The sequence below is a fragment of the Urocitellus parryii genome, chromosome 8 (assembly GCF_045843805.1).
Source record: "Urocitellus parryii isolate mUroPar1 chromosome 8, mUroPar1.hap1, whole genome shotgun sequence".
In the NCBI taxonomy this organism is placed as follows: Eukaryota; Metazoa; Chordata; class Mammalia; order Rodentia; family Sciuridae; genus Urocitellus; species Urocitellus parryii.
The window spans coordinates 21804028-22092385 of record NC_135538.1 but is presented as its reverse complement, the minus strand read 5'-3'; the positions used below and the strand labels follow the sequence as shown (position 1 = coordinate 22092385).

General features: G+C 39.5%; 1 protein-coding gene across 4 annotated transcripts; it reads left to right on the top strand.

The window, feature by feature from the left end:
- The first annotated feature begins 143986 nt into the window (after positions 1-143986).
- Positions 143987-280157, top strand: Phactr2 (phosphatase and actin regulator 2). 4 transcript variants are annotated; one of them, XM_026397601.2, is made up of 13 exons: positions 143987-144205; positions 166704-166778; positions 181717-181884; positions 212820-212900; positions 217869-218027; positions 227710-228244; positions 234504-234706; positions 235976-236132; positions 241254-241309; positions 246427-246488; positions 249148-249285; positions 260711-260787; positions 272808-280157. In XM_026397601.2, the coding sequence occupies exons 1-13, from the start codon at positions 144160-144162 to the stop codon at positions 272821-272823; spliced, it is 1773 nt and encodes a 590-aa protein (XP_026253386.2). In that variant the 5' UTR covers positions 143987-144159; the 3' UTR covers positions 272824-280157. The 4 variants fall into 4 exon arrangements, with proteins under 4 accessions (XP_026253386.2, XP_026253384.2, XP_026253385.2 ...); XM_026397599.2 differs by lacking the exon at positions 272808-280157 and adding an exon at positions 223311-223550 and having other exon boundaries at positions 260711-260791; XM_026397600.2 differs by lacking the exons at positions 166704-166778; positions 272808-280157 and adding an exon at positions 223311-223550 and having other exon boundaries at positions 260711-260791.
- The last annotated feature ends 8201 nt before the right edge of the window (positions 280158-288358 follow it).

Sequence of the window (288358 nt, the reverse complement as noted above, 5' to 3'; positions counted from 1 at the left end):
TTCGGAAGAAAGCTACCTGTAGCAGGTCAAAGTTTCATCTACCTTTCAAGGTGCTACCTCTACCATTCTACAGGTGGGATTAGAGCTACATACAGGATGGCAGATTCAAGAGCCCAGGCAGTACAGTTTTACTTATGCAATTCCAGAAATCGCAAACTGATCTAAAAAAAAAAAAAAAAAAAAAAAAAGCAGATCAGTAGTTGCCTGGGGCTATGAGGCAAAGGCAAAGGGTTGAAAGGACATAGGCAGAGTTTTTTTTTTTTGGGGGGGGGGGTATAAATTGCAAATTGTCAGTGTCTTGATGGTGGCGGTTTCACTGATGAGTCCATCTGCTCAAATGCATCAAATTGTGGGTTGAAATAGATAAAATGTATGGCATTTAAATTAAACTCAGTGGAGTTGATTTTTTAAAATGGGAGGAGTCAGATCCAAAGGAAAATCAAGGGACTGGTAATAAATATATATATATATATATATATATAATAATAAAAAAACAAAAAAAAAGAAAAATTGCTCACCACAGAGAGAAAAGAGTTGAAGATTTTTTCTTGCCTCACTTATACTAATGCTAGTGGGTTTTATGCATGAAGTCAAACATTTTTCTTTTAGTCTTATTACTATCTTTAATAGACAAAAACATCCTTTAAAATTAATTACCTTAGAATATAAAGTTTCTAAGATAGCTATTAATATCAATATAAAATCAAAAGCCAACTTCATACTTAATTGTCACCCACATCCCTGTGGGTGACAGAGTCAGGGTCACTCCATGTGAATTGGGCTGGCAACTAAAAGACCACACAAACACAGAAATACCTTTTTGGGGGGTTCAGGGATGGTTCTCAGCTCCCACACAGGAGGGCAGGGGAGCAAGGGAGGCAAGAGGCAAGAGAGAGAGAGCATACCCCAAACCCCTCTATTTATTTAAGGGAAAGACATTTGATAGAAAGTTCCACCCAAATAAGGCAAGGGATTGGGTTTCGAAGAGTGGAGTCTTGCTTGGTGATGTCCTGCAGATTGACATCTTGGAAAGCCACACCCATCTCAGGTGCTGTGTGGGATCACAGGCAGAGCGAAAGGAAAGGCACACATATGTTGCACAGCCCCATCAGGCAGCAATGTTGGGCCAGTCCCCTCATATGCTCAAATGCACATAGCTCACACACAAAGTCCACGGATGGCTCCCAACACTTAATAGTGAAATTCCAGAGACATTCCTATTCAAATGGGATGGGGGCGGGGGGGGGGGCTATGATATTTATTATTATCAATTTTCTGGAAATTCTGGCTAAAAAAACCCATCAAATCTAAATAAGGGTTTTATTATTAGGAAGAGGTTTTTATAGATGATATTATCATAAACCCAAGAAAGAATCAACCAAAAACTTTTAGAGTTAAAAGAGTTCAATAAGGTACTAAGTAACAAAGATATAAAAAATAATAGCTTCCCTATATACAAAACTGGCTTGAATAACAGTAACAATGGAAATCATTCCATTAGCAATAGCAACAAAAAATATAGAAACTAAAAGGCAAACAACATTAGGCAAACTCATATTCTGCAAATGTGAAAAAATTATACTCATCTTGATCTATAAAGTGCTCATACAAATCAATAAGGCTAAGATCCGTACAGGCAAATAGAGAAAGAGCAGGAACAATCATTTTGCAAACAGGAAATTCAGATAGTCAGTGGAGACATCAAACAAATGTTCAAAGTCACCAGACATTTTAAATTGCCGATTATAACAACAGAAGCTTACTATTTTCTTTCTTGTCAATTTGGAAAAAACAATTTTTAGAAAGAATTTTATGGCCAGTGTTGGCAAAGTATGATGGATACTCTTAGATACTTTAGTGTGGTAAGAAATTGACATAATCTTGTGAGCCATAATGTAGACTTTATACAATCTTTCTGGAAAGCAATTGTATTTCTGGATTGTTTTACTTTATAGTCTTAAATTTTTATGAAGTCAAACCTATTGATTTTTTTCTTCGTGTGATTTCTTACATTACTTTCATTTCTAGAAAGTGTTTTTCATCCCATATTTACTTGTAACTATTTTTGTGATTTGTGTTTTCTTTGCATATAACTCTTAAATCTATATTTAGCATGTCTTTACCATTGAATGTGCTAAAAATAATTTTCAAAGACTTTGGAAATAATGCAGCCATTATTGATTAATTTTCATTGATTTGTAGTGATATGTTTATGATAGACTAAGATTTATATATATCTGGGATTTTTGAGGACTCCATATCTTGATCTAAGGGCCTAGCAGTCTGATCTGTAGCCGCTGATGAGAAACTACTGGATGGGGTGTATGATTCCTGGCACTGGAACCAGACTACCTTGGGCACCTGCTCCTGAGCTTTGTGCATGGACATCCTACTAACCCTTTCTGTAGCTTTGCTCTTCATCCGTAAACTAGTGCTACTGGTTATCTGTAGTGTGCAACTTTTTAAGGATTAAATGAGTTATGTGTATAAAACAGAGTAAGGCCTGGTCCATTGTACAAGTTAAATAAGTGGTAGCCAATAGCACATTTCTTCAATGATTACAGCTCTGTCTTTTTTTTTTTTTTTTTTAGTTGTTGATGGACCTTTATTTTATTTTTATTTATTCATTTACATGTGATGCTGAGAATCAAATTCAGCTCCTCACACATGCTAGGTAAGCACTCTACCACTGAGCCACAACCCCAGCCTCTGTCTTGTTTTTAAAATATTGAATAAATCTTCTTAATTTTTATTTCTTTAAAAAATAGGCTGATTTCTTCTCAACCCCAACATCTTGAAGCTGTACCTCATTCATTGTTTCCCCTTATTCCCTGCCTCCTGTCTATCAGTACTTACATTTTTTAAAAATCCAGAGCAATATTTATTTATTTATTTAGGTACTGGGGATTGAACCCAGGGGCACTTTACCACTGAGATACATCTTTAGTCTTATTTATTTATTTTATATTTTTGGTTGTAGATGGACACAATACCTTTATTTTATTTATTTATATGTGATGCTACGAATCGAACCCAGTGCCTCACACGAGCTAGGCAAGCACTCTACCACTGAGCTACAACCCCAGGCCCCCCTTTTATTTTTTTCTCTCACATAGGATCAAGCTAGGTTTCTGGGGCCAGCATTGAACTTGTGATCCTCCTGCCTCAGCCTCCCAAGTTGCTAGGATTACAGGCATGTACCTCTATGCCCAGCTAAAAATCCAGAGTGATTATTTCAAATGCGATTCTGACGATGCTCTTTCTGTTGTCAATGTCTTCCTCTTAGACTAGTGGGGGATGTGGGCCCAGTTGACCTGTCACCTAGACCCATCCTCTTACTCATTGTACCCCTGCCTCCCTTCTGTGGCAGTTTTTGCATCTGCTGGCCCCTCAGCCTGTTCTTGGTATGAGTGATGCCTCATGTTCTAAGTCTTTTCAAAGTTCCCATCTTCAGAAAGATAACTCTAGCTAAAGTATCCCCTCTTCCAGGTATTTTCTACCACACCACACTATTTTCTTCCTTCAATGTAGTTACACCTCTGAGAAGTAGTCATACCTTGTTTGTCTGTTGCTGTGGTTTGGATATAGGTAGACTGTGACCTCCAAGGTCTCATCTGTTGAAATTTGATCCCCGATGTGAGGTATTGAGAGGGTGGAAACTCAACCTGACTATGGTATAGAGATGGGGCCATTGGGAGGTGATTAGAATTAGGTAAAGTTATTAGGGTGAAGGCCTATCATTGAACTTTCATGGCTTTATAGAAGAGGATGAGAGACCAGAAAATTTGCATATACACAGGCAGACTCTCTGACTCCTGTCGAGGATGTCCTGCCTAACCTCAGGATGCAGTCAGCCAAAGGCCATTACCAGATGTGGCCCCTCCACTTTACACCTCCAGAACCCAGAACCCAAATAAACCTCTTTTTGTGAAATCTTATTCAGTCTGTGGCACTGTGTTATTAGTAAAGCAACAACAACAATAAAAACCAGACTCATGCTTCAGTCTTCCTTTCCTGTGCTTGGGTTTCATTGGGAGTTCCCTTTAGGGCCTCTTGCTTCCTCACGGCCAGGAAACAGGTCAACCTGGACTAGAAATCCTAAACTGGGATGTTAGGCTAAGATACAGTGTAGCAGAAAATTTACCAAAAGTTTACTTTCTTATTTCTTTGCAGGTTCAGTCTCCCTGAGGAATGAAAGTTAATTTTTATCTGACCTTCCCTCTTTGGGGAGTTCAAACCTAAAAACAAATTGGAAATTGCCAAGACCCATAGTAACCCTTAACTAACCTGTTCTTTTAATTTTTTAAAATCTTTCTTTGCCTCCATTTCTTTTTTCCTTCCTTTCTTTCATCTCTCTCTCCCTCCCTTCCTCCCCTCCTTTTTCTTCTTCTTCCCCTATTTTTTCTCCTCCCACTCTTCGTCCTCTTCCTTATTTTCTCTGTGTATGTGGTATTTCCCGTGCAGCTGGAGAGGCATCAAGAAAGGTACAAGATAGTCTTTTCTCTCTTCTAGAAGGGAAGCCAGACATTTGCTTCCTGGAAGCAATAAAAGAGTAAAAACAAAAGCAAAAAAAAAAATGTTTTTTCAATGTTTTTCTATCTCAGCTCAATGTTCTCAAGTCAGAGAAGTTTCAAAGCACAGAACAAGCTCTAACTGGCTCACTGTTTGCCCAGTCTTTTTCATTCAAGAGAATTAGGTTGGATTGTCTCCAAAGGGAAAGTAAGAAGGTAATCTGATGGGATTTGTTGTTGTTGGTATAATTCACACACAGTAAATTTCTTCTTTGCATTTAATTCTATGCTTCTTAACAAATAGAGTTGTATAAATATCACCACAACCAAAATTTAGAACAGCTCCAGTATCCTCAATGGTCATCCTCTTCCCTACTCCCAACAACTGATTAATTACTGATCTCTCTTTCTGTCCCTACATCCTTGCCTTTCCTAGAATATCTTTTAAATGGGACAATATGGTATGGCCTGGATTCTCTGACTTGGTATAATGCATATGAGCATCTTCCATTTGGGTGTATTGGTCGTTCTTATCATGCCAAGCTGTATTACATTGTATGCATGTACTGATTTGGGGTTTCTGTTTTGGAGATTATGAAAAATGCTTCTATAAACACTTGCTTTCAAAGTTTTGCATGAATGTCAAGCTTTCATTTCCTCTGGGTAAGTTGCTATGAATGGGGTTATTGGGTCATATAGTAAATAGATATATGTTCCACTTTCTAAGAAACATTAGTTTCTAAAGTATCAGTGCCATTTTGTGTTCCTACTAGCGATTGATTTTAGTGTTTTGAGGATTAAACTGAGGAGGCCAGGTCCCCAGATGTTTTGGACACCTCCAACCCCCATCAGAGAATGGGGGACCTTTAGCATCTGAGTGATGGACATCTTAGCTTTCCCTCCAACAGCAGTCTAAGTAATCAGAACATGAGAGGGGTGGCTTCCTGGTTTCCTGGGTGTCCTGAATACGACATGTGGAGCCTTGGAAGTCTAATCAAAGAACCACACTGAGCTTGGCATGAATGGAAGGTGCCAGTAGAGACCCCCTGCCTTCAATGGGAGAACCAAAGAGCAGAAGAGGTGTGGACCACCAAAGCAGTCCCAACCTGTCTTCCCAGACTCATATGCTCCAAAGTTTTTGTTTGGACCAAGGAGAAGGAGGGAATCCTGGAAAATGTCTGTTTGAGTCAGCTTTTTCACAGCTATGACAAAAACCCTGACCAGAACAATTGTAGTGGAGGAAAAGTTTATTTGAGGGCTTACAGTTTCAGAGGTCTCAGTCCATATACAGCTGGCTCCATTCCTCAGGGCTCGAGGTGAGGGAGAAAAACATGGCAGAGAGTGTGGCTGAGGAAAGCAGCTCACTTAGTGATCAGCAAGCAGAGCGAGAGACTCCACTTGCCAGATACAAATATATATCCCAACCCATGCCTTCCAATGCCCCACCTTCTCCAGCCACACCCCACCTGCCTTCAGTTACCATGCAATTAATCCCATCAGGTGATTGGGTTAAGGTGATTCACTGATTGGGTTAAGACTCTCACAACCCAATCATTTTTCCTCTGAACCCTCTTGCATTGTCTCACACATGAACTTTTGGGGACACCTCACATCTAGATCATAACAATGTCTTTTGGGTAACCTTTGTAGAGGAGCTGTGCTTAGTGTGACTTATAGAAATAAATTAATAAAATGTGTGTCCCAAATTTCTTCGATCATTATATTGAGCTGCCATTATATGTGAATCTTCAACTTGACATCTTCCATATATTTTTTCAATCTTAAAACAACCCAACAAATTAAATATATGCATCATTTCAGTATTAAAATTGAAGAAAAAGATAGTGATTCTGATCATGTTATAATTCTGCTAAATCCTTCCACAGCCCCCCACCCCAATTCATATTCCACGTCTCCCCACTCTCCTCCAAGGCTCCAGGTGCATTTACCTCCCACGTCCTCTCCTCTGCTTCCTACCTTGGGCCCTTGTACAGAGTATTTCCCCTGCTTAGCATGACCGCCCCCGCCCTTTTATCCTTCTTAGTTTTCTGACTGATTTCTTGTATCCTTTCTGTTGCAGCTTTCCCCAATCTACCCCCAAAGGGGCAATTTTCTCTTTCCATTGAAATTTGAATAACCCTGTCTCCTAGGTTGTTAGCACAAGATAGATTCCTGTTCACCTCCATGTACCTGGAAAATAGCCTGGAAATAGTAGGAGGTATTATCTTGGTTTTATGCATTTATTTATTCTTAAGTTTTACTTTGTCATTAACAAATAGTAATATATATTTATGGGGTAAAATGTGATGTTTCCATACATACACATTTCTGTAGACTGTGGGAGGATCCAATCAGGCAAATTAGTATGCCATCACCCCAAAGATTTATCATTTCTTTGGGGTAAGAACATTGAAAATAATCTTGGTTATTTGGAAATGTAAAATGCAGTGTTATTAACTACAGTTTCCATGCTGTGTAACACAACACCAACTTATCCCTGCTTTCTAACTGAAACTGTGCTGGTTGACCATGTCTCTCATCTTCACAGCCCCTCCCCAGCCTCCTCTACTCTACTTCTGGAGTTCATTTTTATAAATGAGAAGAGGAAAGGAAGGGGAGGGGAGAGGAAGGTCAAAGTGAAGCTGTTGACTTTTGCAGACTGGTATCATAGAAGGAAATGGTAGGGTGGGCTCAAAGCTATGAACCAGCTCTGGCCTCTCACAAATAATTTCATCTTCAATTTTAAAATAAATACAAACAAAAGTTTTCATCAAAATCCCAGACCAGAAGAGGCCTTAGAAGTTATCAAATTTCTTGTTTTTCTTTTCTTTCTAACAATGTAACTTTAAATTCAGGCCTTTTTTTTAACTGTATGGTGGTGTTTTATCTCTGCTTTGTTACCAAGTTCTGCTTGTTACCTGAGTTCCTTGCCTTTCTGCTATCTAATTTTGGCTGCATATCATCAGTTCTGATCTCTGCCACTCTTTTCAGATATTATTTCGATCTCCTTTCCTCTACCCACAGTGATTTTTATCTACCTATATTAAGGAAATGCTACTGTCAATGAAAGATGCTGATATACAGTGCCACATATTTTGGAACAGTACTTTATAATAAAATAAATTGTCTTTTGTATGCATGTTTTACACATAAAGGATGATAAAGTAGCTGGGCACAGTGGCACACAACTATAATCCCAGCGGCTTGTGAGGCTGAGGTAGTAGACTGGAGATTCCAAACACAATATCAGCAAAAGCAAGGCACTAAGCAACTCAGTGAGATCCTGTCTCTACATAAAATACAAAATAGGGCTAGGGATGTGGCTCAGTGGTTGAGAGCCCCTGAGTTCAATCTTCGGTACCCCTCCCCTCAAAAAGGATGATAAATTGGGTGATATATAAACATATGGTGGTGCAGAAGATAGCAATGGAAACTTACAAATATAAAAATATATAAACTTACAAATATAAAAATATATCTCTGCCACTCTGAGATCAGAACTGATGATATGCAACCAAAATTAAATAACAGAAAGGCAAGGAACTCAGGTAACAAGCAGAACTTGGTACTCAGGTAACAAGCAGAACTTCCAATCCAAGTTGGAAGGGGATTGATATTGCTAACAATTAGAACTTCGGGAGTTTGATTTTAACCTGAGAGCTCAATTGCTGGCATTACCATGAAAAATCCATGTTTACATATATAAAAATTACCATAGAGTACTATGAAATACCAATACATAAAGTTACAAAATATCTTTTAGCTCCCTAGCTTGTCTAATTCAAGAATTAGTGGTACCCTTTCTTGCACATCCAAGTCTGAATAAAAATTTCTTCTTCCACCAATGAAACTGTAATCTATATAAGGCCTTCAACTTAGACCACTGAGGTTTTTGTTTGTTCTATTTTAAGAGACCTCATCTTCCTGGCTTGGGACTCCTGGCCTCAAGTGATCTTCCTGTGTTTTCTGAGTAGCTGGGACAACAGGTGCATGCCACCATGCTCCATGGCCACAGATTAGACATCTTCCAGACCACATCCACTCCCCTGTAGAAGGCACTAATGCATGGAATGGACTAATTGATAAAATTTCCTTTGTCCTTTATGATATTACATGGGTTATAATTTTAAAGAACATGATAAAACAATGAGGTTAATCTCTTTTTTTTGGTTTTACAATTGAGGCATGATACTTATACATTTTGTGGAATATGCTACAGTGATTTGATACATATATACAATATGAGGTGATCAAATTGGGATTGGAAACACTTCCATCTTTTCACACAAGAATCTTTTGGGGGGGTATTGGGGATTGAACTCAGGGGCACTCGACTGCTGAGCCACATCCCCAGTCCTATTTTGTATTTTATGTAGAGAAAGGGTCTTACTGAGTTGCTTAGTGCCTTGCTTTTGCTGAGGCTGGCTTTGAATTCTCTATCCTCCTGTTTCAGCCTCCCGAGCCGCTGGGATTACAGGCGTGTTCCACTGCACCCAGCAACAATCATTTTTATATGTTGGAAATTTCATACACTTCTAGCCTTTTGAAATATATCGTAGATTGTTTGAGTCCACATTTACCCTACTCTGCTGTAGAGGAATCATAAGTAATTCCTCTATTGTGTTTGGAAGCCTCTTTTTGAACTTCCTTCTGTCCACCCGATGCCCTCCCCAGTCTCTAGTGACCACTCTTCCACTCTATTCTTCTACAAAACTGACTTATTTTTTTCCACAAATGAATGACAATGTGTCCTATTTGTCTTTCTGTGAACATTTTAATTATGTGATTAAAAGCAATTATCTTTATCTTCATTTTTTATTCCTAATCTTTTGTGATATTTAATGAAAAGAGCTAAATTTAACAAAAACCACATTTAGAAATATTTTACTTTGAAAAAACTGAACTCTAACACTCTCTCTCTCTCTCTCTCTCTCTCTCTCTCTCTCTATATATATATATATATATATATATATATATATATATATATATATCAGTTTGTCCAATGGCTATATTTACTAGGTGCTAGGCAAAATATTGTGTTTGGTGTTGAGGGAAATTTCTAAGGAAATAGAAATCTTACAGGAGTCAGGATGCACAAAATTGAGAATAAAAAAGCCCTCGCTTAAATAGAAATTTCATTATTTTACCATTGTGTAAACATATGGTATTTGAAAAGTGAATCTTAATTAAGCTCCCTTTGGGCTGGGATTGTGGCTCAGCAGTAGAATGCTCACCTAGCACTGGCGGGACCAGGTTCGATTCTCACCACCACATAAAAATAAAGGCATTGTGTTGTGTCCATCTACAAAAAAAAAAAAAAGAAAAGAAAAAAAGATTTTCTCTCTCTCTCTCTCTCTCTCTCTCTCTCTCTCTCTCTCTCTCAAAAAGAAAGCTTCCTGATCTTTAGTCCCACATGACCATGTCCTGAAAAGCCCCAGCCAAGTCTCTATCATTGCATATCCCTACCTCATCTTGGGGTACCTTTGCATCTCAGATGCCACTTCCTCTGGGAAGCCCTCCCTGGTTCTCTGCTCCAGGCAGGTTAGGTGTCTGCTCCTTCAGGTTTCCAGAGCACCTTTCATCTACATCTCAGTTTTACCCATTGCCATAAATTTCCAGGTGATCATTTGTTAACGTCTGTCTCCCCAAACAGATTTCACTCATTCATTCATCCACTCAATATACAGTGGTGCTGGGGGACAAAGTCAGGTATTGGTACTTCCTGCCTTAAAGTAGTTCACAGGGAGTAGGGGAGACAAACCTGCATGAAAGGTAATATAAGAGACCTACATGGGCCTAATGGCACAGTTCAGCAGGGGCACTTAGCCTGGTGTGGCAGCTGGGGGGAGTAAGAAAAGCTTCATGTATGGGGAGACACTTGAACTAAGGGTGGAATGATAAGTGATGGTCATTTAGGCAAAGTTAGGGAAGACACGGAGTGATGCTGCAGACAGAGAAAACAGGTTCACGGAGGTACCATGAGAAGAGGAGCTGGCTGCATTCCAGAAACTACAAGTGATCTGCTTGGCTAGAGAGCAGAGCAGTGGTGCCAAAGGGAACAGCAGTGAGGGAAGAGCCTGGGCAGGATACAGAAGCCCTGATACACATGCTGAGTATGCATATCTATGTGTCATGGGCTGGGGATGTGGCTCAGTGGTAGAGTGCTTACCTAGCATGTGCAAGGCCCTAGATCAATCCTTAGTAACACACACACACACACACACACACACACACACACACGCACACACACATAAAAAGAAGGAGGAGGAGGAGGAAAAATCATCTATTTGACTGCACACTGTGTTAAAATAATTTATTCATTTATTTAGATAGGTGCTAGGGATTGAGCCTTGTGCATGCTAAGCACGAGCTCTACCACTAAGCTACCTTCCCAGCCTTCTGAAAAGAATTTAAATGGAGGGGCAGCAAAGTCTTGAGAATGTTTTAGAAAGATAATACTAAGAATGAGATGGGGGCAGAGTGGGAGAAAGTGACTATAGAGGCAGAGAGTCCTTTTAAAAGAAAACAGAAGATGAAGGTTTTAACAATACAGGTGACTGTGAATTGCAAGAAGAAACTGATTCTGAAGACACTTATTGAGAATAGGCAGAGCAGACTTGCAGAGAAGGAATTCAACGTTGGGAACCTTGACTACCCACCCAGTCAGTGTCAAGGAAATTTCAAGAAGGGAAACCCAGTAGGCAGCTGGACATTGGGATCTGGAGCTCAGGGCAAAAGTCCGGGATGGAGACTTGGTAGTCATCTGTGCATAGCTCAAAACCCCAGGCGAGATGTTCCAGGCAAAATTTGTTAATTGCAAAGAGAAAAAGGTTGATGCTGGGACTCTGCGCAACACTATCCAAGGGAAGGTGGCAAAAAGAGACCCAGAGAAGAGGGTAAGAAGGAATCAAAAGGCTGGAGGAACATCTAGAGAGATGAGTGCCCTAGAAACCAGGATGGTAGAGTCTAGAAGAGGAGCAAATTATTGAACATGTTAAAGGCTGCAGAACAAGTCCAACTAAGCGAGAACTGGGAGGTTCCCAGTATACCAGCATCTAGGTGCTTCAAAGTGACAGCTTCCAAAGCAGCATCATGCAGTACTGGAGGCAGAAGTCACACTGCAGACAGCAGAGGAGTGAGTGGAAAGGGAAAATAACAGAAGCACAGGAATTGCAAGTGTAAACTAATCTCTCTCTCTGGAAGCTTGGCTGCAAAGGGAAAATGAGGGGAGGAACACAGGGCATGGAATGTCTAGCACAGTGCTTGGCCCACAAAAGGCACTCAAGTACATATTTCTTGAATAAAGGTCAAAATAATGGATTATTGGAATACCTGAATAATGAGTCAGAGAAGACTTCTTGTGTTTTAAAGTATTTAATTACTCATTTCTCTTCACAAGAGATGATATGGAAGATACCAGAGACAGGAGAAGCAAGCAGCCTGGAAGACTGTGAGCACTCATATCACATCGTAGGCAACGGAGACAGCAGATGTGGGGAGACCCACGTGGAGCCTCTGGGATGTACACCCTGGGGAGGAGGGGGATTGCACATGGCTGAGCTAGCTGTTGAGGAAGTGGACATAAGGGGAATAGACAGCATTGTCACCACCCATCCAGTAATACAGTATACTAGATTGCCAAGAGCAGTGAGAATTACCATTGTAATCTAGCATTTATTATTCAAGGTTATAATCTCATGTTGTAATCTAATTATAACTCAATGTAACCTAATGTTAACTATTTGGGGGTAAGTATAAAACCCATCTAAGTGCCCTTTTACTTTTATCATTGAAGTGACACATAGCCCATCATTTTAGTATCATAAACTATACACTTTATCCAGAAAGTAAAGTGACATTTGAGGTAGTATAAATTTAAAGGGTTCATTAGTAGGAAATATTTAGAGCAAGACCAGGCAACCTTGGCTGGCTTTGTGGAAAGGGACCTGTATTTGGACAGTTTTCACAGTAAAGCTGGAACACTTATAATCTTCCCACAGAGTTGCTGTGAGAATTATGGGGAACAACCTTTTCAATTATCAAGGGCAAACTATTATGATGATGATGACTTAGTTGCTTTGTGGGTTTCCAGGGGCTTCTCCAGTTTGCACTCCTGGTTTTTGTTTTTCTCTTACATTCACTGTTTGGGTTTGTTCTCTTATTAAATAATATATTATCTGCAAAGTGCCTGATGTAGCGCCTGGAATATGGCTGTGAATATGTGTGGTAAGTGGCAATTGCTAACTCTGTCCTTCTCCTCCATAGTCTCCTCCTCTTCCTGCCCACCCTCTGTGATCTGCAGGTGAGCCCAGAGATATTCCTTCTCTCCCTGTAACTTCCAGAAGTGGTGACTCCTGAGCTTAATTTATAGCCTTTCCATTCTGGACAAGCCACAACTGAGGGACCTATCTGTAAAACCGATTAAGCTCAGGTCCTGAAATCACTGAAGGAATTAGGAAAAATCTCCATTGGGCATTTTGCAACACCCTACAAGATGCGGTGTCAACCAAGATACTTCCCATCAACTCAGTTTCATCCCTGTGAGAAAGGGTTGACTCAGACATCCAATCTATGATGTTTGTTCAGTTCTCAGAAGACTGGCTTTTAAAACATGACCTTTGAATTTGACCCAGCAGACAGAAACCCAGGAATGTGGACAACGGTGAGAATCGAGATGGGCTTTGAGGGCAGGGTGCTTTAGTGGTGGGAAAGGTCATCAGGCTTGACTTCGCAAACAACTCCAGATTTGCCACTAACCCACCGCGATCCCAAGGCCCCTGGGCGCCAGTTTCGTACCTGTAAACTGGGTATGATGGTTGCTGTCCTATTACAAGACGGTTAAGTGCGTGCACAAGTCGTCCCCCGCGGCGCCCCCCGCCTCCGTGTAGAAAAGGTACCGTTAGCCCTGACTTTGCATCCCAGCTCCCCAAGCCCAGACTCCACTTTTCTGCGGCCAGCCAACTGGGTGAACCGCGCCCCACCAGGGGGGACCCTCCGCTGCGGTCCTGCAAAGGGGCAGTGCCTGGCGCCTGGGGGAGGAGCAGCCGGGCAGGTTCACCGGCACCGAGGGCCGCCCAGCTTCAACCCTGCGGCTTTCGCCCGCGGGAGCGAGAGTCGACTGTAGGCGGCTCCTTCCTGTGCAAACTTTTCTGTCCTCTTCCTCCTCCCGCCCTCTCCACCCGCTTCTCGCACCGGGCGTCCAGCCTCGCCGGCCTCGCTGCCTCGGGGTCGCGACGCGCGGGGCAGCACCCGGTAGCGCAGTCCTCCGCGCCGGCGCGCGGGCCCGGCTCCCGGAACCGATGGCCGAGGCGGGGAGGAGTCCCGCGGGGCTCCCGGGCGAGCCGGCCGAGCAGGCGGCGGCTGCTCCAGCCTCTGAGTCCGAGGCTCCCGCTCCGCCGCCCGCGTCTGCCCTGCGCTGGCTGCCCGGAGACCTGAGTCCCCGCGGCCGCTCCCAGAGCGACCTCTCATCGTCCTCCAGCAGGGGCCGCCCGCTCCGGGTCCACATCTCCGGCTCAGGTAAGGGTGGCTTGGGACGCGGGCCGGTGGAGGGCCAGCGGCGGGCAGGTGGCGGAGAGACGATGCAGCCAGCCCGGGGCGCTAGCGGGCACCAGCCGGGCAGGCTGGTGGAGACGGGGGTGGAGGTGATCTCCCCCGATTGCCGCTTCCTGCGCGGCTGCGGAGGCTCGGTGACCCTCGGTGGAAGATGCTAAATGCAGACAATGAGTAGGTGCGCCCGGTGGGTGCGCGTTCCGCCAGGGCGAGTGCAGTGTGCGGTCTCTGCTGGTTTACCAAGCGCTCCCTCTAGGCTGTGTGGCGCCAGGCAGCGCCCGCGACAGCTTGGGTTCTTTAGGTTTGTCCATCAGGAAGAGGAACCTTCTCTGTCTTCAGTGAGACTTCAGTCCCTCGGAAGGGTGCGGTCCCCGGACTTGAGGGGCTGGGACTAGTGCGGTTATAAGGAGCCCTCGCAGCTGCTCAGGTTTCTGAAATTAAGGGTTCTTTGAATGTTTGCTGGTAACAGGACCTGGGATATGAGTTTTCCTTCCTGTAAAAACCGGTACAAGTGGTGGTGAGAGTTTGTCTAGGCTGTTTGGGTATTTCATCCTTCACTGTTATTTGGAAAAGACTGGAGCCAGCATCGCTGCTGTAGCACTGGCCCTTTACACTGTGTCCTCAGAGATTGCCTGGTGCACCTGGATGGCAGAACCAGGAACTCGGCTGAGGCCCCATGCTGTCAGGCTGTGCTGTAGAATGTTGGACAAATCACTTGATCTTGTCTCTCATATATCTGTATTTAACGTGGGAATGATATTATGGAACTATCACATGGGGGAGGTTACATGAATTAAATAACTAATCATTCAAAGTGTTTTTGAACAAAGTATTTTCCTAAAAATTTTAGATGATGATGATTGTATTTATTTCCAGTGTTGGGGATCGAACGCAGAACCTCATGCATGCTAGGCAAGCCGTCTATCACTGAGCTACATCCCCAGCCTGTAGAACTAGTTTTTTCTTTTCTTTTTTAAGTCCACAAGTTTTCACTGACTGTTTAATAATTTGCAATCTATGGAGATGCAAGGGAGCTGGGAAACTCGAAATGAAACTGACATTGCAACCACCACCAACAACAAAGGCCCTTGCTCTGGTGTGCCTGTATGCACTACCTGGGTCACTACCTCTTTCTGGCTGGGTGTTCTGGGGTCAGGCCTTCTGTGATCTCTAACTCAACCTCACTGCTACATGAGGCCATGTTCCTGCTTCACAAAGAGCACATTTCTATGCCTCTGTCTCCACTTCAGCTGGCTAGCTGTTTTCCACAAAAGCCTACTATTGTCTTATTCTTTTAAAACAGTTTTGCCACCCAGTGTGTGTACTTAAAAAGCATCAAAGCCATTACTGACCTGATTTTGTAGATCACCATGGACAAAGCCAATCAGAATTATTAAATACAAGTAGTGGGATGTTAATCATGGAATTTGTGTAAAGAGTCTTCCTCTGAATTTATTTTACGAAAACACAGAATAAAAATGAATTTTACCTCCAGCTTTGGGTGTCTAGAACTAACTGAACTCAAGCCGTGAGTAATCTTGATTGATTTTTTTTTAACAAATATTAACTATTAGATGGTCCTAAGGAGACAACTGAATATTAGTCCTGTTAATACTATAAGTTAAGCATAGATAATATCTCCAATTTGTGTATTTACAGATAGAAATTAAGTCCTATACTCAGAAAAAAGACAGTAAAAGTCTTTCAAATGTGATTGTGCAAAACGTACATCATGTGAACCATGTTTATTAAGTTAGTTTTACTTCCAAGGATTCTTGTCTTTTCTATGCCTTCTTATAGGATGTTAAGAAATGACAGCTTTCAGCTCAGTATTGCTCTGCCCCATAGCTAGGAGAGTGAGTGTCTTCCATGTGACTGGATTCCATTATCAGATCAGAGCCTTCTTAGAATCTTAGAGAAAAAGAATGAGCCAGTCCCTCACTGACAGAGTATTTTCCAAGAATGCCTCAGCCTTTGATGGATCAGAGAACCAGCAAAATGACACCTGAATTTTCTTAGATGCACATTAAGGAGTTGACACACTTTGTGAAAACATTCCTGGAATAGCCCAATTTCCGGGCCACCCCCAGCAACTCTGGGTACACTTGGAGGCAATATTGAGAGCTAGCTCCTATGTGACTTTGCCAGAACCCAACCCTGGGCCAGCAGCACCAGCCTCATCTCAGAATCTCAGCCCCACCCCAGACCTACTTAATCCAAATCTGCATGTTGATAAGATCCCCAGGCTGTTCTTGGGTAGCTTAAAGTTTGGAAAGCCTTTCTTTTGAACACTGGATACACATAGGAATCTCTTGGGGAATTGAAAAAAAAAAACCCAACAACAACAATTAAACAATTTGTGACTGGTCCCACCCCCAGGATTCTGATTTAATCAATATCAGGTGCAGTCCAGCATTAGGTGAATCCCTGAGGCCAAGCTTGAGAACCATTGTCCTATGGCCATGTATTATTATGATACTGTGACTAAGGTTGGCCTAGGCAAGTGTGAGCTTGAAGCACTGAAGTACCTTCCCCGTCTTCATTAGTCCTCTACGAAACTACGAAACCTCCCAAGTAGCCTTTCTCATTCTCATTCTTGATTCCGCTGGTTGTCAAATCATTCTTCCTATGGGATCATTTCTAAGATCTCCCGGGTAGGAGTCCCTGGGAGAGGTTGAGGGGAAAAGGAAATTGCCTTTTGCAGTGCTGTGTTTCCTGCAGGGTGAAGGAAGGGGAAGGAAGGGTTTTCCCCATCAGTTGTCAGAGAACAGCTTCACTCCAAGACAACTGACCACTGCCTGCTTGCCACAGCCATCACCCCACCTCCCACCACCAATTCCCCTCCATTCTTTCTTCCATGAAAGAATATTAAAAAGCTAACATTTTACCAGGTACTGCAATTACAGTCTAATACCAAACATATTTTTTAAAGACCTGCTTAGTGCTGGCTCTGTATTTCTGCTGTGGAGATCTCCCTAGAAAATCCCCATTCCCTGAGAGGTCTCTATTATTACTAGGCTTTTGTCAAGTGTCAAGAAGCCATTTCAGACAGGGCATGTGGTGTACTCCTGTAGTCCCAGGAGGCTGAAAAGGAGGAGGGCGAGTTCAAAGCCAGCCTCAGGAAAAGCGAGGTAGAAGCTACTCGGTGAGATCCTGTCTCTAAATAAAATATAAAATAGGACTGGGGATGTGACTCAGTGGTTGAGTACTCCTGAGTTTAATCCTGGGTTACCCGCCCCGCAAAAAAGTCATTTCAGACTTCAGGGGCTTTTATTTGATTCTTGGTTTGAGGAGTTCATTTTTCACATAATAAAAATGCATGTGCTTTATCAGCAAAATAAATATAAAAGTTTTATATTTTAAAATTCATACAAAAATGTTAAGAAACCCAAGTGTTTTCAAATACAGAATTAAAAAGAGAAAATTGAAATGACAATAGAACTGATGAATAAGCCTTTTTATTGACCTTATTAAAAAGTGGAATTGCTTTGGCATTATAAAAGCTCCAACTGATTTTTGTCTTATGGTTTTTGAACTCACAGTTCTTAAGTGCAACAAAAGGTCTGGATTTTTTTTAAATCTAGTATTTCTTTGTAAATAAAGCAAGGTTTTAATTAAGTTTTAAAAGTAAAATCTTGAAACAAGGTTTACATAGCTACATAGTTCTTTTAATTTGTAGATTGGTCTTGTTCCAAGTTTGAAGCTTCCGTATGATTAGCTGTTTCTTTTTCAAATTTTTTTAGTTGTAGATGGACAAAATACCTTTATTTTATTTATTTTTATGTGGTGCTAATCACCGAACCTAGTGCCTCACATGTGCTAGTCAACTGCTCTGCCACTGAGTTACAGTCCCAGTCCTAAATTAGCTGCTTCTTATAGACTCTTATGATAAGCCCAGTGTTTAGGAAGCAGAGAGCCTTTGGATATCACCTAGAATTCCTTTTGTAAGTGTCCAGAAATTGATGGCTGTAACCCCACTGTATGTTAAACACTGTTCTGTGCCTATGAGGGCTAGCGGTCTCTTCAAGTGATGCACACTGGGCTCATGGAACAGAAAACCATTTCAGCCACCTCCAAAAGGTGCTGCATAAGCAGATGGTCATCTTAGTGAACAAAAACAGTCTCAGCTCTTTTTTTTTTTTTTTTTTTTTTTTTTGTACTGGGGATTGACCCCAGGGGCACTTTACCACTTTACCAGCCTCCCTTTAAAAAAAAAATATTATATTTAAATGTTAAGACAGAGTCTCACTAAGTTGCTGAGGTTGGCTTTGAATGTGTGGTCCTCCTGCCTCAGCTTCCTGAGTCACTGGGACTACAGGCGTGCACCACCACGCCCAGCCAGTCTCAGCTCTTTTATTATTATTACTCTAATCACCCCTGCCTCCGCCAGCATCCCATGTGTTGGTATATCTAGGTATGTAGGGAAAGCAAATTCATCTTTTTCTTGATCAGTACTGAGTGAAATGAGGAATCTAGCAACCTGGATGTCCTGTCTGTCCATACCCTCTGCTTCCTGGTCATTGTCACGAGGTGCTGTCCTGTCCCAGGGCAGTTCTGCAGTTGATGATCACCTACTCCCTTGGAGGAGGCCTTGCTTGTGCATACCTTGGGGGTGCTCCCAGGGTGCCTGTCAGAGACCTCTAAGGTTGTAACTCTTTAAGTTGATGCTTTGCTCACCAAAGCATAGTACTGTGCCAGGGTGACTGGGTCCCAAGGGGTTTCTGGGTCCCAGCGACAAGCTAGACTGGAGGTGCCCTAAACCAGGGACAACAGACACCTGCTCACTTTAAGTTTGTGTGTTTCAAGAGTGATTTTTTTGCCAAACAAAGACCATCTGTGTCTAAGTTTACTTTCGGTCTCTGCTTGGTGAGAGAACAGCAAGGCGACCCTGCCGGGAAAGGCAGACTGTGCAGAAGAATGCCGGGTGGAGCCGGTGCTGGAGGGCTCAAATCCAGCCGGTGTTCTGCCTTGGCCAAGCTGTGCACCTGGCATGGACATGTGTGCCCCACCCCCCAAGGAGGGAAACAAGGGGAACTTTCTCTTTGCACAAAGGTCAATGGCTTCTTACCCAGCTGGGAGGGGCACCTTTGATCTAATTGCCACTAGGTCACCATGTGAGTGCATGGTGCTCCTGTACCTGAAGCTAGCACATTTTAAAAATCAGCCTCTCCTGAAAGTAAGGATGCCCCCTCTAAAGTCAGTTTGCACCTGACTGAGAGTTGAAATGAGAAAATTATCAGGAACTGAGGCAACTGGTTCCTCTTTCTTTAGCACTTGAGGTTGGCATGGGCTCAGCTGACATGCCAACTTCTGTTGGCCTCCCTGCTGACCAGTTTTCTTACTCTCCTGTCTGAGCAAAGCTCTCTTGCTCATAGGTTCATGGATCCTACTGCCACCGCAACAATCTGACCTTGGTTTCTTTTAGCCATTGACCCTGTACTTGCCTTGGAATTTTTCTTGATCTTTCTTAGTTCAAGTTCTCTAGAAAGGATCTACTGTGTGAAGCCAACTTTTACAGCAGATGATGGATCATAGATCACAGAGAATCCTGCAGATTGGTTTCCATTAGTTAGATACCCACCCCAGCCAAGCTCGTTTTACAGGGTCAGGTGCCACAGTGACAGTGTGGACACTTGGAAAGGACTGTGCCTAGGCAATTTTCACTCACTCATTCATTCAACTAGTATTAAGTGAAAGTCATTGTGTGCCAGATATTGTTTTAGGCACTGGACATATGGAGGTGGGCAGATATGATTCTGTGATTTGAGGTGGGGGTTAGACTGAGAGCAGAGAGACCACTCTGGAAGTGTGTAGCAGGTCAGATACAAGCATCTCTAGTGAAATAAGACATCTGCCATGCATGAGGGGCAATAGACGACATGGTGGTGATGTTACTGCTGTCCTTGTTTTCAGAGATGGCATGAACTTAAACTGGGTAAGCTCTAGTTTGCACTCCTGCTCCAGTAGTGGCTCTGAGGCTGCTGGAAAGCTGTGGATTTCTTGTGGGCCTCGGCTACTTCAGAGGGCGCTCCAGGCAAGGAAGTCGTATCTAGATGTTCATTTATTCACTCAGTCAACAAACAGCCAATGGGCTAAACACAGGTCGCGAAGACATCCCTAAGGAACTCACAGTCTAGTGGGGAAAGACAGGCCAAGAACCGCAGAGTCGTCAAGGATGAGCTGTGATTCGTGCTCTGGCCTGGCAGGGGGAGGCCCAGGGCACTAGCTATAGGAAATGGCTTGGGGAGGGTAGTGCAGAAGGGCCTCCTGGAGAGGGTGAAACCTGTGCTCTCCCCGTGCATGAGGAGGAACAGGAAGATGGAGTTGGGTGGGCGGGGGAAGAGTGTTTGGGGAGAGGAAGCAGTACCCACAAAAGCATCAAGGCCTGAAACAACCAGGCACAATCAGAGTCTGCTGGCTCTGAGCTGGGTTCCTGGGGGAGAGAGAGAGCCAAGAGGGGAGGCCAAGGTCAGAGCACATGAGGTGGCCGTGCCTGTTTCCTGGGAGACACAACTCAGGTGACATTTGTATGGCATTTGCAAGTTTGATAAGATATATTCTGAATGTGTTTTCACATGGACGCTGAGAGGCAGAGACAACAGAGACTGAGACAGAATCGTGGTTATCATCTGTGTGATTTGGTCAAGTTACTTTGCCTCCCCGAGCTTGGCTTCCTTGTATCTGACCTGGAAATGATTAGTAACAGTGACATCTGGCTCATCTGATGATTATGAAGCTGAAATGTGGGAAAAGTGCTTTGAACTTTGAAGTGCTCTGCAAATAGTGTTTGCTTTTGCATACTTCCAACTATGATACAGTCAAATTAGGATGGTTTTTGTCTCCTTCCCCAAGCTGGGAAATCATTGAAGACAGAAAACAAGTTTATTTTTTGCATTCTAATGCCTACATAGGACGCTCTCATTGGACATTTACGGAATCAAGGGACAAATTACTTAAAAGTCGGCTCTTTGGACATCAAGTGTCTATAATTAGAAAATTGGTCTGGGTATATGAGTGAGTAAAGACATAATTTCAAAATATTGTAAAATTTTAAAATTACTAAGCAGAGTTTTTTGGTTTTGCTTCTTAAAGAGCCAGCATGAGTTCATTCAAGTTTGCATAGTAGGTATCGCACAAGCCTCCTTTGGTGACACCTTTAGGAGGAAGCTTGTGGAAGGGAAGTCATCCTCACTCTGATTTTCATCCGGCCTGAGGCTAGGGGTGATGGCATCCCAGTCACAGGAATTCTTCTGTCTTCTGAGACACTGTACTGGGTACCAGACGCAAGAGTATGGGAAGGAGGGTCAGAAGGCGGTGAACTCTTACTGATCTGGTCCTGCATTGTTTACACACACTGTCAGACTTCATCTTCATAGCAGCACTGTGACAAGGTGATGGAGCAGCTTCACTTAAGAGATAAGGAGTCTGGTTTCAGAAAGGCGGAGTAACCCACCAAGCACCACAGGAGGCAGGCAAGTACAGAGCCAACATTCAAGTCTTGATGACCTCAAAGCTCACACACACCCTTTTTCTCCAAGTTACCGTAGTACATCCCATCACCCCTATAGGAGCCACACAGTCATTTTCTCAAGTAGGACAAAACTGATCATGTTTTTAAAACTCTGCGGATACCCTTGTATGAGAGAGCATGAGAGTAAACATTTCTTTCTACCAAAAAGTCTTTTAAGGCCTTAGCCAATTGTCTGTCCACTTGAAGGTATGTGTAGTACCTCACATTTCTACTGTAGACAGCAAATTCGACTTCCTTGTGATGAGGTTCTGCTAATATTTTCAGGCTAGCCCACTACAAGGATCATGCCTAGGTGCACTCTTTAAATTGAAAACTACTCAGTGTTGGAATGGTGTATAATTCACGCACAAGAACCATATCTCAAAGTACAAGTGTAGTTTCAGTTACAGTGAAGCTCAGGAAAAGAAAAAAACATCGAAGCAGCTTTAGTGTTTTTAAAATACCAGGCTGGATGACTCATTATCTTTGATCACACTAGCTGAAATTTGCACTAAGAAGTCGGTTGCACTGGCTTGTCTTGGGATGGTTTCTGAGATCTAACTCACTTTGTGATCAATTGGCTAAAACTTGACATTTATATACCTTACTTTGCAGTTTCTTGATGCCTCTGTGAAGTCTTAAAAAAAAAAAAAGTGGCTACTGCTTATCCCTCATAACAGGAAGAAACTTATGACTTAAAAAAAAAAAAAAGAGTACATTATATCTATCCAGAGCTCTGGACTGTGGTTGAGGGCAAGAGTTTCAGAGGTCCAATACTTTGACTTTGGATCAATGGCTAACATAACTGGGCGTGATATATTATGACAGTGAATCAAATTATTGAAGTTGGTCTGTAATCTTCTTTTGTGTTCATATATCTTTTGACCTACCTGAATATTTGACTCTTCTTTAGAAGTACAATTTCTATTGAGTAATCATTTTAAGGAACCTAAACACCAAAAACAAATTTAGATTAAACCCTACTTCTCCAATATACTGGGCATCATAAGTCTTTGATTTCTACTCCAGAGGCCTGAATAACAGTGACAGAAAGAGGTGATGATGATAAAGAATGTGGATTAAATTTAATAAATGTAATAGAACTTATGTCTACAAATTATTATTTTTTAAGAGTTTGTCCTTTAGGAAGAGAATGTGTTTATTATAATTATGAGCTTAATGGGTGTTTGATATCAAGTACTGTAGAGCACCCTGTTTTGACCAATAATATTTGTAACTAAAATGTGTGACTATTCTTTCTATCTACCTACCCCCGACTAAAAGACTTTCACTCTTTTGAAAATCATGTCTACCTGTGGGAGTGACGGATTCACTATTACAGAGGAAAAGTTGAACAGGCATTTCAGAAATGGCAGGGACAGTGGCCACATGTGGAAATACAATTACTGTGTCATAACATGATTATTTTGTGGTAGTAACAATCATTTGGATGGCTAAACCATTCATATTACTTTCTAATAGTGCCACCTATCCCCCAAATATGAAACCATACAAGATAGCACATGCTAACCAAGCAGGTTGGTTTGGACTGTTAACACACAGATGGTGAGATCAAGAGAATAAAGAAGTTTTGAAGTTGCCACTGTGACATTTGTGGGGGGGACTCAATAAGCTATGACTGAAGATTGCTAAGTATTAGTGAAGTTTGATCAAAACGAACACATTCCCCAGCCAATCATAGAGACACCCTTGTTTGAGTGAAAGATAAGAGCTGATTTATTTTTTATTTTTTCCCTTTTTATGAAGATACTAGATCAGCCCCAAACCAGGCAGGAGAGTTGAGCATCCTGACAGCTTAGAACCAGGAACTGGACTCTCCCTCACTTTTTTTTTTTTTTTTTTAACCTGGGGATCTAGCTAACTATCTAACTATCTTAGTCCATTTAGAAGCTATAACAAAATATTATTGACTGAGTGACTTTTAAAAATTTATTTCCTACAGTTGTAGGAAGTCCAAGATCAAGGTACCTGGTGAGGACTGGGCTCCTGGTTGATAGACAGTCATCTTCTCACTGTGTCCTCACAGAGAAGAGGAGGCAAGTTCTCTTATATGAACACAATCTCATTCACAAGGGCTCTACTCTCATGACCTCATATCGTCCCAATTACCTCCCCAATACCCCACTTCCAAATGCCTTTACATTAGTGGTGGACTTTTAACATTTGCATTATAAAGGGACACAGACATGTATTCCATTACATGTCTGTGCCATCTGTCTTTCATTCTACCCATCCATCCCAGGTTTCTCTGTTGCTATGAGCACAGGCTCCCCTCAAAGTTCCCAGATTGACCTATCGTCAATTTATACCAGCAGAGACACTCACTGACCTTGGATCCCAGTTCTAAACACAGCCTGAACCATGTAGCCAGCCATCCTGTAGCCAGTTGCATCGATGACATGGGTCACGTGAAGTTCTGAGTTGCTCTTGTAGGCAAGAGGGTGGTTCTTAGACAAGAGGTAGAGGGACTGAAAATACCCCCAAAGTATCTGTTACCTCACTGTATTAGGGGATCTGGGGTAAGGAGTTTCTGAGTTTTGGGGAAGCATAAGTGTCACTGAGAAAAGTCGGTTTTTCAAGTAAGAAAGAAGGAAAAGGGTGAGACAAGAAAGCTATATAGAAAAGAAAAGTTTGTTTACAACCAAGTGGGTGTCTCACAGTGCGTGGGCCGTGTGGGAGTGATAAGGAAGAAAGCAAGAAAGGGGGTTTCCCGGGGAACACCAGGGCAAGGATGGCAAGGGGGTTGGAAGTCGGGGTGGCTGGGGTGCAGGCTGAAGGCCCCCATTAGAGGCAAGTCACAAGAGATAGATCTTGTGGCTGGAGAAGCATCAAGAATCCAGGGGGAAGGTTTGGCATGAAGACAGGCATTCTTCACTCTCCTTGATTGACAGAATGCCAGCCCCCCCCCTCCGCCCTCCACAATGACCACCACCCAAGTCTGCATTGCCACAGTGCCTTCTGGGCCCTATTGCCATCAGGATGCTCTCAATGGCCATTTTACCAGATCTCCCCTTCCCTCAGGAATGTCGATGGTGGTGGTGGGCCTCACACAGCAGAGCAAGCCTGTGCTGCTTTCCAAATGGAACCACAGGACAATGGGGCTGATTCAGACCCTGGCTCTCTGGGGATCATGTATTTCCACGTGGTGACCCTGGCTGAAGGGCCTGTTCTGGCTATGAGATGGCATTCCTGTGGCCCCATTTGATCAGACATTTAACAAGGGTTTAGAGCTGGCATGAGGTCACGTGTGATCACCCCGATCAAGAGCTGTGGGTTTTCACTGGGATGACTACCTGCGAGGCAGCTGACAAATTCCCAGAGGGCTGGGGTCTGAAAGTCATTTAGTAGCCTCGGGCAAAGGCAACAAGGCACAGTTTGCCAGAAGCCCAGGTTTGTCATGAAGTTGTTCCAGCTGCAGAAGGAAAACAGTATGTTTTGAACTTTCCGTTTTTGAACAGCCTGCCTCATACATCAGAATCTGCATGCACACATTCCTGTCCTACCTCCCCTTCTGGGCTGCCTGGCCACTACACCTCCTTCCCCTTCTATACTCACCCACATTAACAGTTGCTCTTTGAGTTTTCGTCCTCACTGGCCTCCCTCGAAGTTCACCTTTGCAGGCCCTCACCTGTGTTAAAGCCTTGCCGAGAAGCAGGGGGCTGTCTTGGTATGATTCAGCAGGTCCCTGTGTCTCACCAAGGGTGCTCTTCATCCCAGGCTGGTTCCCAGCCATCAGCACTTGGCTCTGTTAATAGGCAGTAGCAACCAAGGTACAGCACAAAGCATGGGTGAGTCCTAGTGAGCCACAACAGAAAGGGCCAACTCTACCATCCTCTGCTAAATGGGCCGAGGGGCGATGTTTCTGTGTGACAATGAATGATTCAAATCAACTGCAATGGCCTGTTGATCGAAGTGCTTACCTGAGTTCCTGCATGCTTTAGTGACAGAGTCATATTATCTAATGTAGCATTTCTCAAATGATATCGTGCTTAGAAGTCACCTGGGGGATGTTGTTGGAATGCTCTAGGTTTGGGGCAAAGTTTGAGTTTTTGCTGTTATCACTCCCAGACTAGGCCTGTGGCCAAAGAAATGGGAAGGAAGGGAGACCTTGGAATCATTGTCTCCTCAGGAGACGGAAGATGCTAAGATACACTTTAGTATAAGAATTTGGGTTATCAGGATGTTGGAAAATATGTGGTTTGAACCTGAAATTAGAAGATTCTGAAATAGAATTTTGTTAGTTTGGCTCACTGTGGTTCATACTCATGGGAAATATTGTACAGAATTAAGAAATGTAACAATGGGAAGGTTCCAGTTGTAACTGGAGAACATTAACTTATTGGTTGTATCAATAGCATGACAGTTACTTATTGCCTTGGACATTGTCAGAGTTTGAAACATTGCATAGTTTGAAATTCTCTTAAATAGCTACTTCATTTAATGAGCAATTTTTAAATTATATATGACAGCAGAATGCAGTACAACTCTTAATACACATATAGAGCACAATGTTTGATATCTCTGGTTGTATATAAGGTATGTTCACAACAGGCACTATGCCATCACCTTTAACTTTTTGTATGAGCATAGACTGTCTCCTCTCTCTTTCAATGCATCCTTTGAACTAGAGCTTTGTGATCTCCATGGTGCCTCACCCTTAGCAGTTCCAGCTAAAGCATTTGTTACTTAATTTGTTACAAGTCACTGATAATACTTGGCTAATTGTAGTCAGCTAAAAATGATGAGGAGCCATGGCTGGAAAGAAAAAAAAAGAGAAGATTAAGGGAGAAAGAACATGGCAAGGGAGGTTAGCAGCACCCATATCACCTAAAAGAGCCTCAAGAACAAGTACTGAAAAGACATCTTTGGAATGCATCTGAAGGAAGTCACTGGAATTCACAGCCACAGCCCCTTTAATTGAATCCAGGGCCTTGCACATGCTACACATGTGCTCTCCCACTGAGTGACACCCACCCCCTCAAAGCACTCTGGATTTCCAGAGAGAGTCTGGGGGAGTCGAGGGTTCGGAAGTAATAATAAGAAGAGCCATGTGGAGTTGATGCTTTTCATGGGGTACCTTTCAATCGTCTTTTAGTTACATGGTATTCTTTGCTGGGTTGCATATGTTTATGGATGGCATTAAGCATGTAGTAGATGGTGCCCTGTCAGGATTTAAAACAAATTAAATGTAAGGTAGGAAAACTGCCATGATCTGTGATAGTTGGCCACCTGGTACCACTAAGCCACATCCCCAGCTCTTTTTGTATTTTATTTAGAGACAGGGTCTTGCTGAGTTGCTTAGGGCCTCACTAAATTGCTGAGATTGGTTTTGAACTCATAATCCTCCTGCCTCAGCCTCCTGAGTTGCTGGAAATACAGGTATTCACTACCACACCCAGCTGGCCAGGTGTTTAAAGTCTGAAATGAGCAAAAAAAAAGTTTTTCATACAAAAACTTTAAGGTGCTTATCCCAACCTAGAAGTGTAGCTGGGGAAGTTAAGACCCACGTGCCACTTTTGGTCCATTCGCCATGTTCAGCAAGTATTTACTGAGTCTCTGTGATGTGCCAGTGAGAACACAAAAATGCCACCCTTGGAGCTGTATGTGGAGGGATAGCAAAGGTTCACAAAGCTAGACTCTAAAGTATTAAGGACAGGTTTTGGTCATCGATATGCTGTCATGAAGTATGCAGGGCTGTGGTGTCTGCCTCTTCCCCACTTCCTGCCAATTAGTTAGCCAATTAGTGGATACTCAGGTTGATGTTATGTGAAAGTAGCCAAACTAATTGAAGTCATTCTGAAATATCTTTATCTAAACTCCGATTCATCTTTGTCATTGAAGAATACGTAAAACAGCAAACTTGGTTTATATTTGCTCTATCATTACATTCTTATAGTAAAAAGTCGACCCAGGACAGACAAGTATGAAATAGGAAGCGCAACTCCTCTCATGTGCCCTAGCCTCCTTCCTTCTGAATGACCCCACTCGGGATCAGCTTGAACTTTCTGACTACTTCGGTGGGAACACAATAGGAATAACTTTATCCTCCAAAGATTTGGGACTAGGCTGTGCATATTCCTTGCCAACTCCATTTCGTGCTCAAACATGTCTTGAACATTCCTTTATGTCAATATACATGATTCTGCTTCATTCATTGCAGAGAATTTTATGATCAAGACATACATTTTATATAAGCACTTCTCTGTTAATAGCATTCAATTTTTCTGAGTTGTTGATATTACATTTTCCGTAAATCTTGGACATCTGTGTCTCTTTGCGTATATGGGCATAATTCCATGAGAAGACTCCGACCTTGCCAGGCTGGTTTTACTGACATTTTATAGTCTCATTTAAAGAAACTTTGTTCCATGAAGTACATGAGGCAGATTTTATTCAGATACACCACAGTGGGATTTTGTAGTGGAGAAGGGCGACTGGGCTCAACTTTGAATACAAGGAAAAGTGGGAATTTGCAGCCAAGAGCAGGGTGGGAGTCAGTGGATGAAAAATTACTAGGAGGAAACATCAGGGTCAGGGGAGATTCTGGCCAAACTAACCTAGCAGTGGAGTTGTTGAAGACAGGCCAGGGTGCTCAGACGTCACCTGGGACAATGTGGGATGTTCTTGCCAAAACTGACTTATCAGGGATGTTTGCCAAAACTCTATTCAATCTACATGTGCAATAGTTTGAAATTCCAAAGAAAATCATTATGAAATGCAATTTTTAGAGAGCATTTCAACCTGGAGTTGGAAGGCCGTGAGGGAACCAGGATCCACACACTTGTCGGGCTGCTGCCTGAGAAGGTGAACCCTTGAACTAGGCCTGAGAAAATGACAACAGAATGCTAATTTTTGAATAGGGCCAACTTGTGCAAAGCCGTTAGCATCTTTTTTGGGGGGCAGGGAGGGACCAGCGATTGAACCCAGGAGTGCTTAACCGGTGAGTCACATCATCAGTTCTTTTTTTTTTTTTTTTGTATTTTATTTAGACACAGGGTCTCACTAAATTTTTACAGCCTTGATAAGTTGCTGAGGCTGAATTTGAACTTGCCTCAGGCTCCCAAGCTGCTGGGATTATGGGCATGTGCCACTGTGCCTGGCACCATTAGCATCTTTTATTGGCAGTTGCAGCTAATCAACTGTCCCTGATGACTAGCAAACTTTACACCTACAGATAGCTCTGGCAGTCAGTTGTGGGTAGCCCTGGCACGCATAGCTTGGTGCCAGGACAGCTTCTCTGTACCAGACACTTTTCACAGAAGATGTGGAATCTCTCTGTCCTCAGCTGCTTCTTTCCTGTTAAAGTCACGTACAATCTGCGAATCTATGGAGTACTCATTCCAAACTTTCTGCATCTATCTATCCTGAATTGCAGTTCTCAAGCTCCAAATAAAATACCTTTGCTTCTGTAGTTTCTGAGTTTGAATTGATTGACAACAGATGGATCAAAGTAGGCTCAAGAGACTGACTCAAGTTTGACTAAGCAAAGAATCTTTGTCACTGGGCGTCTAAGAGGTCAGAGTATATTTCCAGTTTTGCATTTCCCTGATCACTATTGAACTTGGGAAGTATTTGATACTATTAAACAGTTTTATTTTCTTTCTCTGGGTCTTTTTTTTTTTAAGAAAGAGTGAGAGAGGAGAGAGAGAGAGAGAGAGAGAGAGAGAGAGAGAGAGAGAGAGAGAGAATTTTTAATATTTATGTCAACTCGTTTGCCTATTTTTCTGTGGCAGTTTTCTTAGCTCTTGGTCCCTTGAGGGTAACAAATAACCCTGTGTCTGTGTCTTCATGGGAAGTATTTTCTATTTCACTTGCTTTCACTTTGTTTTCAGTACCTTTTGTTGCTCAGGAACGAATCCAGTTTTGATGTGTGAAGGCTCATGTTTATGTACACACACAAAAGATTTACAAACATGCCGTAGATGTCTATATTTTCTTTGAAATATCCATCAATAGAAAGAACATTCTAGCATTTGCAATTCTTATCTTCCCTTTCTGGTGTGGGAAGCTTCCTGCTTTGCCTTGTCTGCACAATTTACTTTGAACCTGCAGAGCTTAATTTTAACCCAGAGAAAAACGCAGAAGAGATTGCAGTCAGGTCATATTACTGTGAACACCTGTGAAATTGAGGATATTTTCTTGGGGGTGAGTTGAAATGTAGGACATCACCCGGCCTGAAGCAAATTTCTATCACCAGGAGTCCTTGTTATTGTGCAAATTTGGAGGTGTCACTGGAAGCCAAAAACCTTATCACTTCCACACCAGCTGCTTTGAAGTTTCATTGCCTCCAATCCTCAGTCCTTTGTACTAGTCCAAAAACAATTAACAGAGCCATTTGTTGAAAACCTATGGGGACAAAGTGTCTTTCTGCTCTGTTTTAGATTCTTCCATGATGATCATCAACAGAGAGATTTTAAATTTTATATGTCATTGTATGTTTATGCTTTTTCCTCTTGTACCAGTTTGTATTCTTAAATTTCTAGCCATAGAGAGGGAAATAAAATGTCCACCCACCTTATATCGTGGAAGCGTCAAACCATACTTGATCAAACAATGGCCCCAACCAACCGTGTAAAATATTTTTTTTTCCTACCTGATCATGTGCATTGTCTTGTTGTTTTGGTGAAATGTTGACACCACCACCTACTCCTATCCTCCACCTCCATGTGCAGATAAAATCTAATTATCGCCTCAGAATGGTTTCGTGACATATAATCTAATCACACACAAAAGAATTTAGGACACTTTGACATTTAGCTTTTTTTTTTTCATTGAAATGACTGTTGTTTTTTAAACTGTTGTTTTCTAAGTTGCTGTTTCACAATTAATTAAAAACGAAAAGAAAGAACAAAAAGAAAAAAGAAACCAAACCCTTTAGTAATTAATCTACTTGTAGTATTACATTGAAGGTAGCAGGGGTAGTGTAGAAGGGATGGTGGGATTCATGATGTTTATGGAATGAATAAGTGAAGGAGTGACTTTTAGGATGTCAGGCAGGTTTCTGTTCTCTATAGATAAGACACCAAATTCCCTTTGATTAGAATTTTGTGATACCAATTACAGATATAATCTAACCCCAGCTTATTCTGTTGTTTTTTTTTTTTCTCTCCCCTCTTCAAATTCATTCATTTCCCTCTTCAAATTCATTCAGGACTTTAAGGTATGTACTTTGGGCATAGGCATCTCCAAAGCTCCTGGATAACAGGCCCGAGAAATCAGCTGCAACAGTGGAAATCACAGGCCATTATAGCACATAGTACGTTTTAGTAAATGGAGAAAAGATTGAAGGCAACCATCTCGATAGAATAACCAGAAATAACAATTGAGGAATAAACCCCAACTAGAATACACATTTACAATTCTGTATGTCAGATTGGAAAGGGGAAAAATGAAAATGAGAAAAATATTTTGAGATAAAATTCACTAGCCCACTTGTAGGGACAGCATCCAGAAAATCAATATAAATAAACCTCTAGAGCACCAGCTGGGTTTCCCATCTTGGAGTCCTCTAGGTAGGAAGCTGAGAACTTTCTAGCTGCTGTCAAATGGAAGCCTCTCAGCTCTTCAGGTCAATTAGAATGGAAGGCAAGGTGTGGGTCACTAGAGTAGCAAGGCAATAGGCCATCGTAAAACTTTCAGGCTGGGCTCACTGGCCACACCTTGGAGTCCAACTTGACATGATCTAGTCAAGTGAGTTCTGATGTGTGTCATTTAAGAATCAATAAATATTTTGCTTAAAAAAAAAAAGAAGTGGGCCAGGAAGTAATCAAAACAATGCTCAAATGTTGCCAGTGCTTGCCTCACTTTCTCCTTCCAAGAGTCTGTATTTCTGTTTGAAATAAAAAGGAGGTCAGATGGAAGGACCTGCCTAGCCCTAGCCTCAGTTTCAGAGGAACTGGCCAAGGACTTGTCTTAAAAATATTTTCTCCATGTAGTTCACCAATAGGAGATTCATTTACTTGGACCTGCTTTTCCTTTGAAAGACTAAACAATGTCAAAAGGGTAAAGGCCATTTTAGTGACCATTCACATTTGTGTGTGTGTGTGTGTGTGTGTGTGTGTAAAAGTCACTCTAATCCTCCACCTCGTGATCAGTATTGAAAAGAAATTGAAGAAGCTCCTCTCTCTCCACCATGTTTCATTCTGTTGACCTGTGGGTCTGGTAGGACTAACATTTCATTGCACAGACGAGGAAGGTGAGGGGTGGGTAACCAGTGCACCATCAGTAAGCTTGGAGTCCTGATCCAAACCAGGTCCTCTGAGTCCAAGACCTGGGGCGTGGCCACCTGTCCAGATCATCAGACAGATGACATTCCCACACCTGTGGGAGCAGGAGCTTTGTGTGAGCTGGGAAGAGGATGGGGAAGCGGGGAAGTGCAGGAGAGGGCAGGTAAGGTAGGCCTGAGGGTGAGAGGACAGGGTCATCACATGGCCCCCATCCATGGAGTCAGTGCCTCACTTCAGGCTTGGTCCAGCTCTTCCAGACTATGATCATTTCCCTGGGCTGAACTCCTCCTAGAGTCTCGTCACAGTCCCTGGAGGCACCAATCCTCTGCATGTCTCATCCCACCTGGTTAGCATTTTGTCACCTTTGAGACAGAGGCATCCAGTTTCTTTTACCTGGAAAGAAAATGTAAAAGGTTCCTCTGGGAAGTGAAAAGAGAAATCTACTCCTGCCCTTGATCAGGTAATGCTTAGGCCTATTATTCATGGAATACACTGGAACCATCTTCCATACATGAAAACCACTTTTTTCCCTTCTTCCCTTTGTCCCTCATTCTTGCACCAGTAACACCTTTGGAGGATGGGTGGGCATCTCAGGTCCAGGCCCAGCCTCGTCTGCCACAGGAGACCCAGCCTGAGCGCTGGGTCATCGTGCCTCAGAGCTGGTTCTTTGTTACCTAACAGTCCTCGTGTCTATATATTTGCTCCCAATCAGGAACCTATAGATTGAAAGAGAACTAAAAGAAAGTCTACCATTTAAGTGTATGAGTTTTTGGATTCTTACTCAAACTGTAAAATAAGTTATACTATATATTTGATGATGTTAAGGAATCAGTGGTTCTTGCTTTTAAGTATGAAATGATATTGTGGTCATTTTTGTAAAAAAAAAATTCATGTCCCTCTATTTCCACATAAAATATAATATGAGAAAAACATTTTCACCTTTTTTCTCTGAAAGATTTAAATCTTTTACTTCCCTCCCTCCCTTTATTCTATAAATATGTTTTATCTGCAATTAGAAATACTGCATTTCTAAATTAATGTGTAGTAAAAGTCATGAGTATAAAATCTACTCTAAGAACCGAATTCAGTGTTTCAATCTAATTAAATGTCCATTTTCACGTTTTAGGTTATGTGACAGAGACCAGGATGCTCACCGTCTTATTTATCCATATCATCTTTGTCATTTTTCTTGCTAATATTCTGGGAGAGGATGAGGAAGTGAATTTAGTAATGGCAACATAGACTCATTCTGGTTTTTAAAGAATGAATCTGTCTTGCCACTGCTCTTGCAAATTTGAGTTTCTGCTCTTTGCTTCCCCACTGGCCTTTGAGCACAGGTACTTTTGAAATTTTAGGCATTTGAAGAGAATTGCAACAACTTGCAGCAAACTGGTGATCAGGTAGCTTGCAGGTACATAAACACCTCCTGGAAGATTAAGCAGCTGGAATGCATGGGGTATGGCTTAGGTCTCCCCACCCCAGTCCTTGGAAGGAGGGAGATCCATTAGAGTCTAATGAAAGAGTTTCCGGACTAGTTGGCAGTCATGAGCAGATATAGAAGCTTGCAGCTCCCTTCCCCAGGTGCATCACAGCACCCCTCCACCATGGAGGTCAGGGAGGGGTGCTGTGCCAGATAAGGAATGGCCTAATCTTTCATGGTCTGAAAGATGTCCTGGAATGGGATTGAGTCCCCAATTATAATATATATAAGACTGTGCAATGGAGTCTGTTACCTTTATATGCCACCTTTTGGGCTGGAACATTCTCATTGTCAGCATCTGCTTTACTTTGCATCTGATTGAATAGGTCGGCTCCAGTTGCATCTCCCTGGCTACCAAGAATTCAGAGTCACGATCTCCTAGACTTAATGTGAATTGGCCTGTTTCAAAATTGTCACAGATCATCCAAAGAAAATATCTGGAGAAAGGAAGGAGAGCAAGTCATAGACGGTTTATGAGTTATTTATGAGTTTGTGATGCTCTGGATGTCAGTGGTAACTCTATCCTAGTCCCCCCACTTCTAACTCTTGCTGGGTCTGCAGTAGTAGGACAATGGAGAAGGGAACTGAATATAATTCATTCATGAACATGTCAGATAACTCCTTCTCCTCTTTCCTCTCTTAGTTTTGCCATATGGCAAATATTATTAAAAGTATCAATTATTTTCTAATATAAAAAATTTGCAAGCATGGACTGTCAGGATTGCTATGAGAACATTACCAAGATGTGGATTTCTTGTACATATAAGGATTGCTTTATATTGGTATTTTTTGGTATTTTTTGGAATTTTTGGTAATAATTACATAGTATTTTATTAAAATAAAATTCATTAGGTTTTAAAAATGATGTCAACTAACTCAATACTGGGTTGAAATTGTGGCTTAGTGGAAGAGAGCTTGCCCAGCACACGTGAGGCACTGTGTTCAATCCTCAACACCACATAAAAATCAATAAATAAAATAAAGATATCTACACATAAAAATATTTTTAAAAAATAACTCAAAATAACTCAATATTCATGGAGAGAGACTTTGGGAAAAGTGTGTTACAGGATTTCCATTCTTACAAAAAAAGTCCTGCAGTTCCAATGGACTTCTCTAATCAGTTGTTTAATTGATTTAAAACTGAAGCAAGTATTCAATTCTGTTTCTTTCAATTCAACTCATTGACCCATAAGCCATGTGACTGTGAGCTAATTAAAAACGATAGTAAGTCAAACCCTGTTTGTGGCAACTGTCTTGAGCCCTCTTTCTCACAGTCTACCATTTACCCATTAGTTCATGTAATCAACTCTGAATAAGACCACTGTCTGGAAGGTGCCAGGGGCACAAAAGGAAAGAGATGTCATTAGTCCCTGTATCTAGGAGTTTATTTCTGTGGCCTAAACAGACCTGCAACTGGTCCCCTTCAATTACATTTCAACATAATGTAATATGGAGGAGGGAGACCTGACCTAGACCTGGATGGCCATGAGGGGTCGCCAGAGGTGATGGATACCTGAGCTGAGTCATGAAGTAGGTGATGGCCAGGGGAGGAAGAAGAGCTTGCTTCCTGCAAGGAGCAGTGGGTACACAGAGGAGAGGGTGAATTGGGATTCTGGGGAATGGTTAAAAAAAAAAAAAGCCCGGATGATTATAATATAAAATGCAAGGGGTGTATGTGTGTGTGTGTGTGTGTGTGTGTGTGTGTGTGTGTGTGTGACACGCACACAATATTAGGTATAAGGCACGGGCAGGGAATAATGTCAAGAACTGAAGGAGTTCCAGCTCAGAACCTCAGTGTATGTTATCAGGCATGAGGCATGGACAGGAAATGATGTCAAATGTTGAAGGAGTTCCAACTCAGAACCTCAGTTTGGGCTCAAGTTAGGCTTAGCTAGCAGCCAGCCTGGGGCAGGCCCAGTGCATCTCAAACACAGGCAAGAACCAGGGGAGAAGACTGAACAGGCACTGGCTGTCCTCTGACCTTGGCCTGATGCCAGTGTGTGTGTGAAGTGTGTGTGCAGGCTGGTGAGCCGTTCTGTCTCCTAGAAGGTTCTAGCCATGCTGAGCACAGTTTCTCTGTCCACCCTGTGACAGCAGCCTTAGCCTTCAAGATGCCATGTCCTGAATGGGGGGCCTAGTCCATCTGACACATTCAACCAGGGCTTCTTGCTTACTGACTCTCTGAGCTTGATGGTTCGAAGACCCTCAGATCATCAAAGACCAACATAGGTGTCTTAGATATGACAAAGGTGTAATCCCTACTTCTTGAAGCTTACTCCTCCAAAATTGGACTTTATTCAAAAAGATAGGATGACCTCACCCCTGTCAGAGGCCAAATAGGAGGTAGCCTTAAGGAAAATGACCAATCAAAAGGTCTTTTCTTCTATGATTTCTTTGTCAATGCCTTTATTATGTATGGAGAAAAAAATGAAAGTGAAAAAAATGTATGACTTAATTTGAACATGGAATATTATTAGTATATAGCATGTCTCTTTTTTATTTATTTTATTTTATTTTGAGGGGTAGCAGGGATTGAACTCAGGGGCACTCGACTACTGAGCCACATCCCCAGCCCTATTTTATATTTTATTTAGAGATAGGGCCTCACTGAGTTGCTTAGTGCCTCGCTTTTTGCTGAGGCTGGTTTTGAACTCTGTCCTGCTGTCTCAGCCTCCTGAGCTACTGGGATTATAGGTGTGCACAAAAGAAGTTTTGTAATTCTATTCTGAGATTAATTTTGTAATTCTGAGAAAGATATATTCATAGGCTATTATTGTTAACTTGCTTTCAAGTTGTGAAGGTTCTGGTCAGAAGACAACATTATTCACAGGGAAGTAGGTGATGTCTTATGATTTGGGCACAATCATAAGTGCTTTTGCGGGAAGGCCTGGCTGTACCTCCACCAGCACCTGAGGTCATGTACCTCTACCCTCCCTGGCTGGCTGTTTAACACAATCCCGCAGTCATTCTCCTCCATGCTAATGTATTCTACCTTATTAAAGATATCAGTTGTTAAAATTGCCTTTCTGTACAGAATTTTATACCTGCTCATAATTTGTATTCCCCTCTGTATATACACACATGCTAAAAAAATAAGCTTTGTGAGATCAGGGACTTCTCTCTTTGACTTTGTCTCCAAGACTTAACACATTAGGTCGTTGCTCAATAAATAACTGAATGTAGGAGGTTGTTGGAGAAGAACTTTCAGAAAGAGGTTTTATGGTGGGAACCAACAGGCCCCCTGGTGTAGGTCTCAGCTCTCTGCAGAAAGGATTTACAGGTTTACCTGGACTGGATTTCCGGGGCTGCTGTGGCTCTGAGCACAGGTGACATGACAGGGTCCCTCCTCTGCTTAGAGCTCCCTGTGGCTCTGCACAGTAAAGTCTCTGGGGACTGTAGCACCTGTGGGCTTCCAGAAGGCTCTGCACTCCCACAACAGTAAAGTGAGACATGCCATCAAGAGACCTTGAAGGCACAAACCTCTGGGGGGAAGGAAGGACAGGGAGGAAGACTCCTGGATTCATGGGAATAACCTTGTGGGGCACCAGGAGGCCTGGGCAGAAAGCCCAGGAGAGTTGCACTCTTACCACTGTGTGATCTCACCCCTAACCACTGGCTCAGAAAGACAGATTGGTTTTGATGTTAACCTCCATGAACTATATATAATTGATTGACGTTCGGGAGCATTTTCTCTTCCTTTGATTTATCCATGGCATAGCTCCTGGCCTCTCAGTTATTCCCTGTTCTCCAATGTGCCCTCTGTTTTGCCCCACGTTTCAAAGGGTGTCACTCCTGGTGATTGGAAGCCGTCCAGCTCTTCTTTTTCTGACATGGAAATTCCACTCATCTTTCAAAACCCTGGCCAGTCAATACTGCTTCACTTGAAATTCTTATAGCCCCTCCAGACAGATAACTGGGGGCTCATAGCCCATCACAGTGCTTCTCCCTTGCGCTTTGGAGAGGCACAATGGATCCTGTTTTGAAATTTGCATAACTGTAGCTCAAGTCACAGAATCTTATGAAGGGGGAAAAAAAATAAAGACCGTATCTAAGGCATTGGAACTAGAACATCTACAATTGTTTCTGAAAGGCAGTGAGTAGCCGGAAAAGCTAAACATGCTTTTTACAGTAAACCGCAATACACAGCAACATCATTAGGCCAGCCAAAGGAAGAACATTCTGGTACATGCTGCAACATGGATGGGCCTTGAAAACATTCTGCTACAGGAAAAAAGCCAGACACCATGTGACTCCATGTACAGGAGGTACCTAGAGTTGGCAAACCCAGAGACAGAAAACAGAATCTGGGGATGGGGGAGGAGGAGAGGGAAGGAATCACTATTTAACAAGTCTGGAGTTTTTGTTTAGAAGAATGAAATGTTTTGGAAATGGTGATGAGTGTACTTCATCCCCTGAATGGAAAAACAGTTCAAATGTGTTATGTGTCTTTTACTCTAGACTTTAAAATAGCAATGCATGGAAAATAAAGACATTTTTAAAAATCAGCAATAAAACAATCTAACGACCCAATTGCTGAGAGTATTTTGAAAGTATGCATGCCAATTAAAGGTAACTCACTACAGACTCCTTATCAAGAGAAAAAAAAAAAAAAGACCTGCATTTTTTTCTTGACATTTTTTAGGGAATCAGTAAGATCTCATCAAAATCAGCATTCTGTGATCTTATTTTTCTGCAAAACTATCATCAGCAAATATTTTTTTTCCTCAATGTTAAATTGAGAAAAATTTTAATGTTAACCTCCATGAACTATATATAATTGATTGACGTTCAGGAGCATTTTTCTCTTCCTTTGATTTATCCATGGCATAGCTCCTGGCCTATAAAATTCTATCTCAAATAAGCTGAGAGAACTCAAATTTGAGTTATTGAAATTCCTTAGAAATGAAATAAATTGGTTACTTTTGGTTTTTAATCTGTCTTAACTATGTGTATCTATACACTCACACAAATAATGTTCCAAGAGTTAAATAAGCAGTTATAGCATGATTTATGATATATTTTTATTTTTCTAGTTTAGATCCTTCTGTTATCTCATAAAAAACTTTTGCTTGGATTTTGTATTTTCGGCACTTATGCCCATTTATGGGTACTCCCTAGAGGGGGAAGTCCGGATTTTAAAATTTTCCCACATGAAACAGTTAAAGAGCAGGAGATAGATTGTGTGGGACACAGAGCAGCACAGGGAGGTCCCAAGGGGCCTGGGGCTGTATTCTGGATAATTTCAGGGCTCAAGCCCCAGAGAAGGTGTCTAGAGATTGCCTCTGACTGATCAGAGGGCAGTTCTCGGAAGGGCTTCTGATCAGAAGCAGAGGCTTCGGCAGAATCCAAATGGCAAAGTCACAAACAGTAACAGGCCCTAAAAATAACAACTGCAACCCCAGCAAAATGAAAGCCCTTCTGTGTGGGAAGTATAATGGGAAATGTATTGATTGGTATTTTTATCTAGATACATGAAGAGTGATCACAAGTAGAGATCCCCTTTTTCTACAGAGTTTGGTGGTGTAAAATATTGATCACTGTCAGCACAGTCTTGGAGCAGAAATGGCAGCTCAAGTCAATGATGCGGGTGAGGAATTTTCTGGTTTCAAGTGTCTGGGATGGATCAAAAGTCAGCTTTTAGGTAGCCATTCTCTTATGTTCTCATGCTTAATGAGCACCTACTATTGGCCAGGCATTGTTCTAAGTTCTTGGAACCAAACCAAGTTCTCTGTCCTTGTGAAGCTCATGGTCTACTGAGAAGAGTTAGCAAATAAGGAATAAACATTGCATATAAGTAAATGATATAATCTGTTAGCAAGTAGTGTTACAGAAAGAAGGAAAAAAAACAGAGCAGCAGAAAAAAGTTCAAGAGTTCCAGAGAAAGGTGAGCATGGGCAAGGGGCAGTAGGTGGGTCTGTGGTAGGTTGACCAGGGTCACTGCCATGAAACAGTAATAATGGGACAAATGTTTGGAGCAGGGAACAAGTAGATACTGGGAAATGCATGTTCCAGGACAAAAATGGGGGAAGGACCCAGAAGGGGTCCTGGTCCCCCCAGCCAGTGTGGCTGCTGCAGGCCAGGTGGGGAGGGTGCCGAAGAGAAGGGCCTCATGGTTTATCAATTCAGTGGAAGAGAGCACATGCCAGTTCTGAGCAGAGGAGTAAGCTGACCCGGCTTGGATGGTCAAAGGGTTCTGTGGGTTGCTGAGTTGGAAATTGATGGCTGGGGGCAGGGCTGGAAGGAAGGGGGCTTTGAGGTTATTCCTACACTCCCATCAAGACATGGTGGGTGGAGCAACAGAACATGTGGTGGTCTTGAGTGTGCCAAGAAAGGGTGCAGGACTGGCAGGACTTTTGAAAATGGAACCTACACTGGTGCAAGAGTTGGCATTGAGGAGCCACCGCCAGCTCAGAAGTGTTAGCTCTGAGCCACAGAAGCATGGAGCACCATCAGTGGCCATCGATCGGAATGGAAGGCCATGGGGGTAGCAGGTTCCATGTGAAGATCTGCAGTTCATTTTGGACACATGGAGTTTGAGGTGTCTTTGAGACACCTAGAGGGCAGAGGTTGGATAGGTGAGTGGTGTATCTGCTCCTATAGCTGCTGTGACACCTTCCACACATTTGGTGGTACAGTATCTCAGTCGTATTGTCTTCCAGTTTTTTAGGTCAGAAGTTCTAAAATAAAGATGTTGGCAGGGCGGGGAGCCTTTTCCCCAGAAAAGGGGAATCCCTTTCCTTGCCTTTTGCAGCTTCTCCAGGCTCTGGCATTCCTTGGCTCCTGGTCCTTTCCTCTGTCTTCAGAGGTACCCCAGCCTCCCTGCATCCTCCTGCTCCTGCCGAGGCTCACCTCTCTTCCTCTTCATGTAGATGAGGACATTGGGCTCTCCCAAACCACCCAGGATGCCCTTTGTGTCTCAAGATCATTCAAGTCATTCAGTTTTGGAGTAGACAGCTGTCATTTAAAGTGCTTAAGAGGGAACTTGAGGCTGGCCTAACATAGCACAGGGTAGAACTGGATACTCTTCCCAGTCTCCTCCTGCACCCACCTCCATCCTCAGTGTCCTGGCTCCCCAAGTCCTGGATGGATTCACTGCCTCCTATGCAGGATCATCAAATATGGTTGCCAGCAACTCCACGCTTCAACTGACCTCACGGAAGACCCCAGAGAAAAAAGAGAAAACTGCTCTCCTCTGGGGTCCACACCCAAAAATTCCATAGAAGGGTTCTGATGGAGACTGAGTCACAGAGCAAGTTGGATGGGACCCTGATATTACCCTAGTGGATGTGATTGTTGGTCCCAAAAGAATCAAATGGAGTGGGAGGAGGGGCAGTTCCCAGAATAAAGGGGAAGCAGACTATTTCTAGAAGAAGGGATGCTGGTGTAGCAAAAACTAGAGTCATACCCCAAATGTTTCTAACTTTCATTTTTCAGCTTGTTCTTTAGCATTGACAGGATAGTCTAAGGCACCTCAGGTGCCCGTTCCCTGCAGTTACTAACTCAAACCTCTTTCTTCCATGTGCCCATCTGCTCTCCCTCCCCACCTCAGAATATTTAAAACTAGATTCCAGACATTGTATCTGTTTTCCTGTAAATATTTTGGTACATGGTGCTAAAGAATAAGGACTCTTTAAAAAAACAAAGCCACAATACCATTATGGTAATTTAAAAATGTAATATTAATACCATTATCTATTCAGCCAGTGTTCAGATTTCCCCTCATTGTCTCACAAATGGGATTATTTGAATCAGAATCCAAATAAAATTGATCTATTTCATCTGGTTCAGAATTTCCTATTGAAATGCAGCCGCCAGTTGTTTGTTTAAGGCTATTAGCAGCAAACACTGGATTCTGTGTTCCTGATGGTATCCACGTCCTTGTCATTATAGGGTCTTTTTCCAGGGCAGTGGCCTTTCTCTTGTCACACTAACACTTTTGCTTTTTTTTAAAAAAAATAATTATTCAAATGATCAATTTATTATAACTATAACTGATGTGGTAAAAAAGCATAGCATATTATAAAAACATGTACTTGGGAGGATTAATGATCAAACCATCTTAGGTATTTTTACAATAAACAAAAGCTAGAGCTATTCCCATTTTGGAAAAAGCATATTAGTAGAACATGAATTTATTTGTGTAAAAAAATGAGTGATGGACCTGATTTATATTAAAAAATAAATAATGGTTATAAGCTATTTCACAAGTTTTGGGGACAGTATATTCATTTATTTTCCCCCCATTTTCTTTTTATGTTTTTCAAAATGTTGATATACATGACAGTAGACACTTTCACTTCTTGAACTCACTGCCTCTAAGCACTGGGGTGGCTTTAATACCCCAAGTCTCCTGGAGTCATTTTGAAAGTGGCAGATGTGGTTTAGATGTGTTTGGCCTTTGAAAACCCCGGAAGCTCTAGATATGCAGCTATCTGCAGGTTTCCAAGAGGAAAACAGAGCCATTCTTCCTCATGATTCTCTCCACCTGGGCTTCTGTCTTAGATTTAGAAATGCCAGTTTGCTCCAGGTAGAACCTTCTCTAAGGAGGTTCCCTCTGGATCTTGCCACAGGGGACTGATTGCCGAGTTGAGGCATGGCCTGACTTTGCTCTTCATGGTTTGCCATTGTAGACGTTTGACCTGTCAATGTATTGCTCAGATGTGTGAGAGCTTAAGTTATGCTCTGCAGGAGGGATGGAGAGAAGGAAGGGATCTTGAAAATATAGACGAAGGAGACTCCGAGGATCAACCCCACCTTCAGAAAGGTCCCAGCAATCCCCAGATCTCTGGATCCCATGGAGGGGATTTGGGGTATGCTCACTGTATGTCCTTTGCATGGAATGGCAGTCATATGCATGATGTTACTACTTTTTCATGATACTATACACAGTTCTTTTATGTTGTCACAGAGTTCCCTTGACCTTGATTTTTAATAGATCCAGGGTATCCAGGAACTTCTTTCCTGGTAGAAAATGAGTCTCCTTGCATTCTGAGATGAACACTCGGAATCAGGAGAAATCTTGCGCCTGCCTGTCCCACAGATAAGAGGTATGACCAAAGCCATCCATATTGCAGGATTATGTCTGAGGTGAAATGAATTAATAAGGTTGTAGGGCCCTTGTTGGCTCTAAATTAATATTTGGAAATAATTTGTTAGTGTCTATGTTTAGAGGCAGTGAACGAGGTGGTAAGAACTACATAGTTCATTTTTCTGGTTGGTCAAAGGAACCCAAACCCTGCAGCTGGAGCCTGACAGCAGAAGAGGGACCCTGGGGTTTCGCCAGTGCTACAGATGACAGCTCCAAGGAGGAGCTGGGTGTGCGGCTGTGGGGCTGCACCTGAGGAAGAGGCCCTCTCTCCTCATCCTCCCTCTCCTGTGGATGAGCAGGGGGAATTGCTCCAGCATGGGTTAAATGTTAAATCCAGAAGGTGATACAGTGGCAGACTTGTAATTGATGGTTTGTAAATGCAGCCTCGAATCTCAGATGCTGCTAATATTTTCATGAAGGTTGGTTCTGCTTTCCCAATCTTCACGTGTCCTTGTATTTTCATTGCTCACAACGGAAGTACTTCAAGCTTTGTGCGCTCCTTGCACATTGTAGGAGTCCAATAGATATGTGTTGCCCTAAATTAAAGCTAGATGCAGAAGAGAATTATGCATGCAGTTATGGCAATTATTTGTTCTCTTATCATTGGACAAGTGACTACAGCATCTTGGCAGTGTAATAGATCAAGTGCACATTTTGGATCTTTGACTCAGAGTTGCAAAGTGGGTCTCTTGTCCAGGATTCAGCTATGTTCCCTTAGCTCTTCTCTCTATTTCTGTTCCCAGACCATTTCTCCTCTGGTCTCCTCTCTTAATCTTCCCAATTCATATTTGGTGGAGGCATAGTTAGGGCTCACTCAGATCCATGAATAAGGATTGCACTTTCCTGCCTCCCTTATAGCTGGGCAGGGTGCATGATTCATTCTGGTTGGTGACTTGGGAGGGAATACTGTGTGTCCCTTATGGTTTGAACCAGTGAGAAGGTTTAGCCTAATTATCTTGACTTTCTTTCCTCAACTCTTAAACAGAGGAGACCAGAAGTTCAGGATATTGTGGCTACATGCCAGTAGAGCTTCTATCAGCCTCAACTGTGAGGCATATCACATGAAGACATTTCCTTGGAGAGTTACCTGGCACTTGATGTAATGTTGGCTTTGTCAAGCCAATGAGGTCTGGGGATGATTTGTTAATGTAGCACGATATAGTCTGTTCTGACTACTACACATTCCATCTCTAACATTGCCTCAGTCTGCCTAGTCCTTGATTTTCTTATCCTACCTGTATGTGGACAGTAAATCTTGAAAATGTTGCTGTATTTGCATTTTTTATATTATATAGGAGTGTTTTCTAAACTGGATATGCATACCATTAATTGTATATGAAACAATTTTATGTGGATTATAATCTTGTTTGTATTTTAGATATTTATTTACACTTAAAATTTGCTTCTGCTTAAGGCAAATGATGCTTCCTTTCCATCCTTAGTGCTTGCATAAATTCCTCTTTTAAAATGACTTTGGAGAACATGAAGTAACTGAAAGAGAAATATGCAGTAGATAAAGTATAATTGGTATGCAGCTATGGCAAAAATCTGAGAGGCGGTATTCAAATGACTGAAGGTATGGGGAACAGTGTGTATGGTTAATTATTTGGTGGAATGTCTACTTAAGAAGATCTCCATGATATAGGGAGTTTTCATTTTTGATACTTAGAGCTTAGCATTGGGGTCAGTGGCTTTCATTTCTTTCTTTCTTTCTTTCTTTCTTTGGTAGTTGTAGATGGACAGAGTGCTTTTGTTTTATTTTTTATTTTTATGTAGTTCTAAGGATTGAACCCAGTGCCTCACATGTGCTGGGCAAGTGCTCTGCCACTGAGCTACAGCCCCAACCCCAGCCCCAGTAGATGTTATCAAGTGGATAGTATTACACATTTTTTTTTTCTTTTTAAATCCAGGATCTTAAATAGTCACGGTCCCAGGTCAGCCCTTTAAAGTCAGTTTTGTTGTTTTCTCTTTCTTCTCTGCCCTAAGAAGTTCTGTTTTCAGTACATGTTTGGGCTCAAATCAGATTTAACATCCAAACCAGGATCACACAGCCAATCTGCATGCCCTGACCATGGGCTCTGCAGGCCTCATTCTGCTGCTGCCTCGACTACCTTGATGCACAATAGAAAGGTCCCTGTCCCTGCAGAGCAGATCTGCCAGGGGCTGTATTGGCTACATCAACCTGGAACACAGCAGCTTATGAAGCCGTCTCACCTTTACCTTGGATGGCTATTCCTTTTTTTTTTTTTTTTTTTTTTTTGTATGTAGTATGGGTTTTTCTGGTTTTATCTTTTAAAATCCAAGTGCCGGGTTTTATTGCGTTTTTATTGTTTTCTGTCTTCTTCCTCCCCTCCCCCAGTCCCTTCACACTGTCCCCAGTTCTGTCCTCTCTATTCTTGCTCAGGGATTATTTCTTATTTTCTATTTAGGCTAATCAATATCCAAAGAATCTAATTGTATTGATTTTTAGAACTTTTAGGATCATAAGCATTGTGTTCATATAAAGGCATGAACTATTTATATAATTGTACAGAAAATAACCTTTTGGAGGTTCAAAGTGTGAAGAATTTTTCCTGGTCAGATAACGGTTGCTTTCCATGCAATAGCAGATTTTTTTTTTTTTTTTGTCTAAGAGTATCAGATTTAACCAAAGATTCGCCTTAATGGCATCATGACCTTTAAGAATGTAAAGCTGTGTGTGATGATTTGGTGTTCTTTCATTCAACCTGTTCTTTCATTCATGTTGCTGTGGGTCTGATTGAAGTCACAGGGGCAGGTCCATGGGTGCCTTCGTTCAGCCAACCCTGGCCCTAATCACAAATGTCTTCGTATTCATAGTCATTCGGTGCAGTTTTGTACTCTGACTTTCCTCACCATGCTGAATATTAAAGTGTGTGACAAGCAACCTACAGGTCAGAGACATGGATGACAAACTTTGTTCTTGTGTGATAACACTGTATATTGCATTTCAAATGCAGCCAAGAATGTGTTGTATCAATAGCTTTGTAATGATGGGTTTTAGGCAAATGCTCTACCAAGAAAGTTACATTCCCAGCCCTTTTGATGTATTTATTTTGAGAGAGTCTTGCTAAATTGCTGAGGTTGACCTTGAACTTGGATCCTCCTGCCTCAGCCTCCCCAGTCCCTGGGATTACAGTGTGCACCACGGTGCCTGGCTTTGTTGGGTCCTTTAATACTTTTCCAATACAGTCACCAGAGCTGTTCCTGAGGAGGTGACCAGCACCTCACACTAGGTATGTCAGCCCCTCCTCACTCTGCTGTGGGTCTTCCCTCTCCGCTTGCCCTTCTTTCCTTATCCTCACACATTTTTGTGGAAATTAATTATTTTAGTAGCAGTTTTATAAATTTTCCCAGGGGAAAAGGATCCACAAAATGGTGGCCCTGGGTGAGGTGCCTGGGCAAATGGAGAAGGAGCATATCCTCCCTCGTGCTCCGTAGGAGCCTCTACCTGATCCAGTGTGGATCTCTTAGATACTTTTATCAGCTGTGTCTCTTCTTGACTGCCAAAGCCCTTCTCTGTATCATCCCTTCCTCCAAAATTCAGGTGGAGGACATTGCCTAAATTTCCTAACCAAAGTCATGGCTCTGAAATTGGTGCTTGATGGTTCACGCGACGACCCTGCAACCTGAAGATTAGGTTCATATTTTTCAAGACATTTTTAAAAACTTAACTCTTGGGAAACTAGCAAGTTGAGTTCTCATATCCTCTTCACTGGCTCTCCCCCATACAGCATCTTATAGAACCAGAGCACAATTATTGAAACCAGGAAATGAACCTTGATAAAGTACTCGCCAATCAGAACACCTAATGCAAATGTAGTCGGACACCCCACTGATGACTTCCAGGGATTCTTTTCTTACCTGCCACAGTTGTTAACTGTGGTGTTTGCCAAATGGTGACTTCCTGTGTCCACCATTTCTTCCACATTTATTAATTGAAATTCTTCTGTCAGGAAGAGCTACCTCTTCTGAGCTATTTATTTATTCATCCACCAGGCCCAGAGCTGTCTGAATCTCAATAACTGTGGAGTTGTGAGTTTTATGTATCAGATGACCCATGTTCATTTTCCATTACTATAGCAGCTAACACAAGCCAGCTGGGTCCTCTGCTCAGGGTCTTCCCAGGTTGCAGGCCAGGGTGTCAGGGGCTGTGTTCTCTTCTGGAGGCTCCACTGGGAAAGAGCTGCTTCTCAGCTCATTTGGCTGGTGGGCAGAGGCTGGTGGTGCAGGGCCCTAGTGTTGCTAGCCGTCAAGTAAAAGCTGCTAGAGGCTCTGGTGGGTGCCCTCTGTTGGCTGCTCACATCCGTTGCCACTGGGCTGGTTCTGACCAGGCATGGTGTGCCAGTCACCAGAACAGTGAGTTTTGCCAAAGTTTATTCAAGAGGCAGCCAAGAGTATGGAGATGGATGGAGTTTAGGGATATTTGTGGGATAAAGAAACAGGATCATTTAAGGCATGGGTAGGGTGTTTGGAGGTGAAATAATCAGTGATCCATCCATGTACAATTAATCTTCATTGATCTAAATAGGACCCATGTTTAGAAAATGGCAGCATTGACATGACCTGAGAGTGGAGTTTTCAGCCCTCTGACGTCCAAAAGAGCAGCCCCAAGTCCCTGAAAAGCAACCCAGGCAACCCAGGCAACCCAGGCAACCTAGGCAAGATGACCTCTCTGACCCACAAGTCAGTCTTATCAAGAGACTAAAGATACATGGCTTAGCTGTGTGATTTCACTAAAAATTAGTGATTTTTAAAGTCACTGAAAGCAAGTAACTAAAAGCTGTGAAGTTAGAGAATTTTTTTCCAGATTTTTCTTCTGTTTCACTTCCTCAAGCCATAAAGGAGAATCTCTCACTCTGGTCTGCTAAGACGGAATCTCATAGAGGGTGCCACACTCAGAGTGGCAGCCCATTCCCATTGCCACGTTCTCTTGGCTAAAGATAAGCCACAGGTCCGGTGGATATTCAAGGAGCCAGGATCGTGCAACTGTATGGGCTTCGCAAGTGACAAATCACATTGGGGTCTGCCCTCCACGTTATCCTTACTTGATGTGTAAAGTATCTTCTTTTAGCTCCATGAGTGAGTTTTATGTCATTCAATGTGCTAACTAACATTCAGAGAGTTCAATTAGAATTTTAAAATTCTATTTTTTTTTCTCCTCAGGAAAGGTCTTGAGTTTCAACTTGAAATTTCTTTTTGTGACCACCTGCATTTTCTTTAGGCTGAATCATTTTATAATAAGATATTCATAAAATCAGTCTCTGTGACATGTTTAAATTTTCAAAACCTTTTTATGGTGATGGGAAAAAAGCACTAACTCTGAGTTGGTTGCATTGGAATCTGATGTGGACATATCCAAAAAATGCAAGACCCCAATAGCGGTACTGGAGAGAAGCCCAAAGGACTGTGCCCTGTCACATACAGATGTTTCCTTTCTGTTAAATCTAACAGCTGCCCTCTGTCATTTGTTTGTTTTTCTAATACCATACAGAAGAAAAAATCAAATTTCTCATGGAGTCCTGTGAAATTTGGATAGATTTTTATCTACGCAGAATGGCTCCATGTGACGGTCAGATTAGATTTCTCAGGGATTTCTTGCCTAGTTATTATAACAAAGTATCTGTACAAAGTATTATTGTATTATAACAAAGTATCTGTAAAAGCAATATTAATGAACAACTCTGAAAACATTTCTAGCCAATAAATTATTTCTTCGTGTATGTTTTCATATTTTTATGGGTTTAGCTTTATATCTGCTAATCATCTTCCCCATTTTGTTTGTATAAATAATAGTCTATGAATGCCTTGATTCCTAAAAATGACTCATGCTTCAATAAGCTATCTTATGTTTTTCTTTTACAAAAGATCTTTAAAAAATAACTTGGTTACCTTATTCCTATCTTTACCCGTGTTTTAATATATTTTTTTTTTTTAGTATGTGTGACTGTTTAGGTAAAAGATCCTAATTTTCTAGTGCCTTTGGAAATGTTACATGGTGTTGAACAGCTTAGACACAAATGATCTATCCTTTATATTCTTGGTGATAAACTGTTCAAAAACTAGTTTACAAAATACCATTTAGAAAGATGAACCTGGAGGGGAAAAAAAAACTCTTTAACTGCCATTTGAAATTTGGACACTAGATGGCACAGTGGTCACACTGATAAAATAAGTCATTTGGATTTGGAACTAGATGTTTGGGCTGAATAGCTTCTATCGAAAAGATAGATGTACTCTACCTATAAATATATTGTTTAAATATTTTTCTCTTGTAAAGTACTGTAGTCCTTGAGAAGCACTATTAAGTTATTGCTCTTTGTTTTTAACAACTTAATGTTTATTTATCTTCCAATCTATTAAAATCATTATTGAATTGTTTTGTTAAATAAAAATTTAAAATGTCCAGCTCTTCCTGAGGTAAACTGTTTTCAGGATACAATTGATTCTTAAGTACATTAAATCTTTCTAAGTGGACATTTGTTTTCAATTTAGGGGGAAAAAAACCTGTGTTCTAGTCTGTGAACAAATGTTTAAAAAGTTTTTAGAAACGTTAAAAAAGTTGCTGTTTTCAGCCAACTGAGTGTAATCACATTTCTGGAATGAGATATGTCAGAGAAAGCCAATGTCCTTGGATGAATTGAAACTCATCTAAATTGATGTCCAGCAGGATTAACATCGATGTATACATCCAAAGACTGTTTCTTTATTTTGGCTGGAAATTCGGAGCATCTGCAAACTTGACGTCTTCACCTTGGATTACTCTTTGTGGGATGGAATTTGCAATCCAAGCCCGAATCTCTTAATTACCTCTGAGTTATATAACGCCCAGGGGACAATCAGTTAGAGATGCTGCTGTAGAACACTCAGCTCTCATGACAGTTTTTGGAAGGTCTTTCTTCTCACGCATTTTCTAGATTACGTATTTCACAAATCACAAGATTTTTTTTTGTTCCTGAAAAAGCAAGTTTGCTAAATTATATTCATTCAGCAAAGAACCTGGGCTTTAAAATATAAGAAACCAGAAAGTTTAACAGGTTTTACATTTATTAACTTTTATCATTGTGTTTATTACCACTAACTGGCTTAGAATGCAAGACTTTTAGCATTTAGCTTTTTAGTCCTAAAGCACAAGTTGAAAAAGGCAACATTTTCTTTCTCAGGCTAACCTGAAAATTCTTTGCAAAAGACCAAACTTTTTATGACACAGATGTGGCACAGACATACTGTACTAAAACTCTATGCCCCACACCTAAAAAAGCAAAATACTTCTATATCAGATTGTATGTTTATGCCCTTTAATTTTTATAAGACAGGATTTATGATTCAGAATTTTTGATTTGCTTTTGTGAAATGTATGAAACTCGTCTTCGAGAAGTTGAATGAAATGTTTAAATATCAGATTTGCTTTTAAAATTCGTATTTCCAGGACACCAAGAAATTTGTTATGGTGACTCTCCTGATAAAGGGAAGTTTCAATCAATCGCTTTTTGTTTGAGATGTTCTGTGTGTATAACCCTGTGCCGGGAAACATGGAAAACACAAAAAAGGAGACAGCTTGGTCCCTGACCCTGAGAATTCACAGTCCAGGGCAGCAGCATTTTAAAATGAAAATACTACCTCACACAGGGAAATGAAGGTGTGATCTTAAACAATAAGACAAGAGAAGGACTCCAGGGGTTAAAGGAGCCAGGAGAGGCTTTGGGAGAAAGAAAAAAAAAATACAAAGGGATTAAAGACTGGCTCCAATTTAGATTTAGCAACAACAACAAAATGTGGAACAAAACCCAGTCAGAGAAGTGGGGTGAACAGGGTGTTGAGATGAGAAAGACCCAGGTAAGTTCTCAGTGTGGCTGCAATCACAGGGGAGGGGAATGGAAGATAAAGCCAAGTGGACATGTTGGGCCCCTGTTTTGCAAGGCCTTAAGCCCCAGGCAAAGGATTTGAACAGCCACCAGTTGATGGGGAGTCCGAAATGTTTGTGCACCAGAGTGACATCCTGAAAACTAGGTTTAGAAGAGATAAATCTGATAACCACATACTTAGTGAGAGAAAGAAAAAGAGAGAAGGCTAGAGAGCCATGAAGCGCCTATTTAAATATGATACCATCGGAGCCTCTGCAAAGTTCCAGCCCTTCAGAAACAAAGGGTACATGTGAGGCATGGTGAGGGAAGTGTGGACATAGAGACTGTGGCCCAACATAAGGTACTGAGCACACCAGGGCTCCTTAATGATTTTCCTAAATTAATCTAGGTCTGATCACAGACCATAACCAAGCACTGGCTCCACGATGGCTAGAGATGGACCCCTAGACCAGCCATCCTCCTGGTCAGGCTAGGGAAGGCATACCAGGTTTATCAGTTCCCCCTTATCAATGCAAAGCCTCATCCTACATCTCTCCTTTTCATGGAAGATCCAGTTTGAGTCAATTCTTTTTAGTTTTTACCTTTCCTTAAGGAGGAAACTTAAGGAGGGAACTTGAACTCAAGAGTGCAAATATCTGGCACTAGGCTTTCTTTGTGGAAAGGGTTGACGAGGGTGGGAATGGAAGGACGTGTAGGTTGTTCACTGAATAAGAGCATTGGCTGTGAGGGAGAGTGAGGCCGGAAAGCCGATGTGTACCCTGCTTGCCAAGCTGGGCACAGGACCATTTCTGCAAGAGGAAAAGGCACCTTCTTAAAAAAAAAATTGCATAAAGAAGCCTTATGGGATAAATGAGGTCCTGGTTAAAGGAAGGAAAATATTTTCACTTGGAGGAGGAGGTGATTCTTTAGTAGAAAACAAGATAATAATGAAAAAATAAAACCTAAACCTGGTTTAAAAAAAAAAAACAACTTTAGCAAATCACCCTTTTACGTGTATAGTTTTAAATTAGATTTTCACACTTAAATCTGTATGTTTTCAAAAGACAACACTGTAAGGCTGACCACCAAAGAAATCTCATCAGACTGAGTCTTAGAAATGTTCATGTCCATTCATGGTACATTCCTTCACCACATAGTTATCAAGAGCCTCCCTTGTGCGAAGGCTGATGGTGGGAACGGAGAATAGACAACGAAGACTGCTTGTGAGGTTCTTGTCCTCGCTTAGCTGATACTCTTGGGAGAGAGACAAAGGGAGAAGCAACACTTCAGAGTGATGAGGCGTCCATGAAGGGTAAGATCCCAGAGAAGCTTGTCTGGGGGGCACAGGAAGTCCTGGGAAGAAGGGATGGCAGGAGACCTCTTCCCCCAATGGCTGACTGGTGGAGCGCTCCTTCTCCATTGCCACGAGGGCAGCAGCAGGAAGGATGAGTGGGCGTTTGTACTAATTACCTGTTGCTGCGTGACAAATGACCCCAAAATGCAGCTGCTTAAAAAAATCCACTTATTTATTTCTGTGGGTCAAGAATCCAGGAGCATCCTAACTGGGTCCTCTGGCTCAGAATTGCTCCCAGATTGCAATCAAGGTCTCTGCCAAGACTGCAGTCATCGCCTGGCTCAACCTAGGGAGGATCTGCTTCCAAGCTCACTTGCCTGATTATTGGCAGGATTCTGTTTTCTGTGAGCTGTGGGACCGAGGACCTCAGTTCCTCCACAGGCAGATGTCCGGTAGACCACCCTGTGTCTTGCCATGGGAAGACCTTTCCATAGCTTACAACATGGCAAGTCAGACAGGAAAGCAAAAGGGGGAAGGCAAGACAGAAGTCATACTCTTTTTTGCAACCTAATCTCAGTTACTTGGCCCAGTCCCTTCTTAAAGCAAGGTGATCATTTAGATACAGGATGGGGAATATTAGGGATTTTTTTTAAAAGAGGCTGCCTACATAGTGTGGTTGGGTTGAAATTTGGTAACAGGAAAACCTAAGGAAGAGAGCTGGCACCTCTTCTGGGAGATAAGAGGACTGTTGTATTGTGAAGCTTGTAGCCAGAGTCACAGGTTCGCTGGAAGCAATGATTGTTCTGTATTGGGGAAGAGAGAATTAACTATGGAGACTTAAAAGTAGTGTAGGGCCACCAGCTACAGAACTTGAATTCAAGAGGCACAGTCTCCATGGGTGTGTGGACTTCCCCAGCAGCCTAAGCAAAGGAGTGGAAAGAGCAGGCTGTTGGAATCACAGCGTTTCGAACTTTTGCTCAGGTGGGGGCAACTGAAGGGCACCTGAACAAGACAGTGAAGTCTGAGAGTGAGGGCTGGATCCCGAGATGGAAACTTGATAGGCAGGAAGGGAAGACAGGAGGCACTGACGTACGGAATGAAGGAATCATGGGTCCAGAAATGTCAGAGCTAATCAAATAAGGGAAGTGGAGATATAACAGGTTGTGGTACAAGAGTGACATGATAGAATTTCAAGTAATTGAAGGTGCTACCCTTGATGTAGTGGAAAACGTTCGCAGTGTCGTAGCTGAGGGAACATGAACACAGAGGTCACTAAAGATGAGCATTACAAATAACTGAGAGGCTAGAATATTGGATGAGTCACCCACGTCAATGTTGAAGTGACTCAGAACGAAGAGGGACCTGGAGCAGAGGTAAGCTGTGGGCTGGATGCTGAAACTTCAGGGGAGTGAGAGAAAGTGACAAGAGGTCTAGTGATTAAAAAAGGCACCACTCCTGGCACTCCAGTGGATGAGATATCCTGGAAAAGTCTTCCATTTCAGGAGCCCTACAAATCAGAGGATCAAAAATAGATAAATCCCTTTGCAGGTTTGAGGCTGGAATTTATCCTTCCTGTTCAGGTCTGTAAATGCCAAACCAAACTAATAACTTAAAGTAGCTCTAGATTGGAGCTTCATGGGATACCTAGCACAACCCAGGGCAAATCCCTCCTGGAAATGGAATCTCAGCTGAAGTTTTACGCCAGTCCCATACATGAAGGATTCAGTTGAGACTGAACAGGAGCTCACAAATCAAAATTACAAAATAGGCTAGGAAACAAATCACAGGGAGAGGGAATCAGAAGGGAAAAAATCAGAAATTTAAATTCCAAACTGTCAGGTACAGATAATAGATACCAGGAGAGGAAGCAGGTAATTCGATTCAATGACACATACCTGGAAGATATATTTGGCTGTTTTAAGTAAAAAAAAAAAAAAAAAAAAATCTTAAAAACTTTCATTCCTTTTTGTTTAGTCCCTTTATTCCTGCAACTTGTTCTGAAAAAAAAAAAAAGATCAGATATGGAAATATAGGGATATTCATCATATTGTTATTTATAATAGTTAAAAATAAACCCTTGGAAATAACCTGGATATCTAAGAAGAGGTAATAAACAAGCAAATGATTAAAAATTGTAGGGTATTATTCATACTTAAGAACAGTTTTACTGCTATGAGAATGTGCTTATAATACAATATTAAAGGGCAGAAGATAAGAAACTGTTAAATGTGGCAGTGTTCAACTCTCCAGATTATTTAGATAAACAGAGATATTTTATTCTTCTAGAATTCTGTTTAAGTAGGTATTTGATCTATTCTACAGAAAGAGAACAGGAAAACTGATGGCCTTGCTAATATTTTGTTGAAGGATTTAGGTGTATTAAAAGAGAAAAGGCTACAGATAATTTGTGTGTAAGGACATATAAATAATAGTGTCTGCAAATAGAATTTAATTTCAAGCTCTGGTGTGCTTTAAACTGGCAGACAACATTCACATACTTTAATTAGCAACACTGTCCTGAGTCTTTCTATTTTGGATATAAAGACTTCTCAGAGAATTTAGAAGTGAGTTAAGTTTCTGTTCCTGTCTTTGAATGTAATTATGTGGCAACTATTCTTCCATAATAGCCAGGATACAGGCCACTTAGGTACCGACGATGTCACCATGGGGACACACAGCAGCAGTAAAGAGCGTTCCTCCGTACTCCTTCCATCTCTGTGAATTGAGAAGATTGAATTCTTTTTTACTACACAGTGATTTCGTTAATGAAAGCACTTGTCATACCACACGGGGATGGATTCCAGAAATGCCTGCTAGCAGCAATTCTCAGATTGTCGTCTGCACAGAAACATCCACAGAAAAAAACACAATCCCTTTCTCGCTTTTGTGCTTGGTGGAAAATTGCTTTATGCTCTCCAGGTTTATCCCACAGTTGCCGAGTGACACAATAACATGTTTGTACTTTGCTTAATCACAAAAACAGGGACTCTGGCAAGAGTTTATGGAAAGAAATCTATAGAGTACAAATACACAAAACTGCAGCCAGAGCTGTATGTAAGCCACCTCTCTCTTGATTGCAAGAGGGCTAAAGTGGGTCTTGTACACATTACCTCCCTAATGCTATGATTTTCCCAGCTGTTTTGCCAGTCCTCCACCCAAAGACTTTGGACATTGGTCTAAAAGTATATTTGCTTAATACGTGTTAAATGCAAACTGTCATTTATTGATTGCTGCACTATTTAAAAAATACCCGGACAGAAAGTGATAGGCATCATACTGAGGAGAGACCTAGAATAAGGAACTAGGGTTTATGCAAAGGAGTTATTTCCAAGATTCTGAGGGTCTATAGAGCAGGGACTGTGTCTTATTGATCTCCTTTACTGTTCTGCCTGCCATTATGCCTGGTATCCCCAGGATATTCTTAGTAAAAATTTGATAAAGGAATGGGTTTGCAAATGGTGGCTCAGGTTCTGTTAACAACTGACCGAATATCCTACTGAAAGTGCCTCCCTCCTGGTCTGCCTTTTAGCTCCGATGAATCCCTTCCATACCAGGCTTTCCCACTGCCGTGCTCTGCCAAGCAGCTCTGACTCATCACCATTTCCATGAGAAATGTTCTTCTTACCTTGCTTCCTGCTGTAGATGTCAACTGTTAATCACTCCTTGGGGTCACGGTCATATTTTTGGAGCCCCACATGGACTGGGACAGGAAAATTGAAGAACCAGTATGAACAGAGCTCAAAAAGTGATTTCATGTGGCATCTCATGATGTTCGATAAAGCATCCTAAATCCCTGAACTGTCCAGGAAGGATTGGTCTAGCTATACAGAGGAGGAAGTTTCCAGGGAAGGTCAGGTAGTCTCAGCTCTGGAGGCAGAAAGGGCAGAGTCGATCAAACAGTGTCAGATTCAAGTAAGGCATCACTCAGCAAGAGGTGGCCTTGACTTGATGGTGTCCCCTGGACAACCTAAAGCAGAGTGTCATCATCCCAGAAGACTTTAAGAGATCTAAATGATATGTAGAATTTGAAAGAATCATTCAGCAATTGTTGGTCAGTTTTTACCACATGTAGGAAAGGAGTGAGCACACGTGTCTGTCCATCAGTACTGAGCTCTTCACTTACAATCGTTGGCCTGAGACTGTGAGATGGGAGTGGGAGTTCATCTTAGCCACCGCTCTCATGGAAGGGATGGGTGTAGGGTCAGAAGAAGTGGCTGAGTTGGGGACAGAAGATCCTTCCTTGGGACCCTGCAGCTCAGGGATCATACAGGCATCTGATGGTGTCCTCTTGGGAATATTGTGTTCTAACAAAGACTAACCAGGAGCCTCAAGCCAGGTCCATGAAGACAGGCATTTTCTCTAGTGACCCTCAGGCATGGCGCCTAATAGGTGCTCAAAAAACATTTGGGAATGAATGAACTCCTTGAATCTCACCCCCAAACCCTTCTAGTGGACATGGAAGGATGAGACTTCTTAGGTAATCTCTGTTTCAGATTAGATTTGGCCAAGAAGTTAATGCAGCCCTGGATGTTGAAATGCAAAGCAGAGAAGCCCTGCCGCAGGGGAGTGTAAGCTCGGCCCACTAGCCCTTCATGGCAAGGATACATTTTGTTTCTTCTTTAAAACAAAACATAAACCTTGGAAACACATTATCATGTGTTTGGATGAGACCCTGGCCTTCTGCATCATATTAAATGGAAGAGAAGTTTTTATCTCAGCAGTTGATATTTTTGTTATTGTTGAGTCATTTTTTTTCCTGATGGTAATTAGCTAACAAGTCCAGCTAATTACTGCTCCTGGTTCACATCATCTGTGTGAAGACAGACAATCATCTACTTGCCACGGTGGAAAGACATGATAATTATTCCAAAGTTTAATTCACATTACTTGGCTGCAAGTGTGAGAGAGAAAACGCGGTAACAAGACTCAGTGCTGTTCTATAACATTTGAATTTCCATTTTATTTTTCTAAGAAACCATCATACTTTAATTTTTGGCGATGAGATAGGATATCGACATTCTAAAAGCATTTATAGACTGTGTCAAAACATATTCATAAGCCCATAAATTATTTTGGTCAATGGAATCAAATGCTGATATTAGATGATTAATGTTGCTCAAAGTTTCATATTAACAAGTGCAGTCTGATGTTAACTTTAACTCATCTCTCACAACATGGAAGGATTTACTGCAGGGATCTATAATGCAATAATTATACCTACAGCTTGTCAGCTCCTCATATAAGATTAAACTAAAAGATTAAATCTGCTGTTAGTTGAGAACAAGAACAAAAATCTCTGAATACGTTTTTTTTTTTTTTCCCCCATGGGCATGTTCAAGAAACTAATGAGAAATGGGAAATGAAGAGTTTTATTTGTTTTTGTGGTGCTGAGGATAAAACCTAGGGCTTCATATGCTGGGGAAGTGCTCTGCCACTGAGCCACAGCCCCAACCTGTGTATATTTCCAAATTGCAAAACACTGTTCTTTCATTCATCCCATAATAACTCTACCCAAAGGGTTATTAAGATTAAAAAAATTAGTCCACTACTCAGCACAAATTCTAAATGTTGCTGGCAATGAAAGATCTAAAGCTTTTTTGTCCTTAAGATAATTGATCTTATATAAGTGGATAGAATTACAGGATCCCAATTTAGAAGGATTCCTGGCATTGATGAATGTAGAAAGATTTCCCCCAGCTATAAATTGGTATTTAGTAATGTTGTCAATAGAAATATATGTATCTAAGAGTACTAAACGTTATGATATGGGGGAAATAGACCTCAGTGTCCCAGGGGCTCATTGGTCTTCAAAACATTTTTAAATATTTTCTTTTTAGAAAGTGGAACCTTTTTTTTTTTTCCGCCAAATTTTATGGGAGTCTTATAGGTGAAACTGATCAAAGGAGAACTGCTGTGATGGTGACATTTGAGCTTTCTCAAGGTGCAAGTGACCCTCCACAGCAACCACCAAAGAGAATGCTAGGGTGTTGCGCAACTAAGCTACCCTGCATGGCCCGCCTGTCAGTCACCCTGGAGTGGTCAGAGAGAGAGGAGGAAAGAAAAAAAGATAAGTGCAGGAATTTGTGAAATCACAAATATATGAGGATCCACAGAGCCAAAAGCTGGTTTTGTGAAAAGACAAAAAAAAAAAAAAAAAAAAAAAAACACACCTGGAGATAACCTGGAAGGGAGTGTGGAACAGCACAAATAAGCCACATTAGGATGAAAAGGGAACACACCTAGAGAGCCTGCAGAGATTAAAAGATGGCCAGAGGATCTCATAAACAAGACGACAGCTACAGACTCCAAACCAGAAGATGTGCAGGTTTCTAAAAAAACCTAACTTACAAAAACGGTTTCAAGAAGAAAGAAAAACTTGACAGGTTCTGTGTCAGCTAATTTGAATCAAGGATCAAAATGTCCCACCAGATTCAAAAAATTTTATTAGTGAGTCTCACTGTGTTGGTTGGCTGAGGCAGCCATCAGAAACTGTTGTGTAGCTTAAACAACAGTCCCTCGTGTACTCAGTGTTCTGGAGGTTAGAAGCTCAAGGTCAACATGATTTCTTCTGAGGTCTCTCTCTTGGGCTGTGGATGGCCACTTTCTTGCTGTACCCCATCTGGTCTTTCCTCAGTGTTCATCTCTGCTGTCTGTTTTGGGGTCCAAGTGTTCTCTTCTTACAAAGACACCAGACCAAACTGGGGCCCACCCTAACAGCCTCATCTTGAATCAGGCATCTTTTAAGGTTCCTATTTTCAAAAACAGACATATTCCAAGGCACTGGGGTTAGGGTTTCGACATAGGAGTAATTCAGCCCATAATGCTAATCTTCACAAACTATTTCATATTGCATAAAATGATAGATTACATTCCATCTCTTTCTGAAGCTAGGCAAGGATAGTATGACAGTGGAATATGGCAAACCAATCTTTACCATAGATTTAGATGGAAAGCCAGGTGCAGTGGTATGCACCTGTAATCCCTGCAGTTTAGGAGGCTGAAGTAGGGGGAATCACAAGTTCAAAGCCAGCCTCAGCAACTTAGCAAGTCCCTAAGCAACTCAGTGAGACCCTGTCTCTAAATAAAATGCTTTTTAAAAAGGGCTGGGAATGCAGCTCAGTGGTTAAGTACCTCAGGTTCAATCCCCAGGACCAAAAAAGGAAGGAAGGAAGGAAGGAAGGAAGGAAGGAAGGAAGGAAGGAAGGAAGGAAGGAAGGAGACGGAAAATTTATAAACAAAATCTAACCTGAACCAACAAAGTATTTAACAATCTAATAATTATATTGTATTCGTATAGAAATACATAACAACAAATCCCGTCAGTATATACAACCATAATGCACCAATGAAGAAAATCTAATAATCGCGCCTAAGTTTAGTTTATTACAGAATCTCATAGTCATTAAAACCTTAGGCTTGGCAATTAAAATTCATGGTAGCAGAGTCTAAAATCAGTTTACCAGTAATTAGTGATTGAAGAAAATGGACTTATTTGAAAACAAATTTGATTGACTTGAATTGAAAGTTTGAGTGGTCTTACATTCATTAAAACCTACGAATCTTTTTATAAGACCGAGTCTTACTTCAGTATTGTCCCTGTTTTGGGTCTTAAACTCATTAAAACTCTTCAAGTGCTTTTGAGGCCTTTTAGGAACTCAACGGCCGTGAAGCTGAAGGGTCCACGTTCATGAAAACATCCCGGAGTTTCACGCAAGTCCTAATGAGCGTCTGGCTGAATTGAGCGGAGGAGAACGCCTGTCTGTGGCTTTAAATGTGCTTTGGGAGCAAATGTCTGTCAGCCCGCTGCTGCTTAAGCCTGTTATTTTCAGACACTAATCAAGAGGAACGCAGAATTTCACCTCCCCCATGTTATTTACATGCCTCGATATAAAAATCAGTGTTAGAAACTCATCAGAGCATCCTGGATGGTGCAGGGGCATTTGCGATCACAAGTGGGTGCTATTGAAAAAGAGAACAGAAGAAGACAGGCCCAGGCCACACCGTTCAGTGAGCTTCTTGGGCTTAAACTTCACCCCAGGAGTTCAGTAACCATCTAACATCGGTCTGTCTGTCTGTCTGTCTGTCTGCCTATATCTCATCTCTTGGAATAAGCTGCTATATATATATATATATATATATATATATATATATATATATATATATGAACATCTAAAGAAAAAGCCTTCTGCCTTATTAGCTACGATGACTGTGGTCAGAAACAGGGTGTCTTAGAATGTCTTTCTGTGGATGAAGCAGTTTCACTCTGTCCTTTGGCCTCAGTCTGTCCTCCAACCTGCCTTGGTCACCTTGCCAGTGCTGGCTGCTTGCCCCTAGACCAGAGCCGTTAGCAGGGCTGGCTGGCTCTGAGGGTGTTCTGACAGCAAGTACCTTATGGACACGAGAGGTGCATGCAGCCTCTCACAGGGCAGGACAGACATGGAGGTGGGCAGAGAGGAGGTGGGCCTCCAGCTAGGTGGGCCTTTCTGTGCCACCATGTTCTAGGCCATCACAGAGGTGTACTTGTTAAAGTTGGAGGGAGGAACCTGCTGTAATTAGCAGTTTGTGAGCTTGATTTTTAACTTTCAGATATGTGAACAGAGCATGTGGACTTTCTTCCTATGTTCCCCTGCCCCAAACCCTATAACACCGGTGTTAAGAGCAGGCTTGAATAATACCATGGTAAGACAATGTAGGTGGGGATGTGGGGAGAAAGATACACTCATACACTGCTGGTGGGATGCAAATTGACACAACTTCTGTGGAAAGCAGTATGGAGATTCCTCAGAAAACTTGGAATGGAACCCCATTTGACCCAGCTAGTTCACTCTTTAGAAGATACCCAAAGGACTTAAAATCAGCATAATACAGTGACACAGTCACATCAATGTTTATAGCAGCTCAATTCACAATAGCTAAGCTATGGAACCAACCTAGGCCCCCTTCAACAGATGAATGGATAGAGAAAATGTGTTATACATACACAATGGAATACTACTCAGTCATAAAGAAGAATGGAATTATGGCATTTGCCAGTAAATGGATGGAACTGGAGAATATCATACTAAGTGAAATAAGCCAATCCCATGAAAACCAAAGGCTGAACGTTTTCTCTGATATGAAGACGCTAACTCACAATTAGAGGGGTGGGGAGAATAGAAGGACTTTGGATTAGACAAAGGGGAATGAAGGGAAGCGAGGGGGAATGGGAATAGGAAAGACAGTAGAATGAATTGGACATGAGTATCCTATGTGCATATATGATTACATGACCAATGTGATTCTACATCATGTACAAGAATGAGAATGAGAAGTTATACTCCATATATCTATAATATGTCAAAATACATTTTACTATCATGTATAACTAATAAGCACAAAGAAAGAGCGAATTGAAGATTAGATCATGCAAATGTACTTGTCAGAGGGTGGTAAATCCATCATTAATAGGGATCCACTAGGTATTGAAGCCAGGTTACATTCCCGAGAAAGAGAATTCTACTCAGAGGAATCTTTATTCAAGAAGGGGGGAAATCTACCCCAAACAGAAGAGGAGACATTGAGAATCATATTATTCCCCGGCAAAGAGTATAAATTGAATTTGGACTTAGGGAAACCACTGGGATAAAATTAGTTCTTCCCCCTCTCTGTCCCACCACCTCTGACTTCTTCTCCCTTTATCCATCAATGTAGATAATAAGCAGTCAATAAAATGTAAAGCAAGTAAACTAACAATTAATGAGCATTTTAAAAAAAGATAAATGACCTCTTCCTTCAGGCCCCCCACACATTTCTTATTACTTAGCAACGTTTCTAAGCTTCACCTGACTCTAGAGAAAGAGAAACACAAGTAATGGTAGGAACCCCAAATTAACAGATTTTTCCATCCGGAGGCTTGAAACATATAAAACATATCTTATATACAGAGATAGGATAAATTGTGGTATAAAGGTGTATTAAGAATTGTAATGAAAAAAATAATAAGAAGAAAGCTTGTGTAAAATAAATAAATAAATAGCAATTTAAGTTAAAAAAAAAAAAAAAAAAAAAACGTAACTCTACCATTCACACCGGACCCGTGCTCCAAAGGGCACAGATGATGTGGGCTGATCCTTTGTAGGGTGATCCCTTGTCTCAGCCACTGGTCCTCTTTCTGATTGTTGGCCTATGCTGTTTCCTTTAGCCTTAGTCTCTAAAGCTTCCCTGCCATTTAGAACTTCTCCATCCTTCCAAATTTATTGCTTATGTAAGTTAGCTGTTAAGAATCCCCAGCTTGTGAGATTGTTGCCTATTTGATAGAAGAGATTATATCTCATATATGTATATATATATATATAATAGATGATATATTACATATATTTGTATACTCATTGAACAGGTATTTACTGGACACCTGCTAAGTATTAGGTGTGTTTTAGATGCTGGGAGTTCAAAACCAATTATGGCCCGTCCTCACAGGAAATATGATGTTCCATAGACATGTTTATGGTGATGGAAGAACAGGCCCTCAAGGAGGACACAGTAAATGTCTAACTGTCCTTGGTAGGCCAAGGAAGGTGTTCTAGAAAAACTGGCATCTCTAGTTGAATCTCGAAGGAGAAGTTGTGTGATTGAGAAACGGTATCTAAATTTCTTGGAGATTATTGGCATGTCTTCTTTTCTGTTTCAAATAATTACAGGAGGGACTTTTGGCTCAAATTAACAGCACATCATGTCTATTTTCAGATCCAATGTATCCATTCTTTTCCTACCTTCAATAGGTATCTGGAGGAACAAAACCAGTAGAAACTGTGGCGAAGCAATTTAAGGGAGACTTACTTAGTTTTACCTACAGTCCCGGAGAAATTCCTCATGACCTTGTTTATGTTTAAAGTGGGGAGCACTTAATGCTTGAAAAGTGATTCCTACATCATTGGATTAAGTTTTAGCTAAAACATCAATTCGTTCAAATATCGAATACTAGTGAAGACATGATAAATGTGGTAGGTCCTGGGCTGGACACTCTCCCTACATTAGCTCACTGCAAAAGGTGGTGGCAGAGCACTTGCTTAGAATGTGTGAGGCCCTGGGTTCCATCCCCAGCACCACAAAAAGCAAATGGAAAAAGACCATAGTGACATGCAAGTTCTGTTTCAACAGCATTCATTTCTCCAAGCTCTTAGAGTCAACAGGATCTCTACAGCAGGCTTTTCCTCTGTTCTCCCCGCTGTTATCAGAGGTACTGAAGCAGTCCTAACTTTGTCAAAAGACACTGCACTTGTCTGTTCTGCTCATGTTACTACCTATCAAAGTCGCTGCCCCTCCGTCCCACTGTGACTTCTCAGAGCCACATTTGGCTCACCACTGAGTGCCCATCTCCTTGCTCAATGCTTGGCCTCCTTCTGTGCTCAGTAAGTGTTGACAGAACAAATTTGTAGAACAACCTTGTGTTTTTGACAGCTGTCCACCTGAAACTCCATTACACGACTTGTGTTTAGAACCCGCGAATGCATTCTGGTGAAAATGGCTCAATGCACAGGGGGTTGGCATGGGGTGAACACCACTCATTCTCTTCTAAATGAAACTGGTAGGATGGCGCCCCCCCCCCCCCCCGGGAGGTCAAGTGGGAAAAGCCCAGCCCAAGGAGCAAGCCCCAGCTTTCGCAAAAGGCGCCTTCATGTACACTGTGCCGACCAGTATATGGCGTCCCCTTGAGCTTACCATTGTTGGTCTGGAGCCAGTAGCCTGAATGAGGGCGCATGTGCACAGAGCTGGGCTGGAGCCGCTACAGAGCACTTGGCCCCATTTTCCTCTCATTAACCAGGTCAGAATTGCTGGCTGCTGTTGGTGGTCAGGTGGGGCGAATTGGGTCTGTGGGGACGATTGACATCATAGGGCCCCTCTTATTCTAATCAGCCTGTTTTAGCAGAGCTTCTTTGTATAAACACATCAGCAGAGGGAAGAAGTTCTGAAGTTGAAGACCGTTACATAATCACTTTATGAATAACATACAGCTTCCTATAAAGTCAGTCTTTTTTCTGTTACATTTTCAAATCAGGTTTTAGAAGCAAGACAATTTTAGATTCTTATAGTAAGAACAGATTTAGAAACCTTCCTAAGGTGTGACGCATTTGATGCAAAATATAGATGGACGAGGAACAATGTTTCTTATTAAAAAGTCCAATTAGAGGATGGTCACTAAAATATATATGAAGGAAGGTAAGTATGTCAGATGTCGCACTGAAGGCTAACTGGGTAGAGTAAGCAGGGTATGTGATAGGCTTCCCATAGTCTACTTTTAAAAACTAAGGTAACTCTATATATTTCGGGCAAAAAAAAAAAACCTAAAGTGCAAGGCTTTGGGCCACATTTCCTTGGCTCTGGGGGAGTTTTTCAACTCTTGAAGCTGAGCAGACAAGCCTGTGACATCTCCAGGGTCATGAGCTTTCCTCTGGTGCTGCCTGTGTTTGCAACTTAATTATTTAAATGTTTCCAGACTCAAATGACCCATGAGCTAACATATTTTTAATTCAGACTTTCAGAGCACAAGCTATACCATGTGCCCTGAAAAACTTGATGTTTACTTAAAGTTCCACACCATGTCTTTTATTTCAGTGCCCACGTTTCACGTTACAAATGTAAACTTATCCAAATTTCAAGGGAATGGGGTCCCACATTAGTCCTAGTCCTCCGTGAAAGCTTTCAGGAAGAGGGCTAGAGGTGGTCTGTTGTTGATTTCAAAGAGAAAAGGAATGCCGTTAGAATAAAGAAAAAGAATGTTACCAGAATGTTCGTTCTACTTAATTTAGCCCTCCAGAGATAAACACGATGGTGAATCATTACATGCGGATGGTACTATTTTAACATTGATTCCTTAACCTTTTCCTACTGCCTTCCGGTCGACTGAGTGGGTGGGTTATAGGTAGGTTTACTTCGGGAAGAGTTTGTTCCTGTCAGCCTCCTTCTTAGTTTTCCTATGGTTCAAACTATTTCTGACATAAGCACTATTTGCTGGGGGGCTCTTAAAAATAGGACTTGAAAGGATAAGAGAATATTTGAGAATTATTCAGTTTGTAGAGATGCTGTAAAGTTGGACAATGTACAAATTATTAATCCTATTAAATAATTTAACTCTCCCAAATGAATTACAGAAACCTTAGAGCACTGGACATATGGCCATTGAATCTTGATCCGTAACAAAATTGACCATGGAAAACCTTGACCCCAGCAAGTGAGAGCTGAGAGTCCCTCTATTCTTTTCTCCTCTCAGTTCCCATACGGTATCTTTTTATCTCATGGTCCATTTCCTGAGCTGGGGTGGCTAGGGGCAGGGATCAGCCTGTCTTAGGTTTGTTTCTTGGTGATTATATATTGTGTTGCTGAGATTCTCATTTGCCTGAATTTTACTAGGAAAGAGACTCTTTCCTTTGTTGGTATCCCCAGATTATAAACACTGCATCCATGATAAATGTTTAATAAGCAATGTTGTTTTGGGGCGCATAATATAGATTTTCAGGAGGAGAATGTTTTGGGAAATAGCGAAACCCTCTATCAAAATCACCACATCCAATCGTGAGGCTGTTGCTGGGCCTCCGCAGTTCTTGATGTGAATCCTGTGACCTGGCTGGGCTGGCCCCGGATCACCTGCCTTCTGGCCTGTGGCTTGTGTCCAATAGCTCCGTTGCTGTCCACAGCCGCCTCTCTCCCAGCTTGCCTTGTTGCTCCCAGGAGCCACATCAAGCCCACGTCATTCTTCTCTATGCTCTGGATCTTTCTTTCTTTCCTTCACATGTATTTTCCTCTCTGTGTTCTCCCTCTGCACGCCACGGAAGAGCACATTGATTGCCCCCCACCCCACCCCAGTCTTAGGGGAGGAATACAAATGACCTCCAGGAAGATAGTTGCTTAGAAATGCCACTTCGGAGCTCCCTGCTGTCCCTTCCTTTAGAATTGCTTTGCTTTTTCACGCTGGGCAGTTGTCCTGAAACATGATTCTGGCTTCCAGGTGAGGGGTGAAGGCCTCGTGCATTTCTATGAAGTGTCCAGGTAGGAGTTCTTTCATTCCAGATGAACATCATTCTCTACCTACACACTGTTCTGAAAATCAGGTGAAATCCCTCCTCTCTACAATCCACATGCCAAATGTGGGTATGCAAGCTTGGAATCATATGTGATGCATCTGTGGTCTTTTGCAGAGTTCAGTTTTAACTTTTCCTGGACTCCTGAATCTCTCTCCTGCTCTGTTTTCCATGATGGGGATTCAGTGATAAAGGCAATAGAGGAATTTGATTCCCCCATTCTACCCTCACTTAACACATGCCATTTGGGGTTAGAATCTTGGAAATTCTCTATGTCCATCATATTGATATTCTTCATTGTTTTTTAATTCTTCTACTCTTTTCTCCTGTTAAATATTCTTTCAGTACCTGTTCAAATCCCACTACCATCACCCCTCTTGACAACTCCTCAACTATAGATTTCCGTGCACCCTGGGGACTTTGGCTGCCTTGAGCTTTTTCTAGGGAGAGGAAATTTTATTTTAAGATGACTTGATGACATGTAGTTTGTTAAAACAATGAGGATATGGTTGGTTGAATAATAGCACCACAAAGAAGCCTACATCCGACTTTCTAACTCTGTGAATACGCTACTTTATATACCAAAGGGACTTTGCATATGTAATTAAAGATATTGAATTGGGGAAACTATCCTGGATTTTTCAGTTGGGTTCAATGTAATCACAAGGATTCTTATAAGAGGGAGATAAGAAGGTCAAAAGAAGAGAAGGTAATGGTTTGAAAGGGCAAATTTTGAAGAGGCTACAAGCTGAAGAATTCAACATAACCTGTAGGGCTAGAAGAGACCAAGCTGGAGCCTCCAGAAGGAATACAACCCTGTCAACACCTTGATTTTAGCCATGTAAATCTCATTTTAGATTCTGACCCAGAACTGCAAGAATGAATTTGAGTTGATTTAAGCCTCTAAATGTATGGTAATTTGTTACAGCAGCAACGGGAAACTAATACTGATAAAAAAAAAAAAGACAGTGGAAGAAAGAAACAGAAAAAAACTGAACTAGGTAGAAAAAGCAGGCTGAGGATGGCTCAGAACTTCTCAAAGAACAATTGCCCAAGCCCCTGACCCCCTCACTCACCTTCCTTGCTCCTACACTAGAACCTTGTTAAACCTTGATTATCATCCCAGTGCCTCTCATGGTCTTGCCTCTCTATCAGCTTCTAATGTTCATCTCCTTTTCTACCATGGCTCCCAAGAACTTTTCTATAACCATCTTGCAGGCATTATTACTAGACCTCAGATTCCTCAAAGGAAGTAGCTAGATGTGTGTTGTGCGGTCAACAATTCTTCCTAGAACTACTTAGATGAATGGCACTGATGTTCATTGTTTCCTATGCCAGGTGTAGTGGTGAGCCACTAGGAAATCCTATCGTGACTGAACTTAGACAGGATCTCACCCTGACCCTAGAATAGTGGTGGCAGTGAGAGAAGTCCAAGAACTTAGTCCCAGTTAAGTCAGCCAAGCATTTATTGATGGCCCATTGTGTACTCAGCACTTTGCTCTAGATGCCCTGGGCTGATGGGAAAGATTTGGGTTGCCTCCGCTTTTTTATTTTTTTCTCCATTGACACCTGGGCAAGGAGATATGAAATATCAATGTGAAAAAGAATCATTCTCCCAATTTACCTGAATGCTAAATATTAATATTGACCCTGCCCCCAGTTTTTGAACTAATACATGGTAAGTGTACGTTAGGAAGACCTCCTCAACCTAACAATGGACGAGAGTAAAAAAACAAAGAAGTGACAACAGGCATTTGGGGATTTATTTATCTATTTATCTATCTATTTATTTAGCAGTACTGGGGATTGACCCTAGGGACTCTCTTCCACTGAGCTGTATCTTTACCCTTTTTATTCTGCCTCTTGAGGCAAGGTCTTACTAAGTTACCCAGGCTGGCCTTGAACTTGCCATCCTCCCGCCTCTGCCTCTGGAGTAGATGGGATTCCAGGTGTGCACACAACTCTGGGCCACTTTTAGAATTTTCTTGTTGATGAAATGGGAAAAAGCCAAGAGTAAGGATGGAGCCTGCTTGGACCACAGTGTTGTTGATTTATCTATCTATCACTTATCTGGTTGGGAATTCATTCTAAAAACAATTGTTTGGCACTCTGGTAATGTTGTAGGAGCTATGAATTCTAACAGGATTCCTACTTCCCTTGACTATATAGTAGTGGAGGCCAGCAGTCCATGTTTGATAAGAAATCACCCTAGCTAACAAACATCTTATTACTAAAGAATGTTTATAAATTTAAATTTAATTCACTTACGGCTTATAGTACCTTCTTTGCTGAATCCCAGAGGGGTAGCTCATATTAGGAACTTTTTTGGGTTGCACAACTGCATTTCTGAAAGAGTGGTTCATTAAGAGCTAGTGTATGTCTTTCTATCTTTTCATGTTATATAGATAATTAAGGTATACCACTCTTTGTTTAGAGAATCATGAATCCAGAAAAGATGTAAGATATCATCAGTTCATTCTGCTAACTTGAGCACAAACACTTTTCTGCAGCTAGGCAGGGCACATAGATATTCGCAGCTCAAGTAAGACTATACGGAGTGGTGGGGACCTTGGCAAACTCAGAACATCTGCCTTATCTAAAGCTTTCTGGCCTGGTTAAATGAATGTGTCAGTGGGCTAGATTTGACACTAGACTGCCAGTAGGCAACCCTTGATTGCTCATCTGAGAAAACAATGGTCTGACCTCTAACCATCACAATTTTTTGGAGATAGGGTCTTACTATCTCTTGAACTTCTCTTGAGCTCCTGTATCCAAGTGATCCTCCCACATCAGCCTCCCAAGTAGATGATGCTATAGGAGTACCCCACTACACCCAGCTCTTGACCTTCTCTTATACCCTACTAGAGAGAATTGTCTTATGAGTATGGGTGGCAGGCTGCCCCTGAGCTACCAACTATCTGTCATTTGAAGGGAACATCTCTCTGGTTGGGGTGGGTAATCATTACACTTTAAACTACATGGTAGCCTAAGGAGAGAACTAGTTTAGGCTGTATATTTCTGGAGCAGAGTCTCAGAGTATTTTTTCCCCTTTGTTTACTGGTTTTATAACAATAGACTCATCCAAAAGCAGATGTGAGTGCCCCGTAGGCCACAGGCCACCCTTTGGTTAATCGATAGGGCGAGCTCTTTTTGGCCAATTACTCAGCACTGAATCAGACAGATGCTTTCCTCTACATTCTGGTGACCTGGTTGTATTGCTGCCAACTCAATCATTATTTGAGCATTCGCCATAATAAAGTTTATGCAAAAGTTCCTGAAAACTATATTAAAAACTCCTCAAAGTGATAAATAAATTGATCTGAATAATGGTGAGCATATATCATTCTGCCTTGATTTATAGATTTATAATTTGGTCTTCCTTCAGAAATAATTTTTAAATGTAGCTGTCTTCTGGACTTTAGAAGGAAGCTTGTATCTTAACACAATGAGGCAGAAATTCTACCATGTTTATATTCATACCAAGATCACTGAGTGCTGTTGAAAACCAAGATCTTCCTTTTTTTTTGACAAGGCACAAAAATATTAGCTTTAAATATTTTATTTGTTCAATTGAGACAAACCCCTTCAGCTTTAAAATAAATTATTCTTTCACATTAAAATCAGGAGTTCAACAAGATCAGATTTTATAAAAAGGTGTTGGACCTATACGTTGAGCCTTGCCATTCCTGATCAATGTAGACATTGAAAAGGAAGATGCTCCAAGAAGAAAGATCTGAGACCAGGTAAGTGTACCACCTGTAATCTCAGTGGTGTGGGAGTCTAAGGCAGGAGGATCGCAAGTTCAAAGCCAGCCTCAGCAAAAGTGTGTTGCTAAGCAATTCGGTGAGACCCTGTCTCTAAATAAAATGCAGAATAGAGCTGAGGATGTGGCTCAGTGGTAGGGTGGCCCCGAGTTCAATCCCTGGTACCACCTCAACCCTGAAAGAAAAAAGAAAGATCTGAGTTTGAATTCAGGTTTACCGTTTGTGCATCCTGAAGCACATTTCATAACTTCTCCAAACCTTAGTTTATTCATCTAGAAAATGGAAATAAAAATCGTACTAGACTAAATCTTCTTGTTAGATTTAAATGAGAGCAAGTCTAAGAAAAAAAAAATTCAGCTGCACCTGGTAAAAAGTCAATGCTCAAAAAGCATACGCAGCGCTGCCATTACTGTTCCTGGACTGAGAATCAAAGGCAGGTGTCAACTCTGGGTTACAGGTCTGCAAGCAAGAAAGAAAACCTGTGAATGGTTTCCTGAGAAAGAATCATCTAGAAAAAGGCCTTTTGGGGATTGTGGATCAGGATAGATTACTGGTCTGATAAACTGACAATATCTTCACTACCAGAGCTTTTACTGTCTTAGTGACCAGGTCAACATGAAACTTCCTTCTCTGAGGGCAACTTTCAGTTTCTGTAGGAGCAAATTCTGAGGCTCAGACACTCTAGACAGACACATAGGAAATCTAATTTGCATGTCAGAATTTGCTTCTTAGGGTACACCCACGTGTATTGACCTTATTTACAAAGCTAAAATACTTTTCATATTGAAAACCCACTGCTGTATGACTTCTTTCACTGAGGTGGGCTGCTGGGGTTTTGTTTTGTTTCATTTTTGGTTTTGTTTTAAATTCTATAGCCAACTGTACATTCACTTTGAGGTTCACTGTTAGCAAGTGTGTATTCTTGCGTCTCAGATGGTCCTTCATTCTCTCTCACTTTTTTTTTTTTTTTTGCATTAGCAGTGAAACAGAAACACATTCCTGGGCTTTCTTTTTGTGACTACAGAGGGATTGCTCTACTTAGGACCCTTTCCCTAGGCACACACTGGGAAACCTGTCTCCTTCATGCTATGGTAGCCATCTAAGCAACAGACATAAGCACCCAAAATGTTCAAGACCAAAAAGTTGTGCTAAATGCTCATGTTTAAAGTTAACTTGTCCAGGCTGGGGAAGTGGTAGAGTGCTTGCCTGTCATGCAAGAGGCCCTGGGTTTGATCATCCGTCTGCAAACAAAAACAAACAAACCCTGAACTTTCCCTTCAATTCCCACATGAACATTCGTTCTTTGGGAATTGTAAGAGTTATGCCAAAAAGGGTGGAAGACAGGGAAGGTTAGCTGAGATGAGCGTGAGAAACCCTTGGTAGATCACAATTAGAGAAAGAGGCATTCACACCTAAGATCTCCCCCTGCCTCCGCCCCCTCCCTGTTTTATTTTATTATTTGAGTACTGGGGATTGAATCCAGAGGCACTGTAACACTGAGCCATGTCCCTATCCCTTTTTAAAAATTATTTTGAAAAAGGATCTCATGAAGTCACTGAGACTGGCCTCAAGTTTGCGATCTTCCTGCCTCAGCATCCAGAGTCGGTGGGATTGCAAGCATGTGCAGTGACACCTCACCTATGATCTCTTTTCTGAGAAGCAGGATGTGGGATCTACAGGAGTTAAGGGGAGCGTGTAGAAGAAAAATGGTGGACAGATGGCATGGGGGCCTAGCTCAGAGGTAGAGCCCTAGCCTATGGTGTGCAAGGCCCTGGATTCAATCCCCAGCACTGAAAAAAGGGTGGTAGTGGGAGGTGGAGGTGACTCAGTGAGTCAAGTGTTTTGACAGCTTCCCAGAGACTGGTTATCCCAAATGAATCGTGGTACCAGTTGTCCTTTGGCATCACAGACTTGCACAAGGATTCCAGCTTATAAATGAAATGAGGGACTCTAACCCAGATCATCTGACACCTTTTTCCCTGGTTCTAGATTAATAAGGAGACTGCAGTCCATTTGCTGCATAGAAAAAAATACAAAGAACTTATTCACATTGAATTTTTTAGAACACATTAAATAAAGTGTCAGTATGAACAAACCAAGCAGTGATTATGGTCTGTGTGGTGGTGAGTAAAAGTAAAGTAATGGAAGTTTCCTGTGTGTCCTGTTCATTAGGACATAAGGTTCCATAGAGAAGGTGAGAATGATGTAATTTCTTGAATGAAGGAAGGAAAGTGATCCAAAGATTGAGTAGGAAGAAATGTGTTTGAGAGTTCAGTGACCAGCAGACAGGACATATAGACCTCATTGGTGGTAACAGCAGTGGACCCCACCTTTATATAAAAAAAGTAATGCAGAATAGAGTCAAGAAAATGAACAGAACTTTGATGGAAGGAGTGTGTGTTGCAGATGGCTGGCAAGCAAGGCACTGTGGTAATTTGTCGCATGTTCTCTCAATATATGCATATATTTTAAATTAAAAGTTTTATATTTGGACTGCTGTGTATCATGCATATTATGGGGCATAAAAGTAAAACATCTTAAAGGCCAAGATCAAGGTGAAACAATGTTTCAAAAACAGCAAAAGTTTATTGCACTAATAAGACATATTCCTATGGACAAAAAAAAATGTTTTTTTTTTAATGAGGGCGATGACTAAGTACATATCATAATTTCTAAAAATTTAATCTGACAATTAATGGAATAGCAAGTTCACGACTTGATTCTCAACAAGTTTATTTTGATACTGGTTTTAATGACAATCAAAGTTGAAAGAGATAGCTCAGTGAAGAAGTGTATCATTGGCTGAGTTTGCCAATCATCATCTAACCCCCTCGACCTTTTGTGCATGAGGCACTACTGAAGCTCAGCTAGTGCAGGGCTCTCCTCTGTTGCCCTCGGTTATTCTTGAGAGCTAATTGGTATGTGTTCCCTCTTTGTATTTTAGCAAATGAGTTGAAAAATACACTGGAATTCTTCATTTCAAAACTTTTACAATCAGATTAAGAATTCAGCTTCAACATTTGTGTCAACTCCATTCTATGGGACTCCTTTCAAATCTGACACATGGAAAAAGTAAAAGTGCCCAAGGAAATGCATATATTAAATACTATAATAGCTTAGTGGTTTCATCTTTTTATTTATTTATTGGCAGTATTGGGGATCCAACCTGGGACTCATGCCTGCTCTATCACTGAACAACACCCCCAGTCTGTTTTCTTATCTTTTATATAAAAGAAATGTTAATAGAAGTTCTAATGTTCTTTTCCCTCACAGCACTGAATCACTTCTCACCTTCCTTTGGTGCATATTTAATCTATGATAGAGACATTTGGTTTAAGGAACCAAGTTATTCCCGTTCTTCAAGCAGTTGCTCCTAATTTTCGAAACAATACATAACTTTACATGTTTCTACTAACTTAAAATTTAAAACCATTCATCATGTCTGAGCCTAAATTTAAAACAATCCAATATTTCTATTCTCCTTTGACACTTTGAACCCCATACTCACATTTCATGATATTCAGCCAGTTTTATGCCTTTTTGTAAACATTTTTTGTTATTTATGAAAGCATTGTTTCATAATCCAATTATTTCCATATACTGATATATCATAGCAACTTACTCACTGTGCTTTTTGATCTTGTACCAAAGTCCCACACATCCTTTAATGATTTTAACCTCTGAATCTATAGGGCTTAAAGGGCAGAGTTCTGCTGATGAATGGTAGCATAAAATGTGAGGGTGACAGTCATTTTCTTCCAGCGTCGTGCCTTCTGGCATCAGTAACTGCTCATAAGAAGCCTGCGTCAGTCTAAATGTCATGACTTTTATTTCCAAGATTTCCTGCGGGTTATTTTCGGTATCCGTCTGTTTTTTTTTTTTTTTCTCACCTATCAACCTGTTTTTCTTTCATATTTGCCTTTTTGTTTTGGTAGATGTCAGGCCTTTACTTATCTCTTGGATAAACTTACGTATTTTAAAAAATCTGTATTAGGCTCTTCCACAACATGGACATGATTCTGATCCATGCAATCATGTTATTTGGTTATTTTATTGTCCTGCTTTGGTTAGTAGTAGCAGTCTTAAGACAGGCATGCACTGTGTAATGGTGTCTCAGTCGATGGCAGCCTGCATGGGTGACATTCGTTCCATAAGACTAATGGAGCTGAAGAATTGCCATCGCCTGGGGACCCTGGAGCTGTTGTGATGTCCTAGCCCAATATATTTCCTGTTTATGGTGATGCTGGTGGGAACAAAACTGTGGCACTGCCAGTTGCATTGAAGTCTAACTCCTACAACTGTGTACAGTGCACGATACTTGATAATACATGACTATGCTGTTGGTTTCTGTATTTACTATACTAAACTTTTTATTGTTATTTAAGAGTGTACTCCTATTTACTTAAGAAAAAAATTTTTTCCATAAATTGCCCTCCACGTCACTCCATCAGCAGCCTCATCTGTTCCGTTCACGGCGTCTCGTAGTTGTACCAGGAGACCAGTGATTGCCCTCTGCCATCTAGGAATGTGTACTTAACGATACGATTTTGCACAGGGACAAGACTGCCCAGTGATATGTCTCAGGCTGTGTCCCACCATTGAGTAACGTGTGACTGTACTTTGGAATTCAGCGGGTGTATTTATTTTGTTTGCTTGTTTTTGCTTCTTTGGGTTTGGCTTTGATCCCTCTCTCTTGCCCTCTTCAATAATGTTACGGTTCCAAAGTCACCTCCACCTTGTCCCTGTGACGCTGCTGTCTAGTCAAGTTTTCTCATGACAGCTTGCAGCTCCTCCCCTATTTGGAGGGGATGTTGTAGATCCAGCATTTAGGGAGTCAGAATGAAGCGAATTTAATTCTTCATGATGAGGATGTATCCTCCCATCTCAGCTTTATAGAGCCAAGACTCCTGAAACTAGGACAGTAGCCATTTTTTTTTACAACCTCATTTCTGGAGTCATTCACACAGCCTCTTTTGAACAGAATCTAGCCCTGTCCATTCTTTCTCACCTGGTGCATTTAAACCCTTACCACCCAGGAGCTGAGCAATGGGCCTCTACTTTTGTGTCTTGCACATAGCAAATCTCTGCAGGCCTCTCACTCACTGCTTTGGGCAGTGAGTTGTGGCAAGATTTGTCTACCTCTGTGAGCCCAAGCTGTGACTTCCCATGTGATATTTTAACATCTTTGCTATGTGCCTGGAGCAGTGGGCGAGGTCCCACCGCCTTCACCACATCACCTTGACCAAACATCCAGACTTATCAGGGGGCCATCAGTGTGCTGAGAAATTTCCTGGCCTCCAGATAAAGATGCTTAGGATATTAAGTGTAGCTGGAAGGTACAGACCAAGGACCACAAATAAGGAAAGAGAAGCAAATGTTAACAAGTGATTCAGGAGACCCCCTCCCCATACTCTTTGACACAGGAGAAATCTCAAAAGGAGAAAGGTTAGGAAGAATTGAAAATGTAGTCATGTCAAGTAAGTATTTTCTTAAAATCCCCATAATAGAACATTAGATAAATGTTTCATATTTCTTTGCCCAGAACTTCCTGGAAAGACTATCTGTAGCAAAACTTTCTCCAATGTACTTTTTTTTTTTTTTTGGTGTGTGTTTGTGTGTTGTTAATAGTTCAGGGATTTGGAGAGTTATAAATCCAAGCACTCTGCCCATCGAAACTATCTGTATCCGATAGCTGTTTTTGTAAAAGCAGTGGCCGAAATGCTTTCCAAACAGATTTCCAGTAGAATTGTTCCAAAAGGAACTGGGAGCAAGCTTTCTCTTGGGCAGTTAATATTTTGGCACTTTTTTATGCCGTTGGATGAGTCAGAAGGTGAAAAGGTCAAAAAGGCCACATAGAGTGAACTGCACTGCAGATATGCTGGGCTGAGCAATAGTGTTACGTGGGCAATTCATTCTCTTAGTTTTCCCATGGAGAAGAGCAGAGTCTGCCCTTGCAGAGAAGGATTGGTCTTCTGAAAGCCAAACCATGGTGTTTCTAGCCTGAGACTCTGCAGTTGCTCTGCTCCTTGAGAAGGTGTTTCCGGCTCTTGTTCACAACATCCACTTGAACTGCCCTTAGTGCCCCTGGGCTTGGAAGTCAGTCAGAAAAAGGCAGGTTGTTACTATCATCAGCTTTTCCTGTGCTCCCAAACTGTGAAGAAGTAGTGCAAAGGTCTGGGGTGTTGATCGGTGGTAGAGCATTGGCCTAGCATGCACGAGGCCATGGGTTCAATGCCAGCACTGCAGAAAGCCATGTGAAACCCACACAACTATCACAGGAAACTAAGACACCCTTCTCTTGGAAATTAGGAGAGACAGTTGCTAATAGGGTTCTTTGAAGAAAGATGTGGTTTGAAGTGATATATTGGAAAGTACTGGATATCACTGGCCTTTGATGATGTTACCTCAGCTGGACAAGTCTTGAGTTACCAACATCTTTTTTTTTTGTAATAAACAAAAAATAAAATTGAATTAAATTTAAAAATTTGATTGACACATAATAATTGTAGATATGTACGGGGTACAAGGTACTATTTGGATGCATGTATACATCTTATAAATGAGTCAGAAAGTGTGATTAGCATATCCATCACTTCAGACATTTATTATTTTGTGTGTGTGTGTGGTGAGACATTCAAATCCCCTTGTGCTAATTTTTGAAATATACATGTTGTTGACTGTAGTCACCTTACTATGTACACACAAGAAATGATCCTTCCTGGCTAACTTTGTACCTATTCACTAATCTCTCTCCTTTTCCCTACTCACCTTCCTGGTCTCTGGTAATCATTGTTCCATTCTCTATTTCTATGAAGACTTCCCCGCCCCCAGTTCCAAGGATTGAACCCAAGGACACTTAACCACTGAGTTACATCCCCAGCCCTTTTTATCATTTTGTGATAGGTTCTTGCTAAGTTACTTAGGGCCTTGCTAAGTTACTGAGGCTGGCTTTGAACTTGTGATCTTGAGAATACTGTTTTAGATTCACAAATGAGTGAGCTCACACAGCATCTGTCTCTTGGTGTCTGGCTTATTTCACTTAACAGGCGTCTTCTGGATCCATCCATGTTGTTGCAAATGATAGAAGTTCATCCTTTTTATGACTGCATAATATTCCCTTGTTTATTGATGGATGCCTAGATTGACTCTACAACTTGGCGTAGGAAATCATGCATTGGTGAACATAGGAGTGCAGATGCCTCTTCAACACACTAATTTTATTTTCTCTGTATCTGCACCCAGTAGAAGGATTGCTAGATCATATGTTAGTTCTAGTTTTAGTTTTTTGAAAAATCTCCTGTTTTCCATCATAGTTGTGTTGATTTACATTACCAGCAAAAGTTTATAAGGGTTTCTTTTTCTTCATATCCTTGCCAACACTCATCTTCTGTCTTTTTGGTAGTAGCCACTCTCACTGGAGTTAGGTGATATTGCACTATGGTTTTGACTTGCATTTCTCTGATGATTAGTGGTGTTGAACATTTTCCCCCATATATCTGATTGGCCATTCAAATTTCTTCTTTGGAGAAATGTCAATTGAGGTCTTTTGCCCATTTTTAAATCACATTATTTACTCTTTTGCTATTAAGTTTTTGAGTTCCTTATATATTCTGGATATTAATCCCTGGCCAGGATTATAGTTTGTACATATTTTCTTCTATTCTGTAGTTGTCCCACATCCTTGTGCAAACAATTTCTTTTAAAAACCATAGGGTGGTGGTGGTGGGGGGTTCTTTTTGAAGGTGGGACACACTGAGGCTCCTTTGGGTGTGGGTGTTCCAAATTACCTCTGGTCTCCAACAAGTTAGTCTAATTCTAAGCAAGCTGAGAAGTATACATATGGGAAGGTGAATAAAAACAGGAACTCAACTCATATTTAGAAACGTAATATAGAACTCTGAGGTATATTAGCACTGCTTCTATGCCACACAGCATCTCTGGGACATTTATAAAGGGCCCAGGAAAACATTTTAGATTCAAGTATTCCCCAACTAGAGCATATTAATTGTGGCTCTGAATTAAGTCAGGGGGATGAGGATGGGGGGTGGATTCTCCTGGGGTTTGAGGAAAATGGTCCATTTATTGTGCTTTTTCTTGCTCTGTGGCTTTCTGATACTGGGGAGGGGCAGATGGTGGTGCCAGTGACCAGGATAGGAAAAATAATGCTGCCATTTAGGCAGCATTATTTTTTTTAATTGGTTCTTTTTAGTTATGCATGATATTTAGGCAGCTTTTAAAGACAGCCTGATTCATAGTAGACACCAACACCAGTTGCGACCTCTCTGGAATCTTCCTGTATGGCCCTTCCTTTGTCACCTCTTGCATCATCAGTGGGGAAATTTGGATGTTGATGGGTGAGGGCAGAAGAAAGTGAGTTCCTAAATACGTGGAGGGGACCCTGTGGCAAGCCAGGGTCAGTGACTGTTTTCTACCATTCAATGTTATTTTAATTTTAAGACTTTTTTATTATTGTAAACTGTCAAATTTTTGACTGTATATATTCATGGAGTACGGCATGAGGTTGTGAGATACACACACACACACACACACACACACACACACACAAAATATGAGATGATTAAATCAAGCAAACTAACCTATCCATCAGCACAAATACTTGTTACCTACCATTTTAAATTGCAAATATGTACATATTTTTTCACTCTGAATGGAATAAGAAAAGATTTCAACAGGATTCAAGTCAGGTTGGGACATCAAATCAAATGTATTTTGGAGCCAAATTAAAAAAAAAAAAAGAAGATTAAACCCCCAATACAAGGAAGGAGAAAAAGAGAGGGAGAGGGAGGGAGGGAGGGAGGGAGGTGGAGAGAGAAAGAGAGAAAGAGAGAGAGAGAGAGAGAGAGAGAGAGAGAGAGAGAGAGAGAGAAAGGAGAAATTTTTGAAAAAACTTAAGATTCTCAGAACTTTCTGGATTTTAGAATTATCTTAGGGGCTGTGGACCTTAGACAAATCACATCAAAAAACATTTATTGAACCATCCTCAGAACCTGTCAGTATTTAAGAGAAAAATATGTTTCAAATGCTCAACAAAATAAACTTTTGGAACAGAATCTATTTGTCATTTGGGGACTACTGTGTTAATAAAAAATAACTGACACATTTCAAACTACAGACCAAGCTAATACAAACATATTCGTATGAGGCAATCTGAACTCTCAGTAGATGAGAGTTCTTAGCTGTTCCTTACCAGAACCTCAGACTTGGTGATAAATTGTCTCTCTAGCTTTCCTATTTTCCTGTTACTTCCCCCCCCACCTTTTTTTTTTTTTCTCAAAAATAGTTAGTTTGCCCTAGATTCTGTGCTGATAACACTCACTCTGGGTAGCTGGCAGGTCTTAATCAGGGCAAGCTACAGAGGTGTGGAAGCCACAGTGATTTAAATCTTATGGGATCCAAGCAGGTTTTTTTTTTTTTAACTATGAAGAATATTTTTGATAAAATATTCAGTTTTTAAAATTCATTCATCCTTAAAATCATTTGACAAAATTAAAATAACAGGCATAAAAATCTCAGGGCAGAATCATTGAGAAATTTGAATTAATACTGATATCATAAATGAAGTATTTTTGCTTAAACTCTAAAAGAAACTTAATTCTATAGTCAAACCTGAAGTTCATGAAAAAAATATTTAAGCTCAGAAGCTGTTGTAATAGAAGATTAGGTTGTGAGTTATTGGTGTGTGGTTTGTCACTAGGAATTCTAATGGCATCCAGATATGCTTAATAAACAAAATACTTTTTGAATTCACCAATTGTGGGGCTATGATAGTATTATGAACTTAAAAAAAAACCTGTCAAAATAAAACACCTGTAGAAACTTGTTGTACTGTTGGTTCATTGTATGGTAGGTTACAAGAGGTCATTGTAAATCTTTTCTCTTTATCTGAGAAAATGCAGAAGACAGAGTTATGCTGTGCCCAAAATCTAGCGTCCTAATAGCCACAAGGCCTGACACATGATTTCTTCAGCTCCTTGCTCAGCCCTGTTCCCCAATTTTGGAAGCGGTTTTTGGTGTCTTTGGCGGGGGTGGGAGGGTCACATTCACTTGATTAAATTAAAGAAGTGAACTGTCTTTTCCTGGGTTAGTTGATGGCTTTTTCTTGATCCTCAGATTTCCATTTCTTAACCCTGACCTCTTTTGATAATTATTTCTTGTATGATTGATGAAATTCCTTTGAATTTTGCTGTTCGGATAGGTGGATAGAAATTTTGACCAGAAATAGGAAAACTAATGACAATAAAAACATGGCCAAGATGGAACAGAATTCTCAGCCTTAGCCTTTAGATAGAGCAGAGCTATTCCAGATAGTCTTTATTTTTAAATGCTTTGTGTTTACTCCCTGCTCCCTCCCCCAACAACAACCAAAACACTTTAAGATTTTAAATTGAAAAGTTGCCCAGTCATTCAGTGATGTCAGTGATAAAGTCTGAAGCCTATTCGGACTAACCCCAAAGAAAGAATAATTTATTGTAGTATTTTTAGAGATTCCTTTTTACCTTTTAATTACGTGTGCTTCTTCCTGCTCCCGTTTGCTCTGATATCTTTTGGAAAGCATGGTGTTTTGCAAAGCATGTGCACTTTTTTTTTTCCCCCCTAAAATGTGCAGCACATTCAACATTGCAGGGATTTTCTTTTTTTTTTTTTCCTTTCTTTTTTTTTTTTTTTTCCTTCTTTGCTTAGAACAGAGGTGGAAACCCCAGGGGATTCAAGTACCCACTTGATAGGCTCAGTCTCTCTTAATCAGCCTGTAATGGAGCTAATGGCTGTTTGTCATCCTTGGAGATATAAATTTCCTGGCGGTGTCTCCTGCAGACAGTGCATGAAGGATGCTCTGTGTGCCAGCAAGGGCTGATAATCAGCAGAAGGGCAGGGTGCTTCGTTAGCCAGAAGAGCCAGGGCTTCCCGCTGCCAGCCGCAGAACTCGCCTCGCCACTCCTGAGACATGGACAACGCCGGTAGGTAAAACAAGCCTGAATTCTTCATAGCTGCTGGCTTCCTTTGCAGTCTGCATCCCCTGCTGCAGAGGTTTGCCTATTTGTTGCTCTCAGCCTGCACTTCAGTGCTCAAGACTGGGAGGCATGTCATATGTTAACCCCGATGCATCGTTCACGAGGCAATTAGCGTTCGCTTTGAAGTTGAAGAATTGGGAATGCAGATGATCATGCCACTTTCACCTTTGTCAAGGCTGCACTGCTATTTTATTTAGGCTGCAGGAAGTGTGTGGTGTTTGATCCTTTTGTGCTCAGCACAGGGGGGTTGAAAATGCATAGTTAACAACAGAAAAGGAACTATTGCTAAGGGATGGCAAAAGGTAGAGTTAATGAGCTCAACAAAATAAATTTAATAATATTACAACGTGTACCGTGCAGTACATAAGGATTCTTTTGGTCTGATGCTTTCGTATTCATCTTGGGGTGCATTGTTGAAAATGTTCCAATTTCAGAGAATGGACTTCAGTGATCAATGGTGTACCTTCCGAAAATGTATTTGTTTTTAATACCTTTACTCGACAGAGAGACAAACATGACTGGAGAAGTAGTTTAGTTAACTAATTCTTAATTAATTAAATCATTAGCCTAGAATTACTTCTCAGGTGGCCCTTTTTTTTTTTCTTTTTTCTTTGCTGCATTGAACTTTTAGAGGCTATCCACTGTAGAATTGCTCCCCATTCTGGTGCTTTTCAGCCCTAAATGCAGACTTCATTTTCCCAGCTGTGTTCTGGATTCTGTGTCTCCTGAAAACTCATTAGTTCAGTTACTCAGGTGGTGTCAGCTGTGCAGCGATGCCTCTAGTACCTGGATAAACGACCAGCTCTTCTTCCTGGAGGGTGCATCATTTAACACAAATTCTATAGCCCACAACCCTACACTGTTGGTGAAACATATCCATTATGGAATTTTGCTATTTCAGTCCTGGGGGTAGGTAGCATAGGCGGGGAGAGATTTTGAAGGCAGTGTGTTTTTGCATTATTTATTCAAATAGCTTACCAGGAATGAAACTCTGTGACTACAATCATTTTATCCTTGCTACAGAAGACATTGAAATAAATAAGAACAGTGTGATATCAGGGATGAAAACTCTAGGGTAACAGATGAAACAAAACGTGTGAGGGGAGTGCATGTGCACGTGTGTAGGGTAGTAGGAAGACTGGGTCTGTGCGTATGTATCACACCCCCATTTCCATCATGAAACCATGCTCGAGGGCTTGTCCCGAAAGCATGTAGGTATGACATTCTATGACAAGGCACAATTTCAAGATCCACTGAAAGCTTCTCTAATTACATCAGTAGAGTAAGTGAAAAATAAATAAATAAACCAGAATCCCTAATTTAGCCTCATTTAAAACTTCTGCCTCCCACAATTAATTATACTGACATCCTGGCAGAATTATCAGTTTAATTCAAGCAAATGCCTTTCTTAACTGACTCATATATTTATTTAAAGGCCATTTAAGAAAGGGCAAGTGACTACTGTTAGCAGCCTTTTTGTAGGCTTCGAAAATGCAAAGGGTTATTATTTCTTTTTTGGCTGACTATAGCTGCAAGGGATAAGTGTTTGCATAATTTGTGGCTATATTTGTTTATGCTACTAAATGCCATTAATAAAAAAAAAAAAACCTCTGCTCCTGACAAGTGTTCAGAATACTGATACACTAGGTCGAGTGACTATTGAAAGAGCAGTTTCCATACCATTTTCAACTTTAGGTTTAATCACCAATATAAGCATGTATCCCTTTGAATGGAATAATAGGTTTTTAAATTTTATTATTCAAACAGTTCAGAAATAGCACCTTTCTTATAATAGTTTATAACTGACTGTTAATGATCAACTTTCCATGGTCATTGTTTGATGAGGTAAGCATCTCTCTCTTCCAGGAGGGAAATGTATACCTCCATGACACACTTTCCCATTAATTATACTGAGTGCGATGGGGGCATGTACCCTAATATCTCAAAACCTGAGACATCTTTGACATTATACCAGGGGTCGGATTAACTTGGAACACTGCATTTTCTCCAATTTAAATAAGATAATGAGGTTGCATATTTGCCTAAATTTTTTCTAATCAGAAATGGCTTTAGGCAGTGGATATCTGAGCCTGGCAGTTCAAAGCTGAGCACCAACCTTAACAATCGGACCATCAGGTTTGTTTGCTTTTGTGTTTGTTTGTTTTGCAGTACTGGGGATCCAACAGGGGCCTTGCACGTCCTAGTGGACCATCAGTTTTAAGGATCCAGGTCTCCCTCCAGCAAGGCTTTCTGTGTAGGTGTTAGGTAATTGTTAGGCAGAAACACGAAGGGTCTGTACATGTCTAATGCTTCTAATTTATTAAAATCACTCAGAACATGGATTCAGAGAGATGCATATGTGGTTTCTGTTGTTAAATAAGGAAAGAGGAGCAGCTGGGGACTCCGGCCTTTTTGATGGGACGTGTACTCTTCAGCCTTTGTGAACCTGCCCAATCTCCCCTTAGCAACAGAGAGCTGACATTCCCACTGCCTTGGAGAAGGAGACATCCCTTTCCCTTAATTGCTGGCTTAGTTATTCCTTTAAAAGCTTTTCCTGGAATAACAATCAAATATTTATCAAACTGTGTGTGTGTGTGGAATATATCAGGGCAATTTCTGCTATACCTAACCTTGTCTTTCTCGTCTTATGGTTATTTCTTCTTAGAAGTTATATAACAACCCAGATAGATGTTCCTTTGTGATGACAGACCTATGGCTATGGCTGCAGTCCATGTTGTTCTGCCAGTGCATTTGTGTCCCTCTGCCACCTCTCACCTAACTTCAGAAGTGATGCTCCTGAGTGAGCTGTGGAAAGAGGTGCTGAGGAACGTTGATTAGGAGGGCATGGTGCTCACCTGCGATGCAGTGAAATGTAGTTCCACCTTCTACAAGGCAGAGTATTGTAAAAAGTTCTGCAGCATTTACTGGACTCATTTTTTCTCGCTTTGATATCAGGACCTTTTAGGGACCGTGTGTGAGGCCTGAGAGGGATCCTCATTTGTAGAGGAGGTGGCAGCTACCGAGGACCCCCGCACCTCCAACTTACCTTCCATCCAAGGGTCCAAAGGTTTTTTGGCCCTTGATGTACAATCTCTGAATCTGAGAAGCTCACAGTCTTGTAGCTGCCTGTACAAAGAGACTGGAAGTTTATTTGGGAGAAGATTTAGGAAAGGTTCACAGTGGCCGTCAAGAGTGTCCAACTGCCTTAGTAAATGCTGGCTCTACCACTTGCCATGTCAATGACTGTGGACACGTGACAGAAACTCCATGTGCATTGATTCCTCATTTGTAAGTGGTGACCATAATTATACCCTCAGAAAAAAAAAAGAAGATAATACATAGGAAGTTTTTGCAACCATGGTCGGCATATTATAATACTCAACGCATGTTGGCTGTTTAGAGAACCATCCAAACAGTGAAGCAGGTTACTTTATGACAAATGTCTGCTCTAGCAGGATGGCTGGGAAAGCAGTGCCGATGAAAATGAGGAAAGGTGAGCAGTCATAAGCAAAGAGAGCGTCAGGTGGCTGTCCCAGGAGTGTACTTGGAAATTGATGTGGGTGTGCAGTGGCAGTAGGATTGAGGGTGATTGCATTGGGTATGTATCAGTGGAGTATGGAGGGTGGATATGGAGGCAGGAGAACTAGACCAGGGAGACCTTTGAGGTTTTTATTTGGAAAATCTAAGACACTAGTCCTTCACTGTGGAACACAAAGTGGGTTTTAATGGAAAGACATGAGTTGCGTTTTAGAACTGTTGTGTTGAATTATTTCTATGATACCTACTTGTCAGGAGCTGTTCACTGATGATTTTGATCCATTGAAGGGTATACACACACAAACATACATACACACACACACACACACACACACACTCACACAGAGACACAACACGAAATTCCTTACTGACTGTTGATTTGAGATAAGCAGGATGTTTGGTTTATTTGGATTTTTACCCCCAGTTTAAACCCTTTATGTTTTATATGTGTTTTGTTTACTTCAGTTTAGTAAACCCAATGACAGCTAACCTTTCCCCTCAGCCTGGAGGAGATCTCGTGGGATTGTGTAGAGAAAAGAGACTTTCTAATGCTTCATCTTTTCAACACAGATGGAGAGAAGATAAGGCCCAGAGAAAATGCCCCTCAGCACTGAAATAATTAGGCAAAGGCCAAGTTGTTCCATAAGAAAATGTTAGTGCAAAGATATATTTCAAGCTGGTTTGAAACTTTAGTGGGGGACCTAGTAGTTCAGGCTGTCAGGTCAAAATCTCTGAACAATCAAAGATGGTGGTTCAGAAGAAGGGATACCGAACAGAATTGACTTCTTATGGAGATTAATGCATTTTGAAAGAAGATACTTCCAAAAACAATTAACTTTGCAAACTATATTTTCTGCAGTTTCAACCTTTTCCCTCTAATTCCCTACTTTGATGGTATCTTGGTTTTATCTATAATTCTGTTAACCGTATCTTTTACAGATATAACAGAAAACATACACACACATACATGCATATGCAAGTAACATGTACCCAGGTGTTTGCATGTGTATACTTCCCATTTGTACCTGTGTGGATTCTATTAGCTCTCTTCAGCTCTGATCTATGGGAATGTACTTTCTAACACATTTATTAAAAAGTTAGAATATTTTCTTTTTAATTAAAAAATCTAATTTGTTCTTATTCTCTGAAACACCCCTTATACTTTTATTGAACATTTTATTAACTATGAAACAAACAGTGACTGTATATATATTTTAAAAGCCCATTGTGGTATTTTAGCATTTTATGACTCATTAAGTACGTATTTAAGAGTAATTTAATAAGTATTAAATAAGCATCTAATTATGAGCACCTGGGATTTATGTAAAACTATTTTTTCTAAGCAAAAGATTAGTATTTGATAAGTTTGGTTTTTGAAACATCCATTTTCAAAATGCCGGTATTATTATAGAAATCACTGTCCTTTAAAACAAAAACGCCAAAAGGAAAAATAGGTTTATGTTGAAACTTGGCTCAAGAGTGAGTCAGAACAGGGAAATGTCTTTGTCTCAAAGACAAAGTTGTTTTCATTTCGGTTTTCAGAATGTTTGAATCTGTTCTGAGCAGTGTTTCTTTTATAACCACTCATTTCCAGTGGCAAAATAAATTCTGATTTTTCTGTATCCATAAGATAAAATTAAAAAGTTTGTCAAATGGCTTCAATTAAGAACTATGGAAAAGGATGTGGAAAACCAACTAGAATGCAATGGATCCGGCATTTTCTAAATTACATGCCATTGTATATCAATTCCATGGATATTAATGAATCCCCTCCCCCCCATACACACAGAGTGTAGCGTTGGGGAGCTCGAGAGCCTGAGCATGGGGCTCTTAGTGCGTTACTAGGCACATGCTCACATGCTCACAGGATGAGCACGAAATTCCTTATCTGTGATATTTGTCCGATTTGTTGTGAATTCCTAAAATGGCATATTAAACGCAGCAGCATCTCCCAGTCGCATTCTCCCAGGTTCTTGCGGGGACACCTGGTTACCAGGGGAGGGAATCTGTTGGAACCTTCCCCCTCTCATTGTTGCTTTCTGTCTTCATCTAATGTTTCCTCTCCTGAATTCTTTTCAGTTCCCTGTGTCCTAATATAGGAAGCCATCTGTGGTAACTAGCAAGCTAATCACTTCCTTAAACGTCATAGCTTGGCTATTTAGAGATAAACCTCTAGGTCATCCATGTCCAGGATTTCTCTTCTTCCTTGTTGCTGGGCTGTGGGGCATATCATTGCTCATTAGCATCACCATCTGATGGAGGAGAGAAGGGAAAGGAGCCAGGACTTCAACCTGGTTTGGATGGGAGTGGAATTCAATTACAGCCATGAAATTGGGGATAATGCACATATTTTATTTATCTGAACGTTTCAAATAGATTATTAAAAATTGATGATATAGGCTGGGTGTGGTGGCGCACATGTGTAATCCCAGAGGCTTGGGAGGCTGAGGCAAGAAGATCTCGAGTTCAAAGCCAACCTCAGTCAAAACGAGGTGGAAGCTACTCAGTGAGCTCCTGTCTCTAAATAAAATACAAAATAGGGCTGGTTCAGTGGATTTCAGTGTGGTTCAGTGGTCGAGTGCCCCTTAGTTCAATTCCTGGTACCCACCTCTGCAAAAAAAAAAAAAAAATTGATACTATAAAGATTTTATGTGTAAAAACACAAAAAGCGGTTTCAAAGTTCTATTTTTGCAAATCAGGCATCAAAGACATCGCAAATCCTATTTAAATGTTAAATGTGTTAAAAGGAAGGAAGCTTATTTTATGAATGCCTGTTTTGCCCTAGGCACAAGTTAAGTATTTTACACATGTTGCAAAATTAATATCTGCAATCGCTCTGAAAGTAAATATCATTTCCTCCAAGATATATATGAGGAAACTAAGGCTAAGTAAGACTTCACCCAATAAATAAGTGGGTGATTTGTAAACAAATCCAACAATAACAAAATTTAATCCATCATTTTCCATGTCATCATATTTGCCTTGAGCATGGGAATTCTATCTTTGTATCCTCCACATTATTGAGTGCCTAGACTCTAATACAGCATATAATAAATGTATTTTTTAAGCAAGTTGAGTTGGACATGGTGGTGCATGCCTGTAATCCCAGCAGCTTGGGAGACTGAGACAGGAGGATTGTGAGTTTAAAACCAGCCTCAGCAATTTAGTGAGGCCTTAAGAGACTCATTGAGTTGCTTGAAATAAAAAATATAAAAGGGCTGACTCAATGAACAGGAGTCAATATATGGTTAAGAAGAACATGTAGTTGTGAAATACTTCCTTTGTAAACTTTGTACATTTTTGACAATTTTAAAATAGTATGCTTTTTGGTAGAGTCCACATGTGATATCTGGCACCACTGTAAAAAAAAAAAAAATCATTCAACATTTTCACTGAAGGATGCCATAATATTAGGGTCATTAACAGAAATTATTTTAAAATGCCCTCCAAAATTTTCAACAATGTTTAAATCAAATTCAGACACATCTTTCTGGCATATAAAAGAATTTCAACCCCTTTTCTTCTCCCTGAGAGATCAGGGTGGGAGAGAAGATCACAGAGGAGCAGGGTCTGTTGACTTCTCCACACCTGTTCACGGCTTGTTCTTTCTCTTTCACCAGCTGTGCTGACATGTTCATCTAGATAACTCTTTCCAACTCTGTTATTCTGTGAATAACTACAAGATTTGAAAATCACCCTGTGAAACAGTCGTCTTGCTTGCGTGTTGATGTATATGTCAAGAGGAGCCATGTTCTCAAAGATGGGCTGGCAGATTCCCCGACGGTTTGCTATGCAGTCAGCAGAACTGTTTGGATAGATAGCTCTTTGGTCATCTTTAAAAAGAATTCCTCAATATTGAGCTATCTGTCACCTAAAAAAATCACATTGGGAATTTCTTCACATAAACTAATTTTTCCAAGTATTTACTCTAGTTGTGTTTAAGATTCAAATGATGCCTCGTGAGTGTAGGGTCATGATTTCCAATCTTACACCTGAGTTGTTCAGTCCCAGCATGGTTTTCACACCTCAGCAGGTGCAGAGTTCGAATCTGGCCATTCACTGGGGCTAGTGACGGGCCATACTTGACGGCTTGCCCTTATGTCCTGTTGTCTCTCCTGTGTCCTCTACTTCACCAATCTCACCTGTGCTCTTCTGCACACACAAAAATGGGTGCATGTTCCTCACCTTCCTTCTCGCTGCGCCTCCCATGTAGCATGCCTGCTCCTCCTGCCTGCGGGTGTTCCTCCTTCCACACTTCCAGGAGAAGTTTCCTGGTCACCCACCCGAGCCAGAGCCAGGCCATGTGCTCATCAGCGTGGAAACAAGAGTGAGACAGAGCTTCTGTCTTCACAGATCTTCCAGCAGAGATGCAGAAGTTAAGGATGAATAGAGAGAATACTTGAACTGTGGTCAGTGTTAGGGAGTAAAATGAACTGATAAAGGGTGAATTCCCCTTATCTGAAATGCCTGGAGCCAGAATATTTCCAATTTTGTATTTTTTAAAAAATTCTGAAATATTGACATATACATGATGAAGTGTCGTCATCGGGAGGAATCCCAGGTCTGAACATGGAATTCACTTATGTTTCATACACACCTTAGGCACTGGTGTAATTTGAATCTTAAATTTTTTTCCAAAGGCCCATGATATGGAGGCCTGATCCCCAGGGAGGCACTATTGGTAGGTGGTAGAAATTTTAGGAGGTGGAATCTAGTGGGAGGCTTTTAGGTCACGGGACATGCCCTTGAAGGGGAATGTGGGGTCTCAGTCCTTTTCTCTTTCTTTCTTTGGCTGCTGGGCCATGAGGTAGCAGTTTTGCTCTACTGTGATTAGCCACCGCAGGCCAAAAGCAAAGGGCCAACTGATTATGGACTGAAATCTTTAAAACTGTGAAACAAAATAAACCTTTTATCTTTATAAGTTGCTTATCTCAGGCATTTGTTATAGTGTCAGAAAGCTGACTAACATGCATCTTGCTTGGACATAATTTTACATAATATTTTTAGTGCAGCTGTGTTTTGACTGTAATTCATCACATGAGGTCAGGTGTGGGGATTTTTCCAGTCACATCATTTGGTACCCAAAGAATTTCGAATTTTAAGGCATCTCAAATTTCAGACATTCTTTTATTTTTGTTACCAAAGATTGTACCCAGGGGCGCTCAACAACCTAGCAACATCCCCAGCCCTTTTTATTTTTTTATTTTTAGACAGGGTCTCACTAAGTTGCTTAGGGCCTTGCTAAGTTGCTAACATTGGCTTTGAACTTGTGATCCTCCTGCCTCAGCTTCCTGGACCACTGGGATTATAGGTATGTACCATGGTGATTGGCTCCAATTTTGGATTTTCTGATTAAGGAGGCTGAACCTGTGTTTGGACAGGGAATGAGGAAGGGTTGGAGGGCTCCTCTGGATGGGGCCATCAGGGAAAGCTTTTGAGAAGTCAGCATGCAAGCTGACACTTGAGAGAACATAAAGAAATCAGAGATGTGAGAGCCAAGGAAAAAAGGATCTCAGGCTGAGAAGCTAACAAATCCATAGTTCCCAGTAAGGAAACTGATTGGGATGTTTGGTCAACAAAAAGCCAGGCTAGATGTTTCTGGGGACTGGTGAGGGTCATGAGAAAGGGCACCAGATGAGGGCGAGGGGCCTCAGGCCAACCATAAAGAGCCTTGGTGTCTGCCTTTGTCCTTCAGTTCAGGAGCCTGTGAACACGACATGATCCTGGCTGATGATGTCAAGGCTTGACAAGACTGGGCCCAGTGGACTGCAGAAAGGCGAGGATGGAGGGTTCTGGATAAAGTCCCTGACGGTCCGTGATGGAGACAGCAGCAGTCGGGGCGGGAGAAGGCACTTCTGGAAATCTCAGCCACACACCCCTTCTGAGGACATCTCCCCAGCTGGTCAGCCGGCCCTGGCTTTCTCAGGGCCTTGATGGAACTCATCACCCTGTTTTGAGTGCGAACACCTTCCTTTTGAGTCTTGAAACACCTTGTGGGCAGATGCCACATCATGAACATCATTCATACCTTCCAAAGAGTTGGAATGGTTGTTCTAACTCCAGCCACCTATTAGAATCATCTATTAGTCTTTTTAAATATCCCGGGCTCTTGGTCCCACTTGGACAAATACAGAGTCTCTGGAGGGGGAGTCAGAATTGTGTTTTGTTTAAAAGCTCACCATGATATCATAGTGGGGTGACCAGTGGGAGACGCGCCATCGCAGCCCTGTCTGCCTCTGTCCACCCGCTTCCTCCCTCCAGCCCTCCACAATGGGCAAGTGGTCTAGCTGAGAATTTGCATTGGGGAATGATCCACTTCCAGGTGGAAGGCGAGGCAGTGAGCCTGAACTAGATCTCCGAGAAACTGGCTGAAACGAAAGAGCAGAGGTGGAAGAATTGCTTCTGGGTGACATAGCAGGATAGGAAAAATGGTAGCAGAACCCAGATGTTCTGTAATCTGTCCTTTAGGAACCCATCGATCTGACAGAGACCTGGTCACTTGCTTCCCATTCAGGAGGTGGCTTTCTCCTCCTGCATCTTCCAAGCACATTAAACGATAAGAGTGAAGATTCCCCACAGCAGCCATAGTTGTCTCTGGTGAGACTTGACATGTGAATTTTTTTAAAAAAAATTTTGAAATACATGATAGCAGAATGTATTACAATTCTTATTACACATATAGAGCACAATTTTTCATATCTGTATAAAATATTTTTTGCATTACAATTCTTTTTTTTAAAGAGAGGGAGAATTTTTTAATATTTATTTTTCAGTTTTTGGTGGACCCAATATCTTTATTTTATTTTTATGTGGTGCTGAGGATTGAACGCAGTGCCCCGCGCATGCCAGACATGCACATTACTGCTTGAGCCACATCCCCAGCCCAACATTACAATTCTTATTACACATATATACCACGATTTTTCATAAGAAAAACTAAATTTTCCTTGTCAAGTTTTATATTGTAAAAAGACACATTAGTAGACTCCAAAAAGCACTGCTATGATTCAATCATCAACAACTCTGTGTCTGTACTGAGCCACTACTGGACTCTGATGGCACATTTCTTGCATCCGTGTAACTTACTACTGACACACTGTTTTAGTGAGAGAGAGGTGGGTCCTGTTCCCTGTTATACACACACATGCACACACACACACACACACACACACACACACACACACCACCAAAATGAATTCAGATCATTTTCATTTTGAACTGACAAGTGATCTTAAACATTAAAGCGCAGGTAAGGTTTTCTGAAATGTTGGCGAATGAATTTTAAAATCGTGAAGACCATCTTCTGATAATATCTGACTTAACGATCTCACATGATCACCGGGGTTACATGAGGAAGTGTCAGTGCAAGGGTTTTTAACTCTTAATATTCGTACAAATGAAGCATCTAGTATTGGGAGAACCCCTTCCCCCATGGTGGACAGAAGAGCCTGCAGGGTCCCATTCCTGCTTCTGCTGACAGCGTCACTGCCACACGGATGCCCCTCTCATGCCAACCAGCTGCCCCTCCAGCTCCCACCATGCCTCCCCTGGCCCTCCCTCACCTCCCTCCATGGTTGCCCAGCAAAGCATCACGTCCCATCCAACTCAAGGGTGCTCTTCTCCTTTGCAGTGTCTGCAGCACCTCTGGACAGAATTAGTGTTCTCCCCCCTCCTCCCAGCCCCAGGGGAACTTGTGTCAGGGGTACGTTTGTCCCCTTTTATGGTTCTGGCCACATGCTTCTCAAGGACAGGGCAGGGCCACTCTTATTCCTGTGTGCCATGCCTAATGCAATACCCAGACGAGGAGGAAAATGAGTAAGAAGGCAAATGAAGATCCGATCGGAAATAAGGTCTGAGGCTTGCCTTACTCTGAAGAGAAACTATGAAGTTACTTTTATTGGCAATTGAAGATGTGGCTGTGCGGTCCTTAACACAAACATCGGTTTCTAAACTGGAGACTCCATCAGAATTACTCATAGAACTAAAATATGTATATCTGCTTATCTGTCTGTCTACCCGCCTATTGTCTATCTGCCCATCCATCCATTGAGAGACCTCACAGCCTCACAGCAGATCCACTAATTCAAAATCTCTCATGGGAGGAAAGAAGTCGCTTACTTTTAAAGAAGCGTTTCATGGATGATTCCAGTAATTGTCCCTGGTGAGACCCGTTGTCAGTCTAAGGGACATGTAATGAAGCCACTCAGACAGAGTGGGTTGCTTCTGCTTTATGCGGTATTAAGACATATAAATGTTGCCAATGTGAGCACCTTATTATTAGAATAATAAAGGTCTTGGGCCTTGTGCAAAATGCTCTGCTATATACTATTAGAGGCCTGGCTTGGCCTGAGGATGAAGAAGCACCTCTCGCTGAGACTGAAATGGGAGCAGAACAAGAATTCATTCAGCATAGAAATTCTGTAATCTAATGCTCTGCTCACTCGCCGGGGGAAAAACGCTCACTAGGTTCTGTATCATTATGGAGGCTTATGTAAAAAACGTTGTCTATCCAGCTTGCCTTTAATTTATCACCTGCTGCAGGGCTGTTTGTATTTTATATATTTGAGTCTTATTTTCTTAGTAATGGGAATTTGGCAACCATCCATTTTTAAAAGCAGCTTAATATAGGGCATTTTTAATAAGGGCATAAAATGAAAGATTGCCAATCCAGACCTTGGAGAACAGTTAATGTAGTAGAGAGTGTGAAAATATCTTTGGTTTCCTGTAGGGACTTCACTCTTCACAGCACCCATCCTGTTTTCCTGTGGGACCAACAGAACAGATGTCAAGAGGAGGAGGAACCGATTTGTTTCCTCAAACAATAAGCATTTTACAACACTCATTAACCTAAGGGTCACTTTTTTAAATTAAGGAAGTTCAAAGACATTTGTTTAAATAACTGTGTGACTCTGATGATGGTTGAAAAAAGCCAGAGAGTTGAAAATTAAAGCCAACCTCATCTGTAAAATTCAGCCTTTGTGGAAAACCAGGAGCCCTGTAGCATACATTTAGGATGAAGTACCACTTCTAATTTCTAAATTTCCTGGCTTATGTCAGTTTTTTGTCATAGCCTCAAAGCTTAATAAACAAAGGTATCCCTCATACTAACAGATGTGGGGCTTTACCCTTCAGTCTCAGGTAAGGTTTACTTGAAACATCAGAACGTTAAAAAAACAAAAAACCTCCTAACGTGCTTTTGGTTGCCTGGGTTATTTTAAAACAAAATCAAGCTTCACGAAATTATGTTTAAATGCAGAACTGCAAATAAGTGGAATTTTTGAATGTTGTACATACTTCAACAATATCCCTTTCATCTTCAAAAATGCTTACAAATATAGCTCATTTCTCAAATTCTACAGTGAATTGTATAAACACTTCAAATCATCGGTTCTGCTGTTTCAGATATGAAACTAAGGCAGAGAAGTTTATTTATGTTTTATTCAGAGAGTGGCCTCACGCACAGCTTAACTGCACATGGAAAATGTTGCATTGACATATAAAATGTACGTCCGGTTGAGTATAGGCTTGGCCATTTGCCAGCCCACGAGGCATGGTCATGCCAAATCAGATTCCCATTGACTTTTATGCAGAAGGAAAGCCAAACACAATTTACCCTTTGGGTTTGCAGGCAATATTATTTTTCAGGGAAATGTATTTATATTTGTCCTGGTGACAAAGGCTGTCTCTGAGGAGGACAGCCACAGGGCTTTGGTCATCATGTCCACGAAACACAACTGTCTCCATCTGCTATCTTGAAGTTGTCTATACTAGGACAGGCAACCTGGTGATCAGGGACTGAAAATCATGTGCAGATTCCAGTGATTCCAATGGGGGCTCATTAATTTGGAGACCATCCATATGGAGGGCATGTATTGATACAGCAGGTGTCAGCAAGTGGGCAGAGCACAGACCTCCAAGGAAGGGACAGGAGTAGGAGCACGGGGGAAGCCCTAGCACTTTCACACACAGATTAAGCAAGGAGATCAAGCTCCAGAGTAGAAACCAAAATACTGGACAGGGACATGGGCCCATTATAGCCAGAGGGCAAAGCAAATGCCTAGCTCATGAAAAGGTAGAAGAAGACCTCAGGAGAACCCCACAGGTTTTATCCTGGCTAATTCAGTTTAGGGTGATCTGGCAACAAGGAAATCTCAGGAGAGCAAAGCCAAGTTCCCATGCCCTGATCCCCTCAGCAGCTCCTTCCTATACCACCACCTCCTCCCCCTCCCTCCTCTGGAGCAGCACAGGACTTGGGAAGCCAGCCACTACTGAAAGGAAAGTGAGAAGGCGAGAGACAGGCAGTGAGAAAAGGAAGTGAGAAAAGAAGGATGGAGAGCAGGCAGAGATCCACACAAAGGATTACTTGTTAGAGCTGACAGTGAAAGGCCATCCCTCTATAGAGTGGACAGAGGCCCTGAGATGCTGGGTGTTGAGTGTTTGTGGGGTAGGGGTTTGGAGTTGTAACTGTGGCGCTATGGGATGGGCTCAGGATGCTTGCTTCAGAGCTAGGCGGATGTGGAATAGCATGGGATTGGCTTAGGTCAGTGGCACCATGGGGCTTTCCAGAGTCAAAGGGTCATGTCCTTCTGGGATTGGCTTAGTGTTATGGTACCGTGGGGTAGGTCACTAATGGGGGTGGGGGGAGTTCGGGTAGGAGGAAGTACAGAAAAGCGAAACTTATAAGATGGCAGTTAACATTTAAGATGGCTGTTCAGATGTTAAATCAAGACCCTATATTCTTCCCTTTTATATTTTTTATTGGGTGCCCTTAAGGGACAGGGGAGTAGATCAATCCTTGAAGTTTCTTCCTGCTGGGAAGGGACAGTGTCTGGACCTTTGTTATGGGTGTGGGATGTCATTGAGGTAATGGTGACAGTCAGGAGGAGTTGGCCATGTTGACTCCTGAAGGCCCAATTTTGGTGAGGGGTTGGTGGTCTTGTAACAGAAGCTGGTTCGCAGTTTGGGTAGAGATTTTTTTTTTTTTTTAATCTGGTCTTGAATAAAATCTAATGACACAGGGGGCAAGCATTAGCAGAAGGCCTATGAAAAGGAGAGAGGTCAGGAAAGGAAGTGCCCACTGAAGAAGGGGGTTACTTAGCTGCCATCCTCCAACAGAGGAGAGCTGTTGTTTCCCACGTTCAAGGTCCTGCTGGAGTTGTTTTATCTTGTCTTTGACTACCAGATGGACTGACATAAAAATAGCATTCCTCCTGTAGTATAGACAAAGTCCGCCTTATCTGACCTTAAGAAAATTGAGGCCCCTTGGATTCTGCAAAACCACAGCAGCTAAAGAATCAAGCTGGGATTGTATGGTTAGCATGGTTTGAGCAAGTTGCTATAAGTCCCCTAGAAACTGGAATGATAACTCCTGATAATAGTACACAGAGGTGGCTCTACCAGCTGAACCTGTGGGAATGCCAGTCATGATCCCTCTGCTGTTAACAGGTCCAGTCCACGGTGGTTTGGGGGGACCACAGAGGTTAAGGAGTCCAGTTGATTCTGGAGGGTTAGTAGAGACTCAGGAACCTATTGATCCCCTATCAGCTGATTGGAGAGCTGATAAAAATAGATAATGGATGTGGTTCTTCCTGCCGTTCCTGTGGCTAGGCCTGTCAGGGGGGCTAGGAGGCAAACAAATTGAATAGCTTGTTTGTGTTGAGGGCTCATATGAGGAGGGCCTTACCAATGAGCTGTTGAGGCCTAGAAGACCTGCTATTAAATGAGAGAAGTCAATAATCCCTTGCCAGGAGATGTGAGGGCTGAGAAGCTGTCCCCCTAACAAGGTTGGAGAGGTCAAGGCCTTTGTTTGGGAATATGAATCTTTACCATAGCCAGAGTTATCAGGAATGTGAACACAACATTTAACTTTTAATGTTACAGAAGTCCATCCCCATAAGATGTAGTTAAGCTACTTAGTGTCATCTGATCTTGTAAAACCTTTCTGCGGGTATGACCTCTGTGTCTAGTAGAGAACCCTTTATTTCTGTTACTTAGGGCTGGACAATCCTACTAGTGAACATCAAGCCTACTTGTGTAGGTTAGGAATATCTGTAGGCCAGAAACTGACTAAAAACTTCTGGCTTTGGCCATTTCTCTTGATCCTTATCAGACATGCTTGCCTAAGAATCTCTCTTTTTGTAGCCTCTAGGCTTACATATTTTGGGTGGCTAACACAAATGTATAAATCTTAAGTTACATTTAATATTATTATTATTTTTTAAATGCTCAGGAATGGCTGTATTTTGATCTTAACTGTTTCCCCCCCCCCCCAGGTGTTTAAGATGAAGCAGGTCAAACTGACTTTTGTTTCTATCTGTTGTTCAGAGTCTGCTGAATTCCCATTTAGAAGTCACCCTCGGGGAACTTGAGAGCAGATTTTTTAGCTCTGCTAATGCCATTTGCACTAGGATGGGTCCAGGTCTTGCTGACCACGTGGCTTCCCTTAGAAGCATCAGGAATGTCTCCCTTCTCCATGACCCTCCTCTTCATAGCAAGTGCACTGATTGGCTTTCTGTTCTCCCGAGGCCTCATTAATCTCCCCAATCTGGAGGTTATGTGGCCCAGAGTTGCAAAGGTCTTTAGAGGAGTTTCCTGTTCCCTGGATTCAGACTGACTCAGAGGGCAAGAGCCAAATATTGGTTTTCTTGGCCCTTTTAATTTAATTTTAATCTTTAAGTCTTTAATCTTAAATATCAATTAGTCTCACCAGTCTTAAATTAAGAGTACTGGGCTTTAACTTTAATGTCTATAACCTTACATTCATTTACCCCATTTATTAATGGGGGTCTGTATTATACTATCTGTTCTGTAGGTGATGGCTTATTATCTTAAATTAACCCTGGTTATGTGTTCTTAAAGCACTATCTCTTCAAAACATTAATAGGCAACATTTAGACAGTTTATAAGGAAGATAAAAAATAAAGACAAGAGTAAAAACATATTTAGTTTGTGTAATAACTATCTTGAATTTTGGCTAAGTTTTATATTATACTCCCTGTTTGAGATCCTAGTAATCTTAACAACAAAAATCAATCCTTTGAACACAACTTTAAATGAACTGAAGTCTGGCCTACTTTGAAGTCGTTCTGGCATGTAGTAAGGTGGGAGGCAGAGCCTTATCTCAGTTAAGGTGGGGTTCTTATAAATTTCTGAATTTAGATAAATTATTTCATTTTAATAAAAAGAAATGCTTTATATGTTATTTACAGTACTCTTAATTGGAACAGTTGAAATTTGGGGCCTTTGTATATAGAAATCTTCACAAACCTTTGTATATATAAAATCACATCTGTTTACCATTTCATTAAAACGCAATGTTCAAGTATATAGAATTATACCTGCTAGGACTTTAAATTTTTAGTAACCCTGTTTTCAGTGATAACAAAGCAACTTTAAATCCTTTTTAAAAAATTTATCAATTTATGAAAGCATTAATCATGTTACCCAATGGAATTCAAGGAGTTAAGAGTACTTGATGGTGTATTTAACAGTTAGCATTTTAACCTTGTAAGTTAATCAGATGTCTAACAAACACATTTATGAGTAATCCCATGTCAAATATATTTTACTTATTTTTACCAAGATGTCAGACGAGTATATTGAACAGCATTAGCCATTCCTTCCATGTTGAAGAAAAGTCCTAGAAACAATGGATATTAGAAATTCTATAGATATTAACATTATATTACTTCTTTGAGCACCTAGAGAGACTTGTGAGTTAAGTTTAATTTTAAAGACATCTTTACTTTCATCTATTTACCCAATTTAAATTGAACCATTTTAAATCACATGAATTAAAGGTATTTGAATTCATTTTTTAAATTTATGAGTGCTCATTTTCAATCTGCCAATCCTGATATCATGTACATGACATATAGACTCACACACATATGGACAGACAACACACAGTGTGCACACATACAAGAGTAAAGGCCTTGTAGCTTTGGGGGAATGAATCTCCATTGCAATGTTACAGGTTTTTAAAAACTCCAAAGTTGAAGAAAAAATAGGTCTGATCAGAAAAACATTAACCTAGGTGCACAGGACCAAAATCATGAGCTCCAAAAAAATATGGAATTTAAGGGAAAAAAAAAAAAAACAAAAACAAGAGTCCTAGAAAAAATGGCTGGCTGATAATTATTAAAGTACCATACAACTTACCTTTTAGCTTAGTACAGCATGAGGCATCTTCCATTTACATTTCAACGTGAGTCCTGACACAGGTCTGGAAGCAACTGGGGAAAACTGCTGTTCCTTGTCCCTGCTCCAAAACTCGCCTGTGTTCCTCAGGTAGGAGAGTGTTCATCAGGATCATGGAAAGTTAAATCGTATTATTGTGTTAGTAATGGGAATTCCTTAATGTTCCCTGAAGGATTGGAGGTGAAGGACCCTAGCCTCCTTTTTATTTGGGAGAGGTCACTAGGGGAGAAAGGGACGTGTACCCAGACAACTCCCTCTGTCCCTGCTACTTCATGAAAAGGAAGCAGAGTTGCGGGCTGAGTGTGGGGTCTGTGGGAGGTCCTAGAGGAGTCAGAGCAGAAGAACGGTAGGGAAGGGATTCATCAGCCAGGTCGAAGTCTGGGGTTTTGGGAGGGTCCTGAGGTTGAGAAGAGAGGGTTTAAGAGCCAGTAGAACCTGGGCCCGAGAACAGGAAGAGCAAAGGGGCGATTTGGAAGGAAGGAAAGAGAAGGCCTGAGGATAGGGGATCTCTTTCCAATTTCCTAAACACACAATAGTTGAAAAGATTCCTGATAATATTGGGAGCTAGAGTGCTATTAAGCAGCCATTTAGAGTCATTATCCAAATGATATTGAGGCCAGATCTGATTGCACAAATAGATAAGCTTTTGGGGATTTAGGTCCGGGGTGAGAGAGAGAGAGAGACGTGGTCAGCCAGGAGGCAGCCTAGAGGACTATGGGAGGGAATGAATGAGGAGCCGCCCATGGTGAGACTTAGGAGGTGAGTTTAGAGGTGGGGCACCCCCAGTCTCTAGGATCACCTAGTCAAGATGACAGTTACGTTCGGGGGATCATCACCATCGCTGGGTAAGCGTGAGGGCAGGAACCTGAACAGGTACTTGGGCACCTGGCCGGGACTATGTACTAGGGGCAGAAGCCCATAGAGATTAACCCAAGGCCAAGAGGTCTCCCAATCACCCTTGGTGGTTTCTTCTCAAAACCCAGGACCCAAATAAAAGACCACCCCTAGACTCGGTCGACAGTAGGGATCAGCCGTAGCTGTGAAAGCTATGGCTGGGGGTGACCCCGACCACACGGTAACCCTGGGAGTGCAGGACATTTGAACCCCTGTCTCCTGCATGACAGGCAGAGATACTTACCACTCAATGGTCACTTCCCAGGACCCATATGTCATTAGGTCAACTGGAGACAGGGGTCTTACCTAAAATTTCTGGTGGTGAGTCCAGAGAGGGTGTTCAGCAGAATGGAGGGTCTGGTCCCATGATGGAACCTGGATGGGGGCCCAGGGATGCTCAGTGACCCTTGAAGAGGGAAGCAGGCACACCGGGGAACCCAATCCTGGGTTTCAGCACCAAAATGAAAGAAAAGAAAAGAGAGAAAGCGAGAGATATTCAAGCAAGAAATGAAGGATGGAGACCAGGCAGAAATCCACACAAAGGTTTGTTTGTCAGAGCTGACAAATAAAGGCCATCCCTCTATAGAGTGGACAGAGGCCCTGAGATGTTTGGGTGTTCGGCTTTCATGGGGTAGGGGTTTGGAGTGGTAGCTGTGGTGCTATGGGATGGACTCTGGGTGCTTGCATCAGAGCTAGGCAGGCGGGGAATAGCATGGGATTGGCTTAGGTCAATGGCACCATGGAGCTTTCCAGAGTCACGGGATCATGTCCTTCTGGGATTGGCTTAGGGTATGGTACCATGGGGAAGGTCACTAATGGGGGTGGGAGGAGTTGGGGTAGGAGGAAGTACAGGAAAGGGAGAAATTTATCTCATGAGATGGCAGTTAACCTTTAAGATGGCTGCTCAGACGTTAAATCAAGACCCTATGACTACAGGGAAGCACACAGGATCCACCAGCCACCAACACTTTAATGTCTATTTTTCATGCAAACCATTCCTAAATTGCAACTTCTTTCTTCTATTCAGTCCCATTTACTTGCCTTCTCAAGTTAAACGTACTCTAACACTTGGATAGTGGAAACTAGATTTGGAGTCAGAAAAGAAGGTGGCAGTTCCTGGCTAGGCCTCTTGCACTTGATGGCCAGGGGCCTTGGGCTTATCCAGGGACTCAGTTTCCTCATTTGTAGCGTAGGGTTGATTGGATGAACTATCTAGTATTGAGTGTCACACAACAGTAGAATCATTTAGTATCTATGTGGATTTTCAGTATTTACTGATCTCAACTCACTTCACCCCCTGAGTGCTGCCCTGGGCCCCACCCCCCTGCTTCGCCCCATGCCCTACCACACCCACCACTGTCCCCCTGGTGTCCTGAGCTGGGTTCTCACATTTTGCTGCTGTGGGTGCACTTGCTTCTGGCAGCTCCTTCTCCTTCCTTTGCAACTGCTGTTTTGTCCTCCTTTGTGGTCTAGGAAACAATCAAGATGGTTATTCTTCTGTCCAAATTAACTGTGCACGGACCCCTGAGGGCCGGAGTCCTTTCCCTGTGATTCACACACATGGGCTGGTCCTCATGTACTTTCCACATCGATTTGGACTGAGTCCGTTTGGTTTATTTCCTAGTTGCTGACATAACTGAGGTGGACAGCACATTCAATCTTTTCATGTTACCTCTTGATTGTATTTAGAAATCTTCAATGATCCCACCCACACTCTTAGAATAAAATTCAAGGTCTTACACATGGCTTTTGTCTGTGTGGCCCTTCTGTGTCCCCAACACTGCTTCACGTAGCACAGCCCTGGGTCCCAGAATCCCAGACCCTGCATCTCACCCCAACTCTGTGTGTTCTTGCTACTTTGTTCTCCTTGCCTATGTCCATTTATTGCACCAGCAGAGAATAGCCCAAAGGCTAAATGACCTCCCCCTTCGGTTCCTTAAGGACAGCACAGTATGTGGCACACAGTAACTACTTGACACATGCTGGTGGACTCACAGCTTGTTGTCATTGTTACCAAGCTACAAAATGTTCTGTGGAGCACAATGATGTATTTATACCATCTCATTACACAGATTTAAAGAAAAAAAAATTTAGGAAGAAAAGGATAGTTAAGAGAAATGCATTTGAATGCAAAATGCAAAAGGTAACTTAGTGATATTAGTAAGATGTTTACAGATCCAGAAATAGGTCTTTGGAATCTTGGTTTTTTTTTCTTCTGTTTGACATTAAACCAAATTTAGAATTTTAAAATGTCTCTCTTTGTAGAGATTCCTTGCAAGGAAAGCTGGAATACATAGTAATTACAGTAGCAAGTGTGTTGGGTTTGAATTCTCATAAAGACAAAAACACCACACATCTAAAAAAAAAAAAATCTCAAGGGAGATTTGATTATATCAAAGGAAGAAGACTTGTAAAACTTGTCTATAAATTGAGAAGTAGAAAGAGCCCAGTCTGATGAGTCTGATTATTGTTTCTTTGAACATTGCAAATTACCTTCCCTAGAAAGCATGTATTTCTCAAAATACGTATCATGCATCAGTTGCTTAAACTGTCCTGCTCTTGATGTATGGAAAGGAAAAGACCTTAATCATAACACCCAAACGAAATAAAAGTAATTCTGAACTATTGGAAAATTAGTTGATATGAATATAACTCATAAAGCTGACTTTATATAAAAAAAATTTTGTGTACATATAGAGCAATATTCAGGAAGAAAATATCCCCAGCTATTAGCAGTTCTCAATCTCTGGGGAATGAAAGGGAATTTTTAAAATATTTTACTTCTCTATTTACTTCTCTATTTTTCATTTTGTTTTTATAATTAATATGTACCACTTTGGAGATGTTTACAAAGCCAATAGATTACCTTTTAATCTGCTAACTGGAAAGTAGCACATATTACACTGACTTACCATGAACAATGAATACTATCCTGCATGGTATGTCTCATGTTTTACCATGTGTGGTGCATAGAAGCCATGGTAGATCAGAGGACAACTCAGAGCTTGCCCATAACAGGACACTAAGGGCATAGCCCCCACCCCAGTGTAATAACATGAGTGGTTTGAAGGCCCTGCCTCCCCACCCTCTTCCCACCCTGGCCCATTTTAAGCTGTTATTGAACTTTTTCCTTTATTAATCATGAAACTGTGAAATCTTACTAATTCTTATGCTCAAAACCCTACCACAATGATGAATTAGTATTCACATGTAATATTACCACAACATGAAACTTTTAAACTAGACTTTAAATTGAGGGTCAACTTGAGGCCTAAGGAGTAAAATAAGCAATTTGGAAATATACATCTATCTTTTTGTAACTTTATGGGAAACAGTTAATTTTTATGATATCATGAAATAGCTCTGCTCAAATGAGTCAATTCCACCCTGTGTTTATCTACATTGGTGGGGGGAGCTGAGGTTCAGACTGTCCTTGAGAACTCTAGGCCTTTTGGAAGACCCCACAAGTGCACTGGAACCAGGGGAAGGGGTGAGCCTGGGAAGGCATAGGGTGAATGTGTAAAGGCCTGACCAAGGAGCTGAAGCTGAATTGGTCATTGTGCCAATGAATTGAGTATAGTGGCAGAAATGAGAGGTGGGTACCATGGCCAAGGGCTGTAAAAACAATAGAGTCAAGAAACATGGCAGGAACAAGTCTAGGACTGTCATCGTGATCTCGCTTATGAATACTTGCTGAATACATCATGTAGCTCATGTTAGAAATAAGTGACCATGGTGTGATCACATATACACGCAATTGAATTAGATAACTTCTGTGCCAGAATCCTTGTTTTTTGTGATATTTATCAGTGTTTGTTTTGATGGCTCAGAATTGAAACTAGATCACTACCTGGATAGTTTACTCAAATAATACATGATAGCTTATCAAATAGGTATGTGCTTTATTTTGATTTCATTTTTACCCTGTCCAGTGTGTCTCCAATATATTTCATTCCACTTGTGAATGTGTGAATTTCTCAGCTGTTAAAAATGATTTTGTGCAGGGCTGGAGTTGTGGCTTAGTGGTAGAGCACTTGTCTGGCATGTGTGAGGCCCTGGCACCATAAATAAATAAATAAATAAGCCATTGACTACCAAAAAAAAATACAAACATTTTTTTTTAAAATGACTGTGTATAGCATATTGCCATGAATTATTTCAAAATACCTTCTTTCTTATTTCCATTACTTATCACAATTTTAGAATATACTGGAGATGAAAGACATATTCCACAAATTTGAATTAAGTATGTACAGGGTCAGGCCTTCTTCTGGATGCAGAGAATATGCAGTGATAAGACACACGAAGTCCTTGCTCCCATGGAGCGTATATTCTACTGGAGAAAACAGACAACAAAAAGATAAACAAATATATATGCAATAGAATGCCAGGCAGTGATAAGACCCCTAAAGAAAGTAAAGCAGAGTGGGCATATTATAGAAGTGCTCTTTTAGGTTCATTCCTCACTCATCCATGGTTTTGCTTTTCATTGTTTTAATTAACTGCCAACTGTTGCCTGAAAATATAAAATGAAAGAATTCCTGAAATAACTCATAATTGTAATATTGCATATTTTTTCTGAGTATTATAATGAAATCTTGTACTGTCCAGTCCAGGACATGAATCGTCTTTGTGCAGAGTATCCATGCTGTATATGCTACTGCCCACTGGTTGCTTAGTGGCACTCTGGGCTATAAGATCAACTGTTGTGGCCCCACATTGCTTGTATTCAAGTAAACTTTTGTTTTACTTACTAATGACCCTCAAATGCAAACTCATATTGTTATAATTGTTCTATTTCATTATTGGTTACTAGTGTGCCAAATTTGTAAATTAAATCTATCATAGGTATGTATGTTTAGAAAAGAAACCATAGTATTTATAGGGTTCAGTGTTACCCTAGGTTTCAGGCATCCAGGGAGCCTTGGATTTATCCCCTAGTTTGAGTATTTTTTTCCCTCAATGTTTGGTCATCTAATTGGATCTGAGCTACAAAACCCAGGAGATTTGTAAGCAGAGCTTTGTGGAATCTTCTTTTATCAGTTTAATGTGGTTTCAGGTTAACCCTGTTTTTTCTGATTTCAATTTGCTTGAACCCTTTAAGTTTCATGCTGTTTCAAGTTTCAAGAAGTGGCCCAAGGTCAAAGAAAAATGCTAAGAATTTCACCTTGCTTTGTGTGACAACAGAATGAAGACACATAATTACACACCCGTCCCCACCCCTGCCAAACCTGCAGTGACCCAGATTTGTTTGAAATTTAGCACAAAACTGCATTGTTTTCAGAGGATGTTCCCATGAGATAAGAAAGGCCTGGGAAGTGAGGTGGCAGCTTGATTACACAAATATTAAAACATCTCTTCTTAGTGACAAAGACCTGTTGTTTACTCTAATAGAGAACAAATTAACACGTGTTTATTTCTCAAAAGCTTTGGACTTAAGAGCATCTGCCTGGCTCTGCTAAGCATGCCAGTCGCCCCAGGGGGATTCTGTGTGATGTGTCCATTAAAGAAGGACAGGGATGAATTTTAACAAAGACATAAGAATTTAAACAACCAAAGAGAGTTTTCTTTCAAGAGTCACTTTGAGCAAGTATACATTAATTTCAGAATGTTGGTATTACCCAAAACAGGTTTGGAATTCCACTTACAGAATATTCTTTAAAGTCAGTGTACAAAACAGATCAAAGGCCAACACTGGTCTCATTCAGTTGTTCATTAGTTCTTTCACTCTTTCATTAGATAGATGTTTGTGATGCCTTCCATCTGCCAACACGGGGCTTCTTGTTAAGTGAATGTCAATAAATTGGAACTACCATTTCTTGCCTTTGGGAAGCCGAGACACTGTTGCAGGGAGACAGATGAAGTGTAGGACCAGAAGTGCTTAAGTATCTGTGAACAAAACAAGGTGGACCGCCCAGGAGAGAAGCATGGCTTGGGGAGATGCAGGGGAGATTTCCCAGGAAGGTGACATCTGTGCTGGAGTGTTTTAAGAGCAGTTCAAGTTTGCTAGGCAAGGGGAAATGTGCGTCTCTGTCAGAAGTCTCTTATTTTTGTAGCTATACATTATTATTTTCAAAACTAAATTAGCCTTACTCTGTTTGATAATCTACTTTATTCAGCTAATTTGACCTAGAATGATCTTGACTAATTGAAGAAAATAAATTTACTTGCAGGACATGATCCCTTTCCTAATCCCCTTGTTTTGTGTTAGCATCCTCATATCAGAGAGAACATTCAACCTTTAGTTTTGGGTGTTTTTTTTTTTTTTTTTTTTGGATTGGCTTATTTCACTTAGCATGACAGTCTCCAGTTTCATCCATTTAGTGGCAAATGTCATAATTTCATTCTTCTTTGCGGCTAATATTCCACTGTGTGTATAGACCACATTTTCTTTATCCATTCATCTGTTGAAAGGCACCTAGGTTGGTTATATAGTTTAGATATTATGAATTGAGCTGCTATAAACATTTATGTGGCTCTATCACTATACCATGCTGATTTTAAGTCCTTTGGGTATATGCTGAGGAGTGGGATAACTGGGTCAAATGGTGGTTCCATTCCAAGTTTTCTGAGGAATCTCCATAATGCTTTCCATAGTGGTTGCTCTAATTTGTAGTCCTACCAACAAAGTATAAGTGAACCTTTTCCCCCACATCCTCAGCATTATTTATTGTTATTTACTTGTATTCTTGATAATTGCCACTCTGGCTGAAGTGAGATGGAATCTCAGTGTAGTTTTAATCTGCATTTCTCTAATTGCTAGTGATGTGGAACATCATTTCATATATTTGTCGACCATGTGTATTTCTTATGTGAAGTGCCTGTTCAGTTCCTTTGCTAGGTTATTGACTGGGTTATTAATTTTTTTTGGTTATTAATTTTTTTGATGTTAAGTTTTTTGAGTTCTTTATATAGTCTGGAAATCAATGCTCTGAGTTGCAGGTGGCAAAGATTTTCTCCCATTCTGTAGGCTCTCTCTTCAGGTTCTTGATTATTTCCTTTGCTGGCCTTCACTCCTTTCTGTGGCTGAATCACGTTCCATTATATGGTTAAACCATATTATGTTTCTTCATCTGCCAATGGACATTTGAGTTGTTTTCATCATTTAGGTTTTGTATACAGGGCTTCTGTTTTCAGTTCTTTGGGATATGTATCTATGGTGGAATTGCTGGATTGTATAGTATTACCATCTTTAATCTTTTGAGGAACCACTAAACTTTTGCAAATCAACTACATTGTCTTGTATCTCAACCAGTAATAACAAGGATTCCAGTTCATCCATATCCTTGTTAATGCATTTTTTTCTTTTCTTTTTTACATCATAGTCATCCTAGTGGATGTGAATTGTTATCTTATTGTGGGTTTTTTTCCCCCAGTGTCAGGGATCTTCTCTCATGTATGTTAGAGAAGAACTCTGCCACTGAGCTACATCCCCAGCCCTTTTTATTTTTTTTTAATTTTAAGAGAAGGTCCTACTGAGTTGTCCAGGATTGTTCCAACTTGTGACCCTCCTGTCTCAACCTCCTGAGTAGCTGGGATTATAGGTGTGTGCCACCATGTCCAGCCTTGTAGTGTTGATAGGCATTTCCGTATAACTAATGGTGTTGGGTTACTCTTTGTGTGCTTTGGCTATTTTTATATCTCTCTGTCTTTGATGGCAATTCCAAATAAAACTAGTTGTAAGAATGTTCTGAGCAATGATAGTCTTAGAATAAATGAAGTACCTTATAAGAGGACTGACTTAAGGAATAAAATGTTCATTTGCCTCTGCAAATTATGACAGCAGTTGGTTAAAATGTGAAATTGTGGGTGTCTTCTCAATCCTAAGCATTAGCCTATGCCTTACAATAACCTGGGTCTTATAGGCAGTTTGAACCAGACCTATGATTTACCCATTTTTTCATAGCATTTTGAGATGTTATAGATTTTGCCTATAAGATGATTGCATAAACTCTAGTCAAGTTTATCTATCTGTATATATAAATCTAAATATATATCTATATCTATATATGTGTGTGTGTATATATATATTCATATATATATATATATATATATATATAGAGAGAGAGAGAGAGAGAGAGAGAGAGAGACTGTATATACATATTATAGAAAGAGACAGAAAGAAAAAAAAGAAAGTATGTGCATGTTCTAAGACTAGGAGTAATATTGACCTTAGATTTCAACAATTCAACTCAACAGTTATGTCAGTAGAACGTATTTATTCTGTTCCCTCACTAGAAATAAAACTCTCTAGAAAGAGAACCTTCTTAATACTTTCAATGGAAGTTGCTACTCATTGTTGCTAAAAACTCCCTAGGTATATAGAAACACATGGGACAAGGAAAGGTCTAAAGCTAATGTCTTTATCTAGAGAAAAAGAGAAGATCCCAACATTGTTTACTGTAGCAATTGATACTTACCATAATACTTTTTTCTCCGTTTTTGTATTTTATTTAGAGACAGGGTTTTAACGAGTTGTTTAGTGCCACGTCGTTGCTGATGCTAGCTTTGAACTGGCGATCCTCCTGCCTCAGCCTCTGGAGCCACTGGGCCATAATACTTTTATATATTTAAAATTTTCGCCTTGAGCAAAAAGTACAGTTAACGATTGTCTAGGCTCTTGGAATACAGTAGTAACAAAACAGCTCATGTATGTAAAAGGGCAGACTGATGATGAACACACATACCAGGTAGTTGTAAGCATTGTAAAGCAGAATGAAAGAGGTGTAAAGGGCCTGGCAGGCTGCTGCTGTAGACTAGACAGGCAAGAAAGACCCCCTGAGGAAATACAGACACCTCAACAAAGTCAGGGGAAAGCCGTGTGGACACTGAGGGGAAGGAAACAAAGTGCACAGATTCTGCGACTGCTCTGGTTTGAATGTGGTTTGTCCCTTCTGATGCTCTTGTTGAAATGTTGCTGCCATGCTGGTGGTGGTAGAAGGCGTGGCTTAAAGAGGTGCTAGGTTGTTCAGAGGGGTTAATGCCTTTCTCACAGTGGTGGATTTTCCTGAGAGTGGTTGGTTGGAAAGCAGCCCGAGCCCCTCTTATTTTCTTTTCTCCATGGACTTTGTTTTCTTGTCTGCTTTCCCACCATGTTATGATGCAGACTGAGGCCCTCACCAGATGCAGCTGACTGGTCTTGGACCTCTCTTCCAGAACTAAGAGCCAAATAAGCTTTTTTTTTGTTTCCTTTATAAATTACCTAGACCCCGACATTCTGTTACAGCAACACAATATGTACATGCTTCACCCATTTCTCGAAGTTCAAAACAGCCAGAGTGATGAGATTTCAAAGCAGAGTGGTAGCAGATAAAATAAAAGAAATAGCTAATTTAAAATAGGACAGTGCTAAAGACTGACTCAGAATTGCAAAGATCAAATTATCTGTCTCTGTGCTGGGAACCAGCTCTGGTAAAGTTATTAGTTTCCTATTGTTGCTGTAAGGCTTAAGGCAGCACAAATTTACTATCTTACAGTTCTGGAGGTCGGGAGTCTCTAACATGTGTCAGCAGAGCTGCACTCTTTCTGGAGCCTTGAGGGGAGAATCCATTTCTTTGCCTTTACCAACTTATTCAAGGCCTCCCATTTCCTGCCCAAGGTCCCTTCCTCCATGTTCCAGTCCAGAGGGTAGCACCTTCTCCTCTTGGACATTGCTCCTGTCCTTATATCTTCTCCTGCTGACTTTGACCCTCCTGCCTACTTCTTGCAGGGACCCTTGTGATTACACTAGGCACTGAAATAATTCAGGATAACCTCCTCATCTCAAACTCCTTGATGTAACCACACCTTGCAAAGACATTTTTACCTTATAAGTTAACATATTCACAGGCTCTAGAGATTAGGGCAAGGATATTTCTAGATATGGAAGTGGTGAAGAGGGAGAAGAAGGAAAGTGCTATTCAACCTATCACAACGGTCTTTCTTGCCTGAGCAAAGTATGATTTCTGAGTTCATGGTGTATATTCTGTAAGTAGAGAAGATGATGGTGGTTGGTTAGATTATTTAATGAGGGAGGTGTTCTTTCATAACTTTCTTAAAGATATTCATAAAAAATAAGATTCTCTTATTCTAAGCAGGTACACAGATTTATTCCATAAAAGCATGTCACACCTATGTCCTCTCCCTGGACAGTTATCTGTATGGACACTGTTCAGACAGGTCTGCTGAGAACAGAATTTTACCACCTTCCAAAGAGCAGAACATATTTCTGGTACCCAGTCTACATTTTCCTTTCAGTAGTATTTTAAAAATCAAGTGAAGTTTCAGCATTTAATTATTATTAAGCTCCTCAGTTGGCAAGGAATTTGCCAAATATTAAATTCAGTGTCTTGGGCTTTACTCCAAATGAACCAGCACTTCTCTGTGATGGAGGAGTACAGTTGGTGTCATAAGGGCCTCTCCATAAAATGTCTGGAGTGTTGGGGTGAAGCAGATGCAAATCAGTAAGAACAGTGGATGAGTAGCCTGAAGATTTCACTCTCTGCTTGATGGGGCAGGAGGATGCTCCACCATGTAGATGGCCTTTAGCTTGAAATGCTGCTCATCGAACATAAGTGCTGCAGAATTGCTCCCATGTTGTGCGAACTGCCAAGGGGAGGAAAGAATTCCAAGAGAGCCCAGAACAGCACTGTGCTCTTCCACGACCGATAGGAAGCTATGAGATAATGAAATTCAAATTAAAGGAGCGTTGGGTTTGCTGCTCAGATTCATCTGGAGTGTTCTCTGTAATGTGCTATTCATTGCTAGGAACAACCTGTGAAATGTGCCATCTGCAACTTGTGGCATCACAGACTTGCTGAGTGAGCCGATGGTGTGGCCCTGCTGACCTCTGAGAAACAATCCGCAGCATCACGGTTCTTATATATGTTCATCTTCTTGCAGTTCACATTTTCTGTCCAGGTAATCTTTGTGACAAGAGAAGATGAAAAACTTGAGTATGGGACCCAAATAACTTCAATAAGAGATTCGAGTCTTTCTTTCCTCTAATACATAAATTTTTATAAATGTTCTTTGATGGAATAAAGGTCTTTATTTTATTATCATTTAAAAATCCTCTTGTTTTGCATGGATACAAACATTCAGGAAAAACAAAGTATGCCCATAAAGCTATCATCAGGCATATAAATTTTGCCTTCTTTTAAAGAAAACTTTAAAATGCATTTTAATGTACTAAATTTCTGATTTGGTGACATGTTTAAATTAGGTGTAATGGCAGGATCATTGTAAATAAATAGGGTATATTTATCCCATTTAAAATTTACCCAGATTTTATCACTAACCTGAAATCACTGTCTCCTAATTATGACTTTAAAAATAAATTAAAAGTGTCATATAGTTGTTATTGATTCAGTAAGCAACTACCGTTAATTCTTCATAGAGTTGTTGCAAGGGTTAAATGAGTTAATATTTGCAAAGTCCCATTCCTGACATTTTATAACAGAAATGACAGTCATGGGTATGAATTCCACTTGTACAATGCTCTCGGTAAGCCAGGGCATATTTCTTTGTTTAATTGAAATGCAGCAGAGCAGGTGTAAATCGTACTGAAATTACTCAGGTAGATCTGGAAAGATCTCTGGTGCTCTAAGTCTTCCTTGCAAAAGTCCCTTATAGGTCCTCTTAATCATCAGCTTTGTGGAAGTTGTGTTTTCAGCGGCTGCTTGAAGCAACACTGCCGCATTGCATATGCCACAGATTCTTTATTCTTTCCCTCCTCAATGCCAGCCTTCTTGGCTTGGAGACATTCTGAGGCAGGGAATTTAATAAAGTGCTTTGCACGAAGTGAATGCCCAAGATAGCCTCTTGTAAAAGGAAGTTTAATATCTAACTCTCCACACGTTGCATCATGTCACAGAGATGGAAGCTTCTACAAGGAAAATGTGTTTCAGCCCTTTTTGGCTGCATCTGTATACCCGAGTGGCAGTGCCCTGTGGAACACGGTGTAGTGTGTGATAAATTGAACAGAAGACTTTCTCATGCTCACAGGGAAAAGACATGGCCATGAATTCAGCTGGCTTCCTGATTGATGCCATTCGCATTCATTACCAAAGCCTTTGAACCAGGTCTCATTACCGAAGGCCAGTTTGCAGCTGGTCCTTGGAAGGCTGTGTACATTCTGAAAATGAGACCATCCTAGAAATGTTGAGCTTAACATAAAGTGCACACCCTGGAAAAGAGACATTGTCAGTGGAAAAGAACAAAAGTGATGGAAGTGCTAAGATTCCACCTTGGTTCTGCAATTCTTTGTTCCATTTCTAGGTTTAAGAATCTACCTCTGTTATGGAGCAATACCATTTACAAGGAAAATTGAAATGGATATAGGAAAATAGGTGGTGAAGGAGCTAAGTCAGAAATACACTTGTATAGCCCAGTCCTTGGAGCAGGAAAGGTCCTGAGAAGGCTCATCTCCCGGGTCTGGCTCCTTCCCCAAGCCCACCTCAGTCCCATCTTCCTTGAGCCTGACTTTCAGCTGATGCTTAATCTCCTTCTTCCAGAAGTGAAGAAGCAGAAGTATTTTTACCACCAGAGGCAAAAGCTTGAGCTGTTTCCTCTCCTTGATCCCCAGCACTGGCTAAAACTCACCTAAAGAGGGTTGAAGTCTGCAAAATATTGTTCTTTAGATTGCTTCAATTTAAGGGAGAATAAGAATGTTTTCATACCTTATCTTAGGTATCTATATTTTACCTACATTTCTGTTATATTTTTTAAAAAAAAATATTGGGCTAGAATTTGTAAGCATAGGCAGATAATCTTTGTGAATGTTTGACTTTAATAAAATTAATAGACATTTTAAAAGCAGTTTTAGGCTCTTAGCAAAACTAAGCGGAAAGTACAGAGAGTTCTCATATACTCCTGTTCCCACACATCTACGCCCTCTCCCATGTGGTCATCTCCAGAGTGGTGCATTTGTTACAATGATGAACCTACATTGACACATCCTATCACCCAGGCCATAGTTCACATCCAGGTTTACTCTTGGAATTGTACATTCTGTGGTCCAGACAAATGATGCCCGGTATCCACCACTATAGGATCAAGTAGAATAGTTTACTTCCCTAAAAATCCTCTGTGCTCTGCCTGTTCATCTCTCCTTCTTCCCTAACCCCTAGAAACCATTGATCTTTCACTATTTCCCTAATTTCATCTTTCCCAGAATATCGTATCATTGGAATCATATAGCATGTAGCTTTTCCAGATTGGCTTCTTTCACTTAGTATTATCTATTTAGTTTTTCCATATTTTTTTCATGACTTAATAGCTCATTTCTTTTTAACACTCAATAACATAGAATTTTCTGGATGTATTATTTACCCATTTCATCTACCTAAGGACATAGTAGTTTCTTCCGAGTTTCAGCAATTCCAAATAAAGCTGCTATTAACATCTATATATAGTTTTGTTTTTGTTTTGTTTTCTTGTGGACATGATTTTTCAACTCTGGGTTAAATACTAAGAAATGTGATTGCTGGATCACAAGGTGAGAGTCTTTCAGTTTTCTAAGAAACTAACTAATTGCTATAGAGGCTGCAGATTTCTTATTACCACGGACAATGGATGGGTGTTTCTGTCACTTGACATCCTCACCAGCATTGGATAATTGTCAGGGTTCTGAATTATGGCCATTTCCATCAGTATGCAGTGGTATCTCACTGTTGCATTAATGTCCCTAATGGCATGTAATGGTGAGCATCCTCCATATGCATACTTGGCATCTTGTATATCTTTTTTGGTGACCTGTCTATTCAAGGATTTGGTGTGTGTGTGTGTGTGTGTGTGTGTGTGTGTGTGTGTGTATTGCTGGGGTTTGGACCTAGGGCCTTGTGCATGTAAATCAAGCACTCTACCAACTGAGCTATATCCCTTAGCCCAGTTTCTAAGAGTTCTTTATATATCTCGAGCAATCATTATTTAGCAGATATGTCTTTTCCAAGTATTATCTCCCAGTCTGTGGCCTTCCTTCTCATTCTCCAGACTTTGTATTTCTCAAAATGCAAGCTTTTCATTTTTAAGAAGTCTAGCATACCAATTCTTTCTTTTATGAACTGCGCCTTTGATATTGTATCTAGAAAGATGTCACTCTACCCAAAGTCATAGATTATTTTTCTCTTGTATTATCTTCTAGGAGCTTTGTAGTTTTGCATTTTAAATTTAGGTCTGGGATTCATTTTGAGCTAATTTTTGTGAAAGGTATAAAATCTGTGCCTAGGTTTATAGATTGCATGTGGTGGTCCAGTTAATCTTTTATTATTATTTTTTATTTATTTTTTAGTTACAGGTGGGCACAATATCTTTATTTATTATTATTTTATGTTTATGTGGTGCTGAGGATCGAACCCAGTGCCTCACGCATGCTAGGCAAGCGCTCTACCACTGAGCCACAACCCTAGCCCCTCCAGTTACTCTTTTAGAGATGAACTTTTAAGATAAAATTTTTACAATGGATGGTTAAAGTAGAAACAGTCCTCATTTAAATTGGTGGAAATTAAGCTAAGTAAGATAAGACAGCCCAGAAAGACAAATGCTTCATGGTCTCACTTATAGGTGAAAGCTAAAACATTGATCTCATAAAAGTATAGAATTGTGGTTACAAGAGCCTGGGAATGGTGTGGGGGAGAAGAGGATGTTTAATTGGTACAGAGTTATAGTTGCACAGGAGTAAATTCTAACATTGTATAGTGCAGTAGGATAACTATGATTGACAACAATTAATTGAATCTCAAAATAGCTAGTAGAAAGGATTTTGAATGTTCCCAACACAAAGAAATGATAAATGTCTGCAGTGATGGATGACAGTTACCCGGATTATCATTATACACTGCATATATGTATATATGACATGAAATGTCACACTGTACTCAGAAATATGTACAATTACTACATGTCAATTTTTTTAGATTTTTATTAAAAAAGAAACAATCCTGCTTTAGAAGCAAATATTTTACCTGTCAAGGCAGGATCATGAAATGTCTATGATAATTATATTTCATTCTATTTTAGAAAACACTAGGGCAAGTAGATGTGTCTATAGATCTCAATGTACAGTATCCTAATAGGTCTTTGAATGAAATGTAAAATAATCTGGTATCAGAAATGGCCTAGAAATTTTTAAAATTTTGAGTTCCATGTTGGTGTTTTTCTTTGTGCTAACTGTCAAAACAAAATGTTTTCCCTTGCAGATAATCCAATAATAAAAATATAATCACTAAATGGCAACCCCTTTCAGGGAAAGCTATGCTATATGTTCCAAGTTCTCTTCTGAAAAGTTATATCCTAAGAATGCATCATTCTCTTCAAAGGCTATCTTTAAAGAAACGTATTTTCCTGCTGTTTGATCTTGCCAGAATAGAAACACTTAGTCCTGTGCATTCAATAAGACAGCAGTTTTGTGGAAAATTTGTAGATTGTGATATATAGTACTGCATGTATTTTAAGATGGCATTGGTGTACTCAGAGCCAGCAGAAGAGCTGGTCTGATTTTTCAGTTAGGTCTTGCTGCCATCTGTGACTTCACTCCTGAACAGTACTGTGTTCCTTATAAGATAAGGGTTCACAACAAAGGAGACTGATGATAGTGAGGTCAAGGGAGTTAGATGATTTATCTCACCTGTTCCTTTGGAGAATGAGCCTTGGCTTCATTCCAAAGATGATACAGGAAAATGGCATCTGTATCGTAAGGTGTCAGACTGCAGCTGGGCACGTACACATTGCTGCAGGCAAATCCCAGGTAATTTGCATGCCACAAATATTTGCTCTTTGGATATGGCTAGCAGATGAAGCAGATACCCATTGCAAATAGAAAACCTGGCCTTGTCCTCAAGGGATCTCATAGCCACAAATTAACTGGTCACTACACATTTTAAAATCAGCACTGATATATTAACTTTCTTCTCATTTATTTAGAAAGACTAATTTAGGTAGCCCAAGGAAGTGAAGAAATGTCTATGAGCAGAACATGTATTTACTAGAGGAAATTGACCTTTCTTATGTTCATTATTATCATTAAAGTGATGAATAAATATTCAAAGTTATGGCATTTATCTCCACATTCTTGTTATTTGCAGATAGCAAATATTATTTCATTACATATTATATCTTTTCTTTTTTAATTTTTTTAAGTTGTTTATAGACCTTTATTTTATTCATTTATTTATATGTGGTGCTGAGAATCAAACCCAATGCCTCATGCATGTGAGGCAAGTGCTCTACCACTGAACCACAATCCCAACCCATCTTTTCTTTTTTTTTTTTTCTTTTGTTCCAATTGGATTATACATAGTTATGCAGTAATTTTTTACCTAACAATACCCACTGGACATCTATTCATAATTACATGTATGGAAATTTTAAATATTATTTCATTGTTTACATATACTCAAATGTATTTCATTAGTCCACTTTTGATGGGGGTATTTAGGATGTTCAGGTGTGTGTGTATTCTGTTACAAAATACCACACAAAACACACACTTCAGAAACTTTCAGTCACTTAACTATGTACATAGGACTGATTCATACTTTCACAGATAATGTATTTGAGTGCTTCTTTTCCATACCCTCAGCAATATCTGGTTTTTAAATATTTGGCAGCATGATAGATGAAAGCTGTTGTTTTAATTTGTTTTGTTTAGTCCTGGTCATAGGAATTTCTTTTCAAAACCCATGAACCAACTCTTCATTATCCTTGTCTTTTGCCCATTTTATTGGAAGGCCCTTCAATTCATTTGTAATGACTCTTTATATATTAAGGATATTATGCTTTTCTTATAAATGATGCAGATGAGAAACTTTAAAAAAATTCTATGCAATCACCTTTATAAAGCTTGTTATTTAAGGATTCTGAGTTTTATAGTCTGTTTAGAAAACTCTCCACTTTCCTACTTTATTTTTAAAAAATTGAACCATGAAGCCAGGTATGGTGGCTCACACGTATAATTCTAGCCACTTGGGAAGCTAGTGTGGGAGCACTGCACATTTAAGATCAGGCCTGGCAACTTAGTGAGACACTCAAAATAAAAAAAAAAATAAAGAGGGCGGAGGGTATAGCTCAGTGGTAAAGCACTGCTGGGCCCAATCCCTAGTACTGGAAAAAAAAAATTGAGGCATACTTTCCTCTGATGTTTTTATGGTCTCTTTTGTGACATACGTGAAAAAAAAATATATATATATAGTTTTATACATGTTAAATGTATAAGAAATGAAATTAGGATCCTCATTTATTATCTTTGCCAATTACAGCTACATTCCATTTACTAGTTTTTTGATTCTCTTGAAATATCACCTTTAGTATATAATCTTTGCCATACATGTTGGGGCCTATTTCTGAATGCCTTATGTCAGTGTTTCTCCAAGAGCAGTCAATAACTCATCTGATCATCTGTGGTCTATCAGGCAATCTGTAAGCAGTGATTTCCAAGAAAAATGTAATGAAATCATCTTATTCATAAATTTTAAATATAAGAAAAATTATGATTTTTGCAGAAAATCCTATTCTTTCTTAATCATTTTCATGTCTTTCAACATTGTCCATGTATTGGCTCATCTTGGCTAACATAAACTCAACAGGGACATTTGGTCATAAACAAGGAATTTTTAGATCACTGTGTAATATTATTTTCATTACGAAATTTGCGTCGTTTCTTATTCCTATTGGGCTATGATATGTACCTAGTTCACATGCAGAAAAAATTAAGGGTTTCCAAGTCATCAAAATATGAATGTTGCCTCCTGACTGTCGTACCTTAGTGCATTTTTATATGGGGGAATATAATTCTAACGGAAAGTCAAGTAGTCACTTCCTCTCCCATCTTTTGGCAGCCAGCACTTGGGCACATGGCCTGGGTGTCACCTTTGGATGCTCTTGGTCCAGGTTCTCAACCCCGTGTGTTGCCACGAAGGCACAGGTCTGTTGGAGGTTTGTCATGGTGGCTAAGACAGAACGCAGCACCTGGCAGTAGGGAGGGAGGGTTGAGGGGCTGCAGCACTCAGCCTCATGGCTGCTGGCCTGCAACCGCATCCTGTGTGGTGGCATCCTGAGAAGGTGGTTCTTCTGAAGGATTCTTGCTATGCCTTGTTACCTCATTTTTGCCCTAATTTCAATTCCATGAACCTCCCAGTCTTCTTTCAATTAATTGTTTTTCTGTCTAGAGTAACTTTTTTTGTTGTTTGCAGCCAAGGAAAAGGGGAGGCAGAAAGAGTATAGAAAACCTAACAAGGATGTTCAGATTTCCTGGTGCTATGAGTCCATCCACTCCTAGTCCTCAATATGTTCTCAGTAGTCAAACTTTGTCCAGTAGGATTTTATTCATTTTGGGGGCTGCATAGCAAATCATCACAAATTAGCAGCTTTAAACCACACAAAATAGTTCTCAGTTTTCATGGACCAGGAGTGCAAGCACAGCTTAGCTGGGTCCTCTGTCAGGCTGCAGTCTAAGGGCTGGCCAGGGAAGAGTTCACACACATCTGAACTCTTGACTGGGGAAAGGACTGGTCCTAAGCTCATTCTGGTTGTTCTTTGGATCTGTCACACTCATGGCAAACTGCTTCTTCAAAGTTTGCTAGGACAGCAAGACTCTAAAGCGAATCTTCTCAGAAAACAGGAGTCTTATCTAAGTTAACATCTATAATAATATGACACAGCAAGAGAAGCACCCATCACCTTTGGAATATAAAGGATCATAGTCGTGGGGCAACAACCAATCACCTTTGCTGTATTCTACTGGTTAGAAACAAATCATAGGTCCCATCCACACGGCATGAACACCAGGAGGCAGAGATCATGAGGATCACTTTCAAATCTGTGTATCACAAAACTTTCAAGTCAATTTCTTTTATTCTTGGGGCAGGGGCAGAGTACTGGGGATTGAACCCAAAGGCGCTTAACCACTGAGCCACATTTCCAGCCTTTTTTATTTTATTTAGAGACAGGGTCTTGCTAAGTTGCTGAGACTAGCTTTGAATTTGTGATCCTCCTGCTTCAGCCTCCCAAGCTGCTGGAATTACAGGCATGTGCCACCATACCTGGCTAGTCCTGGTATTTCTGAGAGCCCTATAGACAGATACAAAAATCAAGGATCACCATAAAAAGAAGCAGAAGGAAAAATAATAGGAATAATGGCTTGTACCTAGATAGCACTATGAAAAGAGTTGTTAAAGAACGGATGAGTCTTCACATGGTAAGAAAGGAAAGCTATTTAGAAAAAGCTTTTACAAAATTATCAAGTGGCAGTGCTCAGTGGAGAAGCTAAAATTTCAAAGTTCCAATCATATTTTATGATTGTTTTGAATATCTAGTACCTTTGGCAAAGCCTACCAAAACTTGCTTCCATTCCCAATGGCCTAGTCTTGTGAACTTGGATTTGCAAACCAATTGGAAATAGAAATTAAGGAACCAGTTCAGTGTGGAATCTGACCACATTGGCTCAAATGTATCGGTGTGGATATGCCTGTGTGGCTGGAACAGAGACCTGAGCAGAAGAATTGAAGGATGGATGGTTGGGGGCTCATGTCAGGCCTTATAGGTCAGTAGAAGATGCTTTTACTTGGAGTAGAGTGGAAACTCACTGTAATTGACATTTCCATAAGACATAAGTGACAGAAGGCAAAAAAGAAAAACAGTCTCCCAGATTATAGCATAATTTTATAATATTTTCTTATACAAAACCTAGGCATGGTGGCACATATCTATAACCTTAGCAGCTGAAGAGGCTGAGGCAGGAGAATTGCAAGTTGGAGGCCAGGCTGAGCAACTTGGGGAGACTCTGTCTTAAAACAAAAAGGGCTAGTGAGGTGGGTCAGTGGTAGAGCACCAATGGGTTCAATCCCCAGAACTGGAAAAAAAGACAGACAATTTAGATATGAATCTTAATTTAGCAGGCTGATTCACGTTACTTTTTTTTCAAATATATTAATACTCAATCCACAGACATGTTTTACTTGTAGGAAGTACAAGTGTCAGCTATCTCTAATAGCTTAGATAAATCCCTTTGTCCTCCTCTGTCCATTTTCTTGTTCAGTTACCAAACTTGTTCTTAGCAATCAGTAGTTTACATAATTTATTCCATTCCAAAATTATAATTGGGATTGTAGCTTCCCCAACAACTGTGAATGGCACTACCTCTTTAATTATAACGTTCCATTTGCCCAGTTGTCGAGAACGAAATTATTCTGTGTAGCATCTAAAGCTTCAGCCAAGGGCTTAAAGTCAGTTGAATCTACATAATTATGCCTGTTTTTTAAAACAGAGTCCACTCTTCTCCTGAATAATTTTTGAATCATTATATCCTTCTGGTTTAGAATCCATCAGTGATAAAGCTCATAAAATGCTGCAAAGTACTTTGAAGTACCATTTATCTTTCCAAAACAAATTTGTGGGTGACATGTGCTTATAGTAACATAACATTGTCAAACATACATACCAGAACTTTCTATAGTCCAAAGAGATTTGATCTTCAGGTTCACCACATTGAGAGTTTTTATTTATACCAACAAGGCTACCATGAATAAAACATTTTTATAACCACTAACATTTTATAAATGACACAGACAAAAGAGAAGCATCCTCTTGAATTCACACTTTGTTTTATGTTCTACCAATTTTCACTTTGGGTATCTAGATGATATTTGGCTTTTTGAAGAGAATCAGTTGTGCTAGGGGAAAAGTCTTTGGGTTTTAGTTGGTAAAACCTGAATTATGTGGAGAAAGATTACTAACTATCCATAAGATGAAGAATGGAACATACCCTAAAGTGGGTTAGGATAAAGATAATTTGAGTATCATGATTCACAAAACTGAGCTAATTGATCAAGAACTCCGAACCTAACAAATAGGTACACATTTACTTTTACACAAATGGGGAACATATTCAAATACTGACTATTTACACAGTCACAAAAGAAGTTTTAAGGACTCTTGAAAATTGATTTGGTATAGAAAGAAATATATATATTTTTGTCCTAGCGATTGAACCATGAGGCACTCAACCACTGAGCCACATCCCCAGCCCTTTTTATGTTTTATTTTGAGAAAGAATCTCACTAAATTGCTTAGTTAGGGCCTTGCTGAGTTTCTGAGGCTGGCTTTGAATTTGCAATCCTTATATCTCAGCCTCTTGAGCCTTTTGAGCCACTGGGAATTACAGGCATGTGCCACCATGACCAGCAAAACTTTTTCTTAGTATGTTTCCAATAAGTCAAAAGTCAACATAGTTACCCTAAGGTAAGTCTTCCCTGGTTCACAGAATGAATGATTGTCATTATTATTGTCTTCGTTCTACTTGATTCTCATCTTATATTTTCTATCTGACTGATAAGTATACTATTAATTCCCATAGGAAAGACATCACACACAGATTTTTTTTTTTTAGTACTAGGGATTAAACCCAGAGCCTTATGCATGTTAGGCAAGTGCTCTATCACTGAGTTACATCCCAGCCCTTTTAGTTTTATTTTGAGATTTTAAGACGGGTCTCACTAAATTGCCCAGTCTGGCCTTGAATTTGTGACTCTCCTGCCTCAGTCTTGAGAGTAATAGGGATTATAGGGATGGTTGTGGCTCCCAAAATAGATTCATTAGGTCAGGAACACTCCTAGGAAAATGACTCTTGAGCTGAAACCCAAAGGATGAACAGATGAGCAGTTAACCAGTCACCCTGAGTCTAGCAGAGTAGAATAAGCTCCTCATAACGAGAGCAGATTGCTGTCCAGCTGTGGTGCAGAGATGGAAGAGAAATGAACAAGGAGAGGACCACAGGTCAGACCTAACGACACTGGTGAAGCCTGTGAAAGGTCAATGGATTTTGTTTCCTCTCCATTGAGCACTGAAACAAATACTTCCTGTTTCTGTGTTCTGTCAGATAACCAACTAACAAAATGCAACCATTACACTGAAACATCACTACTTAATTTGGAAAAATGTCGTTAAGGATCTTGAGATGAGATCTTCCTGGTTTTATAAGGTGGGTTTTAAGTCCAGTGATAAATATTCTTATGAGAGACAGAGGAGAAGAAATACAGACTCCCAGAGGAGAAGGCAGTGTCTTGTTCCATTTTGTGCTGATATAACAGAATTTCTGAGCAATTTATAATGAGCAGAAATGATCTCCAACTTCCAGCCTACAAGAGCTTTGAGACCATAAACATCTGTTGTCTAGGCCACCCGGCCTCTGATGCTTCACTACATGGAGCTTGGTATTCCCTGTTCATTTTCATGGGAAATGTTCATGAACACCAAGATGACTCATAGCGATGGAAAAGAAAAGTCTTGATTTGAATTTTATTTCAGGTAATTTCATCTGAATTATTTTGGAATTAACTACATTAGTAATATTTTTTATTTCATACATATTAATGAATTCAGTACATTATGCGTCATTATTTTATAGACATCAGTGAGAATATTTATGCGTATTTCTGTTTAAGCACATTTTTAGTGCAAAATATTTCATAAATGATCCACTCCTTCACTCCTTGATTATTCAGAAGTGCATCGGAATAGACATAATCTCAACCAATTTAATATTACATCTATTTGGAGAGTGTTTTAGTTCCTCAGTTCAGAAGTATTTTTTTAAAACAAGTAGTTTATACTGTGAGCAGATTACTTGTAAAAATTGGTTAGTTTATAGTCCAAAATTAGTATGCCGTTTAGTTTAGTTATTCATTAAATTTTAGTAACATTCCTTTTATGGTGTCAAGACATTGATCAGAATAATATTCTAACAATCAATTGTTTTTAGTAAGTTGTTTCATCTCTGTTTTTCATTGAGGCATAATAATGTAACTTCATCCAACTGGTAGTTCCAAGAAGCAAGGATGTTATTAGAAGTGAACAAAATTATCAAAATCACTATCATATGGCTCATAAATGTTCAGATCTAGGTAATGAAATTGAATCTCCACTCAAACCTCTAGGTATCTCTAATTTAGCTCTTTAGAATGTTAAGTGTTTTACTTGAAATGTGCATTTAGTTTACAAGCAACAATTCAGTGTTCTGTCTCCATGAGGTGTTGATATTAAGCACTGGAGAGCAGTATGTATTACAACCTGTGTCTCCTTTGTGCAAGCCTTATGTCTTCTGATTGCTTGCTGGATATCAAAACAGATTAGAGGCAGCATGATTTCTGATCAAAGAATAGGCATCTGCCTACCCCAGGGCTTACAATTTTAAATTTTTTTCTCATTAAAGATAGGTAACTCAACAGAATTTTAAGTAGGATGCAATTTTAAGGAATGAATATAGAACAGTTAATACTGTAAGTTATTTTTAAAGTCACCTTTTTTATTATCTTGAAAGTAAAAGTCAACTTATTTGCTAAAGAATACTTCAAATACACTGTAATTTTGCACAATGGTACAAATATCAATCTATTTAATTATACCACATTGCTGGGGATGTAACTCAGTGACAGAGCACTTGCTCAGCATGTGCAAGGCCCTGGGTTCAATCCCAATACCTAAAAAAGAAAAGAAAAAGTATATTATATTTAAACCCAAATGACTCCTACCGGCGTTTATTTGGACTTACAAATATTTTAGGCTTATTTTGTTATCCTAATAGAAGGAAAGTTTTGAAGGTAGTGAAGGATTTTGGCAACTTTGTATTACTGAGGGGTAAATTTCTCATAAGATGATAATTATCCTTTAAATCAATGGAGAATAAATAAGTTATTTATTAAGAAGTATTGTTGGGCTGGGGTTATGGCTCAGCAGTAGAGCATTCACCTAGCACATGCAAGGCCCTGGGTTTAATCCTCAGCACCACATAAAAAATAAATAAATAGAATAGAGGTATTATGTCCAACTACAACTGAAAAATAAATATTCAAAAAAAGAAGTATTGTCATTGTTAATTACCAATTTGGAGGAGACTGTATATCCTTAACTTACAACATGTATAAAGCTAAATTACAGATGAATTAAAGATATACACCTTAAAAATTAAAAGTACCAAAAGAAAATCATTTTTAAAATATATCATCATACCATTAGTGTGTAAGTCATTCCTTAATATGATACTAATATCAAAAGCCATAAAAATTACTCAAAAATTTAACTACCTAAAAATGTGTACCAATAGTGTCTCAGAAAAATGGAAAGATAGATTTTTTAAGACTGGGGAGGTGGAGAGAGTTATGCAAGGATAAACATGTCAGAAGTAATGACATATATGCTTTTCCAGAATGTTTTCTGTCAAATTGTATCTATGGTCTTTTAACAGATGTTCAGTGAGCATCTGACATGGCTGAGGTCACAGATGAGACAGAGGAGAAACAAACTAGACCCAAGTGGGGTCTCCAGAGAGCTTCAAGTCTAGTTTATTTCCATTGTTAGAATGTCTATGTCAGTTAATGGTTATTTTTAAATTATTAAAGTATATCTCACTTTAAAACCTCTCAACAGAACAAGCGTTATCTAACATTAATATCATCGTTCCTTAAAGCTTATCTACTGTAATACAACTAAATCTACTAGCTCCCAAGTATCCATAGTGTATGTGTGATAGAATCCCAAGATCTAACTATCCTTATTTTTTACACAAAAGCAAATACACAAACACATATTTTATTACAATACAGTGACCACTTAGACATCACCTCATCCTTCAACTACACATGGCAAACAATTCACAATAGCCAAACTACGGAACTAACCTAGGTCCTGTCAGCAGATGAATAGATAAAGAAAATGTAGTCTTTATACACAATGGAGTTTTATTCATCCATAAAGAAAAGTGAAATTATGTCATTTGTAGGAAAACAGTTGGAACTTGAGGCCATTAAGTGAAATAAGCCAGAAGGTCAAGGTTTGCATGTTTTGTCTCATATGTGGAAGCTACAGAGGAAAAAGGGAAAGAAAGGTCAGGCAGGGGGTCTCATGAAAATCGAAGGGGATCAGTAGAGTAGAGGGACCACAGGGAGGGCAGGAGAAGGGAAACACTGGGGAATGATACTGGTCAAATTATATTGTATATTATGTGTATGTACCAATAAATGACAACAAATCCCGCCATTATGTACAACTATAATGCACCAATAAAAAATATGGCTGAAAAGAAACAAATACAAATACAAAAAGAAGGTGTTTCATTTTGTTCAATTTGTCATCGACCTATAGTTCCCTATTCAGGGTTCATGGAACGGGAGAGAAGATCATTAGAATTCCACTTTCCTTGAAATGTCAAGAAGGGCAGGTGCACTCTGACCTCAGCTTTAAATTTAAGAAGTAGATGGGAGGATTTGAGGCTACTTGACATGTTTCTCAAGGAATTTCCCCCAAGCGCTAATATCTGAATAGTCTGAAAAATATGCAAGAAATTCCTTATTCTCCCTTGACATGAAGTTATGCTCAGCATGCTAACTACAATGCTCAAGCTTAGCTTTGGAATAGCAAAGAACATTTTCCCATTCTTTGTTGTGTTTATGTTAAAATAACAGTCTTGCGATCATTATTGTTCTGCATAGTCAACATGTCTTAAGTACCCACCGTGGGATAAGGCTTACTTGTAAGGAATTTTAAAATGTGTTTTTAGCAAGGCTCTAAAGATTTAAGTCTTTGCCGTGTTGTCAACAGTTACATTTGTTTCTAAGGAGTAAAAACACAAAACATGGAATTTTTCTAGGTCCCTGTGAAACTATAGAACATTCTGTGGTGACGAGTTGCTGTGGAACTCTATTGATAATTGGAAATATTGTTAATCTATTATACAGGCACTAAGTATTATCTATCATGATATATATCCTTTTCTCTGAATGTTGGTGCTATTACTCTCATTTTTCAAGAAACTGCTTCAAACCCAGAACAAGATCACTCCAAAGCCCTACCATTAACCAATTACCTTTTGTCCTCTCAAAGTTTCTGCAAGGAATGGGAAAGATTTAACATGCGTTCGTGCATCCACACTACAGTGTGCTTGCTCTGGTCTACTCTAGGGATGCAGCGGTGGGGGAAAAAGGCTAGATCCCTGTCCTTATAGGCTTGCATTTGAGTGGGACAGATAAATGCTTAATTTAGGTTAATGCTGTGGGAGGAGAAAATAAAGGCAAGCAGACAGAGAATCTTGGAAATTTTAACTCATGTAAGGGCAGAGGAAGACCTCCCTCAGACTTTGCTTACTAAAAGGAAAGGATGGAGGAAGTGGGGGAGAAGGAGGGTTTGCAGTTCACTGGGCAGAAGGAACAGTGGTTATAAACTGGGAATATGCCTGTGTCTGAGGAACGCAAATAAGACCATCGTGGACTAGAAAGGGGCAGGAGAAAGAGACGGTGAGGGGAAACGAGCACAAAGGTCCAGTCAGGGCCGACCTAGGGAGGCCTTGAAGGCCATGATAAGGATTTAGAATTCCTCCCCACCCCCCACCCCCGCCTTTTAATTTACCTGTATGATAGGAAGCCAGTGAATGGTTGGGCTTAGGAGACAGATGGAGTCTAATGACCTTAGCTGTGTGCAGAAGAGTCTGTGGAGGGGCTGCGGTGGACACAGAAGAGCAGCTGAAAGATTGCTCTTGAGCCCAGGGAGAGAGATACAGGGACTGATGGTGGGGACCCTGTTGAGTGAAGATTTGGGGTGTCTATTTTAAGAATTCAGGGGATTTATTTTCCAATTGGTGACAGGCACAAAACTCACATCAGAGTAGTCGAACAGCCAGGACAGTGTCCTCTCATGAGCTGCATTGTTTGCTGTCAGTTCTTTCATGCATCTTCTGCACATTGCCAGGGGAACGCAGGGCCTGGTGATGGGTACTTTGAGAGGAGAAGGTGGTGGTAGCCTCATTTGCATTTCCCAGGGCAGCTCATGTACTCCTCACCTTACCTTGTTAATTAACAAGAGTCCATCAATTCTAAACAGAGATCTCAAGAGAGCTAAATCTAAAGGGCAAAGGCATAGTCAGTGCATCTGATTGTCTCTATTGAGAATCATTGGAAAAAGAGGAAGGAGAGGGGTGGAGAAAGCAGAGCAGGGCTGGTGTGGAGAGATGGCTGTGAGAGTGGGCTCAATGGGGAAGGACCAGAGAAGCTGGCTAAGGCTGAGCCATGAAGGAACCAAGTTACTCCCTATACTCTGAGAAGAAAGGATCGAGAGCCAGTGGATGTTAAATGTGCTCTGAAGTACCAGTGCACTCCGTGTGGAACACTATCATGGTGGTCACTGAGACATGCAGACGACACTCCTCCTTCCTAAAACCACTTCTCCCCCGAATGGGTGTGTTTGTAGGGCCTCAAGTATCTGCTGCATGCAGCCTCTTAGATCTCGCCTCCCCTCCTGACTTCCAAATGGCCTGTGCTTGACCAACCTCCATCAAAGGCCCATGGCTCGTTCTTCCCAAAGAATACTACATGTTTTGGTTTCTGTTTGTAAACAGTGACATTCAAACCCCAGGGGACAAGGGCAGAGTGGATAAGGTGTGTGGAAAATAGACTCAAATATGAAAAAGAAAAATTAAGAAATACTATTATGAGGTTTTTACTTTAGCTTTAAAATGTGGGTTCACTTTTTGGATTCTTGTTCAGACTGAAAGTGGGCTGTATGTGTGTGTGTCTGTCTGTCTGTCTGTCTGTCTGATTGTCTGTCCATTTGTGGATGGAGTGAAAGTTTACCAGAGAACCTTAGGATATTGAAGGCACCACCTGATGTGCCCATTTATTGGCACGTGTGTATTAAACATAAATGAGATTTGCTTTTGTTTTGTGATTCAGTGTAAAATCCCCAATAAAATCTTTTATAAATTCTTCCAAGGAAAAGCAGCTTTACCTGACTGTCTCTAACAGGCAAGGGTGCTTGGGCACCTGTCTCCTTCCCCCTCGAGTCTGCATTATTTTAGCTGAAGGGTTTTTGAACCAGCATTTCTCGAATGAAAATCTCAAGGTAAAACAGACGGTGTTTTTCCTCCTGGGCTGTGTGAATTACCTGTGGACATTTGTTTGCACTCAAGTACACATTGCTTTTGTTTCCCATCTGATAAATTCCCTCTAAGCCGGGTCAATTTTCAGTTTTTGTTAAAAAAAAAAAAACTAAGAGTTTTGGGAATCCAACTGTGCTGCTAATTCCTACTGGTGAAGAAGACTAGAAACTGTGACAATTCTTGAATAACCCATGAGGTAAAAGGAGCTGAAGTGGTTTTACCAAAAAAGGATACTTTTCACATCCAAGGACTGAATCAGCCCAGTGCCCACTTGGAGATAAGCCTTGGATGCCACACCTGGACTGGTAGTATGTGTGTGTGTGTGTGTGTGTGTGTGTAAGAGAGAGAGAGAGAGAGAGAGAGAGAGAGAGAGAGAGAGAGAGAGAGAAAGACATAATAGGGTTGTTTTGTGATTCAGTATAAAATATATCATTGCATATATAAGTCTCTTATTTTATAAAGAACAATTACAATACAATAATAAAAAGACATCCCAGTTTTTAAAATGGATCAAAAATTTGGAAAGACATTTCTCTGAAAAAGACATTTGAATTCTTAATGTACATATGCAAGGCTGCTCACTATCTTAACCTTAGAGAAATGCAAATCAAAATCATAATAAAATTCCACTACAGTTTATGAAATTCAGTTACTTTCAGCAGCCATTCTAAGTAGGTAATTCAGGGTCCCTAAGCAGAGACTGCACCCAGACAATAGGAAATGCCAGGTATGTTCAGCAGCCCTCAACCTTCTCCCTGCAAGCTGTAGTTGGTAAGTTCCCAGAACAGGAGAGCTGCACTTGATGGCACCCTGTGGCATTGTTGTCTCCATGCAGGAGGCTTTGTTCCAGGTGCCTCTGGACACATCTGTCCCAGAAGTGGCCTTTATCATTGAACCCTGGCCCTTTAGAAACAAGGTCAATCACAGCATACATTAGTAAATGGATTGGTGCTTAACAACTTGGGTTGCTTCGAGATTTGCCTCTGGATTTGGGTAAGGCTGCTACAACCTAAGTGGCTTGGTCTCTTCACTGTTGTATAAGGCAGTGGCTCTGACTCCTGTTCGTGAACTCCATCTTCTTGCCTTGAGTGCTTAATAGACTGTGGAGATAGATGGGTACAGGAAAAATCTCCAGGCTGTTGGCTCTAGTGCTTTGAAGTTTACTAATGGCCTGAAAGAATTCATGTAGCTTCCCACGTGGAAAGCTTATTTTAGAGGGATAGTTTATATTTGGAATAAATGGAATAGACTTCATAGCCAGTAATAAACCCACACATTTCTGAAATATTGACTTTCAGCAAGGATGCCGAGACAATGGTATGGAGAAGGAATCATCCTATCAGCAAATGGTGCTTGGCAACGAGATATCTACATGTGAATCCCTGCCTCATGCCATATACCAAAAATCAACCTAAGATGGATGAAAGACCTAAAGGAAAGAGCTAAAACTACAACTTCACAGAAAACATAGGTGCAAACCTTCATAATTTTGGATGAGGCAAGAGCTTCTTTAACATGACACCAAAAATATAGGAAACAAATGAAAAAATAATTTGGACATCACTAAACTAAAAACTTTAGTATTTCAAAGGACACCATCAATAAAGTGAAAAGACAACCAAAGAATGGAAGAAAATTTTTGCAAGTGATATATTTTGTAAGAAACTTATGTCTGCAACATATAAAGAACAATTACAATACAATAATAAAACGATACCCCAGTTTTAAAAATGGATCAAAAATTTGGAAAGACATTTCTCTGAAAAAGATAGTTAAATTTTAATGTACATATGCAAAGCTACTTACTATCATTAACCTTAGGGAAATGCAAATCAAAATCACAATAAAATTCTACTACATAAGGACTAGAATGGCTGTAATCAAAAAGACATATAGTAACAAGTGTTGGCAAGGATGCAGAGAAATCAAAACCCTCTACACTGCTGATGAGGATGTAAAATGGTACAGACACTTTAGCAGTTTGGCAGTGTTTCTCAAATAACTAATCATAAAGTTGCCATTTGCCTGGCAATTCTACTCCTAGGTGTACATCCAAAGGAAAGCATGCATTCACCAAAAACAGGCCCATGAAATTCATAGCAGCATTATCCATAGTACTGAAGGGCAAAAACCAAAGTCCTTCAAACTGATGAATGGATAAGTAAAAATAATATATCCATAGAGTGGAGTACATTGGACAGTAAAAAGAAATTAAGTACTGGTACGTGCTACAATACAGGTGAGTCTTGAAAACATACAAGTGAAAGAAACAAGTTACAGAAGGATAAATGTTGTGATTCCATTAACACGAAGATTCCAGAGTAGGAAAATTTCTAGAGGAAGAAAATACACTTGTGGTCTCCTAGCCCTGCAGCCAACCAATGAGAAATAAAATGATGCTGATGGATACCGGGTTTCTTGTTGCCATGGTGAAAACATGATAAAATTTATTGTAGTGATGATCACTACAATGAATATACTAAAAAATATTCCACTTGTACATTTTAAATGGGTGAATTGTGTACTATGCAAATTATATCTTAATAAAGAAGATATTTCAAAATTTAAAAAGAGTTGAGTACACAATATGGGATATGTCATCAATTATAGGTTTTCTTTGTGTTTCCTTGCTTTTATGTACTTTCCCAGATATTTCTTAGAGAGAGGGGAAAAAAACCCCATCTGAACCAATAAAAAACAAACAAACAAACAAAAACCAACTAAACAAAGATTTACAACCAATTGCATGAAAGTCACTAAGTTTTCTAGGAAAAATTAATTGTAACATAGTGGTCTCACTTATGATTTACTTTTGTAAATTATGTAATGATATGCCAGTTATTACCTTTCCATAAAAATGAAAGTTCTTTGGAATTTTTAGTAAAATGTCCTTAGTCTCTTGGCCAAACCTGTCTACTAAAAGTCATATGTAGTTTTCACCAAAGTTGTTTCCTACAAATTGTTGTATGAGAGGAAGACGAGGAGAGCCAACAGCTTTCTCCTAGATTGTGCCAAAAATTAAATCTATTAAAATCAAAAGAGTCTTGTACTCCACTAACTAAAACTTCTTAAGTTGATGACTGGAGGGTTTTAAAATGAGAAACATAAGTAGAGGGAAGGAGAAGTCTGGGACAAAAGACATTCATTGACTTTCTTTTCCAAACCCAACTGCCAGGAGAAAATCGGCACAGAGGAACTTCCTTTGTCCTTAGCAATTCACTTACCTGGAGGCTACACTTTCTCATCTGCAAACTTCAGGAGCTTTCAAGTCTTTCCTAACAGTCTATAATTTTCTAATGTGATCCAGAAAAATTCTCTGGGACATCAGTGCTTAATGACAATACAGGTAGATGAATTTATAGTTGAGTGAATCTTGTACCCAGTGCATTGATGAATAGATTGCATTGTGGAAAAAAGCAATTGCATGACTTTCCACAGGCCCCTGGAGCTGGAGCTGACTAGCATAGCATTCTAAAATTAATGTCAAACTGAAATAGCACATCTATTAATTTTTGAAATCCGTAAAAAGATGAGCACAACATACATGTTAATTCACAAACTTACGTTCAAAAACTTAACTGCCAGGTTCCAAATGAACAGTGAGTGCTTGATTGGCCACAGAGAAAAATCTAAATATTTTGAAGGTTGGATGACCATAAATTCAATCTGAACCAAGTTCAATATGATTTTTTTTAAAAAAAAACTTTGCTTTAAAATATGTAGACCAATTCACAATAAAATAAACAGATTTTTAAAAGAGAATAATTCAATGAGTTTTGACAATTGCCATACATCCATGTAATCACACCTCTATCCAGATGTAGAATGTTTCCATCTTCCAAAATATCCTTCATGCCCCTCCTGGGACAAGCATTGCTGATTTCTTTCACCATGCATTAGCTTTTCCCATCCAAGAGCTCCAAACATGGAATCACAGAACATGTACTCTTTTGTGTCTGGTTTCTCTCACTCAATAAAATGGTTTTGAGGTCCTTCGTTTTGTTGGGTTTATCAGTAGCTTCTCACAATTTGGATTTCCTGAGAAGAGATGACGACGAGCATGCTGGGAGGAGAAACGAACAGAATTGGGCAGAGGGACAAGTGGAGCTGTATGGCAGTTCCCTGCAACCTTGGCAGACCCCAGTGGAAGAACTGTCACTCGACTGGCCCATCCATGTCACCTCAAGTTGTGGCCTGGGAGCTCTTTTGCCCACCCCATGTTGATCAGATTGCTTCTCTAGGAAGAAGGTAGTAGACTATGGTTTCAGCCAGAGGGCCCCCCCAAAAAAATTAAAGGGGGAGGGGGACTGACAGCTGAGGGCTGTCTCTAACATAGTCCTGGCAGGTGACTATGTTAGTCCTGAGAAAGGTCTGGAAAGCCCATCACAGTGTTTTACTGTTGAGTTGTACTCCATTCATGGATATGCCACATTTATTTACCTGTCCTATTGTTAGACATTTGATCTGTTCTAGGTTTTGCTATTAGAAATAAAGCTGTTTTGAGTGTCCTGGTATGTGCCAGTTGTCCCAACAACCCAGGAAGTTAAGGCTGGAGGATCACTTGAGTCAGGAGTTCAAAACCAGACTGGGCAACCTAGTGAGAACACCATCTAAAAATAAAATGATAAAAATAAAAATAAGTTTAATCAATAGAGCGCCTATGAACATTCCTGAACAGACCTTTTTATGGATGTATGTTTTCATTTCTCTTGGACAGAGGACAAGTAGAACTTCTGAGTCATGGGATAGGTGTATGTTTAACTTTACAGAAACTGCCAGAGTAAATTTCCAAACTCTAAATTATCATTTTTCACTCCCACCAACAATGTATAAGAGTCCCAGTTGTTATATATCTGTGACAACACTTGGGATAACCAGTCTTTTTAATTTTAGGAAACACTTGAAACATTTCCCAACCATTTGGATGGGATGTCAGAAGAGATTTCTGCTTAGGGTAAAGTTTGGACTATAGAGATTTCAAATCTGTGATATATGAAAAGCATGATTTAACATTAACTTCTATAGCAAAAACTGCATTTAGCCATTGGCTTCCTTTGTTATTTTGTAAAAGTACTTCTATATCCAATATTCTAAAATTACTTTAAATTATTGACGTTTGGGATAAACTTAAATAGAACTTAAAACTGATCCTGATGTTAAACCTCTAATGGTAAGGGATTCCAGTATTTAGAAATGAATTACAGCACTTAGTTTCTTTTTCCTAAGAGGTTTCTTCAATGAAACATATTCAGATAATGTGCTATAATAATAGTTAAGTTTTACTGATCAATTACTCCATGTGAGGCTGTGTTCTAATCATTTCACATATGTAAGTTAATCCTCAAAGTTGATTCAAGTATGATTTGAAAAATGAGGAAATGTTAGGGAAATATTGAGCTGCTTCTTCATTCGAAAAATATGTACTGATTGCCACCATTGTGCAAGGGGATTAGGAAGCAAACAAAGATTTTACTTTTTTCTCAAAGAGTATATATTCCAATAGTAGGAGATTGGATCTATGTATCCACCTATTTATTAAGAATGAACCATTTCATTCTTCTTGGGCTCTCAGCCTGTTCTCCATTTGGAATAGTCATTAGAAAAATATGACCATGTATGCTACCTATAGCTAGATGCCTAAGAGTTGCTGGTATGGGTTGAAACAATTATCTGAATATCCGGAATGGATTACAATTCACAGTCTTTGGGGCTCGAGCTCACACTTTGGTCTCTTACAGATTTAAATGACTTCCTAAGGACTGCTTCTGCAATTCAGATATGCTGGGTGGGGTGCATAGTTTGTTGGTATCATTATAATATTTCTGAATGAAATATGTTATATGATCAAAAAGCTATAAATTTTTGATATGTAAACTACCATTCCCATCAGCTATTGGCTGCAGTCTATTTTTTCTGGCTCTGGAGCTCTCTGAGCTCATGAGAAAAGTGTTAGGTTAACTCTTCTTGGCTTCTAGGATGTCTGCCTGTCCCATGTTATATCTCTCCTTTGGTTCAGATTAGACTTCTCATACATTCCAATTTTACCTAATAGATCTTCCTGCCATGTAATCTGTACTCCTCCGTGCTATATATAATACATGTTACTGAACAATATTGCCACAAATTTAGCAACTTACAACAACATATATTATCTCAGATGCTGTGCTTCCGGTAGAGTACAGTCTAATGGTGTCCTCTGCTTTGAGTCTCAGGTTCTCACAAAGTTGCTTTCGAGGTGAGAGGTGGGGTCCTTCCCACCCAAGACTTCCCAGCTCACATAGTTGTTAGCAGCATTCCTTTCCTTGAAGAATGCCAGACTCAGTTTCTTGCTGGCCATGAGCTAGAAGATGCCTCTGCTTCTCCATGCAGCACCTCACCAACATGGCAGCTTCCTTATTCAAAGCCAGTGAGGGAGAGAGCGTCTCCTAAGGAGACAGAGGCTAAGTCCTATGTAACATAACTACACACACATAATCACATTCATCCTGGCCACTGTCAGTGGCCAGAAGAAAGTCACAGCCTCCACCCCTCTCAAGGGAGGGGATTACACAATGGTGTGAGCACCAAAGGTCCCCTTTAGCATCTGTCACCACATCACCCATGTTAAGAAACCCTTATTGTATTCCCTCAGTCAAATGTTTCCTTCCTCCAAAAGTAGAGTTCTCTGGACCTCTCCCTCCAATTTGTTCATGTGTACAGTGATTTAGTAGTTAATGAAGGCCAGTGTTTAGCTTTAGCACTGCTATATTTCAACCAAATCAATTTTTAACAAGACAGAGGCCAATTAGTTCAGAAGAGAAACTGAACAGCACTTTAACTGGACACATTGAAATTTTAAATGTATGGATTTAGGAGATGGATATTAAACGTGGTTATGGCAATATTCAGATCCTATGTTTTCTCAATTACTTCATGCAAAAATGTAAGTGCTCATGTGTAAATGGTATTCTACTGACACTTCTGCTTAATGGTAGGCCTGAGAGCGAGCCTGCCCCTAGTACTTCCACTGTATCCTCAATTTCCTTTTCCTGTTTTCCCTAGTTCTTGAAGATGTGAACAGTGAATTGCTACAGACCAGATTCATTCATTCATATATAAAATACTGAGCACTCAGCCATGTGCAGATTCAGCTGGTGTTCCAGCGATAAACAAGACATGGCCTCCAAGTGACATTCAGTCCAGAGAGGGAGCTGGAGGAGGAACAGTCATGGGATAAATTCCACTAAGGAGGTTGCTATGGAGATATATAGATTAAGGGCTCAGAGGATTTGATGTCTAAGTGGCATATCCCTTAGAAAACAAATGTAGAACAAGTGGTGCCCAGATATTGATAAACCCAAGTAGGCACAGAAAATAAAACCATGAAGGACAATGAGTCCCTAAGATAGTATAGAAGATAGGGACAAACAAAGGTTTGTAAACCAAGGCTTTAGGAAAACTCAGATAGAACGTGCAACGGAAATGAGCCGTGAACTGCAAGTAACTACAGTATTAGTAAGCCATGAAAGTAAGTTTCACTCTTCAGATGGCAATATCAATGGTCAGGGACTAGCTATTTCTATATAGTCATAAATAATGGAACACACCTAAATATCCATTGCTTTTGCATGAAATGAGACACACTAGATGAAGTAAGACAATTATTTAATTTGGGAGCAAAGTAAAAATAATCACCCTGAATAGACCCAGGTGGGAAATCTGGGTGAAGATTAAGATAGCTGTTTTCTTTAATAAATGTAGTTGAATATTATTTTTAGCATTGGTTTCCAGAAACAAATCACTGGGTGTGCTGCTGGTTTACAACACTGTATACATACCTATAGAAAAAGAAATCAAATAGTCAGAAGGAACGTTAGAATCTTTGAGGCTTTATGTGTGCAAAGAGAAATCTTTTCAAAATTTTCTCCTGCTAAATAAATAAACAGATCTTTTAAAGTATAGCAATAATTTTGCAAATAAAATACAAACATCTCAGATAAAGATATTTTTTCTTTATTGAATACTGGGTCCTTTCCTAACTTCTAAGAACTTCCCCTGTGCAGTCTCAAAACTGAAGTCCCTTTACTTGGAGAAGCTGGGAAATAAAAACCCTTCAGTTGAAAGAGTCATTGCATTGGGGAGCATGAGTAGATTTAAAATGGCGATTTTGTATGTCTACTTCTCAATTGTGCGATTATATGATTTCTCCCTGAATAAATCTTGTTTTGATGAAAGATTAAGTCAGAACACCTGCTAGCTACGACGAGGCTGCCCTCCCTTTCCGGCTCCCATCTTTATACCCGTTTAGAGAATGTGTCAACCTTCCCTAATTGAGAAGTCATTTGCTGTTACTGAAATCCATTTTATATTAAAAAGCCTCTTCAATACGTTCAGCTTTCCCTAGAGGGTTGTTTGACTTGGAGACATTTCTTAGGTTTAGATTTACGTCCTAAAAAAACTAAGTGTTTTTAAGGAACTAACCTTGTTAGTTTTTTTCCCCCCTTTCCTGTTTTAAAATTCCAGGGACATAAAAGTAAAGAAAGTTGAAGTTAAACCTGGCTGAGAAAACTACTTATTTTGTTTGTGATTCCCCTAAGATGTCATTTGGAGCTTTAAAGACACAATTGTACTACAAATAAAAAATAGGACAGAGACATATTGACTCTAAAGAAAATAAAAATAAGCAGTGACTGTTTCTCATTATTGAATGCTGAGCTATTCAATAAGGAAAGTGGTTTAAGTGAGACTAAAAACGCATCTATATTTTCCTCTGAAAGCAATAACAGTAAGTTTTAAATCGCCTTCTTATAATTACCAGATAATTCTGTTTTTCATCTTAAATTGTCTTCACCTATATTTAATTACTTTTTTTAATTCATAGATGCAGGGCATTCTCTTAATACACTGAGTCAACGCTTCTCACTTGGATGAATCAAAGTACTAAATATACCAAAGCAGGGACGTTGCAACCTCTTTGGATTTTTATATCCATTTTGTTTGTGTCCCTCCACCCCCCCCCCTTTTTTATTATTGCCTTTATTAAATCTGTTTTCTTTTTCCCCCCTTTTTTTCAACTTCAACTATTTAATATTTACCTAATTTCTTGGTGTGATTATATTACTCCTCCTTGAATAAATGTTTCTTGTTTTTTTTTTATAAAGGCAATTAAAATTTTAAATATATCTCTAATTACTATGTTAGCTTCACCCCACAGATTTTTGTAGTATTTTCATGGTTGTTTAGTCCTAAACAACTCATAAATTACAGCTTTATTTTGTATGTTATTTGTGTGGTTTTGTACTTTATTTTTTTTTAGTTTTTAAAAAATGCATAGTGCAGTTTTTGTTTGTTTCTATGTTTTTCCTATTGATTTCTAATTTAATTGAATCATAGTCAAAGATTGGGGATTGTGTAATATAAATTCTTTAAAATTCAAATTGAGATTTCTCCTATGATCCAGTATTTACTCAATGTATAATGTATACTTGTTCTTTTCTCTTGCTTTTTTTTTTTTTTTTTTTGGTACTGGGGATTGAACCCAGAGATGTTTAACCACTGAGCTGTATCCCCGACCCTTTTAAATATTTTATTTAGAGCCAGGGTCTCAATGAGTTTCTTGGGGCTTCGCTAAATTGCTGAAGCTGGTTTTGAACTCGAAATCCTTCTGCCTCAGCCTCCCAAGCTGCTGGGATTACAGGCATGTGCCACCGTGCCTTGCCTTTTTTGTTATTGTTGTTGTTGTTATTGAACCCAGGGTCTTGTGCATGCCATGTTTTCCTTGGTATGGAATTCTAAATTGATGGTTATTTTCCCATAACTAGGGAAATATAATTCTGTTGACTTCTTGGATTTATTGTGTATTCTTTAAGTGGTATCTGTCTTTTCTACCCACTATGTAAAAAAAATTTTTCTCTTCATTCTTCATACTCAATTTCATTAGGATGTACTTTTTCCCTCTTGGGATCCATGATTGTTTTCATTCTCTATTTGAGTGTCTCGTGGACATCTTCTAATTTTCCACTTCAGAACTGCTCCACTCATTGTGGCCCTACTTTATTTAATTAGTGGCAACTGGATCCTTCCAATTGCTTGGCAAAAAATTTGAAGTCCTTCTTGCTCCTTGTGTTTTCTCCCACGCCCCACATTTAATTCATGAAACAATTTGGCTCTGCCTTCAAAACGTGTCCAGTGTGCAGGTATGTTTCCCACTCCCCCTGCTGCTGGCCAGGTCTAAGCCACCATTATTTTGTAATCTCTGTCTCCCTGCTTCCAAACTTGTCTCCTCTGTTCTCTAGATAGAAGCTATAGTGATCATAAAACATGAACCAGATCATGTCAGGACTTTGCTTAAAACCATCATCACTTCTCCCTCTTTCTTGGACTCAAAGCTGAAGACTTTACAGTCAACTGCAAGGCCTTGCATGGTTTATAAATCCCTTCTCCTTATCTCTACCACACTTGCTCTGCTCCAACCTTGCTGGCCCTCAGGGTCTTCAAACATACACCAGGCACCTCTCCTTACTTTAACTGCCTTTCTGCTTAGAATGCTCTTCCCCCAGCTAATCAATGGTTAACTCCATCACCTCCTCTTCTCAGAGAAAACTATTGTCACCACCACATGCCAATCTAATCTCTCTTAGATCCTTTTCTACATCTTAACACTTTTGAGTTCCAAATTTCTATAAATTTACCGACTTATGTTTGCCACTTATTTCTTTGCCCTTTCATTAGACTGCAAGTTCCAGAAGTGTGGGCATTTTGCTTTTTGTGTAATTCTATATTCCAAACACTTAGGACAGAGACTAGAACAAAAGAGATATGTAATAAAGATTTGTTAAATGAATGATGAACCAATAAATCAATTTTGCTAATATAGGACTCTCATACACATAATACAATATAGATCCAATGTATTTTCATAGAATTGGAATACATTGAGATACAGTTACAACCCAAATGATCTTTAGTGGGGAACTGGATAAACAAACTTTGGTGGAGCCATATAATGGAAGACTACTTAGGACAAAAAGGAACAGAATATGGATATGCAGAACAACATTGGTGAATATCAAAAATATTAAGTGAGAGAAGCCATTTAGAAACAACATATGCTATTCTTCTTATATGAAACTTTAGAAAAGTCAAAACTACAGAGATTGAAAGTAGGTTAATGCTGGATGCCTAGGATATGTCTAGGGTCAGGGTAGGGCAGGGACCACCTGAAGAAGGCATGATAGGATGCTTTAGGGTTCTCAAAGTTTTCTGAAACTCGATGGTGATGTTTAAAAAACTCATGGAACTCTTTACTTGAAATAGATACTTTTATAGTTCAAGGATAAGTTTAGCTGCAGCACATCATCAAATAAATATAGTTGAATACATATAGCTAATACAGACTATATACTACCAGATTTTAATCTTGCTTCATTTGGGAAGCAGTCCACAGTTGTAGGGTGTCTTCAGAACAAATCACCATCTCTCTGTGTGGAAGATGTGGATTTAGTACTGAGTCAAGTTCAGAGTCTTCTCTGTACCATTTCACTGTGCCATCCTTAATACGGGAGGAACGAACTTCTATCATTGTACTCTCTGTTAGTCCTTTACTAGTAAGCTACAATATTACCTTCCATCATCCAGCCTCCACTGTGAGACTCTACCAGGGAAGGGTCTCTCTGTCATGTTTCATTTATCTTCACGTCCAGGCCTAGAGATGCTGCATCCAATTCCAGTTGAATGGATGATTATTTAATGGAGCAATACATACAGGAATTGATATAGACAATCACTGAGGGACTTGACATCTTCTTGCTATGGAATCAAAGTTCTGGTACCAAAATCATACATACATCCACCGATGAGGGGTATTTTGATCCACACTCTAAGTCGCTCTAAGATAAAATGAATGCTTACTTATTCTTTTATTGACAAATGGATGGTTGTGACAGTTACCAAAACACAATTAACATTTGACTTTAAGCAATTATTTTGTGTAAATCAGGCAGTAATTGTTAAAGATGCTTTTAAGGACTATTCTCTACATATTTTGGTTTGTAAATTAAAGATTATCAATTGTGTGGCAGTTGAGTTTTCAAGTACCATGGATGGTAATTTGTTTTGCTTTAAGGAAGAGCAACAACTTACAGACATTTTTCCTTCTAGGGTGGAGGGAAAGTTTTGGGGAAAGGAAATTCCAGCACTGTGCCTTGAGGTCTTTATTTTCCAGAGTAAATCTTCCAGCTGTCAGCTTGGTCACTAAGTAAGCACACGTGAGCCTCACCACGCCCTCTGCAGAGACTGACTCAGGGAGGGGCAGAAGTAAGGTATTTTGTTAATCCTGTTAGCTTGAGCAAGCAGAAGAAGGGAAACTCGGGAAATAAATCACATAAAATATGAGAACAATAGGAAAGAAAAGCTTGTCTTACAGGTTGGTTTCCTTTTCTGCCCAATATTTATGGAATGTGGTCTTCTGCTGATGCTTAATATAACTAGTTGGATGCTTTGCTTTAAAAAAGATCTTTTATAAAAAATTGGTTAATATCATGTTAAAACTACTGTCTTTCAGAATTGTCAAAATAAAAGGTATGGTAAGTAGTTAGTTTGCAACTGCAGTAGGTTACATTTTTAAAAGTAAACACTAGTTACAATCCAGAAAGTCAACTGAAAGCATAATATCCAGTAAAAGTTCTATTTACCTTTAGATGGTCATGTTTTCCTAAGTAGTCTGCCCCTTATAAAAATGTACCCAAGTTTTGAAGAAATGAAAAGTTTAAAAAACATTGGAAGAAATTCTAGTACAAAAAAAAAAAAAAAGGTTGGAGGGAGCCTACCTGAATACTTAAATTTTTTTGCATATCAGTTTTTAGTTTGAGATTTTTATGTAATATATATGTATTCTTTTACTAATTATTAGAAACCCTTGTTTTAAGAAATTCTTATCACTTAGAAAAAAAATTACCTTCTAGCAATTCTATGAAAGGAAGAGAAAAAGACAGATTCCTGCTTTTTAGTAAATCTGATAATGGTAGGTGAAATAAAATAATTAGGTAAAATGATAGTTTTAGATAATCTATGAGTTTCCTTTGTTTTTTTTCTGACCGGTATATGTAGAAAACAAACAGATAAATTTTTGAAAATTCTATTTGGAGAACCAGGCTCAGTGGTATGCACCTATAGTTCCAGCTCCTCGGCAAGCTGAGGCAGGAGGATCACTTAAGCCCAAGAGTTCAAGGCTAGCCAGAGAAACAGAGTGGAACCCTAAAAAAAAGAAAAGAAAAGAAAAGAAAAAAAAATCTTTATTTGGAAAATTTCTATGTTTGAGTTCATTTACCGTCCACTGGTAAAGGGTTCTTGCTACAGTTCTCATTAGCCAAGGAAACATCACTAGCTCTATCCTCATGGCCAAATACGGAACTAAGGGTGTCAATGAATGTCTTCTTCATGTCCTCGTATGTGGCCACCATCAGCCATCTTAGCTTCCAAGACCACTACTGTCCTGATACCCATCTCATCTGCTGGAACTCTATCTAGTCCTTACTTCCCATCATGAGCCTCCACCCCCAAAACAGTGGGTCCTAGCAGAAAAGGTGCCTGGCATGTGTGCTCTTGGGGGAGGAAGGTTCGTGCTTCCTGCCTCCGACTCCAAGCTTAGATTTGGCTACTTGGAAAAGTCTAGTGGTGACTGAAGTTTCAGGATTTGCAGTAGTGGCTGTACTCATTGTCAGCCGTCTTCTTGAGCCACCAAATTGTATGCCTGTAATTTGAATCTTGCCCTGGTAAGAAAGGACTTTTCCACAAAATCTCCATTGGTAAAGTTTAGGTTTATATCTGCTTTAAATTTTTTCTAACAAATATAGTGACTTTTGTCCAGGACAAGTGTAGGTGTCACTCTGGGTACTCCAGATGGATGAGCTTAAACACTCCTGCATCAGACAAGACAGTGAAATCTATGTTGTAGGGTAAAATACTTGAAAACCTTGTAAGTACTTAGAAGGGGAAATTCCAAGTAATCCCTTCAATTTTGATTTTTTCTAGAAGTAAATGAATAAATCATAATTCTTTCAGGAGTTGAAAAATGTTTAGATGGGTGTTCAGTGGAAAAATAAGTAAATGCCATTATTCTATATTTTTAGGAAAGCTTAATAGAAACTGTTCCTCAAATTCAGTCATGGTATGATTTAACGGCAGTGTATCATACCAGATAGAAGTCATGGTGCATTGAAGACGACTCATCCAGGTTTGTGGGCCAAACTGTTTTGTTTCAAAGACATCTGCAAGCCCATGACGTTAGTTCTGCTAGCTGTTGGGTTGTTGGTAGAACTGACCATTGTTAGAGTATTTACAGCATGAAGATCAGCAAACAGTAGAAATCACAAATTGATCTTGTGCTGTCTTCTGTCTCCCACCTCTAGCCTAAACCAGCTGTTAAGCATTTACTAGGATACCATGGGATAAAAGATTGGGTTAGCAATACAGAACAAAGAGTGAGACCAATGGGATAAATGCTGAAGAATTATAAATAGATGGCTTCCTCAGAGTTAGTATTGGCACTAATATTGCTGAGTATTTTTACAAATTCCCTAGAAAGAGGTATACAGAGAAATGACCATATTTTTAAGATGACATTTAGTGTTTCCAGTGTTCAACTATAAACCCATGAGAGTAACACCCAGTCCTATTTGTAAAGCTGCATGAGTTCTATTAAGCCAAGAGTAAGACAACTTGGGGAGGAATTACAATAAAATACCCTTGTTAAATGATAACACCTAATCTTTATGTTATGACCTCAAATGGAATTTAGGGACTTCTTTATAGACTTTTCTATCCTCTTGGCATAACTTGTTAGCTATGATTTTTTTTTTTTAAAGAGCCATTTAAACACCAAGCCCTATCAGTGTGAAAACAAAATAACCATCCCACCCTTATAAAGAAAACTTAGTGGGCTGGGATTGTGGCTCAGAGGTAGGGCGGGACCTGGATTCGATCCTCAGCACCACATAAAAATAAAGGTATTGTGTTGTGTCCATCTACACCAAGAAATACATATTTTTTAAAAAAAGAAAATTTAGTGAATACTTCCTGCCATTTGGGTTGACATGCTTCAAGGATAATGTAATGGAACTGGAAGAATTTCAGAGAAAATTATGTAACCTGATCAGGGATTATAAGACTCCCAGATGAGGCTAAAGATTCTATTGACTAGGAAATCATGAAAGGTCTTGTATAAGGTAAATATGGCTGTATTAAGCAAATCCTGAAAAACTAGAACTGAAGAGCACCCTTGATGTTTATAATAAGAATCTGTAGAAGAAAGGGGAAAAAAAAGTACACCATTGTTTTTCAAGGAAAAGAAGTAGTGATAGAAAAAAATAATATTGTACCTCAATGTTTAACTTTTATCAATTTCTTAAGATTATTATATCTATGTTTTTTTAATGTATAAGTTTTAACGTCTGTTTTCTCGAATTACTGACCTCTTTATCAGTTAAGCTCTGTCAATAGGAGGAGTAGTAAGACATTCCCCCCTCTGACTTAGATTTAACTATTTTGTTTGTTCCTTAAGGCAACTTAAAGCAAAGACATGGAAGAAAAAGCAAATATAAATGCTTACTTTCACTACTGGATTCCCCAGGTGGACTGTCTTCCTAAAACCCATTGTTTTCGTATTTTGCAAGGAAATTCAGGATTAATTTGATTGTCCTAATTAGAACTCACATTCTGATTAAGTCCCGTTTCATTGGAAATATCATTTCTTAGGCAAGGGATGTAGCTCAGTGGCAGTGTTTCCCTAGCATGCTCCAAGGATTTGATCCCAGCCCCCTCCCCCAAATCAGGGTTTCTTCAGAGTGAATGAGTCAAAGAGAAGCAGACAATTGATCACACTATTTTAAGAAAAGGCTCTTCCATAAACCAAAGTTTCCGTTATTTGGGTATGAAAAAATACAGCAATTTATTTAACAATAATGAAACAAGCATTATTCAAAAATAAAAATAAAATAAGGCCCTGCCTAATCTTAATACAAATGTTAGGAAAATGATTATGTTTAAAGTATTAAAACTCAAATTATCTTGTAAGACACATATGATAATTCCTTTTTTTCATAATTTCAGAGTTGACTAGGATAAACCACGAAATGAAAGCTGGTGTCAGTGAGCCACTGTATTGCACTTTTGTTTTTCACTTCTTAATGAAGTGTATGCATTTAGAAAGATGCTCATACCAGTACACAGCTCAGTGAATTTTCATAAAATGAACACATTGATGGGACCACTGTTCCATCTAATGCACCATACATATATTAATCCAAATGACTCAATATACTAATCATCAATTGTCAAGATCGAGTATTTATTTGTATTTATAGTTTTAAGAAAATTGAGATTTAAGAGGATGTTATAGTAGGGTTTAATTCAGCTTTCAGGGGATAGTGTCTTTTAGAATATTGATTGTTGTTACTGTTTTTTTACCTTCTGTACATTTTAAACACCTTGTTTTGTGGTGATTCTTGGAGAGACAGGAAATGAAAACACCCTGGGAGTTTCTGTGGTCCAGCGCGAAGTGCATCATGTTTAGTTGACTTCACACTTGATACCCTCATTTAGATTTGTTGTCCAACCTGAAGCCATTAAGCTTGGTTTTTGTTTTAATCGCATTTGTTAAAAGGAAGATGATTCTTAAAAGGAGCAAACCCCACATTTCGCACATTCAACAGCGCTGCAGTACTTGGGAGTATCAGGAAGGAACTAACTTTAAAGAGAGAAATTTTCTTAAATTAAGTAGCGTGACTAAGTACTTTAATTCCTTTTCTTTTAGCCCTTAAGGATCATTTGACATTGAACCTTTTAAATTAAAGGGGAATATTCTGATAACCTGGTTCTCGACTACCCTGAGGGGGTGCGGGTCTCCCAGCCCCCTGGGTGCCACCGGCCCTGCCGGGGCCTCCCCCAGGACCTTTCTGCAGCGTGTCCCCCCAACCCCACTGCCCCTCCTCCCCTCCCTATCGCCCTGGCCCCCTCCTTTCTCCCTGTGACCCCTGACCCCAGCTAATCTGCATAGAGGAATGACAGGCATCCGCTGGGCTGGATCCGCCGCGCCGGCTACGGCCGGCCGGGCTGGGGACCCGCGCTCGGGAGAAGGTGCGGGGCCGGGCGGGCTGCTCGGCTCGGGAGGGGAAATGGACGCTTGGGAAGCTGTCTGGGAGCGGACCCATGATCGAAGGACCGAAAGAACCGCGTGATCCCTGGACCTGGCCCTGCGACCCTGGCCATGGGCCAGACCTCGGTCTCCACGCTGTCCCCGCAGCCCGGCAGCGGTGAGTCCCGGCGCGCGCGATGCGCTCCCGCAGCGCGGGCGCGGGGCTAGCGGGGCCCCCGGGACAGGCCGGGGCTAGCGGACTCCACGGGTTCCTCTCGGACCCGCCAAGTCCCTCGGAGAAACCCCAGAGGTAGCGCTCGCCAAACTCTTTGTCGTGAAAAGTGGAATGTCTTTGGGGATCTGGCCGATTTTACCTTAAAGGCACAGGCCTCACTTCTGCGCGACATGCCTTGGCTTTGGTTTTTGTCCAAATTTCTTTGGAGCCAGAAACTTAGGAGAAACGCCATTTGCGTATTACTGTGTTTTTAAAAGGCGAAACTTAGAGAGCAAGAAAAACATGCCAACAGGTTTTTCTGTATTTACCCTTGGCTTCCGAACAGACTAGAACTGAATTCTTTCAAGCTTGTCAACTGATTTATGGTTTGTTTTTCGGAGAAGTGCCGATGGCCTTCTCCTATCCTGGCAGGACGCTGAATACTTAATAACTAACTACCAGAAGAAACCCGTAATTGTTTCAAATCATACTTGTTTTGTTTATGTTAGACACAAACTATAAAGTTTAGGGAAACATCTCATGAACATAGTTCTTGTTCGTTTTATGGAAATGTGTGTGACGTTTTTCTGAGTTACAATGCCCTGTTTTAACAGTTTCTTTTTTCCATCTTCTTAAAAAAAAAAAAAAAAAGGAAGGAAGGTACCTCTGGTATTTCCCCAGCTGTATAGAGATAAACACTATTCGGTGATGCGCCACGTGATTGGATAATGAAATAAATTTGAAAGTTATTGTTTTGATATTTTTCCCATCAACAATTAAAAAACCCAGTAACCTCAAAGGAACCACTACGTTGTTCATTGAGATATGTGATACACTTTTTAAATTGTGCAAACATCAACAGGATCTTGCTGGAAGGAAATGACAAGGCACAGAGGAAGGTTTATTAATCTGCTCCAGGATGTCTAACTAGATAGCATTCTCTCATCCCACCCCCACCCCTCACCCCCAATGGGTTTGTTTATGTTACACAGCTTCAGTCCCTGAAATATCCTAAGCCTCACTGAGGCTTCTGTTAGTGCCCCAAAGAATGACCCTCTGTAAGGGAGAGAAATCAATCCAGAAAGGACTGCACCTTTCTTACAGACCATGACATGGCTACACTGCTGCACACATCACAAAGACCTCACGTTGATGGCTTTTGAGGGACTGGGAGGGTGGAGGCGTGGCGTGTTGATTAGGATCTTAAATTTAGAAAAGTATTGGGTGCAAATAAAACTTTATTTTCTTTATCTCATTTTAAAGCAGTGTGCTATCTTTCATTTCAAGTAAGAGTTATATTTTTAAGTTTCTGCAGTAAAAAAGATAGAATTAAATCATCACTCCAGTACAACAGGTAGGCAGGAAGTAGTGTCCTAAATTTAGTTCTTTTGTCACAAAACATTTTTGGAGTGGTTAATGGAAAAGAAAAAGATTTTGCATTTTCAAAAATCAAGGAATATGACATAAAAGAAGTTCAGAAAACAAGCAGAATCCTAAAATGTAATCATCCTACCTCTTACCAAGCATAGCAGAAAACAAACAACAATAACAAAAACAAAAAACAAATAAAAAACACCCAGAATGCTGTGACGTCTAATAAAGTGACTAACCATATGGACAGATTGCAAAATCTATTTTTTAAAATATTTTTTAGTTGTAAATGGATTATTTATCTATCTATCTATCTATCTATCTATCTATCTATCTATCTATTTATTTATTTATATGCAGTGCTGAGGATCAAACCCAGGGCCTCACACATGCCAGGCAAGTGTTCTACCACTGAGCCACAACTCCAGCCCCCAAATCTATTTTAATAAAAAGTGATTTCAATAAAAAATTATGCTTAATGATAAAAGGTATTTCAGAGAAATAGCCATAGAATGGTGCTATACAGGTGAGTTCTTGGCTTTGTGGATTAAAAGTTTGTGTAGATTGAAAGGACCAGTCCAGATATCTGAATAGAAGACTTTTGCTTTTGTTTGTCCATTGGAGGAATGAGAGTGGTTATAACTTAAGTTGCCATATTTCAGAAGTGGAACAATTTTCTCATGGTATCCACTTCGGATCTCTAAGTCTATGCGATCTGAAGTTTTGTCATCAGGTCCTAAACAAAAACAAAAGCCAAATAACATTTGGTCAGTTTTCTATTGATGTCTGTGTTCTCTGAATCTGGGGATGTCAAGTCCTCTGCTCTTCCAAGTATTCTGTTCGCTCCTTGTTAGATGTTTAACTGGGATTACAAATGCTGTGAAGGTCCTTGTCCTGTTTGATGGCAGCCCTGCTCTAGGTTAAGTCTGGAGCAACTGCTAGGGATTACAGAGTAAGGATGCTTGGGGAGGACAACCTGCTTGAGTCTGGGTCATCATCGATAACACAGTGTCCAACAGTTCCTCTTTTCTCTCCATTTGAGCTTTTGTAAAAAAAATCTTATCTTCATTGTAACCATAGTTTAGCTTGTTTCTCCTCTTTTGATTTCAGGCTCTTTTCATCTTTTCCCTTTAGGGCTGTGCCTGTTTTTCTGGTTTCTACGAAAACTCAAGTTATTTCTGAAAATAAGTGGTCAGACCACATTTCTTTTAAAAAGTTGTCTTCTAGGGGCTGAGGCTGTGGCTCAGTGGTAGACCGCTTGCCTAGCATGTGTGAGGCACTGGGTTTGATTCTCAGCACCACATAGATAACTAAATGAATAAAAATAAAGGTCTATACATCTAAAAATATTTTTAAAAAGTTGTCTTCTAAAAAGACAACTTTATTGACATGTAACTCACATACACTAAAGTCCACCTACTGGCATACAAAACATTGTTTTTTTAGTATATTCACAGTGTTGTGATACATTGGTCCCTATTCCCACCCTACTTACTTGCCTGCTCCACGCCAATTAAATACTAATCTACTTTTTGTCTCCATAGATTTGTTTGTTGGAACCTTTTGTGTAAATGGAACCATTACATGTCATTTTGTGAATGGCTTCTTTAAGTTGACATGTTTTCAGGGCTGCCTATGTTATAGTAGTATCAGTACTTCATTTATTTTTTTTATTTTTTATTTTTAAGAGAGAGAGAGAGATTCTTTTAATATTTATTTTTTAGTTTTCTTCGGTGGACACAACATCTTTATTTTATTTTTATGTGGTGCTGAGGTTCGAACCCAGCTCCCCGCACATACCAGGCGAGCGCACTACTGCTTGAGCCACATCCCCAGCCCTTCATTTATTTTTGTTGCCAAATAATATTCCACTGTATGAGTAGACCACATTTTGTTTATCTGTTCATCAGGGTTATTTCTACTTTCTTGGCTGTTATGAATAATACTCGTAGGAATTATTGGTGAAGATTTATTTTTATTTCTCTGTAGTATATAACTGGGAGTGCATTGCTGGGTCACATGATAGGTAATTCTGTATTACCTTTTTAGGAACTGACAGACAGTTTTCCAAAGTGACTAGCTGTGCACTCTTATTCCCTCCAGCAGTGTATGAAGGTTCCAAATCCTTCACATCCTTGCCAACAACACTTGTTATTGTCTAGCTTTTTTTTTTTTTTTTTGGTACTGGGGATTGAACCTAGGGGCATTTTACCACTGAGATACATCCCTAAGTTTTTTAATTTTATTTTGAGACAGGGTCTTGCTAAATTGCTGAGAGCCTTGCTGAGTTGCTGAGGCTGACCTCAAACTTGCCATCCTCCTGCTTCAGACTCTTAAGTTGCTGGGATTACGGGTCTACACCATTGTCCCTGGCCTTACTGTGGTTTTGATTGGCTTTTCTCTAATTGCTAATTGCACTAAGAATCTTTTTATGTGCTTATTGGCCATTTTTAGATCTTTTTTGGGAAAATGTCTCTTCAGAACCTTTACCTAATTTTAATGGGTAATTTGACTTTCTGTTATTAAGTTTTTAAAACCCATTTCTGGATAAAATATTATTCAAATTGGACTACAGATTTTAAACATGGATTGAATGTGAGTCTCTTATCAGAAATATGATTTGCAAATATTTTCTACTGTTTTCCTGGTTGTGTTTTCAACTCAATAGGATGATTTTCAGCTCACAGTTTTAAGGGTTTTTTTGATGTTGTTGTTTTTAGTTTTTGATGTCATATCTAAGAAACCATTGCCTAACCAAAGCCAGAAAACATATAGTCCTATGTTTCTTCTAAGAGTTCCATAGTTTTAGCTCTTAAATCTAGGTTGGTTACACATTTTGCAGGGTTTCCACTTCATTCTTTTATTGGATATCCAGTTGTCCCAGCAACATTAGTCATAAAGATGATTCTTTCCCTATTGACTCACCTTGGCAATCTTGTGGAATATTATTTGACTGGGATTTTGATAGGTCATATTGAACCTGTAGTTCAATTTAGGTACTATTGCCATCTTAGCAATGTGAAATCTTCTAATCCATTAACACAGAGGTCTTTCTGTTTATTTAGATCTTTTAAAATTTCTTTCTACGGTTTTGTATTTTTCATTGTATTGGTCTTGACTTCCCTTGTTAAAGTTCTCCCTAAGTATTTTATTGTTTTTGATGCTAATACAAATGAAATTCTGTTCTTTTTCTTTCTTTCTTTTAACTTTTTTTTAAAATTAAAAATTTTTTCTAATTAGTTATACATGACAGCAGAATGCATTTTGTTTCTTTGTACACAAATGTATATACACATTGTACACAACTTTTTATTTCTATGGTTGTACACGATGCAGAGTCCCACCATCTGTGCAATCATACATGTACCTAGGAAAATGATGTCCATCTTATTTTACCATCTTACCTACCCCCATGCTCCCTGCCTTCCCCGCTCTCCTTTGTCCAATCCAAAAGTTTCTCCATTCTTCCCATGCCCCCTCCCCCCAATATGGATCAACATCCATTCATCAGAGGGAACATTCTGCCTTTGGTTTTTCGGGATTGGTTTACTTCACTTAGCATTATATTCTCCAAGTCCATTCATTTACCTGCAAATGCCATAATTTTAATCTCTTAGTTATATTCCATTGTGTATGTGTGTGTGTGTGTGTGTGTGTGTGTATTTTTTTCACAGTTTCTTTACCCATTCATCTATTGAAGGGCATCTAGGTTAGCTCCACAGTTTAGTTACACTGTAGTATGCTGATTTTTGAAATTCTAGTCTTAGTTCATTTTCAGAATGTTCATTGCTGGTGTTTAGAAATAAGGAAAAAAAGATTTTTGTACATTTGTCTTATAACTTGCAACCCTGCTGAACTGCAAATAGGTTTTTTTTTTAGTATATTCCTTTGGATTTTATATATATAAGATCATACTACATAAAAGATCTATATACAAGGTCATGTACAAAGAGAAAATTTTACTTCTTCCTTTGCAGTTTGGATGATATTTCTTTCTTGTCTAATGGCCCTGTCTAAAACCTGTAGAATAAATACAAGTAGCAGGAGTGAACATTTTGTTTTATTCTTGATTTAAGAGGTGGAATAGTCTGTCACCATTAAGTATAATGTTAGCTGTGCCTTTTTTCATAGATGTTCTTTGTCAAAAAGTTCCCTACTGTTCCTGGTTTGTGGGTATCTTACCATGAAAGGATTGGCAAACACAAATCTTGTGAAAGGCTTTTTTCTGCCTCTACTGAAAAGAGTAATGGCTTTCGTTCTTCATTCTATTAATATAACATGTGACTTTAATTGATGTTGGGATGTCAAAGCATCCTTGCATTTGGGGATAAATTGTTTGGGTATGGTGAATAATCCATTTTTTTTAATGATGCTGGATTAGGTTTGCCATTATTTTATTGACTATTGAATCTGTTATTTCTAAGTACAGGCTAAACAGGTATCTGCATAGGGTGGTTCTAGTACCTTCTGGCTTCATGCCCAAGGAAAGCTAAAACTTCTATTTGTTTCATTGCCAAGTACAAGGCATGAAGATTGAGCTCAGTATTTCTCGAATATATGAATAAACCTACAAGTATTCTCAATGATAGCTTCACTACTTTAAGGCAATGATGTATGAATGAGACGTACATATTCTTTTTATTTTTTTATTGACCTCAGAAATTATGTTACTCTGGCCCCATTATCGGAAGGGTGGTGTCTGCATCTAGTAACTATTTCCCCTTTTTCAATCCTTTCTACCCACCTGTGCCACAGATCCTTTTTTGGTTACTTTGCCTTAGCCCTTAGGTTGAAAGGCCAGTGTCTCCACTTAAGAGAAAGGGAAGCAAGTGAATGTAGGGTGCAGGATCACACTAGATTGCAGTAGAACCTGTATCTGTCTGTGTTTCTGGAGTTTCTGGTTTTGTTGAAGTCCCTGTATTTCTTTTCCAGAATATTTATCCATTTCCTTGTAAACCAGACATAGAAAGAAATCATAGAGGCAAAATAATTTGTTTCCTTTAATGAAAAGAATATGCACATGGTCAAAAGTCAAACATTACAAGACTACTTAGGATAAAAATCAGTTTATTAGCCAGGTGCAGTGATGCACACCTGTAATCCCAGTGGCTCAGGAGGCTGAGACAGAAGGATCGAAAGTTCAAAGCCAGCCTCAGCAATTTAGCGAGGTGCTAAGCAACTCAGTGAGACCTGTCTCTAAATAAGATACAAAATAGGGCTGGGGATGTGGCTCAATGGTCAGGTGTCCCTGAGTTCAATCCTGATGGTCCTTCTCCCCCCAGAATGAGTTTACTGCCAGGCATGGTGGTGCACACTTATAATCCCAGCTATTTGAAAGGCAGAGGCTGAGGCAGGAGGGAGTTTGAGGCAATTTAGTGAGAACTTATCTCAAACTCACTAACTAACTAACTAAATAAATAAGAATTAATTTCCTCCTAGATTTCTCAGCTCTCACCCCAGCATGAACAATTTTGTTTTCATTTCACACATTTTACATATGTGCCTTTATTAAAACATAAACAAGACATACTCTACTTATTCTCCTGGACTTTGGGATTTTTCATGTGATAGGGCTTGAAAATATTTCCATATTGACCCCTTCACTCCTATAAACAAAAAATATTTTAGTATGTGACTATATAGAAATTTCCTTTAAAAGGACCCTATATATTATTAATTAATTAATTAAATTTTGGGTAGTATTGGGAATTGAACCCATGGATGCTCTACCACTGAGCTTTATCCCCTCCCTTTTTGATAATTCTTATTTTGATCAAGGGTCTTGTTCAATTGCCCAGACTGACCTATTACTTATAATCTCCTGCCTCAACTTCCTGAGAAACTGGGATTACAGGCAAGCCTGGCTTGGAACCCTATATGTTTATATTTAATGCTTGTATTTTTATAACATTTCTGGGTTCTTCTTGCATGTGTGTGCCGTTATGAACAATGGTGAAATGAATATCCTTATCTAAACATCTTGCTCTACATACACCCATAAAACCTAGCAGTGGAGTTGCTGGGTCAAAAGATTTCTGTGTTTTCTGTTGACAGACTTTGTCAGATTACTCCCAAAGAGCCTCTCTCCATGTCACTGTTTACTGTATGAGAACTGTTATTTTCTGCACTCTCATATTCCGTACATCAGGGTCTCTCTTAGCCCATATTGTGCTTTGTGAGAAATAAAAGTCACTTCCTCAGAATGAGGCAGCCCTGCAGGCCCATGGCTTAGCAAGTGGGACGTCCACAGGAACTGGCTTCCCACTCACTCTCTCATCCAGGTGCCCCTTGTGCACTGGAATGTGACCACAATATTGTGCAAAAAGAAGTTTTTAGAATCTTTGTAAATCCCTATGTAAAAAAAAAAAATGGCATCCCTTTTTGATTGTGAGTGAAGTCAAAGCATTTACAGTTCTTTTCCTCTGAATTGCGCATTTGTAGTCTTTGGCTATTTTTATGATTTCTTACGGATTAGTATGTTACGGTGATTTGCCTCGTGTCTATCATACGTCTTTGATTTGTTTGCACATATTTTTCTCATGTTTGTCTTGCAGTATCTTTTCACATAAGAACTTTAAGTTTTTAATGGAGTCCGACTGATTAAGCCTTTTCTTTCTTACAAATTAGGGTTATTAAGCAACATGTTTCCTCTGCTGTTTGTCTCTTATTTCAATATTTGATCTCCGATTTATACTGGCTTATGATGAAAAGATTTGATGATCTAAAATTTTTAGACAGCTCCATGGCAAAAAAATTCAAAAAGACGGAAAAAAAAACTACCTCCACCACCAAAAAACAAACATGCCCACCCTGTCATCAGCAAATTGAAAAGGAAAATCTTAAAGCTGAAAGAGATATTTATTTGTACTATATATGGAAAATGATGATTAACTTCCTTAATGTAGTAAGACCTCTTAACAACCAGTAAGAAAAAAGGTAAACACCCAGATAGAAAAACAAATTAAGGACATGAACGGGCAGTTCTCAAAATATCTAATGGACCAGGGACTGTTCAAACGCTTTGCTCAAATTAAGTTTTAAGTCCTAACAACATTCAGATTACAGACCCCATCTTATAGATCAGAAAAACTGACACAAGAGTTAAGTGACCTGGCCATGTTACTTGACCTAAGAAGAAACAGAAGAGACCAATTGGTATATGAAACTTGAAGCATTTATATGAAAAAAATATATGGGATGCCATTGGTCACCTATGAATTTAGAAAATGAATGATTTTCCCAGGATATGATTAGCTTGTGGTAATTTTAATTGGGACAAGCTATCAGGACAGCAGTTTATATATATTTTTTTAATATTTATTTTTTTCAATATATTTATTTATTTATTTTTATGTGGTGCTGAGGATCGAACCCAGGGCCTCGCATGTGTTAGGCGAGTGCTCTACTGCTGAGCCATAACCCCAGCCCTCAATATATATATTTTTAAATCCTTAAAATTTCCATACATCCAGACCTAGCAGTTACACTTCTAGTAAAGAAAGTCACTTGTTGCTCACTGGAACAGTGTTGTTTATCAAAGCTAAAATTGGAAAATAATCTAGAAGTCAAATATCAAGAGCTTTATCAAATTAATTGAGATACAGTCATATAACAGAATAAGCCATCCGAAGAAGATGTGTAAAAAAGTTTAAAAGGGTGATTTTTATGATAAATAACATCAAAATGTAAAAAAGCAGGTTTCAAAGTAATATGATTTCCTTTGGAGGTGGTGTGGCAACGGTGGCCTTCTTCTCTGTGGTCCCAGCCAAGGTTACAGCATGCAGTATCCACCTAGGCCTCCACTAGAATTAAAGACTGTCACCCACCATGGTCTCTGCTTGTCCCCAGCTGTGTGAATGCTGAGCTTTACCTTCAATGCTGTTTTTCAACTATTTTTTTCCTTGCAAATTGAACGATGAAAACAGAAACATAGGTCCTAATATAGCTATCTTTTCTTCCTAGTGTGTTTGATAACAATGCAAATGTTGCTCACTCTTTTTTTTTTTTTTTGGTACCATGGATTGAACCCAGGGTTCCTTAACCACTGAGCCACCTCATCAGCTCTCTCTCTCTCTCTCTTTTTTTTTTTTAATGTTTTACTTTGAGACAGGGTCTCACTGCGTCCTTAGGGCTTTGCTAAGTTGCTGAGGCTGACCTCGCACTTGGTGATCCTGCTGCCTCAGCCTCCCGAGTTGCTAGGATTACAGGTGTGCACCACTGTGCCAAGCCAGGCTACTCAGTTTTAAAGAAAGAAAATAAGCAGAAAGTTGGACATTACCTTTGGTCCATTGCTCATCAGGTCTGATCCCTAAGGAGCATCACAAATATATTTAGTTTTATTTTGTCTTCAGCAGTTTGAAAAAACAATAATGGATGGGCAAGTCAGATTTTCTCTATTTCCTACTTAAAGGCAGTTTAAGAAAGAACATAAACCTGGGTTGTTGTCCTATAATTAAGCTTGTTTATTTCAAATAGAGGAAAAATTCTAGCATGTTTTCTTTTCTTGGGGACTTTAATATAACAGACCAACTGCTAGTCTTATTCTTGGGAGAAAAGATTAATATTTAGTGAAGACTCAACTGATGTAAAAGTGATATTGAGGTAAAAATAGTCTTAAGAAAATAAACACTTCTTTTTCCCTCCACTCCCCCATCTGAAGCAGGGGAACAAAAAACAAAAGCCACAGTAATCCAGAAGGGAACGGGCAAGTGACATTACTTATCAAAAGGTTGGTCTGACCATTATCAGTTATATTTATAAACTGCCCCTTGGTTTATTTTCATTTCAAGGAACTGGATATTTTTACTCACATAAACCTTCTGGCAAGTTTAACACTGTAGCCTTTAAACACTAAGGAAATTTGGGTTGCCAAAGAGAAGGCTGAAGTGCTATTTTGTTTAAGAATATCTTGGAAAGCTACGCGGTACTGCTTGGTGGGTGTATTCCTGCAGATCTGCTTGTTTTATGGGGGGGATACGAAGAGGGAGAAAAAGTGGCTCCTTTATCCAACAAGAGGCTCTTCAGCTAAAGGTATGATGTGGAAGGTGCTGTGCTGAACTGTGGCGGGGAGGATCAAAACCTAGGCCCTCCCCACAGGTCTGAGACTAGCAGACGCTCAGTGGAGATGTGCAGAAATGAGAAGGAAAGGAAGGAACAGCTAGAGAACTCTGGAGACACAATCAGAGGGTTTGAGGGGATGTGTCTGCCTGCCACATGCAGCATAGATTTCACAGAGATGGACGGCGGTGCCCAGGGGCAGACAGGCCACAGGGATGCAACGGGGCGAAAGGAACACTTGATCTAGGGAGATGGATGGAGAAATGGGAGTATGTTGCCCAAATTTGTGAGTCTGCCACTCTGACCTGTCTTTAAGTTCTAGGTTCAAATCTGTGACTGATTTGCTTGACGGGTTTGTTTGAGTACTTTGTGGGCATCTCCGTGGTAACATTTCTAAATAGAAGGATTGGTTTTGAACCCCCAAACCAGTGCATCCCTTGACTTTCTGCATTTTACCAAATGATACTCCCAGCCACTCCCTTATACTAGCCAAAAAATCTAGGAATCATCCTGTGGTTTTTCCCTTTCTCCTCCACATCCATCCATCAGCATGTCCTGTTCATTTTGCCTCCAAAATATATCTCAAGATCATTCTCTTCTTCCTGTCTCTACTGCTTGCCACCAGCCAAGCCCTGGTCATCCATTTTCTGGACAACTGCAGAGATTCCAGACAATCTCATGCTTTTGGTCCTACCCTTCTGCAGTTCTTTTTTTTTTTTTTTTTGCACAACAGCTTAAGTAATTCTTTAAAGCATAAATCATGTCACTTCCTTACTCTAAACCTTGCTGTCTTCCCTTTGCATTTAGAATGAAATCCAGATTTCCCAGTCTGGCCCTCAAGTCTCCACATGCTCCTCCATGACCGCTGCCCACCTCTGTGACCTCATCTCCCACCACTTTGCCCCAGGTCCCCTGTCTGCTGCTGCAGTCTCTGCCTTTTTCAGTCCTCAAAACCTGACTCTCTTCTACCCGTGGACTTCTGCAGCTGGGGCTCCTGTTGGAGACACTCTTCCCCTGACTCCGTACAAACCTGGCTCTTTATTTCATCTCCACCATTTCCCCCTTGTGGAGACCTTACCTGGCTTCTCTCTAGGATAGCCTGCAGCCACAGCCCTCTGTATTGTCTGGCACTTATCACTCAGATTATCTCATTTATGTTTATTTGTTCATTGTCTCCTTTCACTGGAACATAAGATCCACCAGCTACGGACACTCTCTGTCTTATTCACCAGTGTATCCTCCATCTACTTTTTCCTACCCATCTGCCTGACACAAAATCTCTGTCAAATAAATGAGTTGCTCTGATTGGCTGGGTCCTCTATTAGCAGAGTGGTGGGAACTGAGTAGAAAGTTAACAGCCTCCAAGAAATGGTGAGTGTTTGAGGCCAGGTCTTTAGTATTTACCTCCAGTCTCTAAGTGGCATGGTTATGTGGCCACTTATTGACTCTTCAGCTCCACACATTACCTGCTCACCTCACAGTATGGACAACTGAAGATGGGGCTCCCTTTATCTCACTGTCCCAACCCAATCCCATCTTTCCTGTCCTGTTTCCTCATCTTCCCAGCATGTCTGTGCTGCACTGTGATCAGCTCAGTGGTCCAGGTACCTGCGTAGGAGCTGATGGCAGCTGAGCCATGTGGTGAGCCATGTTGCTTTTACTTCTCTACACAGCTTCTGTTCCCCCGATGATCTTCTGCATGTGCTTGACTGGTGTTCCCACCTTTGTCGGGTTATGTAAATCTCTTTTCAATATGTTCAGACACTTGGGTTCTTCTTTGGAGTTCATCTAAGCAGTTTCTCCATAGTCTTTGCCCTCTTCCCATTTGGACAGGATTTTCTCTAAGCTGCTGCCCAGCTGTTGCCTTGGGTTCTCTCAGCACCACGCCCTGGAGTTCCTTCCACTTCCTTCTTGTGCTGATTCTCCAGATTGCTGGATCCCACATCTTTTTTTTTTTTTCTTTTCCTGGATATATTTCCTTATTTTGGCAGAGCACACCGGGAGCGTCTTGAGAAAGGCTCCTGGGGTAAATATTTTTTTTGATTCCTTGTATTAGAAAGTGCCTTTCCTTTGGCTTCATGCTCCGTTGATAGCTTGGCTGGATCATAAGGTAGAAAAGCAAACTTGCTGTAATAAGCACAAACAGCCACCATCACTTACAATTAATCTTGATTACCATTTTCCCCAATGTGAAAGACTTTTTTTTTTTTTTAATTTCTGTAACAAATTGCTTTTTAACTCATTTCAAAAGACTTTCTTGGACGATTGTCACACAGGATCTCAACTTTGACCTGGCTTGTTGCACTAGCCTAAGAAACATTTTATGAAAGTTTAAAAGTTTTGTGGGGAAATAGACTAATTTAAAAAATATGTTTACTGTGGTATTAATGTGCTGACATTTTAAAAATGATTTACTACTTAAGGTCGGCATAGAATAACTGTAGTTTCCCTATTTTTGTGTGTTTTTGTTTTAACAGTACATTTACTTTTCAATATGCATATCCCTGTAAAATTTTGGGATTTTATAAACTGTGGGGTGACATTTCACAAGTTTATGCAATTATGAGAATTACCTACGGTGCTTGGCAAACTACTTATTTCAGGGTTTCATATTCTAGATCTAGAATCTTTTGGAGAGGGGCCTCAGAGTGGTTTTCAGAATCATTCTAGAAGTTTCTTAAACTGAGGCACATTCTCTGGAAAATAAATTCTAGAGCAGCAGGATTTTGAAAATGATGAAGATTTTACTTCACGAACTGCCTATCTTTCTCATTACTAGAGGTAAAAGTTACAAAGTGTTCAGTTCAGAGCCTGATACTCTTTACTCCATGCACTGCTGAATTTGGCCATTAGTATTAGCTTCCCATGAGCAGATATTCCCCTTGTCAGGTATTGTTTGGGGATTCTGGCATGATCTCGTCAGAAAACTTTTGGCTCTATACATTTTTCATTAATATTATTAGCAGCAAAGTAATCCAGTTCCCACAGCAACCAGGTTTGAAATAACTGCGGGACACTGGAAGGTGAAGAAGTCATCACACAATGGCAGTGGCCTTTGGAAGGCTTGCAGAATCTCTGCCTTTTGCTTTTCAAGAGGCTCCTGTGAGCTCCTTCTGAGGTGGCTGCATGCTGATTGTTTAAGGGAGGAACCAAAGTCAAAGACCCGATGAAAACAGGTGTTTCACAATGAGTGGGAGGAACTGCCAGAAGGGTGTTAGTGCAGCAGGTTTCTAGAAAGGAGGCTGAGCCCTTCTCCCTTATGGAAATGTGGGCAGCATTTTCTGTGAACTCCAAAAGGAAGCAATCATTTATTTAAAAATTCTTTTCATATGTTCCTTATTAAACAATGTATGGCTTTTAATTTTCGCCTCTGTACGTCAGGGGGCATTCCTTTCAATGTTATGCCTCTTCGCAGAACATAGCCCAGTGTGAAGCAAATTCCATTGAGTCTTAATTGGGTCCTCTAAAAGCTTTTTCTGATGGTTGCTCAGCCCCCTGTGGAAGGCCTCTGTTTGTTGTCTGAGGTGTGTACTGAACACTGCCATGGACCCGGGAGGCCACCAGCTCTGGGGGTGGGCTCACAGGATGATTCAGGAGTGCTGTCACCAATTTCTTCCATTTGAGGGATTTTGTGTTTCTCAAAATGTCTTCCACATCTGTAAGACTAACTTGTGCTGACCTGCCAACCTGTTTACTGAAGAGCTGGGTGAGGATGGAGACTTGGAATGAACCAGGACAAGTTAGCTGAGCCCCTGCTGACGGTTCCTGTCGGCTCTGCCGAGCTGTGCTTCATCTTCCCGGGGCTCCAGGGGCAGGCCTGGTGCACCTGTGCACATCCAGTGTTCTGTTGCTTGGAAGGGACCTGACTGTCCGTTTTTAAATGCAAACATGAGAAGAATAAAACCCAAACATGAGATTTTGAAAGGAATTTAGAAGTGTACTCTTTTAAAAAACTGAATTCCCTTCAGTCGTCCAACCACAGCTTGTCAGAACACATGCATGCCTCAATTTACAGATGAGGACATTTTAATTTAATAAAGCCATTTAAAGTGTTCATAGCAGAAGACTTCAGAGAATCTTTTTTTTTTCTCTCTCTCTTTTAAGTGGGTTGAGGATGAGGTTGAAAGCTATGTACTATTTTCACTTCACTTTCAACCTACTAATAAAAACTTACAGACCAAAGTGAATGTCTGTATTGGTGTGGTAGGGCTGCTATAACAAAGGACCCCAGTCTGGGTGACTTAAAAACAGAAATTTAGTCGGGTGTCTGGTGCATGCCTATAATCCCAGCAGTTTGGGAGGCTGAGGCAGGAGGATCATGAGTTCAAAGCCAGCCTCAGCAAAAGCAAGGCACTAAGCAACTCAGTGAGACCCTGTCTCTAAATAAAATACAAAATAGGGCCAGGGATGTGGCTTAGTGGTTGGGTGCCCCTGAATTCAGTCCCTGGTACCCCCCAAAAAAATAAAAATAAAAAAAATTCATTTGCTCAGAGTTTTGGAGTCTGGAAGTCCAAGATCAAGGGGTCGCAGGGTTTCTTCTTGCTGAGGCCTCCCTTGTTGGCTTGTAGACAGCCACCTTCTCTCTGTGACCTCACATGGTTATCCCTTTGCACACAAATCTGTGCCTGAATTTCCTCTTCTTACAAGGACCCCAGTCCTATTGGATGACATCAGTCTACCCCAATTGGCTTTTCAAGAGCCTGTATCCAACTGTGGTCACATTCTGAGGTACTGGAGGTGAGGGCTTCAACATATGAATTTGGAGTGGAGAGGGACACAATTCAGCCCACAGTTCTGTCCTTAAAAATCAATGTACACAGCAGTATGCATAGACATGTAGATTTATTGTCTTCTTTCTGGATTCTTTAATTTCATCCCTTAACCTTTTATAGTCTCTTCCCTCTCAGCCACAGTGCCCTACAGGCAGTAGAGGTGAGATGAATGAGAAGATGCACAGAAGTGACTTTCAGCACTGGAAATTAGCCGGTGTCACTAGGCGATGTCACTTTGAAAGTAAAGCCCAAGAAGTAAAGGGCATATGGGGTAAAACTAGAAAATGATATATGTGAACATCATGTTTCGGCTATAATTGTGTAGGAAATGGTGAGCAGTATCTTTTGATTGAATAATGCTGTGAAGGAAACCAATAATAGTTATCAGGATTCCAATCATAAGCCACGTACCTATAACCCCTGGTTCTTGGGAGGCTGAGGCAAAAGGATCATAAGTTTCAGGCCAGCCTGGGCAACTTGGCGAGACCCTGTCTCGAAATGAAAAATAAAAACGGTTGAGGGCATAGCTTAGTGGTAGAGCACCACTGGGTTCAATCACCTGTGCAGCAAAAAAAATTTTCAATCCCATTATTGTGGTCAGTAACTGTGTATGTGCTGCTTGACTGGTTTTATAATCTTCTTTGAGGTCTTGGGATGTGAGGCATTCTATTTAGAAAGTGTGTTCCCACATGTCACTCTGGGTATCCCTTTCCTTTTCTGTGTTTGATTTTTCTTACCTTGTGTGCTTTCATTGTCTTAGGCATGTTTGATACCCAGCAGATTGACATGTCTCTTCACAAAGAGCCTCTAAAATAAGAAAGACAATGAATAGGGATGCTGGAGAATGATGGTGTTTAAACACCTGTCAGAGTAAAGCCAGAACAAGAATGCTCTTGCCAGAAAATGTAGCAGATTCACTGAGACAGGTTGGTAGTTCAAGATGACTCATATGTAGGTAATTGCATTTGTGCTCTGGCTCTACATATTGTCAGATACCTAGCAGGCTTCTCATGATGGTCTCCTAACTCTTGTTAAATTTCATATAAACTCTTATTGGGGACGGTCAGTGGTCAGTTTGGGTGTACTGTCACATTGTCACAAGAAATGAAGGTAGTGATTTAAAAGCACATTCATCTCCTATTTCTTTTCAGTGCTGGGGATTGAACTCAGGGCCTTATGCATGCTAGGCAAGCACTGTGTTGCTGAGCTGCAATCTCAGTCTTCAAAATCCCTTATTTAAAATAGAACATGTCTCTCAAGCCATCTCAGCACAAAAGTAAGATTTGGGTGCAGCAGAGTCTAGCAATCCTCATTCCTTTGGTAAAAGGATTTAAAACCCCCAATAACCTCAGAAATTAATTTTATAGCATCTCCTTGGGCCAGGAGTTTGTAGAAGTAAGTTAGACCTTGACATGACTGAGATGCAAAGCATTCCCCCAAAAGCTGCGTGCAAGACCCAGTTCTTTTGGGACCTGATCTGAATCCAGATAATGATGAGGCGGGTGTGGGGTGAGGGTGTGAGAAAGTCTTAGCCAAATTTCCACGCCTGTTAGCCGTGCCTCTGTCATTTTAGTCTTTGAAGACATTTTGCAGATTAGAATATGCGAACATTCAATCTAAGGAAGGTTAAAAGTCACAGAACATTGGTGTTTCTCCAAGTGAGAACAATTCATTTGGATCCAAGACCCTATTTCAGATTCAAAACTTGGTGTCATATGGGCTACAAATGAAGTCTTACTGTATAGAATGGAAATAACTGTAAACATTTAATTAGCAATTACTTGTAGTTTTGAAGTCTTATTTTTATTTTTGGGTATTCTAATCCTGTGGTCAGAAAGAGCACTATAAAAGGGATCATAGAAGGGGAAGGACCCAGAATAAACCAAAGCCACTTTAATAATGATTTCTTAGCCAGTCTCCTGGGTAATGATTCTTGTAGTGCCAGAGTCCTTTTGGACTTGGCCATCTCCATTGAGTTTAACTCATTTTTTTCCCTGTCACCCCACATAAGGGACACCTATAAGAAATTTGAATTGAGGAACAAATAAGCCAGTTATGGTCACTTTGAAATAGATGCCTTTAGAGTTCTATTATTTTGAAAAAAAATAATGGGTGAAGGATTAGAGCACTTGTAAAACATATGTATTTCCACATGTATACAAATATAAATATAAAGAGTATATTAAGTTCTAGTTTATAGTTTCCAACCTATTTGAATACACCTGTGTCAATTTTGTTGAAATATTTACAGATTGAAAACTTGAAACTTAAAGGGTTAAAAGTGGTCTTAAATGTTCTGAGGTTGATGAAATCATGGATCAAAACTTTTTTTTTCCTCTTTTCAGATTTTGACATTAGGCATATTTGGAAATGTGCAAAATGCAACTTCCTTTGTTTGGCAGCTGGAGCAACACACCTTATAAAGTGCAGCCTTTTTGAAACCCAAAATCAACATCAACTTGTATCTGACTCAACGTAGACCGTTCCTAGTCAGATTCTCAGTACAATCCATTAGGTGTTGTATTAACCAGCATGCAGCCAGACTTTTGAATACATTGTTTTTTTTTTTCTTACATACATGACAATAGTGGAATACATTGTTTTTTGTTTGCTCATTTTCTTTTGCTCTTTCGCTTGCCTGTTTTCCTTCCCTCCTTCCTTCCTTCCTTCCTTCCTTCCTTCCTTCCTTCCTTCCTTCCTTCCTTCCTTCCTTCCTTCTTTCCTTCTTCCTTTCCTTCTTTTCTTTTTCAGCTACAAGCATTGAAATAAAACCAGCAACGTCCCAGATGGTAGGTAAGAACCAAATCTCTCCTTCTTGTAGGTCATGTCAGCCTTCTTATTCAGTTCCTTTCTTTAATGGAGGGCATTTGTGCTCCAAGGTGGTGGTGATTTTCTTTGAGTGTCAGTTGGTCTCAGTGGCTCCTGGCTATTGTCTTGAGGTTACTGGAAGAAGCAGGTGTGGATTCTGGGTGGGTATATAGGAGTCTACTTTCCAGGTGTTTTTGTTTTCCTGAAGACTTCTCGAAGAGCAAGAAAATGTTTGCCAAAGTAATTCACTGCTCCACTCACTGATTCCAATTCATGCATAATCAACCCTCTACTTTTATACCCTAAACTCCTTGATTGCCCTTTTCCCACTTCCATATATTGTTTTTTGTGTTATCTCTATTAACCCTAGCTGCAACCCATTCTGTGCATGAGGAAGAGACTCTGAAAGGTTGAATTAGGTTAACAGCTAGGAAGTAGAGGATCAGATTATTAAATTTATGTCTCTCTGGCCCTGGAAGCCCATGTTTTTTTTCTCCACAGTACTCAGAGGTCTGGGTATATACTAAAAATTAATATTTCTTGTTTTTTAAGTATACAGAGAATCATACTACGATGCCAAATAGCTAGAGAAATAAACAAAACACACTGTTTTCTGACTACTCTGGAAGCTTGGATATGGAAATGCCTAAGTGTGAACCATCTCCATCCATTTCTGTCTGCTGCCTGGGAAACTCCTCAAACAGCAGAGATTCAGTTCTCAGTTGAAGGGTGGGATGGGAGGTGTAGTGTGGTCTCTTTAGATTGGAACAAAAACGTGTTGCTGGTTGCCAGTCTTAAAGAAGGAGTCCTAGTGATCCAGCGTGTTATGGCACATGCTCAGCTGTTTGCCAACACTGAGCTACTGCATGAAATAACTTTATCTTTTGGTTCTACTAGATTCTCCAGCTTAAGTGAATTGAAAGTCTAAAGCATTGATTCTAAGCCAAGAATCTGTAATCATGTTTAATCAAATAATTTAATTTTAAGTAAAAAAATATACATTTAATTAGGGAAAGGGAAAGAGACATGGGCTGAGAGGACAAGTGAGGATAGAAGGGAGGATGGATGTGCTTAAGATGCAATAAATATATTGCACGTATGGAAATGTCACAGTGAAACTCCGTAACTTGTACAGTTAATATGTGTTCATAATAAGAAACAAAGTAAACAACCAAAAGGCCATTTTAGAGTTTCTATATTGTATCATAGTTTTTTAAGAGATTCAAATTCCCATGTGTGATGCTTTAAAAAAAAATGGAAAAAACAAAACCAATTTGGATTTCATTCCAATGTAGTCAGGTAATCTCCTCTTCTGCTTTCTTTACTTTTCTTTCTTTTCTTCCTGAACTTCTCCAGTTAGGGGAAAGAAAGTAAGGACAAGAAGCATCTGAGATGCCTAATAAGAGTGTTTAGTTGAAGAAAGAACAGTTAATGGAGTGGGTGCGCATGGGATGGAGAGACACTCTTGAAAAATTCATGTTCACCGCTCATCACTGTGGGAAAACAGAAACTTCTTAAAAGATTATTTCACATATAAATTCTTCCAGCTGTTTTTCAATTATTTGTCTTTGATGAAGTGTCTTTAAATTCTACTGTAAGCAGCAATTAAGTGTTCGCTTACCTGAAAAATGTGTTACCCGGCCTGTACTGTTCTTATGAGTGTTAATCATCCTTCCTGCTGGCTTTGATAGTTTCCCAATTTCAAACGTTAGTGTTTGTTATATTATCTTTCAAAATGTTTGGAATTCTACAGGAAGGCACTGTTGGAAACAGTTTCCTCTGTGGGAAGAGTCTAAAGACCTACTTGAATAAATCATAGCCTAGCTAGGCCAGGCCCTGCAAATGATTGCTACACATGACTTACATTTTCATTTTTCAAATATTAATTAAGGACCTTCTGGGTTATAGGTATAGTATGGGGGCATCCCCAGAATGAAAACCAGTTTGTCCCTCATCTCATGGGACTCCTGATATAATGGGAAAGATTATTTTTTCTTCATAATGAGACAGTCTTTGCCCCTATTCACTTAATTACAACAACAACTAAAAATTATTTTTATGGCTTCTGGAAAAGTTGGTGAACTGCAACTAGCTACCTTTGAAGTGCAGTTATGGACTCTTCCCCGACACTGTAGCACACAGTCAACATTCCTTCAATATTAAAAATCTTAATAAAAATGATATGAGAAAAGAATTTTGGAATAAGCTCAGTGGCTGGATAGTGTCCAGATTGGATTCAGGAGCTTTCCGAGTGGTGTGATACCCAAGTCCTGCTGGTGGGACTCGTTTCCTGGAAAGCTTGCTTAACATGCATGCCCTTCTAAAGAAAGAACCAGCATAGGACATCCTGCAGGTGGGATCTCCTCGGTGATCCATGTGGGAGAGGAAAAGATACAAGGTCAACACTGAAGATATTATTATCATAAACTTGGTTTTTAAAAAACTAGTGGGATTGTTTCTCTGTCAAGAACATTGGGTGTACAAAAACTAAGGAATGTTAATCCTCAGTGACTTTTAAATAGTTTCCTATTTAATTTGAATAGGTTATTTCCACCTTTTAAGCAAAGTTATGAAACTAGCCTTAAACTCTGAAACCCTGGAACAATTTCATCCCCAATTTTTTTACTCATAATTGGGAGACTTTTGTGCCATTCATGTCAGGGGAACTATCCTCTTGGAGTTACCCACGCTCCTCTGCCCGCATCACATGCTGTGAGTCTAGGTTGGAATAAGGGTTGCTTCACTAGAGTCATCCTCCATCATTGACCTTAAGCCCCCTAAGGGCAGAGATCAGTTCCACATAGAACCTTCTTTACAATGGTTGCTCAGTAAATTAATTGTGACTGAAATGCTTCCATTCCATAGTAGGCACATTTTTCTACATGGGCATCTTTTTGTAGACTTCCTCCTCCTCTTCCTTGCCTTATCTGAAATGGGACTGTCCTTGGTAGGTAGTAGCACAGCTTCTCTGATAAAGCTGTTTAATGGAGGTCTGTGGTCCTTTGCCCCTTATACCACAGGCACCATTGATGTTCCCCCCAGCTTCCCAGTGCCATTTCCACCATCTTGTTCCAGGACTGTGCACACCTTCATTTGAAGTACATTCCATCCTGCCAAGTGTTCTTGCTACCATCTCCAGACTACCATCTCATCTTCCAATGCACCAGATGAGATTCAGGCTTACCCTCTCCGCTTCTTCTTCCTATTCCTCAAAGAAACTCAGTCTCCCTGTCTGGCATTCTGGCTGGTGCAGTACTGTAGCCCTTCTGTCTCATCTTCACCCTCTCCACCCCCGGGGCTCCTTCTCCTCATCCCATAAACATTCTTGAGTGTCCTTCACACTTTGTGAATTTTAAACAAACAGCAAACAGAACCTTTTCTTATACTGGATCAAACTCAATGCCAAAAAAAGTTCAAGGTTCCTTATTGCGCAAAGCCCACTTGCTCCTCAATGTAGTTGTTTCTCTGAGAATTTACCCCTGGCCCTCAACAGCTGCTTTTGTTTGGAAGATTCCACCAAACTTCACTCCAACTTTTTGCTAGTGTGTCAGTAATGAATTTCTGACTGTCTGTTGGACCTCTTCCCTTGGATGTCCTGCCAACACCTGAAGTTCATAATGTCTAAACACGATCTGAAGGTCTTTCCTCCAAGTCTTCTTTCCTCCTGACATCCCACTCCACCCCTGTGGAAGCTCAGGCCGTGGAGTCCTCTGTGACTTCTCCAGGCAGTTCCTCGGACTCTTTCTCTGCAATGTCCCTTGGATCCATTCATCACTTTCAGCCCTTTTCCACTGCTCCTCTCCAAGTTCAGATGCCTGGGATGTTGCAGTCACCTCTTAACCGAACTACAAGTCTATAAATCTGGGTGCCTTGGGAACACCACATGACAAATTGACATAAATTCTTCTCGGTGGAATCTATCTCCCGGCATCCTGCTTTCCATTGTATAGGCTGCACATTTCACCTCTGCCCTGGGGAGAGAGTCCAGAGTGCTACATGTGGCCACCTCTTCGTAGAACCAGGCGTGGGGACTTGGTGTGACTGCCAGAGAACTGTTTGACATGCAGACAGGGTCAGTCATGTTATATGTAGATTCTCAGGACCCTTACTTATCCACCAGCCTTTTGACTAAAGACATTGGTTCAGATTTAATGTGTTACTTTTTAATCATACTTCGGTTACTTTCATCCTCCTTAGGAATTTTTTTTTTTTGTCATTTTATCAGAAGCAAAAATTTAGTCATTTACTTAAAAAAATCACGATGCTTTTATTGGATTTTATTTTACAATTATATGGAAGGCCTGCTGGCCTCCCTCCTGAGGTTCCATTCACCTGTGCACAGGCTCAGCACAGGCAGGGCGATCATTATCCTAACACGGGTGGATTGCAATCCTTTTTCACTTGGCTAACTGTCCACTAGAGTTACATATGGACTTTTCTTCCTTTTCACACAGCGCACCCTCTACACACCCTGGACTCTGAGAGTCGCCCCAAGGAGATGACTAGCCTTCAAGGGAAGCGAGGTAGAGGTCGGTGGGTTCCTTAGTTTTTCTCTCTTTCATGTGCTTCCTGTCCTTCCTAAGCAGAGCTATCGCTGCCTTTGTGGAGAGAACCCTTTGCTCCTCTTGAGAGCAGCGCTCTTCAGAACTTCAAATGCTGTCATTGTCGCTAAAATTTATTTTTCATTGTAAAGTGACCCTTTTCCTACTCAATTGGAGTTCCTTGAACCCTCTAACGTGAGTGATTTTACTTAATCTGTTAAATATTCTGTGGCAGGTCTAGGGGATATTGTTCGTGTCAGTGAATCAGGATGTCATACAGCTGCACAAACATACTTATTCTGCAGGCCTTTTGGCCACAAGTTTAAACTCTGGAATTCTCTGTCAGTACTTGCAGGCAGATGGAAGTCTTTAGTAGCTTCTCCCCTTTGGGGGTTTAGAAAGAATGACTGCCTGTGTTAGAAAAACAAGTTTAAAAATTGATGGTATCAAACTTCCAAAATTAATACTATGGTAAATAAAGATTCTATACAATCAAAGGTAAATATAAAGTGAACAGAATAGTCTGCCTACAACCAGCATGTAATGAACTGTGTTAACACCGATTGCTGTAGAGAGCAAAAAAGTACCTGCCCTAGTTTGGATTAGTGCAAACAAGTAGTTCTGGATAGAAATGAATTATTGTTCATTAGGGTTTCTGTCTTGCCTTCTCTTAAAATATACTCTCATCCATAAACCTTCTCCCTATTTTATACAAAGGACACTCTGGAAGCAAGCTGCTGAGTTTAAATCCCACTTACCAGCTGTGTAACCTTGGGCAAGTTGCTTGCTCTCTCTGAACTTCAATGTCCTCATCTACAAGATGGGGCTACATTAATAGCACTTACATCACAGAGTTTTAGTGATGATTAATGAGGCAATACTCATGAAGTCCTCAGAACAGGTCTTCCTGTGATCTGTAAGATTGATATACTCAGCACAAAACAATGTGAAGAATCACCGAATTGTTAAAGTTGGAAAGGCTCCTGGAGATTATTTAACCTAGTCTCCTAATTTCAGCATTGAAAAATTAGGGTCCTTGCTCAAGGTCACGGGGCTAGTTAAGAAGCAGCATTGGATCTAGAATCCAGCTCTCTTCTTGGCTTTCCCTTAACCATCCCAGTTGGGTGATCAAAATCCAGAATAATAACCCAGATTTACTGCCTGTGCGGATTGTGCAATGTCTCCTTCACTTTCTGTTTTACAGTCTTACTGTTAGAGCGATGAGGAGGTACTCCTAGCTCACCAGGAACTGAACTATCATATTCCAGTGAAGACAGCCTGGTAGAGGGGGGCAGTACCCTGATTAGGAATCAGGTGACCTGGACTTTCCTTTTTGCCATGAGCTAACTCTTTGAGAAGCCATGTGGCCTTTTTGTGGCTTGGTTTTCTCCTCTATAGGGCCTTTACACATAGAATCTGGACAATATGGAACTCCTAGGTTAAACATGGTTATAGTTCCCATCGTGGGTAACACTGAAATCGAATGCTTTGGGAAATTGCATTGCCCAGACTGATATGCAGAGTAAGACTATAGGTAAAATTGTCACTATTTACTCAAAATAAACTTCTTTTACATCTTTAGTCTTGCTTACAGGAGCTTCTATTTTTGCACCACTTCAGGGAAACCTCAAAAGCAGGTGTCAAGGTAAATGAGCTTTTCCAGAAACCTAGTAAGGAAAAGGAGATCTTATTTTCATTTTCCAGGTAAGGACAGTAGTAATGATGTCCTTGCTCAAGAAAAGTCATGCAGAAGGCTCATGATTTTCAAGTTCTCTGTCTTCTGAGGTCTTGCTCAGACAGCGTTTTGATTTTGTAACTGGGTAGCTTTGCTTTGAAATGCTCACATACTAAGATTAAGCTCCAAAGATGAATCTTACAGTCCGTGAAAGAAAGACACCAAAGGGTATGTCGTGTGATTCCACTAACTAAAAGTTCAAGGAAAGGTGAAACAAATCTTGTGGTGATGGAAGTGGTTGTGGGATGAGGGAATGGAGGGAAGCAAGTGGGACTTGACTGGGGAACAGCACAAGGAAGATTTCTGGAGCCTGGGAATGGTGTGTGCCTTGCTCTGTATAGGGACTGCAAATGAAGAATCATTGTGTGTGTGATACTATATGTATCATGCATATTGTACGTTATACCTCAAAAATGGCTATCTGTGTGTTATATTTCAAAAAAATTGGGGGGGGGGAGAATGCTGCATAGTATTAGTATAGTTTAGTTTTTAATCTTCCTTGTGGTACTGGGAATGGAACCCAGGGGCACTCTACCATTGAGACACATCCCCAGCCCTTTTTATTTTATTTTGAGACTAAGTCTCACTGAATTGCATGGGCTGGCCTTGGACGAGCAATCCTCCTGCCTCAGCCTCCCAAGTTGCTGTGCGGATTGTGCAATGTCTCCTTCACTTTCTGTTTTATAGTGTTACTGTTAGAGCGATGAGGAGGTACTCATCGCTAGCCTGGAGAACAGTGGTGCAGAGGGCCATTTTATTTTATTTATTTATCTTTATGTGGTGCTGAGGATCAAACCCAGGGCCTTGCACGTGCTAGCCAAGCACTCTACCACTGAGCCCACAGAGGGCCATTTTAGAGACAGACAGATGTGAGTTCTAATCCAAGCTCTGCCACCCACTGCACCTGGCTCATAGTGCTGGTTTTAATGACAGTGTACTGATCTTATTTGAGTTCTCTTTAGAGAACTTCATAGTTTCTTTCAAGTTTAGAAGGGTCAGAAACTGGTAAATTGGGACTCAAGTATGAAAGCAGCCTTAGAAGAGGAGTCTTCCTTTAGGGAGAGTAAAATCCATTCATCATACACTGTTACAGTAATGTTTCTCACATCCTATTACATTTCTTTAAATTTAATTTAACTTCTGGTTTGCATTCTGTTCTTTGATTCTTGAGAATTTAAAAAGAGAGTAGCTAAATAATTTTTAAATGTTAACCATGATTGTTACCTTAATGCTAATTATTTTTAAAGGAAATATCTAGTGATTAAAAGTAATTTTTTTCTGGGTTAGCTAAGATCATTTCTAATTCTAAAATTCTATTATTCTCAGAGTTTTAAAAGGTAGTATACATTTATATAGAGAAAGTTAAAAAGTTCCTTTTAGAGCATTTCACATTTGACCATTTCACATGTATAAGGACATGACTTTATAATTAGTTTGTTTCTTTTTTCCATAAATATATGTCATGTGCCGATTCTGAGCAGAGCACTATGATAATGAGAAAGTGCTTCTTGGCATTACTTTAAAAGGTCAGTCATACTTGGTCCGTTCCCCTGTGGGCTGTCCCCTCCTTAATTTCCACCTGGAAGTCTTCCTCATCTCCATGGCTCGAGTTCATGGCTCTCAGTCCCTGGGAAATATTCTTGGGACACCCAGCCAGAGTTCACTGCTTCCTCCTGGGAGCTAGCTACTCTGCTTCCACCTCTGTTTTTGGCTCACATCAGTGACCACTGGTCACATCTGCTTCCCTGATCACACTGAAGGAGCTCAGGGAGAGAATCGTGCTTGGCTGTTCCTGTGATTCTCCTGGATCTTGGACGACAAGCCACAGCCCCAAGTCGTCAAAGCTAGCCTGGAGAACAGTGGTGCAGAGGGCCATTTTATTTTATTTATTAATCTTTATGTGGTGCTGAGGATCGAACCCAGGGCCTTGCACGTGCTAAGCGAGCACTCTACCACGGAGCCACAACTCCAGCCCACAGAGGGCCATTTTAGAGACAGACAGATGTGAGTTCTAATCCAAGCTCTGCCACTTGATTCAGTGTGCCACTGGAGGAAGATATCTTGTCATTATCTACTCGATAAATCTTTAATCTTTCTCATCATAGAAATGCTACGTATCTCAAAGGTATTGTAAAAATTCACATGAGCTAATGATGCAGGTAAAGTACTTTGTCCAGTTCCTGGTACATAAGAAATACTAAAAACAACAAAAACAAAAACAACCATGAGCCACTATTAATTCTGCAATAATAAAGTGCTCCTAACTTTAATTCTTTGGAGACAATGAAACCTGGATGAGTCAATGAATAGCTCATTAGTAGGTGCTGCTCACTAGCCTTCCAAGCAAAGCTTAAGTCATGGAGTTTCTGTTCCTGCATCTTCCCACTCTCCTCACATCCCTGGGAGTTGAGGGATAACAAGAATGAGCTGGGAAATGCATTCTCAATAGGTCTGCAATAAACACTTTACTCCTTTAAATTGGATTTTTTTTTTTTTTTTTTTTTTGGTGGTACTGGGGATTGAACCCAGGGATGCTCTTCCACTAAGCCACATTCCAGCCCTTTTAGTTTTTTTTTTTTTTTTAAATTTTGAGATAAGGTCTCACTAAGTTACTGAGGCTGGCCTGGAACTTGCCATCCCCCTGCCTCAACCTCCTGAGTTGCTGGGATTACTGGCATGCACTACTGTACCCGCCTTAAATTGACTTTTGGTTCCGAGTAAAATTTTATTATTGAAAAGAGTTCAACTTCAACTATGTAGAAATAAAGTATAGGGAGCCTTTTTATTCCCAGATTTGTCATTCTTTGTGAGCATTCCACGAGAACATGATGTTAATCCCTGTGCACGTGTGTGTGTGTGTGTGTGTGTGTGTGTGTGTGTGTGTGTGTAATCTCCACTCTATGGTGTGGTCTCATAACTGTAGTTGAATACTTCCTAATGTTGCAACTGGGCCCATTGTCTGCCCTTTGCAAGATGTTGAATATCCCTTAACTTTATTTGGGTTTATCACATGCTAGAAAGTGTTGAAATAGAAATATGATGACCTGTAAATGTTCTCTTCATGATGAGCTACTGGGAACTGAAAGTATTCATAAAAGCATTTTTAGAGGGAAAGCCAGGCAGCCCTGAAACATGGTACTTTCCCAAACTCCCTTGAGCAGAAATCTTTACTCTGAGCACCCTTCAGGTCTCTTAGAGCAGTAGTCCATTTACTCCTAAGAAACTGCTAAATCTTCATGCTCCTTTCCATACATGCCGGCTGATACCAAATTTCACAATAGAAACTCTCTTTTAGAATAGTTTCAAACTTGCAGAAATGTTGAAACAGTAGTACAGGAAGTTCTTATGAGCTTCCAACTCATTTTTCTGCTATTGCTGGTATCTTATGTGTATGATACGTTTGTTACATCAAGGAACAGTCATTGGTATGTTATCACTAGCTAAACTGCACAATCTATTAGGATTTCACTAATTTCCACCTGATGTCCTTTTGTTTGTTCAGGATTCCATTAAGTATACCACATTTTTGTCCTCATGACTCCTTAGGCTCCTCTGGTCTATGTCATTTACTCAAATTTTTCTCATTTTTAACGACCTTGTCCGTTTGGAAATATACTGGCCAGGTATTTTGGAAACGTCCCTGAATTTGGTGATGTCCTGGTGTCTTTCTCATGATGACTCTGGGGTGGTGGGCTTTGAGGTGCTGTTCTCATCACATCCTATCAGCTTATCGCTGATGTTGTTGAACTGGATCCCCTTGACGAACTGGTGCTTATTAGTGTTCTCTGCTGTGAAGTCATTCCTTTCTCCCCTCTTTCCATACTGAACTCTTGGGAAGGAAGTCACTGTGTATAGCCCCTATTTAAGGCAGGGAAGTTGAGCGCCAACTCCTTGAGAAGGGAACATTTATATAAATGATTTGGAGCTCTTCTATACAGCTATAAATCTTACTCCCACATTGATTTACTTATTCCGTATTTATTTTTTATCAATATGGACTTATAGATATTTATACTTTGGGTTATAATCTAACACTATACCATTTATTTTATTTCCTCAAATTGTTCCATCTTTGGCCTTTGAGGACTATTTGAATTGGCTTCTGTGTTCCTCTAACAGACTCCCATCACTTAGTGTTTTGAGTGCTTCCTTATTTTCCAGCTCTGTGAGATACTGCAAGTCTCATCTAACATTTTCCCTGTTCCTCCTTTTTTTTTTTTTTCTGAGAGGGGTACTGGGGATTGAACTCAGCAGCACTTGACCATTGAGCCACATCCCCAGCCCTAATTCATATTTTATTTAGAGACAGGGTCTCACTGAATTGCTTAGTGCCTCGCTTTTGCTGAGGCTGGCTTTGAACTCGTGATCCTCCTGCCTCAGCATCCCAAACTGCTGGGATTTCAGGCGTGCGCCACCATGTTCACCTGTTCCTCTTATTAAAGAATGCTATTAGAAACTGTGTTAGCTTTCTGTCACTGTGATAAGATACTTGAGAAAATCAATTTAAAGGAGGATATGTTTATTTTGTTTATAGTTTTAGAGGTTTCAGTCCATAGTCAGCTGACTCAGTTGCTTTTAGGCCTGTGGTAAAGCAGAACATCAGCCTAGAGGATCTGGTGGAGCAAAGTTGTTGACCTCACAGTGGCTGGGACGTAGAGAGTGGGAGAAAAAGAGGGAATAGAGGAAGGGGCAGGGGACAAGATATACTCTTCAAGGGCACATGCCCAAGGACCTACTTCCTCCAAATGGGCCCCACATGTTATTTCTCTGTGTTTGTTATTATTGGGCCCCTAGGTTTCCATCAACAGCTGGGGACCAAGCCTTTAGGGACTATTCCAATTCCAAACTCTCACAGAAACCAAGATCTGAGTCCTGCATGTGCTCATTGCTAGTGGGATGCTGTTGCTTCTAGTTCCTCTGAGAAGACAGAACTAAGAAATACATGTGGGTGCACTCAACAAAGTCTATACACATATCTACAATCTGTCTTTCTACTGTCTCTCTATCTGGCCCAACATGAGTTCGTCCAGATGTTTCTAACTGTACTTGGTGCCACATGGATCATTCCAGATTTCCCCACTTATCTTTTTTCTCCAGCTGGGAGAAACCTGGCTCCCACCATCAGCCAATTACTTACTGACTTGTTGGATCTCAGTCTACAGATGCAGCAATTTCAGGATTTCTCACATATACCTCTCATTTTGATTCTTTTGTTCTTTTATGTATTTTTTTTCTCTCTCTTTCTTCTCCACTGGCCACTGCTTTTATTCCCTTAAAGGAAGTGATTTGGCCCAATGCAATGTAAACTCTAGTAAGGGAGAAAGTAAAGATCTCTTTTAAAAGTGCAAGGCCAGGATTGCCCCTTGGCTGCCTTAAAAACCATTATCCAGTCTACTCTGCAATGGCTCTCAGCATCGCTTCACTCTGACCTTGCTGTCTACTTGGATCTGTGCCCAGAACCAAGTACCTTGTGTATCACGCATCTCAAGTCATTGTTTCAGTGAAGAGAGATACCTCCTGTGAATGTAGGAAGTAAAGCCAGGGCTTCCCCTTTTTTTTTCTTATGATCTGTGGCCTTAAAGGGGTAAGGGGCAGAATTTTAATGGAAACATAATAGAACTAGAAATAAAAAATAAATTCTATAGTGATAATCTTAATGTTTTATGAGCATAATAAATTCCAAAGATACACATACATCAAAAAAATGATAATAAAACAGCCCAGAAACTATATTTTAAGGAAATTAAGGCTGGTTTACTTGGGTATTTTTTTCCCTTCCTTAAAGCACACAGTAGGGCAGGGGGCTATCAAAGCATTATTTACCACGTGTTATTTCTCTGTTTTTGTTATAATTGGGCTTCAGAAATGTATTTGCATTTACCTCCAAATATTTAAGGATTTTTAGAGAAAATTGAGACCATCTTTATCATTTACTTTTTTCATAGGGGCTCTCAGCCTGCACCAGATCAGTACCAGGAGATCTTTTACTGAGATTCTAAATGATCTTTTAACTACAAAATTTGTGATATGGAATAGTATGCATCATTTGTCTTACTTTCTTGGTGACTAAAATAATTATGTGTACAGAAAAATGGATTTTAAGATAATATTTAATGTTATATCCAAACTATAACATTAAATATTATTTTACAAACTACAAACTCTTGCTGCATACAGTGGTGCATGCCTGTAATTCCAGCACCTTGGGAGATTGAGGCAGGAGGATCCCAAGTTCAAAGCCAGCCTCAGCAAAAGTGACACACTAAGCAACTCAGTGAGACCCTGTCTCCAAATAAAATACAAAATAGGGCTGGGGCTGTAGCTCAGTGGTCAAGTGTCCCTGAGTTAATCCTCCCCCCCCCCAAAAAAAATCTATAAACTCACACATTAAGTACATTTACCTTTTCTAAAAAGATCTGTTATTCAGTTCTCAAATCTCAAAAGGGAGAATATTCAAATATATAATATATTTTATATGATAATTATCTAGTCTCTTTTATTTTTTGGCCCATACGATCACCTTTACACTGAGGCTGCGTAATTGATGAATTTCTGTTTAAATGAAAATAAAACCTGCATATGTTTTCTAAATACTTATCATTGGGTGGTGTGGGCTTATTTCAACAGGAAAATAGATTGAGGTGTATATGTGTGTGTGTCATTTAAGACTTTTATATTCGAATAGCTACTGACTGTATTTCAGAATATGCTATATTTCAAGTATACATCTCTGGCATGAAAAGGAAAGTCCTCATGAACCACTCCAATAATATGAAAGTGACTCACAATTAACATTGAAAACAGGAAATTTCCACTTTCATCTGGGATACATCTGGCAATTTGTTTTCTGTGTGTAAATGCAAAATTCACTAGACTTACTATGAAAGAATTTATAGAAAGTTTCAAATGTGTTTTAATGATAAATTGATTCAAAAGAAAAAATACAAAAATATCAATGGCACTACCAGTATCCTGAATGTGCAGAAAAGAGTAAAGGTAATATTTGGCTCATTAACTCAAGAGTAGGTGATAGCCCTCTTCACTTCCGTGCTTTCTGTGAAGTACAGTGGCATTTTGTCTAACTGTACTGTCATATGGTCTCCAGTTGCAAATGTGATTCACTGAAATAGCCCAACAATTATAAAAATCACAAGTGGATTCTATACAATCAGGGAAAAGAAGTGTGTGTGTGTGTGTGTGTGTGTGTGTGTATGTGTATGTGTATGTGAGAGAGACAGAGAGGCCTCTGGCACTAGCTCAGGCCCTTTAAAGACCTGAGATAAAGATAGAACTACATATGCCTCATCAAGAAATCAAGAAAGATAATAACTTAACCTTTGGATTCTTTTTTTTTTTTTTCCATTCATGGTGCTGGAGATTGAACCCAAGGCCTTGTGCATGTGAGGCAAGTGCTCTATCAACTGAGCTATGTCTCCTATGTTCCCAGCCTCTGGGCTTCTTACACAGTCAAGAATTTAACATTAAGGCTTCATTTTTCACTCATCCACCCTTTCACTCCATCTCAGTAATGACCCCTTCTGCAATCTTGGGAGTTATTTAATATGGATTTTTAAATTTTATTTTTATTTACAGGAGAAAAATAAACTATGTTTTACTGATTCAGATGGAAAAGCAGGATTTTTGTGGCACATCAGGGAAACAGATATGGTTTGGAAGATCGAGTCCCCAGTCTAGTGTGAGAAAACGAGAACTAGATGTTTGTAGTCACAGAGATGAATTTAAGGTAGAAACTTTAGTTCCACTGATTTGTTATAGTCCTTTTGTATTTTACAGCATTGAAACTGTTGAAAATTAAAATCTTTTATGAGAGTATAACGTAGAGTCTCATGAAGAAGAGAAACCACACACTCACTTCCTCCCTGAGTTTGCCCCCTGGTTCACAGAAGGCCGTTGGACCAGAGCAGAAGTGAAGATTTTACTCTATTACTGTGGCTTAGCTTCGAAATTCATCTAACCCCGCTGCCCTGCCCCCACATCTCTGTTGAGTTACAGCTGAAGGTAGGGTTAGGACACTTACAGGTGACCCTAGAAATGCCACACTCTGGTTATATCTGCCTAGATAGCACCCGAAATTAGAGTAGACCTCACTAGAAGGAGGAATGGGATTTATCCACACTCATTTGGAAGGAGAACTCACAAGGATTGAGGAGTTGGTATCTATTGAATGTCCTTTAACATTCACTTTGAGATTTTTCTTGGTTCTTGGTATGTCAAGTGATTTCCACCCTCCCTCCCACCCCACTGGAACTTGAACTTATTTGTATTATGTTACAAGACTCTAGACTTTATTGAAACCTGCTTTCATTGGCTTTGTCTGACACTTCTTCTGCCAGGCAAGCAGTGAGTGTCCCTTGTCCCCACCCCCCTCCCCCACTCCCTTGTGGAGTTAGAATACATCTTCCCTTCTTGTTCTCCATTGGCATACTATGTATGGGGGTGGGGGGTCCTCATTACTGTTGGGTGGGTGTGAGACTGTCAGATACCCACATGGTCTTCAAGGACCCAAAGGGATGGTGACCTTGTTCCCAGTGGGCAGTGATTTGACACCAGCCCAGTACTGGGAGTAACATTTGGTTATTCTGGATGGAGTGGAAATCCATGCTCCTGGGGATGGTTCATTAGCAGATGGCAGATGTGAAGGTCCTGGCTCCCCAGCTGGTCTTCTCTCACAAGACTCGATTCTGACTCCAACTCCCTCAGGGGTGTTAGGGTCCCTTGTTTGAGCCTCGTGAGAGTGCAAGTGTAGTTCCTCCACTCAACTTTTTCTGGCATGGTGGTCACAGTCCTTCTGTGGTGTTTGACCACTCAGAGTAATTACCATCTACAGAGGTTTTGTCTTGCTAGGTACCCCCTTCCCTGGACCCATGGCTAGAGAGAGGCTCTTTTGACCTGAGCCCATTGGCTGTGTTTCTGGGTTGCCATCTTCTTTAGCTGCAAGTGTGGGGTGTGTAAGGACAGAAGCAAACCTAGGGAATCTCACCGCATGCTGGTTCTTGAGTTTTGAGATCCCAGACTGCGCTACTGTTACTTCGCCTTTCACAGTCTTCTTACATTTGTTAAATATATGACATGAAGGTGATGATGTTCAGCAAGACACATAGGAATAAGTACCTGTACTGCATCTTTCTGGAAGCAGGAACACTTGCTGCAAGTTCAGCTTCTGCTTTAAAAGAAAAAAAAAATGTTTTGCCTCAACATTTTATCATAAAAGTTTTTAAAACTACAGAAAAAAATAAAAAAATTATACCCCCCCAACATATCTACCACCTAGACTCAACACAACATTTTTCTCTATTTCATTTTATTACACATTTATCCATTTACTCATTTCATCTATTGATCCACTTATTTATCCATTTACTCATTTTTTGAAGGATATAAGTACAGTTAACCTCTAAACACTTTAGCAGGCATGTCATTAATTAGATTTTACTCTCTTTATGGTTTTTCTAAAGTAAATTTTACCTAAAGTGAAATGCACAAAGTCGTAAATACCTATGGTCAATTTTGCATAATCCAACCACTATTAAAATTCCATCACCCCCATAAGTTCCCTCAACTCCCTTTTCAATTAATTTCTACCTCCTTCTCATCCTCAGAAGGAACTATTATTCTGATTTTCTTAGGGTTTTTGTTGTTGTTGTTGTTGTTATTGTTGTTTGTTTTTGCCATAAATTCATTTTGCCTGTTTTGACCTTTATATAATGGAACCACACATGCACTCTTTCTGTCTGGCCCTTTCAGCACAATTTTTTTTGAGATGCATTCCTGTTATTTGTGTCAGTGTCTTGATGTAATGGTGTTAGCAAGAGAAATAGGAATAAGTAAGCTTCCTGTATCTTCCTGGAAGTACAGGGCTTTGCTATTCCATTTTTGGTTTTTATTTGTTTCTCTTTTTAAATTTTTTAATTTGTTTTAATTACTTATACATGACAATGGAATGCCTTTATGCACTTTGATATACCATACATAGATGGGATATAATTTCTCATTTTTCTGAGTCTACTTGTTGCAGAATCATATTGGTCATGGAGTCACATATATACACACAGTAATAATGTCTGTTTTATTCTACTGTCTTTCCTATCCGCACATCCTCTCCCCTCCTGTCACTTCCCTCTACCTAATCTGAAGTAACACTATTCTTCCCTAGTGCCCCCTGCCTTATTGTGAATTAGCATCCGCAAATTAGAGAAAACATTAGACCTTTGGTTTTGTGGGATTGGCTTATTTTGCTTAGCATAATATTCTCCAACTCCAACCATTTACTGGCAAATGCCATAATTTCACTGTTCTTTAAAGCTGTGTAATTTCCATTGAGTATATATACCACATTTTCTTTATCCATTCTTCTATTGAGGGACTCCTAGGTTGGTTCCATAGTCTAGCTATTGTGAATTGAGCTGCTATAAACATTGATGAGGCTGCATTACTGTAGTATGTTGATTTTAAGTCCTTTGGGTATAAACCAAGGAGTGGGATAGCTGGGTTAAGTGGTGGTATCATTCCCAGTTTTATGAGGAATCTCCATACTGCTTTCCATAGTGGTTGTACCAATTTGCAGTCCCACTAGCAACATATGAATGTACATTTTTTACCATATCCTCACCAACATTTATTGTTGCCTGTATTGTTGATGATTGCCATTCTGACAGGAGTGAGATGAAATCTTAGAGTAGTTTTGATTTGCATTTCTCTAATTGCTAGAAATGTTGAACAGTTTTTCATATATTTGTTGATAAATTGTATTTCTTCTGTGAATTGTCTGTTCAGTTCCTTAGCCCATTTATTGATTGGGTTATTTAGTTTTTTTGGTGTTAAGTTTTTTGAGTTCTTTATATATCCTAGAGATTAATGCTTTATTGGAGGTGCATGTAGTAAAGATTTTCTCCCAATCTGTAGGCTCTCTCCTCACATTATTAATTGTTTCCTTTGCTGAGAACAAGCTTTTTAATTTGAATCCATCCCATTTATTGTGACTTGATTTTACTTCTTGTGCTTTAGGAATCAGATCCTAGGTCGACGTGGTGAAGATTTAGCCCTATTTTTGCTTCTATTAGGTCTTTGTTCTAGTGCCTAAGTCTTTGATACAATTTAAGTTGATTTTTGTGCAGGGTGAGAGATAAGAGATTTAATTTCATTTTGCTATATATGGATTTCCAGTTTTGCCAGCACCATTTGTTGAATAGGCTGTCTTGTCTTCAGTGAATGTTTTTGGCACCCTTGTCTAGTATGAGATTACCATATTTATGTGGGTTTGTCTCTGTGTCCTCTATTCTGTACCATTGGTCTACAAGTCTATTTTGGTGCCAATACCATGCCATTTTTGTTACTTCAGCTCTGTAGTATAATTTAAGGTCTGGTATTGTGATGACTCCTGCTTCACTTTTCTTGCTAAGGATTGCTTTAGCTATTCTGGGTCTCTTATTTTTCCAAATAAATTTTATGATTGCTTTTTCTATTTCTATGAAGAATGTCATTGGGATTTTAATAGAAATTGCATTAAATCTATATAATGTTTTTGGTAGTATGGCCATTTTGACAATATTAATTCTGCCTATCTAGGAGCATGGGAGATTTTCCATCTTCTGAGGTTTTCTTCAATTTATTTTTTTAGTGTTCTGTAGTTTTCATTGTAGATGTCTTTCACCTCTTTTGTTAGATTGATTCCCAGGGTGTTTTTTTTTTTTTTGAGGCTATTGTGATTAGAGTAGTTTTCCTAATTTCTCTTTCAGTGGATTCATTGTTGATATATAGGAATGTGTCTGATTTATGGGTGTTGATTTTATATCCTGCTACTTTGCTGAATTCACTTATTAATTCTAGAAATTTTCTGGTTGAAATTTTTTGGATCTTCTAGATATAGAATTATGTCATCAGCAAATAGTGATAGTTTGAGTTCTTCTTTACCTATTTGTATCCCTTTAATTTCTTTCTTTTGTCTAATTGCTCTGGCTAGAGTTTCAAGCATGTTGTTGAATAGAAGTGATGAAAGATGACATCTTTGTCTTGTTTCCATTTTCCACTGGAAATGCTTTCAATTTTTCTCCATTTAGAATGATGATGGCCCTGGATTTAAGATATATATATATATCTTTTACAATGTTGAGGCATGTTCCTACTATCCCTAGTTTTTCTAGTGCTTTGAACATGAAGGTATGCTGTGTTTTGTCAAATGCTTTTTCTGCGTCTATTGAGATGATCATATGATTCCCCAATGTGTTATTTTGCGAGTTTTCAAAAAATACAGAAAGGACAAAAGGATCGTACCTCCCCCACAAACCTAGCACCTAGATTCAACACTTAACATTTTGCTTTATTTAGTTTTATTGCATATTTATCCATCTGCTCATTTTTTAAAGTGCTAAAAGCTATTTCATTGAATGAATAATACTGTAGTTTATCCATTCTGGGCTGCTTCTAATTCTTTGTCACTAAAATATGGTAGTTGGGGTAATGTAAGTCATTATTATCTCCCTTCTGTTTAGAACTTAGTGCAAGGAAACTTAAGATTTTGTGCTTTTCTTCTGATTAATAAAATGACAAAGGCATATCAAGATATGTTTTATCACACACAATACCTGCATCTTCCACATATTTCTTGCTGTTAGTGATAGTTATCAGATAAAATGAAGCTGAAAATTTTTAATTTTTTTCCCTTGTAACAGGAGCAAAAGATAGTTTTAGCATTGTAAAAATAGCATTTAGCTTCCTGGCATCAAATTGTATTTTGTGAAGGAAAATCTATGGTTTTAACTACACCATAACTGTGATATTCATTACTGAGAATGCCAAACTAGCCTCCAGAGGAACATCCTATTTCTGGAATACTTAGAATCCTCTATTTCTGCACAAAATATTGATGTGGTTGTTGCCGATGGATTCAGCTGTGTTTTGCAGAACTTCACTTGTCTGTCCCCACCTGTTATGTAAGTCTCTTGCTTTCTTATTTCCCAAAAACCATTACCTAAGGGGACTATAATTTATGATGGATTGATTAACTGATTGATATCAGGGGAGTCCTACCAGCTGTGAAATTGGACAAACTCAACTTTATGTGAGGTTCAATCAGAGTAAGCATGCTTGCTGTTAAGAGTCCAGGAAGAGATAGTTGATGCTGGTTTTAACTTTCATTGAAGCCTTTCTCTGATTTGACTTTTATTTCTATAGTTGATGGACTGGACAAAGCCTCTATAGCCAACTCAGATGGCCCCACAGCAGGTTCCCAGACACCTCCCTTCAAGAGAAAGGGGAAGCTCTCCACCATTGGTAAAATCTTCAAGCCTTGGAAATGGAGGAAAAAGAAGACCAGTGACAAATTCAGAGAAACCTCAGCAGGTATGAGTGTCTGAACTGTGTTGCAAGACAGGATAAAATGTTCCAAGTTTTCAAAAGGTAGAAAACTGTGTTTTGCAGACTTCTGTTCAGAAAAACATTCATATTTGGAATGAAATTTTCCAAATGAATGAAATTTAAGGATAATGTAACTTAAGAGTTCTGGCTTCCCCTATTTTTGTATTGACTCTTTAATATATTCCTGGTTTTAAATATATATTTGTAAATTCATATAGAAAACTAAGGTGTGAGGAGGAGGAGGCAGAAGAGAAGATTAGAAATGAAATGTTACTTATCCACATTATGGTGACGGGCGTCCATGTTTCTGTACATACTCACAATGACATCCCTATTTACTTAGTTCAGTAGTACAGTCTTATTTGTGAATTAAAACTTCTAAATACAGTCTTTTTTGATGTATTTTTTTTTCCTATGGGCAAGAATTCAGTGGCTGTATGAAAGAAAAGTATTGCTGTATTTATTGTTAAACTTCCATTCTGTCCTTAGGACAAGTAAATCATCTCTGCCCTAGGAGAGCCATAATCCCATTGATGTGAAAATTTGTGGATTTATTAAAATTAAGAATTACATTGTTTAGTGCCTTTCATATGGACTCGTGGAGGAAATTGACTTTAAATCTCAGGCCAGATCTAAGCCCAGTTTAGCAGGTGCTCAATGTCAATGGTTTTTCTTTAAGGAAGAAATATGCTTATCTCTTGACATAAGTTCAATTTTCTTACTGTCCAAACAATCCCTTCACCAGAATTCCTCACTACATGAAAGTCTAATATTGTTAGTGCATATATAAGGTCACAGAGCAACTTAGTAGTCTGTGCTAACTGGCCACTAGCACTAGAGCTGTGAAATTTAATAGAAAATATACGCACAGCTGAGGGGTATGCAGTAGAGACACCTAAGCTCCCTGAAGAAAAGTGCCTGATGCATTTGTAGCTACATGATTTCTTTAAGTATTTACTACTGAACAAGAAATAATGATACCCAAAATTTGTTTCAAAATTCTCTTTCCAGAGTGATAAATTGAAGATTGTTTAAGTAGACAATATGTACTCATCTTTCTATTATACGCATTGGAAAATACCTATAATTTCTAAAAATGGCAAAAGAAGTGAGACTCGCCTTGGGGGAATTAATGGTGGCTTGGTTATTGGGTCCTTTTCAGTGCTGGGTAGCTTCCTGGATTAAAAGGCCCTGGGAATCGGTGGACAGAAAGCAGTGCTATATGAGGACAACAGGGTTGTGTTTTTGCCAGAAAGGTACTGAGGGTACCAAGTAATATTAATTAAGGAAGATTTAGCCTCAGCTTCCTCAATTTCAAAATCTGTAAGTAGAATGAACTAAATTCTCAGGTGTGTATGTTAGTCTGCTTTCTGTCATTGTGACAAAACACTTCTGATGACTTGAAAGGAGGAGAGATTTATTTTGGCTCTTGGTTTCAAAGATTTCAGTCCCTGGTCAGCTGATCCCATTACTTTTGGCCTGTGGTAAGACAGAACATCATGGTGGGAACAAACGGTGGAGCAGAGACACTCAGCTCATGGCATCTGGTGCTTTTGTTTTTAAATTATTACCATTTTTTATGTGGTACTGGAATTAAATCTAGGTCCTTTGACATGGTAGGCTGTAGCTCTACTACTGAGCTATATCCCCAGCCCAGCTCATAACTGGTAAGCACAGAGAGAAAAAAAAAGGAAGAAGCAGGGGTCCAAATGTACCCTTGCTGACCACACACTTACTTCCTCTAGGTAGGCCCCACCTCCTAAAAGTGCCACCACCTCCCAGCAGAGCCATCAGCTGGAGACCAAACCTTTCACATATGAACTTTTCAAGGACATTTAAACTCCAAACCATTAGCAGTGCACTAGTTCCAGATTCTGCTGTTTCTCTGAGAGACACTGGCTGAGCATCTTGTTCTCCCCTGTCCATCAGGTATAGGTGGAACCACATCAGCCTTCTTAAGTGCCTCCCTCTTATATTTCCTTAAGCATTAGGAGAGTCTGGCTCTTTAAGTTACCATAGTTACCCAAGATGGGACTAGGGCTCTAGACAGTAGCATTAAGAAGATGAGAAGAGGGGCTGGGTTTGTAGCTTAGTGGTAGAGCACTTGATGGCACTTGTGAGGTGCTAGGTTGAATCCTTAGCAAGATATAAAAATAAATACACAAAATAAAGGTATTGAGTTCATCTACAACTAGAAAATACTTTTTTAAAAAAAGATGAGAAGAGAGGATGGGAAACTTCTTCAGCTGTCATTCTTGCCCTTTACCTGAATCTGAGCTACTCTTCTGTCCTCACAGAAGACACTTTCAAAGAACTTTTGCTTGTTCTTTTCTTTTCACTTCTCTTTAATGAAAAAGTATGTTATGGTCACCTTATTTGTATATTTATTTAAAGACTTTAACTTCTGCTGAGATATGTGGAAGTATTATGTGCTGCTTTAGACAAAAGCAGCAAATGGTATATAACATGAGTTTTTTTCCATATCCTTAAGAAAGTTGTCTCATATAAACCAAAACTGATATATTTGGAAACAGCCAAGGAAAAGGTATCTTTTTAAAAAAAAAATGGTCTCTAACAGTTAAATTGAGCTATTTAGATGTGATTGAAGCCATGTGCAACCTGACAATCTGTGAAGCTCATCTTGGGCAAGACTCACAGTATCTGGAGGTATAAAGAGAGTGAGAAAAGCACACAGATGGCAGGTTAGAGGACTCTTCTGCTTCTTGTAAGACAGAACCAGAACAATAGGCATGTAGCTGCATGTTGAGGTGGGTGGTCATAGGAAAGTGTGGGCGTGCAATAGTAGAGATTCAGTGACCAGGTGAAACCCAGATATATTAGATATTAGTGTAGTAAGAGAACAGTGCCCCAGCACCCAGGCTTGAAGGCTTAGCAGGGGGAGGGGGAGTTTCCCCCCAGCACGGGTACAGGTGAGTAGGACAGAGCCCTGGTGATCTCCACAAGCTCAGAATCTAACAATTTGAAAGAGACAAGAGACCTGGGATCTGCACAGCGTGCTGGTGTGAGAGAAGGTCTCTGCGTTTCCTGCTTATACATAGAGTGCCATATACATAGAGTGCCATAACTGGGAGCCATCTTGAGAAGGGTTCTGTTGTTTTTGGGCTTGCTGTTAAGGGGATCAGAAGTACCTGCATTTTTCTAGCTCTAAGATCCAATGGCCTTTTCTTAGCCCAGGCTCAGTGGGCATTTACTCTAGGAGACTGTTTTGGCTCAGGTGCAAGATTTCTACACAAATCCACTCAGAATTCTATGTGGTGGGAATTGCAGTCTGTGCTGTGGAAGGTACTTTCTTGACAGTTGACAGTTTGGGAGATCCGCTGTTAGAATGGTGGTGGGGTGGGGCTGATCCCTTGAGTGTGATTTCATGTCAAGTCCAAATTTGGGGCTCTAGCAAAATGGGTGGTGGATCTCATGGAACTTGCTATCTCTGCTCCCAGCATAGATCATGTGCTAGTGTTTGTCCCTTGAAGCATACAACCCAGGGAACTGTGGAAAGAATCTCTGCCTAAAGGCAGAGGCTTGGCTTCACCCTGGGATGCCTAGCCCAAGAGACTAGGAAGAGATTGTTGCCTAGTGAGTTATACATTCTGTGGTGGCTCAGTCCAGTGTGCAAAGCAGCTTAGAGGGACTCCTTAAAGCCTCAGCCACAAAGCACTCCTGCCAGTCACCTGCAGAGCACCACGATGAAAAGAATTGGGGGCTGAAGAGCCCTTAGCCAATATGCTATTATTTTTATTTTTATTTTTCATTTCTTCCCTTTTATAATTGTGATTTTTAAAGAATTTTCTCTTGCTTTCTTTTCCTTTTATAAAAATATTTTTATTCTGGGGCTGGAGTTGTGGCTCAGTGGTAGTGCACTCACTTGGCATGTGTGATGTACTGGGTTTGATCCTTAGCACCTCATAAAAATAAATAGAATAAAGATATTGTGTCCATCTACAACTAAAACATTAATACACACACATATATTCTATTTTTTTACCCTTTCTTTTCTGTTATTGTTTTTACCTTTTTTTTTTTCCAAAACTGGGGATTGAGCCCAGGAGTTAGCACATATTGGGTTGCTGCACTGTCACTGAGCTCCGCTTCCAGCCCAGCTGAGAGGAACTGCATCTCGCATGACCCAATCCTTCCTGAGCCTTGGCAGATACATCAACTTAGAGAATGCCCCTAGACAATGATATGATCACAAGTGTGCACAACTAGAGGGGTCTGATGTTCTGTTCCTAGACAGTCACCCCATATAAGAGCAAAGAGAAATAATACTCCTGTGTGGATATGACACCTATGAGGTTCCTCAACATCACTTGCTCCTACATCCTGTCAACCTGGACATGAGTGCCGCAGAGGGGGCGCTCTAATCTCAGCCTGTGGCTCTCCAAGTGAAACACCAGGAAGTGTACTAAGGGCTGAACAGAGGATGAAAGCTTCAGGTCCTTCACCCCAGTTGAAAGAGTCAATGTCAGAATTGCTTTCACATAGCAGAGCCAATTTCAATAGTGGCAATGGAGACCCTTACCACATGATAGGGGCTTCCACTCCCAATGTAGGAGTATCCACAAGGGTGCATCCCTCATGGTCTGTGGTGCATGCCACATCAGCCTAAATTACCAGAGGGACCCACTGTTTCATGAACTACAGATTAAGCATTCCTCAGGCTCTGATACTGTAGGCCTTGTGTCAAAACTTACTAATCACAGCCAAAGAAGCCATAGGGAGAGTATACTACGAAACCCAATTGGAGTAAAACTCAACACTACACAATAAACCATACTTCAGAACACATTGATAAGAGAAGGTTGCTTATTAAGACAGCCCTCACGTAAAAGTGGAAGAGATATCCGCCCCAACAGATACACAAATCTTAGCATGGAACCATAAGAAATATGAAAACACAAGGCAGTATGAAGCCTCCTAAAGTTTATAACTCTATAGTTACTGATTTTAAAGCTATCAAAATAGATAAAGTGTCAGACATATAATTAATTGTGACTGGGGTTGTGGCTCAGTGGTAGAGTGCTTGCCTAGCTCATATGAGACACTGGGTTCCTTCCTGACCACCACATAAGAGAGAGAGAGAGAGAGAGAGAGAGAGAGAGAGAGAGAGAGAGAGAGAGAGAGAGAAGTTTTTAAAAGTTGTAAAAAAAATAAATAAGATATAATGATTATAAATATATATACACTGAATGATGGAGCATCCAGTTTTATAAAATAAGCACTGTTGGACATAATGGGAGAGAGAGACTCCAAAAACAATAGTAGGCAACTTTAATTCTCCACTCTCAACAATAGATGAATCATCCACACACACATACAAAAAATTCATTTAAAAAAAAACAGTTGAATTACGTTGTAGGACTTAACTGACGTCTACAGGATATTCCACTCAACAGCTTCAGAATATACATTCTTTTCATCTTTGCATGTGGGACTTTTCCCACAATAGACCATAAATTAGGCCACAAAGCAAGTCTCAACAAATTCACAAAAACTGAAATAATTTATTACGTCTTATTTATTACAGTGGAATGAAACTAGAAATCAACAGCAAGGGCAACTTCAGAAATTATACAGAGATTGAACAACAAATATTGAATGAACAGTAGGTCATTGAAGAAACCAAAGGGGAAATTTTAAAATTTCTTGAATCAAATTAAAATGGAAACACAACATACCAGAACTAGTGGAATACGGTGAAAGCAGTACTGAGAGGGAAGTTTGTTGCAATAAGTGCTTACATAAAGGAGAGAGGAGAGGGAGAGAGATCTCAAAGAAATTACCCAATGATGCATCTCAACTGCTTAGAAAAACAAGAACAAACCAAATCCAAAATTAGTAGAAAAAAAATAAAGAGTAAAGATTAGAGCAGAAATAAATGGACAAAAAAGAAACCATACAGAACTTTAATGACACCAAGAGTTGATTCTTTGAAGAGATGAACAAAATTGACAAACCTTTTTAGCTAAACTAACCCAAAGAAACAAAGATACAGATAAATAAAATTAGTTGAAAAGGGAGGTATTAGAACAGATACTATTGAAATTCAAAGGATTATTAGGTAATATTTTAAAAAACTATATGCCAATAATTTGAAAAATCTAGAAGAAATAGACAAATTTCTTGGCACATATGACCTAAGATTAAAGATAAGATTGAAGCAAGGCCTGAGGTTATAGCTCAGTGGTGTGAGAGTGCTTGCCTCACATATGTGAGGTGCTGGGTTCAATCCTCAGCAGCACTTAAAAAATAAATAAAATAAATAAAGTAAAAATATTATGTCCATCTTTAAAAGTTTTCTTAAAAATTGAAGCAAGAGGATATAAAAAAATCTAAATGGATCAATAACAAGTAATGAGACTAAAAAAGTAATAATTTTAAAAAACCTCCCAAGAAGAGGAGCCCAGGAATTGAGTGGATTCACTGATAAATTTTACGAGCCTTTTAAAGAAGAACTAGCACCAAGCTCCTCAAACTGTTCCATAAAATAAGAAGGGAAGGAACCTTTCCAAACTCATTCAACAAAGCCAGTCTTATTCTGCTACTAAAACCTAATAATAACACAGCAACACAAAAAGAGAGCTATCGACCAATATCCCTGTTGAACCTAGTTGCAAAAGTTCTCAGTAAAATATTAGAAAATCAAATTCAACAGCATATTAAAAAGATCATTCACAATAATCAAGTTAGTTCATTCCAGGGATTCAAGGATAGTTCAACATATGCCAGTCAATAAATGTAATGCATAATACAGCACATAAAGAAAATAGGGATATGATCATATAATTGTCTCAATAGCTTCAGAAAAATACTGTGATAAAAGGCAACATGTCTTCACCATAATAAGAGAGGTATAGAAGGATCATACTTCAGCATAATAAAGGCTGTAGAAGACAAGACCATTGCAAACATCATGCTAAAGGGGATAAAATGGAAGCAGTTCCTTCAAGATCAGGAACAAGACAAGGATGTCTAGTCTCATCACTCTTACTCAGTTCAGTACTAGAGATTTTAGCTAGAGCAGTTAGACAACAGATAGAAATTAAAGGTATACAATAAGAAAGGAGGAAGTCATATTGTCCCTCTTTGCTGATTATATGATTCTCTACATAGAAAATCTGAAAGACTACATTAAAAGACTTTTAGTTCTGATAAACAGTTCTGTAAAGTAACAGGAAACAAAATCAACAAATAAAAATCAGTAACATCCTTATGTACCAATAAGGAATCCACCAAGAGGATATGGAGAAAAAGGAACTCTTCCATCCACTTGGTGGGAATATAAATTAGTACAGCCCCTATGTTATGGTGGTTCCTCACAAAACAAAATAAACCCATCAACCTCCCCTGAGTATACGTCTGAAGGAAAGGAGTCAACATACAAAGGAGATACCTGCATACCCATGTTTATTGTGGCACTATTCACAATAGCCAAGACATGGAATCAGCCTAGTTGTTGTCAACAAATAAACACATAAAGAAAATATGGCATATATGAATAGAGGATGGAGAATTATCCAACCATAGAGAAGAATGAAATCCTGTCATTTGAAAGAAAATGAGGACATTATGTTCAAGCAAGTAAGTCATAGAGAAAGACAAAAATTGCATCTTTTCTCTCTTATATAGAAACTGAAAAAGAGACCAGAAAGTAGAAGAAAGAGGGACTATTAAGGACTGGGAAGGGACCTGGGGAGGAGGAGGAGGGTAAGAGGGAGAGGCTGAGAGGGGAGAGTGATCATGATCAATGCACATTACATGTTTGTATGAAATTGTCACAGTGAAGCCTTTAATGTGTACAATTAATGCAATAAAATAGAAAGAAAAGAAGGTGAATTTTATCCAAGAAAAGTAACATCTTTGTCCATCCTCTTAAATTTCTGGCTCAATAGCTACATGTATGAATTTTATTGTGTTCCACTAGACCGTGATTCATACTATATCACTGTACCTAGATCGGGTTTCTGTTACAGGGATTTTATTTGATAGTTGATATTGTACAATAATAATTTTTAATGCCATTGTAATGACACGTTTACTATGGTGGTGACAGGTAAGAAGGGTCCTTGGTGGTCCTTGAGTCAACTATACTTTGGAGTACTCCTAAACCCAAAGAACAGCTTGTCCTAAAAGGCAGACTGGGTTTGTGTCCCAACTTCCAGTCCTTTGGCCTTGTTTTTTTAAAGCAGAAAGTTAACTGTCTCTTGGTCTGCTTTAGGCTGTCAGTGTCTATCAGTTAGGGTCCAGGGCAAGAAAGTACCCTTCTTCTTCATTTGTAGCCCCACGTCACTTAACGATGATACACGTTCTGAGAAATGCATTGTTGGGCTATTTTGTTGTGTGAACTTATACAAACTAAGATGACTGCAGTGTCACCTGAGGTGCTCAGCAGGACCTGTTCCTACTGCTTTTCATCTCCCGAATGAGAGGACCCTTCTCTGGTCTCACCTAAGCTAAGGTTCTATCCCTTCACTATCTTTAGAATTCAAAATGTCATTCATGTCTTTTTTCCTACATAATCATTTTTTTTCTGTTTTGTTTTGTTGTGGAGGAGGCTGTGAGTACATCCTCTGAGTCTTTAAATATGGCTGTTTCTCCCCAAAGCTAAGCATTCAGACACCCTATCTAGACAGTGGTTCCTGTGACTTCTGCATAGACTTCTACCAAACACCTTCAGAATCCAACCTGTATCTGCTTCTCCCACTTTCTCCCCACACTCCAGTTCCTTTTCCCGCTGCAGACTGTCTCTGTATCCAGCATCCGCTGGGTTACTTGAAACTAGTCATTACATTCAGTGTCACTATCTCATTTTCATTCGTTTTCAACCTCCACAATATGTGCCATGAATGAAGAGTCCTCCCTTGACTTATGAAAACTGTCATTATGCTGGTTGTCTTGCTCTTTTCTTCCCCTCTTCTCATCTCCCCTAAACCTACATGTCTAAGCCTTTCTTTTTGTCTGAGGGTTCCCTTCATCTCAATACCCATGTCTCTCAAACTGGCCAGGCTGTGTCTGATGCTCAGGCACTGACCTGAGGACCTGTTGGATAGCACTGCCTAAGGACAGCATGTGAACTCTAAATCCATTCCTCTGGCCCATGAAAGCCACTGCTCTCTGTATTTTGTATCAGATAAGCAAGCAACGTTCCTGTCCTCACAGGGCTTTCATTCCAGACGGGTAAGATGATGCTGGATGCTCTGAATGGACACAATAGAGAATACATACAGTGCATTCCTGCCAACCCAGCTATTTTGCCATTGTACACATGGCTTCCTTTGGTATCTAAACATTACATTATGATGTTCTTTGACTCTTCCTTGTTTCTCACCATCCTTTACATTCTGAGTTCCCAAAACCATAGATTTATTTCTTCCAAGTGCAGAATCTTTAGCATCAGCCTACCCTCTCCATCTCTGTTGTCCAGTCTTTATCACTCCACATCTCCATTCTTGCAGTGTAGCCTTTTTTGCTGTCCTTAGGTTATTTATTTATAGCTAACTCTAGAAAACTAGAGAAGGTCAAGAGTGGCTGTGTTCTGGTAGTCTCTCTAGGTCTTACCTGCCCTCACTTCTATGTCTGACAGGGAGATCCAGGATGGCACAGGCTTTCAAGTACCCCAGCGTAGCTAAGATAGCAATGTTCCAAGGCTCGGACAAGGCAAATTGAGCAATGAGTGCAACCAAATGTGTTCCAGTTGTAGTTATGGAGCACCATGGGTGAGACTGGGAAACCCAGACCTCAGTAGCCAGGGTGCTCTGTACCCTGGTCATAGTGTTCATGCACAGATGATGACTGGGCCAGGGGATCAGAAAGACCCAAACAGGACCTATCCTTTTTTGAAGGAGAAAGAAACAGAGCTGGTACCTAGGATAGGAGAACTTACCAAAGGATTTAGGATAGGCACTCCCTGTGTAAAGTGGACCATGGGATGAATTTAGAGGAGAGGGTCTCCTCAGATCTCAAACCTCCAATGCTGGAATGGAACCACCCAAGACCTCTGGGAATTGGGGGGTGGACACAGAGATGAGGCCTTGCTGAGTTCCCCAGAAGCCTCAGATGAGTGGATCTGGGAAAACAGGTGGGCAAAGCACCCAATGCTCCCTCCCCTCCTCCTGATAATTCTGGATATTTCTGGGGAGAATTTTCCTTTTGTCCTGTTACTTCTTGCCTCAAACTTGTGACTGACCCCATAGTGTTTCCTAAATGAATTCCAGACTCCTTGGCTCACCTCAGTTTAACCCAAACTGACCTCTTCTGCCTTACTTACCTTTCTTTAAAGAGTCCGCATACCTTAGACTTCCGTCATGCTGGGTCACCACAGAGCCTGCCCCAGGTTATTTTTGAGACCTGATCTTTCTTCCTTCTGTTCCCTCTTCCTCTGAGCTCCCTCCTGCCCCTGCTATACCTATTGAAATGCTACTGATCATTCAAGGGTCAGCATCGTGTCTTTTCCTTCCTAAAGATATTCTTGACCTTGATTCTGCACCAGCTGAGTTGGAGCCACCACCTCCTTTCTTTGTACTCCTGTTAGGACACATATGCAATCAGCTCTACATGTGCATGGGTTCCGAATCTCTTGAGTTCAACACACTGCACATCAAAAATATTTGGAAAAAATTGCTTCTGTGCTGAACATATGCAGGCTGTTTTTTTTTTTCATTCCCTAAATAATTCAGTGTGACAATCATTTATGTTAGCATTGACATTGTATTTGATATAAGTAAGGTAGAGATTATTTAACGTATACAGGAGGCTATCCATAGATTATATGCAAATACTGTGCCATTTAATATAGCAACTTGGGCATTGACAGATCCTGGACCCAGTCCCCATGGAGGCCAAGAGACAAGTGTCAAGACAACTTGATTCCTTTTTTATTTTATGTGTTTGTCTTGTGTTCCTTATTTACTGTAAGTACTGAAGGTGAGATTATCCCAGTCACCTTTACTCCACTTCAGGAGGTACATTATAGAGTAACTCTCCTTGGGATAAATTTCTTCAGTGTGCCTTCAATTGCTTATCTATTGAATGTCCCCTATAGCTACAAGTGGGGCACTGGGTGCTTCAGGACTTTATAAGAGAAACTTAAGATTAAAAAAATCAAAGAAAAAGACAAAATGCTAACCCAAAATGTGCTTCACAATCACAACTGTGTATAACTGTTAAGAAGCTGATTAAAAAAATAGGGAAAAATTTCTCTTTCCTATCTTTTACCCTTACTTAAAAGTATGTTATACTCCTAAGTAAAGAATTCAAGACAATTTATCTTCATTAACATTGTGACTTTTATTTACATTTTTAGTAATGGGAAAGGAATGTCCATCTAGATTTTTAGATAACATCCTGATAAGTCTCAGCATTTGAGGAATCAGCACTAACTTGTACAGAGTCATGTGGTAAAACTTGAGTTTACAAAGGTAGTCTAATAGTAATGGCTTTTATTGGATGCTGTTACATACCAAGTTCAGCTCCAAGAACTTTATTTATATTGACTCATCAAATCACTAAAACAACCATATGAAGTTTAAGTGCTTCTGTTATACAGTTCTACTGATGAGGAGACTGGGCCCAGAGATTCAGTGGACTTCCCCAACGAAACTTCTCTGGCAGGAGGCCAGGGCAGTATTTGAAGCCAAACAGTCGGGCACAATGACCAGTATTTTGGACCATTATACTGATGCATCTCTAAAGGATAACTTCCTACCCAGATCAATAAGGATCAGCCCTTGAAAGGTGATGTTAATAGACAGGTTTGCTTCATACTCTAGTTTTTGCTGGAAGAAGAATTGGGTGTGACGAATTATTTTGGTTCTACTTCACTGGCCTGGTTTCAGTAGTACACATGTAGAAAAATGGTTGGTAAGTGTTCAAATTATGTTTGATCCTAATAAGGTATAGTATTGCTATAATTATAGAAGCATAATGTTGCTGCTGGGGATTATTTCTCATATCTGCGAAGTTAAAGGATTTGTCCAAGATGATATTTGTTAAGGACTACTCTGGTTGCATTCATACATGACAGTGTTTTAATTTATAGCTCTCATTTCACCAGGAGGGTGGAAGCGCTTTCACCCTCATACCTTATGGGAGGAGGAGAAGGGAATCTATCTGTCGCTTTACTATAGCGATGTTACATAACCAGGCAAGGGCCACACATCTCACCCAGGTCTAGGAAGGGCTCCTTCCTCTCAATGAATGTTTACAGAGCATTCTCATCCAATTATGCCAGTCACTATTAAGGACTCTAGGGACACTGTGACAGACTCCAGTAACAAAAGAGACTCAGCTTCCTTCTCTTGTGGAGGTTACATTCTAGTAGGGATGAGTCAGAAAGCAAATCCAAACAGATGAGGTAGCATATTAGAAAGTGACAAGAGGAAAATACAGCAAGAAATTAGAATAGGCAATCGAGGAGGGAGGTGATAGTTTAGAATCGGAAGGTCAGGGAGGCTTTATTGGGAAGGCAACAGTTAAGTAAAAGTGGGAAGGAGGGAAGGAAAGCCCTTTGATAAATCCTATTAAGTAATTGCACAGGTTAGAGATGGCATGCACTTCCTCCTATCAATAAGGATGTTAACAGAGAGTGATTCTTGTCCTTATGAATTTTAATTTATAATAATTTAATTTAACAATGAAAATGCCTCATAGTCATGAACCTTGTGGTTGTTAATCTTGACATTTGCTGGGCAACACCAAATCATGTAATTTTACTCTATATTATATTTCTACCCGAAGAGGTATAGAAAATCAAAAAAGGGATTGAGCCTTATGATATAAACATTTTGTAATGGCTTTCCTTCTCTCTCTCTCTCTCTCTCTCTCTCTCTCTCTCTCTCTCTCTCTCTCTCTCTCTCTCTCTCTCTCTCTCTCTCTCTCTCTCTCTCTCTCTTTGTTACCAGGGATTAAACCCAGTGGTGCTTAACCAGTGACCACATCCCCTGCCTTTTTTTTAAATTTAGAGACAGGGTCTTGCTGAGTTGCTTTAGGACCTCTCTAAGTTCCTGAGGCTGGCTTTGAACTTGCAATCCTCCTGCCTCAGCCTCCTGAGCCACTGGGATTACAGGCCTATGCCACCATGCCTGGCATTGCTTCCTTTCTTGACACTAAATCCAGGAGCCAGATTTCTGACAAGTCATCAAACCAAAAGTCAAAAAGCCAGCCTCCTAGAGTCCTAGAATCCCTCATATGTTGGTGTTTTTTAATTGTACTTTTTTATTTTTTGGTGGACCACTTTCAGTCACTGCTATTGTAATCATGACCTTCTCAAAAGATGTCATTCTCCATCATTTATCATTTGGTTGGGGTTTTTTGGGGGTGGGGGTGTGTGCATGTGTACAGTTCTAAGAATTTTAGCACGTGTAGGTTTGTATAACCACTACTGCAGTCAGGCTATGTTACAGTTCCATCACTCCCAAAATGTCCCTGGTACAATCCTTTTACAGTCTACTGCTCTTGGCACCCCTTCCTTTGCCATTAACAGATGGCATCACTGATCTGTTCTTCACTTTAGTCTTGTCATTTCAAGAATGTCACATGTGGGGGTTGGGGTCATGGCTCAGTGGTAGAGTGCTTGCCTAGAGCATGTGAGATGATGGGTTCGATCCTCAGAACCATATAAAAATAACTAAATAAAAGTATTGTGTCCACCGACAACAAAAACAGATTTTTAAAAAAATGAATATCAAATGGAATCCTTCAGTCAAAAATCCTTTGAGACTGGCGTCTTTCAATCAGCACAGCAGCTTTGAGAGGTCCAACCATGTTGCCACATTTGTTCACTGTTCCTTTTTAAGGATAAGTAGTGCTCCATAGTATAGACCTGCACCATAGTTTGGTTATCCATTCACCCAGTGGAAGACATATTGTTTTTTTCCAGTTTGGGGTAATTACGAAGAAAGTTGATATGCACATTCCTATACAGGTTTTTGTGTAAGCCAAAGTTTTTATTTACCGAGGGGAGATATGTAAGAGTAGGATTCTTGAGTTTTCTGTTAAATGTGTTTATAAGCAATTGTCAAATGCTTTCCAGAGTTTTATATTCCAGCAATGTAGAGAAGTTCTTGTCATTCCATGTCATTGTCAGCACTTGCTGTTGTCATTGTTATTTTTTATTATGGTAAAAAGCACATATGATAAAAATTCACTATCTTAAACATTTTTAAATGTGCAATTCAGCTGTGATAAGTGGTTTACACTGTTGTGAAAACAGATCTGCACACGGTTTTCATTTTGCAGAACTGAAAGTCTATACCTAGTAAATAACTTCCTTTCGTCCCCTGCTGAACACCCTTCAACTTCCTTTTTTTAAAAATCTCTCTCTCTTTTGTTTGAGACAGAGTCTTGTTAAGTTGCCCGGGCTGGTCTCAAACTCATGGGCTCACGTGATCCTCTTGTCTCAGCCTCCTGAGTAGATGGGACTATAGGTGTGTGCCTTTTTACCATAATAAAAAATAACATGTCCTGCACCACTATTCCACTTTCTATACCTATGAATTTGCCTATTTCCCTTACAGAAGTGGAGTCATGCAGCAGTTTTCCTTTGTGACTAGCTTATTTGCTTAGCATATGTTGTAGCATGTGACAGGATTTCTTCTCTTTTGGAGGCTGCATGATATATCACATTTTGTCCATCCATTCATTTGTCAATGGACATGTGCATAGTGTCCACCTTTTGACTGTGGTGAATAGGACCCCTGTGAACCTGCATACGCAGGTTCTGCATACTGACAGTTTTGTTAGGCCTTCTGATAGGGATGAAGTCATATTTTGCCATGGTTGAAATTGGGATTTCCTTAACAGCTAATGATGTTGAACTTGTCTTCATGTACTTCCAGGTACTTATTTACCACTCCTGGTTAGTAAAGTTTCTGTTTGGGTCTTTTGCTTTTTTTTTTAATTAGACTATGAGATTTGTAAATATTTTCTTCTAGTCCACACCTTGTCTTTCCATTCTCTTTAAAAAAATCAATATCTTTTTCAGGCAAAATATTTAATTTTGATGGTTTAGTTGATCAATTTTTTAATATTGCTCTAATTTTGGTATAGTATCTCAGATCTCTTTGCTTAACTCCAGGTCATAAAAATTTTTTTCTCCTATGTTTTCTTTAAGGTTTTTATAGTTTTATGCTTTACATTTAGATCTATGATCAATTTGGGGATAATTTTTATGTACAGTTTGAGGTTTAAGTCCAGGTTCATTTTTTTAATCCCATTTTTTGAAAAGATTATTCTTTTTCTATTAAATTCTTTGCACCATTTTGAAAAATCAGCATATTCATCTTTCATATATCCTTTTTGGTAAAGGTCAATTCAAGTCTTTTGGTTAATTTTTATGGGAAGTTTGTGTCCCTCTGCCAGAAGGGGGTCTGTTTGTTTTATTTTTAGGGGGATTGTTTTTTGTGGTGTTGGGGGGTCAAGCCCATGGCCTTGTAAGTGCTAGGCAAGAGATCTATACTGAGCTACACCCAAGCCCGGATAGTTTGTTTTCTTAACACTGACTTTTAAGATGATACTTTCTAAGTACATTGCTCATTTTAAATTATGTTATCTGGAGAGGTTTCCTGCCAGACTTATCTTTTTATTCATTTACAATGTCTTTTATAGAACATGAGGTCTTCATTTTGATGAAGTACAATTTATCATTTTTTTCCTTTTTATATTGTGTTTTTGGTGTCTTGTGTGAGGTTCAGCAGCGTTGGTTGGAAAGGTTATCTTTTCCATATTGAATTGCTTTTGTGCCTTTGTTGCAAATTAATTGGCCATATGTGTGTGGTCTATTTCTGGGCTCACTGTTCTCTTCATCTATGTATCTCTTCCTTCATAATATCGTACGTTTTTGAGTACTGTAACATTAAAAGTCTGCGAATTAGATTCTGCGATACCTAAACTTCATTCTTCATTTTAAATTGTTTGAACTTACCTCGTTTCTTTGTCTTTTCATTTAAATTTTGAAATTGACTTTATTTTCTCAAAAAGCTCCTGCTAGGATTTTTGTTGTGATTTCATTAAATCTATCCTGCAGTTTGGGTGCACTTGATATCTTTTCTGTGTTGAACCTTCTAATCTATGAACTGGTTTGCTTCTCTATTTAATTAGTTTTTCTACTTCTTTCATCAGCATTTTGAAGTTTTGAGAAAACAGTATTAAGTTTACACTTAAGTAATTGTTTCCTTTTTAGCTATTGTGAATTATAACTATTTTAAAATATTTATAAATGTTCATCTCTACTTAATCATTGCTAGCTTATAGAAATATAAATGTATGCTTTCTTACCAAACTGACTTGTTATTTTAGTAGTTCTAATGAAGGTTGCTGGGGACTTTCTTTTATTAAGAATAATGATATCATCTTTATGACATCTGTGACTGGGAAAGGTTTATCTCTCCCTTTCTAATCTGTATGACTTTTATTTCTTTCCTTGCAGTAGCTGGGATGTCTACTCTAATAGTGAATAGGAGCAGTGAAAGGGGACATCCTTGCCTTCTTCCCGTCCTTAGGGCTAAAGCATGCTTAGTTAAGCATGATGCCTGCTGAATGTGTTTTGTAAGAGCACTTTGTCAGTTTTGTTCTTGGTGGGTTTTTTGTTGTTGTTGTTGTTTGTTTGTTTGTTTTTAGAGTATTTATTACATATGATTAGTTGTTGAATTTATTAAATGCTTTTTCAGCATCAATTGATATGATCATATAAGTTTTCTTCTTTAGACTATTATAATATTTGGTTACATTGATAGATTTTTGAATATTGAACCAATTTTGCATTCCTGGGGTAGACTCCACTGGATTGTGGTATTATTATTTTTATTCATTACAGGATTTTATTGGAATATATATACATGTATATATATGTACATATATATACACATGTGAACATGTGTATTTATTTATTGGAATATATATACTTTGTGTAAGCCAAAGTTTTCATTTACCAAGGGAAAATGTGTAAGAGTAGGATTCTTTATGTAAGAGTAGGATTTTTTTTATGACTGAGTTCACTTAGCACAATGTTTTCAAAGTTAATCTATCTTGCAAGATGTGTCAGTACTTTACTTCATTCCACTGCTGACTATATTTCGTTGTATAATTATGCCACATTTCATTTATCCATTCATAAGTGGATGGACTTTGGACTGTTTCTGCTTTGGGCCATTATGAATAATAACAGCATTTGTGTATGTTTTAGTTTGGCATTATGTTTTCACTTTTCTTGGTGAATTCCCAGAAATGGAATTGCTGAGCTATATGGTAATTCAATATCTAACATTTTGAGACTGCCAAATGGTTTCCCAAAGTGGCTGCACCATTTTATATTCCCACCAGTAGTGTATGGGCATTCCGGTTGCTCCACAGTCTGACCCACATTTGTTATCATTGGTATTTTTATTATGGCCATCCTGATGGGTATGCAGTTGTTTCTCCTGTACTCAGGATTCTTCTCTTTCCTCCTTACTTTTTTTTAAATTTTCCGTAAGCACATTTTGCCTTCTAGCATTTGTAAATCATTTTTTAACATTTATCCTCTGGCCCTGCTTCCAGGAGATTATAAATTCTCTGGGATTTTCTTTGTAATCTCTGGGAAGATCTTGAAGTAAGTAGAATAGAGCTTGGCTTATGTTGAGTATTCAGTAAATGTTTGTGAAACAAATGAATTAGTGAAAGGCTCTTGCTGGGCCTTATCCCATCTCATCTATGGAGTGTTTGCCAGTGACTCTTCATAATTGGAAAGGGCTAGAATGGGGATATACCTTTTATCAAGTCTTCTTTAGTGTCATATCACTGAGAGTTACCTAAAAGAGCCTTCAGAAGCCTGAGAAAGCCATAATAGACAAAATGAGTATTTCACCAGGGTAATGGATGGGGTAAAGACCTATTCCCTGATGAACGGATTATGAACTTAAGTGACTATATGTTACCGTGTATGGCAACATGAAGGTCAGCGTGGGGGCATCATTGACCAAAAAAAGGAGGCAGATGGGGTTGTGTTTTAGTGTACCTGTGTATTTTATAACTAAACCTAATCCAGTCAAATGAGTGTTAGAAATTCTGTGAGCAAAAATGATAACATGATTTTATCACATATACTTTTCTGAAATTCTTACCTTGTTTTCCTAATGGTACAGTATGGTGTCAGAATAGGTTTCCTCTTTATGTCTAACATGCTTGACATATATAGGAGACTAAATGTTCCTCTTTAGTTTTTTTCTCCCAATAGAATATTTTTTTTTCTTGGCTCAATCTTTGTATACATATGTAGGTGGAAAGAATCATTATAGCTCCACCTTTTATTTCTGAAGCATTTATTATTTATCGCAGGTCTATTCTAATAAGGGTGAAGCCCATTTATGAGAAAGAGTAATATCACACTAGAGCTAGGTTTGGGTGCTTTTGTCAGAATGGAAATCAGTGGTTTCATACATATAGTAACCTTCCACCACAAGTTTAAAATAGCCAGCTGCACAATAAAAGGGCCAAACCATCAGGACCCACCTTCTACAGATTAATATAAACCATAGACTCTTGTTTCTAAATGGAGTTGAGACTCCCTTGCTTCCTGTACATTTGGGAGAATGGGCTATTGCCTTTTTAATCCAAGCTGAGCTTGGGGTTTAAATCTGTGGCTCCATAGATCTGGCTAGTATCTCAAGGGCCCAGACTTTTCCAAAAGGAGTTAGTTCTTCTAGGGCCGGGGAACTCAAAGAAGCAGTGTACAGAATCGGTCTCAAATGAACTGATTTCTGATTATAAATGACATTTTTAAAAATCATGTTCACTCGATTGAAATGTATTATTGTTAGCTTTGTTTTCCTGTTTAATATTTCTTTGTCACATTTGAGTCTTAAGAGGGATATGGAGGAAAGGAGCAATGTTCCCATCAATCTTTTAATAAAATGAGGCTGCCATTGGGTTGACACAAATGAGCTTGCTTTACTTCAAGAGAGGATCTGATTGTTTATATCCCTTATTTGGGTGAATAATTTCCTAATTTCATTTTCCTTTGGAATGGTGCCATTTTAAACCTGTCTAAGGGTACCACAGAACTCCTTCTGGCCTGGGTCAGAGAACTCACGTCAAGGAAGCCCATTATTTTATTTCCTTTGCATATTATTTCCCGAGGTGGTTCAGATTTGTTTTTTTCATCCTGTGATGAATCCGGTCGTTATCACAGGAGCTAAATCCTGGAAAGTGACTGTTTTCTGGCTTGCGTATTTTCCTGACCTGTTTCCCACTTGGTATACAAGCTGCCATCTTAATTCCTCTTTCTTTTGCGATAGGTGGAAGTCATTTACTCATCTAGACTTAGAACACATTTTGTCCCAAGTTTTCTTCAGCCACTTCCAGAATCCAGACTCTAGGTCTTGAAACTCGTACTCATGAAATTTCTTTTTATTTTAAAGTATAAATGTTTACTTGTTAACTCTTATAACATAGGATTTAAGAGGCTACCTGAGAAATAGAAGAGAGTAAGAATATGGTTGGAAAAAAGACTGAATACTGGAAAAGTTAGGAAACTCGTCATGCATCAGCGTGGTTAAAATTCCTTTTCATTAATTTTTTCATCTCAGCACTTATGTAGTATAAAAAGTTTCATAATTTAATTTTTCTAAATGGTAGTAGGAAAAGTACATAACATAAAATTTACCAGCTTAATCATTTTTAATTGTATAGATCACTAATGTTAAGTATATTCACAGTGCTGTTAACAGACCTAACAAACTTTTCATCTTGCAAAAACTAAATTACCATTATAGCAATTCTTCAGCTGGGATTGTGGCTCAGCAGTGGAACATTTACTTAGCACTTGAGGCCCTGGGTTTAATCCCCAGGACCACCCAAAACAGCAACAACAACCTCTCAGTTTTTCCTTCTCCTAACTCCTATAGTTTGTTTTTAAATGAAACCTTAGATGAAAACAACCAGGATGCCATCTAAAGTTTAATCATTGATTTTTGGGGGGTGGGGGTTATTGAACCAGGGATTGAACTCAGGGGCACTCAATCCCTGAGCCACATCCCTAGCCCTATTTTGTATATTATTTAGAGACAAGGTCTCACTGAACTCAGTTTAGCACCTTGCTACTGCTAAGGCTGGCTTTGAACTCACAATCCTCCTGCCTCAGCTTCTTGAGCTGCTGGGATTACAGGTGTGCTCCACCATGTCTGTCTAGTCATTGATTTTTAATCAGGCATTGCTGTATTGCTCACATTATGTACTTCTTTCTTTCTGCTGAGTTTTTCAATTCTTCTCATACTAAAAAAAAAAAAAAATCAAATGAATTATCACCCTGAGATTTAAAAAATGTTCCCTTTGGGTAGATGTCACCCTGATATCTACCCACATAATTTATGCAATTTATTAAATGTGCAGCATTATGAAATAGAGTACTTTTCTGAAAAATCGAAAGCCAAAAAAACCTTTATTTATTATTCATTTGAAATTTTACTTAGGATTAAACTTAATGTTGGAAGATGAAATGTAGGTATTAATCACAATAACTCATTCTAGTTACCTTTTTTCTGTGTCCGATGCTGTTTTAAATGCTTGCAATCTTCCCAATTACTCTGTGAGTATGTTACAATTACAAACCGAATCTTACTAATGAATGAGTAGTGGGGCACATAAAGGTCAAACAATTTGCCCTAATATCCAGAGTTTGTGATTAGCATAATCCATATTTGAACCTTTTTGGATTGGCTCAAGATTTCATTCTTAATCTCTGTACCACGCTGCTTTTAGGTGGATAGGAACAGCAGAGTAAAACTGCCAGTTGGATGTTAGCAAAGGTCTATACAAAGGTATACGGAGAAAATGGAAAATAGGATGAGAAAAGGCTAATATATTTGTCTATATTTTGTGTCAAGCATATGATAAAACGTTTAATCACCCTGATATCTATCACATTATGGTCATAGTGCCTCTGTTCTTCTTCTTTTTAAAAAAAAAAATATATATATATATATATATATATATATATATATATATATAGTTGTAGATGGACATAATATCTTTATTTTGTTTATTTATTTATGTGGTGCTGAGGATTGAACCCAGTGCCTCACACATGCCAGGCGAGCGCTCTGCCACTGAGCTACAACACAGCCCCCCCTTTGTTCTTATATGTAGAAACTAAGACTCAGAGAGGTTTAGGAGCCCATCTGGATTACCTGAGAATAAAATGCAGCATCTGTTTTGAACACAGAGGGGCTCTTAGAGGTGAGCATATGTCCTGTATAGAAGTATTCTGCTATGTAGAAGTCTGTTAAATATAATACACATTTTTTATAAAAATAACATTTATTCCATACTTCTATGTGAATATTATATATAATTTATACAAAAACTCCTATGTAGAATTACTTCTTCACAGGACACGTTCTGACTCTTAAGAATTACATATAATGCACATGTGTGTATATTAAATAGAAATCCATTTTATAATATAAAATATACTGTTTTATATCATATTTTACGAGGAATGTATACCTTCTGATCCATGTTCTATTTTCTGGTCTTTCAGTTTTACTATCCCACTCCTGGGTTTATACCCAAAGGATTTAAAATCAGCATACTACATGGTAGACCCACATCAATGTTTATAGCAGCTCAACTCGTAATAGCTAAACTATGGTGTCCTTCAACAGATGTATAGATACAGAAAATGTGGTATATATACACAATGGAATATTCTCAACCTTAAAAAAATGAAATTATGGCATTTTCCAATAAATGGATGGAGCTGAAGCATATCATGCTAAGCAAATAAGCAAGTCCAAAGAAAGCGAAGGCCATGTTTTCTCTGATATTTGGATGCTAATTCACAATGGGAGGGGGGCACTAGGGAAGAATAGAGGTACTTTGGATTAGGTAGAGGGGAGTGAAAGGAGGGGAGGGGGCAAGGGGTAGGAAGGATGGTAGGATGAATCAGACATTATTACCCTATGTGTACCTTGATTACACAACCAGTGTGATTCTACATCGTGTACAACCAGAAGAACGAGAAGTTATATTACATTTATGTATGATGTGTCAGAGTGCATTTTACTGTCATGCATAACTAATTAGAACAATTTTTTAAAAATTAAAAAAATGGTGAGACCCTGATATTACCCTCATAATCAGAATTTGAAATAGTGGGAAGGGAGGTTATAGAAAGAGAGAGTATTTGTCAAAGTTGAAAATGACCTTTGCTCTCAAACTTTAATCATTATAGTTTCGACCACAATGAAAAGACATATTTACCCAAGCCCTATTTTTTGTGTAATCTTGGAAAATAAAAATTTTCAGTCAAGTTACCCTTTGTCCTAACACTGCAAGACCAAAGAGGAATCAGGGATAGTTTACCCCTCCTGCATTAATCTAGATCCAGACCAGTTTTGCCAGAGGAATATTGTTCTTTACAAATATTGCCATTCCATTGTGTAGGCAAGATAGTGGGGAGAAGAGAGAAATGTGTAAAATGCTCAAAAAAACAAAAGTGTTTAATCACCCTGGTAATCTAGTCTGGTAAGATATGTATATATCTTACAAAGTGTATGTATCTTAAAAGTGATCAATGTGGATTTTAGAAAATTGGTTCTCAAATCTTCTTACTAACTTATATTGGGTTGCCCCCACCTATTAGTCTGAGTTGATGATTTTATGATGTGTGCTATTCATAGATTAACTAAATAAAAAGAAGCTGTTAAGATTGTACACTCCCCATATAAAAAAAAATGCCATATGATATGAAGAATTTCAGACACCCTAAACTCAGGTAGTAGAATTTGATATTTAAATGAGTGGGAATGTCCTGATCTGGATAGTTTAGTGTCACCAAGATCTCTTTTGTATCTAATCTTTCTTGTCACCGACTGCCAGATCTTTTTTTTTTTTTTCCCTGACTGCCTGATCTTAAATGAGAGGAGATACCCCATCTTGATCAGAACTGTGGACTCTCTGAAATGCGTAAGAATATTTGAGCCCGATCATGCGGTGGGTGTCAGGAGGTCAGGCTCTCTGAAGCTTCTCTTCTAATGGATATCATTACGATCAAGTATGAAAACCCTCGTCACCATGAACAGCTAGGATTCACATTGGAGTCATTCCTCTAGCCTGTTCTTCTGGTGGGAGATCAGGATGCTGTTATATTCTAGGGATGATTATCACTATCCTCATTTCCAACGTCCATCCTTTCTGTGGTCTCACCAGGTCTTGGGTGTATCCTCATAAAGTACCAAGAAATGGAAATGTACCATCTTTTTATTGAACTGGATGAATCAAAAAGCACCTGTTTTGGGCATTTGTGTTTCCCACGAGTTCGAAAGAGTCAGAGTGGTGGGAGGAAGGACTGGGTGGGTGTGTTCCCCGAAGCACATAGGCCCAGGCCTCTGATTACTCTCCTGAGATTACTTGTACTTCCTGACCCATCTGGAATTGAGCACTTGTTCATTGTTCAAGTCCTGAACCTTTATCCCTTGATAATAAATCCCATGTCCCCTCAGGTTGATCTGCCATAGCCATTCCCTGCTTGCCTCCTGCAGAAGTGATTTTGGGCTTCTGCTGTTTGCACAGGTCAAAGGCAATCACCTCATCTCTCCTCCCGCCTGAACCTCTCCTGTCAATCTTGCCTCCTGAAATTTTAAAACTATTACATACATTTGTTCCATGAAAAAGCATGATGCTGAATGTTTGTAAAACATCTTTTATGCAAAAAGGACAAAATGAATATCTGATAATGAATATCTGAATTTTCCCCAGGAAATCTAGAAGGAGACACAATACCCAATAAAAGTTGTTAATTGCTTGTAGAGTTGGAGGAGGTTTATTTGAATTGATGAAGGGCAGAATGAGAGTAAGAATTATAACTTTAGCCTTTTATGATTTGAACTGTGAGAATACACAACCATCTAAGGGTTGGGGATGTAGCTCAGAGGTAGAGCTCTTGCCTAGCATGTGCAAAGCTCTGGGTTCTATTTCTGATACCATTACATAAATAAATAAAATGAACTTGGAAAGATTGTTCTTCCATCTGAAGTCTTAAAGAAAAATTAGAAAACATTGTACATTTCATGGGAAAGTTGAAATCTTTTAAATTATCAATGCAGATTGGAGAAGGCAGAGTGGGTAGGCTTTTAGTTAGACACAATTAAGTTCAACCAGATTCTAGCTATGACAAAAAGGTATTTAGCCTCTCCAAGTTTCAATATCCTTATTTGCATGGGAGTAATAAAAATAATTGATTATTCTATATTTTAGGTATACTGGGTGGGGGCCAACAATAATTATAAAAATGCTCTCTAAGGACAAAATATAGAAATGATTACCCTTAGGTTTCTGGGGGGAAGTTGTGACACTAATGTCCCAAGAGAAGGGACATCTTCCTCTTTCTTTAGACCTAACCAAGTTTCAAACTCAAGGGGGGGGGAGCAAAAAAGAGGGTTTATTTACTTCTCCTTTCATATTTCTACCCTGCAGACCTAGAAGAAAATTCTTCTCTGCTAGAAGAAAATTCAATTTAAAAACTTTAGTTGACACCTTTTTGATTAGTCAGGGCTCTTTATTGTTGATGAATCCTAAAAAGGCTTAAGCAAACAGAATTTATTGGTTCATGTAACAGAAAAGCCCACGGTTATAGGGTTCAAACATAGGATTCAGCCCAGAGTTCAGGCACTATTGGATTCAGATATTAAAAGCTATTATTAGGAATCTGTGTTTTTCTATCTGCTGAGTCTATGTTCTAATATGTTGGCTTTTTTGTTTGTTTGTTTGTTTGTTTGTTATTGTTGTTGTTTACAACTTAAGGTCTCCTCTTGTGCAGGTAAGGTGGTCACTACAAATCTAGGCTCATGTTCAGCAAGTTTTAACAGCTCCAGAAGGAGGAGAAAGCCTTGCATTCCTATTGCTCCAGCAAATTTCTTGGGCTTGGATTTCACTGGTGGGACTTGGGCATGTTTCCCTCTCTGAACCAGTCACTGTACCAGGCTAATACCATCTCTTACTGGAAAAATCTGGGAGCCCTCAAGCCTAGAGGCTAGAAGGGAAAAATGGTTTCCCAAAAGACAAAAATCAGGGGTCTGTTTCTAAAAGAAGTGGGAAAAGATGCTGTGCATGCCTTCTTCTCTGCCCCCACCAGACATTTAGATTACCCAATGTCTGCTCTGTGCAATATGATTATTTTTTGTTATCATGAGTAAAAAACAAGACATCCCTCCGAGGGCCTCTACTAGAATATACAACTATGTGCACATGAATTTAGCAATAAACAATGTACAAGTGGCACATGCTATAAGAGAAATAACAGTAAGAGCTGATATTTGTTGAAAGCTTTCTAAATTCTAGGTAATGGTCTGTGCACTTTATCTGGTTTAAGTTATTTGATCTCCTCAAGAACCAGTAAGGTAGCAGCCATGATCCTATTTTGCAGATGAAAAAGCTGAGGCACAGAGAAATTACTTGGAAGGTGCAAGATAGTGAGATCGCCCAACAGGGGGCGCTATTTGAAGAGTTCTTAAATTCTAGGGAGGATTTCACATAAGAGAGAGAGAGAGAGAGAGAGAGAGAGAGAGAGAGAGAGAGAGAGAGAGAGTCGAATGCAAGGAACATTAAACATAAATGAAGGAACAGAGCTGAGGAGTTGCCACAGATGTTTAGGAAATGATAAGAAGTAAAGTTTGACTTTAACATTGCATGTATTTAAAAAAAAAGGGGGGGGTACAAAAAAAGTGAGGAGAAGATGGATTAGCAGGGCCAGATATAAAGCTGGTTGCTGCTCCAAAAAGTTCAGCTCTGCTTTAATCTGAGCATTTTTGAGCAGGGGAATGGCATGATCAGATAAACAAGAAAATGGCCAGACCTCTGTATGTTTTCAGGTGGGGGTGTTGGCTTTATTTCTCTGCTTTACATTCTTGAGATGTTTTGGAAGGCTTTTTCAATGTGGCTGTTGGGTGGCGCTGGGGTGGTTATTTCTTTAAACGACTAGCCACCTAGCCTCCATGAAGAGTCTTTTAGAAAGCAGACCATTTTCTGACGTTCTATTTTCTGTAACTGCTATGGAAGAGGAGTAAAGCCAAGCCAGCTCTTATAGAGCACTTTCAACCCAGGACAAGTGGTTTTCTGTGTTTCTGTCACACTTTTACAGTAAGGCCATTCACTACTCAGAACTAAGAAGATAACAAGGCACGCTTATTTAATAGTCTCTATTTGCTCTTCTATTTTGTTCAGTCATTAAACGGTGTTGGATTTGAGAATTAGGACTCTCTTTCCTCGCCAAATGAAAACACAAGTGACTTGTTGACTACAAGATTTACTCTCACAGATACTTCCAGAGTAATATGAAATCCTGGCCAAGTATCCACTGAACAGAGCCGGTGGCATATGCCCCAGCCTTTTTTTTTTTTTTTTTTTTTCCTGAATGCAGGCTCCACGGCTACCACTGCATGCCCAGGACATCATAAATCACTTCTAATTTATGAAGCGCCCAGCCAGTCGTGTGCTACACCCTGCTAGCTGCTGGTGTCTGTCCTCTGCACACTATGGGCTCCCTTCTTCAGTGCATACAGAGCCTTTTTTCAGAAGATCCATAGGACAGAAAGCCGAGAATTTTCCCTTAGACCTTCTCAGCCAAAGAGTAAAGGAGGGAGAAGACAGAAAGTTCTTGTTCCTTCAAGTTTTCCACAAGCCACCCTTGCTTTCTCCGAAACGGGGAGGTTGGGAAGGGACAGAAAGTGAGACCGTTATAGTCCCTAGCCTATTTTCTTTTATTCACTTATTTAACAGATACACGTATATTCAGGGTGCCAGTAACCTGCATACGAATCACTACTGGAGACACAGCAGTAAGCAGAGTTTTGGTTCTCTGAGATTATACTTATACGTGTCAGGGGATGACACATTTTGCAAGAAAATAAGGTGGATAAAGATGAGAAGGGGAGGTAGCAATTCAGATATACCTTGAAAGGTTTCCAATAAGGGGACCTTTGAGCAGAACTTGAAGGCCATGATGGAGTGAGTCAAGCTGGGGAAATAGTTTCTTGGTAAAGACAGAGGCCACCATGCAGAGGCATGCCTGGGGAAAGAGGGGACAGCAGGGACTGGAGGAACTAGAGTGAAATAGCCAGGAAGGGGTGGTTGGGAGATAGGCAGGTGGGAGAGGGGACATCCTCAGGAGGCTGCCTTAGTGACCCATGCTGAAGAGTTGAGATGCTGTTCAAACTGAGATGGAGAGCGGCTGGGAGTCTGGGGAAGATTGATCCTTTTCCAACACTTGAGAAACTGGAGTGTAAGCTTGAAGTCAGGAACATGGGGATCATGCTTCCTTCACTTTCAGAGAGAATCCAAATTAGTGTTGTCATAATCAGGATTGAAATGTCAAAGCATTAATTCATCCAGTGCAGAATAAGATACAGAAACCATGATTCTGCTTGATCCCAATATAAGAATCGCTCATGCTTTTTCAATTAGGAGAGAAGAGAGAAACCCTGAGCCATTTATTTACTCAACAAGTGAGGGTCCTTTTCCTGGAGAGAGACTGCTACTACATCTAGTGACCTGCAGTCCTCAACTCTCTTCCCTGGCAATATTTTGTTTATGCTACAGCTGTGGGGACCCCCACTCATATTATTAAGGGAGCTGCGCAGATTGGGATGAGCTTCAGAGTCAAACAGCAGCTGCTGCAATTCCTAGGACCACAAACAACTTCTAAATAGTCTAGAGCTACCAAAAAAACCTACGTTTGATTAATGTGCAGAAGTTACAGAGAATTGAGATTTGGATGTCTCATGAGGAACAACTCCCTAAAAATGAGGGTGATCGATAACTGAACTGGACATTGAGGGAAAGTGAGCATCCTGCCCCAGAAGGTTTGAGAGCAGGTGAGCACACGTCAGAAACGTTCCTGAGATGCCCCTGTCTTCTGAGGCACGTTGAACTAGAATGACCTCCCAGATTCGTTCCAATGTAGAACCCGTCAAAGTGCCCAGTGAATGTGCTCTGCAAACACACAGACACTATATAAACACAGGGCAAATATTTTAAAAGGTGAAGAATGAGATACTTGTACTTCAGTGAGAGCAGGGGTTGGAATTTTGTGCCCAACAACATACCTTCCAGGCTCAGTGGGCTCCAGTTTGTTCTCATTGGCCCTGTACACAGTTATCTGCATTATGTGTTAAAAATGCTTTCAGCCAGAGACCAAACAAATAGCCAACGGCATTTTCCTATCAGGGCCTGTTTATAGGAGGTAGAGCAGAAGAACAAAGCTGTTGCTTTTGATTGCTGGCAGGAAGCCAACCAACGCTGCTGCTTCAAAGCTCCAGGATTTATATAGAAAAAAAAGGGAGGATTTTCTTTTTCTTTCTTTCTTTTTTTTTTTTATAAAGCAAAGACTAAGTTAGAATTAAAGTAAGAGAAAACCCAAAATTCAAACTAAAAAATCCTCTGGGATCCACAACAGAAAGGCAGAAATGTAAACAAAATACATTCCAGGCTATGAGATGAGTTTTTGGTGTAAGAATGAAAGTTTTCTATGGTGCCCATAGCAGAGATTACAGAACGGCCTTCATTCATGATACAAGCTCACGTGATAGCTAAGCTGGACGATTTGTCCTTAGTGGTCATTGACTCTTGTCCCTTGTTTTACAGATCATGAATTAGAGGCCCTGGAAATTGAAGTGACTGCCCAAGGTCACCCAACTTGTTGCAGGAGTTCTGGGACTAGCATCCAGAACTTCTGATAACTGCATTGTGTTTTAGGCGATTTTACTGACTTTACTGAGCAGAGAGTGGATGAAGATAAGAAAGACAGCAAGAGTGGCTGCATTTGGAATTGGCAGTGTGTTAGTGTTGCCAGAATGTGACTGACCCTAGGACCAGCAGCACATGCTGCTGCAGTTGCCACTCCCAGCCACAAGTTTAGGGCAGAACAGCTGGGAGGTTCTGGCCCATCCCAGGAATGGGGGCTGAGACACCTGTTGCAAGAGGTCTCTAGAATCGTGCCGCCCTCAGATCCCAGGCGAGCCTGAATGGGCGTGGGCAATCTTTGGAAGGCTGCAGTGTCTGGGGTTCTTCTAAACTACCTGCAAAATCTCAGCAATGCTCCACCTGTCATTGTGGGTGCTGTTGTGTGGCTTCCTGCACTGAGAAGCGTTCTCTCCTTTTAGACAAGAGTCTGAGCAAATTGAAACTGCATTTAAACAGCAGCACTCTTTGTATCAGAAAGAGAGCCAGTGGAAGAATCCCTCGCCTCCTGCCCTATTAACTTTGTCCTTTGAAATCATCAACCTTTGAGTGAGCTGTGGTTAGTTGCTTCTGGAAGAGAGGGTGGGGAACCGGGTGGGTGAGTAACCTAAAGGAAGAGAGGGGAAACTTTCATGTATGTCTCCTCGAAAATAAGGCGCTCATTGGCATTCTTTTTATTCTATCCAACATATGTTGACAGAACTTACAATAAAGAGCATAGACACTATACATATAAATGAAGTCAGAGAGCGGGGAAGGAGTAAACATGAATTGGCATGTGGAACCAGGGGTAAATCTCAAGTTCTATCAGACTTTCTAGAAACCAGGATAAAAAAGAAACACACAATTGCCAGCTATCAGAAAGGGGAACAAATCCAATTTCTTCAAGAGAGACTAAGTGTTGCTATTCTGGGGCTCATGCCATTAGTAAACACTTAGGGAGACTTTCATGTACTTGATACTAAGCTCACTGCTCGGGGCATGTCTGCCCTCCCCTCTCTCCCATCAGTGTCCTTGCTTCAGGCCACCTGGAGCACAGGAGAAAACATGTTTTTAGTGTATCACATGCTCTTTTTGTGTTTGTCAAGGCAAGTCTGAGGGTAATGGACTTTAGTTTGCCTTTGGTTCAGCTGAAATTGTGTTGTCCAGAGTAGTTCTGGGATTTGCAGATTATAAAACCAGGAATGGGAATCTTATGGAAGTTAGAAGTCAAGGCTTCCTGGGCTGCCCAGTCTCTCCCAACATACTTTTCTTTCTCCTCAAAGTGTCCTGGACCCCTTACCTTGCTCTTCTCTGCTGTGACAAGTTACTTTTTTGAACAAAGCATCTGGAGGGAATAGAGTTTTTCAGAACATACTTCAGGGGGAAGTTGACTCAGGATTGGTAGGTAACGTGACTTTGTCCCTGAAACCAGGATAGGGAGCTAATGGTTCCATAGACATTGTAGGGTACAGAAACCAAAATTATGCACATACAAGGTGAGCACTATGGATGTCCTGCCCCCGTGACCTTGAGCTCCATTCCAAAGTTGTGCCAGGAATACAGATCCCTTCCAAAAGATGGAAGACTTGGTGTTATGACCGTGTCCCCTCACATGCCTGTGAAAGCTGCCAATTCTTAACACCCTTCTCTACCTTCCTAAGACTTGGGTTAGTCATACCAGAAGCCTCTGGAATTTGTGAATATGGGAGTGCAAAGAGTTACAAAAGTGCAAATCGCTGAACTTTTATCACAGATGGTATGAGAGAAAACTCTAAAAACGTCTTCCCTTCTCACTGGGGTTCTGATAAGTTACCTGAATGTCTACTGGGAGTTTGTGGTTTGTTGTTTTTAAAAGCAAACACAGGTATCCTCTTCATAACTATATATCCATAAAAGCACATGTGTTGAAACGACTCATTATTAAAAGAAGCAATTTCAAAGCACGAAGTGGCCTCTATCTCTGTAGTTGGTATGGAATATCGTGTCTGGATCCTTAGCCACAGATTACCAGGGCTGGTGGCTGGGCTAATGATCATGATGTGGAGTCATTTGTCCTTGTCCTGAGTTGGTTCAGCTCCATTCACACCTTTTGTGGGGCTGGGGTTGAAGCCCTCATAGGAACAGAATGAGTGTATTCAATTCTACTTGGAATGATGTTCATAATTATTTTAAGCAATTACTTGATTCTTACTTGTGCTTATTCTTTTCAAAAGTATTAGAGAGGAAGATATCCACAAGACAAAGTAGAGAGGAGCTGATAAGAAGGGGCGTGCTTAAGGAGTTGCCTGATCAAGGTGAGGACATTAACCATACCTTTAAAATAACTGATCCTTCATCCTTTGGTCCTTCTTTCATAGTCTCTTGAAATTTAAAATGATCGTGCTCTGTGTCAGATAAAGTAGCAAGTAATGCTGCAAGAGTCTGCTCTGATTTGGAATGCCTTTGTGGGCAGCAAAGAATCTGAGGTAGTATAGAAAAGAAATCCAGTGACTTTTTTAGTGAATACTTCACCGCAGGTCACTCTGAACCCAAAACTCTGCCCAGGTGCAACAGTGGCTCGGGATGTCGGGATGCAGATAACAATGCAATGCTTGCATGACTCCTTCTCTTCTCTGTTCTTGAACTTGAGACTTTCTCTCAAGTTAAACTCGATTGCTTGAGTCAATGCAGTTTTAGCTTCTTCATGCCTTATTTATTTCTTAGGACTATCAATAAAAGAAGAGATAGCAAACATGCCTCTTGTTTTTTACTCTGTGATATGTTCAAATGTGCAATCAATAAGGCATGAATGGGCAAATTCACCTGCTTTATCCTTTCTTTCAAGTAATTTTTTCAGTATTGTTCTCTTTTCATTTCTAGTTGCCTCTCACCTTGTCGCTAACAATGGTTTTTTCCCCTTTTCTTTTAACCTTCTTTCTGTTTTTCCTCTATCCTCCCAAAGAGGAATCATGCTTCAAAAAAGTTAAGGATTAGATAGAACTGAGTTTGACTCTATAAGAGAAGACACCAGCATTGGTTATTTCCCCAAATAATTCATACTGAGTGACTCTCTATTCCCACTACTAGTAAAACTTGAAGACATTTGCTGCAACTTTGTTGAATTATTTCTTACCTCCCCCTTCTCTTGGAGAGGTAGAGTATTATCAATGAACTTTTATGGGAACAAATAACATGATATTTATTTGGAATCAAAAAAATAGTATTTCTCTTTTTTTTCCTAATAAATGTTCCTTTGCAAAGAACTTAACATTTTTTAGCATTTGCTATTTACAAATATAAATGACATATTTTTTCCAACATCTGAATACTTCCAAAATGGAGCTGGGAAATGCTTTACTGTTTTACTCCTCCTCTTAAAAAAAGAAAAAAAAAAGTGGTAGTGGTGGGGAATCAGGAGTGAATAGCTCCATTTTTACTAAGCCCTCACAATTTGGATATTTTATTTCAATTTCTGACCTGTCAAACTTTTCTCACTCTATAAATGAACTTTATGTCTTCCCCAATTTTCTGTTACCTTGAAGCTATTTATTTCCTGTCTGGGACTTTTAAAAATAATAATTTAAAAAAATGCACATCCTTAGCTTTTTTAATTTGAAGGTAGACACACAATATCAAAATTCATGTCATGTCCAGCCCCTCTGCAGCCAGTAGAGTAATTCAGTGGCCACGGAGAGCTGCAGACTGACCATCAGAGTTACAGATTGACTCTGAATTTGTTTTTTTTTTATTTGAAAATATTTTTAAAAAAGGGAAAAAAACGAAATTTATGACTTTAATTTTTTTCCAATTAAAAATTGTAGGAAGAAAAGATTTTGCTTTTTCATCCATCTAGAAGCAATGGTCAATTTAAAGAAATGCTTAGTACTCTTGGTTTTATTCTGCCTAATCTGTTAAACGATTTGCAGCACAGGTTAAAAGTTCTTGGATTAACATGCACTTATTTCCCAGAAATCTGACTCTATTCGACCTTTTTTCACATGTGTATATTGCTGAATATTAGAAGTTTTGAAATATTCATAAACGAGACAACTTTTAACCTAAACATAAGAAACTTACCGAATTTTGTTTCCCATCTTTTGCCGGGTCCCTGTATAGAACTATAAAAATTATCTAATATTTGAAAGTTCCCAGGGGTGCCCATCAGAAATACAGCTCTTCCCCCTTTCAGTCAAAGGCTGGAGAAAAGAGTTTTCTGTCATTTTCCTAAAAACAATTATATTGAGAATTTCATTCTGAGAGACTAGAAGCTGCGTTTCTGGTGACAGCCTCCTCGCCTCAGCCAGTGAAGATTCATTCTTGGCCTTGATCTTCTTGACCTTCCCATAGCTCTTGACAGTGCCTGTCAATTATGCCTTTTATTACACGGGCCAGCTAGACTTTTCAGGTCCCTCCAGCTGCCCTGGGTGTGACCCCGTCCCATCCTGTCCCATACCTCACTCTCAGCTACGATCATTATTCCCTTTAGATTGTCTTCCTTTACACCAAGTGATAACTTCACTCTGAAAGTTCAACAGTTAATCTCCTCTCCTGAGAAGCCTGTGTGGGGTCTAGTCCAGGTTCAGTCCCTAACTCTGGTTCTTTCCTTCCGTCTTTTCCTTACCTGTAACATGAGGGCACTTTTGCCATCCTCCTTTCCTCTCTGCTGGTGTGGCTTCCCCCTGGTGATGAGCCACCTACCTTTGGTCATACATGATTCCCTTCTCCTGTTCCTCCTTTAACTCTACCTGCTATGCCCCTGTTTACCAGAAAGCGGTAAACCTTTTCAGACACTCTTACGCTCTTATTGAACGATTGGTTTCTGTTTATGCTTTATGTCTCTTTTTGCTTGAAGCTCAGTGATATTTCTGAGTTCTGGTTCCTTTGCATATGAACGCCCCAGCTTCTCAACCTCTGCTTGCCTCAGCATCGCCCAGCCCCTTCCTTGGCTTAGCTAAGAGACAGGCTTCATGTCAAGGATTTCATTTTATTTTAATGCTGAAACGACTTTTGTAAGACACAGCACTAGAAAAGCTTTTCAGTCCGAGCACTAATGGATTAGTATCTTCAGTTCTTTTCTGTTTTAGTCTTCAATTCCATATTTATTGCAACCATGTCTCTTTTTTTAAAAAGTTATTTTTATATGCACTAGTTTTATTTTATGCCTCAAAGTAAGTACCTTCCCATGTTGTTGACTATTTCCATCATGTGATAATCCAATTTCTTCATATGACAAACCTAATTTTCTCTCTAGTTTTTTTTGTTCTAAATTTTTTCAATAATCAGTTATTTAACCTATTGAAGAGTATTCATATAATTGCTTAAAATTGTCATTAACGTGATTTTAATGTCTATTTATTACCAACTAAAGTCAAGGAATACACACATAAATTTATTTGATTTTTTTAAAGTTTTTTTTTTAAATCCGAAGATTTTTTTAATTTCTAAATGTTTTTAGGTGTAGGTAGATGCAATGCCTTTATTTTACTTGTTTATTTAATTTATGTGGTGCTGAGGATCAAACCCAGTGCCTCACATGTGCTAGGCAAGTGCTCTATCACTAAGCCATAATTGCAGCCTAATCTAAAGATTTTTATACAAAGAAGTGGTTTTATATTGTACATGAAATTGTCTATCCCCAACCCCTTTAGTATTTTTTTATATTTTTATATATTATATAATATATATTTTTATTTTTGTTTTTATGTTAATTTAAATTTGGTTTTTAAATTTTTTATTTTTATATTTTATATCTCATTGGAATTGTCTATCCCCAGCCCTTTTTATACTTTATTTTGAGAGAGTCTCACTAAGTTACTTAGAGCCTCACTAAGTTGCTGAGGCTGGCTTTGAACCTGCCATCCTTCAGCCTCAGCCTCTGGATCCCCTGGGATTACAGGCATGTTCCACTGCCCCTGGCTAAAATTGTCTATTTTAATTTTATCATTTTAATTTTATCTGGGCATATTGTAACCCACCCTCTTCTTTTATAGCTAATTGCTTACCTTAATTTTATTGAAATAGGATTTACTGGCAATGGCATTTCCTTTAATGATTGTCTATTTTAGTTTTATGCAGAAATCAGATTATAGGTTCTTAGTAGTTTACTTGACTAAACAACAGTTGCTTTTCATTTTGAGCATGACATAATTCCACGATATTTATTTTTTACTGGTCATGCCTTTTTTTTTTTTTTTTGTTAAGAAGGCCAATGAATTTAATTGTTGAATCAAAGCAAAGAAAATTTGGGAAATGTTTTCTGTTTTATAATAACTTATAAAATAAAATTAATAAACAACTGCATAAAACCACCTCTAATCACGCATTTCTTCAACTTTACTATATCAAACTTTAATTCACTGATTTTTATTTTACAATGATAGTGCCATTTTTCCATAGATGGAGTAAGGGTAATCTTTCAAGCATCACTAATTAGAATTTTCTACAAGATCCCTTTTACTTTAGAAAAGCTCAGGAATTATCGAAGTCCAAGGATTAAAATTAGTTATTTATGATTTAGATAATACATTGGACATTTTATTATAAGCTATGATTTTAGAAAATTCCTGTGTAATTGTTTTTTTCCAATGTATGTTTTTCCGACTAATGTTTTCTAGTTATTATTAGGCTACCTTATGGACTTTTGGGTAATTGTATAGAGCAATCGCCTGAGTAAATTTTAATCTTTCCTTAAATATGACAATGAAAATAAACTTAGCTGTGCTACCATTGTCCCCTGAACACAGAGTGGCAGATACATTACTGTGTGAAGTTAATACACCGCATATGTAATACATTCTGCAGACAGTGGTGCTTGGAAACTTTCCTGTTCCACCTCTAATTGTTTGTATGTGTAATTACATTTCATGTTATTTGTGTATTTGCATACACCTTGTGTTTTTGGTGCATGTTAAAATGTTTATTTCATTTTTCAGATCATTCCTTTCACCATTCAGTTTCTGGATGACAAAGAAAAACACATAAATATTGACTTCAACAAAACCTAAGCACAAGAACACAGGAACTCTACTGCCCTGGGGTATTGTGCAATTAGGATAATCAGTCCCACTGCCTTGAAATGGCACGTGAATTTTCCCTCCTCAGCTGCTTTCTCTCAAGACTAAGGATTTTCTAGCTCTTTCGTTGTAGATAAATTATTTAATGAAACGGTGATTCGGCTCCAGGGATAGAAACACGAACTCAGATCCTACTATCCTGGTAACTGGGAAGCTGGATTTTAAGAAAGCCATCAAGTTAGACATCTAGGTGTTTCTTTCCCATTTTAGATGGAGATGTAACAGTTAACTTTGAAAATTCAAACGGGCACATGATACCCATCGGAGAGGAATCTACCCGAGAGGAGAATGTAGGGAAGTCTGAAGAAGGTAATGGCTCTGTATCTGAGAAATCACCACCTCGGGAGGAAAAGGCAGAAGATAAGAAAGGTAAAATAAAGAGAAAAACCCGTATTATTTCCTTTAGTATGATTTCCTTTAACTCAATGTCAAGAAGCAGGTCTCAGGCTCCAAATAGTGACCTAAAACCAGTGGTCCACAAAGAGGAAGTCTGAAATATAAAGAGGAGAGAAATGATAATTAGGGGACAAGAAGTAGGGTAATATCCTCAGGTGGCTGCTTCCATTTCATAAGGCATTGTTTGCTTTTTTAATTATTAAAGAGGATCAATTAATAATCAGAAAGGGTGGACTCTTCAAGCATTAGGATGTCTGAGAATATTCTCCCTTTTAAAGATGTTTTTCTTTAGGATCTTAAAAAAAAATGAGATATTGGAACATCTTTCTCCCCTGGTTTTAACTGGGCCCTGTGAAGAGCTCGGCATGGAGGAACACCAAAACCCGCATGCCCCCCTTGAGCTGGCACTCCCTCTCCAAGAGTGGGACTTAGTAGGTGGCATCAGTAGACCCAATGTTGTAGGTTCTAGACATTTCTAAGAGAAACTCAGGAATGGTCCCCAGGAAACTGATTATTGCAGTCTCTGCTTTGTGATTGATCTGTGCAAATACAATTTCAAAATGTGCTAGAGGCAAGGATACTATTCCCCTGAAGTCTTCTTTAGAGGCCTTGGTTTCTAGAGTGAATCTGCTGTGTTGATTACAGATATCTATGACATGCATGTCTATCGCGCACCCCCAGAACCTTCACAAATTCCTCATTGTGGATTGATTACATCTCGATACCTATGCTATTCCATGCAAGAGCCCCCACACGGCAGACTTATACAAACCTTGAGCTGAACATCCCCACAAGGAGAGGTTTTACTGGGAGAGACCAAACTATTCCCTGTGGCACAGAAAGGAATTCTCAGGAAACTATTTTCTGTTCTGTAAGGTCTATCTCTGCATTGAACAGCTGAAACTTGACAAAGCCTCATTTTCATTCTATAGACATTTTGAGTATTCCTAGAAATTGATGAGCGTGAACTTCTCTTCCTCTGTTTTTGACCCAAATTGTCCAAAGACAAAGGGAATAGAAGGCTTTATTAAACAGACCAGGTAGCTTGACACCATCTTCTCTGGAAGTCCACAACCACTTTATTTGCACATACATTAGTCTTTTTAAAAAGGTTTAAAAGCCTCTGCTAATAATCTATTGGAAATTTATTATTTTGCTTTCTTCAAATCTGAAGCATAGTATTCCTGGGGCTTTACTTGCTCGATGGAAGAACTCCAGTTGTGTTTATGAGCACTGGCTATAAGAAATTAAGACTTTCAATGATAACACTTCTGGAACATAAAGATAAAGTAGACTTAAAATGGAAAGGAATTTAGTTTATTCATGCAAGTAGTGATTTTGTTGGTTTGTTGTTAAGTCCAGTTGTCCCATCTCACCAAACTGTTAAATTTCCAATTCATTTGTGCTTTCTCCCTGGTCCATACGGGTGTCAGTGTCATTCACTGACTGGCCAGACTTCAAAGGAAGTGTTTTCCTTATCAACCTAATAAAAAGTTGCTGACAGATTTATGCTAGCTAAACCAGCAGGCCTTGGTGTTCTAAAAAAATGACAGATCATAGTTCCAGGAATGGTGGAGAGATGTTTTAGTTTTCTTATTCTTTACTTTAAATTAGTACATTCTGTTCTTTCTGGTCAATAAGGTCCAGGTTAGCATCTTGCTTGGCTAGTCGGTACATAAGGAGGTGGACATGCCAGCTGCCAGCATGGCACTCTAAGATTACAGAGTGAATCCGCTGTGTTGGTTACAGATATCTATGACATGCATGATATCTGCCGTGCTGATAATGAAGAGAAGTGTTAGGTATGGAAGCCACTTCCTGAGACTCAAATGAATGTCACTCTAAATTAATATTTTGTGAGACTTATGTGAAGTAGAAAGTGTCTTAAGACAAAGACAAGATTTTATTTCTCTAGAAAGATACCATTAATTCTGAAAACCAACTCGATTCACTTATACCTCCACCCCTCTTTTGGAGTTTCTCTTTGTGTGAGCTCACCACCACACAAACCCTCCATCCCATGAGCTAATTCCTCCTCACTGTTGGGATGCAGTGTTCACTCTCCTCCGGTGTTATGCCCGCTCACTCAAGAGCATTGCTTCATCTATTAACTGGTTATATCTGCAAAAACATATCACATGCCTTTAAAATCCCAGATGTTTATTGCATCTTTTTATAAAACAATATCTCAATACTCAATATCTCAATCTGAAGCCTCAATAACAAAGAAAGCAAAGCAGGTTCTACTAAGCCATGGGAGTGTATCTGGGGCTGTTGAAGCCGCCTGATTCTATAGTTGGAACAGTGGTGTTAGGCCTCCTTTCCCTGAGACTGGAGACTTCATCTTTAAGGTCTTTTGGTTAAACACAACATAGTGTGAGAAACCTGAAAATTGTTTAACATTATTTCTATTGAGTTACTGTAAAGGGCTTTATATATCTTCTTCACTAAGAACATATAAAAAGAATAATGAAGATGAGACTGTGGGGGCCAGCAAAAGGTCAGTATATGAAAAATGGCCTTTGCCCTCCAGCTGATCATGATACAAGAGGAGAGCAGACTGCACACAGGTAATTGCAAAACAAGATACAAAGAACCCTGAAAGGCCCCAGTCCACCAAGACAGGGGAGTAGAGACCAAGGTGGCTTCTCTGAGGTACAAATTTACCTTCCACAGTAAAACCCCAAGGAGTCAGGAAGGGGGTGAAGGAAAGGAATTGGAGCCAAAATGCATTCTAGGCCAGGTGCAGAGCGCACCCAGTTCTGGGCCTGCTCTAAGTGTTGTTGAACTCAGCTTTCCACGTGCCTGCAGCTTATCTTCCAGACTGTGTTGTTGTGAAACCTCATGTCCTCATGAAGCCAGAGTGAGCAGGCAGCTCTTTATTAACCTCCTGAAAAGATAATACTCCCGAACTCCATCAGTTTACACAGTGTCTTCAGATCATACGGTAATCCTAAAACACACAACTTAATTCATTACCTCCCACATGCAAGAATCTGTTTGCCATTGATGGCGTGACAGCAACGATCAGCTTGTTAGTCACATTTATTGAACTGATGATTTTTAGGGCATTGTGTTTGATGGAATACAGAATTTCAGAAAAGAGACATTTTTCATTTAGTCAGAAAAATATACTATTGTGAGTGCATGTCACACACACATACACACAACTAGGAGTCACCAGAGTGGCAGACACTCACCGATGACGATACAGTTCAAAGAATAGAGCGTGGTCCATGTTTTCCAAGAAGCCAGCACAGAGTTTGTGTGCAGCCTGTTCCTTTTTTCTCCAGTGGGGACATTACTGACTGCCACACAGCAAGCATCTCTTCCCTCCCAAATGCAAAAGCCGAATTCCTTGGAGAATTTTATTTTATTTGTGGTGCTGGGAATTGAACCCAGGGCCTCACATGTGCTAAGCACATGCTCTACCACTGAGCTACACCCCCAGCCCATCATTGGGGTATAATTTTAGAATTTAAAACCTTAAGCCGAAAGAAAAAGATCCCTCAGTGATATGCCATGACTGGAAAGGATAAGATGCAGGGCTTTGAGTGTGAAAAAAGGACTGATGATACCAAATGCTGCAGATCGGTTTGCTCTTCCCACCGCCAATAATATTGGGTTTGGCCTCCACGCTTGGTATTGTGCTTAGGGCTAAAATTGCAAAGACATACTTAAAGAATAGATTTCTGCCCTTTGTCAAAAGACTGCCAAGTCGACGTATGTTTTCTATTTTACATTCACATTCAGTGTGTTACCCGCGTATACACTTGTATCATTCTCCAGTCCAGTGGGCTTTTGTGACTAACTGACCTTGTGGTTCAGACCAGGCTGGAGTGGAGGGAGGACACTGTATTATAAATGATGAGCAGCTTAGTTGACGAAGTGGCCTCTGCTGAACGTTGAATGAGTTGCTCCTATAGTGAGGCTGAATAAGTACGGTGGCAGGAGAGATTGGCAGGGGAGGATTTCATGGCTGAGGCAGGATAAAATGGAGCTTTAAAAGAAAGGTCTCATTGATAAGTTTCTGTAACTTAAATCATTCTCATGGGAGATATATAGGTGACTCAGTAAAAGATATGGTTTTAAAAAAAAAACACTCACTAGAATAAGAAACGAGGAAGAAAATGGACTTTGTAAAATGTAATATGTGCCAGCGTTAAAATCCTTACTTGGTCACTCAAAAATGGGAAGACATATCCAGGAAAGGCTGAGTCTTGTCTTAACGCACTGTCTTGTGTTTTTTATTGTGCTCCATTTTTAAAGAAATGCTGCTTGGTTCTTTGGACCAGAACTGTATTTTAATTTCAATGGGTCACTACTAAAAGTCTACATGTGACTAAATGAATAAAAGCCTCAGCATCTCCACTTCTGCTAACAAGAAACTGAAATACTATCAGTATTTCTCCTCCAGTTGTGCAAAACCTTGTGGAGGCTTCTGTTCTTAGGTATGAATTCTTTCTGTGAATTGTAACATTTGTCTTTTCCAAATCATTGTTTATGTTTATAATACAGAGCAAAGTTCATATTTTTTGGATTCTGCTCTCAGGTATCTACAGCTGTGGCATTAGGTTAAAAGGGCAGAGCAAATTATTGCAGAACAGGAAGCTTCCTCAGTATGCTGGGAAAGCTTGAGAACATCTTCACAGTGGAAAATAGTTCATCGTTCCACGCACTGTGCACCATGTCATAGATCCTTTGGTCTACCATAGCTTAGAAAATCAGCAACATTTTATTGCACTTCTACCAAGCACAAATCCCTTTTAGCTTGATCAGGCTTGAGTTCTCAAAGGTAGCCAGTAGTTGCTGCTGCTGTCAATCAATCCTCATCTGCAGGACAGTGTGTGTAATATGCTCACCTGTCACTCTTGAGGGTCCTTCAATTTTGCTAAGTTGTTCATTTTGTTGAAGTTAGCACTCAGTGTCCACGTCCTCATCCAGAACCACAGATCCAAGACTGGAATTGGGGCATCTGTCTTGTGGACATTTACACTCCTTCTCAACATACCTTTATCCCAGTAACTTATGTCTCATAGTTTTATCAAAGGAGTGGTTGATGTATGCAGAGAACACATCTCCGTTTGTCCTTCAGCCTTTGTTTTTAAACCAAACTTTGCTCTCCCTGGTGCAGAGCTCCACCTGGTTCCCAAGGGCCAAGCAGCTGTGTGTGTGTATCCCTGTTGCCATGTCTTGCTCCTAGTATTTATATGGTGTATGTCTGCCTCAGTCTGCTCTGTTCACTTTCATTTATAGAGAACACTGAAAACCACTCTGAAACACCGGCAGCTCCTGCTCCACCTCCTTCAGCTCCTCCTAAGCCTAAACCCAAACCTAAACCCCCCAAATCACCTGTGCCTCCCAAAGGGGCCACTGCTGGGGCCAGACACAAAGGTGATGAAGTGCCTCCCATTAAAAAAAATGCCAAGGCTCCTGGTAAGCAGGTCCCCGTCCCTCCACCCAAGCCAACGAGCCGAAACACTACCCGAGAGGCCGGTGAGTATGCCCTCAGTGCACTGTGGGGTGGAGTCCAGGATGCCTGGCTCTGGGATGGGGCTAATTGTTTCTTCCAGAAGTGATGGTTTGGGGGTTTCTCAGGATGTTATACCAGTGGATTCAGCTCTGACACAAAGACTGCTCAAGAGTGTTGTTTGTAGCAAAGACAACAAGTTGATTAGTTCTCCCTTTTAGGATCTGGGTAAATATGCCTCATTCATCTTGGTCTCCACTATCATCACATGAGGCCCAGTCCAAGAATTCAGGGATTAGGATACGTGTCCAATGAGTGATGATGAGCTGATAAGACATTATTTAGGTATTGACTGATCTTGTGCCTATTAAAGTTGATGGGTGGCTTTTGGTTAGAGTTTTCTTCCAAAATATGTCAGGTTTGCATATAAGAATATGACATACATCTTTAACGTTTGATGGATGTGTTAAATCCTCAGCATTCATGGTCATTTCTCTTCTGATAAAGAACAAATGGTCCATGTAGTTGGTTCAGCTCCTGCCCACTTCTTTCTACTCCAGTTAAAAATCACATCTGTGGAGTTGCAAGTTACAGGCTCAGCGCTCCCTGCTCCCCCACCACTCCACCCTCCCCCACCCTAGTCAGTAGACCTCAGTTCCTTGCCAGGCAAGCACCTTGGTGTGGCATTGTTTCAAGTAGCTATCACACATCGCCAGCAGACATTTGGGTGCCCTGACTTCCTTCTCTTTGTGCACTCTTTGTCCAGCTTTCTTTTCACTGAACATGCTTCCTGCAAAGGGAGCTCCCATTCTTCTAGTGAAACAGAATTAAGATGCCTACCATGTGGTCTAGCTTTTAAAGGGACATTAATTGAAGTGCACATGCCCCGAGAACATCAACATGTAAATAAAAATTCTCCTGTACAATCTCTTTTTCCTTAAAACCAGCAGCAGCTTTCTAGCAACTGACTGCTGCCATATGCCGTGATGTTGATCTCTTCCCCCTCCTAATTTATACCCCCTGAACTCAAATTCAGAGACCGGCTGAGTTGACTGTATAACAGCTCTGGGTTCCTCTCTTCTCGCCTTTGACCCTAAGGTCTGGGTGTCTTCTAATCCGCTCTGAAACGAAACAGCTCAGAACCATGTGCCAACAGTGCGTAAGGGCCATTTCCCAGGGGTCTGGACGTCAGTGTTCATGCTTGTTGGTGTCAGTGTGTTTTTTCCCAGGCTGCCTCGTGAAGCCTCGGAACTGTGCCTGGAGTCGGGTGGGCACTGGTCAATCTCCTGAAGAAAAGCTCCACACTCTCATTCTGCCTTTGGGAATGAAGAGTCTGATTCCCCACTTCCTCATTTTCCTTATGGTGAGGGTTCACTGTGGCTGGGACTCTCAGAAGGAAGCCCATGATGAATGCAAGGGCAGGGGACAGCTTTCGTGACAGATTTGAAGTTATTTCCAGATATTTGACTTGAAGATTTATTTATAGACTCATGAGGTCCCTATGAGAATAGTACAGTCATTTTATCCATTGAATCATATATAAGATGGGCAGGCCCTTATACCAATAAGGATGTGACTGTTCCCAGGGCTGTCACAGAGAAACGGTTTGCACTGAAGGACACTAAGGCCATGTGCAAAGATCCGGCTGTCAATCAGTAATAAAACTTCTTCAGAGTCATAGGATATTCAGGGTGTATCAATTTGGAATTTTCTGCCTGGTAACTTTGTTGTATTTAAATAATGTTGACCTCAAAAAGTCAGTTCAAACATGCAGCTCTTAATTAAAAAAAAAAAAAAAAAAAAACTGGGGATTGAACTCAGGGACACCCAACCACTCCGCCACATCCCCAGCCTTATTTTGTATTTCATTTAGAGACAGCATCTCACTGAGTTGCTTAGCACTTTGCCTTTTCTAAGGCTGGATTTAGAACTCACAATCCTCCTGACTCAGCCTCCTCAGCCAATGGATTACAGGCTTGTACTCCAGGCCTGGCATAGCTCTTGATTTTCATTCAGATGTTTTCAGTTCTTAAATCATACAGCCACCTATCAATATAGATGGTTCAGTTGCTTTACCACGGAAGTGAAGATAAAGCTCCCTTTTTTGTTTCTCATTGTTACACACGATTAGCAACAAAAGTTATTAACTGAAAGACGGTACTTCTTTTTCAATCATAGTTGGTTTCAGCAAAGTCCTGTCGTTTACAAGCTTCTTAAAGAAAAACATAATATGGCCTGAATTTGCACTCCAGATGTTGAAAATTTTTTTTCCATGAGACAGGCTAAAGTTAAACTTTTCTGTTAGAAATGAAAGAATTTTTCCCAGAAATATGACTAGAAGTGATATTCTTAGAATTTATTTGGAAGGGATTATGTTGAACTTACCTGAGAAAATAATTGAGCATTTTTAGGCACCAAATCCTTAGTGTCTTTGTTGCAAGAAGAAAAAAAAAAGTTAGAATGAGCTTAAGGAGGCTTGATTGATTTGACTTATAAACAATAAGAGTTTTTAACTATAAAGATGTAATAACAAGTCCAGATTTGGTGGAGTTCTAGCTATTCTGTATTTCTAAAATAATAAAGACCTCAAATGAAGAGACTCCTTTGAAGCCTGGATCTTTTCACTAGCGGAGCCTGGCTTCTTTGGCATATCAAAGTTAATAAAGTCTTACATCTCGTCGTCTGTTTCTTTATTTGTTCTTCATCTCTTGACTTTAATGAAGTTATAACCACAGGTAGGTTAAATAACATCTGTATGCAATATGGATTGTCTGCACAATCTTAACAAGACATTTTTTAATAGTTCTGCAAAAGATAATTTAACCTCTCGTGAGAAAAAAAAAGGAAGAAGCAGTCAGGAGAAATTATAGTTCATTAAAGCAGTGAAATGAATATTCTCAAAGGAGCTTAAGTAAACTTCCTAAGATGACAGAAAGGAGAGGGTAGTTATTTTGTTTTCCTGAAAATGATTTGGCAAACACGACAACCCTTTGAAGACCTGCTTGGAACTTAGACCATGAGAAGAATTAGATTTGTGAAAGTTGGGGTCGGAAGTTCTGGAAAGAGTCAGGCATAGAGGTGTGCATCTCTAGTCCCAGTTACCTGGGAGGTTGAGGCAGGAGGATTGATTGAGCCTAGAAATTCAAGGCCAGCCTGGGCAACATAGCAAGATCTCATCACAAAAACAAACAGAAGTTCTGGGAGTGATATTTTCCCTTCAATATTTATTTATTCATTGGTTCCAGGGATTGAACCCAGGGGTGCTTAGCCACTGAGTCACACCCCCAGCCTTTTTTTTTGAGACAGCGTCTCACTAACTTGCTAAGGGCCTCACTAAGTTGCTGAGGCTGACTTTGAACTTATGATCTCCTGCCTCTCAAGCTGCTGGGATTACAGGTGTGCACCACCATGTCTGGCTCTCTTCATATTATTCAGACGTTACCCATGTAAATATTTTTGGTAAAAAGCACAATGAAATACATTTTCCCTGTCTCATGATGATTTGAAGGGGACCTGTCCCTCATGTGTGGCTGTGTGTTTTCACCCCCACCCTCATCACTACTGCAAAATGAAAGTATAGGCCAGCATGGCTAGCTTCCTTCCCTGGAGCTAGGGGACAGCTGAATTGGAGTTTGCTCTGTTAGCAGTGGGATGAGTGAATTTGTTTTGGACCCCAAAAGAAACTGGTAGCATATACCCCAGCTCCTTCTGAATATGGACCTCTGCTCCATTTCCAGAAAGACATCACAGGACACAGGTAATTTATGAAGAGCCCAACTGTGTGCCACCTGTAGCTCACTGCTGGTGGCTGCCTCTTTGCATCAAGATTTCTCTTCTTCAGGACCTACAATAGTTTTTTTTCTAGGTGATGCATACGACAAGGAAGAGAGGGTTTCCCCTTTGCTCCAGCTAACGACTCAAAGGGAGAGGAGATTGAAGGCCCCTCCCCTTAATTCTGCCCCAAATGTCAATGGTGCTGACCTGCCTGTCTCTACCTCCTAGTTAGAGGCAGAGAGGGTACAGAAGACAAGAACATTATCATTACTAGCTAGTTTTCTTTCCTCCATTTATCCAGCAGATTTTAAGTAGCGCATTTTAAATGTCATTAACAATTCCAGCTTGGTTACTTTATTTAAAAAGCTTTGTCTTCTTTGATTTTTTAATGCAAAAATTTCTCTATTTTAGCTGGTTCTTCTCATTCAAAAAAATCAACTGGCTCCAAAGCATCAGCCTCACCATCTACTTCATCCACCTCTTCTCGTCCCAAAACTTCTAAGGAGACAGTTAGTAGCAAAACAGGGACAGTGGGGACCGCAAAGGGCAAGAAAAAAGCTGGCAAGCAGCCGGTGACTTCTCGACTGTCCTCAGATACCACCGCTAGTACATCTGACCTTAAAGGAGAGCCTTCGGAGACTGGAGTGGAGAGTGCCACACCTGAGCAGACTGTCCCTGGTGCAGAGGAGCAGACCGTGGGCAAATCCAAGCCTACAGTTCCTCCACCCCCGGTGGCTTCTCCACCCTCCCCGCCTGCCCCTCCTCTGTTTCTTGAAGATCAGTGCATTGTTGCCTCAGATACTCCAGTTGTCCTGGTCAGCAGTGGCGCTGACCTGCCTGTCTCTGCCTTAGACCCGAGTCAGCTCCTTTGGACTGAAGAGCCGACCAACAGAACCACTCTCCACTCGGGCGCTGGTTTAAGTGTTAGCCGAGAAAATGCAAAATGGTAAGTCCGGGTGCCAACCCCATGATGCATCTGAATGTTAAACATCAGTCAAGAAGTCAGGAATGATGGTGCACACCCATACTCCCAGAAGCTCTGGAGGCTGAGGCAGGAGGATCATGAGTTCAAATAGAGCCTCAGCAACTTAGTGAGACCCTAAGCAACTTTGTGAGACCCTGTCTCTAAATAAAATATAAAAAGGGCTGGAGATGTGGCTCAGTGGATAAGTACCCCTGGGTTTAATCCCAAGTACCAAGAAAGAAAGAAAGAAAAGATCAGTGATGTGTTGTGTGAGAATGGAGGAGCCCTCCCTCTGTCATGTACTCTGGTGAACATTAGGTGAGCTCACTTTTGGCCACTGGTTTTTCTTAACCCTGCCCTGGGAATGCCATGAGCTGTGGAGACAATCACATTGATAATGGTGACAAACACCAATTCTGCGATTTTCAAATGCATTCAGAGCACAGCTCGGCAGCCTTTTTTCTTGTCCCTAGACAGTTCCCTCCTCTTTTCTGTGCTTATTTTAAATCTTTCTCACTTGGGTCCAGATTGCTCACCCACTCCTGCCCACCTTCATTTAGTTAAGTTATGGAGCCTTATTCTCTAAGAAAACTAAGACTGTCAGGAAAGAACTCTTTAAAATTCCAACTCGTCTTCTCCCAACTGTAGAGTGGCCCCCATCCTGACTCACTTTCCTCCCCACCCAGCTGAGATTTCATCTCCTCTGTGAAGCTTTCCAATGCTTCTAGACAGAAGTGCTTGTTGCATCTTCCATACTCAGAAACCCCTCTTTCCCAACAGGTGGGACAGAACAAGCTAACGTCTTATGTACCTCTGTGTCCCCAGCAGGCAGTACAGAGTGGAGTGTTCTGGGGGCACTAGGAATGTTCACTGATTTTTTAATAAAAATGAAGAAGTGGGCTAAGGAGATTGGTTATAGGGAACATCAGCCTACTCCAGTATGGTAGAGTGGTGTCAAAGATGAGATGGTCCTGAGGCTAGAGTTGATAAACAGATGATAACATAAGTTAAAAAGTCCAGTAGTCTTTCCTTCACTGAGGAAGGTTACCATGCAAAACAGGCCAATGGACATAAGCCTTGGTGGATTAGTGGCCCCACCATTATCTAGTTGCCCAATCCAGAAACCTGGGGTTCAGCCTAGGCCCTCAGGATCCTTTCTTTATTCCTCACATCTGATCACTCACAAAGTCCTGTAAATATTCTACACAAAGGTAAGTAAAACAGTTTATCCCTCCTGTCCCACAGGTCGGAAGAGAGGGCTATCAGTGTGTCGTTGATTCAATCATCAATTCTGTCTAGGGAAGGCTCAGAACTCTCATGTCTAATATCTTCTTTTCAGTTTCTAAGAATAAAACCTATAATCAGTTTTAAAATGTTTTAATAGGGTCTCTTTCAAAAAAAAAATCTTTGTCATGTTAGACTATTTAAAAAATTACTGCATTAATTAGGTTGGTTTTGATCAAGCCACCAAAGTATCAACTTTATTTAATTGCTGATAGTAATGATTTTCATTTTACTGAATTCTTAATGTCAGGAACTAAGCACTCTATATTTATCATTTAATTCCTGTAAATCTTCCCTGAAGTATTTATTTCATATTTTATCTATAAGAATATTGATATTGAGAGAAGTAAACTAGTTTGCCCAGGATTGCCCAGTTAACAGTGGCAAAGCCAGAATACAAACGTAGCACTGCCCACCAAATTCTAGGCTTTGAAGAATTTCACAAGTTTTCCAAAATAGTTGCTTTTCCTTCTACTGCTATTTCTTTCCTAATATATTCTTATTTCTTTATTTTCATCATTTTGTGTAGTGTAATTTGAAGGAAAGATAAATAAAGGTCCAATTACAAATTATTTATCTGACATTTTAAAGCAATACAGGGAAGATATTGAAAGGAAATGAAATGGTTATGGTTAGTGTGTTTTGGGCTACTATAACAGAATACCTGAGATAGGGTAGTTTATAATGAACAGAAATGTATTGATTCTCAGCCTAGAGGCTGGAAATTTCAAGATCAAGTTTCCAACATTTGGCAAGGGCCTTCTCTCTGCATCATCACATGGCAGAAGGTGGAAGGTCAAGCGCTCAAGAGCAAACCCTCTCCCTCAAGCCATTTTTGTAATGGTAATAATCTCTTCATTGGGGCTTTGTCCTTATGATTCAGGTACCCCCCATGAGGACTTATCTTCCAATGCTGTCATCTACAGGGTTAAATTTTTAAGATGTGAATTCTGGGGGACCCATTCAAACCAGAGAAGTGTTCTTAATAGTTCCAGCACATAGCAAATGACTTCCTTTAATTGTAGTGAGTGGTTTTTTTTAAAAAACATTGCTGTTATTTCCAACCTTAATACTGAACTTTATTCTTTCAGCATAGTTTTGGTGGGTCTTCTCTGTGTTGGGCAATGTACTAAGCACCAGACATATAAAAGTGACCCAAACATGAGTAATTTTTATCAAAATATTGACTAGTGAGCCCAGGGAGTATAAATATTTCACACAACTGAATTTTGGAAAATAGATTGAACATATATGCCTTAAAATACTGAAGAACAAGATTATAAATCATATAAAATCTCCTTAGATAGTCTTAAGCATTCAGAAAGCCCATTTCCAAGAGTGACCTGACTTCCAGATCATTTTCACAAACATTTCGGGAGTGCACTTGACTGTACTGAGCTCTGTACTACGTGCCAGAGTTTAACATCTGTCTTTAGCCTGAGTATGTGAAGATCTATCAGACAAAGGATCAGTTTCTATTTCTCCTAACACTAAATCAGAAGGAGCAGACTTAGAGTATCATTAGACATTGAGGATATTTGTAATATCCTACCCATCAGGGTAACTCTAACAAATTCCTAGAAGAACTCAAAGAGATTTTCTTCTCTATATGTTCTTCAAAGAAAAAAAATTAAATTATAATTCATCCTACAGGGGTGGTTTGTGTTTGCTCTTGAATTAATGAATTTGGAGTAGGTAGTGTCTCAGATTTTCTTCCAAATTCTTCCCATTTCAAGTGGATATTTGAATTAGAATTTTTGGCTCTTAGTCACCTGCTTTTCTTAGAACTCTCCTTGAGTTATATTTAGTCACCTAATGTGTGAAAATCCTGTCATTTTATGAAAAGACTTCTGTGTGGAATACAAATATCAGAACTTTAAAGAGGGCAAGTGGTATGTATAAAAATACCTCCTTCTATCCCATATTGCAGGGTGCTAACTATTTGGTAGGTTTCCATTCATTGGCAGCTTCATCAGTAACACACAAGTCTTACATTACATGAAGCAGAAACTAATCAGCCCATTTTGAGGCCTTGTTCAAAGGTGACTTGTTGAGTCCATTCCACATTTGTGGCATGCACTATATTGTCCAGTGTGCCCAGGAACCAAAGGGGAAAAACATGAGCGCCAAGACATGAGTTAATTGACATAGATTAGAAGCATATTTAATGTGAAATATAACTTATAGCATTAATATAATTTTTTTCTTTTGGTTTGGTACTGAGGATTGAACCGAGGGGGCACTTTACTACTGAGCAACATCCCCAGCCCTTTTAATTTTTTTTATTTTGAAACAGGGTCTCACTAAGTTGCTGTGGTTGGCCTTGAATTTGCAATCTTTCTACCTTAGTTTCCTGAATGGCTGGAATTACAGGCATGCACCATTGTGCCTGGCTAATATAATAATGTAAAATAAAATATAACAATTAATAAATAGATTTAAGAGTCTTTAGTCTGGGTTCTAGCCTGGACTTGCTATCTTGATTAAGGTTCTCACTCATGGCCTTCCTTGGATCCATGAACTGTAAATTACCTGCCCTCCTTATAATGTAGAACACTTGAAAGTTGTAAATATTTCTGAATTACTTGCAAACTACAAAATATATTATAAATTGCAAACGGTGAGATTAAAATAATAATGTCATAATGTTAATGTCATAATAGCGAACTCACACACAAACAAATAACAAGGTTCCACTCAGAAACATGTTTTGTTCTGCTGTATCTAGAAGGTGTTATTACATGTATCTTTTAAACATGCTGTGGTCACCTATAATGGCAGTCTCTGCAAACAAAAATGGCTTCCAGTGGCAATAAACTAAGCATCCAGACTGGGGGAAAGTTTTCCCACAAAAATTAGTCTTCTCTCATTTGAGATGAGACTTCCTGCTGTAGCCAGCAGTATAACGGTTCTTCAAAAAATTAAACATACCATTACACTATAATTCTGCAATTCCCCTTCTGTGTGTAAAGCCAAAAAAATTGAAAGCAGGGAATTGATTTTTTGTACCAGTGTTCCCAGCAGCCTCAGCCAAAACGTGGACACAATCCAGATGTCCATTGACAGATGAACAGATAAACAAAATGTGGTGTATACATTCCATGGCATATCATCCAGCCTTAAGGAGGAAAGGAATTCTGACACATGCTGTGATAGGAAAGAACCTCGCAAATCGAACACAAAAGAACACACACCGTGTAATTTCACTTGTATGAGGTACTTAAAATAGTTGAGTCATGAAGTCACAAAGTGAAATGGTGGTCGCCCAGGGCTGTCAATAGTGGGAATGGGGAGTAATTATCTAATGGATACAGAGTTTCAATCTGGGGAGATGAAAACAGTCTGGAGATGATTACACGATTATTAGGTATGTGTATCGAATGCCACTGAACTGCACACTTAAAAGTGTTTAAAATGGTATGTTTTATGTTATATATATTTTACAGAATAAAAAATTAGATTTCATGTATTTCTTCTTTGAGAACAAGAATTTAGGCTGCTGGATTTTCCTAGTTAAAAATAGAAAAATCTTGGAAGTACTTAGGTTTATAACCACAAAGTAGAATTTTAAATACCTCATGTTCTGAAAAAGTTTACCTGTATTCGTTATTCAAAGCACTTTTTCTTTGGGTTTTTTTTTTTCTTTTCTTTTTTTTTTTTTTTTAGTCAGTAAGAACAGCAAACACATGTTTTCCACTAAATAGTCTTTCAGAAGTGTGACATCCAAATACAGATTCTTCTATTTATATCAGAAAGCAACTTGGGGAATCTTCTGTATCTTAAAATGACGATTATATTGTTTTTTTGCATGAAATATTTTTGATGTTGAGTATATTTTTTATTCTAGTTTTTAAAAATTTATAAGTTTTATATATTTGTAGTAACTCTTTAAACCAGAGACTCTTACCTCACTAATTAACAGGAAATTATCACTTCCCTGAACATCGTCTCTCTTCTGAAGAGTTCATTTAACTTCATATTCTCCATCTGATTATTACTCTAGTCCTGGGAGAAGCAGTTTTACCAATGAAGGAATGAAAGCACAGATAGGATAAAGGATTTTTGAACCTTGACACACTGGCTGGGACGAAAATGGGGTTTATTCACCTATTCGTGAAAGAAGATGTACTTTCCTCTACCACTACTCTTCTGGGTGCTGCAGTGCACACAGTTATATGTCCCACTTGTTGAGTGAGGACCATGTGGAGGTGGACTGGGGGTTGGTCCAGGTGCAGTGTGCTAAGGTGACTACCTTAAGAGCAGATGAGCAGGGCAAAGAACTCAACAGACCCAGAAAGTTTTTTGAAGATGCTGAGGCTTTAACTGAGACTCACAGGTCAAACAAAGTGCAGACAAAAAGTCAAATAATTGAGGAGCTTCTAGCCCATTATTCTTTGCATTGTGTCACCATTACTATGGAAATATCAATTAGCAAGATATAGTTTTACCTTATTCATTTTTACTCCTCCCCACCCCCCCCCGCCCCTTGGTATCAGGAATTAAACCCAGGGGTGCCTAACCACTGAGCCACATTCCCATCCTTTTTTTTTGTTTTTCTTTTCTTTTTATAAGACAGGGCATCCTAAGATGCTTAGGGCCTCACTAAGTTGCTGAGGTGGGCTTTGAATTTACCATCCTCTTGCCTCAGCCTCCCAAGTTGCTGGTATTACAGGTGTGCACCACCGCACCTGGCTACCTTGTTCATTTACTAAATATTAGACACCATCCGGTGAAGCTGTTTAGTGTTGCAGATGCAGAATGTAAGACCTGGAGAACTGAGTAAGCCAGCACTCACTGCTCTTCCATGTCAGTGACGTTAGCTGCCCCAGCTCTGTTTCTCCTCTCCCCAGTCTAAAGGAGGCCCATGATAGATACTAGAGCTCCTTTCATGGAGTGGGTGTCCCCAGCGTTGCTCTGAGCTTTGAGTCACCTCTGTGTTTTTTTGTGCTCTAAACAGTTTTACAACCAAAGATGAGCTGGGGAAGGTGGACACTCAGCTGCTGACCCCTGAGCTGATGGAAGACTTTTCAGAGTCCTTCAGTGCCCCAGAGGACGAAGGCCCAAGGGAGTACCAGGCCAACGACTCCGACTCTGATGGGCCCATCTTGTATACCGATGATGACGAGGAAGAGGATGAGGACGAGGATGGCAGCGGAGAAAGTAAGACTATTTTCAAGAGATAGGGAGGATAGCAGGTGGTAAACATAGTGGCTGTGTGTTGGAATGAGCAAGAACTTGATTAGCAGCCAGACACCCCAAGACTTCATTCCCCTCATCTTCCTTTCTCAAGCTAGAAACATACTTTAGCTGGTGAGGTCCAGCTAAATTTTAAAAAAGACAACAGGAGTGGATCAGGCTTTGATTAATGAAGTAAACATGCATGTTAGTATCTGTATGTAAAAAAATAAAAAAGATGCAAAGCTTTCTAATGGCAGAGTCCTTTTTCAGAAAGACCAAGCATGACCCTTCTACCATGGGACCATTCTTGAAGATAGAGCGGCAAGGCGGGGGATTCACTGGCTTACCCTGGGAAAGTGTTAGAGAATTTCACTCATTTTATGCTGCAGTTTACTGAGAGAGGAGGAAAGAATGAGTCAGGAATGACAAATATCTTTTTTAGAATTAAAAAAAAAAATCACTCATCCACCATAGGTACAACTGTGAACCTTCTAAGAAGAAATGACACCACAGTGGAGCAAAGCCTACCATTTATGTGTTACTTGGAGAAGTGGAATGTGCTGTATTTTTTTTATTTCCCCTTAGCTTTTGAGCAGGATGGCTTGAGGGGAATTCACTGTGAAATTTAATTTATAGATTATAAATACTTATTATTCTAGTCATGACTAAACAGAAGTGTGTCGAATTCCCTCTAATTTGAACAGGGCAAAAAAAAAAAAAAATTGATACCCACCTGGTGTGAGCTATCATCTGCTGAGATTTTTCAGGGGCCGATGGGTAACGGAGGGTTAAAATATTTGTATAAATGGTAGACTCTGCCAGCATCGTGTCTGAGTGGAGGAAGGAAGGAGACAAGGATTAACTGTACAGTATGAGGAGAGGGGATAAGTTTCAAAACTTGAAAAGAAAGAAAAAGCATTGTGCAATCAGTAATTTCCATGATCCACCATATCAGCAAAATAAATTCCAACTATCTCTTTCCAAATAATGAGGTGACATGTCCAAGTTTTTTCATGGTGTCCCAATATTTTTCAGAACATTTTTAAAAAAAAATAGTCTTCAGTTCTTTCAAACTGAACTACATCCAACTCAAAATCCTCTCTTCCTTAGGTTAATTAAGATTCCCCTCTTGCATGTGGATAAAGAATTTGGCCTGGACCCTGTTGAACGCCCACTGCCACAGGCAACCTGAGTGCTACAGGCTAAGACGCGCTTTATCTGCATCTCTGCTCTTTTTCAATCAATCCTCAGGTGCTTTGGCGAATAAGATCCGACGCAGGGACACTCTTGCCATCAAACTCGGCAACAGGCCATCCAAGAAAGAACTAGAAGACAAAAACATCCTGCAGCGCACATCTGAAGAAGAGAGACAGGAACTCCGACATCAGATCGGAACCAAGCTCGTCAGGTAGTTGCCCAGGTCCTCATGCAGCTGGGACTGGCTCATGCTGGTCTCCCTCCCTGAGCTTCTTACCTGACTGGGACCATTGTGGCTTTCTTGTGCACAGGCACACTTGGCCCTCAGGCCTTGGCAAGTTGGTCTTGGAGAGCCAACCACTCAGAACCTGCCTTTTAGTTAGCCAGCCAGTGGCTTTGAGGTCATCAACCATAACTTTGAGGACCAGTTAGTGAATATTTTAGTCTCTGCTGGGCAGACGGTCTGTGTTGTAGCTCCTCAACTGTGCTATTGTAATAGGAAAGCAGACATTAAATGAATGAGTGGGGACATGTTTCAAAAAATCTTGATTTACTAAATAAGGTGGCCCACAGGATTGGGCCTGTGGACCACAGTTTGCCCAATCCTGGCCTTCTCCATGGATGCACTGGCATTTCTGAGTGTCCTGAGGTTCTGCCCCGTGTGCTGTGAGACTGTAGCAATGTTAGCCTCGATGTCCTGGCTTCATCTAGGTTGAGTAACCATTGCCCCCACGTCTCAACTTCCCCCTTTTAACTCCCAATAAGTGGGTCGTCTGCTATCTCTTTCTGCCTCCTGCCATTGTGTAGGACTTCCACTTTTGCCGCTAGTGACTTTAGAAGTCCGTTTACCTGGCAGTTTTAATTCCAGCCCATGCTCTCATTTTTCATTCTGTTGAAGCACATTTAAGAGCCGACTTCTGTCCCTCTGCGTACCTATCAGGGTGCCTAGGGAGGAGAAGGGAACCATCTGGAATACCAGAGCAGGGTTTGGAGGTGGGAGGAAGCTGCTGTCCTGGCTTAGAAGTGGACCCTGCAGCACTGGAGAGCTGGTGTGGGGTCTTCTGGAGGCCATGGGCTATTCCTCTGCGAGGTCTTGCTGTGGCAAGACGCAGAGAATTTCAGAGGCAGCCGTGGTGCCCACCTGAAGGAAAGGCGCAGCCTCCCAGGGAATCTCAGAAGAGGCCTGAAGGTCCCTCTGCTCTGAGACACCTCCCGACCTCCAGGACTTTGGAAGCCGTTCAGAGTAGTTTACTGATCTGTTTCTCACTCTAGTCTTTTCATTTCAACCGTAAACTTTGACCATTTCCTACTTCAGGAAAGAGCTAGCCAAGCTAAAAGCAATGAAAGGGATCTGCAGCATCAAGCAGGACAGACTTTACCTTCAGACTTGTCATCTTACTGAGTAAACACAGGGGCCTCTCTGAGGCCTGGGAGATGAAGGGAATTTCTGAAAGAGTTGCAGTTATTTGGTAGCAGGACAAGGGTTAGAATTTCTGTTCCTCAGTTCTCTGCCCAATCTGCTTTCTTATATATACTCTCCTATTTTGTACTTGTTGCACCACGTAAAAGAATATGCTTCTAGATTTTTGGAGTGTTTGTTTTATTGCCTTTGTTTATGTTTGACCATGAAGAAGAATTTAAAGAACAATATTTGCATGTAAGAATAATGCAAACTCATGCATATTCCTTAAAAATAAAAAATATCATGACAGCTTATCATAGTAAGGGGTAAGAAATCGAAATATTATATGCTCATCTCAGTAAGCATCTGAAAATTTTAAAATTTTAAAGATAATTTTGTGTTGTAAATCCCAAATAAATCAGAAGTATAGGGTTATTTTCCCAAATTATTGCTCAATATTTTAGTATATGGAGAAACTATAAAATTATTTTCTTTAAAAATAGAAGCAAACAAAAAGTCCCTGCTCTTCTTATACTACAAGACTAGTGACAATCATTTCTAATGTAATGAAAGTTTAAATTATAAGAAGTACTGTTATACTTCATTATATACCTATAAAACTGAATAACTACCAAAACTTTTTTACATGCTAATTTCAACAAGTTCACAGATGTAAGATTAATCTGTGAAAATCAACATTATATCTGTATTATTATTGACACATAGCAAGAGAATCAAATGAATAAGGAAAATTACACTCACAATAGTAGCAACAAAGTACATTTTAAATACTCAGCTACTCATTTAACCTGAGGCCCCCAAAAAATCTTCCTCCAGAAAATCATAATGGAAGGAATTAATAAATGGAGAGAGAAAGAGTAAACATTTTTATCAGTGAGGAAAATTTAGTGGACTGGTTGATCAGGAGTGTGGGTGGCATGAAGTACCACAGGACTTTATTTATCACCTGAGGATTGATAAAGTACATGTACTTGACAGAATCAGGACATCAATAAAGTATTCGTTCCACAAAATGAAACCAAACAGGAATAAATGTCACCTCTCCCGACGTGGGCCAAAGAAAAATCATCTACAGAGACAAGATGAGGTGTCCTCCACTCAGGTTTTGGAAGATGTTCAAGGCTGTGATAAACTTAATAAGAACCATTGTGAGATGTGTCTGTTCAAATCAGTGTGTGGGCTGGGGATGCAGCCAGTGGTAAAGCACTTGGCTAGTGTGCAGAAGGCCCTGGGTTTGATCCCCAACATAAAAAATAAAAGAAAGGAAAAGGAATAAATACCAGGGTGTGGACTTATTTAGAACTTATTTTAAAATACTTTCAGAAACTCAATATGGAAAACAAGGAAAGAGCCCCTGCTTGGATCCACTCCTAAAACAAGTGACTATCCCGGGAGCTTGCAAGGATTTAGATAAAATGATACACTTAAGGCTCTTTAGTGCCTGGATCAGTAAGGGCTCAACAAAATTTAATGTTTCTCATTATAAACTTAAATTATTATACATCTATTAAACTAGTAAAGCACATTTAAAACTAAACTCAAGGTTGGCAAGTTTATAGAGAAATAAGACACACGTACATTCTTGCTCAGTATTTTTGAAGAATAGTTTCACAGTATGATAAGAGAATTATAAATCAGTCTAATTTCTTTGCATGGTAATTCTATTTGGAGATATATATAAAAAGGAAATATTCCAGAAGGATTTTTTAAAACCATGTTTATAAAGATACTTATTATAAGCTTACTTATATAGCAATGAGAAAACAAACCAAATGCTCAAAAATGAAGGACTGATAAAAAATATTGTGAAAAATTGACCCCATGCAATCCCATAGGGCATCGTTTCATCAAGGATTCCTGGAGGTATGGGAGCCTGGGAATGGAGGTGTGTATTTGTGGTGGATGGATGAAAGCTTCCCATCCCAGGTCTAGTCATCCAATGGAGACAGTACCTCTTGCTTTTGTGAATTAGGACTCACTACAACCCCCCAAATTCAAAAGCCTTTGTAAACAAACACAAAGACTGTATGTATACAAACTTTTAGTGGAGTAGAATGTTTGCCATTATTAACATGTAAATTTTACAGAATTGTTTTCCAACACACACAGCACATCTAATCCCTGTCATTCAAAGATAACTCACCCACAGGTCCAGCCTTAGGAAACAGACATCAAAGCCAAAGGCCACAGATGGGAATCCTGACTCTAGTGTTCACTAGGCAAGTTAATTAATACCTCATTTCCTCATCTATAACGTAGGAGCTGGCTGCTACCTTGCTAAATCGTTGTGAGGACTCTTGATAGTACACGTTAAGCACCTAGCACAATACCTGGGACTTTAAAAGTTTGAATGAAAGGTGGCTGTGATTGTCTTTATGATTTACTGTTTTCATGGATGTATAGTCTTGAGTAACCATTGTGTGGGGGGAAAGAATCAGGAAGGTTTAATTCTTACAGGACAGGACAAACACCTACCTTCAGGAGACTGATTTAACCATTTGCAGGGTTTTAGTAGCTGGAGAAGGAAAGAAAGGCATTGGGGAAGGAGGAAACAAGCTTAAGTACAAGAGGGGTGATACAGGTGTGATTGGATACAGAGCCCAATATACTGGTAGCACAGGACACATGGGTCGGAGGGGAGCATGAAATATAGTGCAGTGATGTCCCCTGGGTTCTTTTGTGGGTTCAGTTACTCAACTTAGTTTCAAGGTAGCTCTGATAAAGATTAATTTTTAACAAAAATTTTAATCACACATTTAAAATGTCACTAATCTCATTTATTCATCGTCTTTCTATGAGAGTCATAACATTTCAAATTAGTCATATATTATAGTAAAATTACCTTTCAAGTATATTAGTCTAAATTGTACAAACTTATCCTACATCCTGAGGAAGTTTTTTCCTTACTAACAACAAATTAATCATAGGAATAAGACTGAGAACAAGGGATTTATGAGGATATACTGCTCTCATGTACAAATAGATAACTCCTAATCCCAAATGAGCCTTGGTTATCTTAAAGGCAGAGGAGAAGGAACAATATATCTTGAAGATTACATTATATGTAAATATTCATTTGAGGTCCCGGAAGCAGCGTTTCACTTAAACCCCTGTGCAGCATAGATTAAGTGATTTCTAAATGGGCATGAACTCTTGAGCAGCAGCTAATTTTTAGACTTGAATGACCGCATGTTAATTAGGCTGTCAGCTAAACTCTTGTGGGAGATCAAAACGTACAGTGGTTCTAACAAGGCTTCACCTAACTGTCCAGAGGTGGCCGGCCACGCATCATGGCTGGGAATCATGGCTCCCAAAGACTAGCACCCAAATTCATTCTGTTTCATTGATCTCCTGTCCCCTTGGACAGTTTCCTCTGCATGCTCAAAGCTGGATGACACCACCATGTTTTAAATTCTATCCTGTAGAAGAGGGAAAGAGAAAGAAGGGAACACACTCAGTCATTTTAAGGGTAAAAAGAAGAACTTACAGACATCATCCAGCTCACACTCCATAGCAGAATTCAACACTCCACGGCAGAATTCAAATCACATCCCCACACTTGGCTGCAGTCCAGGAGACTGAGGTCTGCAGCCAGGTACGCAGCTAAAACTTAGGAAGTTCTGTTCCTCAGAGGAAGACAGAATGGATAATGGGGGTAGTTATCAGTGTCAGCCACAATCTGGGGTCTGTGAACGGGTGAAAAGGACAGCTTTATTTCATAGCTGTGAAAAATGTAATTTTTTAAATGAACCACACCATTATGTATAACTATAAGTCCTAATAAAAGCATAACAGAATGGATTTTTTATTTCTCAACTAGTGATAAAAACAATCTAGCTTTGTTTCATGTTGCATCTCCATTAAAGGAACCTCGTTTGTAACCTGTAGTGTATTCTTCTTGTCATCTAGGAGACTCAGCCAGAGGCCCACAACTGAAGAATTAGAGCAAAGAAATATCTTAAGACGTGAGTATCCTCTGCTGTTCAGAAATTCCTTGTGTACTCTTTCTTTAGACCATCCACTTGCAGGGAGGCAACCATCACATATTAGTTTACTACTAACTGACTGGACAGTCTATATATGTCCCATCTCTATGTAGCTGTTCATGCATTTAAGAAATAATATTTTAATTTTACGTTTCCTTTGATGGCATTGAGTCTGAGAGCCTACAGACTGGAATCATGGCAATAACAATTGTTTTTAAGGAAGATGGAATATATTCCTTATATTCTTCCCACCAAATATTAAGTGGAAGAAGTGCTGTAGTGCACTGGCAAATAACTGTCAAAGAAAAGGCCAAAGAATCCACAAGGAAATGAATCAAGCCTTCCCATCTTACCATTAATAATACACATTGTTGCTAGGCTTAACAAATTACTTAATTTAAAACAAAATTTTGGTCAGAGGACTTTTGCAGTGCATTTCATTTTCCTTTGTTGTGATAACTAACTCTGCTTCCCTCTTGAGATATTTATAGTTTCTTGGCCCTTAAAGAGTTCTTCATTCATTTTCCTACTTTATTTTTCCATTTTATTTTTCTTTCTAGTCTTTTTGACAGGATAGTATATGGAACTCTAATAGAAACGGGGTTTGTGCTGCCCTTGTGTATCGATGTGCTTACTAACTTCAGAGAGTTCAAAAATGGATATTTTTAAATGGAGCCTAGATGCAGTTTTATTTACTAACTACAGTTTCTAAAAGCTTTTTATTGTATGAAATATCAAGGAACAGGGATAGATAGAACTCCGGATAGTAGTGCAATACTAATGAGCTGCTGGTGAGAGAAAGATCCTTTTCAACCAGGCTTACAGAGTTCTCTTGGCTTGCTGGATGACCTATACTCTCCAGCCTAAGTTATTTTCTTTTCTGAAGGAAAGATTTTTGTAGCATATTTATACTACAGTTGCCATAGCTAAAGCAACCCAACAATAAAGATGTAATATAAGAGAACTACATCCTCCGGTCTATGGGATCTTTTTCTTATGATGCTTTTCTTCTGGTTGTTTGTAAGCATAACTGGAATAGAACCCAAGAAAGGATATAAGTGCCTATCAGTGTATAGAAGTGTCAGTCTGAAAGAAGAAAAAAAATATGGCTAGAAATGGGTAAATTTGGGGCTGGGGTTGTGGCTGAGTGGTAGAGCACTTGCTTCACATGGTTGAGGCACTGGATTTGATCCTCAGCACTACATAAAAATAAACAAATAAAATGAAGGTATTGTGTGTATATGTGTGTGTGTGTGTGTGTGTGTGTGTGTGTGTGTGTGTTAAAAAAAGAAAGAAAAGGATAAATTTGTGTTTTGACCTTTTGGAAGAATGATGAAAACAACATCTAATTTTGACAAAGAAACAAAATCCCAAAGCTTCACTGTTTTCAATAATAGGTTCCTGGGAAGCATTTGTTGAATCAAGTTTTAAATAAACTCAAATGCAGACTGTAAGCTCCTAAAACCCAGAGATTAGGTCTCCCTGGATGCCTGATGCAATACCTAGAAAAGAAAAAAAAAAAGGCCAAGAAAATTCTGGGTAATTCTTTCCTGCTCCTGTAAGACTAATGTGCCAAACCACACTGGAGTTTGGTTATTTGAGGAACTGTTTCATGGATCCGGAAATTTATTGCATGTTGATCTTAAGTGCTGTGTTGGCTTAGTACCCTCTGTTTTCCTGGAGGTTCGGGAAAGAGTGAAACACCAAAGTCAACTTCAGATTTGACTCCAGCTCTTTTTGCTTCCTTCTAAGTTCGTGTTGATTCTGGAAACAAAAGGCACATTTCCAGTCTGGAGAGGCTGATAACTGGCTCATGATCTCCTGACACAGGATGCTATGGCCAAGGGAAGCAGACAAGAACTGGTAGAAGTTCTGTTCACCAGTTTTCCCAAGCTTTCCACTGTAGTCACGGGGACTGAATGGCTTCATTTGCAAAACACTCTCCTCAGCCCATTGCTTCTGGGTTCTTCCACACTGTCTGCTCTTGTTTGTATGTTTTACCCCCGGTTTTCACCTCCAGCAACAATGACCATCTGTTCCAAGAAAAATCTATGTGTGATGTGGTATTGTTTTTAAGACACATATTTTAACTAGGTGATCTTTTCATGACAGAGTAGGAAACTAATTCATAAAACATTCAACATTTCTCAGATCAGAAACCATCACTGCTCTAATAAGCAGGAGTGAGCTGACAGTAAATGCTGATAGCTTTCATCAGAGTCCACAGGACAAGTTATGTCCCATTTCTTAGGGTCATGTCCCATTTCACTCCTTCCTTGATTTCTGTTCACCCACTGATCCAGCTACATACATACATATACACATTTATATGCCATATATATTACGTATACCAAATTTTTATGTGTACTTTCATTTGTTCAAAATACTCCCATGGAAGCATGTATAAAGCAAAAAGAGGAAAAAACAACAAAAAAAAAAATGTGGCTTTTTTTTTTTAGCTCATTTTGTCTGAATTAATGACTCAAGAATATAACAATACTCCAGTTGCTGGTATTTCTGTACTTTTCTTTCTTCTTTTCTTAGCTCATCCATAAAATGCTCAGGCAACTCCCACTAGCCAGGCAGTTTCCGTAGTGCCCACTGCTCTTAGACCCCAGGCATTGTTTGTGTGTTGATGGGAAATGTTTCCTGCGGCTGTCTGAAGGGTGCGCCCCTCTGCTCTGATGAGAGGTACTGAGAGCAGGATTTATCAATAAGCCCCATCACTTCCTTCATGAATTCCCCTCTGTTTGTTTAAAGTGACCAGGAAAGTTTACATTTTGCTCTACAATTAGTCCTCTGATGAATCAAAGAGTGAAGGAAACATGCAAAAAACATGGTGACTTTTTAAATACCAAGCTTAAGGCTTAACCCTGACTCTTTGCAAGAGATTTTACAGTGACTCTTCAATAAGATGCAGAAGAATGATCTAGTTGGCTTCCCTCCACCTCACCCGCTTCCTCTAATTTCTTTAGAAGTACAGTTTCCAACGTGGGAAACGTAAGGAAGCCAGTTCCTGATGTCAGAAAAGAATTCCCAGATGGTAAAATCCTGTTTACTTAATTCCCCAACTGCAACTGGCTTTCTTTAAAAAAAAAAAAAAAAAAAAATCACTGGCTGTCACCTAGTGGTACAATGGCCTTAACTAATATTCCCTTCCAAGAAATGTCATTTTATGTATTAAATGAAAATCACAGTATGTTAGCTTTGAGATGTATTAGATTTTAAAAAAAAGTCTTTGAAAAGTACCTTAAAAAAATATAGCATAAGGGCTGGGTAGGAAGAGTTGACTAAAATGTCCTAAGGGTTATATTTTTCTTTTTATTAATAATATTATCAAAGCTCTCACCTTGTAAAACTCTGGTTTCAATCACATAAACCACAAGTTTTTCATTTGTCTATTATGTATAATTGATAGTCCACAAACTTTATCCAATTCATATAAGGCAATCACTTGAACCTATGTTATATTGTAAGAGTAAGTATACATGCTTCACTTCATTATGAAAAACCTACAGTGCATTCATGGTAAAGAAATTAAATTGTAATCAAATTTGTTTGGTACTTATAGGACTTTATGCATTTTTTGTCCTGTGGGTGATTTCAGTTATATTCAGTTATACTGTCTAAATCACCAGACTGATCATCTTTTTTCTTACAAATTAGTATTTCAGAAGAATGTAGAAACCTTTTCCTATCTAAAGGAGGAAAATTCATAGAAATACCCTGTTTAAATTGGGGGTATAGCTCAGTGGGTAGAGTACTTGCCTCGCATGCACAAGGCTCTGGGTTCAATCCCAGCACCACCCAAAAAAAAAAAAAAAGAGGGAGAGAGAAAGAATTACCCTGTTTATTTAACAAATATAGATGTTGCAAATATTAAATGGTAATATTTTATTCATGATACAAATAATCTTAATGATGGGAAGTCTATTTGAATTCTTAAAACAAATATAATTAAGGCTGGAGATATATAGCTCAGTTGGTAGAGTGCTTGCCTCACCTCACATGCACAAGGCCCTGGGTTCAATCCCTGGCAACACACACACACACACACACACACACAAATGCATATTTTTTTCATAGATTTTTCTTCTTTAGCTTTCTAGTTGATCCCTTATACAATGTGACTTTCTTTCCATTGAATTCATGACATCACTTTCTGAAAGATGATCTTTGATAAGCATTAGTATCTAAAAAGTAAAATCTGTGTTTACTTGTCCACCAGAGGATGAGCTCCAGGAAGCAAGAAAGAAGTTCCTTAAATAAGCACCCGATAAAAGCTGAAAGGGTGTTTGTTTCTTTAAAACTTCTGAACATTTTTTAAAATCCCATCTGTTGGACAGCATTAAGTTGTACTACTTGGTGAAGCACTACAGAAAGAGAAGACTCTGGAAAGTTAAAGTCACAAGAAAATAAATAATTTCTACCCACAGTACACCATAACCCCATTCAGAACATTCTGGTTTGAAAGTAAAGCCCAAAGAAATGCTTACATTCAGCTTCTATGGAAACCAAGGAAGACAGATCAAATATTTTGGTTGGACTTGAATGGAAAGCAGCAGTTCAGACATGCATTGGATGGTTTTAATTTGCTCTTTTAATATGTCTCAGATTTTTTACATAAAGGCCAGATCCAGAAGTAAAGTTTTATCTGAATTCTGGTAAATTGTGCTTTTAAGCCCATGAGATGTTCAGCAATAGAAGGCTTTCACCAGATTCTAAGCACTCCTAGGGATTTTCAGAATAGAACAAGGAATCAGGAAGTAAAAAAAAGTTAAAGTTAGTAATAAATCCTGCAAAGGAAAAAGTTATATATACATATATGCATGTGGTGTGTGTGTGTGTGTGTGTGTGTGTGTCTGTGTCTGTGTCTGTGTCTCTGTGTGTGTGTGTCTGTGTCTGTGTCTCCCTGTGTGTGTGTCTGTGTGTGATTGATCTTTCTGCAAAATCTTTTGACAGCTTTTTAAAGATATCAATGAAGTGTTCAACCAGTATCAGGTAGATTCTAGTAATTGTGGCCTGGTAGACTTTTCTGATTGTAAAATTATCTGTAGTAACTAAATCATTTTGCTTTTCCCCCCATTCATAAACAGAAAAGAATGAAGAAGAAGAACAAGAAGCAAAAATGGAACTTAAACGCAGGCTCAGCCGAAAGGTGATGACAGTGTGGCTGCTAATGAGCATTCATGTTGTGGGATATACGGGATATACTTTGTTGTTTGTGTGTGTGTTTTTTTAAATATATATCCACTTTCTTCAAATCTGATGTTGAGGAATAATTATTCCTATTAGTCTACTAAGTAATTGTAGACACTAAAACCAATGCAATGTATATGAAATGAATTCACTTAAATTTACATGTTAATTTCAAAAGGTTATTAATCAAAGGTTTTTAAATTGCATTTACTATGAAAAAAATATATTCTGTGTAAAAATTTAAAAATATTTTTAAAATACAAAGAGGAACAAAACACTGTAACTATCATACAAAAATCTGCTGTTCCGAGAACCATTATTAACACTTAAATGTATATATTTCCATTTAAAAAAAAATAGTTTTAAAAAATGCTCACACTTTCCATGTCATCTTGGAAATATTAAAAAAGTATTTTGTGACTATGAAGATTTGCCACTATTCCATATCAGAACTGGGTAATTTACTATGTGAGCTTGACTGTCCAACAGTCTGTTTGCCAGTACTGCCCAAATCGACAAATGGCTCTAAAACTCAGAAGATTGTTTCCACTTATTTATGAAAATATAAATCTGATTCCAGAGCCATCACTCTTTTTTTTTCTGTGTTAAAATAATAGTATTTGGAGAAATTAAGCACTCTCCAAGTATGTATTTCATTATAAATCCTTGTAATAATTCTTCAGATATACTTTTCATACCTGGAAAAGGGCAGGGTGTCTAAAATATGGCACCACAGTCAAGTGTGTGGCCTGACCCACATTTTTGAGGGCTGGCTGAGGAGTTCAGAGCAAAAGCATTCTAAGGCGGTTCAGGAAACACTCCACTCCTGTGGAAAAGTTATAGGGACTGGATTTGGAAAGTTTTAGGTTTTTTTTCCCCTTGCAAGAAAATATCCTCAGTTCATTTCTCTGTTTTTTTTCCCCCTCAAAGCTTCTAAATGTCAAATGGTGCTCAAGCTGAAAGACTCTTTAAATTTAATTTCTAGGGATGATGATGCTAGCATTCAGTGGCCCTTGAGTTACCAGCCACAGACAAGGGGGGTCGTCCCTCTGCATTGCTCTGGGCTCAGTTCTGGAATACATAGAGCCTTTTTTTCAATCCACCTCGGCCCCTCCATGAAGCACCTCCCCACCTTTCCCCACCATACAGTACTCCCTGCCATAGGTTGAAAGTCATCCTGTAAATCCTGGGAGCTACCCCATGACTGGTACAGTTCTCATGGGAAGACTGAGTGGAGAATTTCTGATCTGTGTGGCCACTGACCAGTGGACTTGCATTCTGACCAGTCCTCAGGCACAAGGGTTTCTTTTCCTCCTTATTTCCATCTGCTCTAGAAAGGCAAAAATACTACAGTATAGATTATGTGGCGTCTCAGGATGCAACCACACCACTTTGATTATTCTCTCCTTTATCCATTGCCTGTCAGAGCTGCATGAAGTCAGGAGCTACAGTTGCTCTATCCCAGCTCCAGTGAGCTCAGGGTGTGGTTCCAGGCCTTCTGGAGTCCTTGAATCCTTGCAGTATTAGAGCTCTAATGCAGTTCCATCCCTGGTTTTTCTCAGGAGGAAACAGGACCAGGAAAGGGCCTGGTTTTTCACTATAGAAGCGCAGACACAGTTCTCATCCCTGAGCCAAAGCAAGTAAGGAATGTGTCCAAAGAGGAGAGTGTCTGGCTATACACAGAGTACCTAAAGTGAGGAAAGGTACTGAAAATAAGCCCTTTAGGTATAATAGAGGTCTAAGTCCATCCTGTCTGGAAATACTATGAGACCTCCAAACTGGAAAAAGTCTCCAAAGGCTTTGACTCTCAATAGCAGAGAGCAGATAATGCCTGTCAACCAAGGGCTAGGTTTCATTCATCCATCAGAATTGTTTTGGTCTTATTCTTGGGATTTTAGAAAGGACCAAGAAAGGACAGTAAATATCCACAGGGTTGGCAAGATTCATCATAATTATAAATTTGAATTGAACAAAGACCATAAGGAGGAACTCGGTGATGACAGGAGTCATGAAGGCTGCTGGCAGGGCAGTTCTCCAGCAATGCTCCCTCGTCATCTTGAGTGTGGTCTTTATGGCAGGGGATAAATGTCAGCATGAGGGTCCTTCTGTCTAGGGGCTGTGCTGTAGGCAGACCCTTTCTCCAGACTGCTCTGTGTCATAGATTTGTGCATTTCTGAATATATAGGTTTGGTGTAGTAGGGGCACAGATTTTTATTCTCATTTCTGAAAGTGTCACCGCTTTTGTGTAGGCTACTCAGCCACCAACCCAGCCATCCTGAAGCTGGGTTACTATCAGGTCTGCATGTTCCTAGTATGGGTGACAGATAAACCTTTATCGCCATGCCAGACAAGTTGAAGGAAATAGTATAATGCTCATGTTGTCAAAGATGTGACCTATCTAACAATGATGATTTTTTATAGTCCCCAAAATTAGGGCACACTGCTTTCTAGTTCTCATTACAAATTCCCGAGATGATGCTGCCTTTTTTTTTTTTTTTTTGATACCTGAAAGTGACCTTATTTAACCATAACTTTGAAGTGTTCTCTATAGAAAACTTGCCACCATGAAGCAATAAATGGTTTACTGATCTCCACTTTTTCCCTCTTTCCTCCTGCAGCTCAGCCTGAGACCCACAGTGGCAGAGCTACAAGCTCGAAGGATCCTGCGGTTTAACGAGTATGTAGAAGTCACCGATTCTCCCGACTACGACCGCCGGGCAGACAAGCCCTGGGCCAGGTTGACACCTGCAGACAAGGCAAGACTCTCAGTGGTGTTGGTGTTGATCACACTGCTTTCCCCAAAACTCCGTATTCACCCCCCTTCCACTTGGTCATCCTAGGGGGCCAGATCTTAATGAGTAGTCCAACAGTTTTCTGTCTCTGATTATTTCAACTGCTTAAATGACGTATTTAGTAATAGTAATATAGTTCTTCCAAGTAAATCTCAAGGAAAACTAGTCCTTGGTTACCATATAACCTGTCTTCATTCAAACCTGGATGAACAGGGCTTTCCCAGAACCAGGGTTTATCCTTTCTCTTAGAAAACATAACTTATTCAATTTATCATTCTAAAGAGATATGTGAACTATGGAAAACTGGCACACTTCTTCTATAAATGGCCATAGAGTAAATATTTTTGGCTTTATTGACCATACAATCTTTCTTGCAACTTCTCAGTTCTGTCATTTCAGGATGAGAACAGCCATAGACACTATGTCATTGAATAGATGTGTGTGTATGTTCCAATAAAACTTTATTTACAAAGACAGGGAGCAGACTAGATTCAACCCACCAACCACACCCATGAAATAGCACCTCTTTGTGCTTGGGCTTTACCTCTTGCTAATTATTCCTGAAGTTAAACCTATTTTTTGTATGTGTGTTGGGCATTAAGGTTCCACTTCTGGGAAATGCCTTGTCTTTTGCCCATTTTCTTTTGGGTAGTCAATTTCTTGTTGATTCACAGAGGATTTTCATGTATTCCAGTTATATATGTTGCAAGTAAATATGTATCTTCTCCCATTTTTTGATATTTCAACTCTGTTTATGGGATCTTCTGATGAAAAGGGGATGCCTTAAGATCGTTGTTTCAACAGACTTTTTAATGGCTTATGATTTTGTTTCTGAAAATAATGTTTTCTCTCATATATGGAACCTAGATGAAAATAAGGGAAAAGTGGGGGATCCCATGAAAATAGAGGGGATATCAATGGAGCATTAAAAAAAGATTGAGGGGGAAGGGAGAGGGATGGGAAAAAAATGGTGGAATGAAATTGATCAAATTATGCTAGTGCACATATGAATATTCCACAGTACATGTCACTTTTATGTGTATTTATAAAACACTTATTTTTAAAAAACTATAAATAAATAGAAGGAAGATCAGTAGAGTGAAGAAAGGAGGCTGGGGAAGGAGACACACCAGGGACTGAAACAGAACAGATTATATTCCAGGCTTGTATGATTATGTCAAAATGAACCCCCAATATTATGTATAACTAAAATGTACTAGCAAGAACAAAAAGAATTCTTCCCATTCTAAAATCATAAATATATCCCCCATACTGTCTTCTAGACCTTTATTGTTTTGTTTTTCACATTAAATTTCTTTATTTACCTGGAATTAATTTTAGAGGGGAAGGGGTAAGGTGTACTTCTAGCTTTGTTGGTAATCTCTTTTTTATTTCTTTTCTATGTTACAGAAGTCTCCCTATATCTAGGGTTTCAATTGACTAATAATAAATAATATTAAATGGAAATTTCCATGTTTTAAATTGTATACTGTTCCCAAACAGTAACATAACAAAATCTTGATTTGTCCTGCTACATACCACTACTTCCACCCTGGATGTGAATCATCCCTTTGTCCAACATATCCTTTCTGTATACACCTGTTAGTCACTTAGTAGCCATCTTGGTTACCAAATCCACTGTCAAGGTTCCTCAGTGCTTGTGTTCAGGTAATAGAATGATTATTCTATTTTATTATTAGTTATTGTTTTTAACCTCTAACTATACCCCATTTATCAATTCAACTTTATTTATCATAGGTACTATGCATAGGAAAAAACAGTATATGTTGGGTTCAGTATCCATGGTTTTAGGTATCCAATGGAGGTCTTGGAACATATCCCCCACAGATAAAGAGAGATTACTGTTTTTGCTCTTTTTTTCCCTTCCTTCTAAATTTTCTGGCTTTATTTAACTTGTTTGTTTCTAACTTAAGTTAGAGACCCTATATAGTAAGATTTATCTTCTTTTTTTTTTTTTTTTTGTACTGGGGATTAAACCCAGGGGCATTTAACCACTGAGCCATATCCCCACCCTTTTTATATTGCTAAGTTGATTAGGTCTAAATCTTGCCAAGTTGCTTAGGGCCTCTCTCAGTTGCTGAGGCTGCCTTTGAATTTGGGATCCCCTTGTCTCAGCCTCCTGAGCTGCTGGGATTTCAGGCGTGGCCCACTGCACCTGGCCTTCCTTAATTTTTAAAATAAACACTGGAGGTTATAAATTACCCTGTATATCAGGGGTTTGCCAAGTTGGCTGCATAATGGTATCATCTGGGGAGTTTTAAAAATGAGGATGTATGAGGAGATCCTGATTTAATTTGCCTGGGGTGTGGCCTTATGTATTAGGATTTTTAAAGTATGTGGTCAATAATTTTAAATGTCTTTATATATCTTTGAAAACAATATGTGTTCCACAGTTCTGGGTGTGGTATTCTAAATATGTCTATAAGGTCAAGCTGGTTAGTTATTCAGATTTTTCTATCCTTATTTTTCTGTCTACTTGATCTGTTAATAAGACAAGTTAAACCTTCTACTATTTGGATTTTTCCCCTTTCTAATAATTCTATCAGTTTTCATTCCTGCATTCCAGGTGTGTCATAGGTATTTAGGATAACTATATTTTCCTGACAAAAACCTTTGTTATGAGATTGTATCTCAAGAAACGTCTTTCATTGTAATATTTGTTCCATTTAACAGTATGTTTTAATGAGATTTTCAAAATTAGTTACATTAGACTACCTTAGGACTGACTGTGAATTCTGGCTGCAAACCTGCATGTTGGCTGACATGGATTCAAATTCTCAACTAGCATCTATACTCACACACCCCTACCTTACTTATTGAACATCTGTGTGCAGTTTTCTTTGCTGTCCTTGGAGTATGCCATCGGTCCCCACTTTATACAGGGAGGATTATTTGACTTAGGCAGTCTCTTGTCTTCTACATCTCAGCAGGCTGCAAAATGACCTCTCAAGTTCACCAGGCTTAATACACCTGCCCTCAAGGTTAAGAACAGTTTCATAGTTTGTCTACTTTATTCTCTGAGCTTCATCATCATTTACCCTTTTTTATCAAAATAGTTTTGGCTGTTTTAGAAGCTCTAGGATGCATTGAAAACAATTTTTTTCCTTTTCTTTTTTTTTTTTTTTTTTTTGATGGTGTTGGGGATTAGAACCCAGGGCCTTGTGCATTTGAGGCAAGCACTCTACCAGCTGCGCTATATCCCCAGCTGAAGACAATATTTTAAATGCTACATTTAGCATGTTCTTTTCAATAAGAGGATGAATCAAGGAATCTGGTGTGCCGTTCTGCAAGAAATGGTGTACACCTTTGTGTGTGTTTTTCTTTCATCTGTGGACCTTTGGCTACTCACCCCTCATTTAGTGGCTTCCAATTGGCCCTGCTCCAGTCACTGTTCCTGTACCAAAAAAAAAAAAAAAAAAACCTAAACCTAGTGGTTGAAAGCAGCAACAATAATGAAAAATATTTCATTGTATTTTTCAGATTTCATAGGTTGAGATTTGGTCAGGGGTCAGTTGGGCAGTTTCTCTGCTTCTCCTGAGGTTGACTGAAGTCACTCCATGTCATTCAGCTGACAGATGGGCTACTCTGGACTGTCTAGGATGGCTTCTCCACTGTGCCTAGTGTTGCGGTGGGGATGGCTCAGAAGCTGGGCTCAGCTGGGGCTGTCCACCAAACTACCTACCTGCACATGTACTCCCACAGTTGCCAGGCTTCTTACTTGTGGCTTCCCCCAGAGCCAGTGTTCCAGAGCCAGGTAAAAGCTACCTGGCCTTTTTTGATGCAGCTTTACTTCCACTACATTCTGTTAGTTGTAGTCAAGTTATAAGGCCAGCTCAGATTCAAGGAAAAGGGAATTGGCTCTACCTCTAGACAGGGAAAAGGCAAGATCATTTCACAGAAAAACATGTGCACTGAGGGTATTGTTTTAGCCACCTTTGGAAAATATAATTTGCTACACCCCCATTACCAGCTGTCTTATTACGCAAATGCTGAACTCCAGAAAGGCAGGAAGGGCCAGGTAAATGAATAAAAATATCGCAACAGGTGTAAATTGTACAAGCAGTGAGAATCCAAGTGATTAACGACCCTCATATAAAAACTACGCTTTTCATACCCTAGAATAGTTTTTCCTAATGCTGGTTCTGTTATTGGGAGATAAAGCTCATTCATCTCAAACTATAATAGAGAGGACTTTATAAAAATGTATTGAGATAAAAATATGTTTTTTGTGTCAGATCCCTAGGCTGCAGGGGACATGGGCTTGGTCAGGGTTTTCCTGCAGGCTTAGTATTTTGAAGGCACAGAACTTTTACATCTCCCCTGCAGATCCAACCCCAAGACCCAGAGCAGAGCCAGAGCCCTTCCCTACTCACAGGGGAGACTCATTTGCTTCTGACATTTCTTGCATTTCCCTTGAGACTTTTTAACATGTAAAGGACATTTTCAGAACTGGATTTGTGTGTGTGTGTTGGGGGGCGGGGGGTTCCATAAGTGTTTTCTAAAAGAATTTATTTCAGGTAGAATTTTTAAATTTTATTTATATAACAATATATATTTAATTATATATTGAATATATATTTACATATTTGATTTAATTATATATTTAAATTATATATATATAAATTAATGGTAGAAAATAGAAAAGAATGCAACAATTTAATATGCTGTTTAAATCTAGTATATTATACAAACACAAGTGATTTGTGTTCATTGACAAACATCAGAATATCCAAAAATTCAAAAACAAGAGACTAACAATTAAAATGCACATTAGTGTGTGGTATTTTTTTAATTGGTGCATTATAATTATACATAATAGTGGAATTTGTTATGCCATATTTGTACATAGTGCATAGTATTTTTAATAATTTCAAAAAATAATATTTTCTACTTAACAGAAAAATAAGAATAATGAAGTATTACTTATGGCCCAGAGATACTAAAATCATATAGCGTTATTATGTATTTTATTTTAGAATGAGAATAACACAGGCCAATCATTTTTACAGCAAGTTGTTCTGAGTTTCTATTGCTTTTTACCTTAAAATAAACCACTTCATAATATACATTGATCAGATTCTAAATAATGTATTTTATATAGTAAGTTAATAGGTGTAAAATTTGTAATTTAACTATTATGTTAAAATGAGTTTTATATTTTAACTTTTGAACTCTATATTTTATTTAAAAAAAAAAACAATTATAAGTAAATATTTTCCATCTCTGCTCTCAAATAAACACACCTGCCTATCTAAAACCATCCTTCTCTTTTAGTGCCGCTTTCACAGCCCTATTAAGATTCTGCCTTGTGGGCTGGAGATGTGGCTCAGCGGTAGTGCGCTCGCCTGGCATGCGTGCGGCCCGGGTTCGATCCTCAGCACCACATACCAACAAAGATGTTGTGTCTGCCGAGAACTAAAAAATAAATATAAAAAAAAAAAAAAATAAAGATTCTGCCTTGTGAGCCAGGCAAGGTGGTGCACACCTATAGGCCCAGCTACATGGGAGGCTGAGTTGGAGCATCACTTGCGCCCCCAAGTTCAAGACTAGCCTGCGCAACATACCAAAACCCTGACTCAAAAAGAAAAGAAAAGAAAAACAAAAAAATAACACCTTGCATTTTTAAAAATCAGTAGTCAATCAGTCAATCAAGTTAATGCCTCTTCTGTGAGATTACTTGGCAGGATGCTGTGCGGAATCTCACCAATCTGGTAGTTTGTTAAACTCTTCATGCTGAGAAAGAAGTGGTGGGAGAGTGCCTTAATAATTATAAGCTTTATTAGTTTAATTCACCTTTAAAAATAAGATTTTCAATTTTACAATATATGTGCTTAGGTGGAGCACTAGAAATAGATACAGGTACAGTAAGATAAGATGGCCTCATTTCCTGCACTGAAGGAGATAAATGAGCCAGCCCTAAAATGATGGACAGGTTTTCTTAGTACATTTTGTATTACTAGTCCATAGAACCACAGACTAATTAATTTATAAAGAAAAGAAATTTATTTGGCTCATAGTTCTAGTTGCTAGCCAGTCCAAGATAGAGAGGCCACATCTTTGTGCTAAATCATCCCATGGCAGAAGGCAGAAGGGCAAGGGAGCATAAAACAGCAAGAGAGGGCAGAACTGGCTTCTTAAACAATCCACTCTTGGGATAACTAACTCATTCCTATGATATCAGCACTATCTATTCATGACAGCGGAGCCCTTTTAATTTAATCACCTCTTTTTAGGCCTTGCCTACCATGTTGGCTTGGGAATTAAATTTCCAACACATGGATTTCAGATAACACCTACAAGACACAGGGAGAGCAAGAAAAGACCATCCAGTAGGCTCACTTGAGTTACCATCCCCATGGGGTGGAGCATGGAAGATCCAGGATGGAGAGAAGACAGCCCACTTTGGAGCTGGGCAGCTGGGTGTGATTCTTAGCCACTTGTTTTCTGGCCAAGTTGTTTAACCCAAGTGCCCTCACTAGTAAAGCAGAGTCAATTATATCTATTGAGAATTACATGGAATATCTGTCTTGACCCAACTCATCAGTATTACATTCATAATCAGTATTACATTTATAATCTTACCACTATTACATTCATAATCAGGTTTAGAATTGAAGCTTTATACCCCATTGGTGACATTTTCATTATTTATTGAAGCCTCAACTTATAGTCTAGTGTAAAATTTTCTAGTGAAAGAGAATGCAAATTTTTTCAGATGATACACGGATTTGCCCAGTGGGTCACTCAGTAATGATTCATTAAAGCCTTTACATGTTAAATATGTTAAATATTCCCCCAGACTCTAGGGATACAAGGATGAGCAGAACATACTGTCTTTTCAGGAAAGCACTATCTACATAGGTCTTAGGAAAGACTGAGATTTTAGCCCTCTATAGTATAGTCTTTGGCCAGTTCTCATTTGCCTTGGTAGCAAAAGGTAGTCTGTTTACCCTCCCATGGCATTGAACTAATGAGTAGTCAAGAAGTCCACTCTGTGCTGCACATCAGAATTCTATTGGAAAAGTTAAAGCATATCAAAATGGAAATTTTAGTTAATTCTGGTCTCACATCCTTGCTATTTGAGAAGGTTGCATAATAGTCAAAAAAAAATCTGCTGGTGCTTCTTGTCAGGATGCCCCCTTAACTGACGGGCTGATGAAGCAGAACTGTTACTACTCACCACAGGTCAATTTTATACCTAGTTTTAGTCATTTTCATTTCCTTTTTCCTTTAATTCTCATTATACCAAAAAAAATTTTTAATATTTTTTAGTTGTTGATGGACTTTTTATTTTATTTATTAATCTTATGTGGTGCTGAGAATCAAACCCAGTATCTCACACATGGTAGGCAAGCATTCGACCACTGAGCCACAACCCCAGCCCCATAATACCAAATTTAACTACATATCTGGTCTCAGTGCTATCTCCTGGTGGTTTTTGGTTGTTGTGTCTCTCAGTGACTTCCCATGGTGATCCAACCCAGCACCGTTTGTCCTCCAACCCCACTATTTCAGCCCACGTTTTTCTATCTCATATCTTTCAACAAAATCAGTCCCATTTATAGTTAAGTGAAAAGTATTAGGGCTAAAATCTAGTTTCATTTGTAAAGAAGAAATTTAAGATTATGTACATGCATTTCACCAATAATAAAAAGTCTTAATTAATTACTTTTTCCCCTCTTTTTTAATCTCTCTCAAGAAATCATTCTCTTTATTAACTCCTGGACTTCATTCTTCAGTGAATTTTTTAAAATAAATATTGCATTTCTGCTATGTCCTGTAGCTATATCTTTCTGATATATTTCTCTACTAGACCCTGCAATTTTACATAACATTCATTGCCACATCACTCATATAACTGACTTATGATTTCTAATTACAAGCCAGCACACAGAACATGAAGATCTGAGGCAATTATCTGGATGAATTAGGCTCATTTTACTGGAAAATGTGTAGGGCTTGAGGCCCATATAGGGGACCCATCCTTGTCACTTAGTGCACACTTGATCTCCAACAGGTCACATGAGTGTCTAGGCCTCTATTTTATCTTCTAGAAGATAAAAGTTATAGAACAGGATTGACGTTAACCACAGCTTTGCAACAAACAACCCCAAAGCCAAGTGGCTTAAATCAACTATTTTATTTTGCTCACTTGAGGTAGGATGAGGGAACATCCCAGCCCAGAGGTTTGTTTCTGATGTGCATGGCATCAGGTAAAATGCTAGTGCTAGATTCCACTTCCAGGAACATGTCTGTGCCCTCTGGCTCCTTGGTGCACTCACTTACTGTCTCATCCTCCCCCCACTCCCCTCTCCACCACCCCCTGTCTACATAGGGTCTCATCCTCTAAGGCCTTTCCTTGTACCTGGGGAGAGTAGTCACATGTTTTTACGTGATAGCTGGCTTCTAAGAAGCAAAAGGTACCAGGCTAAGAAAGAGCTACACCCGAGACTGACAGACACAGTATCACCTCAACTGTGTCTTGTTGTCCAAAACAGTTATAGGACTCACCCAGATTCAAGGCTGGAGAGCAAGACTCCACTCTTGATGAGGAAATGGAAAGGTCACATTACAGATGAGAATGTGGGGGTGTGTCCCTAAGTGTTTGGCTCTCTGCATAAAAAAGCGTGTGTGTAGATATATGGTCATTAGAGAATTGTACATTTTATTAATATAAAGGATGTGTCACACACAATTTACAATTGTGCTACTTTTTAAGTTCCATATCCTAGTTGATTCTCTCAGAATGCTTTCATTGGTCTTTGCCAAACTCTTAGAACAGTAGGCAACCTACTGCTGCAAGTGAGGACTTTGTCTTATATATCTTTGAGTCTTCTTCAGTGACATCTTCTTGAACTCTAGTATTTAGAGTATCTAGAAATTTTAAATGAACATTTGCAGGAGTCTCTGCCCCTATTCAAATGAAAATACTTCCTTTCAAAGAAGAACTTCTTTTAGATGTGCATTGTGACTGGGAATGGAGCATCTTCAGTTTTTCCAGCTTCTGGTTCTAGGAATCAATTTTTCTATAAATGAAAATGAAGGCATTATAAGTCACAGTCACAAACCCAAATAATTTATTTATGAATGCCTCACAATAATGACATTATTGATAGCTTTACAGTATACAAAGTACTTCCAGATATGTCCTTGAATTAGTACTCATAATATTGTGAGGAATTCTCATTTGAATTTTCCAGGTGAATGTCATAGTGTTTTCTATCACTATAACAAAATACCTGAGGCAATATCTTATAAAGAGAAAAGGTTTATTTTGTCTCACGGTTGGGGAGGCTCTAGTTCAAGATCAAGTGACTCCATGGATACGGGCCTCTGGTGGGGGCGCTAGATGGCAATGGAGAGTACTATATGGTGGAGCAAACCACTTACATCATGAACCTGAAAAGCAAAGAGAACACAGGCCAGAGTCTTCAGAGGCAGAACACCAGTGATCTAAGTACCTCCCATAAGGCCCTGCCTCCTAAAGGTCCCAAGCATCTCCCAATAGCATTACCCTAAAGAATAAACCTTTAACACATGGACCTTTGGGGAACACTTATTCAAACTGCAGCCATGAGAAAACTGTGGCTTGGGAGCAGAGTGACTCCCCCAGGGCCACACTGCTACTGAAGGAGCAGCCAAGTCTAGAATCTGTGTCTTCTGACTTCAAGCGTGATGCTTCTCACATCCTCTAGTGAGACCTCCCATTTGGAGAAGAAATTTAAAGTGAACATTGGCAGGATTCTCTGCCCCTCTTCAAATTAAGATACTTTCTTTCAAAGAAGAATTCCCCCTAGATGTGAATTGTGAATGACACGGGGCATCTTCAGCTTTGCCAGCTTCTGGTTCTGAATCAGTTTTTACAGGCAGTGAGAAAAACAGCCGTGTCGGGGAGGACACAGGCCCACAAACATTTCTCTGCTGGCTTTAGCGCTTCCAGAAATCAGTAGTGTGAATTATTACCACCGTTTCCACACCCAGATTCCCCATAGAGACTACAGGGGCTGAGGAATGTATTTGGGGAGAAGAGAGGTCTGTGTCAACAGGATTTACACAGAACACTGGAAGGCACATGGGCGGGAAAGCTTGTGGATTTCACTGTGATCCGTGGGGGGAGAGGGCCCTCCAGGCTTTCTTCTGTCTTCTCCCTCTTCTAAAATTCATTATTTTCCAACCACAAAACAGATTTTCTTATCTCTCAGCAAAATCACTCTCTGTGATTTATATTGTCACTCTGTGTTTTGACTGAAGAGTCCATTTTTTTGCCTAGAGGTTTCAGGAGTGTTTTATTAGTACTTTAAAAAAAAAAATGAATAAGACATTCTTCGTAGAAAAAATGAGGAAATAAAAATAATCAAAAACTTGAAACCCCAAATCATGCGCCATCCAGTCACTGTTCGTTAACGGATAAACTAAAGTTAACATTTTGACGACTGTCTCAGCTTTTCGCTCTGAATGGCATAAGCATCTCTTTGTACACCAAAGTTTACATGGCACAGGTTATGTGTTCTTTAAATAGTAATGCATCTTATTTGATATTTTCCTTGAGTTGCTTTGCCCACTGTGCTGAAATTTCAAGTTCTGTTTATCTAAACTTTTAATATTAAAGAATAAATAGCAACTGCTTTCCCAGTAGCTCTGTGGCAGCTCGTCAAAACTATGTTATTGTGGGCGGTAATAAGTGCAGAACTTTCATAGGAATCTGATACTATTTCTCAGAAAAATCTCATGCCCAGCACTTTCTTGTGGTCGTCGAGGTGGGGGATATTCTGTATGACTCATGGGCTGTGCCATGAGTCTAGCCAAGGCTCCCCTCCCCACCCCCCGTTGTCAAAGACACTTGAAGAGGTCAGTCCTGATTTTAGTTTGGATTTACACCTTAAATATCCCTCATCTGAAATGCTTGGGACCAGAAGTTTCTCTGGTTGGGGAATTTTTTCCTACTCTGGAATATTTCCATACATATAACGAGATATGATGGAGACGGAGCCCAAGTCGAAACACAAAATTCACTTATGTTTCTTTTACACCAAGCCTCAAGGTCACTTTCTCCAATATCGTTACCACACTTGCCTTTTGCGACGATCACATGAGGTCAGATGTGGAATTTCCCACTTGTGACATGGTGTGGGCACTCCAAAGCTTTCAGATTTTTCATATTTCTAATTTCAGATTTTCATATTAGGGATGCTTGACCCATAATGTGATGTTACATTTATTATTCTACCTTTACCTCATGGGAATTAGGAATCCCTTTGTCCCGGCCATTCCTTAAGAGGATGTCTGTTTCATTGATGCTACATAGACTTGGAGAAATATGGGACCCAAGTAATAAGTTTACTTGCCTATTTTTTCTTCTCCTGTTTAGGCAGCCATAAGGAAAGAACTAAATGAATTTAAAAGCACAGAAATGGAAGTACATGAAGAGAGTCGACAGTTTACAAGGTAAGTAGTCAAAATGCAGTGTACCATGCTGAAGATACTTAAGATGGCAAATTTTTATGTTAGGTCTATTTTAATCACAAATAAAAATTTTAAATAGTTTTAGCATAAAATCTTCTCATGAAGATTTCTGCTTCTCCCACATTCATCCTTGTTTGCTTTCACTGGTGACCTAACAGCCAGTATGTCAGTTTTGAAGATATGATAAGATTATGAATAACACTGTAACTAACCAGGCTGAATAAGAATTTCTAAAATTAAATATTTCTTTTCCCTTTCAAAGAAGTCTGAATCATTCCTAAGGGCTACATTTTGGTTCCCTTTTTAGTTTCATTTTCTGGGCCAGAAAACAAGTGTCAACAGTGTTCATTCTGCTTCGGCTTTTAAAGTTCTATGCCCAGAACAGATGCTGGTGACAGTCAGTGTGGGCACATATGTGTCACCTTGGGCTCACAGTAGACATAATTTAGGATAGAAACTGAATTTTCAAATGATACAGCTTAGCATGGTAATCCAGTTTTTCTGGAACCACAGAGGACTGTTAGGTTAGATTCCCATTATTTTTTTTTATTTTTTAATTGATTTTTTTAAAAATAAATGACAATAGAATGCATTATAATTTTTATTACACATATACAGCACAATTTTTGATATCTCTGGTTGTATATAAATTATGTTCACACCAATTCGTGTCTTTATACATGTACTTTGGATAATGATGTCCATCACATTCTACCATCCTTGTTAACCCCCTGCCCCCTTCCTTTTTCTCCCACTCCTCTGCCTTATCTAAAGTTCATCTAATCCTCCCATGCTCTCCCTCCCTACCCCACTATGAATCAGCCTCCTTATATCAGAGAAAACATTCGGCATTTGTTTTTTGGGGATTGGCTAACTTCACTTAGCATTATCTTCTCCAATGCCATCAGTTTACCTGCAAATACCATGATTTTATTCTCTTTTATTGCTGAGTAATATTCCATTGTGTATATATGCCACATTTTTTTATCCATTCATCTACTGAAGGGCATCTAGGTTGGTTCCACAGTTTAGCTATTGTAAATTGTGCTGCTATAAACATTGATGTGGCTGTGTCCCTGTATTATGCTGCTTTTAAGTCCTATGAGTATAGACTGAGGAGAGGGATAGCTGGGTCAAATGGTGGTTCCATTCCCAGTTTTCCAAGGAATCTCCATACAGCTTTCCATATTGGCTGCACCAATTTGCAATCCCACCGGTAATGGATGAGTGTACCTTTTTCCCCACATCCTCGCCAACACTTATTGTTGTTTGTCTTCATAATAGCTGCCCTTCTGACTGGAGTGAGATGAAATCTTAAGAGTAGTTTTGATTTGCATTTCTCTGATTGCTGGAGATGATGAACGTTTTTTCATATATTTGTTGATTGATTGTATATCATCTTCTGGGAAGTGTCTGTTCAGGTCCTTGGCCCATTTATTGATTGGGTTATTTGTTTGTTTGTTTGTTTGTTTGTTTGTTTTGGGTGGTCAGCTTTCTGAGTTCTTTATATGAGATAACAATTTAAAAAGAGAAAAGGTGGATTTTGACCCACAGTTTGGGATGTGTGAACCCATGATTTGTTGGCCCCGTTGCTTTTGAGCCTGTAGAGAGACAGCATGTCGTGGTGGCAGCAAGTGTCAAAACCATTCACCTCTTTGCTGGGGAGCAGAAAGAGACAGGAAGAGACTAGAGTCCTACAACCCCTTGAGTGGCATGCCCTCAATGACTGGAAGACCTACCCCAAGACCCACCTCTTAAACTTTCCACCACCTCCTAATAGGGCCAAGCTGAGAACTAAGCCTTTAATACACAGGCCTTTGGAGGACACCTGAGATCCAGACAATCGCAGCTATAATCCTACTCTTTCTCCTCCCAGTACCCTTCAGTTTCACAGACTACTAACAGCAGAGTGGACCAACATGAGTAATCATATTATCTGATGCCCACTCACCACAGGTGTCCTGTTTATTTCTCTCTCCCAGGTGTATGTGCTTTGCTGTCTATAACAGGTGTATTCCTAAAAACTGGCACAGAAATCAAATCTTTAAATTGAATTAAGGTTAAAAAATACCAGGACAGATGCTTACAGAAGGAAGACCATGTTCCATCTTTAGAGAGAACAAATGCTGCTGCTGTAGGTTAGAAATGGCCTCTGTAGGGCAGCCATTCGCCATGGTGCTCCTCCTGTTCCTGCAGTGGTTCCTGGTGGTGTGGGGGGGTGCTTGGTGCTGGGTAAAGGAAGTAGCAGTAGGAACCTGTTATTTAATAGCAAACCCCTTCCACAGAACTCGTGGTGGCCTCCATTATTACAGATGTCCTCCACAGCTGTTCCCCATACGTTAGTCTCATGGACAGAAGAAAGTCCCGTGTGTCTAAGGGACATTGCTTCTTTATTTGTTTGTTTCCTCTTAAATCTGTTAGGTTGTATCTGCACACAGAGACTTCTGCCATCTTGAAGTGTGGTTTTCGTTCTTTGAGGGCTCTCTCCTCTTATAATCTACTCTTGGACCAGTAATGGCCAGACTTTTATTCTCCCTGCCATTTCTGGGGTCAGGAAAAGTTCATGCTAAAATGAGACATCTGAAGATGTACTTCTCAGTAAAGTTGATCATAAGAAAGGGGTAGAATATTTTTGTGACACTGAGCTGGCTAGGGCCTCTGGGTAATTGGGAAAGGGCTTGTGCTCGCGTCCCTCAGACCTGACCCCTGGGCTGCAATGACAGCTCTCAGCCCACTCTTTGTCATTCAGGATGGTATCTGATGACCTTATTTTCATCAGATAGCATGATATGAGGAAAAATTACAGCAAAAGATAACCAAATTAAAAGAACAATGCATTTTTACAGATTTTTCATTTTATGAAAAGTAATTGTTTATTCTGAAAGAGGTTCCGCTCCTGTTCTATTAAACACCGTGAACAAATATACCAAAAGTAGGATACCGGGAAAAGTCCGGTTCATTTCTTTTTTATTTTTTATTTTTTGTATATATATATATTTTTAGTTGTCAATGGACCTTTATTTATTTTTATTTATTTATATGCGGTGCTGAGAATTGAGCCCAGTGCCTTACACGTGCTAGGCAAGTGCTCTGCCACTGAGCCACAACCCCAGCCCCTCATTTCTTTTTTAATATGTGTATTTTGATGTAGAAAAAGAATATATTAATTTAGGATTCAAATAGTACAAAAGTTTATCATATAAAAATGAAACCCCACTTGACTCCTTTCCCAGACTCACTTCCATTCCCCCCAGGGACGCTAGTACAGGTTTGAGGTACTATGTAGATGTTTCTATGTATCTACGTAAATAGTATATGTGTATGTACACACATGTGCTTACATGTATCCTCTCACACACAAACAGAGCATCTAGAAAGTCCTTCCATATCAGTATATATCACACTCATTTGAATGACTCTGTGGCATCTCATAGATAATGTACAATAAATTATTGAACAGTTACATGATTGATGAATGTTTATGGAGTTTCCGTTTTTCATTATCAAACACTGCTACCTTGATTTTGCACATCTATTTCTGGGTACACATGCTAGTATTTATGTATTAGTCCCATTAATAGATTGACTAAGTCTCAGGATATTTTTCTTTCTTTCTTTCTTTCTTTTTAACATTTTTGAAAGATACTATTCTGTTATCTTCCTGACCCATAGTTGCTAAGCATGCCAAGCTGCTTACTCACCCTTGTCAGCATTTGGGGAGTGGTTGGGAGATTTATATTCTAAAGGATAAACAATAATGTTCTGTTTCATTGATTTCTATGAGATTGGGCATCTTATGTTTACTGAACATTTTATTTTTGATTTGCCTATTCAAAATGTTTGGCCAATTTGGGGGGATTGTCTTTTTTATGTGAATTAGTAAAATCCCCTTAGATATTATAGATATTGGCCCTTGGTTATATATGCCATGCTATTTTTCTCCAATCTGTTGTTAACCTTGAGAATTTTTAAATGATTTTTGTTTTAATTTTTGCATATTCATATCTTTCCTGTTACTTTTTACTTCATTGATTGTCTTGTGGAAGGAAACAAAGATTATAAAACCACTTGTTTCAACTTATTATGTGCTTTTTTATGTTTTGATTCAAGAAAGTAAACCAACTTTACTGTTTTCTGATTCAATAATGTGTTGTTTCCATGCCACTAATCTCCCCCTGGATGTGAAATCCTTTTTTATAATGCACACATTGGTCAATTTCTGAGTTTCTTATTATGTTCTGATGAGCTATTTGTCCATTTCTACTGTGTCACTCTGTTTAATGAGCATAGATTTGTAGTGTTTTTATAGCTGATGGGTTATTTTTTTCACCTTCACAATCCTATTGGCTGCTCAGCGCAGTGGCACACATCTGTAATTCCAGTAGCTCGGGAAGCCGAGGCAAGAAGATTGAGTTCAAAGCCAGCCTCAGCATCTTAGCGAGGCCCTAAGCAACTTAGCAAAACCCTGACTCAAAATAAAAATAAAACCATCTGGGGATGTGGCTCAGTAGTTAAGTGCCCCTGGGTCAATCCCCAGTACCTAAATAAATAAATAAATAATTTTGTTGGCTATTTCTCTATATTTACTCACTTAGGGAAATTTAGAATATGTTTGTTGTTAATAAAATAGACTGTTGACATCCTTAGTGTTTAAGCTAATATTAATAGATGTAAGTAGATAGGCTTTGGGGGGATAACAGCTGATGTCAAAGGTAAACTTTAAAAGATTTCCAGAAAAAATATTGATTAACACTCTTTAAAATGTCTTTCCAGATAAGGAAAAGTTAAATATTCATATCACTAAAATAAATATGCCTTGCTTAAGTAGTCTTCAAAACTTGGCAATAGAGCGAATGTCTACTGCTATTTTTCCATTAATTTATATGACATCATTAGAACTGCATTTCCAGCCAGGAAATATTTCTGGCTTTAAAGACAAAAATCGTGCTTATTGTTTTCAAGTTGTTTTCAGTATTTCTTTTAAGAGAAAAACATTGAGGGAAATGCTGCTGTTTCTAACCAAAATAATACAAAAATATGGTAATCTTTTACATTTAGAAAATTGCTCACGTAAAAAAACAGTGCTTCTCTTAGCACCAGCCACTCTTGGGGGTATAAACACACTATGAATCATTACCTAGCCTTTAAATGCAACCTAGATACCCAGCAGCTCTTCTTTCTTCTAATTAGTGCCAGAATTTATCTCTTCATACCAAGTAAGCCTTCCCTTCAAAACCTAAATCTCTATGCTCCCTGCAGATTTGAGGTGGTTAATAAATGGGTTGAGACAGCTCTGCTGCTTCTGCTCACGCACCTCGCATCCAGTGACAGCTCCCACATAGCAATGTACCAGGGAGCACTGGATGGATCCATTCCCATATATAGCTTTCTTTGTTTCTGTATCTTTGGAAAGATACACAAAAAGCTGATAGCATTGCTTCCCTCCTGGGAGGAGACCTGGTGATTGGGGGCAGGCATGGAAGGGAGACTTCCCACTACTTACCCTTTGGAACCTTTCAGTTTTTGAAATGTAAGAATGTTTTGCCTCGTCAAAAACTCTTAAAAGAAAAACTAAAGGTTCATTCCCCAAGTCCTCATTTCTGTAGGTGAGGATCTCATCATGGTGGCTTGTCTTGAATACTGGGCTGGCACTAATATTAATTGTGACTGTCCCGCTGAGGTCAGTGCATGGAGAAGACACCTCTGAGACTCTAAGCTCAGAAAACATGCTGCGGCATGTTTAATCTGTCTTGATAAAGAATTGTGGTGATCTTTGACAAAATTCCCCCAGCAGGAATATTTTCCAGAGAGCTCCCTGGAATTGAAATGTGTGGAAGGTCTTGCAGCAAGAATAGGCTCAGGTGCTCCCCACAGAATTCGTCCTGAGGACTGATAGGTATCAAGCTAGAACCTCATGTTGCTGCTTATCTGGTCACATCCTGGACATTCTAACCCCCAGCTGGCCTTTCAGCCTTCTGCTCAAAACCCCAAAATGCACTTGAACAGTGGGCTATTTATTAGATAGGGTCATTGCATTTTTTAAAGAGACCACCATCATTACATTTTTTAAAGGCCACTATTGCCCTTTCCATAGTAAATGGACTTTCTACAATATAAAATAATTCCATAAATTATAAAGACAAACTGCATGAAAGGTCAAATGTTACTTAAAAAATGAATTTTTAAATGATTATAGCTGAGTGGTAAGATGATGAGGAATTTTTATCTTCTTCTGCATAGCCTGTTTTCCAAATTTTTATGAATTAGTAGGTTTCAAATTGAAACTCAAGAAAGTATCACTTTAAAAAATACTTTAATTTTGTAAATAATATTTTAGAGTATGTAAAGTACTTTGAAATATTTACACACATGATTATCTTATCAATTATTTGCTTATTATATTAAGGGAATTATCACAGAGTTGGAATCATTGAGTTGAAGCTCTTCGAGTTACAGTAGGTCTCCAGAGGTCATTGCATCACATCAAGTGGGAAAGTCAAGATATTGACTAAATGTATATTTAACAGCAGTATATTTAAAATTTAGATGCACAGAAAAATATTAGAAAATGACATCCAAAATTCTTCATGGTTTATTATTAGAATTGTGGGGATTTGACTTTTCTCTATTTTTCAAATATTTCTAATGTACGACAGTTGGACCCATATACATAAATGTGTAGTTTAAGGCAATTATCTCATTTTCTTTTTTCTGTAGGTATTTCCATCCTATGTGGATTTACAGATAAAGTAAACCACTCTTTCAGCTGCTGGATAAGCATAGTTTATGGAATTGTGACAGTGCAGCAACTGTACTTAGGACTGCAATTAAAATTTGTTGAGGGGTCCTCCACAGAGGAATGAGAGGGCTGTCTTAGGACTAAAGAAGAGTCTGACCACTATGTGGTGTGACCTCTCGGATGGAACAGGAGCTGTGGTTTAGGAGGGCCTCTCCATGTGGTTTCTATATGTGTACATGGCATAACAGTGAAAGTATTGAAGACAGAAGGAGGGAGTGCTGGGGAGGTATCCCTGTGGGGGAGCCCTTGATTGGCATGAGTGAGGTCCTGGGTTCCATTCCCAGCATGGCAAAAATAAATAAATAAATAGAGAGATAAATAAGTGATTGATTATTCAGGATTTAGCATATATCAAATAGGGAAGTATGGTGAAGTAATATTTTTACATTTGGGAGTGATTCTGTTTTTATAGTGCCCAAATGAATTTACAGGAAGATAAGTAAATTTTTTAAAATTAAGTTTTAGAGGAACCATCTTTAGGGAAATCATTATCCTTATCTGAATTCCATGATTTAAAAATAGCTTTTCCATCACGACAGTATGAAAATAAGAAAAATTGTATAGCAGTATTAAAAGGAAGAAGAAAATATAGATAAGTTCAAAATTGAGTCTCAGAAAAGTTCTGAAAAGAGGGTGGACAAAAAGCTTACGTGTCCTTAGGGCACAGTAAATCTATTTATTGCTCCACCAACTTGAAGCCTAAAGCCAAAACTGTCATTCTGTCAGACAGGCAAACTTCTCAGGAGGTAAAGCTGAACTTATATTTTTAAATGAATGCAAACTGCTGAGTTGGAACACACTTAAGGTATAGTTTGCATTTCCATTACCTCTAACCATGAACTTTAGAGCTGAATTTGAAGATAAGGTGCTTAATTTAACAGGATATGATTATGCTTTTTCTGATCATACAGAGCAGAAAAGACATGAGTTGTTTGTTTTACCAAATCTGGACAATCTATGTAAGAGGCTGCAGCTCTGCCCCTGGGTTTTGTCAGCATCTTATTGCATTCGCAGTGTTGGTTGCTCACCTCCTTCTCTGAGCCAGCCCTTGAGACTGCTGGTGTCATCTTTCCACGCAACCCAGGCTGTGGAGCTCATTATCTACTGCAGTTCCTGGGCAAATGGTGTCTGCAGGAAAAGAAAAAAAAGAAGTGTGATAATGTCCTTGCTAGGTTTGGAAATCTAAAAGCAGGATACTTTTCAGGAAAATGCTGGGCTTTAGAAGATTATCTCTTCTCAGTCCACTGACTACTTGCTTGATTGCCCAACCTAATTCTTTGTTTACTTCTTCATCCCAAAGACATCACCGATGGGATGGGAAGAGAAAACAGTTTATGTCCTTTGTCCCACTTATCCTTTGAATCCAGGACCAAAGAACATCTGAAGATGGGGACATTGTAGAATATTTGGTGTGCAAAGGCAAGCAAAATTGGAGAGTGCTGAATAATTGCTAAATTAGATGAGCTTTTATTTAATTCCTAAAGATGAACATTAGAAAGAGAGGCTGATGACTCCCAGGATGAGGATCCCAGAGGTACAATTTATCTTGTGTGCCAGGGCTCCCAGGGCTCCTGCTCTTCATGTGGCATAGACAATGCCAGTATGTCTTCCTCAGAGGGAGGGGAGGGGATACTGCTGGTTTCAACCCCAGGATCAGGCTGAATTTGCTTCTCTAGTTACTATAAGAAGTTGGAGAATAGCCAATTTCCATTGATTCCCCTTTGTGGAGAAAGGTGGATGTTTTTGAGATAATTGTATTAAAGTGTAGGGTGGAAATGGGGAAAAGGGATTTTTCTCTAACAAAATTGATCAAAACTTGGTAGATGTAGAAATCCAATTAGTTGCCTTTTTATTCTACTCTACCCAGAGAGCACTAGAAACACTCCCTCTTTTGAATGAAAATGCAGATTGGAGTACATTTTAATCTGTACTTTCATATAGTCTGGATGCGGTGGCACATGCCTATAATTCCAGTAACTCAGGAGGCTGAGGCAGGAGGATTGCAAATTCAAAACCAGCCTCAGCAATTTAGCAAGGCCCTAAAGCAACTTAGAGAGACCCTGTCTCTAAGTAAAATACCAAAAAGGGTTGGGGATGCAACTCAGTGGTTTAGCACTCGTAGGTTCACTCCCTGGTATCCGCCCCCCCTCCAAAAAAAAAAAAAAAAAGAAAGAAAGAATAGTGCCTGGAGCCTAGCACCTCCATCTATGAGCTCTCTTCCCTTGGCAAATGACTTGACATCTTTGGGCTTCAGTTCCTATACCTGTATAAAGAGGGAACAGGAGTCCCTACCTTATAGGGTTATTCTAAGGATTAAATGAGGTGTTGTACATATGCATGACACTTGGATTTGTGCCCAGCATTAGTAAATGTTAGCTATTGTTATTAGTTTTTGCCTCTCTTTCATATTTTATATAAAAACTTTGATTTAAGAAGTTTTCACTTGCTCTTTTAAAAAATTTTTTAATGGAATTTCTGTATTTTTCTTTAGCTTGTGATTGACTCTTCCAGAAAGCACTTTGGAATGTTCTGTCAGATGGGTTATCATGATTACTATACATTTGCTTATAATTAAGTTTGGGGATCTTACAATTGACTCTGCAGTTATATAAGAGTATTTATAGATTGAGTGATCCAGGGGGCTGGGGTGTAGCTTAAGTGGTAGAGCACTTGCCTAGCAATTGCAAAACTTTGGGTTCCATCCCCGCAACACATGCACACAAAAGGAAGAATTATCAAATGGCTTTCTAAATGCCCCCATGATGTGTTCAGCTGTTTGTGCTTTGAACAAATGCTTAGTGAGCACACAGAGTGAGCTAGATTGTGTTTGGAGCCTGGGAATTTAGAATACATCATTTGAGGTCCTTGTCCTCAGGTGGTTTGGTTACATTCTGGTGAGAGAGACAAATCATTAGCAAGTAAACAGACATTTCAGTCTGAAGTACTGTGAAGAGAATATAACAGGACACCATGAGAAGGAAAAGGGGAGAGAGAGCGTGGGTTGTCCCAAAAAGGAGTCAGTTGAAAAAATGAGACTTGTTCTGTGATTTAAGCAACAGGAGGAACCTAACTATTCACAGCTAGGGGAAGAGAAAAGCATGCCACCCCCAGGGGAAGTGAGCTGATGTAGAGGAAAAGCTGGTGCCTATTGCCCACCTCCTGAGAGGGGAGAACTATGCATGGCCAGGCAGCAAAGGCAGCCCAGGTGACCACACTAGTAATGTCTATTTATGAGGTCACACATTTGCCCAAGAGCATGGCCATTAGAAGAGTTAAAAATTGAACTCCAAGGGAGCACAGTCCTGCTTCAGCCATAACTTATTTGCCAGTTTGGGAAAGCTTGGTGTATCTTGTTTTTATTTTGACTTTTGGGAAGTTAAACATACTGAATAGTGTAAGACGACCCATGCATCCACAAGGCAGCTTCTCCAATTATCAACCACAACCAGTCTTGTTTGTATCTCTTCTTATGTCTTTATTTTTTCATTTCTTAGTGCTTTGATTCAACATAATAGCGTGTATTAAGATACACCACAGCCAGGCTCTGTGGCACATGCCTGTAATCCCAGAGGCTCAGGAGGATGAGGCATGAGGATCGTGAGTTCAAAGCCAGCCTCAGCAAAAGTGAGGCACTAAGCAACTCAATGAGACCCTGTCTCTAAATCAAATACAAAATAGGGCTGGGGATGTGGCTCAGTGGTTGAGTGTCACTGAGTTCAATCCTGTGTATCCCCCCCCCAAAAAAAAAGATATACCAAGTGCCAGATGGTGTATGTAAAAGCAAATAAAAACAGTCCTCTGCTCATTTCCCATGGCCCGTTAGCACAGGCCCTCCTGCACAAGGACCTCATCATGATAAATAATTGGCACAAACCAAAGGTCATAGGAGCACAGAAGAGAAAGTGATTCGTGCCTCCCTGAGAGGTGGAGGAAAGGGAAATTGGGAACCTCAGAGAGTGAGATCATACAAAGCGGAGATGGGAAGCATTTGGGGGCAAAAGATTAGAACTGAGCACATTGGGGAATACTAATAAAGAGAGATCTAGCTAGAAACATGGGTTGGGCCACATTCTAAAAGGCCTTGATCACCAGTCCAAGAAATTTAAATTTTATTTTGTAGAGAAGGAGGAATAATGTAATTCTTATGACAAAAAAAATAAATAAATAAACTAGAATAGCGGGATCAATATCTCATAATGATAATGCTAGTGACAGTGACAGGGTTTGATGGGGAGTGTCTGGATAGGAAAACCAGTTAAAAGACTCATTCAACAGGGTATATGAGCATGAGATTATAATAAGTGGGACATTGCCAAGTAGAGTTGCATAAATGTGAATCCCAGAACTAGTCTGAAGGGCTGGATAGATAAGACTTTATGGAGAAGATGGCTTTTAACCTTGATCTTGACGATGAAAACAGACTGGACATGAAGGGAAGGAATTGCGGTAATAGGAACAGCATGTTCTAGAAAGTACAGGTCTACAAAAATGCAGGAATGTTTAGAAATTTGCATGGAGGGAAATGAAGCTGCTGGCTGACCAGCAAACTGACCACTAAAGTGGTGCCAGCCAAAGATGGCCAGGGCTTTCATAATTCATAGACAGGCTTAGTGACTGATGGGCAGGGCCGGGTGAAGGAGAGGAATGAATTGCAAAGCTGAGGTTTCTAGGCTAAAAATACTTTAAAAAGTAGAACATTAAACAAGATAGAAAGTGCAAAAGCAGGTTAACAGGAAAAACTTTGTGTAACTGCAGACATGCTCAATATGTTGTTACTCTGGACCGTCTGGGTAGGAATGCCCAGTAGGCATTTGGAAATTCAGGTATGGAAAATGAATTTGGAGTCACCTACAGGAGCTGATGAGAGGCAGAAGCTAATGAAATAGTGACTGAAGTCTTCCTTTGTTACTACAGACCAGGTGTAACCAAATCGTTTTGTGACACATCTCATTCTGCTTCCTATGGGTTAGAATGTCCCCATCAAGGATGGTGATGTTTTATGCCTTGATTGCTTTGTGACCTGAATGATATAACTACCATCTTTTACACAGGGATTGTCTCTGTTTTCCAACATTGTGACAGTATTCAGTTGCGGGACACCTAGAGCTACCTGCTTTTCATTGTGAACATTGCTGCCCTCAGTTCCACGCAGGTAGAGTGCCCCTGGGCCACCACGGATTCACAGTTACCTTTCTTCCTCCAGGTTTCATCGTCCATAAGGAAGTGCGGAACTATTTGGAAACAGCAATGGATCGTCTTTTGGGGAAGCCCTTCTTCCTGAAAACCTGATATTGCACTGAGATTTGAGTGTGTGTGTTTCCGTTGAACCTGTGGTGAAGGAGACGTGTGACTCAGCTTTGATCAAAAGTGCTCCTCACCTGTACAGCCAAGATGGGCCAACAAGCAAGCAGAGGACACAGTGAGCCTTGCTGCCCAGAATGTGTATTGGTGGTAAGGCGCACTGTGGTTACATCCACTGTTCTTCATCAGGAGTTGAAATCATAGAAGATGAGCAGAAGACAATCGCTGACTCCCTACCAGAAAGCCAAATGTTGTCACACATGCGGGTTAAAGAAAAATGGAAATTGGAATTGCTGGGCACCAGAAAGGGGTGGGAGTTGAAAATCAGGAAAAAAAAAAGAGAGAGAGAGAGAGAAAAGTACTTCATTACGTTAATGAAGAAGAGAGAAAATTGAAGCATATTTGTATTTTCGAAATAGGCATTTGGTAGCTGAGAACTTACTAAGGGATTTGGGAATCTAAACGACCAATGTGGATTCCTTAAAGACTTGATTCTAGAATACTCTTGTTTCACCATTAAGTTGGTACACTGTAGTACCATTATTTTATGTTGTGCCAGTAAATCCAGTTGCCAGAAATGTCTGAATGTTTTCATTCATCTTTTTCTTAAATACAAGAGGTTTCTATTGACTCTGACCAAGCATGCTTACCCAAATTTTGTTGCATGCTTTAAGTAGCATGGCTATACACATTTGGCTATTTTTTAAAAAAATGCTTCTTTCCTAGTGTATCAGTGTATCAGCCCTCCACAAGGATAACAGGACTGGACATAAAGTCAGATGTAATGCAGCTGTATATATCTGTTGCAAGCTTTAGAAATAATTCTTTCGGCCTTTCCCTATCTTGATTATCTCTAGAGTCAAGCAACCATACTTGTTCTAAAGAAGATACTATTGACAATCATGACACCCTTTTAAAAACCTGAATCCAAAGTTAAAATGTAAGCGAGGTGCAAGTGTATGTTGCCTGCTGTTAGTTTGGAGCAGGAGGCAAAGGACCAGTTATGGAGGATCATGAATTCAAAGCCAGCCTCAGCAACAGTAAGGCGCTAAGCAACTCAGTGAGACCGTGTTTCTAATTAAAATATAAAACAGGGCTGGGGATGTGGCTCAGTGGTCGAGTGCCCCTGAGTTCAATCCCCAGTATTGAAAGAAAGAAAGAAAGAAAATGATGGGTTGCTGCTATTTAAAAATAAATAAAATAAAGCACATGAAAAAAATACCCCAATGCTTAAAGAAAACAGAAAATTTTTGCTAAGTTGTGTGTGAGGAAAACCTCATCGTGTATATCAAGAGTCTACAGACTGCATCCATAAAAACAGTATTTATTTTAATGCTAGAAGACCAGTGAGGTAAAAGTCATAGATTTCCCTATGATCCTGCAGTCAGTGTTGTTTACAGTTAAAAATAAAACAAAAAATACCCTCTATAATGAAATTGATCTTTTTCATGGAGTCAACCCCAAGCCCAGAATGATTTCTAGTCTCAAATGCATTGACCTTATGTCAATACCTCCTTGCATTGAATTGTTCTTTCACAGTTGTTTTGTGTCCCTTTTGTTAAAATCACATGAAATCTATAAAAGGAAGGCAAGACCTAACTAGAAGATATATTATTCTTTAGAACATGGATGAGAAGAATTTTCTGAATTGTTTCTGGTTCAAAATGTGAAAGAGTGTAATTTTCAATTTCAACTCCAAAGTAAGCATTTCATGTGCTGGATAAATTTTGATCCTACCATTCCTTGGCATTTTAAAGAACCACTTGAAATTGGGTAATTTTATTTTAAAATTTTAAAATATTGACCCCAGTTGCCATACTATAAAAAGCCAGGACCATTTTATAAATAAGAAGAGTAACCAGCATTAATGTACCTCTTGCTGAAGTCAGCTATGTGCATTAACAAAATAAGTCTGCTTTCCATAGCGCTGTCATTTCACTAATAGAATAAGACATACCTTGCTTTGAAAAAAATGTTTCTGCATCTCCAAATCTGTGGCTCTATATCTGGCTATGGTATTGTCTGCTCTGTTGTTCTACAGTGCTGGGGATCAAACCCAGGGCCTTGCACATGTTAAGCAAGTGATCTACCACTGAGCTACATCCTAAGCCCTTGTCTGTTTATAAGGTTTCAATCCAGCCATGACAGTTAATTTTGTTCTCATTTTTTTTCTAAGTTATCTTTTTCTTTATTTTATCTTATTAGCATTTTAGTGACATGGAAAAAAAATACCAGAGAATATAATGTTCCTTTTCTTTTTCTACGCTTATAATCTTTGAGTATTTTTTTAAATTTCTAATTACAAGGTCTTATATAATGTTAAATAGAAAGACATCACTGATTTAGCACTCAAGATACACGTCAGAGAAAGTTCCTGTTGAGTTCATGGAAGGAACTTTTCTTTTTAACCATTAGTGATACATAAAATGTAATTCTTTTATTTTAAAATGAGATTCACCCTGGACCAAAGTGAAAAACTGGGCAGTAAGTAATTCAGTAATTTTCCTTGTGTAATTAAATCAGATTTATGAAGTACCCACACTTTTTTTTTTCATACTAACTAATACATTCCGAGAAAATTTTATCAGAGAGAAATTTGAAAGTAAATAATAAAATTAACCACTGCTAGTCTAATATTTAAGTGACTAGAACCACCAATTATTTCATTAGCAGGATCCGCTAAATAAAAAGCTATGGAAGGAATTAAAGGATTATGTGCTGAGCTGTATTTCGCAGAATGAAGCTCTATTTTCTTGGTTAATTTTTAAAGGCACAACTGCATATCTCCCACCAGCAGCCCATGCAAGGGTCTCTTGCCCAGCAGGCCTACAAGAATGCAAAGGTCTGGGTCATCCTCCCTGTAATTATGCCCCTGCCCACTACCAGCATTTCTGCAGTCTAACCACTATGTTTCTATTCTATAAAGAAAATAAATGTGTGTGGGAATTGGTTTTCTTTATTGGTGCTGGGGAATCAAACCCAGGCCTTGTGCATGCTAAGCACCTTCTACCACTGAGCTACATCCCCAACCCCTGTAATTTCTTTCTTTGTTGCTGCTATAACACAGTTCCAGGTTTTCACTGAAGTGTGACATTAGGCTAACAAAGAACAAGTGAGTGACTTTTCCTGGATTCTTGATATATGATTAAAGAAGAAAACAAACCCACCTCTAGGAAGGAAAGAATTAGAATGTGAAAACCAAAGTGACCATTCCATCTTTTTTTTTAAACAGGGGGAAAATAATATTAAGGTGGTAAGAAAATGCTAAATGAACTTTATCAACATCCTCATGGTCATTACCAATCAACCTGGAAAAAATGGTTCTCTAGTGATGAACATGCATTTAAGGCAGCTTACTTGACAATTTCCTGTGTAAGAGAAGGGTTTTGCATATTTTTTACATTAGCTGTAATCTATCTTTATGCTAATTCTTTGAATTATTTAACTGAAATCTACAATAGTTAGAGAACCTATCTTGGGCATTTTAAAAGCTGTTTAATTAGAGAAAAAAACCAACACATCTATTTCTCTGACTTACCCAGAAAAACTGATTTTCTGGTTGCATCTTTGTATCCCTTATTAGCAGAATGAGTGTAGTTGCTTATCTTTCTCTAATGTCATTAAACATTCTGTTAGTAGAAAGTTTTAAACTTCTTTTTTTTTTTTTCTTTTCTAGTGCTGGGCATCAAACCCAGCTAGGCAAGTGTTCTACCACTAAGCTGGGTCCCTAGCCTGGAGTTCAGAAATTTAAGTAAAAAAATCAGCTTAAGAAAATAGAAGGATTGAATATACTCTTCAGAAATCACCAAATATTGAAATGACTCATGAGTCCTTAAAACCATAAGTCAGGTTGTACATCCTGCAGTTATTTCAGTGCTGTACTAGCACATTAAAAGGAGAAAAAAAAATCTGGGCATGTAGTGCACACCTGTAATCTCAGGTATTCAGGAGGCTGGGGCAGAAGGATCCTAAGTGTAAGGCCAGCCTTGAACACTTGATGAGACCCTATCTCAAGATAAAAAATAAAAAGGATAGGGATACAGCTCAGTGTAAGAGTGCTTGCCTATTATGCATAAGGCCTGGGTTCAGTCCCCAATACCAAACAACAATGACAACCCAAAAACACTACCTTACACTTGAAAGAGGAAAAAAATGGTATTAACACTGCATATCCTGATACATACCACACAAACATATAACATGTATTTTACTTATACTTCATAGAGTCAAACACAACTTGTAAAACTTAATTCACAAAAGGAAAAGGCATACCACATAGTAGTATGTCATTTAAGCAGTGAAAACTTTCTTTCCTTTCTCTCTCACTCAAAAATGTTTATGGTCCTAGCAGCATATTTCATACAAAGTAAGAAACTTCCCTTATAGTAGGTAAGGTATATTTAAACAAATACAAGATGTATTGACTATGTCATTCTCATCAGTGTGGCATAACTATTCAAGCATTCCTGAATCCCAGTATATGAAGCCTGTCCTTACTCATGAAAGTATATTGAGATCATTATTTCTTCACAGCATTAGAATATGTTGTGAGCATTAAGGAACCACTTAGACACAATTTGTTTGCAATATTGCCCCTTAGCCCTTGAAATGGTTAATCTTTCACTACCAAGTCTTTGATCTGTACTGTCTGGTGGGAGATACTATATTGTTTTACTTGACAAAGCAGAACAAACTTCAGGAATTCAAATATGTGCTAGAGGAAAAGATAACAATAAAGTAATCATGTTAATAGGAGCATCTTCCTGAGAAAAAGCACATCCCTAGATAATTCAAACTCAAATTCCAAAGAGGAACTTTAGGCTTTACTAGAAAGGCAGGCAGTGGCCAAAGGGTACTAGGGACCAAGAAAGGAACCCCCAAACCATTCTCATTTTCACCTTCTTTTACTTTTTGTAGTCATTAAGCTTAAGATCTGTTTGAAAATGTGAACCATCATTAGCATTTCGAGAAAGCAGCTGAAAATAAGCCACATCTGTGGGCACTGTTTTGAAATCAGAATCCTCCCAAATTAAGAAATCCCATTGCATACATTGTAAGATTTCTGGCAAAGAAATGAAGATTTCTGTGGCAGCTATTCCTTCCTAAAGACGACCCTAGAAGAAGGGCCATGTTTAGCGATGCTAGGATTTCCTGCACACACACACATACACACACACACACAAAATGTCATTTAGTTTGTGGCATTGCTTGCACAGCTGCACATAGGAGACAACCTTTGTCAATCCATGTTTCTCCGTGGGGATGTTGTAGTCATTTAGATTTGGGCAATTCTCTGTTACACAGAAATGTCCCACACCTTGCAAGGTGTTTTAACATCCCAGTCCCCTGCTGACAAAATGCCAGTAGTGTTCCCAGTCAGTGTAAAACCCACAAGTAACAAGCTCTTCCCCAGCTCAGATGCCCTCATAGGGTGGTACCTCCCCACTTGAACATAATTGAGAACACACAGGCAGAAGTGCCTATCCCCAAAACATTGTCTCTACTGCCTTGTGTTTCTTTGGGCCCATTCATTTCTCAAGCCTTCTACTTCCATTCAGCTTTAATTTGCCCATTTCTTCAAGCAGGAGTTTCCCAGCAGCCTTGGCAATTCTGTGTGCAGTGGGCATGGTAACTTGGCCTGATCCCTGTGTGTACTTAAGGGAGAGATTTTACATGAAGCGAGCTTTCTCCCCTCACAATTTTTACTCCAAAACTACACTGTTGGACATAGTTCTTGCAGTGTTGTGAGGATTGTCACAGGAGTTGAACACAAACACAGTGACTCTTAACAGTCCACATAAACAAAGCAGGGGGTCTTTGGAAGTCACCATCAGATTTCACATGGTAATGTTACATCCCATGAGTTCCAAAAGAGTCTCTTCTTTCTCCTGTTAAGGAAGCATTTAATGCACATGCAAATGCTTCGATTCCCCTGTATAAATAGTCACATGGTTCAGCTCTTCTAACAAGGTCTGTGAGTGCTGCATTATGATGGAAATGTGGATTAACTGTGGATTGCATGCCTGTAGTTCAACTGCAGCAATGGTCACACACAAAACTCCTTTTACCTGGGTGAAACATTATTAATCTGCACCAAACAATACAGAAACACATTTATGCTCTTTGTCGCTTTTTAACACCAAAACTGAATGGTTAATGTCTTGAAATTATTCCAGTGAATTGTGGCTTGAAGAATGGAATTAATTTAGCCACTATAATTTTTTAAAATAGTAAAACTCCAAAAATATTTTGAGGCCGAGCAACTCAGAGTTGATAAAGGTGGTTGGTTATTTTGAAAATGTATAGATGGTGCTTAGGAATTGTTATCTTTGTTAATAGCAGTATTTTTTCTTTTTTAAGAATAAATTGAAAGGAGTAAATGATGCCAATTGCCACTCCACCCTCAGGTCAATTTTATATCTTAAAATGCCAATAATATTTGTGCCACTTGCCAATCTGGGGGGGCTTCTCCCTTACTGGATGATGTTATAGTTTGGCTATATCATTACATTGCTTAGAGAGCTTCTGCACAAGAAATTGCCACTGCAGTGCTAATTAGCATTCAGAAAGAACCAGACTGAGTCAAGGGTCAAACCACTTTCATCACTTAAAATATCAGCACTAATTTTTCTTTTTCATGTTTTAATATTTCTTCCATGGCTTAGAAATGTGCCAGTGTGTTAAAAAGTTTCTGTACCAATGTCACCAGTGAAATACCTACTAAAAATTCAAACTAGGGCTATCTGCATTCTTTTTGTTATTTCAAACTTCAGTTAAAGTTGAAAGAATGGTAAACTGTGATCATTATCAGACTAATTGAATGGTTCCTGATTTCCAGTGAGTGATCTTGTCCACCTATTACACAGATGTAATATCTGTGAGTGTAAATAACTGGAACTGTATACTGATTAACATGACAGTTTCTCTTTTTTGTCATTTTTCTTAATCTGTACTGTATTATAGTATGTGGGTATAAATATCTACAAGTATACACACATATGTATATGTATTCCACTATTGTAACCTGAAAGATAAACTATGTATTATCTTTTTTATTCCATATTGGTGTTTGTGTTATTTAAAAAGCAAAATTTCGCTCTATCTAGTGGTATACTATAATAGGATACTTTGCCGTGCACAATTCCAAGTGCCTTAGGACATTGTTTAGCTTTCCTAAATATATATAAATGCATATATGTATAAAACTGGGAAAAGTTACCTCAATAAAATCATTGGGAAATCCCCAGCTTTAGTTTGTTCTAATTTGTATTACATTCAGATAGTGCTCAGTCTTTTTAAATTAAAAGTTCACAGTCCTCGCTTGTAACACAAGAGTAAAACAACTTTCTTAGTTTCCTGTTATTATAACACCTAAATTTTTAACATTTTTTTGTGTATAAGGTTTTGTGATTTGTACTTTTTATTTAAAATATCTGTCTAAAGATTATTGCTTTTAATAGCAACATACAGTATAGTTTTAAAATTTGCTATCTTTTATATCTAAGGGTGTTTGATATTGATATTTTTATTGACATTATACCATGTAAACATAAAAGAGCCCCTTTAGAGTCTATGATACAGAAAATAAACAGACTTCCTCATTGCGCTTAGTTTTTAATGCATTACAAGCAAGGAAAGAAGTTGGGAGCATATTTTGACCAGAAAAGGAACTGGAATATACTTTTCATGTTTTTTAACAGTGCTTACGAATAGTAGCTTAGCCTCCTTTGACTCCAGGACAAGGTCACAAATGTGAGAGGAAACTTGAAAATCAATGCATGCGCCCTGGTCCTAGACAGAGGACATATAATAAAGATTAGGACCAAAAACATGAAAAATGATTTGAAAAATTGGCCCAGGTGTACTATTTAAAACAAGAAGCACCAAAGCCAACCTCAGCAAAAGTGAGGTGCTAAGCATCTCAGTGAGACCCTGTCTCTAAATAAAATACAAAATAGACTGGGGATGTGGCTCAGTGACCTCTGAGTTCAATCCCCAGTACCAAAAAAAAAAAAAAAAAAGGTACATCTTAAGGCTGGTATGGTAGTTTTTACCTTTTGATTTTTTTCTAAGACAAAACTTTAAAACATTACTTGTAAAATCCAAAGGAGGTAAGAAGTGGAGTTTCCCTTTTCCACAGTGCTGTGATGGCCTCTGAATTACTGTGACTTAACCCTACACTGATCTCAACTAAGACGCCCGCATGGACTTGTGCTACTAGCCCTACTGGTGCAGACAACCCAAGCCCTCACTCAGCTTATGAGATTTGAACCCTACCCTTTAAAAGAAGGACACTAAAAATAGAACACATAAAATTCTAAAGAAAGGCTAAGAATCTCAAGTTTGTTCGATGGTTTATTTTTGGTTTTTTTCTCTTTTGCTGAAAACAGGCACGATTTCCTAGGATTTTAAGAGGACAAAGCCACAATGGTAGCCTTTTTTGTACTTAGATATATATCACAGGGAGGAGAGAGCTAGCATTTTCAGTGTTTGTCCATCTGAAGATTTCTTCCTCGACAGACTATAGGCTTTGATTGGCCCCAGTCAGGCAAATGGGGGTATCGAGCTCTCAACACTGGCAGGAATTTACCTCTTATTGTTTGTGTGGCCAGACTTGAGAACCAAAGCTTCCAGTCACCTCTTTCCATAGTCCAGTTGTTTCCCTCTTCAGTTCAGACCCATGTGTTGAGAGCCACAGCAGAAGGGGCCCCAGCAAACTTCCAGCTGCCAGCTGATTGGCTCCTCTGCGGTGATGCTCATTGGGCTGTTTCCCCGCCCTTTCAGACCATGGAGCTGCTCATTGGGGGACTCTTTTGGCTCCGCCCATGCGACCCAGCCAATCGGCCTCAAGAGCGGGAGGTGTGGGGAGTTGAGAGGCTGTGGGAAGCTGGTGGTGGCAGTTGGGCTCTGAGGGAATTCCTGAAGAGCTGGTGTGGTGCCCCGTGTGTGTTCTAAAAATAAAGTTCGTTTTTTGGCAATGGAGCCCGATCCCTTTCTCCACAATATCGTGGCTAGACACCTGGTCCTTGTTCGTTTTTTCGATAACAGAGTACCTCTGCTTGATAAATGGCTCACAAATTGTGCCCAGCCAGACTACAGCGCCCCTGTATCAGGTGGTATCCTCTGACCTCTGAATCATCACCTGAATCTTCCCTGACCAGCACATTCTGCTCCCTAAAGGACAATGTCTGTAACATTCCCACCCAGAATTTTCCAGTGAGTCCCCTTGTCTACAGAATAACTCCAGTTACTGGAACTGAGCCCACAGGAGCTTCTGTAGTCCAACCTCAGACCATGCTTCTAGATGACTCTGCCTTTATTCCTCACTTGGACCAAATCAAATAAAAGTTGTCCCCCAAGTACATTCGTTATGCATGCTTCCAACATTCGTTTAAGCCATTCCCTGCAATGGAATTCTCCTTCACTTGTTCACATCCCACAGATCCTTCTTGGAACAATCAGAATGTTCTTTCCAGCTTTTATAATTTCTTTATACTATTTCTTTAAATGTGTAAATTTAAAAGATTTGATTTTCCTCTAGGAACACTTCAAATGCCTGAATGTGACTATAACAATCATTTGACACGTTTAAATCTAATGCATTATATTTATAAATGTGAGAATTCAAATGTTCTTAAACAATTCAGTATTGTTCAGCAATGTAAAAATTTAAATTTTGACTTTATAAGTCTAAAATCAGGTACATGGTTTAAATTGGAATCACATGGCTAACGGATCCGATTCTACAATATTCCTGTTTTTTCAAAAAAAATTAGTAGTGCTTTAATACCAAATACGATATGGATTACCCTGATAATTATAAAACAAAGTAACACAGGAGTATTACTTTGGCTTTGATTTAACATTTATTTTTAATGGTAAACCTTTCCAGGCCTGTAAAAACAGAAACTAAGAAAGGCAGGATTTAGAACCCCAAGCAAACAAACTACTAGATTGGAAATTCACTATTTGCCTAAAAAATCTGTGGCTGAGAAATGTGTCTTTAAGAGTTACATACTTCTGGGAAGAATCTATTGAACCACAGAGACACTCAGAATCACTTTTCAAACCATATAACATTAAGAGTTCTCCAAATCCACAGCCTTCAAAAAGCTCTGGTTTTGTTAAACCAGATTCAAATTACATCCTAAACATATCTTGTCTAAAAAGTAAGTTTGTACTCTCAACTCGTCATTAATTTTCTTCAAAAATATTGTACTAGCTTACTTGAAATTTTAATTTATTTTTCACATTATTTTTCTGTGACTGGATACAACTTATGTAAATGACATCCAATTAGTTTCTACGTTTGTCCCATATCAATGTCTAGTTTTCTTTGTTCCTGAGATTAGAACTCTATAAAGTTGTGCTCAGGATGGCACAATTAAGTTTTAAAGCTGAACCAAAAAGGAAGCTGTCATGGAATTATAGAGGTAAACAAAGGCTATATCTTGAGGGTCCTGATAAACCTTGTCAAAGAATTTGGAATTTATCCTTAAGACTATAGGGACCCATTACAGCATTTTAAACTCAGTGGTAGAATCTGTTGAGTTGCTTTCATCACCCTGGCCATAATGGATTGGATTGGAGGAATTGTCTGGATTGGAGGAGGCAATATTGATGCCTGGTGACTGTTACTATTGCCATAATCTTGGAAGTGCTGGGGACACAATCAAGATAGTAACTATTGGTCAAAGAAACATTAGTAACTATTGGTAAAAGAAACATGAGTGAATTCCAAAGGCAGTTATGAAGTAGAAGTGATTGTTACATATGGAGAACAAGGTGAGAGGGTGGATAAGTTAAAATAAATAAATAAATAAATAAATAAATAAATAAATAAATATCTGAACCATGTATGTATATGTGTGTGTGTATATATATATATATATATATATATACACACACACATATACATACACTCACATACTATGTGGCTGTCTTAGGCAGGTAGTGGTGATGACACTCATTGAAATAAAAAATAGTAGAGGTAAGGCTTACGTAAGGTAGAGTGGGGGAGCAGAAGAGGGGAAGAAGAGGGCAGGAGGAGTGGAGAAGTGAGGCATTTGATTTTGGACACAGTTCAATTTGATTTGCCTTCTGTTGGGATGTCCACAGGTAAATAAATGCACAGGATTCAGTTGGAGGTATGAGTCTGAAGGTGAGCGGACAAGGCTGAGCTAGGTAAAGTGCTTGCCTCACATGCACAAAGCCCTGGGTTCAATCCACAGAACTGCAAAATTAAAAAAGAATCTAGGCTACAGAGACGAAGTTGAGATTCATACTGCACATATAATGGAAGCTGTGGATAGGAACAAACCTCTTCAACAGTGTAGCTTAAAACCATGAAGAAATTACTACAATAAAATTTTAATCAACTATTATTTCATTGCCTGGCTTCATCTCCAAACATCAAATTGTTTACACATCATCTGTGTGCTTCCAATATTTGTTTGCTTTTAATTTAACTGGGTTTTACTGGTTAGCTTAATTTTAAATAAAAAGGAGTAGCATTTTATACAGTAGGTTAAGGTGCAATGCAAAAGTCATACTTAAAGATTCCATATATTGCATGGAGCATTATATACTAGCCCAATAAATCTAACACAGCCAATTTTTACTTCAGCATCCAAATACATGGCTATTTTTTGTTGTTGTTGTTTTTTAACATTTATTTTTTAGTTGTAGTTGGACATAACACCTTTATTTCACTTATTTTTTTTTTTAATGTGGTGCTGAGGATCGAACCTAAGGTCTCACACGTGGGAGGCCAGCGCTCTACCGCTGAGCCACAACCTCAGTCCCAGATGGCTAGTTTTTTAATTTGGCCACAGATGAAGAAGGTAGTTTACATTTAGTTGCTTTATTATATGTACATACAAATGTATACAGGTTGAGTCTCATTTCTCTAAAAACCTTTGGACAAGAAGTGTTTCTGATTTGGGTTTTTTTTTCAGATTTGGAATATACATAAACATAAGAAAATACCCTGGGGATGGGACCCAAGTCTAAACAAGTATTATGTTTCATATATACATTATATACATAGCCTGAAGGTAATTTTATACATCGTTGTTTTGACTGCAACTTGTCACATGAGGTCAGATGTGGAATTTTCCACTTGTGGTTTCATGTAACCTTACCTTTAAAGTTTACACTCAACACAGTGTGATGCTCACACAATAAGCAGCACAGAATGCAGAGTGACTGTAGAGGGAAAAGTAGATCAATGTTTCATGTCACCCTCATTCTGCAGATGTGCTCATTGGTGCAATGACAGGCAGCATTGGGGAGCTCCCTCAATAGTAATGGTGGTAATCTTACTTCTCTCTCTTTTGCTAAAAGCATACGATACATTACCCCATAATTTTTAAAAATTGTTTCAATAATATCTATTACTCAAAGAAAAGGGGACTGGTAATGATTTATGAGACACTTATTTCCTAAAGCGAAAGTGAATGCAATTGAAACCTACCCAGGAAATCTTAGAATCCATTTTAGAGCTACAAAGGCACAGTAAAGAAATTTTGGATTAATATTTCCAAGTGTATCCACCCATCAAAATGTACAGATTTTGGACTCTAAGAAAGTTAGTAAACAGAAGCTAAGAAATATGAAGAGGCTGAGCAGTTAGAATTCTAAACAACATACAATTACAAAGGATTAGAAGCAAGTAAACAATTTGGAATCTAATTATATACTATAAAGAACTTTAAAAGTACTAGAAACTTAGGGAAAGTAAAAGGATAAGATCCAGGGAAGAAGGGGGTTTAGTGTGCAAATGAACAGCTTCCCACAAAGCACGTGATTTGATGCAAAGCTTATATCTCTTGACGTATCCTAGATGCTGAAAGTCCTGGTTTTAGGAGATGGCCAACCTGAGACATAATGTAGATGGGTGAATTACTCCCTTTGGCTGGGAAGAGGACAATAATGCATGTTCATCAAACACTTATTAAAAGCCAGGCAGTCCACAGAAGTCCAAGCATTTCCCACACGTTCTCATCTAATCCACCAGCAATCCTATGAGGTAAATATTAGGAATATTACCATTCCTATTTTATATACAGATGAGGCCCACTTGCCCCAAGTTGCACAATAAGAATGAACCAAGACCAGAAACTCATTTCAGTCGGTGTACAATGCATACTATAGTTATCATGTAATACTGTGAGGGAAAGTTTGAGCTTCTGTGGTAAATGTCGCATTTCATAGACAAATACACCCCTCTCCATCTGACTTTAGGAGGGTTCTATGCCTTTCCTCGTCTTTGAGTTATTTTACAACTCTGTAGATTCCAGCAAACTGACAATAATGTAAAATAATCCTTATCTCTAGGAAGGAACATAAATTGTGTCTTGTGGTAGTTCAATAGACTTCTTGTTCACTCTTTCTCTGTTTGTATATTCTTCGAAATTTTCCTGCTCTAAAAATGTTTCTGTTCTCTGGACTGACCTTTGAACTAATTGTAACATCTTACTAATTGTAACATCTTACTGGCTACCTTATTAATAATGCATAAAATAATATCCTTAGCACAATCTCACTTTATATGAGAGTCATAAGTTTACCATTTAAAAAATTATTATTTAACAATATTTTCTGAGCTAGGGTATATGAATTTGTAACCTGCTCCCTCTTTGCTTTTGTTGTTAAGTCTTTTTACCTTTTATATACTCCAAATGCATTACAGTCATCCCTCTGTATCCAAAGTTTCAGTGTTGGAAGATTCAACCAATCACAGATCAAAAATATTTATTTTCAAAAATTGTGCCTGGACTGAACACATACAGATTTTTTTTGGTTCCCTCCACAATACAAAAGGATAACTATTTACATAACGTTTACTTTGTATTGGGTATTAAAAGTCAGAAAGATGATTTAAAATATATAGGATGATGTACCTAGGTTATTTGCAAGTACTACACCATTTTATGTAAGAGACTTGAGCATCCTGAGGGTTCCTGGAACAGAAGAAGCCCTGCAGATACAGAGGACAATGGTGATTCAAATCCTAACTATCAATACATAAATAAAGATGAAAGATCTACAACCGATATTGAAATATCCATGTAATCTCCCTCCAGTTCCTTGGAGATAGTTACTATTAGCAGTTTGATGCATAATATCCCAGCTATTTTTTCTATGCTTGCACGATAATATTTCTGTGTAAAAATTTTAATATTTCTTTTTTTTTACTAAATATGCCATCTACCATGGAGTTCTGCAACCTGCTTTCCTTCTGACTTCAGAAGTGTCTGTCCCTGTCAATCTGCCTCAACAGCTTTACAGAGGTCCACTGTATGAATGGTTTGTATTTTTTTTTCAATGAATTCCTTACTAATGAGCTTTTAATTGTTTTATTTTTCTCTATTACAAGCAGTGCTACAGGGAACATCTTGGTATATCCATCTTGATGAATTTTTCCTTTTTATAAGTTATGTACCTCTGTAAGCACTATTAATATTGCCAAACATATAATTTATAACTTGTAAAGTTACTGCTTCAGGGCCTATTTAGTTTGGCTATTCCTACACAATTTTTCTCTATGTTTGTGTACATTGGTTTCCTGCTGCTCAGGAATCCTTGAGTGTTGCTGATGGAAAATGGTCCCCTAAGTAGAAGGATCACTGAAAGGGTCCTTCTAAATGGGGGTAGTATGGTAAACAATTTCAGTGGGTGTGTTAGTTTCCCGTGAAAAAGATTTTTTCAAAGCGTAGATGAAACCAGAGAGTCTTAAAAATAGATACTATTAATTACAACACGCTAATAAGAGGGTAGGAGAAATATGCGTTGGATTTAATATCATTACAATAATATTTCAGTTATGAGTATTTTTACTGGTTAAAAAAATAGCATTTTTATATGTTAAGACAGCACTCTGAAAACTCTCTGAAGCTGAGAACACACCAAGTGTTGGGTATTTGGTATTTTGGAATTTTTTTTTTTTTATAGGGCTCATTGTCATGGTTAAGGATATGATCCTCAAGCTACACCTGAGTTCTTATTCTGGTTTCAGAACCTACTGTCTTTGTGCTCTGGGGCAAACTTCACTTAATTTTCTGTTCCTCAATCACCAATCTGCTTTATAAAAAAAAGATAACAACAGTATATCTGCTTAAATCCTGTTATAAGGATTTAATGATAAATATATGTAAAGTGCTGTGAACAGCACAATTAGTTTTGAACGTTTACTACACAGTTAGTGAGACAAATATCCTTGCTTTCAAGTAGATTATTACAGTCTCATTGTGGACACAGAAGAAAATGAGGATTTGCAATTTAGTGTAATAGAGCAGAGTAGTGTAATCACAGAATACAGTGAGAGCATTTGGGACAGGCCGAGTTTTTGAAGGAAATAGGAAAGTTTCCTACAGGCAGGTAAGGTAAAAATTTCCCTAGACCCTGCCATTTTCTTTCTATATCCTGACAGAAACACAGAGTACCTTGACC

Coding starts and splice junctions, on each gene's coding strand:
- Phactr2 (XM_026397599.2), top strand. CDS start 144,160: ATGGGCCAGACCTCGGTCTCCACGCTGTCCCCGCAGCCCGGCAGCG. Junction 212,901..217,868: donor TAAGGAGTTGCCTGATCAAG/GTGAGGACATTA, acceptor TTCCCATTTTAG/ATGGAGATGTAACAGTTAAC. Junction 236,133..241,253: donor ATCGGAACCAAGCTCGTCAG/GTAGTTGCCCAG, acceptor CTTGTCATCTAG/GAGACTCAGCCAGAGGCCCA.